The sequence below is a fragment of the Neodiprion virginianus genome, chromosome 2 (assembly GCF_021901495.1).
Source record: "Neodiprion virginianus isolate iyNeoVirg1 chromosome 2, iyNeoVirg1.1, whole genome shotgun sequence".
Classification (NCBI taxonomy): Eukaryota; Metazoa; Arthropoda; class Insecta; order Hymenoptera; family Diprionidae; genus Neodiprion; species Neodiprion virginianus.
Window position 1 is genome coordinate 21,978,363 of NC_060878.1, and position 288,358 is coordinate 22,266,720.

Consider the following 288,358-nt stretch of genomic DNA (forward strand, 5'->3'; position numbering starts at 1 on the left):
ACAAAGAGCAAAATTCATCCCACAAGAGGTAATACCACGGCAATTTCAGGCATTTTTCCCAACAATCATGGTCATTTGGAGGATTTTTTACCGACGATCATGGTCATTTGGAGGATTTTTCACCAACGATCATGGTCATTTTGGAGATTTTCTCACCGACGAGCGGCCGGCAGAGCCCGTTTTATCTTTCGAGAGGGGGGGGGGGGGGGGGGGGGGGGGGTAACCTTCAAAGGTTTGCGTCTGGGATGCACCCATAGACGGATTGGTCGGCGGATGGGCGGCTTGGTCGGTAAAGAAGGTGTTTTTATCTAGAACCGGTCTTGTTATACTACTTCCAATGTCTCGAAATCGTCAAGTTTGAGTTTGAAATGAACAAATTGTACCGCGATTGATGATAATCACGTTTTTGTATTGTTCTTTTTCATAAAGTATATTTATAAACAAAAATTTTCAAGAAGAAAATAACACTTTATTATGTCAATTTTTCAAGAAGTTGTAGATACAAAAATTAAAGTTGAAAATTCGTATTCCAAGAACATATGAACAAAAAAAAATTGAAAAATGTTGCGAAAGCTTATCACATTGGGTGTGATCACCCATAAAAATTCATATGGAATCAAATATTCAAATTATCATTCCCGGACGTTTTGACAGGAATGCTCCATAAATAAATTGAAAATATAATCGTCGCCGTCGTCGATGCAATCATTTCAGGGATGGCCAGCCTACGAGAAACAAACGAACTTGAGTGGTGACGAGTCGGCGGTGACCAACTGTGAAATTTCAAGATGATTTCTGATATATTCATAAACAAAATATAGTTAAAGAGTGTCTACTTTATACTAAAAACTTTGTTCTTGATAAATCCCCCAAGGAAGAAATCTTTTTATGATGGTGATTGTGCATCGGCCGACACACACGCGCGCTCAAACATGAACGTACAAAAGATTTCTGAAAATAATGGAAAATCTTCGGAACCATTCATCTTAGCATGTTTCAGTGTTTTTTTACGTAAATTTGAACGCATAATCGGATAAATAAAATAAAAAACATATGATTCCATTGATAAAACCAAAGTTGACCTTCATATTACCTTGGCGCTTCCACTCACAGGAAAACGAATATTACCAGCATCTGTCCCCCTCGGTACCCGACAACTTTCAGACGAAACGTTATTTCCTATGACCATTGCTTCTCAAGATATTCAGCTGTATTATTTAAAATGGGGCACCCGGTATGCGATATATATATACATATAAACAGAGTATAGCTTAGGAGAGTCCACAGTACAGTTTTGTTAGTTTCTACTCATATAATACGGATACATTGTAGGTAAATTACATTTTCAACTCATTTATTTATAATTCAACGCTATTAACTAAAAAATCACGTGATTTTAAATTTTCTCCGACAGTGAAGCAGAAATTCATCAGATCAACTAAAGTGTTTCAGATTTATTTAACATGTTTCGTTCCAGTCAAGAAACAGATTTTCCTATTGATCTTCGTTATCATCAAAAAATTACTTATAGATATATATGCTATATTCTACCATACAGCTATATTACATCTTACGAATAATTAATCTAGAATTATATAGTTTATTACTGTTTTATTTCGTTTAATTAGACAATAAGATAAATGCAAGAGTCTATCTTTTTCAAATTGTAAATCTACATCGAATATCTTACATATTATGTTAGCAAAAACAGAGCAAAGTGAAAATGGGATTCAATACAGTACAAAATAACACTTAGTTTTTGGACGTCTGAAGTAAAAAAAAAATTATTATCCTAACAGATTCATAGGTTCATCAGATTTGGCTGAAACTGTGGTTAAATAAAAAATAGGTGCAAGCCACAGGTTGAATGAAACAAAACTACCTGTATTCAAAGTTTTGGTTGAACTGGTCAACAGTGGTTTTGTTGCCATTGATATTTGAATAGTCTTACTAAGACTTGATGTCGAAAACCCTGAGAGTACGCGTAGTTTTTCGAAATTGGCTCTAGTTATTTATAGAGAGAGTGCAATTTCGAATATTTTCAGGTGAGTTGAGAAATTAACGGCGGAGCCAGGAATCGAACCTAGTATCTAAAGATGCTTTGCCGGAGACTTACTCAACTAGTATAGACCACCTAACCGTCCTGACTACAGGGTCATTAATTTCTTTCATCACCTGTATTCGAAATTGTTTTTGATTTCGTGTGCCGTGAAGTCTAGTTATTTATGTTATTGACATTTTTACATATGTGTTACATCCCAGTCGAGAATTACGGTGTTCCCCTCTCTGTACCATGACTTACCTTACAGTTACCATCACTGCGTAAAACATACTATCCGTTATTTCACAACCAAACTTACATCCGTTGAATGGTATGCGATATATGTATGATAATTATCATTACTGAATCTTACATAGTCAATTTCAACCCACACATATAGACCGCATGGTCTATAATCGAAATTCATAAAACTCAGGTTTATAAACCTCACTGACCGAACGTAAAGAACGTGCGAAAAAAAATATAAGCATTTCACAATGTATTACTCTTAGAACTCAAAATTGCATTCTTGCAAGTAACTATCTTGTCAGCACTGCACCGATTAGCCTCTCTAAGAGCAATCGTCCTACACTGACGTAGCTAAAACCCAATCAGAAATCTTTCTAAGACTCCCATTTTTCAAACGAAACTAATGCAACAGAGAACAATAATTCAGAACCAAATTAGATTTTGAACAACACAGAACTAAATTTCACATCGAAGAACACAGAACTAAATTTAACATCAATGAAAGCAGAACTAATTTAAGTTTTAAATCATACAGATCATTCTAAATCATTTCCAAACTTCAGTATAACTAAATAAGTGAGTGACATCATTGTGAAACCAAATCTCCAACTAGATTACAAAAACATCTTATTGTTAATAAATGTGTATTTAAATTAAAGTGTTATGTACGAATAATTATTTCAACTATTCATAGTGATAGTTGGCACGATCCACAATATAATTCCAGATTGAGGTAACCTGAACGAGTAATCTATACGAGATGATCATCGAAGTTCGTGAACTTGGACATCACAAGGTTTGTGAATCCAGTTTAACCCGAAAATCACGCAGTAAATCAAAGATTTCTAGTGACGTTCTTCCCAGAACGGAACATATTTTGACTTAAAAAAGTAAGATTCAGATGAAAAATGCGTATAATATTTTTGTAATTAGGACCTTTAACGTTGCCTAAAAATTTAGAAACTTTCGTTTTTAAGGAATTCCAGGCATATTTTTCTGAGCTTGCCATGACATTCTCAAAATCTGTATCTTCATACCAACGAAATAAACATGAATTTACTAGATTACTCCTTCGAAACTGATAAAAATATTCATTTTAAAAGAGTTATTCTGTGAAAAGTGTCCCTCCATGTATATATGAATAGCAAAAAATCATGACGTGATATGTAAAAACAAAGCTGATGTTCGGAATCAGCAGACCAGAATCTATACGCATTATGTACAAGTATTCAGAAACCTTTTTCATTGCACACCTGTGTAATTTGATGTGTATTTTTCAAGGAGATTCCAATGTGCAAACATTAAACTCTCTGTGAAGATAACCGGTGAGCAAAGTTGAAAAATTATTCGAAATCAATTAACTGGAGGTCTAGAAGGATTTTTGGTCCCTGAGACAGTTTGTTCCAGGAATATATACCAAAAAAGTCCTGAATATGAAATAATGGGTTTTGTTCAAGATTTTCCTAGGAGTACAAATCCTTCAAGCAATTGTTGGAAACTTCTAACGATCAATTTTCGATGTTTCCGCTGCAACATCCTGTTATGCGCAGGTTGGAAATCATTTCAGATCTTTAAAAATACATTTTAGGCCTGCAGAATCGAATAAAGCCGAGAATCGAATAGAAATTGTGTTATTATTTCATGTGCGGAAACGGAAAGAGCGTGTTGTGAAAATTCACCCTATTCCGCGATAGCCATACTTTCCTTCCCACTTTGACATTTTAGTTAACTTTTATGTATGCTACACTTCTAATAGTGGATATCGGTAGGTATCTGTTTGTAAGTTTTGGAATTACACGCATATATTAATATAATATACCTATATCCGTGCAACCTTTAGGGAGTTAGAGTCACCAGATGATTTTATTACATTTTTTTATACCTTCAACATATGAACTGCTATGTTTCACATACAATAAGTATCATCAAGATTCTTCTTCTGGAATTTCTTCTCCTGAATTATACAAATAATGAGAGCTGCTTCTATGCCGGTATTAATTGATTGGAACTTGTTTAATTCGTTCAAATTTGAAACCCAAATGATATTTTCCACGACAGAGATTTATTTATTTATTTATTGTTTTTTTTTTACTCTCCAATTTAGTTGAATAAGGCAATATACGGTGGAGTAAAGTGAGGTAAGCAAGATTTGAAAAGTGATGACACGACTCCAATACGTCACCTATGCGTGTCGAGAGCTATAAAATAGCAGCAGTAAAGAACTTACGAGCTTACGAGTGTAATTTGCAACTTGTAAAAACACGTATGGTATAACATGCCTGCGGAAAGACCGTATAAACCTGTCGTTGATTAAACTCATATGCTACGAGTATTCACATAATCGAAATAACTCAAAACTTTCTATGCTGCTATAATGATTAGCGTGATATTTGAATACAGCCAGGCTGACGGATGCGTCGATGTATGAAGATGAATCAATAATTATTCTTGAACACGAAATGCTTTGTATTACAATATCCGTAATCGTTCGATTATAACGTTATGTAATACCGTACTGTAATAAAATAATGAAATGAAGGTTTTTTTTATCATCTCAAAAGATCTTACTCATTAAACTCAGTACATTTAATCACATATTTTCCTCATGTCAACTCAAGCGTCACAGTTTATTTTTCTTGAATATCAAGAAGTCTACCTATAAGCAGAAACCTTGGGTGTTGTTTTCATTTTATTATTTTTTTTTTTTGTTGACTGAGACTATTTTATACTTTGTAGTTTTCTCGGTAAAAGAACTACGTGAGTTGGCAACGAAACTACTTTTATGCAAAGAAATACTGTTTGGACAATTCTTGCCTTGCAAACAAATCTGTGGCAATGATTAATTCCTCATTCATAGCGTAAGCCGTAGTACGATCCATCAGTCCATGAAATAAATCGTATCAATACATACCTTTGTACGTACAAGTATTCAAAGGAAATCTCTGGTCCGTTCAAATAAAAATTAGAAAATAAATTTCCGTTTCATTGTCAATATGACGTACCCATATGAGATGTCTAAAAAGTTCCGGGATAGCGGAATAACTTCAAAACGTTAAGTAGTAGCAAAAATGATGGGTACTGAGGTTGTATAATTTTTCGTTGACTATCCGACCGTGACCATCGATTTGACCTTGACAATTACCTTCAAGGTCATCTCGAGGTCAAGCCGATTTTTTTGCATGGGACCCTATGTTTTTAACCTCAGAAATGAAGAGGCCCAAAAATTCTAGGCGTGGTATGATATTGATCACTGTAAATTTCTTACTAATTAAATACTTAATTATTAACGTCGAAATTCACTTACTGCTATTTAAACTATGTAAGCCAAAGTATTTTTCAAATAATTATTCATCACCGCGGTACTGTAACAATTACCACTTTGTGAATTAGCATCACTTCATTTGAATTATTCAATTTCAAGCAGGTTTTATGTGCCAAAGTATGAACGCTCGTTTGCAGTTTACACCTACAATGATTTTTGTCATATGTATGATAACGTATGTGAAAATGTCGATAAAATAAATAACTAGATCCAATTTCGGAAAAACTACGCATACTCCTAGGGTCGGTGTCATCAAATCTTACTAATGCTACTCAAATATCAAGGGCAACAAAACCACTACTGACCAGTGTTATTTATAACGTGTTTCAAGCTTATAGAATCGTACAATCGTACAGAATATCAAATTGACGCAATGTTACTCACATTCGTCTGGATTAAAAAACTACGACGAGGAAAATAATAATATCTCACAGACTTTTCAAGTCAGACTTGGTGATCCCCAAGTTTGGTATCGAAATGCACCCCGTTACCGTTTTCGGTTCCGCTATACCGCAAGACAACGCGAGCCTGTCGGTCATTGATTGATGTTTCGTTGTTGTTCCGCGATTCGTCCTGCAGAAGATGAACGAGCAGCGTCTTGTCAGAGCGTTGGGAATTACTACGGTCTAGGTTCAAGGCAAGGTTTGAATTTTTGGTTGGTTGACGCACTAAACGTACACTGCTACCTCTCTGCGCCAGCATCATGCTCGCGTTCGTTGACGTCGTTCGGTGTTGACCCGTTGACCCATCCCTGTGAATAAAAATCGAACAAAATATAGATCTTTCGACTACACATTTTTTTTTATGCTCACTTAGCGTAGGTTTGCGATTTGAGTTCCATTGCAAGAAAAATATACATTTTTTAAAGATAATCTTGGGTCAAAAATAATCGTAGGGAACTTTCAACCGATCGATTGATACTTATAATACTAATTGGTTGAGAAATTGTCTTCGATAGAAATATCAACTGAATTTCACGTTGCAATTTTTCAGAAGGATGATGAGTATGGAGTGCATTTCAAAGTTGCGCCCCATGCAATCATTCTTTCTATTGGGAACACAAAGCTAGATGAATGAAAATTTCATTTACAACCAATATGTAACATTTGTGTCAAAATTAGGGAGAAGGGAAAAGTATCATTCGATGAAAAAAATAAAATTTTCGACTTATACAAGTACACTCAGACTCTTCCTTATTCAGAGTGTTGACGATTTTTTTTCCGAGCCGCCCCCTAAATCAACTTAGTAAATTCAAAAACAATTCCCTAATTTTTTCATATTTCTATCTTAACTCTAACCCGTGCCTGTAAGAGGGTGGATTTCCCCATTTGAAATACACGTGTATCGGACACATTCACAGCATATATTTTATTGTAAAAGTGATAATGTTCAAAACAATTTTTAACTGCGAGGTTTTAGTGGGCATTACTGCTACTATCTGGAAAAAAACTCATATCATCACACCATGCAATCTCGACGAGTTGCGTGCACTCAAAATCTGACTTTTTTCCATTTAGAAGTACAATTTGTCTAGATTCCCTGTGTCATGTGCAGACGATGATCTCACGGATCTCGTCCAGCGTGACCTAAAAGAATATATAAATAATCTATTCCCGAGCGGTTAGAAATAGATTACTTTGGGTTTCGGTGGTATAAAGTTTAAACACACCTGCTGTGATGAAAGCATGCTATTCTAGGTGACAGGATCTCAGTGGTATGGACAAGACGAATGGATGAGACTCGAATTGTCCACAATGGTTTATATTTTGTCCAATGAAATAAATCAAGTATATGTACTATTACAAATAACAAAGAGATTTAGAACAACTAGAGTAATCAATTAAACTATTACAAACGACAGAGAGACTTAGAACAACTAGGGTAACCAATTGAACTATCACAAATAACAGAGATTTAGGACAACTAAGTGCTACGTTACGGTTTAGGGAAGGTGAGTCGAGGAGTGGGCCACATTGGGTAGCGCGAGGGTGACTCTTAGGACACACCACCGATTCGCCGAGCCGTTCCATTAAGTAATCTTGAGTCTCCACGTTGCCTTTATGCGTGATGGAAGGTCCTTTCCAGTGGCCGGTTCGATCGATGGGGTGTACTACTCACTCATCTCCAGGCTGAGATCTCGTTGATCTTAAGCTCCTCAATTTCGACTGACTCGAAGGTGTCGATGGATTACAAATTACGGCTCGGTTTCATCGGTGGTGGGGCGTTATTCTGCAGAGTAGCCATTGCGCCACTTTTTCGGTGTTAATGCACTCCCTGACTCATCCAGTTTAGCGCGTGTCGCGTATTTCAAAGGGGCCGTTCGTAACACCTATAATGATGTGAATTTTTTCTTAGATAGCACTAGTGCCCACGAAAACCTCGCAGTCATAGATTGTTGTGAACTTTATTACTCTTGGAGAAAAAATAATTTTAATGAAGAAATCCTCATTCACAGGCACGGGTTAGACTCCAGATAAAAATCTGATCAGATTTGGGAATTCTTTTTAAATTATTAAAAGTAGATTTGGGGGGATGGTCCGGAAAGGATTCGTTAACTGATTTTATTCAAGTAAGGCACTTGATCCAATTGAGTGCGTTGGCTGTAAAGTCTTGTCGTAAACAGCTGTACGTGTAACCATATGTAACCATACATTATACTTATGGACACCTTTTGGGATTGTCACTTTAAAATGCGTCCTCGGGGGGGAAATAAACAAACTAATGCAACCAGGCTGACAGCTGTCTGTCGACCGTGTTTTTTCGCGTGCGGATATCAGAACAGGTATATTATTGATTGCGTTTCATTAATTTATGTGGCATGACTATTTCGAAACCCCAAAAATTACTATTCACCTCCATTAAAATTAAAAACTTAGGTTATCCGGTGATAAAATGGCACTGACAACCAGGCTCTGACGTCATGAGGACATTTTTCAATTCGTATGTTATTATGTAGCAGATACCATCATCACAACTCATTTATCAATTTCCTCCAGTTTTATCAAATACGGTTGCAGCTATCGACATGATAATATTCGTGACTTATAACACAGTGCCAATATACGGCGGAGTTTGCAAAACGTTAGTTCCGTTTGCTCTACCTCAATCTGTTCTTGAAAATGTCTGGTTCTTTTAGTCAACACGATTCACCTCATCCTCTGAATTCATCAGTATTTCACGTTCCCCTACATTTTTTCAAATGTTCACCCTCGGCCAATTTTGTTCTTTACACCCCAATAATCCTAAATCTCAGTAACGAATGCCAGACAAACAGTCATTACACAGGCTATGGCCTACGTGTTTTTTTTTTACCGATTTAAAATTACCAGACTTTTCCTGACATGGCAACACATATTTAATATAATAATTGAATTTTTTTCCATTAAAAATTATGCTATTATAATAATAGGTTATTTTCTTTTCTTAAATGCATCTTACAAAATTAATGTCTGGAACCTTTTTTTTTTTTTAATATCGCATTGTAAATGTGATGTATAATTGAATTTGTTTCAACCACACATTACAAAAGTAATTAGCAATTAGAGTTTCCTCAATTACGATACTTACAACATTGTATCTGACTCGTCCTTTGCATTTTTCGCACGTTTAACACAATGTACTATTATGCGGTAGTTAGAATAGATTTTTACACCTTCAGGTTCTTGGCAAGAAAGCGAATGATCCTGTTGACGCTGAAGAAATAATATTTGGAGAGGTCCATAAATGTACATATGCATTGGTAGACTAATTTCATTACTTTTATGAAGTATTTTTGAGGTATTCTTATTAGAAATATGTATGCCTCTCTTCTTTTAGTGCTGTGCGGCTGTTTAATTACTGCTGTGCTTCTATCATTCTCAAAATTTACTATCAGAAGTGCGCGAGAAAATTCCAGTCCAGAGAAACAAGTCATAAAAAAGTCTTCGTTGCGATATTTTTCATCACTTTACAAACCGATTAAGGGGGGGGGGGGGGGGGGGGTAAGGGTTTGCACTTTCGAAAAATCGAATTTTCTTTTGTCTTATCTTATTGTTAAACATTTCAAGAATATATTCCCAAAATTTTAAGTCGACCTGAGCAAAACTCTTGAAGTTATTGTCTAATTAGTCTCCTGCCTTTTAACACTATAGCTCTGACAGCAGGTATACAGCTTATTCACTTCTATCATTCTGGTCCATTATCCTGTTTCGAGAATATTTTATTTAGTAAAGACAGGTAAGTAAAACCATAAAGACATATTTTATATTTGTATGGATACTATACACTGTACAATATTTTAAAACGAGAGACGGGCGTCAGTTTGTCGTTGTACGTTCGATCGTGCGCTTGTGATTTGTTCTCAAAACTAGTTTTTCAAAGTCCGTGTTCGCTGCCATTTAAAAACTACCTGACCGATTCATTTCAAACTTGGTACACATTTTCTACATATAAAATACCTCCCCCAACGTTTAGTTCAAAAAAAATTTTTTTCACATTAAGAGGGTTTCCCAGTCACAAAATGGCGGAATTTTGCGTGGAAAATAGCAGTTTACACTTTAGATGGCCACTAAAAATTTTTAAATGAAAAAACAAAATAATCAAAAAACGTTGGGGGGAGGATTTGATGATACTTTGACTAAATTTCAATGTTTTTTGATATCAAATAATTTTCGACCGAGATATAGTGAACACCACAAATTGTTTTTTTTTCTGAGACGTTCTGGGGCAAGCTCTGTCACCAGCTTGTTTTTCAATATTTCCGCATGAAAAAATTACAGAATATTGCTAACAGTATACTTAATAATGTACAAAAGGTTTGACTGAATTTGTTCAATCCATACTTTTAAAAAAAATTCACAAAAAAAGTGGTTTTTTTTACGCTGAAACCCTTACCCTTACCCCCCCCCCCCCCCTCCTTAAATTACTACAAGTACCATATATATATATAATGTTCCTTTTTTTTAACCTTGTCGAAGCTGCGATGGGTTTCTCTGTAAATGGAGTTTATTGTTTCGTATACTATTACATTACATTACTTTTTTTTTACATTACGTACTTATATTCTACGTTAAATGAAAATAATATTACCTGTAAATGGAGAAACGACATTTACAGCTTATTTTCCTCTCGTTCTGCCGTTTCTACGTGTGATTCCGCTGATAATAGCTTATGTACTGATCTATCATATGCCCTCGGCATTCTATCGTCTCTATTCGCTCATATTTACACGCATGTACGATTGACCGCGAAGCTGCCAAGGGCGCTCATTGTTGTGCGGTGAAATTTCAAATTTGGGAGTGAGGAAGAAATATGATGAGGTGAATATAGGCCTCGTCATATTTGTTTACATATATATTATTGTTGTTACACGATTTATTCATTTTTCGTAACATTCTTTCCTATTGCTTGGCTTTATCCGTGTTTCAGTAAGAGCGAAGGGGGATAATAAGGGTAAAACGCCTTTCACGAATATCTTAATTATATTCTGTGGATACGAAGATACTATTTAAATATTGAGATCCTGAAAGTATCAACCTCATTCTCAATTGGTTTTCAAGAAGAATAGAAGAAAACTCAAAAGCATAAAATAATTTTTTCCATAGGATTGACTTGAGCGATTCGACTGACAATTTAATATACTATTAAGTGGGTCAAGAACTTTCACAGAGACTATGGACAGATTTGTAGCTCAACAAAATTGATGGTTAAAAAATTATTGTCTCTCAAACTTTTGTAATTCATTGTGATACTTTTAAACCGTACTGATGAAACTACCATTTCTATATTTTATTATTTATTTTTATTTGTACATTACGATTTCTCGTGCAGCCTGTCTCAGACTGGAACTATGTTATGGGTCGTGCCAACTATCACTACGCGTGATTGAAATAATTCATTTTACACATCACTTTAATTTATAACACACACTTATTAACAATAAGATGTTTTTTAAATCGATATTCGAGATTTTTTTCACAATGTTATTATTCACATATTTAGTTGTACTGAAATTCGAAAGTTCTGAATATGAGTGTTCTCTGATTCAGAATATTCTATAAAATTCTCAATTTCGAACTGTTCTGAATAGTCTGAAGTCTAAATTGGTTCTGCAATTAATTTAGTCCTGTTCTCTTTTGATGTCTGAAGTGATTCTCTGTTGCATCTGTCTGGTTCGAAAAGGGTATTCAATAGTGGGAGATCTGAAATAGACTCCTGATTGGTCTTTAGCTACGTCAGTGCGTAACGATTTGTCTTGAAGAGGCCAATCGGTGCAGTGCTGACAAGATAGTAGGTTGCAAGAGTGTATTATTGAGTTCTCAGAATGATACTTTGCGAACTGCTCATCTTTTATTTTTACATGTTACTTACGTTTGGTCAGTGAGGGTTTATGAACCTGAGTTCCGTGAATTTCGATTGTAGACAAGGTCTATGTGTGAGTTGAAATTCAAGATATGAAGTTAAGAAATGAAAATGATGTATATGAGGTATTCCATGCCAACTGAGAGGACATTTTCCCTGACCCCGCCAATTTGCTTCATTATTTTTTATATGATTTTACAACCTCAAAAAAGCACTCACCATTTTTTTCAGATTTTTCCTCTCAACCAATCTTTTTTTAAAAATTTTATAAAGCCTTTTGTGGTCCTAAAAAAAATCGCCATTTTTTATTTTTTTACAAAAATTCACATAATTTCTGGGTCCCAAAGTAAACATTTTGAACTATAGTTCAGAGTGGAGAATTGATTTTTTGTATTTTTTAAACATTTTTTTAGGGGAGTAATTTTTCTTATTTTGTATGTACTGTCTAATAATAATTCCTAACGGCTTGGCATTTGCCAAACTAATGGATTTTTTCGATTTAACAATTATTTATAATCGAAATGTTTAGAATGCTCAATTATTCTTTTAAATTTTCTGGAATCGGCTTGGACGATAATCGTATTAAGGAGGTTGGCTCGCCTTGTCAAAATGATAAGAATGAGTTAAAATTTTTCAGGAATATACGTCCATAGGGATCACTCATCTGTGAAAAATTTCAAGTCGATCGTCTGCACGGTTGTCCTGCAATTAATTATTGAAATCGTACTCGTATACATGGGCGACCATAGCAAAATCGTACGATATTTCATGAAATACTTCATAACTACGTCAAAAATGATAAGAATGTACTGAAAATGGTTCGACGTTTATCATCCAAGCCGATTCCAGAAAAATTAAAAGAAAAATTGAGCATTCTAACTGTTTCGATTATAAGTAATTGTTAAATCGAAAAAATCCATTAGTTTGGAAAATGCCGAGCCGTTAGGAATTATTATTAGATAGTACATACAAAATAAGAAAAATTATTCCCCTGAAAAAATATTTAAAAAATCAATTCTCCACTCCGAATTATTGCTCAAAATGTTTGTTTTGTGACCCAGAAATTATGTGAATTTTTGTAAAAAAATAAAAAATGGCGTATTTTTTTTAGGACCATAAAAGGGTTTGTAACATTTTTTAAAAAAGAATGGTTGGAACGAAAAATCTGAAAAAAATGGCGAGTGCTTTTTTTAGGTTGTAAAATCATATAAAAAATAATGAAGAAAATCGGCGTGGGTCAGGGAAAATGTCTTCTCAGTTGGCATGGAATATCTCATATACTGCATGACATTATATGAATGTAAGCTCGCTTGCGAAAGAACGGATGGTATGTTGTATGCAAATTGTCGTTGCGAGACAATTCCACACCAAGATGGTAACTGAATCTAGATCGATATGCATCTTAAAGGCTATGGTATGAGCATGTGTGCTCTCTTATGGCAATTACACGTCTATAAGTTACGGTACAGAAAGGGTATAGCCGTAATTATCGGCTGGGACGTAACAGCATATTGATCTTATCCGTTCAAACTACCTTTTAAAGTGGTAAAAAACAAAGAATTTCTTACAACCACATGGTATGGGGTCAGCCTTTAAACAAGTTTGAGCCGTATTATTACACATTCTACTTTTATTTCTTTATAAATAATGTACTGAAATAATTGACTCACATTAAAAGTTCTGAGTAATAAATTTCACAATTTCTTATGTAAGTGAATTGTTGTAAAAAAAAAAAACGATTATAATAAAAATTTTTTACAACTTCTTAAGTAAGTGTATTATTTCATTTTTTTGTTTATGATGTAATAGTACGGCTAAAGCTCGTTTAATAGGGAGAAGGCGTTTCTTTTTTAATTACCATGTACCGTTATGAAAATTCTGAGAAAATACGAGTTATTCAGGAATCTATGAAGAATGTAAAAATAATGGTTTTATAATTTTGCTCGAAAAGTATCACAGTAAAAACGGAACTTTGAGGGATAATAATTTTCTTTCATCATGAATTTATTGAACAGAAAATTTATCCATTGTTTCTGTGAAAACTCTTAACTCTCGCAATAACATATTCGTTTTTTGGACAAATCGGTCAAGTCAGTCCTAGGGTAAAATTTGTTTTATATTTTTTAGTTTACCTTATTTTTAACAAAAACCAATATTCATTGAAGTCTGTTACTCAAAGGATCTTAGTAGTTTGATAGTACCTACTTACGAATAAGATATCATTCCGATATTCGCAAAAGTTATTTCTACTCTGCTTATCCCACTATGGCCTTTGTATAACACTTTTTATCAACGTCACATAAATCGTGTCGGAGTGTTTAGAATTTCTAGACTAACCACTGTTTTCAATAAAAGCATACGTTCGACAAAATGGGATACGGCAATTTTTTATGATTATCATTTGAATGCAAAGTCGTGTAAATTTCAAATTCTTTCAGTTAGCCGTTCCTGAGTTCATCGCGGGAGTTTGTTGGGACAGACAGACAGACTGACAGACAGATGATATTGTAAAAAGCTATTTTCCGGATATTAGAGATCTGGAAAAGTGAAGATTCATTGAAATTAGGAGAAGTTTATTCTCGACCAAAACCAATACTTTTCCTAAATCACCATATGTGACGAAAAGTATAGATTTAAACAATCCTACTTTTCTAACGGGAATATTACTACTTTTAACTGCTATAGGGAAACGGGCAGAGCTATCTTCGAATTTTTAAATTCTGTTTTGTTTGATTTTCCCCATTCTCAGACGCCAGGTGAGCATTGCAAATATGTTTGCCTTGCTCGGTCGACTAGTGTGATCAGCCTTACATCTCTATTCAGTCCACTGATAAACAAAGAGGTACATGATAAAGTGTTAAACAAAGTTTTCTTCTTGCTGTTAAATTCCCAGTTAATCACTTTCTAAGCTGTTTTGCTATTTGTTTACTATTGTATACAGTCTTCTAACAAAAGGAAGGAAGTAAGGATATTTGGCACGCTGCTCATTTAAATTCCCAGCCGTTTAAGTTAGGCGTGTTTGTGCAGTGACAAAAATATATACCGCGTACACATGCAATTACTGCGCAAACACACAATTGAGATAAATAGTACAAGGGGGCATTCGCCATCTGACCTGTAGTTACTGCCTTGACGCCGTCTTCTTTGTGGCCAGAGATGGAAAGCTCCGTAGATCAATGGATTGACAAGGCTGTTGCTCATTCCGAACAAGAATATTCCACTTTGTAGGTCTTCGCTTAGCTATCAAACAAAAACATTGCTTTTTTTTTAATTCTATTTGTAATTAATTTGTTAAAATGTACATGAATACGCTGATATCATGACAAATTAGGGACGATTCATTCATATACTGCAAATAACAAGATTTGGGTATAAAAAGAGCAAATAAACCACCGACATTTCTTTGTTTGTTTTCATGATAGGTATCTCCCGGAGGAATGCACCGGATCCTTTTGGATTGTAATAATGTTACAATAAACACAAACCAAGCTACTTGTTTGAGTAACCTTACAATTACATATTTTCTTTTGTTACGATTAAACTAATAATTTTCTGTATCAATAAATTTACGCTATCGGATTCACTTTCGCCTACAATGATTGAATGAGCACCTAAGAGTATAATCCGGCAAGGGAACAGATAATCTGTCTGTCGTTACAGAATTATGACGTCACCGAACGACTGCTGAGCGCTCTATGATACGACCAACTACCCGACATATAAGCGCCACCGCGGAGAGGCGGCCAGTTGTAGTCTGACCACAGCCGAGCTTGCTCAGCGCTGCGATTTTCAAACACCAATACCTTGGGTGAATCACAGGTTGATACTGAATACGCTCTGTCACTTTACCGCACCGAGTTTGTGCATTGGTTTGTTTGGGTGCACAGCCAGTGCAAGGCACCTAGTTCGTGCAACCTTCCTGAGATCCTTTCAAGCACCTAGTCCGTGCACTCATTCAAGGCACCTAGTTCGTGCAACCTTCTTGAGATCCTTTCAGGCACCTTGTTCGCGCAACCTTCTTGAGAGAATTTAATCCATACACTGTACAAGATTGCACCATTCGTGCAATCTTGTCCGCAGCGCCTATTTCGCGCTCTTTTCTCTAGTCGACTCGTTCGATTATATTCATAAAACACATTATGTGTACTGTTTTCTTACAGCCTGGATATTTTCTAATTACATTGAAAAATAACCAACCTGTGTCTACATTCCTAGACGAACCTCCTCGACCAACAACGAACTAATACTATTTCTTTACTTCACAGATTCCTCCAATACCGACCTACTAACGCTGCGTGATGACACCACTCTTACTCTTCCAATTTCATTAATTGTCTTATCTTATGTCAGTTGTTATACTTCTCTTTACAATATATCCTTTACTCTCACAGACACATTTTGGTCCGTTAACCGAGCCATCCGAAGCATTCTCCTATTTCAAACACTACTCGTTATTGTACATTTCCTATTTCCAATTATTTTCAAACCCAATATCATGTACCATATTTCGGAAAAGCGGACAATTGCTTTGGAATGATAAATTGTAATTCTAATATAGCGCCCTTTTATTCATCAATATACTAAGGAACATTCGTGAAGCATACTCTGATGAAGACATAAAAAAAAGTAAGCACAACTAGTAAAACAGTCTGAACTTGAAATACGAGGCGCAGAAACTCGCAAGACGTAACGCTAGCCACTGGTCGATCGATCCACTTGAACGTAGTGTACGCAGCGGATTCGTAATCCAGCGACGAAACTTCAACCGTTACACTCTCGGAAACGGTCGAGTGTTTACGGATAAACCGAAATAATTATTCGTTTATTTTTATTATTCTTTCATTCTGCGAAGTCTCGTGCATATCCTTGGCTACAGTTGGCGGGTTCACCTCGATAGCGTTGTGAATAGTTATAGGGCCATCTAGTCGAAATTCCGACAACCGGGTAGCAAAATCTAAGGCACCAAGGCTTCCTTATATACCTTCCTTATATACTACTAACACAGAGGAACTCAATGAATTCTTTACGCGAATCGTAGCCAGCAAACTCACTGTCTGATGAATTCTCAGAGCTGATTTTGCCGAGCGGCGTGCAAACAGTTCTATTTTTCGTGCATTATACCCGATAACGTAGTAAAAAGTATCAACGGAATTCAGAAATCGAAATCAATGGTGAACTTAAAAAAAATATCAATAATAAAGAAAGATATCAAGCGTTAAAGACGACTGTGTGTTCAGGTGTGGTACATATTTTTGGCACGCATTTTTTTCAACATTTTTCATCAGTTTTGCCACGATAACTCAAGAACACGGTAAGATATCGCCGTTTTCGTTTTTCCTTAAATGAAGATATCAACTTTCTCTCCAAAGTGAACCAATGTCTATGTCAACAGAAATTTATTATTGTAGTTATTAAAACAAATGTCATTCGTGATTCGATGTTTTTTACAAATTTAGCCGCCATTTTTCTAATTTTCATGCTATTTCAAAAATTTTAGGTTCATTCTGTAAAGGAACATCCCCTAAAGAGAATGATGCTGAGAATTACCGAAAACTCTTGACTGTTCACTCAGAATTGTGGCAATAAGGGAGCAGTGCACGAGACGCGCGATCTTCTTTATCCGCCCATATCGCCTTAGATATTTATATTTTTAAAACTTGAACCACTGAATTTTGTAGTCCAAACTCCAATAAAAATATTGCAAAGAATAAAATGTATGTATGTTGTTTCAGTTCTTCACAAATGCCATTTCAATTTCGTCCCGTTTTCGGCCTATTTTTGCTGCCTACTCTCCTTATGAATCAACCATAGTGAAGTTTTTCATTTGTCTGATACTACCACATGTGAATCACAAACGAATTTTGTGAGATGAATTCTGAATGACGAAAAAATACTTTTCGAATGCTTTGTGATGAAATGATTCCTCATTCAAAAATTTTGTGGATGAAATAGCAGCAGCAGATCACAGTTGAATCAAAAGTAACGAAAGAAATTATTGTATGATATTCCGTTGACAGTTGACACACGTAATCACGCACTCACAAAGTCAACATGGCTACCGCTAAAACGACTGCGATAGAATTTCGGTTGTTTAAAAATTCACGGCACTTAGATACCACTGTAATTTATTTCACCCGCAATAAAACAGCAGCGCGAATACATTAATTGCAACTCCGTTGTTGGTGAAGCTCTATATACTGATATTTTACCCCACGAAAATTCAGTGATATAAGATGGCGCCATCATTAACCTTTCAAGTACGCTGTCAAACCACAGCCGAGCGCAAATTCCTTGGACGTCATCTGTAGCACACGACGCTCATAAACAGCTCGTCTAATACACTACACACACACAAGCTTGAGCAGGTGAGCCACTGCAAGCAGCCCTGAAAGTCCGAGAGTGTCGACCTGTTCATTTTTGATTTGTTAATATGACAAATCGACGCTGATCGGGCAATTTAAGTCAGTATTCGAATGAAACATATGAAATTATCTGTATTCGTTACAATTGTGTAGATTGCCGTAGTGGCCATATGGAATGCATATCAATTTGAAATAGCTCGTGAGGATAACGATACGAAATTTGGGCGTATAACCTATAATTTATCATTGTTTACCTCTGACGAAAATATCTCTACCGATGCATAATTGAAAAGCGATAATAAGATCCCTAGACAAATTACTTTGCAGTACATTGTTCATTGTTGTTGATTGATTTCTTGACCATATCTTGAAATTATGTGTAGTTCCTGGGTATCAAAGGTCAATAAATTCAGTAACAAATTTGACGTCTTGGCCGTGAGTCTGAGCCCTCCTCAGAAAATTAAAATATATTAATTAGTTATTACTTGAAGTTGGCAATCGATCATCGTCGCCGGTGTTTTTGTTTATCTCCAATACTTGAAGAATTTTTCTAATTTTTTTATGGAACCAATCTGGAGAGGGACCTTTTTAACCCTTTCGGCCCGATCGGTGACTGTAGTCACCTAACGCCCGACGCTCGCTCTGTCCGAGCGGTGACTATAGTCACCCAACGCTCGACGCTCGCTCTGTACGAGCGGTGACCATGGTAACCCAACATTTGACGTTCGTTATGTACGACCGGTGACCATGGTAACCCAACATTATGTTATAATTATTTAAGCATTTTTTTTACGATCGACTGCACTCGCTCTGCGTAAGATAGCGTGGTATTGTGCGTCTGACGGGCGCTTGCAGTTGTTCCGCAAGTACGGACGCATGCCGCGACTGCTCGGTCAGCGGGGACGGCGCGACGTAGAATGCGTCCGTAACGAAAGGGTTAAGATAAGCTTCTCAAGGACCACCCTAATGATATGTGATATTATTATTGAATAATTTTCAAAAAAAAATTTCGCAAATTTTTGTAACTATGATATGGCAACGATAGTAAGATTTATTTATAATCGCACGTTATGAAAAAGACTGTTGTCTGTGTAGGAAATGTAATGGAAAAAAAAAAAATGACGAGTTATCCTGTACATTTCGACACAAACATAAATGCTTACTTCTCTTGTATTTCAAAATACTGATGGATCTATTAAGTAATCCTATTCTTTTTACAGACCATTGTAAGGCTACGCTATTATGTAGAATGATAACATATCTCTGTGTCAGTAAATATGAATGATCAACAAGTTTGTTATCGACTTATTCTTTTGTATTAATCGTGTTATTACATGCGTCGATCAGATGTGAACTAGTTTTCTGTTCCGGAATACAACATAAAAATAAAAGCAAAAAACTATACTTTATTACGACTGAATCGGTCCTTTCTACCAAATAATTAATTTTCTGCACATTCTCTCATACAGAAAAAATTCAGAAATTTCGGACCTTATAGGCACCATAAATGATCTTGCACGTATGTATGTTCCTGACCGAGGAAGTTCTGCCATCGACTAACAAAGATCGTGGCCACTGTGGTTTAGTCTTAAATGTATAAACGAACGCATTCATTTATCCATTCAATCATTAGTCACTTACTCTATACATTGCAACGTGCGGGTATACATACATACACGTAACCGAGTACACGCATGATCGAACTACAGAGAAGGACCAATCTAACGTGAACGGGATAATCTCTAAGCACGACGAGGCGACAACACCGAGGGATTGAACCGAGTATACAAGGACCACGCTGATCAGCACCGAGGAGCAGTGTTAGAAGAAGACGTGGTAAAACACCCGCCTGATCAAACGGGAGGAGAACAAAATAGATTCATGTAAACTTGACTTTAAAAAATTATAAATTTCAATACACAATAATTTCGAGTCGAAGCGACCAAATTCATCATAAAAAAGGAAAGCGTGGTTTCAAAAGTGAAACCAAAATTAAATTCAATAGGTTAGGAAAAAGTAAGGTGAAAACTTAGGAATATAGACAGAATCACGTTTAAATTATAACAAAACTCATTTTACTTTTCTGTCATCTTGTTGTCAACGAATCTATAATTTGTGATTCAATATATTTATTCATCGTACATTTGGCACTTATCAAATATACGCGGTTGTTTCCTTATCCGACCAATTAGGCAGTAATCGCGTATAATTTAGGGACTCAGCGACGGTGACACAACCTCACACTTGGCATCGTTATAAACCATGAACCAGTCGTGTAAATGTGAATCCGAGCCTGATTGACAGCCACGGCAATCCACCCTGGACTGTAGAGGCTACCGATGTAATAAAGAACAGGTACGACGAGCACGGGAATTTCAAACCCTGCATCGTTGGAGGGACCACGGCGACGGCATTAGCGCCCGAGACCTTGGAATAGATCAAAATACGAACGACGACTGTATTCAAATCTTCGTTAGTTGTGCAAAAAGGCGGCGTAGGCAACCCCTTACCTCGTCAAGGACAAACTAAAGCAGCTTAGGGTTCTTTTTTGAATAGGCGATACCTATCTTTCTTGTCCCTATTCCCTGGAGATAGCCCTAATGTAACAAACATACTCACTATTAACATCTTTCTGCAAAAAACCCACAACCGATGCACTTTCCATGAGCTAATCAGCTCTCGAGAAAGCCAGAAAACATTGCAACATATAAATTACCCAGGTAACAATTTAATCGGTTTGACGTGAATGCGACGTCTATAGCGTGATGATCCTAATACGCTCAACTGTAAATGTAATGCTTATGTAATAGAAATGGAACAAACATATCTGAGACATATACTCCATGTTGTGACAACTTGTCACAGCCAGGCAAGCGTGCTACGTAAAATCTCTGCTATGGTATATCTGTGATAATACTATCCACAGAAATTATGTAAGTGATGCGAAACCGTCTTAACACATTAATTATATGATGCGGTGCCACATACCCTTCACAGATTTGAGGAGACGTAGCTAACATGACTGCAAAACGTAACCTTAATATGCGCCACCTATGTTGCAGTGGATCTATGATTGTGTCAACCCTAAAAAGAACAACACGCGGAACATAACCTCGCTGCACTTCGCCTAAGTGAAACGTGTACCGGAATTTACGCGGCGTTTAGGTATTTGTGAATTTATTTTATCGTAATATTACAGATGAATAAATTTGTTCCCTTCAGTGAAACATCTTTTGTTAATAGTGACCTCAACATATTTCAGTACGATCAAAGGTAAGAATAAATATCTTTTTAAATCGATATAAGTGAGTCAATCATAAAAATATGTTATATCCGATTATTCAACAGGATATTACATCACCATATGCCTAAGATTGGGAAAGAAATTACATGTCTGACGAAAAGGCATGGGAGACGTTTGATTAGAAAAGAATCAAACGTATGCTGAAAAAAGTTAAACCGAAGATCAATTGTGAAAAATTTGAGCATGATTTGAAAGAAAGTACTCTAGAAAATACAATTTCTAATCATGGAACATCTGAGGCAAAATTTTCACATCATTTTCATGAGACAAAACAAAAGAGTTCGGATAGAACCGAAAATTTCAGTGCTGATCTCCACAGCAGTAGTAGTAGTGGTTCTGCAAAAGTTACCAATGATTATTGTGAACAGCATTCAACTGCAAATAATCCAGGAATATATGCTGAAATTCAGAATTGGGCTATTAAGTCATCGGTTAGTCGAAACCACTTGAGTGATTTGTTGAAAATTTTACAAAACCATGGACATGATTTTCCTGCTGATTTACCTTTCTGAACACACCAAAGAATATCAAAATTATAAGCATGCCACCAGGGTACTATTCGCCTAAAAAGTTTCCATCAAATGTCAAATTTAATATTAATGTGGATGGTCTACCGCTAAACAAAAGCTCTGGAAGCCAATCTTGGCCAATTTTAATGGCATATACCACGGCAATGAAAAACCTAAGGACTACAATGACTTCTTGAAACATTTTGTGGCGGATACTTTATCGGTTCATGAGTCAGGTATACTTATAAACGGCCACAAAATATCATGTGAACTCAATGTAATCATATGCGACGTACCTGCGAAAGCCTTTATCACTGGTACCAAAGGACATAATACATAATTCGGGTGCAGCAAATGTATGCAAAAAGGCGAATTCAAGGCAAATCGTGTAACATTTCCAGAAATTGATGCTACTTTCAGATTGAAAGTTAACGAAGAATATCATAAGAAGCGATCAATTCTCGAAGACTTGAAAATAGGAATGGTTAGCCGGATCCCACTGGAATATTTGCATCTTTTTGCCTTGGTATCATGAAAAGTTGCTTCAATTTTGGGTAAAGTAAGAAAACAATGTTAAGATGACTAGTTCCCAATTAAAGCTGGCCTCTGCTCACTTGATGTCATTAGTTGCAACCATATCTGAAGAATTTGCAAGGAAGCCAAGACCATTGGAACAAGTCGATCGGTTCAAAGCAACGGAGCTAAGACAAATCTTATTATACACCGGACCGATAATTTTCGAATATACTTTGGATAAAGACAAATATAATCATTTTCTCAGTCTTAGTGTAGCAGTGCGGATTTTAGCCAGTGAGGAATATTCTGTGACACTAATAGATTATGCTCGAAGTTTGTTGATATATTTTGTATCAACTTATTCAAAGCTATACGGTGCAGAATAAGTGTCTTATAATGTACACAACTTAGTTCATGTTTTTGACGATGTGCAATCCTTGGGCCCTATCAACAAATACAGTGCTTTCAAATATGAAAATTTCATGCAAAAAATCAAGAAAAAAGTAAGAACATTAAACAAAGCGTTACAACAATTCATTAACAGGGTCCATGTAGAAAATTATTTGAAAATAAGTCCTCAGAAAAAAGACTATCCAATAATAAAATTTCATAGCTCCGGAGAAGATAGTGAGGGTAGACAATCAATGAAGTCTCTAGAGTATGAAAGCTTCTTTTTGAATACAAAAAAAAGTGATAGCTGTTTTCTCTGACTTGAGGAAAATATTATAGCTGTCAAGCGTATTTTCTTGAAAAACGGTACAATATTTCTGTATGGAATGAAGTATGTTGATTGTAAAATATTATTCAATGAGCCCTGTGATTCTTCAGAAGTTGGCGTACATTTAGTAAGCGAAGAACGCTACGAATTCGTTGTGCTTCAGACGAGAGACATCAAACGAAAGTGCTTGAAGTTACCCATAAGCGACCGGAAAAGTGCAGTATTTCCATTGGCCCATGATATTTGAATCTCCAACTCGTACTCCACGCGCGCGTGCCTACTACACAAGCCAGACCACGCTGAACGCCTCACTGGTTTTGCAAGTCCAACACATGCGGATCCCACTATGCGGTTTAAAAGGTACGCACCTAACCGAGGTGATTTTATTCATCTCTTTTATTTCTTACTTTCAGTTGTAATAGGTTTCTATTTCTAATTGACAATTTGTTTCTACGTTATGCTGTTACGTACGTAGATACGCTTTCGTAACCTATAAAACCTTGCGACGCTTGTACAATTCATTACACCCTCTCAAATATTATTTGTTTTCTGCAAATCTAAAGAGAATCTCGACCCATAATTTAAGAAATATACCGGGCAAATGTTATTATTAAGAACAAAGTTGCATCGTTTTTGTAATTTACAGATAGAACGATAGGATTCTGCATTTGAAGAGATGAAGAACTTTGGTCGCAATTTTTTAGTTTCTCAAAAAAAGACTGCTTCAAAGGTTACTTTGATTTTCACCGAAATTTACTAACCATAACTCCTTGCCAAGTTCTAAAGAGAAAAGAAAAGTGATTTAACACGCTGCTCAAAGAAAGAGGCAATTTAGAACAGGTGTTCTGTTTTTTGAAATTTTTACCCTCTTATTGAACCTAAACATCGAGTCGAATTTAACAATTACTAAGCAAGTAGTTTTTTAAATATTGCGCTGGCTTGGTAATTGATAAATCTGTGACTCTTTTTGGGATCCATTTGACGATAAGTTTTGGACAAAATAGGACACTTCAGAGTCGCCCTAAGACTCATCCAGATTCATTTAAAATTACACAAACTTTCTTTGGGCATCAGTAACATGATTAAAAAAATAGAGTGACGAACGAGAAATTAAAAATTCTATATTTGTAATTTTATATTTTAAGACAGGCTACGAACCACGTTGTAATGACGTAGATTGAAAAATTTGGTTCATTGAACTCATTCGTCTTGGTTAGTAATAATATCGTCAATTTTTATTACCCATTGACACTCTTCACCATGAGCTTGCCGTACGCTGTTGTTAGTGAAGGCGATTTCAGTGACGAGGATGAGGATGTAACATCAGAAGTGCCTATAATACGGCTCACGTCAAACAAACATGAATGTTGGTGGCCCAAAACAACAGACGTAAAAACTTATATCGCAAAGCAAAAACCTCCGATAGAAAGCAGCGGAAAGTGAATCCGCTGTAAGTTTAAAGTAGAAGGCTATTACGGTTAATATATTTCCATACACATTCTTATACAATTAACGGGTTCCCTTGCTTCCATAAACTCAATTAAAAGTGTAATGTTAATCAACAGCTCGATATTTTACTATAGAATGCCTCATATTTATGCCGAAATACTAGAATCCTAGAATCATCAAGAGTACTTTACTCGAAATCACTAAACATGAACAATTTTCAAAGTTACGATAATGCAACAGAGCAATCGCTTCATTTCATCAATATACTGAGGAATGCAATAGGTTGTATCAACGTGATTAAGTATGTGACGTTACTTTCTGACCTTTACCCACCACGTCACAAATCTTATTCTACTACAAAAAAATAACATATATTTAGAGGTTTTTTAATATTTGATAAATAAAGCACATACATTTGCGAACCATATGTTCACGCAAAAATATTATATTTATCTATATATGTATATAAAAGAAAGACGTGTTAGTTACACTATTTATAACTCAAGAACGGCTGGACCAATTTGGCTGAAAATTGGTGGGGAGGTAGCTTAGAACCAGGAGACGGATATAGGATACTTTTTATCCCGTTTCCATGGGACGTGCATTCGATTATCTCAAGTGAAAATAGGTGAAACCTGAAAAGTACCCCTTGGAGGTCTGAACTTCAAAGGATAATTTCACCCCCTAGAAACGTTTTTCCGCCGATAAAAAAAATACGTGTCTCTTAGATTTTGATGTAGAATAACATATATAAATTTCATCAAAATCGAAGGATGTCAGCGGAAAGACTTTCCTTGTTAGGAGCGCGGAGCATGCTGCCCGAGCCTAGGGTGGGGAGATGAGATATTAAGATCGCCGTATCAATATTGTTCTTTCCTACCTAAGGACACAAAACTTCTTTTTTCTTCCTCTCTTGAGAGAGCAAAATAGTTTTCCCCGTTCATGTGTGAAAAAAATGATCAACTATATGGTACAAATATTACTTTATATAACGCAACCACGTTTTCCTCGCTTTTTCGAGCGTGTCTGCGGTACCTAAAGTAGGCGTTTCGGCGACTCTCGAAGCGAATTAGTGGTGGGGGGTATGAGGAGCACCATTTTTAGCTCCTAGGAGTAACTTTTTTGTACTCTGCGCATGCGCTTTTCTTACACGGTCCGATTATTTCGTTCCCGATCACGGCGCTGTGAAGCAGAGCTGCTGCCATCGGTTGCCTATTCGGAGAACTATTCGCGTATGGGAAATGTTTTCAGGGAAGACGGGGACATAACCTCACTTTTTTACGCAAACAATTCAAAGATCGTGTCGACAAATCGAGAAAAGTGATTTCACGAAAATGAGTGATCAAGAAAAACACAGCAGTGACGAGTGGCTGCAATGCACGCCACCAGAACTGAGAGAAGCTGCGGAGAATACGAGGGACGAATTATTGCCGACAAAATCTCAAAAAATGTACGAATCCACGTACGACGCATTCGTGAAATGGAAGCGGGCACACAAAACAAAAGTAACGTCGGAATCGATTGTGATGGCATACTTCAAAGAACTCAGTGAAAAATATAAATCATCGACTCTATGGTCAATGTTTTCGATGCTGAAAGCCACCATAAAAATTAAAGAAAATACAGACATCGATCAATATCATTCCCTCAAGGCTTTCATGAAGAAAACGTCATCGGGATTCGTGAGCAAAAAATCGAAAGTGCTTTCGTCGGAAAATGTTGAGAAATTTTTAACAGAAGCTCCCGACCGTGAATATTTGGCAACAAAAGTAAGTTAACAATCAGACAAAATATTTTTACTACAAGGTTGCAATTATTTTCATATAACTAAATATGATACGTCCCAAACAGGTTGCTCTAATTTTCGGAATATCCGGGGCTTGTCGCAGCAACGAGTTGGTGAATATCAGACTCAGAGACGTGAAGAAAGAAGGGAACCTGCTCGTCGTAAATCTCCCGGACACAAAAACGAAAAGACCTCGAACTTTCGTAATTTCAGAAGAATTCGTCAAAATCGTACAACAGTACACGGATTTGCGTCCTCAAAATGCAATGACCGATCGTTTTTTTGTCAATTATCAAAAGGGAAAATGTACTTGTCAAGTTATCGGGAAACATAAATTTTCGAAAATGCCGAAAGAAATTGCCGGGTATTTGAAGTTAGAGGACTCGGCGAGTTTCACCGGACACGCGTTCCGCCGAACCTCTGCAACATTGCTTGCAGACAGCGGGGCCAACATCACCACGTTGAAGCGCCACGGTGGATGGAAATCGAGCAACGTTGCAGAAGGCTATATCGAGGAGTCCATTAAAAATAAATCGAAAATCGGGCACATTATATCAACGGCGGTCAATTTTGCCCCAGCTGGACCTTCGAAACGGAATAACGATGATCCACCGTCAAAGCGTGAAAAAATTGAGACGATTACGTCCGAGAAAGAAAATTTAGAAACGCAAACGACCGTGGTCGATGACGAAAATTCGCCATCGAAAAAAAAATTTGTATTCAACAATTGCACAAATTGCACTTTCGTAATCCATGACAAGTAAATATTAAAATAAAAAAAACTTGACTCGTGTAAATGTATCGTGTTCTTATTATTTCAACAACTTTTAAAAACTACTATCGCTTTCCGGGGGGGCTTCACCCCGCCAACCCCCCAGGCGGGGCTTCGCCCCCTCCACCCCCAGAAGGGGCTCCGCCCCTTCACCCCGCCGGGGGGCTACGCCCCCCTGGAACCCCCCTCGGTCCGCCAAATAACAATATCATTTGTCCGAACACTATAAGCTCGGAAACGTGGTTTTATTATATAAATAGTCGTGTGTACTATTCAGGTGCAGTATGTGGGACAAATAGGTGGCAATAACTCCAAATACTCTAAGAATACTACGAAAGTATTCACTAACAGTGTTGCAACAACTGTTTCATGGTGTGGTCTGCGAACAAATTTTCAACTCTCGAATTTGAAAGTTATGGCTATCAAAGGTGTGTGAGATCAAAGAATTATCCAAAGAACATTGATTGCATGACTATAACACTATCAGATTTGTTTGAATTCAACAGAAGTAGTGAGATTGTCATACACTTGCACGGATAAAGATTTCGAAGACACTATATCGGAATGGTTCCGTTAAGGTAAACAGCGTTTTAAACGAGAGAATAAACCAAAAAATCCTCAACCACGTCCGGTAACTAACAACCAGAATAGGTAGATCAGAATTCCGGAAGTTGCCGCAATCTTCAATCACACTAGGTAAAAGTTACCTATTTTGTATCTTCGGCGTCGTATCGTATTTTTCTTGTTTTTTGGTTTGGTCGTCCTACAGTAAATAAACACCTATCTTACTTTCATCTTTGAGAATGGACAAAATCATAATCAGAAAATGGAAACATTTCAAGGTGTTATTTCAAATTACAGATTAGTGATTAGGTTTTTTATTTCAAAAAAGAAAATTACTTTTTATGTAGTTGTTACTCATACTATACTTCATTTTATATAATTTGAGGGTTCAAAAAAACCAAGTCCCCCTATTCACGTACTCATTCTTTCAGACATAAACTGTAACTATTACGTTGCTAAGATTGTTTGCTATAAACATAAACTTAGATGCTTATGTATTACACGGAAAGATTATACTGTTTATGAACGATACAAAGGTCCTATATGGTATCAAAATGTTCATATTTGTTCTAGATTTAAGAAAGTCAAGTATGTAATAAGAATTTGTACCGGAATAATATTCATGTTCAATTTCTATTACTTTTTCTGAAGCTGAAACAATTGGCTTTTGAATTTATATTCGTGCATTAAGGGGGTACCCTGGAGGATTACGCCGTTGATGTATATATCGGCAAATATCGAGGTCCACGTATTCCAAATGCGAAAAAGGGCTTAACAGCCTTATCCTATATGCAATTTTAAACAAAAACACTCCAACATATTTTCATTTGACGCAGAAATGAAGAAATGGCACAAATTCTACGAATTTACTATTGCAATTTCGTAGAATCCATGGAATTTTTTTATTTTTGCTTCTGACAAAAATGTATTAGACTGTTTTTATTAGGAATGGTATATAGAATAGGATTCTTGAGCCCTTTTTTGCGTTTCAGATACGTGGACTTCGATTTAATGGACATATGTACGTCAACGTAGAAATCAACCAGGGCACCCCCTGAAAGATACATAAGTGATACTGAAAAAGGTACAAATCTATCAAAGTTTGAATAAAATATGTAAAAACCGAAACAGTATTAATATACTATATTTTTATAGCTACAATAATAAAACATCCAGTATCTCACAAAATAGCAGTTATATATTTGATACAGTTATGGATCATTGATTGTGATGTATCTGATACCTACCTGTTATTTCCCGAAACTTCTCAGTGATACGTACGCCATGTAACCCCAATTCCCAATGACATGTGTTAGCGACATAAACCTGATGTAACATTGTGACCTCCCTGTTCTTTAAGATTCATGCCTCTGCAACGTAACTAGCATGCAGCTGTGCTTTGCGATTGTTACGAAACTGCCGCATGACATGTGGCGGACATTTTAGAGTGCCTGGACCATCACTTTTGCGTTACATATAACATGCCAGTGATATTCACGGAACCGTGTGTAAGATAATTGATATGTGTTTGTAACGAATTTGTGTTTCCAGAGTAGTTGACAACAAAGTGTATAATTTCAAAACTGTAAATTTAAATTGGCAATCTCTGATTAAAATTGCCTCTCTTTTTCGCTTATTGGCTGAAGTTTGTTCAGATTTTGACACAGCTTTTATATGTACGTTACGAATATCGTCGGCAGACGGTGTTGAAATGATGACGAAATGTGCGTTGTGACGTTATGAAATACTTTCGGTGGCTTTGAAGATAAATGGATCGATCTTCGTCTTAGATGGATGTTTTTGGTTTCAAATACGTCTTCCTGATAAGACCTTCGTTAATATCGACGGTTTTAAAATTCATATTTGGTTGCTATGCCCATTACAAAAAATTTCAACACCACATTTTATTCAATTATAAAATTTGCACCTAGTGCTCCTTCGACGGTTTTTCTGAGAGAGAGAGCGCCTGTCTCGGAGAAGACAGGTGGAATTAACCGAGGTTTGTCACGTGATTAATCATGAGTCAACTCTTATTTGGCTCTTGTTTTGATTTTAGGCGGGTGAACTTTGAATCGATACAATTCGTCTAATCGCCCAACTTGAAAATCCACTAAGTTCATCCAACTTTCGCTTGGTTTATATCCTGTGCGCCATCTACAAGGTCTTGAAAAGGCTCGTCTTTGACCAACTAAATTGGTACCTCATCGTGCATAATATTTTAAATCCAACGCAAACGGGCTCCCACGCTGCCTACGTTCATTGCCGAGTAGAAACTCTGATAAGCTAAACTTGATGTGGCCCTAGTCAAAATTTCCTCAAGCAATACGTATTTGAAGCGAACCCGACGTGGCCCTGGTCAAGCTGGCATCAGCCAGTCCTTTTCAAAGTCTGCCTGTTGTGCTCTTGATTAGGTTTTAAATAAGCAGTACTTTCTAAGGTCGCCCTATACGCTCTGGTCAGGATGGTCTTAGACTTTGTTGGCGTTTCTAACAATAAGTAATGCTGCTCACCTGATAACCTAATGACGTTTTGTCTTATACCACCTACTGCGAGTCGAAATTCTCTTAGACTTATCACCGCAAAAACGAGGGTTTTTAAAGCCAGCAGCAATCGTTTCATCTATTGTTTCGACGACGCAAATCTGCCCAATGTATTAGTTAATAGTGAAATTATCAAATATACCTGATTTCTATGCTACCTCGGTGTGGTCCTGAATTACACCTTGAATTGCGGGAAGTATACAACTGCGATTTACAATAATGTCATCGTACCAGCTGAAAATTAATCACTACCTATTCTCGGCTTGGACTAGGAATAAGGCTTGTAAATAGTTTTTTGCAACGCCTGCGTGGAAAATCCGCTTTTATGCACCACTTACAAGTACCGAAAGTAGTCTTTTATACACAAGTGCAAGTGTGGGCAAAACTTTCGCGTATTGCTAGCGGTATGAGAAAAAAACCTTCGAATATGGTTAGCGGTGTGCGAAAAAGTTAGTCACGCTTTTATCCACGGTTGCGCATTTAGCTGCACTAGCACCACCGATGGAATCGTTTGTCACTCTTTGCCGTGCTCGACATCGTGCCGTGGTTTCGTATAAAAGTTTCGTCTCGTTTTATATTCCTATGTTTATCCCTCGTATACTATTATGATATTGTAATATTGCTTTTTTTAATGGGATTTCAGTTCCTGTTTCAGATCGAGGGGCTTCGCCCCTCGACCCCGCCAGGGGCTTTGCCCTTGGACCCCAACGTGATGTGCAGTGGCCTGTTGGAAATCCGCTTTTCCAAGATTTTCGAACTTTTTCATTCTTTGACTGGTTTTATTTCATTATGTCGGACTTTCCAATACAGGTGTGACAAAAAATAGAGTTCGATACACGTGCGAAAGTTGGCAATGCCCAACTCGTGTGAATGCGCCACACTCTCCCTTCGACTCGTATTCGGGCTCGTGCTGCGCCTTCACGCTCGTGCGGGTATTGCCACCTTCGCGCACTAGTATCGAAAAACACTATTATTTTCCTTCATATGGACTATTCCTATGGACACAATGTATTATTTGGTTGCATCGTGTGATGCCATTATCTTTGTGAATGGTGGTCTATGGCTCTGAGTTGCTGTAAGCCGTCGCGTGACTGCATGATTTCACTAATTAATGAATTTCGTATCGCTGAGCGACCTCGTAGCTCCCGAATTAATATTTGTATCGTATCCTTTGAATTTCTCTACTTTACCGTAATTTTCTATTAAATTACTTTTGTAATTCCTACCGTATTTTGAGCAACCTTTATCTCTGTTTTCTCTTAATTCCGGTACTTATTGTATTCTATCGCTTATTATATTTTATTTGCTGTTGTGCATGCCTTGTATCGTAAATCGAGTTCCTTAGAGTACACTTGAGTGTAGATACTAAACAACCGCTAAATATACTATAGAATACTACAGTACTTCTCGCTATTTTCTGGTTACCGATTTTGTATTACTTATTACTTGATGTATTTTCGTATTTCTTGGAATATTTGATTTTTTTGGTAATTTAAGCCACACTAGTTATCTCTGATTCTCTCGTGATGAAGTATATTTAGCAGGTATTCCCTAATTCCGTAAAACTTCTTCAATCCTTTCGAAATATCTCATAATTTTGTATTCTCTTGTAAATTATACGTAAGAATTGACGTGCAATTTAGGTAGACTTTTGCATTATGTCGCTTACACCGACCTACGTCTCATATTTTATGCTGATTATCATTTTTTGTCAACAGCTATCGTTAGACGTAATTCTGATCTTTGGCTTGTTGAATGAAACCCAGTAGACTATCGTTATCTTTTGTGAACTTATTTAACTGATCCAAAATTGTAGATTTAATCGATAATATGCGATTGATTGATCTGTTAATTCCTGACTTGAGTTCACGTCTTTGTTTCTTTAGTTAGATCTGCAATAAAAAAGTGTTCTGAAAACTTTTACATGATACATATAGATTTTGGACTGCTGATTTTGAATATCAACTCTGTTTTTACGGATCATATCATGGTTTTTTATGATTCAGATATACATGGAGAGAAACTTTTCTCAGAATAACTCTATTAAAATAAATATTTTTATCAGTTTCAAAGGAATAATCTAGTAAATTCATGATTACTTCGTTAGTATGAAGATACAGACTTTGAGAATGTCATGGCAAGCTCAGAAAAACATTCCTGGAATTCTTTAAAAACTGGAGCTTCTAAATTTTCAGGCAACGTAACCGATCCCAATTATAAAAATATTGTCCAAGAAATGTTAAGCAACTATAAAAACTCGGGGTGTCATATGAGTCTAAAAGGTCACTTTATATTGCTGCTAGTTTTTGTGTTATTGTAGTATTGTAAGGGGGGAAATGATTTATAATACAATTCCGATTTTATTCCTAAATTGTACGTTGTCAAACACCAAAATTCACGGAAAAAATCAGGGCAGCAAAAAAAATTATTTTTCATGAGCTGTGTAGTATTTGTTTGATAAACTTCAGATATTAAAAAAAATCAAAGTTTTCATCTAAATGTTGCTTTTTCAACCCTTAGCGGCTGCACCTCAGCCAGGCCACATAGCGGCCACATGGAGTAACTCAGTACCCCACGCTGAAAAACCTAGTTGTACAAGACATATACATATATGAGTGTTTGAAGACTTCTAACCGATTGTTTCATGCTTGTTGAAGAGTTCTTCAACATTTCTAATGATTTTTATCGGTCAATTTATAGATGGCGTTCTAAAAACTGGTCATATGTGTGAAAATTCAGCAAAAATGGCTTTTCCAGAAAAAAATTCATTACTCCGCTATTTTTTCAATTTTAAGGGCTAAAATTTTAGGATTGCACGCACAACTCATACCACTACCATAAAAAAATAACAGTATCCGCTAATCATTCAAAAAGTATATTTATTTTGCAAAAGTACTGGATGGACTAATAATTTCACTTTTCCTGAGCCTGGGGCAACTAGTTACCCCGTGTGGCCGCTAAGGGTTAAGTCCATGGAGCCTAGAGTAAAGGAGCCCGAACGCCTATAGGAGAAGTATTATAAACGTGGACCCTGAAAGTGACGAAAAGTTGGGTTCGAAATGCAGCCACGGGAAGCGCTAGTGCTCCAAAGATAGGAGATGGGTTTGCATTTACACGTCATTTTTGGCTTTTCGTCTTTGCACGTATAAACGAGTTTTCCAAAGATTTTTTTACTGTGATCAAAATCGGCGTCGTAAGGTGTAGTGAGTGATTGCCCCACATTATATCTAATCAGGTGAGAAAGTGGTATTTTTTAAATACATATACTATTTTCAATACTTTATTAAATTGTAATTTACGGATTGAATGAAACGAGCATGAAAGTGAGGTTAAAATTCATATATTGTCATGTGTAATCACAAATTATATTTTGAGTTTATTTCTGGTAGCAGAGTGCACAATGGGGAAATATTGTTCTTACCCAGGCTGCCGAACTGGGCGAGATGCCCGCAGAGCAAACTGCAAGCGCTTAGGACGACGGCAGCTGTCTGTCTTCAAGGTACCAAAGGTAAATCTCCGGTCACAATTTTTTCTCTTTGTTAAATGAGTCAACACGTATAATTTGTTGACGAAATATTAAGTTATTGCATACCAATTTTTGCCGATAGAAAAAAATATGTTTGTTCAATGACTTGGCGTATATAAATTTTGACCCGCTTTGTTTTCACCCGTATCTTCATATTAAATACAATAAAATTTTTTTTTGTCTGTGGAATATGCAACAACGACGGAGCGAAGTCCTTGGACAGTGTCTAATTTCGAGTCGAATCGAAAACGGTGAGGGTCGGAGCCTGGTCGAATTCGGGTGGAATGCTCCATATAAATTATTCACCGAGGAAACATTAGTTTCATCGCGTCGGCTAGAAGAACAATTAAGTTCGTCGGGCCATCCAGAGCTGGACAATTTATGATCATGCGGTAATTGTCGAGGGTCTGCAATGAAAATTTCGATCTTGGATGAACTTCGATTTAGGTAAAAATTGTTTTATTTCCACAGTTCCACAGTTTACCGCATTATTAATATTAATTATTGTTAAAAATTGTTTGTTTTATTGTTTGAATTGGTTTATGTTTCCTATCTGTACGAAAAAACACATTCCTATTGTGCAGTAAATAATAATGTTTTAATAAAATTGTAATGTTTTGTTGTTTGAAAATTTTTGTTTCCTATCTGTATGAAAAAGCACGTTCCTATTGTGCACTGAATAATAAATATTCGCACTTTTTGTTGTTTGTTTTAATTAGTCTGGATTTGACGCGTATTGTATAAAAATAATTGTTATTAATAAATATTTCTAGGATCTAGGTCAACTCGACTTTCAATTATGCCAAAAATATTATCTAGTTAGCAAATGCATGATGACAGAATTAATCGACAAACGAAAAATTTACTGTTTTCTCATCTGTTTACGTATAACTGCGCTACGAATATGAATATTCGCTTCTCTCTCTCTTCTCATTCCGTCTCTGTCATCCTCTCTTTGGGTACAGTAGCGCCAGCGGGTATTTCAGTAAAAATTTTCATTGCTTTCATAGCCCACGTCCACAGTACAGCGTTTGGGCTCCTTTACTCTAGGCTCCATGATTAAGTCGTATGTGAAAATATCAATAAAATAAGTAACTAGACCCTTTCGTAAAACTACGCTTACACCTAGCATCGTTGACACAAAATCTTACTAAGCTATTCAAATATCAAGGGCAAGAGAACCAATGTTGCCCAGCTTAATTTTAAGTTTTAACTTTATATATAGGTAGTCTTATTTCATACAACCTATAGTTGGTACTGATTTTCCATTCAAACGTAGTGTCAGCTAAATCTGCTGAATGTGACGTGGTGTATATCACATGAATGTCGTTTTATATTACATTCAGGACTACTTTCACAATTATTAACACTCCAGTAAAAAAGCTTTTAGAAAAAAAGAACCGCAAACCTGTGTTATCGTTAGCTGCCTTGAATACCGCCCCACTCTACCAGTTCGGGAGAGTACCTGAGCCTAGCCAGCCATACAACGGATTCTCTGATTATTGATATCGTATCGTGCCGTATCTTTATTTAGAAATTAACGCTGACGTGCCTGGCGCCCAACGAGTATCGTTTTGTTATTGTTTATTGAGTTCAGGGTGATTAGAGAATCGCGCCAACGTGTCAAAGATGAGTCCTTAACCGAGGTTAGCGTTACGGTATACATAAACTTGACTTAAGGATGCGTATTTTCACAAAATGAATTTTATGAATGATGCTAGTTTGTTTATATTTTTTAAATTCAGAGTCGGGAGTATGGCAAAGAGATCAAGGCTGCCTTGTTTATTCAGAGGGAATCTAAGTGAAACTCTTTTGATTTCAAAAACGGGACAGTGAATTAACATGTGAAAAATATCGTTAGTTCTATCACAACAGTCAGAGGATAGGTAGCAAGTAAGTTTGTAAGTTTTTAAATGTGATATAATTCTGCAGTTAACGTTGCCAAGGAATCTGATCTGCGCCAGTAATTGGTATGTTTAGAGTGGACGTTTCAAGTTTAAATACTGCTGAGCTCCACGTTGCAGGCAAATGTCAGAATGAATTACTAAAGTGCTACTGTTCTGATGGATTTCAATATCCACCCTATATAGATATTTGCTAAAGCGTCACATCGAGATTTTTGGTTGCTATCAGTGGGGTGGGAGTGGGTTCATCAAAAATTGATGCTTGTCCGATTGGCTCAACAAATATGCGTTTGATCTGAAGGATCCAATCGTGTTTGGAGATTTTGGAATCATATGAAACCAATGATAGTTGTTTTTGCAAGCATATTATGGGATATCTGTCGTCAGGCATGCTGAGAATTTGGATGAGTGAGTTGAAAACTAGCTTAGAAACCAAAGAGTCGAGTTGGGGTCTTTCACGCTCTAGGGAAGGCTTTCAAAGCTGGTAACTTTAGCTTTATCTATCGGCTTGACTGCAAATATTCTCCGCCAATAATCCGTGGAATTATTATCAAGTATGTCTCCTTTGCGGTGCCTCGGTGTGACACTGGATAGCACCCTGAATTGGGCAGAGCATACGGCATTAGTCTGTAGAATTGTTAATCGTACATTGTACCAACTGAACATGAATCACCACTTGTTTTTTATGACCATGAGAATAAAGATAGTGAGTGCCGTAATTCTTTCTTATCTGAACTATTGCTCTGTTGCTTTCAGCGGCTTATCGGGTATTCAGGAGTTAAGGCTTGAGAGCGGGCTTTGAATACATGTGTTCACGTTGTTTTCATGTTTGGACGTGACGTCAGCATTTCCAAGCATTGACGTCCATTAAGTCGGTTATCCTTGTCGGATAGATGTCCCCTGCACATGGGCTGTCTGGTGTTCGTATTACTGGAAACTGCTCAATCTAACTATCTAGCGCAAGGTTGTAGAATGAGGACCCACACTGTTCCGGGGTACGGCAATAAGAAAACCAACTCTCTAAACGTCCCTGCTCTTCGGAAATTAGCGTACTGAAATTCGTCCATTGTCATGGGTCGCCAGTGTGCCCTACACCCCAAAATTACGAACGCTGCATCTGTAGTTATATCTAGTCCGCGCTGTAAGGCACACCAGTATAATGTTTTGCATATTGTCTTAACTTGGAAATAACTGTAATTTTCTACTGTGACTTTTATACTCTTGCGCTAAGAGTTACCTATTTAGTTTTCATTTATTAATAATTGAAGCTGAGCGTAGTTGAAACTAAAGTTACCATGTACCTCATCTATTATTAGTCGACATTCGTTACTTGAATATACTTTTAGGAATTGCCGATTTTTCTATAATTTTATTGTTCCACTATCTACTTGCATCAGATGCTGTCAGTTTCTTAATACTGTTTTCATTCCTTGTATCAGTTTCACTGTACAAAAGCTTGTATTTGTATCTGATTTTGAGCATCTTATAGGGAACTTGTGCCAGAGCGATAAACTACGTTGCGGCTATCTTATCTCAACTCATAATTCTTCTCAGACAGTTGATTTGCATTTCAATTTTGAAAACACATTAAAGTAGGATTTAATCACTCTCATAGCGTATCCTATACCGAAATTTGATAGTTGGTAGATTCCGTGAATTCTGATACAGAAGTTTCGAGAACACGAAACTCTATAAATGATTGTGAAAAACCATGAAATATCGTTAAATCTTGTGAGTTCATTATAACGTAATGGAATCTGTGAATGGTTGCGGCAACTTCGAAAAATACGAAATTCCGAAAAAATTTGTATGTAAGATCCATTAAAGTCTGAGAAAACGTCCCATAAAATGTTGTCCACATTTTCAAATTTATGTAAAACCTATCACAAGCCCGTACAAAGCTTGCATTTATAAACATTTCATGAAATCTGATACGTTTCCAAGTTCAAAATACATAAGCAGTTGTTTAAAGTATCGATTCACCCATTGAGAAGGGGTCTATCTTCCCTGAAGTAAGTTTGCATGAGAATGTTCGTATTATTACAGCAACAGGGGGTGGCTGCAATCTATTCACAAGAGTTGGCAGGCGAGACCAACAATGAACCAGGGTGGAATCGTATTCATCCATTCTTTCGAATCCTGAAGAAAGCTGGGCTGCAGAGCCGTCTTTGTAGTTTCAGAATGTGAAACGGCCTGCACTTGTTAAAGACGCATCGATTTAACGTTAAACCGCAAAACTGGCTATAAAGAGATTTGCAAGGCTGCAAAATACACGGCATATATGTACGTGTTGGAAGGACGCATGCAAACTGCTTGCTGTAGAGATGCATTACTACCTATGCATGATTCATACCTAGAGCGATAGAGGAAGAGAGGTGGGCGTTTAAGTCCGTCGAATAAACGCGAATTGAGTGAACTGTATCACCTTTTTGAGTTATGACTCGATCGTTGTATCCTTTTACAATCGTTCACGCTATGATTATCTGCTAGTTGAAGAAAACAATTTCGAACTTTTCAGGTGAGTTGAAAAATTAACGACGGAGCCAGGAATCGAACCTGGTATCTGGAGATGCTTTACCGGAGACTTACTCCACTAGACCACCTAGCCGCCTTGACTACATGTCATTAATTTCTCTCATCACCTGTTTTTCGAAAATTGTCTGTTTTCCTGTGCCTCTGAATATATTTACATTTTAAAGTTCGTCGTGATAGCACATATTTTGACTTTGTGTGTGAAGCTTGTTGACATGTGCACACATGTGATGTTTGTATGTGGCTATTAATGTGAATTACATTAATTTAGCCATCTTGAACGGCGGGTCGTTCATTTTTGCTGATATGAAATACCATATCATATTTATAGTGAGAAAAATTTGCTAGTTGAAGAAAACAATTTCGAAATTTTCAGGTGAGTTGAAAAATTAACGACGGAGCCAGGAATCGAACCTGGTATCTGGAGATGCTTTACCGGAGACTTACTCCACTAGACCACCTAGCCGCCCTGACTACATGTCATTAATTTCTCTCATCACCTGTTTTTCGAAAATTGTTTGTTTTCGTGTGCCTCTGAATATATTTACATTTTAAAGTTCGCCGCGATAGCACATATTTTGAATTTGTGTGTGAAGCTTGTTGACATGTGCACACATGTGACGTTTGTATGTGGCTATTAATGTGAATTACATTAATTTGGCCATTTTGAACGGCGGGCCGTTCATTTTTGCTGATATGAAATACCATATCATATTTATAGCGAGAAAAATTTTCCCTCCTTTAATTAAATTACCCCTATATGTTTATCACATGAAATAAAACATGACAGTACCAGATGAATCAATTTTTTGATGGCGAATGGCTGATCAAAATTCGGTTTAAGGGTTCGTATGTGCAGGACTCACACTGATGAGGGGAGTGTGACTTCTATAGGCTGGTAAAATTTCAAATCTCTTACATCAAATTCCTGATAACGAAACAGAATCCCGGAAAAATTACCGTTTTTATTTCGTGTGTATTTGTTAACCTAATCGGATGAATGGTGCAGTTTATCTCAAGTAGGAATAAAATAAATCTCACACCGCCTCTCCGATAGTAGAAAGGAACTCGTTTGACTTTACAGGAGAAGCTCAAGGTTTGGTGAGGAAATGTGATTGGGTAATTCAGTGTGTGTTTTCGAAGCCCTAAAAGTTTAACTTTCGCGAAATGTTGTGACGAAAATTGCTCTCTTTTTTCTTTCGGTCCTGCAGAATTCAAGTCTGTGAACGTAAACGCAATCCTGTGTCCCAGTACAATTAACTTTTCCTTAGTACAGTGCAAGCGGCCTTACACGTGTTCCATCTCTCAGGGGATAAAGTAAAAAAGCGATAAAACTACTAAACGGATAATAAAAGCTACATTAATAGAGCATTGAACTCATAATTGTGCACACTACTTTATTCTCACTGATCTATTACTGTCCAATACGTGGAGTCCTAAACTATACCTAACTCCGAAGCATCGTTATTGCTGGCTTATAATGCGCATTATACCTACAATTAGAGGAATGTCGATCGAATCCAGACCCATAACACTGTGCTCGGCATGTTGGTTGAGCTACTCCGGAACAAATGAGATCCCGGTCCGTTGTATTCTCTTATTTCTTCTCCCTCCGGCGACTTAGAAATATGTTTTTATTTTCGGCTGTACGGCCTACGTTGCCGAATCACGAACCACCCTTCTCCCTCTGAGTCGTTGATTTTATCGTAATTTACTCGACAAGGAGAAGGTTCTTACATTTATTCATCGCCGGTATAGATGACACAAGGTTCACGGACTTCAATAGTAATAAAGACACGAGGATGTGACAGTTCTTACACTTACAATGCTTTTTTTCGCGGTTCGGTCGTATTATTATTACGTTTCGGAATATTTCGATCGGCGAGAAAAACTGAAAAGAAACATTCGACGTTGACTGTATTTACTGAAATATTTGTTTAAAATTTCGTATAACCTGAAAAGAAATCTCCATTGCATGAAAACAAATGTCTAAAATTTTAGATCTACAATTAAGGGATATTGTCAGTAAGGGGTGAAAACAATTCGTTCACGGGCATAAAGGTTTTGTGCGGCATATTTTCCGAGACTGTAGTAATTGATTGATCAGGTGCCTGATGGCTCTAGTGACTGAATGTCGCCAAAAATACATGCTCGACGTACTGCGATCGATGAATGAAATTGAATGAAGATAATTCTCAGAGAGAAGGATTGGTTTCGCATGCTTCGGTGATGTGATACATCGATTGCCTTTCAAAATCGAGTAGACAGTTCCTAATAGTTCAATACGGTCTACCTGGATTACGAGAGGGCTATAGGCTGTAGTGTCATATGGTCGCTTGTCAACTTACACCCAGATTAAACCCAACCTCCAAATGAGACACAGCAACTCCATCAACTTTTAGAGGGCCGACCTGGCTCGTTTTTGAGCCAGCAGGTAACTTCGATTATCATAACGTCGATATTTATGTACATAAATCATACCTACAAAAAATATCGAATTTCAAGGGAAAAATGCCACGTAAAAACGTTGGTTGGTTCGTGGTTACGTGCGACGATTCAACGACGTCGATTTTCGCCGTCTGATCTCACTTTGCCGAGGTAAAATCGAACTTTCATTTCCTGATCTCTACGCGTAGGCATACCCTTTGATTGAAGATAGTAACGCGTGAACAGGTGAAGGACGAGATGAAGCTTTCATCGAAAAAGAGTTCGATTCATTATGTAGATAGCGTATTGTTGAATAATTATCGTCGATTCAGAGCACAGTGCAGTAATGAATCCTTTATACATTGCCGACATTTATTACAGAAATAATTTTTACCGGAGGAGGAAAAATCTGATTTTGGGATAAATTGACGGGGTGTATAGGTGGCGAACTCGTTTGTAACGAGACGAGCAGCGTCTCACAGAAATGTACTCCCGGAGGCGAACGAACGATAATTCAAATAGATACTACCAACATTGCTGATTATTAATACATAAACTAGTGCTTAGGACAGTGTACGCATTCATTAAGAGCAGAGCTAATACTTTTTCGGATTCGGCGAGCCAATATTTCAAGTATGAGAAAGTAAAAGCACTTTACATTTTGCTGCTGTACGAAATTCACCTCTTTTCCGCGTGCCCTACTCGAGGCCCGCTTCAAGCCCCTAATTTCCGATCTACAAACCAAAACGGGACTCTTTGATACAATTACACACACACTTGCGTCTAAAGAGATAGAGATTCGAGAGAGCGGAGGGACTGGAACGTTTGAAAGGAATCCCGTCAGTGAGGATTGCGAAGGCGCGGAATCCACCTCAGCTATATTTAATCCTTTGCGGCACAGCGTATCATATATGAGGCCGCTTTTTTGGTTCGGTAATTCGAGCTTTACATTCAATTTTCGAGATATTACTGTTATTATTTGTTTTTTTTTTTTGCATAATTGGTCTTCTAATCATCACTAAGTGTTTAAAATATCTGTTTTTACAGAATAAATGTAATTATGGAAACGTTATAGAGACTAGTAGAACAGTAGAACTCGGTATTCTTGGGTTTCTGGGGTCACTAAAAATGAATCTGCCGTGAAAATTGAAAACAACGGATCCAATATAGTAGACTGAAAATATAAAGATCAATCCGATTCGCTTGAAGTTTGCTATCCAGGGGTTATCGGGCTCGCTGAAAACAAACTCGAAGTCAGAATTTCGAAATTCAAGACGGTGGATCCAATATGGCGGACTGCAAATATGAAAACAGTTCATATTTTATTGAAATTTGTGACTCGGTGGTTTTCGAGGTCGATGAAAACGTGTTCACCGTCAAAATTACTAAATTCAATGTGCCGAATGCATTTTATGCATTATGCACAAAATGCTTGAATGAATCTCGCATGATGAAGAATACATTAGGATAAAAGTCCGCATGGATGAAGGATGAAGGTAGTCGCTATCACGATTTCGAGTTCGTTACAGTTGACCCCGAAAATCCTCAAGTAGCAAATTTTGAGCTAGTCCGATCAATTTGTTTATTTTTTGACCACTAAAATAGATCTGCTTTTTTGAATTCCATTATACTGGATTCAGATTTGTTATCAGTGTTCCCAAAAAGCACCGAATAGCAAGATTCAAGCAAATCAAATCAATTTTCATATTCTCAGTCTGTCATATTGGATCCACCATCTTTGATGTCGTAATTTTGACAGCGGAATCGTATTTGGTGATCCGAGAAAACCCCTGAGTGTGCATTTTTAAGCTATTTCGATCACTTTTACATTTTCAGTTTGCTATATTAGATGACCCATTTTGAATTTTGAAAATTTCCCAAATCTGACCCCATATTTTATATCAACGACCTCGAGAACCATTACATACCCAGTATCAAGGAATGTAACTGAACCGAAAAGAGGTATATTTCCAATGGTTAAATCAAATGAATTCGATTTCAGTCACCCAAGATTCAATTAAGATGGATGAAATATATAAAGCATGATACAACATTTATGTCACTCAATGGAAAAAAAGTCGTACACGTATATGGTGCTACTAATCACAGTTTGACTAAATATTCATCCGTTGATTTAAGTGAGTTGTAATCTGGCAATTCTACTCACATGTTTGTTTGGATTCAGGAACATGAAGATGATCATCATGGTATAATAGGGCGTCCACCATAGAACGAAGGCAGCCACGATGACGACGCTGATTCGCAAGGACTTAGTCTTGGCGCGATGCATCAGACGGCGTCGATTTAGGTCCCCGGATACGTGATTCGTATTACTGTTGGCAAGTTCAGTTTTGAATACGCGCTCACTGCCTGTAATTACATAATATGGACAAACCACATTTAATCAAAGGCTCGATCGTACTACCTTAGCATTTCTATTATATTATTATTGTTGTGTGTCATGTCACGTGGTTTTGGATCAATCTAATCCTTTTCGTAACATTCTTACTATTCGAGATGCAGTACCTATAGATTTGAAGACACGATTTGGTGATTTCAATAACTAGACACCTGGTTAGTAATGACAGCGGGAACAATGCACGCCGTAGAGAGTGACCGACACTTCGACCGGGAACCCATAGGGCATAACAGGAATAAAATAAGTACTTTTTTTCTCTACCTTTTACTAACACGCCTAGCAGTAGTACAGCAAGGCGGGTTCTGAGTACAAACACCTTCTTTACCAACCAAGCCGCCTGTCGCATCCCAGACGCAAACCCTTGAAGGTTACCCCCACTCTCGTAAGATAAAACGTGCTCTGCCGTACCGACCTGAGGTTAAAAACGTGCAACCTTACCGACAGTTGTATCGGGCGCCTGTAAAAATCGCACTGCTTTACCAACAATTCTTATCGGTCAAAGGTCAAAGTCTTTATGCTGTGCTCGTCTGCCAGCGGTAGAGAGTGCAACGGGGGCGAGAACTTTTTTACCGTCCCGCATTCTTTTGTCACGATAGGACTGCTGATGTGTAACATTAACCACTTCAAATTCCTTTCCCTCAGTAGGACTGTTGATGTGTAACATCAACCACCCCACATTCCTTTTACACGTTATCAACCACGCGACATTCCAAAATTGATGGTTCTAAGAATTGTTTTTCACTTACTCGAATGCCGGTTTGATATCAACCACGTGACATTCTTTTTGGCTTGTGACTGTACTGTGAACTCTACGATGAATTCTGAACGGGTTCGGTCAAGACCAGAGTGCAGGGTCGACCGATAGCTGCGGTAGTATACATTCAGAGCCATGGATCTACGGTGTTGGGTTACTATGGCTCTGAGAATGCTGAAAGGTGCGCGCGCATTACCAAACATACGTACAGCTGCCTTATAAAAAGGGCGATCATCACTGCAAACGATCATTGAGTTACAACTTGTTAAGTATACGCGAGGAAAATGCTCATGATGGAATCCAAGAAGTGTTTGAGATTGATCAAGATTAAGACATCGGCGTACAAGATCTTGGACAAATCATCATCAACAGCAGAGATTCAGAAATGGATAAAATTCGGAAGTCAAAATATTCGGCTTCTGGACAAAATTTTGTGAAAGGCTTCATCAATTGGAGAAAAAATGAGAATTATCACAACGATCAGAATCTTGAAAGCGCTCGCGGAAAAATTCAAACGTCTTCAATTGCCATTTCACAGGAAAGTACCGTGGTGCTGCTCATCGAGGTTGCAATCTCAAATACAAAAATTCGCACACTATCCCAGTGATATTGCAAAATCTGTCGGGTTACGATTCACATTTTCTGATCAAAGTACTGGCTACATCGTTCGAAGGCACATTTGAGCTTCTACCCGTAAACAAAGAAAAGTACATTTCTTTTACAGAATATGTAAGGGGACAGATATAAAGTTTAGATCCATGGATTCGTACCGTTTCATACCCAGTAGTCTCGAGAAATTGGCAACGTATCGCGGTGATGATCAAAAAACAATCAAACGAAAATTTTATTGTCGCTCAGATAAATTTCAGTTATTGACCAGAAAAGGAGTGTTCCCGTACGAATACATAGACAGTTGGGAGAAGCTCGAGGACAGACGGCTACCATCCAAACAACAATTTGACTCAAAATTGAATGGTCGGGATATATCAGACGACGACTATGCACATGCATGTAAAGTTTGGCAAACTTTTAACGTTCGAACTTTGGGAGAGTATTTGGACTTGTATTTACAGACGGACGTGTTTTTACTAGCCGGCGTTTTTGAAAATTTTCGACAGAGCTGTTGGACAACGTACAACCTGGACCCGTTTCATTATTACACCGCGCCCGGTCTGTCGTTTGATGCAATGTTAAAGTGTACCGACATCGAGCTCGAGCTTCTCACCGACATAGATATGGTTATGTTGATCGAAAAAGGTATTCGAGGTGGTGTGTCACAGTGCTCAAACAGATACGCTAAGCTTAACAACAGGTACATGAGAAAGGCATTCGATCCTGAGTTCGAATAATCTTATCTCACGTACTTTGACGTTAATAATTTGTACGGTGCTGCTATGAGCTTTGCTCTGCCATACAGTTCCTTCGAATGGTTATCAGACTTCGGACAATGCGACGTTTTTACCATCTCGGACGATGCGAGGTTTGGTTACATACTGGAGGTGGATTTGGAATACCCTGAGGAACCGCATGATACTCATAAAGATTTACCACTGTGTCCGGAGCATTACATACCTCCGATCTCGAATAGTAAGCAACCAAAATTGAAGCCCACGCTACTTTCCAAAAAAAACTACGTTGTTCACTATAGCGTTTTGAAACAATGCTTACAATTAGGCTTAAAATTACTCAAAATTCACAGAGTTCTCAAATTCAGGTGAACCCCGTGTCTCGAAAAATACATCAATTTAAACACCGATTTGCGAAAAAAATCTCACAACGAATTCGAGAAAAATTTTTACAAACTGACGAACAACGCAGTTTTTGGCAAAAGAATGGAAAATGTTAGAAAGTACAGAACTGTTAGGCTGATCACGAAATGGGATGGAAGATACGGTGGTAGAGCTACTATAGCCAAACCTAATTTTCACAGCTGCACCGTTTTCGACAAAGATATAATTATCGTCGAAATGAGTAAGACGAAAGTCAAGTTGAATAAACAATTGTATGCAGGTTTCTTTATCATGGTTCTGGGTACAACATATATCTACGATTTTCATTGTAATTATTTTAAACGGAAGTTTGGCAACCGAGCAATATTGATGTATACGGATACCGACAGTTTGATCTACAATTTTGCCGTCCCTGACATATGCGAACATATGAAGGAGGACTTGCATAAATTCGATACGTTTGATTATCCGCTTGACAGCGTGTATGGAATGCCTCTAGCAAACAAACAAGTTCTCGGCTGGATGAAAGATGAAAATAACGGAAAAATAATGCTGGAATTTGTAGGATTAAGAGCTGAATTCTACGCATTCCGAGTCTTGGGAGATGAGAAAGACAATAAATGTGCCAAAGGTGTCAAAGGATCTGCGTTGAGAAAAATAACTTTCAACAATTATTTGGAATGTGTTTTGAACAGTGAAAATTTGTCTACAAATCAGCATTTGATATCAAGTCGAAAGCACGAGGTATACACCGTAGAACAGCACAAAGTGGCACTGTGCTGGAATGACGACAAACGGATCGTGTTCCAAAACACAACCAACAAGCTACCGTGTGGCTACAAGCCTGCACCTTAGCTTTGTAATTACCGTATCGTAATCTATGTAGGATTTAATTCATAGCTGTACCATGATGTATAAAATGTTATTATGTAGGATAGTGAATAAGAACGTTCCGAAATATAAAAATTGTACAACGATGCATATGTCTGTCGATTGTCTTAAAAATTGAGATGTATACTTGTTATGTATCCGGTAGAAAATGAAGAGGCACATACGTTTTTACAAAAAATTCATTTATTCAATGTTACATGTCCGATTCGTTTATCCAACTGTTGTGGGTATTGTCAAAACCTAACCATTGAACATATATTTTTTTTCCACGCTTCTTGAGCACCTTCTCCACGAAATAGATGTCCGAATGTTCAACCTCGAGGAGCTCCTGTTCGTAGAAACCACCATCGATGGGTTGATCTCGGTAGTCTTGGAGCTTGTACGTTACAGGATGATTATTTTTCACTCGACTTATCGTGATAATTTCAGTCATCCAATTGGGAGTGTAACCTTTCTCGAAGACATTTTTGAATATGCTGATTCGAACTTTGTCGCCGGATTTGAATTTTGCCGATATGCTAGGTATCGCTCGAAGCCCTCCGTACGCCTGACGTGATAACAGCCTCTCGTTTGCAACAGTGACATCGGACGGTTTCATTCTTATGGTTCGGTGTTTGGCCTTGTTGTAAGCCGAAACCAACTCAGACAAGATATCGAGCCACTTGTAGCTTCCTTGCATGCTGAACCGTTTCCACATTCTACCTTTCCGCGTGCGATTGAAACGTTCACAGATCGGAGCCTTCAAATTACCGTACGTGGAGTCAAGTTTGATTCCGTAACGTGTCATAAGCGAATAAAATTTCGAGTCGTCATATTCCGTTTCTCTGTCGACGTGTGAATTTTTCAGCACCCGTCCTTGAACAAGCACAGATTTCATTGCCTACCGAACATCATCTCCAGACTTGCTCTTTATCGGTGCAAGCCCACGCATACTTTGGAAAAATATCAATGACTGTGAGCATGTACTTGTAGCCTTTATTTTGTCCAGCGTATGACGTCATGTCAACAAGATTCGCCTGCCAGGTCTCGTCGATGCCGCGCACGTCTACACGTCGACGCGGGTAATTCCGGCGTGCAGGCTTATGCAGTTCCGTCACCAGTGCTTGCGTTTTCTCGTTCATACCTCAACGCTCTTAGACTGGTGTCCAATTTAGAAATGAATTCAGCGTTTCGAATCGACAGATCTCTGCCTGTTTTGAAGTCTGTGTGAAAGGTATCCAAAGGTTTGGCTTTTTTTGCTACATTAGCTTTATTCAAGGGAGGACGGGTAACTAAATGATAGGTACATCTGGATGTATCACAGATAATAAGTTGTCGTTTATTAAAGAGTTCAGAGAAAAGTATTACGTGGTTCTTTAGCCACAGCTCTGGCTGAGAGTAACCGATTTGGCTTGTTTTGGGGCGCGCCCTTAGGGCGAGTTCTCGCACGATTATTCGTCTGCTTACGCTGCCGCTTACGATCTGGGGCGCTGCTCTCGGTTCTGACGACGGGCGAACCTGGTCGTTGTCGAGAGGTCGCCACATCCACTCCCCCCCCAGTAGAGTTTGTATTCTGGTAGGGATTTTCAATCTCCGGATTTTCATTTGGAATGTACGCTGGCTTCAGTCTTTCAATGGAAATGTTTTTCTCGTGTTTCTCAACGTTGACCTTGAAGACCCGGTCGTTGATCCTTTCGATGATTTTATACGGACCTTTATACGGCGGTTCCAGTGGTGCTCTCACGTGGTCGCATCGAACGAACTCATGAGTGCAATCGCTCATGTCCTTGTGTATGAAGGGGCGTTTTTTGGTGTGATGAGCAGTCGGAGTTGGTTTGATTTGCCTCATTGCCTCGCGATGCTTCTCCAGGAACTTTTCTGGATCAGCAGTTTCTTCGTTGTGCGTGAAGAACTCTCCTGGGACTCTTAAGGTCGTTCCGTACAGCATTTCTGCCGGCGACGCTTTGATGTCGTCTTTATACGAAGTCCTGAGGCCGAGCATTACCGATGGTAGAAGGAGAGTCCATGGGATTTCTAGTTTGCACATCAGCGAGGTTTTAAGCGTTCGATGCCACCGTTCCACCATACCATTCGACGCTGGGTGGTAGGGAGTGGTTCTTATTCGATTTACTCCGATGAATTTGGTCAATCCCCGGAATAGCGCAGATTCAAACTGCGACTCTTGGTCTGTCGTGATCTTCAGTGGTGTCCCGTATTGGCTGATCCAGTTGTCGAAGAGCGCTGTGATTATCGTTTCTGTGTTTATGTCTGTGAGTGGTATTGCCATCGGCCAACGTGAGAAGCGATCGATGATGGTTAGGCAGTATTTGAAGCCGTCGAGGTTGGGCATCATTATTATGTCGATGTTTATGTGGTTAAATCTGGCGTCCGCTACGTCGATTTTGTTCGGAACGCTTCGATTGTGTTTCTGGATTTTCGCTCGTTGGCACTCCAGACACTCTTTTGCCCATTGCGTTGCGTCTTTTTTGATTCCCGGCTAAATGTACTTTTCTCTGATCTTCTTGCCTGTGTTCCGGATACTCGGGTGCGAGAGGCCATGGATCGAGTTGAATGCTGTTTTTCTCAAAGCCTTTGGGATGTACGGTCTGACGGTTCCTTTAGCAATGTCGCAGTAAATCTCTTTTTCATCGATTTGGAGTCGCTGGAGTTTTAGCGATGAGGTTCCCTCGATGAGTTGTCTCAGTTCTTCATCTCTCTCTTGTGCGTCGGCGATTTTTTGGCTGGATAGTACTGTTGGCATGTTTATTTTGTTTATTCTAGATAGGGCGTCGGCTACATTGTTTTCCTCTCCTTTCACATGGATTATATCCGTGGTGAATTGAGAGATGAAACCAAGTTGTCGCAATTGGCGAGGAGATGCCTTTTCGGAGCGTTGTGAGAAAGCGTAAATCAATGGCTTGTGATCGGTTTTTACCGAGAATTGTCGACACTCCAAAAGATGTTGAAAATGTTTGATTCCCGCGAAGACAGCTAGCAATTCTCCATTGTACGTGCTGTACTTTTTTTCTGTTTCAGATAACTTACGTGAGAAGAATGCGATCTGTTTCCACGTCCCATTTATTTTTTGTTCCAGCGCTGCTCCGATCGCATTGTCAGATGCGTCTGTTGCCAAAGCTAATGGTGCTGTCAGTGACGGGAATTCGGTGGTCGTTATGTTCACGATGCTGTTTTGGCAGTCTGTGAACGCCTGTTCCGCTTGCGGAGTCCAGTTGATCTTTGTTTTGTCGTTCTTCTTTGATTGTTTCAGGTACGAGTTCAAGGGTGCTTGAAATTTCGCCGCGTTGGGAATCAATTTCCGGTAGTAGTTGGTCATACCTAGAAATCGTCGCAATTCTTTTACATTTTCAGGTTTTGGATAATTTTTTATTTTTATAATGCGTTCTTGTGGTGGTTTGTACCCGTTTTCGTTTATCGTATAGCCGAGATACTTGACCTCCGATTTTCCCAAGAAGCATTTGCTCGGATTGATGGTGAGTCTTTTTTGTTTCAGTCTTTCGAAAACTTGTCTCAAGTGTACTTCGTGTTCGGATTCGTTCTCTGACATGACGAGGATGTCGTCGATGTAGACAAACACAAAGTCGAGATCCCGAAATAGTTTGTCCATGAATCTTTGGAATGTTTGGGTGGCTGCTTTTAACCCGTAAGGCATTTTTATGAATTCGAATAATCCAAAAGGGGTAATAATGGCCGTTTTTGGAATATCCTCTTTTGCCATAGGTATCTGGTGATACGCTCTCGTTAAATCCAGAGTGGAAAAAATTTTCTTACCGTGAAGTTTCTGGAACAGATCTTGGATCATCGGTGGAGGATATCGGTCTGGTGTTGTTCGGTCGTTCAATTTTCGATAGTTCCCACATGGTCTCCACGCTCCGGAACTCTTTTTCTGCATGTGCAGCGGGCTTGACCACTGACTTTTCGATGGTCTGATTATTCCTAGTTCCAGCATGATGTTAATCTCTCCTTTTGCTGCTTTCAGTTTTTCCCCTGCCAATTTTCTTGGCCTTTCGGCTACCGGAGGTCGTTGCGTTGGAATGTAGTGAGCGATGTCTTCATTGTTCTCGTCAGTGGCTTGGATCGTTGGTTTTGTTATTTCGATGTATTGGTTCAACAGGGCCGTGTACTTTTGGCCTTCGTTGCTTGGAGAGTTTTTTTTCATGTCGACTGTCGAGATGCTATGAACTGCAGCTTTGATGATTTCTCCTTTTGTTGACAGCGATGTTGTTGAATCTATTAATCGTTGTCCTTTCAGATCTATTAACAGATCGAAGCGAGCGATGAAGTCTGCACCGATGATTGCTGATTTGACGTCACCTATGATGAATGGCCACTTGAATGCTCTGCGCAGTCCCAGATCTATTTCTGTCCATTGGATTCCGTAGGTTTTGATGACCGTGTGGTTGGCTGCGTAGAGTTGGAGCTCTGAAATTTTCAATTTTTGTTTTATTGCCTCCTGTGGAATTACTGAAACCACTGATCCGGAGTCAATTAAAAATTTGAAGTGTGTCAATTTGTCATAGATGTGTAGGCGGTGTTCTTTCGTATCCATGTTGCTGTCGCCCACCGCCTGTACAGATGACAGCTCCTTTAGTTTTCCGGTTTCGTAGCTTGTTCAATGGGTTTCGCAGTGCACGGTGGAGTACAGCGGTAGCTCTTGTCACCAAACTTTCGGTGATAGTAGCATTGACCGGTGCGTCCCGTTGAAGGAGATCAAGTTCGCGAGTGGGCTCTGGATCTTTGATTTTCCTTGTTTTTATTCTTATTTTTTTCAGTTTTTATCCACTCGGCAATTTCATTCAGTCTTTTTCAATGTTATCGATTTTAGTTTCCAGAGCTTTTCCTTCATGCGTTTTTATTGCGTTTACTGATAGTGTTTGTTCCTCACCTTGAGTGTTCACGCACATGACGTTCGTTGTGTTTTCGAGGATGCTGTCGGCTATTTCTGCTAGCTCGTCCAGTGTTGCGTCGCGTACGACTTTTAACGTGTTGTGTACCGTTTTTGGTAATAATTGGAGCCATTTGGTTTTGAGGAGCTCTTCTGATGCTCTGTTGTTGGCCAGCTCCTTCATTTTCCTCAGCAGTTGCGACGGTTTTTGGTCACCCAGTTGGATCTCCGAGAGCAGGATCTGCAACTGACGCTCTGATGAGGCTGTGAATCGTTTAAATATCATGTCTTTCATGTGTTGATATCGATTATCTGCTGGCGGATTGAAAAGAATGTCTGTAATTTCACAAATGGTTGCTTCGTCGAGAGCTTCTACCACCGCGTCGTACTTGGCTGAATCTGAGACGATTTTCTTTTTTCGCAGCGTCGACTCTATTTGTATAAACCATGCCGCTGGATTTGTTTTCCAAAACATGGGTAATTTGTAATTTGCTATCGCACTGAGCTCGTTATCTTTACGAGTGATTGTTACCTGCTGGTTTGAGGAGCTGGGTTGGGTAGTTCGTGTTCTTTGGCTTTCTATTACCTGTTGATTTTTCATGTCTTGGATTTCTCCTTGAAGTTCCTTGATTTGTTGCAGGAGGATTCCGGTTGGGTCCTCTCCACCCGCGGCTCCCTCGGAGTTCGACATTTCGCCAGGTAGTTGTTTTGAGGGGGTTTGCGGTGTGGGCATGCCAAGTTTCCTCTTCTTTTTTCTTTTGGGTTAGTTCTTTTAGTCGGGGTCACCAGTTTTGGCTATCTGAGCTACATTAGCTTTATTCAAGGGAGGACGGGTAACTAAATGATAGGTACACCTTGATGTATCACAGATAATAAGTTGTCGTTTATTAAAGAGTTCAGAGGAAAGTATCACGCGGTTGTTTAGCCACAGCTCTGGCTGAGAGTAACCGATTTGGCTTATTTTGGGGCGCGCCCTTAGGGCAAGTTCTCGCACGATTATTCGTCGCAGAGACGGAACGTCAGCGTCTGCTTACGCTGCCGCTTTCGTTCTGGGGCGCTGCTCTCGGTTCTGACGACGGGCGAACCTGGTCGTTGTCAAGAGGTCGCCGCAAAGCTTTCTCCGTGGTGGGCTCTAAAGCTTTGATCATTTGATCGAGGTTGTCGATTTGTTTTTGCAGCACGTTGAATTTTCGTCTCAAGATTTTTAAAGTTACAACATTGTTCGGCTCTACGGGATCTGCGACATTGCACAGTCTCTTGTTCCGTATATCGTGATGCCCGTCCGCTGTTATTCGAAATCCGACACCCGGAGGATCGCGATTGCTCGTGGCCGTGTTTTCATCCAGATGCCGTCCAAACACGTCGACGCTCATCTCGGTAATGAATGCAAGAACGATGAAAGCTCCTTACTAAATGATTCCTGCTTGGCGTAGCTCTTCGATAATGGAGATTATTTCGTTATTGGGACTCGGATTTCCCGCTGCCTGAGATGCCAGGAGTAAATAGAGACGCTCCACTAACTCGTTTGGATCATCCCAGAAAACGTATTCCGTTTCAACACCTTGTCGAATGATCATAGCTTGCGGAAGTAGACCTTTACCCTTTCGGCGAGGTGATGGGGAATAATCCATCAATTCGGCAATGACATTTTTGAATTTGTAACTGTTATCGTTTCGAACAGCCCCATCGGATGAGTCATACTTTTTATGCGCGTTCGTTGCGAGGATTACTTTTTTAAATTTTCCCTATCTCCGGCGCTCACAGAAGAACCGTCAGGCTTCTTTTTGAACGAAAGTTCCAGCAAACCCTTCGTTTTCGGGTGAAGCGTATCGCCAATACGAATGTAGTCACTCTCAGGAGATATCAACGAATCACCAATCATTAGTCCGTTTGAGGGGTTGCGTACACCGTACACGTTGTCCAATTCACCTTTGTATTTGCATCTCTCATCAGTGTAAAATACTCATCCTCGATTTTTTTGACCGCTGTTTCCACGATTGTTTTATCTCCTGCCGAAGCAAAGGAATCGTCCGTTTCTCAGACAGTCTCATTGTTTGTTTCATTTTTCATCTGCTTCATTACTTCTTCAATTTCTTCCACCTCTTGTTTTACAGGTTTAGTATGTTTTGTAACGTTCACCAGTTCTTGCAACGGAGTCACTACTGGTTCGAAAACGTCACTTAATTTCTGAGTCGTAGATTCCTTGTCTGACTTGAGCAATTTGTGTATTCGACCGATCGTAGCACTTGCTTAAGCGATCTGATGTAGGACATCTTTTTGCTTGGAAATTTCAGAGCTCTGCATGTTGACGCAACTGACTCTCCAATGCTACTGCGACTTTCGCTCAGATACGTTAGATTTTATTTCTTTTCCAGGCTACTAAAAGAATCGAATCCCCTCCTGTATCGTCCTCCGTTGAGCTCACTGTCTGTGTCGGTCACCAGGAACCCGTACTTCTCACCGTCCCAGCATGCAGAACACACACTTTTAAACTCTGTGTAAGACATATCGGTGCTCACCTGGTCGTTGTATACGTGTCTCAGGTTGAAATCGTCTTGTTGGAATAACACGAGTAAGTTCACATTGTCGCGCACGAGATGCTTGGGAATACGCGCGTACGTCTGACAGAGATAGAAACAGTCAGCGTCATGATGTCTACCCATGCAAAAGTGGGCTCTAATATTGTAGTGCTTCGCGCACGCTACATCGTCAAATATGATTATTGAGTTGGGCCGTGCTTCTTCCGGTGTAATCACTTGCTCACGCTCGGTGAACGCAAAATACTCCGTATTCTCAACATTGTCCAACAATTGCTTCAGCAATTGGTATTTCGGTTGGTTAATAGATTTTGCGAAGATGTAGATATTTTCATATCTGAGTCCGTTGGGATGGGTTATAAGTGTGAGCAACGCATTAGTTTTACCACAATTCGACGGTCCACAGAATATTGCACGTACACTATTCGGGAGTAATTCACCGTGCCGTTTGTGCCTTTTGACATATTGCTCCGAAAGTTTGTCAAAATTCATCACGGGAAGCTTAGTGGGTTGTTTCTCAAACCGCATCTCGTTCATGACTGATCGGATTTGCTATAAATATCCCGTTTTGAAGAACTTTTCTTCAGTCAACGCACGAACATGATCGCGTACAGTGGTAAAAGAAGCAGCAGGCGGCAACATCGTGGCAATGGTCTGGTGAATAAAATCGTCAACAGACTTCCAGTCGAATCGCATTTACCTGGTTATCAGTACTGTGGGCCTGGTACAAAATTAACAAAGAGACTGGCGTGGGGTGAGCCGGCAATCAATTTCCTGGACGCAGCTTGCAAGGGCCACGACATTGCTTACTCGCAAAATCGTGAAAATCTTGAAGTTAGAAACGAGGCTGATAGGGTGTTGGCTGAGACAGCTTGGAAACGGGTTCTCGCAAAGGACGCAAATTTTGGTGAGAAAGCAGCCGCTTGTGCGATAACTAGTGAAATCAAAACTCGGAATGGGAATTCCAAACTCAAAAAATGTGACCTTGAGAAAAATTATAAATGCTGCAAAACGTACTATGGTTCCAAGCAACGATGCGAAAGTAGCTATCGAATCTGCACTGAAGGGAGCTGAAAGCGCCGTTGAAAAAGCGGGTGGTAAATGTAAAGTACGAACACCTTGCGTCCTGACAGTACCTTCAAAAGTCGGTAGTTTTTTACCGTTTCTGATTCCTATCTTCGCTGGACTTAGTGCTACAGGCGCGTTAGCCGGTGGTGCGGCAGGTATAGCAACAGCTGTAAACGATGCAAGTGCTGGTAAATGAGAACTGAAAAGCAGCAAACGACACAACTAAACTATGGAAGCTCTCGCGTTGAGCTTCATGTCAAACCGTACAAAACAGGTCTTTGTCTCCATCTTTCAAACAACTAGATGCGATGCTATAACGTTGAGCGTTGGCTAATTGGGAATTGTTGAAATATGCAAAAATCTTTACGGTTCCGCATTTCCGCGGTGTTTTCATGCGAAACGAAATGCCCAAACCGGTCCACGAAAAAACGAGTTAGCGATAATCAACCTCGACGACAAAGACGGTCCGGGAACACGCTGGGTTGCATGCAAGAAACGTGACAATAATATCGATTACTTTGGCAGTTTCGGCAACCTTCAACCACCCTCAGACCTCATAAGATACCTCGGCGTTGGTAGTGTTAAATACAATCGTGAAAGGTACCAGGATTGTGATATATTTGAATGCGGACACTTGTGTCTGAAATTTCTGAGTGGTGAGCTACATAAACATGGTGCGTGATTCATCAAAGTCAGTCTACCACTCGCAGTCATGGATGATTTGTTAACGTGAACGATTTCGGGAACCTCTTCGATTCTCGAGGCACAATATTTTCCACCGATCGAACTTGCTCGTGATAACAGTTATGCTTTTGGCTTGGTAGAATTGTTAACCTTTAATTCGATTCCCAACGTTGATGTTGGTCACATTTAAATTGACGTAGCTGATAAAGTGATCACCATACCTACTGGCAGCTACGAGATCGAAGACATAGAGAAGTATCTTCAAAACGTGCTAGAAAATACAGATGTCAGGCTCACCATCAAACCCAACAATAATACATTACGCAGCGAAATCACATGCAACCACACGATTAACTTTGAGCCGAATGATTCCATTGCTCAACTTTTGGGATACACACCACGTGTATTGGGGGTTGATGAAACTCATGAATCAGACGTGCCTGTAACTATGCTCAAGGTCAACGCGTTGCGAGTCGAGTGTAGCATTACAACGGGCGCCTACGTCAACGGACACAAAGTACACACTATTCACGAGTTTTTCCCGACCGTCCCACCAGGATATAAGATCGTGGAAGTACCGTCGCACGTCATTTACCTTCCGATCACCGTCAAGACCATAGATCACGTTCAGCTCCGGTTAGTGGATCAAGACGGAGACCTGGTTAATTTTCGTGGAGAAGTTATTACTGCGAGACTACATATCGAATCGCAATAAACGATGGGAATTGTATATAACAGACTCTCAAAGAGTAAGTATATCAGTAAGTCGGCATGCCCCAATCAAGTCAGTCATCGATCGATTCTCGAACAGTTAACACCTCGAAACGTGGAGTTCCTGATAGCTCTGGGTCTGAAACTGACCTCTTTTGGAAGAGGAATTTCCGACAACTAAAAATCCGATTTTGCTGTTTTATCATCTGCTACATACTATGGAGGAAGAAATCTTAAATATTCAAACGCCAGTCGTTTCTGACGAATTCGTTGCGCGTTACGAGATTCACGCTCACAAACCTTACGCCCTGTCAAATTTGAACAACAGCAATGAAATTCGAATCACCGTCCAGCATCAGGATTTATGCATATTACCCAGCAAAAGTTCGGTACATATTCATGGACGACTCCTCAAACCTGAAGGTACAGCTTCTGTGAACACTCAGCTCGTAAACAACGCGATCTGTCATTTGTTTGAAGAAATTCGCTACAAAATTAATGCAGTTGAGATTGATAGAAGCAAGAACGTTGGCTTGACAAGTCTCATTAAGGGTTACGCTTCCCTGCACCCTGGTCAGACTTGGCTGATGGAGAACGCTGGATGGCTTGATGTAAAAGAGAAGAAAAAATTAACCAATGCCGAGGGTAATTTGGACGTACTGATACCGCTCAGCATGATATTGGATTTCGCTGAAGACTACCGCAAGATCGTTGTCAACGCTAGACATGAGTTAATTTTGACGTGATCAAAAACTGACGTCAACGCAATCATGCAGACTCAAGAGGAGAAATTCAAAATCACGATCAATGCAGCGGAATGGCTGATACCGTATTTGAAACTCGCGGATCAGAAAAAAGTTGACCTACTAAATTTCATTCAGAAAGATCCGCCTATTTCGATGACCTTCCGCAGCTGGAAATTGTACGAATATCCCTTACTTCCCACACATCGAAAGACGTTTGGACTGTGAAAACTTCCACTCAGCTTAAAAAACCTCGGTACGTCATTTTGGGTCTCCAAACAAGTCGAAAGAACAAAACCGGCAAGAACGAAAGTCATTTCGATCATTGCAATATCACGGACCTCAAGCTATTGTTAAACTCTGAATCTTATCCGTACGGTAACCTGAACCTCAACATGAGTCGTGACGTGTACGCGCTCCTGTACGAGATGTACGCAAACTTCCAAGCTACCTAGTACGAAAAGAACCCCGAGCCGTTGTTGACAAAGAATAAATTTCTTCGAGACGTCCCCTTATTCGTTATCGACTGTTCAAAACAAAACGAATCTTTGAAGTACGTACCTGTCGACATCCGTCTTGAATTTGAAGCTGGAGCCAACTTTCCCGCTGAAACATCGGCGTACTGCTTGATTGTTCACGATCGTATTGTCGAATACAACCCGCTCAGTGGTGGGGTGAAAAAGTTGGTATGAAAGCTGACCGTTCCCACCATCTCGCACAGTTCAAATATGGAGCTTATCGTTGACATACAAGGCTTTCGTAGACCTTTCAACAATACCTTTACATAGAAAGAATTGGCTATAATTTCAATCTACTGGGAAGCATCTCCATCAATGTTTTTCTTCAAGCCACCTTACGAATGAAATTGTGTGGACGTCAAATACCAAAGCCAAAATTCCTGGTTAGAACGCGATTTTCACGGTTTACCTTGGAGCTGTGGAACCATACCGTTTAAGGAAGTTGAGTGGACCATTAAAGGCAGGCTGTGCAAAACTGAAACCGTTTACGTAAAAGGAGAAGAAAAACGAGATTGGTTGCTCAAAATTGTCCGCAAAGTTCAAATAATCGATAAACCGGACTTTGACTGTCTGTCGCTTCAAACCTTGCAAAAAACTTCAGCTGTGTCTCTAACATGTGACGTGCATACAGTATCCAACGCAATCTGTGCAGCACAGAACGTTTTGTTACTTTAAAATTGGCTACAAAATCATCATACTGTTCGGATGGCGAGGGTGTATGATTTATGTTACTGCGCAGAAGCATCTACAAGAACGGTCCCGCATTCCTGGCGAATATATCATCCTGGTTACGATACTATTGAATAAAATTATTGTACTATCGTTGTGAAGTAATTGTCAACTGTAACCCAAAAATTGTCCTCAATAAACCTGTTTCATAAAGAATATTCATGAATTAATTTCACACCTTCACCTCAGCTCTTAAGAGAGAATGTTTTTCAATACTGTTAATAATATCGTGGACTGATAAATGAAAAGCCAGACAATTAGTTATAATTGTGTATTTATTAATAAAGATATACTTAAACTTGATGCAAAAGGATTCGTGAGGATATACAACAGGCTTGCTCTCTTTCTTATCGCTATACCGTTTTTTGTGCTCCAAAAGGGACACACTCGCTGGCTGTGTCGGAATATACGCGCATGCGCATTTATTACATAATACATTTTAATACAGTAAGATGTCGCTACCAGACTTAAATTTACATGTATTCCAACACGCCTCCTTAAATTTAAGTTTTGTTACAATTAGAAAAAAAAAATTAATAGATATTTTATTTATCGTTTCATATGATCACCTCTGCTCTGTGCAGATTAACTTACGTTTGTTTTCATTTTAGATTTAGCATGCCGACAAACTTATTGAACTTAGTTTTTCCTAACGCTTTAGTTAGTATATCGGCAACGTTATTTTCACTATCTATCTTTACAACGACAATCAAGCCTTTCAAATAGTTTTCATGAACGAAGTGGTAGTGAGTTTCAATGTATTTGGAATTCTTTGTGAAATTTCCAAATTTTACAATGCATACGGCACCAGAGTTGTCCTCATAAACCTTTACTGGCTCTTTTATCTCAATTTTAAGATCTTTCAGCAAATCTTTAATCAGTTTCAACTCACTAACTACATCAGATAAAGCAACGTACTCTGCTGCAGTTGAGGATTTAACAACACTGCTTTGTTTCTTAGATTTCCAGTAGATTACGTTGCCAAACAATCTAATTACGTAGCCTGTTGTAGATTTACGGTCTACAGTATCGCCGGCCCAGTCTGCGTCTACGAAGCAATCAAGTGTATCGCAATTCACATTTTTCGTATAAGTTAATTTTTTTTCTCTAGTCAAGTACAAATATTTTAAGACGTGTAAGGCGTACTTGTAATGAGTTTGATCATAGCAGTTCTGGAAACGACTTAAGTAATTGGTACAATAGGCAATATCTAATCGTGATCCTGAACTTACGTAAAGTAGTTCCCCGATTATGCTTCTATAATTTAAATAATCAGACACTGACTGCGCAGGCTCACATTTTAAATTTTGTTCCATCGGTGTTTCGTAGAGTTTACAATTCTCTATGTTATATTTCTTTGCTAAGGATTCTATGTATGACTTTTGATCGAGGGTGACAGTATCTCTAGCCTTGTTAAATTCTATATTTATTCCTAGATAAGTTTTGACTTCGCCTAAATCTTTCACATTGAACCTTTTTAATAATAATTCCTTAACATTGTTTATTTTCTCTATATTTTTACAACAAGTCAGTACATCATCTACGTAGGATATGAAATAAACAGGATCTTGTTCACGCTCATCGAGAATGTATAAACATTGATCGTTGTTGCTTCGTTTGAAGCCAATACTTTTTAGAAAATTGTCAAGACAATTGTACCATGCTAACGAACTTTCACCTAATCCGTAGAGAGCTTTATTTAGTTTCCAGACCCTACCTGATTTATCGTCGTAACCTTCAGGTTGTTTGACGTAAACCTCTGAGATTATTTCTCCGTTTAAAAATGCGGATTCTACGTTTAATTGATGAACTATCAAATTAAGGTTTACACTAAATGACATTAATAATTTTAAAGTTTGAGATCTTATTACAGGTGAATATATGTTTTCTAATTTATCTCTTTGCTGAAAACCTTTTACAACGATTCTCGCTCTAAATTCTCCATTTGACTTTTGTGTATATACCCATTTTAAATCTAATACATCTTTATCTTTTGGACATTTGGCTAGATCGCAAGTGCCATATTTTTTAATGCGTTCCATTTCTTTATTCATCGAATCCTGCCAAGCTTTAGAATTACAACTATTTATCGCTTCACAATAGTTTTCTGGAACATTCGCATTAATGTAGTTAACGTAGATACAATTTGCAAATTTATGTGACTGGTAGATATCGGTTTGTTTTCTCTCTCTACCTGACCTCCTTAAAGGAGTATTTACATTTTTATCATTAGATTTTAAACTTAGGTTCTTTAGTGATTCATCGTTATCATTGTAAATACTATCGTTATCAATTTTTTGACTAAATTCTTCATTTACGACATTTTTGGCACAATCATTGTTTGTTTCAATAAATTTATCTTCACTATCAGTTTCACAATTCTCTTTATCATTTTCTTCTCCAGTAAAACCCACTAGTTTCACATCTTCCTCTATCACGTCAACATGTTTAACTACTGTTACTTTATCACCCATAAGTACTCGATAACCTACATTTTCGTATCCCACCAAAATCCCTACATCTGCCTTCCTGTCCCATTTATGCTTTCTTTTGACCTCAGGTACTCTGCAAAAAACTTTACTACCATATAGTCTTAGATTTTTTATATTTGGCTTTTCACCTGTAAATATTTCAAATGGTGTTTTTCTTTGAATAGTATTAGCAAGAGTCCTGTTCTTTAAATAAACCGCTGTTTTTACTACTTCAGGCCAGAATTTTACGTTTATTTTTGCGTCAGCTAGTAAGCATCTTGCAATATCCATCACAGATCTATTGTACCGCTCCGCAGTTCCATTGGGTTCATGGACGTACGGAGGGCATGGCTCAATCAAAATACCTTTTTCCTGTGTGAATTTATAAACCTTTTTACATACTATTTCTTTAGCGTTATCACATCTAATTTTTTTAACCCTTTTTTTTGTTAAATTTTCTACTAGATTTACATATTCAACTAGGCATTCAAAGAATTCGTCTTTTGTTTTGATAGTGTAAGCTTTAGCTACTTTACTATAATCGTCAATGAAAGATACAAAATGTTTTTCACCTAAATTTCCAGTTATTTGTGGCCCATTCAAATCACAATGAATAATTTCCAATAATTCTTTGGCTCTGTGCCTATCGTTGTCAAATTTTGTATTGTGCATTTTATTTTGTAAACATGTACCGCATTTTAAATAATCACTTTCAAATTTATCTGGTAAGCCATCGATCAGTTTTTCCTTACAAAGTACATTCAAGTAATTGAAATTAACATGTCCAAGCATTTTATGGAACTTTTCCTTTACAGTTATATTGCAAGCTATTTCGTTGTTACAAACATTTTTCTTATCTTTAAGGCTATACATTTTAAAAATATCATTTTCTTTGAACGCTACAGCAATCAACTCATTGTTTCTAGTATAGATTTTTGATACATTGTACTCTGAAAATATTTTGTGCGTTTCAGTTACTTTTCCATAGCTAATTAAATTTTGATACATTTTTTCTACATAGAAAACATTAGATAATTTTACTCTTTTTGTCTCATTAAATACAATAAAATCAACGAAGATATTGCCAACTTTTGTGGCTTGTAAAGTTTTGCCGTCTCCTACTTTTACTGGAATTGGAGTTTTCAAATTTATGTAATCATTAAAGTAATCTATGTTATTTGTTATATGATCAGAGCACCCGCTGTCAAGTATCCATTCGATCTTATCCGCGTTTACATCATTGTTACAATCGTTTTCTAACTTACAATCTGCTTCAGTGCAGAATGTGCTACTGAACCTTTCGCTATTACTTACTGACCGTGTAGAATCTTCTCCATGCCGTTGCCAGCTCCCGCGACCGCGTGAAGTTGGATACCTGCCTCTGTTTGGGTTCACGTTGTTGCCATGTTGTTGCTGATGGTGGAAAAGACCCCGTGCGCCTCCTCGCGTCACGTGCATATCTCGGCCTCTGTTTCCCCTGCTGTTGTATCGCCATGTAGAGGTGGATGTAGATGTACGGTGATTCGGGCACGTATATTGTGTGTGACCAGGTTTATTGCACTTGAAGCACACGCCATCGAACTTCTTTTCACAAACGAAAGCGTTTGAATTTCCGCTCCGGTTTCTACTCAGTTTATTTTCTTCTTTTTCCTTGTCTTCTGCTGCTTTTATTTTGCTTTTTACAAATTCAACTGTCTGGTCTTCTTCTTTCAAAACGTCGATGAGATCTCCAATGTGACTAAATGAACTTGGCAGTGTTCTTAGTAAATAATTCAATTTTTCATTGTCACTAACTGTAGCACCTGCATTTTTTAGTTCTGTTATCATTTTTTCAAAATCGCAAAAGAAATCTTCTGAAGTGTCATAGTCTTTTAACCTCACATTTTCTATTTTGTTCCTTAAGCTGATTTGCAATGCTGTAGATTTTCGTATGTACATTGAGTCCAATTTTCTCATTATTTTAAATGCAGAGTCTTCAGCGTTTAAAAATTCCATTTGTCTGTTAGAGAGAGCACTATATATATATAATTGACTGCCTTGATATCTTTTTCGTCCCAGGTTGCGTTATCACTTTCGATTTTTTCTCTTTCAACGACGTCTTCACATTTTTTCCATTTTAGGAAAATTAATAAACGTTTTTTCCACGTGGTATAATCTTTTCCGTCAAATATCGGAATAAATATTTTGCTGTCTTCGCTCATCTCGTTAGCGTCAGACTTTTCAAACTTTTCAAATATAGAATTTTTCAGCAGCAAAACTCTTCTTGTGACTTTTAAGAAGAATTTCCTAACACCTTTGATTAATTTTTCTTGTTCTAAAACTGAAGTTTTATCGGTGAGATTTTCTTCCTTAACCTCAAAAGCGTTTTCGTCACCACGTGTTTTTACCGGTTCTTCTTTGTTCATTACAACACTATACAACAGTCATTTTTATTCAAACCACGGAATGCTACCATGTTAATAATATCGTGGACTGATAAATGAAAAGCCAGACAATTAGTTATAATTGTGTATTTATTAATAAAGATATACTTAAACTTGATGCAAAAGGATTCGTGAGGATATACAACAGGCTTGCTCTCTTTCTTATCGCTATACCGTTTTTGGGCTCCAAAAGGGACACACTCGCTGGCTGTGTCGGAATATACGCGCATGCGCATTTATTACATAATACATTTTAATACAGTAAGATGTCGCTACCAGACTTAAATTTACATGTATTCCAACAAATACAAAGCTCATGTAAGATTCAATCTTGCTCTCCATCCTTAACCGAGCTGTACTCAAACCGAGTTATGTTTTCCATTGCTAGAGCGATAGTAACCCAACAGCGCAGATCCTTGGCTCTTAATGTATACTACCGCAGCTACCGGTCGACCTTGCACTCTAGTCTTGACTAAACCCGTACAAAATTTATCGTTCACATTACAGTCACAGGACGCAAACGCAGCTTGAAACCCTCGATCGTTCCTTAGTGGTGTTCGGAGTAACATTTTCTTAGATTTTAAGACTCAATTCTAGTTACAATTACAAGGTACAAAACGTACGTAGGATCAAAGGTATACAGGACGGTTTAACGATCAACGAAAAAATATTCATAATTTCAATCTTTTTTTTTTGTTCATTGAACGTAAGACTTCCACAAGACACTGGATATTTGGATGTGATACTTAGATTATACGTATACGAATTCAAGTTGACCGTACGGTCCGCTAAGATAGCGTACATGCAACCGTATCTCCTTACTAGCTGTCGTCACCTTCTGGAACAAATCTTCATCTTCTTGGAGGGTGTTACGTGGGGGTGAGATTGTACTGAGCGGTGGTAGTTAATGATTAATTGAATAATCAAGTTTGGTCCCATGTAACGACAATGGATGAAAATTAAAACTAAGAAAAGTCCTACCTTTGGATAAGCCCGTAATTTGTAGGATCGTGTTGCTATAGTCCTGTACAGGTTTGTGAGGTTTGTTTAAATTGTTGAGGCAATTTTATAATAATGAAAATGGGAAAAAGGTTGTTCAAAATAAATGGTTTAATATGATTTAACTGGTATAAGATGAAGTATATTCTGTATGATTTGGTGATTGAAATGTCCGATAACAATGAATGGTGATAATGACATAAAAGCCGAAATTAACAATTTATGAAGCATTTGAGTTTGTATAACGATCCACGCCGATAGACGAATTTATATTCAAATGCAGAGAAGCTGCAGAATCACTAAATTTGACCGTTTGCGGGATTTGGCAAATTATGTGTTATTCTATTTTAAAGAATATTATTATTTGGTACCAGGAACATCTACTCTGAACGATGGTTATAACTAGCTGGTCGTGATTATTCGATATTGTATCTCTCTTTTCAGATTATCTTAAATCAATTATATATCCTGTTGTTAATTCTTGTTGGTTAAATCTTGGAAACAATAAGTATGATTTAATTGGGGATAGTGAAGCTAGCCACCAATTCTAGACTTGCTTTTAAATGAATATTACAGAAGTAAATTTTGATTATGAAGGTGAAACAAGAATTCGTTCAATGTCGAAGATTAGCACTTGGATTGACTTATCTTTAGGTGAATCGGTCGACGAGATTGAGAGCCGTCGGATCGTGTCGGTCTGCGTCGGCAGTAAAGCACATAAAAGATGGAAACGTAGAAGATAGTAAGTCTTTTGCAGCTAATAGAATAACTGAATGCTCGAATTTGACGAATTAGTGCGAGACTTTAGGCCGGTCACAACTAAGATTTTCCGAACGCTACTATTGCTCAAGAAGGGCTAATACGGAGTTGACGTCCACGCACCTCGCGACTTGACGGACGAAAGACATGGCTTCTTGGGCCTGAGGGTCCAAGTTGTAATAAGTTACAACGGTAATTAGCCAATGAGGTGCAAGGGCGACCTCCTGGTGCCCAAATCCACATGGTCAGCGTTACTTCATGCTCTTTGACGGTGTTCCGACGATTCTCAATCTCGTCGGTGACACATTAAAAATATGAACAAGAGATATTTACAGACAATGTTCACACATTCATTCATACATCCTAATAAGTAATCTATTTTAATTTGGTGGTTCCAAAGGTAGTGGTTTATGCTAAATATCAATGATAATTTTGCTCCCAAAAAGAGAGGTATTATTAGGCTGAGCTCCGCTGTTACCAGCTTAGCAGTCTCCTATCTCAGTTCTTGGTACCAGTTGTAAGAAACAATTTTGAACCTTATACTAGGGATCATTGTTGGTCTCTACGTGACTTTTGCCAGGAGGGGTGGAACTCGCCGGTTCAGGCAATACGATATTTTAATGTTGTTTATGGCCGTAACCGTTACAGTGTTGAAAGCTAATTGTGAGAATCACCACCACGTGTTGAAGGTCACATAGATTTTGAAAAAGGTACGCCGAAGCAATGTGCCGGACGTAATAAGGGCCTTGGTTATTTGGTTCGGTAGAAAAATCGTGAAAGAGTTCTCCAAGTCTAGAACGATTTTGTCACCAAATTTCGTTTTAACCCGACGAACGCCGCTGACTCGGTATTCTAAGTATACTTCGAGGTCCGAAAGCTTGTTCAAGGGCAGAAGTGTCTCCAGGCGAGCGACTTCGTTCAATTTTGAAAAGTCCATGATCGTTACTGTCAAATTGTATGTGCTCAAAATCTCTTGTGAGTTGATTGAGGTCAGATCTGATTTTCAGCAGATGTTTTACTTCTCCAATATTCTTGATGAGCAGTTTTAGTCGTTTCTTTGATTCACGTTGTTGTTCCAGAGCACTTCTCATTTGCAAAAAGAACAGCTTCAGACTGGCGATGAAGTTACCACTTTTGACTTATATAACGTTCCCCCACCACATAATTTGAAATTTAGTGGGGGTAATGAATGGCACGTAGTTGATATCAAACCAGCATCCCAGTAAGTGAAAAACAATTCTTAGAACCATTAATTTTGGAATGTCGCGTGGTTGATAACATGTGAAGGGAATGTGAGGTGGTTGATGTTAAACCTGAGCAGTCCCATAGTGGAAAAAGAATGCGGGAGGGTAAAACAGTTCTCGCCCCCGCTGCACCCTCTACCGTTGGCAGACGAGCACAACATAAAAACTTTGACCTTCGGTCGGTAAGGTTGTCGGTAAAACAGCACGATTTTGACCTTCGACCGATAAGAATTGTTGGTAAGGCAGTGCGATTTTTACCGTCGACCGATACAACTGTCGGTAAGGTTGCACGTTTTCAACCTCAGGTCCGTACGGCAGCGCACGTTTTATCTTACGAGAGTGAGGGTTATCTTCAAGGGTTTGCGTCTGGGATGCGATAGCTGGCTTGGTCGGTAAAGAAGGTGTTTGTACTCAGAACCCGCCTTGCTGTACTACTTCTGGCAACTAAATATGCGATAATCAAACGCAATTTCCCCGGGCTATATTCTTACAACCCTGCCTTTGGAACTTTCCAACATTCCTTCTTCTATTCTTCCTATCCACATACTCTCTCTAAGAAGCACTATGTATCAATGCTCCTCCTCTTGTGAGGCTTTTCCGGTATACATTTTTCGACCAATCCCAAACATCCACCAATTCTAGTAATCAAATATTCTTAAAAGTCCACTAATCAATACGAAAGATCAAACTCTTACACCCCTCCACCTTCTTTCCAAATCTTCATTCAAAACACCCACCAACAACCAGTCTACCGCAATTCTTCAAACCGTCAACTCCATTTGTGTCGCATTTCAAACTACACAACCAATATGCAAGCTACTGTAAATTATCATTAGAAATCAAGAACTTAGTAAAAATAAGCGTGACTCTGGAAATTCATTGTAAAAATATTATCAAGTTTCAATTAATACAACTACCTAATTATACTTCAAGTTCCGTTTTTTATTAAAAAGTGTTTTCTCATTTACATCAATCACCTCAACCTCAGCTCGGACTAGCCACATAAAGACGGTGTCTGCCTGTAGCGTAATCAATTACTACTAACGTTATCGCCACTACAAAACTGTGTACTGAATCTCATCCGCTTTTGTTCTGTAGACGGCATGATTGCCGAACCTCTTTCCTAGTCCACAATGGTTACATGGCTAAATTCACAAACATTGAAGTTACCAGTCAAACGAACAGAATAGGTAGATTTTCAAAGGATACAGATTTTATTGAGGTTTATTATATAGAGGTAATATAATAATTATTCATCAAACTTGTTTAAAAATAGGTATAACACGCCTTCAGCGTGAGAAAACCCATCCTGTAACGTGATATCTGAAAATTTTAATAATTGGGCTTTATCTGTGTGTGTGATTTTTTGAATTCAAAGAAAGTATTTGCATCAAAAACGATGACGCCTATGTCGTGAAAGTCAAGCATAACGCCGGAACATTTATTGCGTGAGTTAAATTACATCACTGTAAAACGGCGTTGGACTGGTTTAGAATTGATATTTGTTTGTTTATTTGTATTTGTAATTGTATTCGTATAAAATTGAACCGCCGCGCCGGGTGGTAACGAGAATCGAAGCTGCATTAGATGAAATAATATTTGCACCTGCGTATTATTCCAATAAGATATGTATGAGTCGATATTTCAGGTTACTTCGAAGAAAAGCGAATCTCCCACAATGATCACTTTGGATCAATCTGTGTGCCGTTTTTGATTTTCTTTATATATAATAATAGCATGTTTTGAAGGTATCATAATATTTTATCAGTATAATATTTCGACAGGTTGGATCTGTAATGGCGTGGGCTAAATAGTCTGATTGTGAGAGAATAATCCTAAATAATAGAATTTTTCGAAAAATCGTATACAGAGAAAAATCCCTCTGTCCAGATTACCGTACTGCACAGGGAAAATTTTTATGGTACTGAGTACTAAAGATTTGTTCATAGTTATAAATGTGTACGTTTTAAAGTACATACGTGAACGTAAAAACTGCTACAAAGTTACGGTGATTTTTACTGATGTCGTAATGGTAGAGTGTACCATTATTCTAGTACTATATACATTTTGCATAGTCGAGTTAACTAGATACAGACAAGCGCATGGTTTACCGATTAGTTGGTAAGTTCTATCACACAGCGTAGCGAATTGTGTGCCAGCCCCGTCGGTGAAAGCACCATAGAAGCGGTATGCATTACACGTCACTCTGGTGAAGTTTACTAGTCTATGCTCGTAACACGTTTGGAGGGAAAATAACTGAAGCGCGTGGTGAATTTTACCGGCTCTGTCGTAGAAAGACTAGAAGACCGGTTGGATTTGCATGCCGCTGCGGTGGTATTTACTCTTTGCTTATAAGACGTGTTTTGGAGGGAAAATTACCGAAGTGCGTGGATCGGTAAAGAGTAAATTTAGTTTCTGGCACAGTTATGTTTGTAACCGTCTATCAGTCCTAAAAAAGCGGGTTAAACTTGAGGCATCATGGCTCATTATGTTAGTGGCGTGCAGTGTTCGACAAACAGAAATAATCTGTCTTTCCAAAGCTTGGATCAAGACCAAAACTCAGTACCATACTACGTTTCTTTTCTTTCTTCATTGCTAGAGCTGGGGAATGGTGAGTACTTTTGTTCATTCACTTTTACTCGTATATAATCAGTGTTTTTGTTTATTGGCCTCAGTTTCTATACAATATATATATATATATATAGTTTTCCGATATATAGATCAGTATATCGTCCCACATCAACTCAACACTACTTCACATGGCGACGCCCCTATGAATGCAGAAATCCTGACTTTTGATGAAATAAAACAGCCGGAGATATTTGGTAGGTTCGATATTGATTCTGGAGAAAACCACAGTTTATCCGGTTTTTGGTAAAGTAACAGATATTTTTATGGTCGGAGACAACCCCTACTTTTTAGTTAATATTTTTCCATCTTGTAGATTCGATCATCATTTTTGGGGCTACGAAATAATTGAAAATCCAGGTATGGATATACATTCAAGTCTCATTTCTTTTAAAATGTCACCCGACTCACGTCCGTGTAGTTTGTTACTTATAAAACAGTCTAAGACTTACGTAACTACACGTTACGCCTTGGAATTTCTTGCAATTGTTACATGTACCTGCTCAATGTTCATGTTTCATGTAAATTGAAGGAATGTTGAATAAACTGACAAATATTATAATTACAGACTCATTATTTCTATAACTATACCTTGCATGTTAAATTTACTGAACTTCTGGTAAATTTCACGAGAGTGGCAAGTCCGTATATGGATAGAATGGCTGTACTGTTAATTTTACCAAAAAGTTTACTAAAACAAACAAAACAATATTTTAGCTACGATTGCACCGATCGGTACTCTCAACTATACACACTGGTAACCAGTGCATGGATTATTCCCTCAGCTTGATAAGGATACCGTACAGTTTGGTTATTCCAACAATACCAGCTGGCTCAATGAACCACATTGGGGCAGTAATTTCAACTTTATGGTCTTGTAAATTTATCGTTGTTTTGTCGTAGCAATTGAAGCATTGACTAATAGATTTGTCGTTGTTTTGTCGTAACACTTACAGCATCGACTAGTAAATAAGCTGTCTGGACGGAGTAAATATAACATGCGTTTTTGTAATGCTGATGCTCGGAATTGGTTTTGAGAACCACAATTTGAGTTTCGAGCCTTACCAGACAAATAAAATAGGAATTACCGTACAGGCATTCTGTCCATATACGCACCAGCGATTTCAGTAAAATTTACATTCATTACGGTATTCTGAACCCGGGATTTTTCTCCGTGTATCGAGTATCCACCATAATATAGTTACGGATACACAAAATGGTATAATTTTTCTGATAATCAGATGGTTTTTCAAAGATAATGCATCGGAAGTTTGTACGAATTGTTAGAACAAAATTCCTTATATTTTGAACTTATTCCAATTATTGATGAGCATGTTTTAAATATTTGTTGCCAAAAAGGTCTTATAGTAAACCCACAGTATTCGGATGATATATTAGTTTCCTCTATTATTTCCACATGTTGTCTATGAATCTCAAGTTGAAAAAGATTTGCCATACCGACAAAAAATCCAATTTTGAACTAAGCGTGAAAGCCTGTGAGATATTCTTTCTTCGCTATATTCTTAAGTTTAAGGCCTTCGAGAACTACTGATTTCGGAGGTCCTCGAAAATGAGATGGAAATTGGTGACAGTACTGCTGAGCGAGGATCGACCGAGAATTTGCATACTCAATATGCGAAGGTGCAACCAACCTAAAGCGAGAAAGCACGTGACGAACAATGGCAGAAATTTCTCGTTATAGGTACAGTAAAACTTAGCACGATATTCGCGAAGTGGCTACAGTAAAAACTTGACATGAAAGCTTTTGAAACTGTCTCAAAGTCAAAATTAATAAACATAGTTCTCCACATGTAATGAACCTAAGTCTGTGAAATTTGACTTGTGGACTTATGCACAAGCCGGGCTTACACATACAATCCTACCAATAAAAAAAAAATTGACAATCGACCAAAGTTGAATTTCGTTGTCGGTTCAAAAGTTGTTCAGCTGAGCAGTCTGTACATTCACTTTTACTGTGAGATAGTTTCACTATAAGTCTTTTTTATGCTTACTTACGAGCTATCGTCACTACGGTCGATACGTATGTGGATATCAAGATAGCTAGAGGCAGCAGAAACATGAAAATCAAACTGAGCGTCGTGTAGAGCTGCTCCTGCCATGGCTCCGTATAGAATCCGTGTGTGACGCATTGCCAAAATTCTTCAACGAAGGGCCCGCTCGCTTCGTGAAATATCACCAACTGAAATTAAGCACAAAACATCCAACGTTAGTAAACGTACGTACTTGTAAACCGTGTTCCAATAAGTATTACTAGTAATGATAGTAAGAATGATAAGTACCACGTTTCACAAGAAACTAAATTTCGCATACATGTATCACTGAGGGTAGCACCGTTAGTTGTCGAAAAGTGCAGAGCTAAATTCCAGAATCTTAGATTTTTTTAAATGTTATAGGTATAAATTTGACAAATGCGTCGCAGTGCAAGTTCACCACAAGATAGTTGAAAATAAATATTATAGTACTTTGTACAGACCCTTTGCATTCTGTTCTGCGTCTAACCGTAGTAGTCGAAAATAGTTCATAAGATTGTGTGAAAAAGTTAATTGACACGGATAATTCGTTGATTATCTATTATTTAATACCAAGCCGTTGATCCGTTAATTCTATATTATTCACCGTAGTGTGTTAAGTTTGAAAACAATTGTCATGAACAACCAAAACTGTTTAAACGGCGTTCTCGAAGGAATTAATGTGTTCTAAATGAACTGATTCCAATGAATTTTATTGAATGAGGTTACGTATTGATGAATCCTAAAATTTTCGTAATGTCACCGAATGGTATTCAATATTAGTACTTAACCAAATAGTACGTGAAGCATTTGATCCCTTACAATTTATGATATTGTAACGTTTTAAGACGTTGCCAAATAAGTATGGATTCGCGAGCTTATTTAGTGAATCAAATTAAAGGCGCAAATCAAATGTTATAGACAAGTTTTAATAGCAGAGAACGTCTTTCTAGTTTAAAGTCTGAAACAAAACTGTTTTTACAATAATGTTGGTTGACGCAGAAACCTTATTCTTTTTAAAGACATAAGAGGTTTATAAGCCTCTTTTATCTGTAATGACTACTAGATCATTAAAAGGGGATAAGACGGGTGATTTCACCCTTTGTAACAATATCGTAATGATTGTAAAGATTGTGAGGCTTGTGAGATATTTTACATTTGTTTGATAACAGTTCAGCAATAACAATTCACAGAATGATATTTGATTTATTAAAGAAAAGACCTACCAGAAGCAGAGTAACCAAAAGAAAAATTAGTGTATCGATTAACATTTCTATTTGTGTGGTTTTAATGTTCTATCGGTACCATTTATCAATACATGGAATATATTGGCGTAAGACAGACCGATCAGTTCATTAGGTTTCACAAAGATTACAAATTTAAAATTCTATAAACATGAGTAACCAAAAAAACAAAAATTCTGTAAAGTATTTACTAGAGGCTTCGCCCCTGCGCGCTTCGCACGCCAACCCCACCTCGACGCTACGCGCCATACTATTTCCTTATACAGTGTCTGTTAAACAGGTGAATTTATTTGTGCTGATTTGATGACAGGTCCACAACTGTTAATCGGTTGTTTCCGGTCAACCCGACATTGCTATTGGCTCCCTATGCAGGTCTGCTCAGATTGTTTTCGTAAACGAATCCACTCACATGTACAAAACACCCGATGCCATGCACCCCCAATTGCATTTGGCGACTTATTTTGCTATAGTTATTATTTTCCCCAGAGTAGAAGAAATTCATAGCTTTGCTATAAGTAGAATTTCTATGGCTTCAGACAAATTAAAAACTCATTATGATATTCGAGCCAAGGATATAAAATTTAATCCCAGAGATTCTGTCTGGCTCTTTCAACCTCGAAGACAGAAAGGACGGTGTCCGAAACTACAAAGAAACTGGGAAGGCCCTTACTTAGTGGTTAACCGGATCAAGGATTTACAGGATCCAAAATAGTGTTTTTCGATACTAGTGCTCGAAGGTGGCAATGCCCGTACAAGCGTGAAGGCGCAGCACGAGCCCGGAGATGAGTTGAAGGGCGAGTGTGGGGCATTCACGCGAGATAGGCATTGCTAACTTTCGCACGTGTATCGAACTGTATTTTTTATTACACCTATAATGGAATGTCCATTTTTATGCACCAACCTATTCCATCGGTAGCGCTAGTGCAGCTGTTTGCGAAATGCGCAACTGTGGATAAAAGCGCGACCAACTTTTTCGCACACCGCTAGCAATGTGGAAAGGTTTTTTCTCACACCCCTAGCAATGCGCGAAAATTTTACCCGCACATGTGTATAAAAGACTACTTTCGGTGTTTGTAAATGGTGCATAAAAATGAACTTTCCATGCAGGTCTAACAAAAAACCTATTTCTTCTCTGATATAACTCTCCTCGAGTTCTGTTTCATTACTTCTGCTGACATGTTTGCCAGTATGATATATTTGAAACGATACTCAGTCTCACCTCTGCGTGTCGATCTTGAGTGCCGTATACACAATACGCCAGCGCTCAAAAAAGACAATTCCCGTCGGGAATCATCTTGATAATTCTCGTTTGCATGTTTATTTTTTGCGTGTCAGAAACAGTTACCTATAAAGATATTTGTCAAAGACTATCATAAACAGCCGATGACAGCTGTCAAAGGAAGTTTTGTTTTCTAGATGCTTTTTGTTTTGTTTTCGGCATCTCACCCCACCGCCAACTTCATGCGTGTACTATTGTTATTACAATCTTTTTTACCAGTTCATTTGTTCAAAACTTTTTATTAGATAGAGAGATTAGGTAACATTGATATCAATCATAGACGGGTGAAGTGAGATTGGAGCAAATTTTTTATATACGGATTTCTCGAGTAATAGCTTCCGATGAAAGCACAAAATCACTCAAAATTGATAAAAATTCACGTCATGTAAATCTTAAAATGTGGGCGTGTCACTTATGTCGTTAAAAATCAGAACCGAAGCATCTTTATAAAGCTGAAACTAACAGCCAGAGTTAGCAACCAAACGTGTTAAATTTTTGGAAATAGAAAAATGCAGTTCAGTCTTATCCTTATAATTCTATAAAAGTAATTGCGGTGCAAGGTATTTCCCAAAATTATTATTTTGGGACTTCACTACCTTATTTAAATGAACATTAGAACATTTAGCTGCTAATTCTGGCTCCCAGTTTCCGCCACGTAGCACCTTTTATAAAAACAATGGGCATATAACAGCCCCATTATTCACAGCCTTTCGAACAGGCAGACACTATGAATATGTGGGCTTCACCCTGGAATGAGAAAATAACACGAAATCTAGACAATTGCGACAATCGGTGATTCTCCGAGAATTGAGAATTTAGCTCGGAACCATGGCAATCGATTTTTACAGGCGTTGTCGAGAACGTCCGAGAGATCGCGTGGGGCGAAAATTCTTAGTGGTGATTCGTCGGTAAGACGGCCGCACGAGTTCATGAGTGAACCGATTTCTCCTATACATTGTCGAAATAATTAACCGCCAGTGACAGCGACGCGTGGAATACCCAAATACTCAAAAATGACAATGGGCTGTTCTTTTTGTGGTCACGGAGAAAAAACCTATAGCGTCGTATAATTTCATTGGTAAGTACATAAACGAAACACAGTTGTGGAATAGATTACGCCAATCATGTCCACCTTGATGAGGTTCGGTTCGATAAGTTTGTTTACGATAAATTATTACTCTAGAAATTTATCAATATTAGGATAAAGTATACGTCACTTATGGTAGCGTTGGTTATTGTTTCTTTTTTTTTTTATAGTTTTATAAATCAACCAGAGCCTGTTGAAACACAGATGAAAAACGTGAACCTAGACTAGGGTTTCGAACCTTTGGAAACGGTGTGAATCGGCTCTGACCATGTCCAAGTAGGATGCTCACCGAGACCAGCGAACGATTCATCAAAGAAAGCCGTGTCAACCTATTCCGGAGATAGAAATCGACGTATGCTCAATAATCTGGCGTGAGGGCACACAGTGACCATCGTTCCTTCGGCAAGTAATTCAAATGCCAAACGAATTATTGTAATCTATAGATACCAAAAGAGCAAACACCTGCACCTTCGAAAATTCTGTTGTGCCGCATCACGGCAGACAGATGCCAAAACTTTATGAAACATCCAATATGTAATACGCATCTGACAAGTTTCAGTACAGACGAAATGAATATGTATTTAGAAACTGCACTTGCTTTCAAATTGCCTCCACGGAACGCCACCAGGTTGTTTACCGTCTGGAAGAAGTTAAAATTCTCAGGTACTATGGCTTTCCAAATCTAGTGGTAGCTCGGTTCTCGTACTCAAAGGAATGACTCGCAGGTATTAAAAAGGACCATAGTAACCCTAGCGTAAGCAGCTTGATCCATCCCGATTCTTCTGTGAAGACTTATATTCATTCTTCTGGTTATGGAATTTCTTTGGCCCATGAGGAATAACGAATTTCAGAAGATATTCATGTCATTTCAAAATGTCACTCACTAAATAGCGTACAAATTTTATTACGTTAACCGTCTTCTAGAGCTCCCAGCATTATAAATATCTGGGACAGCTAACGCAATACAGTGTAAATAAAAGAAACTTTTCACTTCAGAGTATGTCTCTAACCCCCCCCCCGCCGAAGACTCGTACATTCGTGATTACTTTACTTAGGTTTGTAACACTACAAGCATTAAAATATTTTAACGCACGCAAACATTTCAACCTGAACTGTAATTTAAGGGCGTTGCCTAGCTAGAAAGCGCGGGCTACTCCGCTTCCCGCGTTAACCGTGGCGAGAGAGAGGGTAAAGAAACAAGTGAGACGGAGCAGCCGAGCTGTCGCCGGAGTGGGGCGGGTGACGCGGCTATCCTCTTCCACCCCTCACGGGCATTCGGTTTCAAATACTTTTAAACAGCCCAGTGTATCGCGCTCGGCACGACGCAGCGCCTGATGAATAACAGAAAAAAAAAGTAGACTCCTTTCAGATTCCACTTGAAAAATTTACTAGTAATACAGAATTTAATAAGGAACCCGAAACTATTTTTTTTATAATTCGAAAACTTGTCATTAATGAGGTAAAAATCGTCAAACATTTGAATTGTTTATAAAAATTGGGATTTTCAATAATGTTCAACATTGCATTTTTTTTATGAAAGCTTATTCGTTCACCTTCCGAATGCACTGTAAATGATGTCTTTACGTCGAATAGAACCGGATATATCCGAGCTCCTTTTGGATCAAAATTGAATGATTGTCTTGTAACTTTCGAAAACAAACATAATTCGGACGAACACCAAAATGCGTGTCGATTCTTTTTACCTTTATTTCATGTGAAAAAAAGTATAAATAGATTGAAAAAATACGAGGTCATTTTTTGATTGACGTGACGTAGAATTCCTTATACGTATGTTGATATAGATATACATTCTTCATATTTCAACGAAAATTATATTCACCGGCGTCCGTATTTCTACGCAATGCGATCACGTGACTGGTAATAGTCTAATAGCCGGTATTCATAGTCAGGTTCGATTTGCAGGACTGTCTTGAGGCAGCTCAAAGCATAGCTTGATCGGCTGAGAGCTGTTCCTAATACAGTCTCGAAAATAATACGTAACTATTTACGAATACCGGCCAGACGTCGTCACAGGTCATTTTAAATTGAAAATGCAACGAATAGCTGTGAGCAAATTCATGATATAACAACGAAAATATCATCAATCTCCCAGGTCTCACCACGTGGAGGTCGCTATCAGAGACCCGCCTAACCCGTCCCTACCTCCCAACCATGATCGGGTTTGCACCAAACAAATACAAAATGATAAAAAATAATATGAAATGGTAAAAGTAAAATTGAACTCGTTTAAAATTAATAAACATAATCACGAAATCTGTATGAGAAGGATCTCATAGAAATTAAATTGAAACAGTATAAGTGAAACATGACAGTAATCTTGATAAAGAAAATTGATATAACAAAGCATCGAGCATTGTATACATTATATGGCTAAATAAATTCTATAGAAAGCGCAAACTATGGAAAGTAGTACGTTTCTTCTTCTTCAAAGACACATTCCCTCTCTTCTTAGCCATCGCGGGATTAAATACTGATTCGAAATAATAAAAAACACTGTAGAAAAACACAAGCAAAAATAAAAGCGCGGAACACTATCCACGTGCCGAGTGACGAGGATTCGAAGGAGGGGAATTGTAGTGGGGGGTGTTGAGTCTACTCTCCTCGCCTGTAATTCGCATGGTCACCCGCCAACGCAGTCGTGGCGCTAGCAGCCGCCCGCCTTTTGCGCGAAAAATTTGCTGTTTTATGCTTCGTGATTTTCCTTCTCATTTCCTCATTTTTGAAGATACTTAGGTTCTCAGGGAGTCATTTTGAAGATAAAGAATAGATCTGTGTCGCCTTTTTCGCCGAATTGCGAAAAAAAATTCACTGTCCGCTGTGTTTCACTTCAAACATAACGTACCTTCAAGTACGTTTTACGCAAATCTGAAAGCGAAATCGAAAATTCGGCAAAAAAGGCGACACAGATCTATCCTTTACCTTCAAAATGACCCCCTAAGAACCTAATTGTCTTCAAAAATGAGGAAATGAGAAGGAAAATCGTGAGTCTCTGTTTGCTCTTCGAGGCATAGGCAACGCCCTTAACTGACGAGCATGGTTACGGACGGATGGTGACCAAGCCGGAAATTGGAGGAGACAAATACATACTCTATTGGAAGACACCGGGACGGAAGATCCATCGTACCCACGGCCTTCTACATAGGTCTGGGCACTCCGTCTCTAAAATCAAAACGGAATTGAAACCGACGTTGTAAGCTGTGGTGTATGCGTGTACGACGTGAGCGAGACATCGAGCGTGAGTGGGGGGAGAGCAAGACAGAGCCTAAGGGGAAGATAGAATTTAAGGGGTGAGAAATCAGTTCGATGGTCACCGTCCCCAAATAAAGATATAACGATAATTCATCTGTCCATATTATTATCCCGTTATCCCTAATACACCGCGTTTTGCCGCATTTTTGCCGCTTGCTCTAATGAGGGGGAGGCCAATACACTGGTAAGTGTACCTACTTATTATTAGACATGCACTTGCAGTAGCCAGCCTCCGAGATTACAACGCTCCGGTCGAACTAAGAAACACAGGCTTCAAACCGGTTACACGGCGTTCAATGGTAAAGAGATAGGAATCCCCAGACCTGTGTAGAAAGCCGTGATCATATCTCATAGCAGTGATATTTATTTCTATCTCTAACTCAAGTAACTACAAACGAATTTCTATTCTCCCGTAATTCAACCAAAGACGATACGATTAAGAAGTAAAGAGAAAATCATCAGTGTTCCGCAGTAGACCGCAGAAGTTCCACGCTAATCAATCACCAAATCAAGTGGATTATACATTGTCTCTGGATCATCGAATTTCGAATATTACACGTGGTAAACGTTATCATCTTGATCTACACCATCTTGGATTGTGCTCTCATCGAAGGCTGTTGCTACCTACGTTGGATCTCTACGAGTTCTTTATACCATATTAACAGTGTGCTAATACGGTAACAAATAAAATTACGTCACACAAATGAAATCGATACTTCTAATTGTCGTTCATTAATATACCCGACTAATTAACTGGTGGACTCTTCTATTACTCGTGAAATATAACGGCGTATTTTAATATGTATGTTTGAATGATGTATGGATAAATAAATCTCTTTCATAGGCATAGGTACCTTCAATTGTTACATTAAATTTCTCAAAAAAAAAAAAAAAAAATTTATTTGGATCGAATCTCAGCGATTTGGTACCAGTTTTTAGGTCAACGCTATTGATACTGACTCCTCGGAAATGTTGGCTGTCAAAACAGTACTCAACAATAGTTTTTAGCAGAACCAACCTTGATTTGATGTTTATAAACAAAATGTATGGACTTTTTTGGATACAATCATGAGTACTATTCAATTTTGATAAAGATTTTGCGTTGAACCAAATTATTTTATTTTACCATGTAAATTATTTCAAATAATTGCACGCCATATTCCCCCCAGTCGTAGCACTTAGCTTCAAAGTCAAAATGTCTAATTTCACGTGTAAGAATCGCACAGACATATTATAGATAATGTCAGGAAGCCAGCGAAATATACACATTGCGAATAAAAAGACAAAAACAACCGTGGAGTGCTTTCTATCTCTGTCTAATAGTTAGGGAGCTGGTTGCCATTTTGGTAAATGATTTGTTTGTCTTTCATATCGATAGGGATGAAAGTTCGGATCAATACAAATCGATTCGGTCCAGTTAATTAACCCATTAGTCACGTTTGACCGATTGTCAACAATGCTAGGACAATGGGATTTTAAGAAAAATTAGTACCCGGCTATTTTTAAGGGTGCTCTTTCAGAATATCGAGTTTAGAAGCCATGAAAATTAAATTTTCTATGGAAAATTTGCAATTAAAAAAAAAAAACAGCGAAATTTCGGTGTAGTTATTTTAAAAAACTATTTATATCGAACCTTCATAACACTCAAATCAGATTCTTTTCTGCAAAAATCGTGGAATTTTTATCTGTACTTTAAGAACCTATTGGTTAAGAATTTTTTTTTATTAATTGTTTGCAAAATAGCGGCTCGAAAAGGGTGAAATTTTACGTAAAAATCAAACAATGGTTCCTTGCTTGATTTCTCGAGCTAATTGTCTTGGGTTCAACTTTGGATAAAACCTTGATTCAGTGTCTGAATTTTGAAAAGTATGGAAATTTTGAAAATTAAAAATGGCGGATTCAAGACGGCGGATGAAATCATTGAAAAAACATTATTTGGCGCAAAAATTTTGATCCTAGGGTTTTCGGGGTGTTTGATTACGAATCTGAGGTCAGTTTTAAAAAACTACAAAATGGCGGATTCAATATGGCGGACAAAAAATCAAAATTACATGATTGATACTTTTTTAAGAACTGGAATTTCGTTCAGGTACTTCAGAAAAGCAATAACAGTTGGAATAAAAAAAAAAAACATATCATTTATTGCGTAAATAAATCACATATTAATATATTTCGGAAGACAAAAAAGTGGATGTCTTGTAGTAGAACTAAGATAAAATCTTTGAACTTGATAGCTTATTTTACAAACGGCAAACATTTAAAAACTCATATGGTATTTATGTTTGCTAAATACTTCTGTTAATATCAATTTTAATTTAGTATATGGAACTAGTTATTGTTAATTTAATATTCTGAGATATTCCACGCACCGTCGATACCGCCTTTAATGCTCCAGTGGCAAAGGTTCGAATGAGGATAACAAATGAAAAATGGTAAGAATATCTGTTGAAAAATGATCTGTTATATTGCGAATGAATAAAATCAGAGTATTCGATCGGAGTCGATTTCTTTAATTCTTCATTTGTGAAATATAATTTTTTATATACATATATTAGAAAAATTATATCTTCAACGGATAGAAGTGATTTTTCAAATATATTTGGATAAATGACATGAGTCCTAAAAAAACATTTCTCTTCAATGTGATTTATATGACGACATAATCAAAATACACAAAAATTTTGGAGAAATATGTTATGGGGTCATATGTAAAGAAAACATTCATCCTAAGAGAACCTTTTCTCAACTCTATTTGATCATGAAGGATGGACGATGAACAGTTTTATGAAAGAACCTCCAGGAACATGTGAATAAGTAGTTTCTAGTTTTTACTCAATATTTTATTTTCAGGTAAATTATCTTGGGCATATGTGTTCGCAATTCGCTTTCTTCCTTTTTGCCGCTCCACGAAGTTGCCGCCTGGGATAAGTGCCCCGGTCCCTCCCCCCTTCCTCCTCGTAGATCCAGCGCCGAAAATAACCCTCCCCCAGTCAACAAAGAAGCTTCATTGCGCATGCGCCAGAGGACCGAGATAGCAGCACTCCTCAATCTTCTCTCTTTTTCTTTTCCGGGCGTATTTCCGCTTACAGAAGCGCCCATGTCTCATCTACTTTCTCTGCAATACGAGTATCTATATGGTGAGATGTTAGCGTTGGTTGGATAAATAAAAGGAAAAGAGTCTTGAAAATTTAAATGATTATACGTAACCCTAATGTATAAACTTATTGACTTCTAATAAGCGCTTAAAGAATAATTTTAGAACGTAAATTTCACGATAAAAGTGTTTAAAATATTGGGAGAGCCTGCATTCTTATTAGCAGTAGAATAATCTTCCCATGAGTTTTTATACATTATATGTAGACTTTGCTGTAATTTACGATCCGTAATGTAGCTTGAAAAGTTTTTGAACAGATGATATTTTTCGAGACTGTAATAAAGAACAGATTCTAAATATGCATAAATCTAGGGTATAAAATAATGTATTTTACACATACTACGTAAACCGAACGATTTGAAAAAACACGTATCGGAAACTTTTCGCGATATAGGAACTCTCGCTTACAATTAATTACAACTCTCTATCTGATATGACAAAGACGACGTTTAAGTCTTTAGACTTACGTTTGCGGGGAGCAATGTTTTCTTTTATTGAGAACAGCAGATGCAGTACTTTCAATCGACTTATCAGATCATCAATTAGAGTGGGAACTTATAATGAAATTCTTTGGAAACTTCTGCAGCTGCATAAGAAAAATTTCCAGGTGTTTTAAAAAAATGCTTGCCAACTACTGATATCTGAAAAATTTTCATCTCATCACAAATCTCTATTCTTCACTTTTACATCATTTTATTCAAAAAGAGGTGACAAATGCCAATTTATTTATGAATTATGTACCTACTTGACGACAAAGATTAATTCTAACATTTTTTCGTATATAAAGGAAGTATTTTTGCCGGTCAGGTGGTAGTTGAAACATTGAACAATTTTCGTGAGTCTATATTCTCATGGTTTTCAAGTTAAATACAAAATTTTTGCAATGCAGGTCATAACTTTATTATATATTGCACAGCGATATCTAATACGGTACTAATAATGAAAGGTTCCGATGTGCTCCCCATCACCAATTTTGTTCATCTTAGGATATATGATTCTTCAGCGAAATATAAGCGACACGTATTTTTATTTATCAGCGAATGAACGGCTTAAAGGGCTAAAATCAACTCCCAAAGTTGGGCATCCACAGTGGTAGATTCGTAGTTTCGCTTGCATTTAGTTGAGATATTTGAATGAAACCAACTTGAGGATAATTGCCGTGGCGAATAACGAAAAATGCATTTTATGCGATTAGGGCAGGATTAAATGGTAATAGATTCAAGGGTTCGAAAGTTACAAATTTAAACTTGTTGCTCATATTTGGATGCAATTAATTGCATTGACAGAATATAAAAAATTAGGTCAAACGTGTTTTTGCGTTTTTCGAAATAATGTCACATAGGAGGTGAACTACTCCTGTACACATACAACCAAGTTTATATTAAATTGGTACTATTTTGCTTCAGTTTGTGTTATTTAATATTACAAAGCTTTTCTGCGTAACAATTGAGAAACTTATTCATTTGCATAACATTTAGTTTCATTAATGACAAAAACCACCCTCTCAAATTTTCGCCCGCCTTCTTGCAGAGTTGATTTCACGATCGCGAAATCTTGCGAATCCCGGTATTTCAGGGGTTTTGACATCACTGGAATCGATTCTGGCCTTGCAATTTTGGAATCATCGCATAATAAAATACAGCAATGCGATGTTGTTAGATTCATATAACAAATGTAATTAATGAGGGAGACCAGGACGTATATTATTTTATCAATCTGAACTCAACTTACAACTTACGAATCTTACAATATATTGAATTTCAACAATAATGAATTATCTACTTTTGATTGTCTCCATATTAGAGGTAATATGCGTTGCAATACTCATTATAAGTATTACAATAATGATAATCGTCAAAAAATGGTGAAACCATAAGAACTTCTTGCACCAAGAAAAACGAATAGCCGCCATATTATTACATTTTGCAACTTGACAATGTGATGAACAAGTTCCTTCGAAAGCGAAATCCGCAAAATTTTCAAAATCTTTCTGGCTTGACTTCTGTGTAACTACTCTTGAACCAAGAAAGCTCAAAAAGATTGACATATCGTGGAGATGATAACTGATTGTAAGTCAAAGATTGTAATTTAATAACAGTATTTCTCCAATGTAAATTTACATTATATTTCTTTAATAAAACACTGTCCGACAATTGTCTAACGAAATTTTTCCACACCCTAAAACCGTAAGCGTAAGGGGGTCGAATCATTCCGGTTGTTCTTTTAGATATAATTTTCAACGTAAATCTTTATTCGGAGGTGATGCCTAGCATACAGCTGCAGGGCAGTGGCTACTCCATACATCAATCAATACCACACTTTTTGAACCAACGTTGGACCTACGAGGGAGAAAACATGTTGCAACTAAGTCTTAAAATGTTCTGAAAATATTGTAATACAATATTTCTCTACATAGGTACGACTTTTTCATTCCAATAAGTGAATAATGATATGTTTATAATTCTCAACCATATTTTTTAACATCATAATCGGTCGAATAGATTTTTCATTATTTGCCATGAGAATTATCCTCCAATTGGTTTCATTCAAATATCGCAACTCGAAGCACGCGAAATTGCGAAACTGCTACTCAGGATGCCTAACTTTGGGGATTGAATTCACCCCGCTAAACCATTCATCTGTTGATAAGAAAAAACACGTGTCGTTTAGATTTCGATCAAGAATAACATATCCTAAGATGAATGAAATCGGGGACAGCTTGTCAATATTTGTTTTGCACACTAGATATTTTGTGCCTCACTCTTTCATGTGTACTATGGTTTTGAATATGCTATATGATAAACAACTGGATTAACTGGACTGTAAAAACTTTTGTCTGGTCGTCCTTTCAAGAGTTTGCAATGTCATGTCCATGGTGGGCTTCTAACACGATGTGGAGTATCAGAATTAAAAAAAAAAAAAAACGTTTAATAAGTTATTGCCTGTATACGTAGGAGACTCCAAAAAATTTGAAGCAATGTACATTTGAACGATGAAAAAATTCATACACGTCAGTTTTAGGTATATGTGCACCATATGGGAATGTAAACCACATGTGTCTAGGCAATAAATGTTACTTTTGTCAATTTTAAATTAGTCCTAGTACACGTTCAGCATTAAAAGCGCCGAACCGACCCGGCACTAACGTCATAAGGGAGAAATACTATTTTTATTATCGTCATCGTGCTACTATCGTTACTACCATCTTTAATGGTAAGTTGCTATGCTTACTAATTTGAATGATTTCGTCGGAAACCGTTAATTCACAATTTTGGCAAGCATCTACTCCGTGCTTCACGAAATAATTAGTTGTTATGCGGTTTATGGAGCAGTTTATAGAAGATTGTAAAAGTTTGAATACGCCCGTCTAATTCAAAGTACAATTTGACCAAAGAAGTAGATAAGCTCATAGGCAAAGCCTTGACCTTGGCGGTTACTTTGACGATCTCTGACTTGACAATCTCTCACCCCCATTCCTTTGACGCCGACTGAATGATAGAGACGTACCTAACTAGAACAATATGGAGTGCGTTTTTCAAAAAACTAAAAACGTTTACTAAATCTACGTTTGTTCTTGAATTTAATCTTCGTCGTCATACAACAAAAATAACTAGTTTGCAATCAAACACGATCGAGATAAAGCTAACGTATAACTGACAGTTAGATCTAAAGTGTGACGGAGATCTATAGAAATCAAAAGAGGAAATGGAGGCCTGAGCGACGGAGAAATCCTATATGGGCTGTTCATGATAAGTTTTTATAGTAATACGTTTTATTTATACCATTTTATAGTTATACATTTTATGTATACCGTTTTTATAGTGATACATTTTAGTTATACCGTTTTTAAAGACATACATTTTATTTATACACCTAATGTATAAATTTACAACCCGGTAATTTTAAGGATTTTAAAGTATTGTTCAAACTTATGTTTTGTCACAAGAAAAATTAGATGACGGAAAATTTTGTGACTGACCAAAGTATTTCATATTTTATTTTAATCTTTGTTATAATAATATTGAATTTTGTCAAAAGTGACAAAGATTGGACATGAACAGAGAGAGGTGAAACCGAAACAAAGAAAATCAACACACTTAAACCTCTTCTAATCGTAAGTTCTGGTACCTATTACAGAAACTTGAGAAAGATTTCTCTGAATTTCTTCGGTTAGAAACATATCAATTAATTATTATACCGTAAATAAAGTATAAATACGTTACAATTACATAGTCGCTTATAACATTGTGAACAAAATTTTTATGGTACTCATACAAGTGATACGAATAGTATCAAACAGCTTATCCCGGTTCCAAATGACCGGTTTCTAGTGACCTTGTATTCCCACACGCATAAATAATTTCTGCAGTCGTATATATCGAGATCAAAAATCACATGCGGTATAAAAAAAAAATAAAAATTCACCTCAAAGCGGGGACAAGACGTGAATCTGTCTTCTTCGTGGACCCAGGCCTTTAGGAATTCAGTATTCGGTTCTTTTGTGTGTGCGTTGACCCGTTAAGACCTTTCCAGATCCGCGATAAGCTTATCGTGGCATATTCACACATCAGAAATGTCTGTATTTCCTCGTCATGGCAGTCTCGCACTTGATTCAAACATTAGCAAGTTTAGTGATAATTTTCGACGTCAACTACAGATAATGAATTGCTCTCATTACAAAGCTTTGTGTATGTCTGTTATACTCGAACAATAAAGATGTCGTGCTTGTTCTCACTGACATAATGATCACGCAATGGTTATAAATCTTGCTTTTTCATTTATACGAACTGTTATGAATACTTCCAGAATCGTTAACGACTATTTTTCAAATTAAAAATTCATACAATATAGCAGATTCGGATCCATCCTTCCTGGTTAATCGAGGTTCTACACTTTTGAATCTAAAGGTTCTTTGCTCCGATGAATACACCAGGAAAAAAAAACCAATGGCGAGGTACAGGTTAGTTTTGTAGCTTATGAATATTCCGGTTTACGAAATATCTTATCATCATGCTGTAGACCATTTAAGAAATAAGCGATTTTTTTCCGTAATCAACATTCTTATGTCTAAGATGATTGGCCAATCCTGTAACTTGATAAGTTAGTAGTATGCTTCACTGTTTCGATTTTCACCATTTCTCAAAAATTTTTGAGGAGTGTATGTAAGAAATTCATCAATTTAATCTGCATATAATATTATTTATACAGATTTTATCGCTATTTGTCGAGATATTTCAACACTTCGATGTGTTTCCTAATTTATAATATTTCTCATTTATGGAAACTAATGATGCAATCCAACACTTTTTTCTACAGGATTTGTAATGATTGATCTTCAATATAACCTCACGCTGGTTATGATGTTATGTCAATTAGTCCTTCTGTCAGCAGCTGTATAAGTGAATCAGATCTCGTTACTTAAATTATCAGACTAAAGAAAAATCGTGGCAGTATTTTTTCCTTTAATTCAAAAAGTCTAATGAATTTTTTTTTATAAGTTTTAAAGCTTTGCGCCTCACTCTTTCACGGGTATTGTGGCATTAGATATGCTACATGGGGAATAAATGGATGATCTAGACATCGATCACTTTTATATGATCGTTGGATTAAGAGTTACTAATGTCATATCCGTGGTAGGCTTGTAACGGAATATAGTGTGTCCGAATTTACAGAAAACTTTTAGTTGGTTGCTGCCTATTTCGTCTATGTACCATACGACAATGTGAACCACTTGTGTGTACGTAATAAATGTTATTTTTGTAAATTTTAAATCATCATTCGAGCCTGGATCCCTCGTGCACGTGCCATCATCCTGGAAACGACCCAATACTAACTTCACAAGGGCGAGATACTACTAATATTACTACAATTGTCAGTATCGGCTTCATGATACTTACTGTTATTATCGTCCCCCAGTTGCCATGGTTATTAAACTGAAGTTTTCTTCTCAGATAAAGCAGAATAATTAGAAGCCTCTTCGCACGAATCAGAAATAGATTATATCGACGAATCAACAAATGATGAAGATGATCTCAACTTTCGCTGAATTCGTTAACCTCGATTAATGTCATGCTCATGGCTATTTTCAGACATTGCGACATACAGCGTACTTTATACCAACGTAGCAGTTAATGGATCAACTCATCAAGATAAGCAATTTTTAGCGAAAATAAAATGATGAAGACTTTCTTTTTTACATTTATAAATAAGCAGGTTTAGGCTGACCATGAGCCAGCCTTTGAACATCCCGTTTTCAAACTCGTTTCAAGCTGAAATAATAAAAATAATGTCATAGGTTTATTTAAATATAGGAAGTACAATGCCAACTTCGTGATCGGCGACCGAAAAACCTTCAGATACCATAATGCACGAAAATCAAACGAGTTCTGGGTTTTGCTTCACCATATTTGACTGCAGCTGTAGGTACAATTTTTGCTTAAATGACCTGGAATCCATGGTAAGCGCCGCAAAAACCTTGTAAAATAAATTTTTATGAAACTTTGTGAATCCCTTCTTAAGATATCATTTTCATTTTATTTCTGATAATTTTATCATCTAAATTACTTGAAAAATACTGAACCGATCACAGTCAAAAGGAGTTCTACTGTAGAAGTACAAAAACATCTTGGCTATATACGTTGAACAGAGCCACGTTGCATAAAGTCGGTGAACATTGTAAAATATCGATTTTCGAAGAAACCATCGTAGACAATCTACGGAAGCTGTTGGTGGATTTGACTGCAAAACAGCAATCTTCGTCAGACGCAAAATCAAAGCGCTCACGTGGTGAAAAGGGTATCCACACACGATTCAACAGGGATCGTAAGCAGCCAGAGTGTGAGTAAACAAGCCGAGACTATATTTGCTGCGCGAAGTCTGTTCTTCTTTGATATCCTTCAATTTGAAAGGTCTCCCTATTTCTGCATATAAATTTCAGAGAAAATGTCTGCTCTTTATGTTATTGGGTTAGGTCTACGAATTTACATACTCGCAATTCGACCTGTCAACAGCACCTTACGTTTCCACGGGCCTAGTTCTTATGGTTTCGAAGAGAAATTTAACATCACTTTCCTTTGAAGATATTAATATCATCAATTTACCTGAACGACATTTGACGTTAAGGTGAATCTTTCGAGGCCCATAGCGATAATGTGAAACAAATAATATCTTGTCTTAGACGCTTAGGTTTCGTTATTAAATTAGAGAAAAGTGGAAAAAGCGTTGTTTATATCGAGTCTTGTTATTGACATTGAAGTCTTGCTTCAGGAATTGCTATGCGATTTTCTCATCTCAAAAAAGCACTCCTGAGTTTTTTCAGATTTTTGGAACGTCGTAATATGATGTTTTGTTTGTTCAAGATTTTTGAAGTGCTGAAAAAAACTATAAAAGAAATGTCCCCATCATGAACCGATATCAGAATGATCAGAATGAAAAGATTTTAGACAATTTTTTGAGATTTAAAAAAAGTTCCAACCTTGAGATAGGTTTGATTAATCATAAAAAGTCAACAGTTGTAGGAAAAAATTCAGGTGTGCTTTTCTGAGATCGTAAAATCGTATAAAAAATTCTGAAGCATACCAAAAGTGGTGAGGGAAAATCATTCGTTGAGTTGACATAGAATGCCCCTCATGTTAGAAGCAACAGAGGAGAAGACAGAGCTGCCTTATCAAGAAGTCACGAATTTTATTCACAAGCGTGTAAAGTAAAAGCTTTTGTACAATTAATAGGACGTCTAATCGCCGCTCCCCTTCTATACTTGCGATTACGATACGCATACACCAATCTGGGTATAAAGGTATCGTGATTAAGTGAAAAATTCTGTGTCAACAAATTCTAATCATATTTGAACACAGCGATACAGGATTGTGATTTTTTCTAGATGCCTATTCCTCAGGTTCTATATTGAATCGTTAGCAGTGTCTTTTGGCTTTGAAAACGACTGTAGATAATTCGAGAAGTTGTGAGATACATTAACGATTTACACTGCGACGACCATCTCTCGTGTCAATAAAATGAGAGGAGCTTGATCTCCAAAGTTTTGCAAATTAGTTTCGCGTTTAATTAGTGCATTGTATATCCCTCTATCTAATAAAAAAGTCCTGAACAAATGAAAAGGAAGCCTGAAGCCAAAGAAGCCTGAAGCCTATAATAACAATAGTATACGCACGAAGTTGGCCGTGGGGTGAGATGCCGAAAACAAAACAAACGCATGTAGAAAACAAAACTTCCTTTGACAACTGTAATCGGCTGTTTATGACAGTCTTTGACAAATATCTTTATAGGTATCTGTTTCTGGTACGCAAAAAATAAACGTGCAAAATGAATTCACCTGTCTAATAGAGAATGTATAAGGAAATAGCGAGGCGCGTAGCGCCGAGGCGGCGGGGTTGGCGCGCGAAGCGCGCAGGGGCGAAGCCCCTAGTTACATACCGGGACAATCTCTCGAAACTATACATACAATGCGCATGCGCCAAATAATTCAATCTCATTGGTCGGTGAAATCGCCCCGCGGCGATGTTTTCGTCTGCTGAGCAGAGGGCCAACATACACAAAAATGAGACAAGACTCAAGAGCTGTAAATCTCTCGTGCATAAAACCGCGGATCGAGGTTATGTTGCTGTTTATTTTCACGTAGCGCGATTTGCCTAAGAATACTATCGTTCAGCAATACCGTGGTCGATATCGGAAAATATTCAACCGACGCAAATATCAAATGATACAGAAATTGGATGTTATTTATTGAAAGAAAAAATCTAAAATTCAATGTGAAATGTCATTAACAAGTGGGAGTCTGGACAAACAGAGGTAGGTGAGTAAAAACAATGTTTATTGTGAACAGATTCTTTATTTACATAAAATTAAAAATGGGTCTCATTAACGATTTATGTTTTGTGCATTTTATTGGAAATTAGTTGTATTCAAAAATACCAAAAGTTCCAGTCTGATAATAATAGCTTGTAATATTTTCAGGTACGAAATAATGCATTGTCAAAGCGGGACTAAATTTGTCAGGCATGGAAGCATGTAGGTAAATTTCTAATTACGTGATCTTTGACAATTACAATATTTTAACATGGATTCAATGATTAAATTCGTTTTTTTTTCAGCAGGCTCGAAGTTTAAACTTTGATTAATACGAGGAAAATTATGCCGTACCTGATGGTCAAAACGTTTAGGTGGCAAGGATCCTGGTTTCTCGAGCGGTGCAATCATTATAACCATCGAACCTGATTGTTCCGTCAGACATCAGGTGCCAGAGTGAATTTCATCAGGCCATCGCCACCTTCTTAACATCAGTTGAGGCAAAATTGAAGAGCGGGATATACTACAGATGATAATGGCTGAATATGCCATCATTTTACTTTGATCGAGCCAATAGCGATAAGTTTGTTACTTAACCGTTGCCGCTAATTCGTTGTACCGAGGAATCATTCTGTGCACCATTGTGATTCAAGCATTATTATTGACCAACATTGTTTTTCAAACTTTATGCCATTTAATTTGGTATCTCATTTTGAAGCTTGCTCTTACTCTCTTAGGCATTAAATTCAGATGAATAGTTTTTCAAGTCCTCAATTAGATTGTGGGGGTGAATTTTGCTAGGCAAACTGAATCAATCTAAATCTAGAATTGTTAAATAACTCCAGTTAAAAATGTCTTTAAATTTAATTTTAGTTGACGGTGTCATCTGGCTAGCTAGTTGCACGATAACTTAAAACCAAATTCAATTTTACACTCTTTATAGGGTTCTACGCTAAGACTGAAAGCTTGTGAATCTCCATTTAGCGCAATTATTTCTGCATTTCATATGAGCATTGTCTGGAGCAAAAAAAATTTCATTTTGAGATCGGAAATGGAACCTGAAACGCAGAAGTTATTCAGTAGCACGAATTGAAAACCAAAAATTTTATAATGGTTCCTGCAACAAAGGGACTCTTTCCAAATATCCTTATTACAAGGTGATGTTCGGAGGACTATGAAGAGGATATTGTATCGGATTACATTATTTGGAAAAAAATCTTCATGAACTTCGTTAAAAATTAGATATTCATTTATTTTCATGGAACAAGGGGCGCAATCATGAATCCGATAAGTCAATATCCTCGTAATAATGTTCTGACATCACTCTAAAACATGATTGTCCTTGAAGGTAATTGTGACGTTAAGGCGCATTTTGAGAAAGTTGATTTTCAACTTGTGTCACAGGATGTGATCTACATTCCTGAGTTCTACGCTTCCGATTAGATTTTCTTTGTTTCGAACTGCACTAAAAGAAATTGTTTTAGTAAATCTAATATTACTTAAATTTTCAATTTGAGTATTAAGTTCCCTTCATTTATTCAATTGAACATCATTAAAACATCATTAAAAATACATTGACTATCGACTATTTGTAAATTTTGTTGAACTATTTTCGAGAAAAAAAAGATTCACAGTTCTGTTACAGATAGTGTGATATTTAAATTTCTTGAACACTCGGTTTAATGTCCCATTTTCAAAAGTAATAAAATTCAATATTACCGCCTGAAATCACAAGAGAGTGAGAAGGTCGCTTAGTTGCTTGAAAATGGCGATGATCTTTGTACGTGTGATAAATTGAATAGGCAGATAACAGTAAATATTAGAGATGCAATTATTTTGGCCGTATCACCTGTTGACGGAAAAAAATTTCATTGTTTTTTCTAATGTACAAAATAATAAAAGTGATCAAATAAAGTGTTCCCACCTACCTGCTGCGTTTCTTCCAAGCACCCAACATTTAAACAGATTTCTCATTTCAGTCGAATAAAGCCAATTTTCGAAGAGCATTAGCATCAACTTTCCGAGTCACTATCTCGACTGTTTGAGATTCTAACCTTAAAAATCCGTATGAACTACATCGACGCCAGAAACAGAGTTTGACAGCTGAAACTCGGAGTGGCCAGCCTGCCCGTGCAGCCGATAAAACTCGCGCATGCGCATTGTATGTATAGTTTCAAGAGATTGTCCCGGTATAAAGAAAATAAGGTAGCAGATCAGGAATTACATATAAATGACATTGATATAGGGTGGGAGCTTGCACAGACTGCTTATCGAGAGATAACCTCGAGGTTGGGTACTCCTCAGATAGACTTATTTGCATCTAGGATTTAATCGAAATTGCAATACTTATTGCTCATGGTATAGAGACTCTGAATCTTATACGGTAAATGCGTTTATCAGACTGATGACAATGGTACTTCTACATTGTGAATAGAAAGTGTTCTTCCTCTTAAGCAACAACTATAAGAATGTATGTAAGGAATGTTTACATTTTGGAATCTTACGCTTCTGATGCGAAGCCCGTAAGACAGTCAAAGACCGTCTAATAATTGAAATGCGGATATGCATTATCATTAATTACGAGGACTTTTCATTGTTGAAGATATAAATTTGAAAAAAAAGGCTCCGCCGTTAATTTTTCGAATTTGCCAGTTTATCAAATTTATCAAATTTAGTTCTTCTACATTTCCGCCCTTTGCATTAATTGTGCCCACTCTTAATAAAGATCTGATCAAGCTAATGGCATAACGGTGGCTCTCACAACGGAGGTACCGTTTTTTAGAATTGATTTTTACAGAAGAACTGCTTCAATTTACTTCTTCAATGAATCAGTTGGTTTCTCCTTATAAGAAAATTCACCACTTGCTACCATCAAACCTTTCACTGGTTGTAGAGCATTTATTACGGAGTCTTACTTAAGAAGGGAAATGCTAAATCTATCGACGTGCTTCTTTAGTTTATTACATTTCAAAGCATAAAACAGTGAAATAAAAACCTTAACCCCCATAAGGCCGGAGAATCTATACATAGACGCTACCTTCGTCCAGATATTCTACAGATTTTTGTCGATTTGTATGGGAGTCTTAAACCTCCAAACGTCGGTCCTGTAATTGTAAGAGTTAAGCGAAGCCTATTATACGGTGAAATTGAAAAATCACATATCTTTGGGCCGATTTCTTTGAAGATTGAACCATTTGTTAAGAACTCTAAACTGTAATCTGATCCAAATTTGAACTCAATAGGTCAACTAAGTTTAACGTCAAAACCGAAAGACTTGTATTTTACATACTTCTTGATTATTTACAGTGTGAACTTGAAATTCTATCATAAAATATCTCCAACAAGTATTGTCTGTTGTTCCTATATCTATGCGGCTTAAGTATGGAGACGATGCCATAGGACATGTACAAGTATTGCAAGAAAAGGGTACGTATGCAGAGGGAGTCAAAATATGCCCAGAACACAGAATAAAGAGTTAAATTTATACTGCCAGGGTAGTAATAAATGAAGGGGGCAATGTTGTAATAAGTGCTGTTTGTGATGAGTGCACTGCTTCAATGGGCATGTCTGTAATATTTTGCAAGCTGAAGCTGCAATAATTCTTTCATGTTCTAAAATTATTTTTAAAATTTTGTAGGTAATTGCAAACATGCTGTGGCTTTATTTGTGTGGATTCATCGTCCTACAGAAGAGCCTGCTCCTACATCCATAGCATGCTATCGAAGAAGCCAAAACTATTTCAAGTTGGCACTGATATCTGATCGTAGGAATAATATCGTACAATGTGTACCGCGAGTAACGACGCCTGGGTTAAACCTCACCACTATAAGGTTAACCGGACAAGAGACTGACTAGGCAGTCCGGCGAGAGCCTTGATACTGTATTGACCACGTTTCTCGATTTTGATAATCGAACGCTCAACTTTCATATTAACTCTATGTTTCACTCTCATCTAAATTACATCATGACAAAGTATTAAATAGCAGATAGACATCACACAGTCAAAATCTGTTGCTGTAGGTGTTTAGAGTGAAAACCGGCAGGAAACTTTCCTTCAAAGAATATTAAATATCGAGAAATCAGACACAGATAGTCATTTGATAAAATTTTTTTAGCGAAAGTTTGCGCCAACTTTTGGTTTTGGGTTGTCAATGCATCATAATACTGTATCGCATGATGGTGACAAATGGAACGTACCAGCATTTCTGGATTATGTTGCTGCAAAATTAACCAATGAAGCTTGCATAGCAGCATGCTCTACTAAAATGGTATGAACTGCGTCGTGGACGTATTACTTCATCAGTGATTCCTAAGACGGCACGTTGTAACACAACTCATGAAACTTTGGTGGAAGAATTTTGAGTGCACAAAACTTTTATACCATGGCAATGAAGAGAGGAAGAATATGAGAACCTCAAGTGCTTCAAAAAATATCTAATCGATTGAAAAAAGTAGATAAGAGTTCACTCCTACTCGGTGTCAAATTTCCTGAGTTCGGTGCTTCCCCCGATGGTATTTGTGATAAGCTGTTATCGAAGTGAAGTGACCGATAAGCTCAAAGACTGGAGAAAATTATCATTGTCATGGTAAAATTCAATATAAGTTCAAGACCCAGATTCAGCTACAAATGCTTTTTTATAAGAAAAGTCAAGGACACTTTTTGCATTGCAGATTTGGAATTAGAAGTTGATGGGAATGTTTCCATTGTGATAGAAAATTTTTATAAAAACTTTATTACAGTAGTGATGAAGGGAACCTGCTTTTGGAGTAAGGCAATGTTTCCAAAACTAATGTGTTGATTTTGTTTAAAATATTTTGCTAAGCTAGATTGTGACGAAACACCCTGCCCGCAGTTGATTAGGCAAATGCTCCACAGTATCCAGGGGCACAAAACGGAATGATTCATTTTCGAGAAAGGTACCCCTTAAGTCTACAACTTTGCTCCCGCCGTTTTCCAAAAGATGGCGCTAGTAGCCAGTAATAGTTCCAATAAATAAATCACAGTTGTTTTCCATCAGTTTTGACATCTATAAATATAACCTTACATCGATATTAGTTAATTTTTGTTTGCGTCATATAGTTACACTTAATTAAATATGTCAACTTATAAACCGAATTCACGTCATTTGCGGGAGATTTTACTTTTTCATTTCAACATGAAAAAATCGGCGGCTGAGGCTCATCGGGTTATTTCAAGTACTTATGGTGATGATACTATTAGTGAAAGAACGTGTCGCGAGTGGTTCCAGCGCTTTAAAAGCGGTGATTTTGTTGTTGAAGATGGGCATAGCGGTTGCAGAGAAAAAACTTTTGAAGATGATGAACTGGAGGCTTTACTTAATGAAGACTCGTGCCAAACTCAAGAACAGCTAGCAAAATCATTGGGAGTAACTCAGCAAGCAGTATCAAAACGCCTGGAACAGCTGGGGATGATCCAAAAACAAGGAAAGTAATTTTGCAACACGACAATGCTCGACCTCACGTGGCGAAAGTAGTCAAGACGTACCTCGAAACACTGAAATGGGAAATTCTACCTCACCCGCCATACTCTCCAGATGTTGCTCCATCTGATTACCATTTATTTAGGTCGATGGCACACGGCCTGGCGGGCCAGTGCTTCGATTCTTTTGAAAAAGTAAAAGAATGGATCGATTCTTGGATCTTATCAAAGGATGAAGAATTTTTCCGACGCGGGATTCGTTTGTTGCCTGAAAGATGGGCCAAAGTAGTGGAAAGTGACGGACAATACTTTGAAACATAAATAAGATACCATTTTTTTTATATAATTTTTAAAATTAAAAAAAAAAAAACGGCGGGAGCAAAGTTGTAGACCTATACATGTTCTACATAAATTATTAGTTTACGGGGTCACTGATTACGAATCTGAAATCGAATTTTGAAAATTCAAGATAGCGAATCCACTATGGCGAATAAAGCTTTACAACTCGATCGAATTCGGAGAAAACATTCTATTCGAGGGTTTTTGAGATCGCTGATTACGAATCTGAAATCAGATGTTGAAAATTCTATATGATGAATCCAATCAGGGACTGCAAACACCTCTGCACGGAGTTTCTTGACGATATGCGAACAAATTAAAAATTTTCGTCCAACATATCCCTATATATAAAACTTTCTGAAATCTTTCATGAAAGGAAAGAAACATTCCAAAAATATTTCAAAAAAAGGTTGCTGCAAGTTGAAAATGTCCACGCCAGAAGCTTGCAACAGATTTCTTGATTGTTGTTGTTCTTAAAAAAGTTCTCATAATCTTTCTATAAAATATTTTATTGACAGTTTCTTAGAAAGTTTTCATATTATGTGGGATTCGATCCATCATCTTGAATTGTCAAAATCATAAGATCAGTTTTCATGTTTGTCTGGCATATTGGATCCACTTTCTTGAATTTTGAAATGATGACGTCGGATTCGTTTTTAGCGATTCCAGAAAACCAAGTTTACCGCCTTCCACTTTACTAGTCTCTATAACCTTTCCACAATTACATTTATTCTGTAAAACAGGCATTTTCAACACTTTGCTTATTTATGGCGCTCATTGTATTTGCGGAATCATAATAATCCCTCTTTAAACATCAACATTGACTAAGAAGGCCAATTGTGCAAAGAAGAATGACAGTGATATCTCAAAACTTGAATGTAAATCTTAAATAATCGATTTATAAAAGGTGTCTCATATAGCAGCCTGAAAAACGGACATTTAGAGAGTGCAGCATTTCAACTCGCTTGAATCACCTCTATCAAGTTTTTAAAGAAAAGCATTATTCCCAGCGCTGAGAAAGTACCTCATCGAGAAGCTTTTCTTCTCCCTAGTGGGTTCATGCTCTCTGGTTTTTTACGACGCATCAAAGGAGCAAAACGTGCTGCTTCAGTGAGTGATCAACACGAGCCTAAGATATGGTTTTGGTTTTAGGAGGGACGAGCACATTACCTGCTACACACGTGAACTGGGCTAGCTCACATTATTTCTCGTCCTGGCTATGCTTGCCTGCCATAAGAGTATCAAGTTTCACGTTCAGGTAAGCCTATAAACTCACGCAGCTTTTTTGAAACCAATACCGGTTTCTGCCTTTGGAGGGTTGGTCATCCCCAACTGCGCCACCGAGTCCTTACATACCTCGTTTCATATTAGCTCAGTCTCTTTATGAAACAAGCAAACGCCCCATCTATAATTTTTATATTGATTGAGAGAGAGAGAGAGAGAGAGAGCAGCAGTGAGGCAGCTATATCATTTTATTTCGCACTGTTAAATAGAGAATTACAATTCCATTATATACTGCTGATATTAATATATACAATACAAATACCGAGGGAACTTTAATATTCAATGAACTTTGGACAGCACAATATCCACACAATAAACTTCATTTAATCTAATCTCATTGTATTCTATCGGAGTTTGAACCTGGCAAACGAGCACCAGCCCTACATAAATCAAACGTTGCCAATCTAGATGATAAAGATCGTAGCTCAAGATCAGTGCAGGCTATTTACTAAACGCACATCCAGAATTAATGTTGTTGAGAAGGAAGCATAATGCATATTTTAACCAATTGCGTTGCGTTCCAAGAGACTCAAACCGATATCTCTGTATAACAAATACTGGGCATATCTCAAATTAATGCACGAACATGTTTATTGAATGTCAACTGTATTGATAGAATTAAGATAGTATCGAACCTACTAAAAAAAATCGTAGTAGCTCAAAATATTATCAAACTTTGAAAGTGCAACGTCGCACAATACATGACTTTGTCCGTTAGATCTAATGTGTAACTTTGTCCTCTATTTCGTTTCTATTGTGACACAAATCTAATGAATTCTCAAGCGAGATTTTATCTACTATAAATCCTACCTACTACCTACTGTAACAAGCGATTATGTACCTAATGTAAATACAATGCCAACTTCTCACTTATTTGTACAGGTTTTTGTAGGATTGGCAAATGAATGAATACTATATTATACTACCTTAAACTACAGTAGGAGAAATTTTGATTAAAATCTCCTGAGTCATTCGAAAAATTGGCTAAACGGGCCTATTTTTTCCCTGTAACAATTTTTGGCATTATACTCGTATATGCATAGTAATGTGTTGTATTTATCAGAGTTGGTAATTCTTGCCACAAATTTCAAGATTATAGAAATTAGAATATGTCTGCTTAAGGGCAGAATGATTGGATAGAAATAAATGCACAAGGAATTTCTAGAATACACAAACATAGTTATGAGATTAAGGCGGTTGAATGAATTTCTTTGAAATAATTTCTGAAAAGCAGAAAATGAATACCTAGGCGAAAAATGAGGTACATATATGCGTTTCGGTATGCGCTATAAAGATATCTGGGCAAATCCATGTCAAATCGGCCCAGAAATGACCTTGTATTTATAGATAAATTGAAACTTTTTAAGTTTACCTGAAAAATGAACTGCATTTACTCGTTGGTCGAAAATTTTTTTTTATCTACTAGTCATGAATTATTGCATTTCACTATAAAATTAGCTTGCGGGCGGCTTTGAAAATTCATATCTCGGGTCTCCCTACCGTGGGAAGATATTAAAAAACCCGTTTCAAAGTTAATGAAAAACACTTTCGAATGGAAATCTACAATTTCTGAAAAAATAGAGTTTTTTTGTTTTTAATGAGCAATTCAAATGCTTATAAATTTTTTTCTCAAACATTAACCATTTAAAAATTTTTCTAATAATGGGATTGCATTCCTTATTCTCTGCTAGAAATGCAAAAAAGTTTAAATAATTATGCGTTTCTTCTAAATATTTTTGGTTCAATTACTTGTAGCGCGCGGTATCGTATTGATGCGTGGTCCGCCTCGTCGCTATCGCGTTGTGCGGGTACGAGTACGCGTGTTTTGGACCATCGAGAAAAAATAGGACCACTTTCGTGCGTACAATTTATCTAAAAAATACAAGGTCAAAAAAGACCTAAATTCCGCCAATTTGAGGTAGAATTACCCCGTACCTATGTTTAATTTTGCATCGCTTGAAAAATGCTAATTCTTTTAAAACATCTATATTGTGATCTGCAATAACGAGGTATCGAGTATAATTGAACTGTCAAATCAACTTAGGGGCTGTCCATGAACCACAGCACGAGTGATGCAAAAAAATGTAGTTCTACCAGCGGCTGTTGGTATGGCTACGCTAGCCGAGATGAGAACAGACGTCAACTATTTCGTAATTTCAAAGAACGGAGTTCTAAAACAATAACGATATTTATTTTAACGTACAGATATTTCAGTGTATTTAAATTAGCGTAAGTCTCTTTCTCAACGTTTCATACATCATTCTTCAGTCTCAAAGTAGTCAACAAGAGATCGATCGCGAAAGTAGGTTTAGTTGACTAGGAATGATCCATATATTCTAACCTTGACCACACCATGTTGTTTTTATCAACAAGCGCCTCAACGCGATTGCAGGGTACTGAATAATTACTGTTTGTACTATAACCTCTCATCTCACATAATCGTCAGAAATAATAAATATTATGATTATGAGCCTCTGGATATTTTAAAGATCTCGCAATATCTTATGTTCAATCCTGGTTACATAAGAAATCAAACTGAAATCGATCCCAATGAAAAAGTAAAATGTGAACAAAAAGTTTCGTGAGCGCAAAGTTTTAATTTTTTTTCAATAACAACACGTTTTCAACGGCATGGCGGCAATATCACATTTGGAATACGAAACTTGTTTATTTTCTTTTTAAGGCAATTTTACGATGTTTTATGTAATCATATTTTAATTCTTCATTAACGAAGGAAATTATAAAGTTTTTTCATATTTGGTGGAACAATTCGTAGATGAGTGTTAAATATCTACATTGTTCAAATATGATCAGATTATGGTATTTGCCTTTAATGTAAAAAATTTCGATCACTTCCGGGATGGGAAGCTTTCAGATTACTTGATTCGTGACTCGTTAACTGAAATCTCAGTACTTCACGCTTACTTTATATCGAAACCGAAATCTCAAAAAAATAATAAAAAATGCAACCGACTTCATTTAATGTCGCATTAACGGTGAAAAATTGAGGAAACCCTGATTCGTTTAGGTGGAAACACTCCCGCAGTTTAGTGAAAGATTCGAATGCTCAGGCACTCATTGTAAAGTATAAACATGGTATTTACACGTGGCCGGGCGCATGAATATCTATGAGTGCTTTCAATTTACCGGAAGCTGTAACAATGGGTTATAGAAAAAGTAACACGATGAAAAATTCGGCATGATAATCGTATAGCCGTAGCACAAATGGCTGACTGAATTAACACTCCGTCAAATGACCTACCCGATGACGTTCGTTTGAATTTACATATCTTGTGAATATTGCCCCAATCAATTGATCTTTTAGAGGCCAAGTTCGGCATTTATGTAACAAGTTGGTATAAGAAAAAGTCGAAATAACCGTCGTTGATTGAAGGAGAAGAATACGTATACACGGACAGTGGCCGTTCCGTCGCACGCAGCAAGACCGTCTCACAGATCAGTGTTTATGTCTTTCGGAGCTTTAGAATTACTGCCGGGACACGCAAGAGTGAGCGAGGACCTCGACTATAATATGTAGCGTCGCGTCGTAACTTCTCATTTTTTACCGATCGTGCAGGTTATACGCTCGAGAAAGGGGGGCCTTCGTATTATACCAGCATTTTTACGTAATACGCTGTGTTATTAAATTGAAATACTGCTCGGATCGAAGAAGCGCGTACGATGCGGTCTTTATAACTGTGGAATATTTGTGTATACCCATGCCGGTTGGTGTTGTATTCACGGCTGTGAATGGACATCGTGCGAAAACTTCAAGGTCGTGCAAAATTACTACCCTTACCGACCGAGTAAACTCACCTTTTTTTTCTTTCTATATTGAATAAACAAACGATCGCAAAAGAATCAAATGTATAGTCGCTCTTTTGTAGCGGAATTCAGGAAAGTTACTCAAATCCCAAAAATCGTGAAACAAATGTGTGATTTTTTGACACGCCTTGCCATTTCCACATTTCCCGCATTTTAGGGGCAAAAAGTGCATAATTGTGATACTTTCCGCCATTCTGGGAAGAATGAAGAGTAAAATCAGCCGTCATGAGACTGTTTTCATGCAATGTTGATACGTTAGTGGATAATGTAGAAAGTATTACTCGTGATTCTTCTATTAGTTCCGTGTGAACAAAGTAAATATAAGTGATGATACGAAGAAGTCCCAGAAGTTTCTGCAATAGTCATGATTCATTTACATTAAAAAGCTTGTTTAGCAGTCGATGTAATAATTTAAAAACTTGTAAACAGAAAGTGTATGAGATAAATTCTGCGTGATGGTAAGGAATTATGACCATAACTTCAAGTATGGAACATCATGTAAAATTCTTGAACATTCCATGATGTATTCAATATTCAAATTCTTTCTGAATATCAAATTAGAGTTCAGTACACCCCAAGGAGTAAATCTAATTATAAGCATAAACTTACAATCTTCGAAATATTCCAAGTTTTGTCCAACTGTATGTATTTATTTTTTCCATACATAAAAAATCCGTTGTCACAATTGTATCTCGCATTTAGCGATGACGATTTGTGCTTCGAATTCCATACAGTCTGAAGTGTGTTTGCTGGAAGTAAGCACCCGCTTCATTATTCAAAAAATCGGAGTGATATCTGAGTGACATCTATCAATAATAGAAATCGATAAGTCGAAGGATACATTTTTTACTACTCATATATTCTACTTGCTTGAAAAATGTACTATTTATATTTCAAACGACGATCGCTTTTAACCACGTCCCACTCAAACGAAGCTGTTCGTAGAGACAACGATGTTTTGCCACGTTCTGTTAAGAAAATTTTGTAGGAGAAAAAATAATATTACAACAGGTATAATGAGAAATATTCACGTAACGTTGCGCAATAAAGAACAAATGGCCTGAACACAAGGCTTCAGGAGTTTGGGTATTGGCCTTTGAAAGTAGATGAAGTCGAAAAGCCAAAGAATTCTGATATGTATTATTTTAAAGGTAAAATGAGAGACAAGTTTTTATCGCAATTCTTAGATTTGTTTTCTGGTAAACCGGGATGCTTTACAGGTCGAAAAATACTATTCAGATTTAAAGATAACGACAAACCAATGCAATTAAATCCCTATCGCGCTCCATTTTCCCTGTCAGATGCAAGATTTCAGATGAAATTAAAAAGTAGTGAAAGCGAGAAATTGAAATCCAATGGTTTGTAGCAAATGGCCAACTCTCGTCATACTCGTATTGAAAGAAAACGCACAAGTCAGAGCGTGTGGGAATTTCAGAATTACGGTGAATCCACACTCGGTGATGAAATAAAAGACATTCGAAGCTGAACTAAGAATAAATGTTCATGAATATAATTTCTTTAAGAAAAAAATTGAAATCTTAGGATTTTTGATTGGTGATACAGGTCTAAGTCTTACACTTCCAAAGGTGAAAGCATTATACAGGGCTCCAGTACCAAAAAATTTTAAACGATCGTAAGTTTTGTTGGGATTAGTGAATTTTTACGAGAAACTTTCTCTAGATAAAGCTGATCGTGTCAAACCGTTGTCTAACTTAAGTAACAAATTAAAATACGAATGGACTAATCAGTGTTTGAAAGAGTTTGAGTGGTCGAAAGATCGAATTTCGACGGAGTATTAAAATTGTTCGATCCTAATTTATCTCTTGGACTGTGATGCATGTCATTATGGGCTGTCAGCAGTGCTATCGCATCGTTTCTCAGATAGTTCAGAACGATCGGTTGCATTTGTCGCGAAAAAAATATCCCAAATTGAACCCCACAGTGAAATTCTGAATAAAAAAGCGAGAGCAAATATTTTCAGTATGAATATGCTGCTAAGGTTACTTCGAAAACTGGTCATGTGTCCTTAAAATTCATTTCAGTACCAAATGAAAATTTATTGAGTATGTTACAAAGTAGATTGATAAGGTGGTTCTATTTATTTCCGGATTTACGTACGATATTAAAATTATCAAACCACACGTAAGTGGTAACTTTAATGAGTTTTCTTCACTACTAGTACAGGCAACAGGGAATTTTTTCCTGCACTAAATTACAGGAGTTATTTTTTTTCACAAATAGGTTCAGTATGACGTACTGAATGTAAATTCATAAAATCCTTACAAATTTCAAGGGCGGAAGTGCCGCCATTTTGAGAAAAACCGTTTCGGCCTATATCTCCGTAACCGTGCACTCTAGGCCCAAAATGATAATGACCTTTATTGTAGATAATGATATTTTCTATCTTTTTTGTTCAATAATTTTTTTGTATCCCAACTATTAACAAATTATCAACTTATACGACTGCCAAAATTCATTTATTGACTTTTTCATCAATATCTCCCCGAATAATTGTTTAAACAACGAAATGTTAATGATTCAACTTTCAGATCCACAAATTTCCTACAACTTTTACTCGAAACTTTTTGTCCTCGAATAAATATTTCTGAAGTTATAACTCTTTCTATGTTGCACTGTCGGGTGGAAGGTTAATAAAAACGCGGGATGCATAAAATAATGATGAAAATTCTTCAAATATGTGCAAAAAATATTGATGAGGTGACAAATAGCAATAAATAATTTGCTTTCTTAACTGAAAAAAAAACAGCAACTACCTGATGGAAATTTTTTTCAAATTTATATTATATTTTATGCAATTCACCCTTCGATTCGAATTGCGAATTACTTTTGTAAAGAACGAATGCATCGTGGCCTTGAGAATCAACGATGCAAACTTCTTCGCCGTGTTTCTCTCATAAATATTTTTTCATGGTAAGAATATCAAGCACATCTTCAGAATTAATTTTTTTCAAAATTCCCGAAAGCAATTCGCAATCGTCACTCGCAGACATAACATCGATACGGCCCTGGATAATGTCATCAATTTTCACATTTTCGTCCGCATTTTCCTTGGCAAGATACAGGATTTTTGAAGTGAACGCATTATAACTTTGAAAATATTAATATGTGAAAAAAAAGTCGTGAGTAAGAGTTGTAAGAAATTTGTGGATCTAAAAGTTAAATTATTAGCATTTCGTTGTTTAAACAATTATTCGGGGAGATATTGATCAAAAAGTCAATAGATGAATTTTGGCAGTCGTATAAGTTGATAATTTGTTAATAGTTGAGATACAAAAAAGTTATTCAACAAAAAAGATAGAAAATATCATTATCTACAATAAAGGTCATTATCATTGTGGGCCTAGAGTGCACGGTTACGGAGATATAGGTCGAAACGGTTTTTCTCAAAATTCAGCACGTCATACTGAACCTATTTATGAAAAAAAATAACTCCTGTAAGTTAGTGCATTATGGACAAGAGTAACGGGTCCCCTATTTCCTGTACTATACCCTACCAGTATTCGAAACTAAGTTTACATGTAGAAATTTCATTAAAGTTGGTGAAAGAAATTTCAATTTCGAACACAGTGTTGTTGAAACAGACAAAGATAAAAATTTACGTAACGTAATGAAGCATAGTTTTGATGGCCGAAAGACATTAAAAGTTCAATAATATCGATAGACCTTTTTACAATAAAAAATCAGATTTAACCATCGACAAAAATTGTTTGTTCTTGGGTTACAGAGTCATGATTCCAAAATCATTGCAACCGCCAATTTTCTACATGTTGTACAAATTAAAATACCACATCCATCCTACATAATTATCCGAGGAATTATATAATATTCATGAAGAAGCAGTTCTTATAATTATGATACTGCCACCGAATTGCGAAGTTTAGCACGGCAGGAAGGCAGTGCAACGAATATTGAATTTACCGTCTGAGATACCTTCTAACAGTTTTTTATCGCGGAACACGATCGTGTTGATGTCAAGTCGCAATTTCATAGCAATTATGAACCACGAAGATAATTAAATGATTATCAAACTTACCTGGCTGGTTCATTTTTTTCCAATTTCTCGCCAAGCATCATTCTAGAACCAATTAATACTATTCTTCATGCGGATCATAACATACAGTATCACGTAAGATCGTACACATTCGACGAGTTTTCGGAAATCAATATTCGCAAAATCGACTGTACTCTTACCGTTCGTAAGCCACATTGTCCAAAATGACGCAACGAATCATTTTTTTCTCGAATGATATGCCGTGTAGTGTCATGTCGGTGACGGTCGACGCGTGCCGATGCCGAATAGTGCGAACTATATCTGTAGAAATTTTTCTTGGTGTCGTCAGATTAATAATAAAAAAAAAACCGAATGCCAATAACGTTTCAGCCCTAAGGGGGGGGGGGGGGGGCTCCTCGGACTAGAAACATTTTATTGTAAGAAAAATATATTTTCCTAACGAAAATGATGTTTTACAACACACTAGTAACTGTAAGTAATTAATACAGAGAAAAAAAGAGAAAAAAAGTATAACATAAGAGTATTTTAACTTACATTCAGATTCGTGCAAACAGGCATTATATAGTTCCGAATAATTTGAAAATTAACATCGCAAGGACAAGCAAGCATATAATAGGCGCCAGGTCATCATCTACAAGGAACGATTGAAACAAAAACTTGCGTCAATGTCCATGAATAGCGGGAAAAAAACCAGAAATTTACGAAAATGTTAAGAGAGAAAACGATTTTATTTCTCTGGTTCTTTAGGAACCATTTTATTGCAAGTAATGAATCAAAAATTGGATTACTCAGGCGGAAAATCATCCGTTGACACCTGTTGCGAATCGGATTATTGTAAGAGAAAGACCATGATAGATAGAAAGACGAATCGGTGTCATAAAGAAAAAGCTAAGAGAAAATGACACGGGAAAGCACTAGTCCTGGCGCTGCAGCGCTGAGAGGTCTAACCAGTGAAAAAGTAGCAGGACCCTGCATCGCATAAAAGGAGAAACCGAATTGTTGTTTGATTGAAATCAGATGAAATAAACATTGCTAAGATTCTCAGCATCAGATTCAAGGTTAACTGTGTTATGTTCTCCAACAATGTTATACATTTCTAAAGGGTGGAAATGGTTTTCCTTCTTATTTTTTATATCTTCAGATTATTAACAATGAAAGCAAGTGAACCACTTAACGCTGTAAAAATAATATTTGCAGAATCAAATAAATGTATGCATTAGTTGAGTAGTCTTGTGACTATTTGAGTTGACTTTATTAAATATTGTTAAGGTAATTTTATTGAAAATAATGTGTTCATGTTACAGTATAGCGCTGTCCACTGTTTCGATACTACTCTTTACCGCTTGTATCTTTCTGAAAATGTGGTATTAGACACGCGTCGAGCGCGTGATATAGAATAATAAATAATAAAATTTAAATTGCAAATCTAATTATTTTCAGTACTGCTACAGATATTCGAATAGTAATTCATTTTAGCATAAGTTATAATAGTAATACCCATCATTACAATTATCTAGCACAGATAATGATAATGTATACGCTATGAAGATAACAACACAGTGGTTAGGTAGTCAGGCATATATTATTACGCTATTGACATAATTACCAGCCAAACAATCACCCGAAGGATCCTATTGATTTTAAAAATTCCTAATAGAAATCATATTCAACAAATTCATTTATGAAGCATATAAATTCAACCCGTTTTCAAATCAACCAAAATGCTGGCCCAGTTGAATTAAATTGATTTTATACTTAAAATGCGATCCATTCAAATTTTCGTAATCGACCTTACTAGATATCATCACCATTACTGTGCTTTCCACGCTTGACAAAATTTTATTTGACCAACATGCATAAACTGCACTTAATTTCAAATCGATCGTGACCACTTGAATCTAGTTTTGAACAGCGTCGTTCGCGTAGCAGCAGATCATATTTTGTTTCACGTGTAAATACAAAGAGAATTCTTCAGTTTACTAGGACTTTTTTCCAGAAACAAACCTCATTCCTGTCTTCAAAATCGGTTTAAAATCCCGTTGTGGAAATTCAATCCGTGTTGCAGAAAAAAGACGAAAAAGACGCGTCCAGGGATAATCAGAGTGGCAGCAGATATTGGTATACATATTAATATATTCTGTCAGCCGATGCTAACCACGATGTATCATCCACGTACACGCGCAACCGATCATTGATACCCGGTAATTGCAACTGACTCGCACTTGAGTATGGGCTATTCCGCGTCAACCGGATCAGTCATCTCTCAGATATTTTTTTAATTTGGCATGTGGATTGTGTAGAGGGAGTTAGATTTTTGTGCCAAAGCGCGGATCTCATAATGCAAAATTCAATTTTTTATTAACAATAACAAATTAGACTCCCATTTTTTTCAAAAATTCATAACTTTGGCAAAAAATTAGATACAATATATTTTTTTTTTTCAAATTACGCGGAAAGCTCCATAGAATTCAAAAAAAAATACGAAATGGTAAAAAAATGTTGTTATCAATTGTTTATTTAACAATTAATTTTTCAAAGATTTTTAAAACAGTGACTGACACGATCAAAAATTTTTTTTAAAATTCTGACATGTTTCTTGAACTGTACTACAACCTGTGAATTAATTCCAGAGGGGTGTTTTTCTTCGTTTTCGAGTAAAAAATCATCAAAGGTGTCGATGCGCGTGAAATTGCGGCGCGCCGAGTCTCTACGTAATGGCGGGCTGCCGGTTGCCGTCCACCGCTACCCCGCGGTGGCGTCGCAGCGTTATTTTAGAGTCATTTTCACGATGTAGGACATGATTGAAGAATCTGAAAAAAATACTGTACCTTCACAAGGCTTGCTCAAAGCGATAAGTGAAGTTTCAGGAATGTGTTTTTCACCGTTTTTTTATTACAGAGATTCAAAATAACGGTTACACACCATGAGAGTGCACATAAATGATAATAATTACATAACTTGCTACTTATTTTAAAATAAAAACACATTCTTGAAACTTCACTTATCGCTTTGAGCAAGCCTTGTGAAGGTACAGTATTTTTTTCAGATTCTCCAATCATGTCCTACATCGTGAAAATGACTCTAAAATAACGCTGCGACGCCACCGCGGGGTAGCGGTGGACGGCAACCGGCCGCCCGCCATTACGTAGAGACTCGGCGCGCCGCAATTTCATGCGCATCGACACCTTTAATGATTTTTTACTCGAAAACGAAGAAAAACACCCCTCTGGAATTAATTCACAGGTTGTAGTACAGTTCAAGGAACATGTCAGAATTTTAAAAAAATTTTTTGATCGTGTCAGTCACTGTTTTAAAAATCTTTGAAAAATTAATTGTTAAATAAACAATTGATAACAACTTTTTTTTACCATTTCGTATTTTTTTTTGAATTCTATGGAGCTTTCCGCGTAATTTGAAAAAAAAAATATATTGTATCTAATTTTTTGCCAAAGTTATGAATTTTTGAAAAAAATGGGAGTCTAATTTGTTATTGTTAATAAAAAATTGAATTTTGCATTATGAGATCCGCGCTTTGGCACAAAAATCTAACTCCCCCTACACAATCCACATGCCAAATTAAAAAAATATCTGAGAGATGACTGATCCGGTTGACGCGGAATAGCCCGTATACTATACTCATTTTTACATCGAAGGAACCATGATTTTTCGGGCAGTTACTTGGCCTCGATTAAACTTGACCTAATCTTTTTAAAAATCAATAATTTCATTTTTTTTCACTTTTTACTCAATTGTATGTTTTTTAAAGAATATTTATCAAAAAAAAAAATCAAAAAAAAAATTTTCAAAAATTTAAAAAAAAATTTCGAAAAAAAACTTTTTTTTCGTTTTTAAGAAAATTCCCTAAAATTTTGTTCTGAAAATATCGAAAAATTAAAAAAAAATTTTTTTCTTTAATTTCAAAAAATTCAAAACAATTTTTTTTTTTAATCTAAAAAAGTTGAAAAAAAAATCAAGAGGCCATTTCTGACTCACCTCCACTGAAGCTATGGAAACATTTAAACCTTTATTTTGCTAAAAAAAAAATTTATTGAATAAATTTAAAGTTGATACCCCTAAGTTGCCCACGGTACTCGTTGTGCGAAATTCTGAGCGATAGAATTTTTCCGTTTTCTGCAGAACCATCACGTGTTAAAAAACAGTTTTTTTCAAAACGTTTCGATTTATTCGATAAAAAAGCCAACAAACAGTTTTTTTCAAAACTAACCTTTTTTCGTAAATTTCAAAAAAAAAATTACTCACAGCAGCTTTTAAAATTCAATTTGTGTCATAACGCCCCCCAGGCGACATTTAACCACCCCAGAAGTCGCTCGTTTAGTGACTCTTGTTCAGGAGGGGTACAGATATTGGCAGGTTGGTGAACGACTCGGTGTAAGTGCTTCGGTTGTGTCTCGTGCGTACAACCGATTCCTGGAAACAGATGGGTATGAACGACGTGCTGGACAAGGCCGCCGACGAGCAACGACTCGTCGAGACGACCGGGCAATCATTCGGCAGGCTATCCAAGACCCTTATGCTCCAGCAAACGTCATCGCCCGAAACTTCCCTAACCGTCAACAACAACGACAACGACGACAGCCGCGAAACATTTCTCGATCGACGGTGAGAAATCGTCTTCGTGAATCTGGACTCCGTGCAAGAACTGCTGCCCGTGGACCGATGTTGACCTTCGACATCGCACAGCTCGTCTGCAGTACGCTCGCGACCATGTAAACTGGCCAATGAGAAATTGGAACAACGTTTTTTTCTCTGACGAGTCTCGGTTTTGCCTGTATGGTAACGACCGAAGACCTCGAGTTTGGCGTCGTACAGGTCAACGTTATCAACAACGGTTTATTCGTCCCATAGCTGCTTACGGTGGAGGATCGGTAATGGTTTGGGCTGCAGTTTCGAGGGATTCTCGAACTCCTTTAGTGATTGTTCGAGACACTCTCAATGCTCGGCGTTATATCGACCGAATCTTGCGACCTCAGGTGTTACCTTTAGCGAGAAACAGGAGAGGATTCATTTCTATGCAGGATAATGCTAGGCCTCATACGGCGCATATCACCCGTCAATTCTTTCAGAGAAACAACATCAGATTATTTAATCATCCTGCAATGAGTCCTGATCTGAATCCTATAGAGCACGTCTGGAACATATTGGGCCGCCCATTGCGTCAAAATTATCCAAACTTGAACAATTTACCAGCATTAGAGAACGCTTTGATTAGAGTTTGGCGTCAGATCCCTCAACGGATGATCCGAAATTGCATTTCGAATATGCGACAAAGATTGCAAGTTGTGATTCAGAGTAGAGGCGGGAACACTTGATACTGAACACGATGCACTCGTACACACACGCACGCACGCACGCACACACACACACACACACACACACATGCTTACACAGCTTAGAAAATGAGTTTGGAGTCATAAAATACTGTGGAGCTGAAACCACAGGGTCTCTTTTTCCAAAGAATCATAAACACTCGTGCGTAAGCACAAAAGAAGCGTAAATCCGACCGCGCAATCTCCACGTGGTATGCTTTGGGTAACGCTAATGCCGGCGGTGAATGAATCATCAATCAAAATTTTTGTCAGAAACCTTGATTTTCTTAAAAACGAAAAAAAAGTTTTTTTTCGAAATTTTTTTTAAATTTTCGAAAAAATTTTTTTTGGAAATTTTCAAAATTTATGAAAATTTTTTTTTTGATTTTTTTTTTTTGATAATTAATCTTTAAAAAACACAAAGTTGAGTAAAAAGTGAAAAAAAATGAAATTATTGATTTTTAAAAAGATTAGGTCAAGTTTAACCCTTTCGGTACGGACGCAATCTCCGTCGCGCCGTCCCTGCTGACGGAGCAGTCGCGGCAAGCGTCCGTACTTGCGTAACACCGTTCATACAGAGCCGAAAGGGTTAAGGAACAAAAACCTTGTTCCCTTAATTTTTCCAAAATTTCAATCAACCGGTCCGGGAAAACCGCTGAACCGATCGATCTACCGATTTAGGGGGACCTTTGGGGTACATTAGGCTGTAAAATTTTCTTCTAACCTAAGCTTTCCCCCCAATATTGACGAAGATACAGTCGACCCACACAGCACAATATGTTTCAGAAATGTTTCAGAAATGTCTTATCAGAAACATGTTATATTCCATTGCAACATTTCAGAAATATGTCAGAAATATGTCCATGTCCGCATATATAACTAACGTTTTATGGCTGACATATGTCAGAAATATGTCAGGAACATTTCGGTAATATGTCAGAAATATTTCCGCGATATATTTCAGAAATGTTTCAGAAATGTCTTATTAGAAACATTTTATATTCCATTGCAACATTTCAGAAATATGTCAGAAATATGTCCATGTCCGCATATATAACTAACGTTTTATAGCTGACATATGTCAAAAATATGTCAGAAACATTTCGGTCATATGTCAGAAATATTTCCGCGATATGTTTCAGAAATTTTTCAGCGATATATCTGAAAATGGTGACTGATATATTGCTGAAACATTTCCGAAAGATATAGTGAAAATATTTCTGATATATTCCACAATACATTTCAAAAATCTTTCAGGTAATAAAGAAAGTCCTGAATCTGAATAAAATGATTAATTATATAGGTATCTTACAAAGTTTTTATTTTCAAATACATTATAAAATCGTACAGACTCATGTCCATATTAAGTCGTGAATCGAAGGCTTCTTTTGAAATATACATGAAAGTAAGTATGGTCTTTTTCTCAATATAAACTTATCGTTATATTATTGTGATTATATTATTTTGGGAACAATAATGCATATGAAAATATAGGTTTCAATAATTAAGCTGATATAGGGCAGTTTATTGCTTTACACAATATTTACAAAGAAATGTTACGTAACACACGTAGTAAATGTTACTACGTATAGTTACTACTATACTAGTAAATATGGTGTATAGCAAAAGACTGCCCTGTATCAGCTTAATTATCATAACCTATATTTTCATATGCATTATTGATTTAAAAATAATTTAATTATTGTAATATTATAATAATAAGTTTAAATCGAGAAAGAACTATACTTATTTTCATGTATATTTTAAAAAAAGCGTTTGGATCACGACTTTACATTTCGTACTATATGTGCTTAACGTGCTTCATTCTAATAATACTTAATTTAGTTTGTTGTTCAACGAGTCGACGTTTATGTCTATCTGAATAGCAGTCGTTACTTTTCCTTTTACGTGTCATTTTCTGAAATCAAATATCATAAATAATACAAGTATAATAAAGTATAATATTCAATGTTGCAAACATAAAACTTTGAATAACAAAAGGTCAGTCAATAATTTCTCATTTGATGTGCAGGAAAATAAAAGTTTATTCTGAAAACAGTCTGAGAACTAAAGTTTGTCAGGGTCTACTATACAGTTGACTGCAAAGTTAAGTTGTTTAACATAAAATATACACTGAAAATATGGACGTAATGCCACTATTGATATTAAATTAGTGTGATTGCCAATTGAATGGTAGCTGGTTACCCAATCATTTGATCAAACATAAACTAAATGATTGGTTAATAATAGTCTTACCTAAAACGTATGTTGTATATTTCGAATACACAGTTGACTGTCAGCTGCTCAACCTTTTCCTGCAATTATTACAGATGTTTCAAGATTTAGTTGTAAATACATGAGTGTGATTCAAAGTAAATAACATGTAATTACTGATCGGCGGTCTCCACCTAGTCTGATACCTTTCTAACTAAAGCTAGATTAGACGAGGCTCAAGGTGGTATACGCCAGATTGAAATAACGTATAAGCAGAATGTTTTGTGAGAGTATATTCTGCTATTTTATAATCAACAATGATAGGAATGTGCATAAAACTGAAGCTGACATAGGACGTATATACAGAGCTCTGTACATGCCTTATAAAGCTTTTTATGAATTAGCCTTGTTCTATTTGGGCCAGCGAGATACACTAAGTGTTTCATTAGGGCCCGTCTATATGTATAGCGTGAAAAATAATTATAATGCATAATAATATCCTATAATAATTATAGTTAAAATGTTAAAAACGTACAGTTTTGAATATACAGGCCTCAATCAGTAATTAACCAGTGAAAAGTAAACCGAAGTTTGATAACGTTCGGCGTATCTTCAAGTTTCACTTGATCAACAATTTAGTATAAATTAAAATTAGCCTTTGTTAATAAATCGCGACACTATACGAATATCGGAATATGCATAATTTAATACTGCATAAGGCAATTATGCCGTATCGTGTGATTTTCCATCAAGGGGGAAAATCATTATGCAATTTGAAGGATAATTATCAGGACGAATTTTTCTTTGGTGAATCATTCTGATTTGGATAAACGAAGATCTGTTAACCAAAAAATATGAGAAAAAAACCAGAAATTTCTACACACAATTTCCACTATTTCTGACTTTTTCTAAATATTTGGTCAAACACTCTTAGTTCATCAAGATCACAATGATTCTCCAAAGGAAAAGTTATTCTGACAAAAAGTTATCCTTCAAATACGTAGCATGATTTTTTCAATTCTGTGGAAAAGCAAACGAGTACTCACTCGTGAGAGGTCAACTGCGGTTAGGAAATAACCTTGTTGAGTAAACTATAAAAAGATTTAATATTATAGATGTTTCATAGTTGGGAAGTCAACGATCGTAATTATTTTATTTAATTCACAGATTGCCAAAAAATTATAAGCAGTATAGTACTTTCTGTTCACACATAAGCCGGTATTTCAATTGCATACCATTCAACACGTGGTGGCCAAGAACCGCGTACATAGCAAATATGCACGTAAATATGTAATTATGCCAAGTAGCTAAGGATATTTTTTGGTCTAATTCTCTACACATTTATTGGAAATTAAACATTTACTTACCAAATATCCACTTTTCTTGCCACGTGGGTTTCTGTAATTTTCTCAAGAGGTCCGTGGTATCTAACGACCTGTAAAACGCGGTGCGAAAAAACAAGAAAGCTCGAGAATAAAGGATGGAAGAGTGCACGACGCTGCGCGACGGTGATGCGCGAAAAATTGGCGCGCGACGCTCGAGCACTCGCGCTCGAGTATGCGACGTGATGCCATATTTTTAGGGTTTTTCAGCGCTTCCTCGCGGCTAAATCGCGAATAAATAAGGCGCGTTAATTTGAATTAATATAAGTACGACGGTAATTTTCATAAACATATACGTAGAATAAGAATGCGAATAAATATTATAATATTACAATTAGTGTAAACCGGTCACCCAGGAATCAAAAAGGAATGTTAATTGTTGATGAATTGTTTAGTTAAAATATAAACACTGCTTGTTTATTCTTATATAGTTCAGACGTAAATAACGAATATTTATATGTATCCGTTTAAGGCGTTCAAAACCACCACCTCCAATACTTGAATATTCTAAACATTGGAATTTGGAAGTATCTGGTCAATGTTATACTAGTTTTAAAGTAAACACGCATTCGGTGTGGACCACAATTTCGGACCCGTTGTCACGAGTCCCTTTGGCATCTCCCATATCTCCTATATCTCCCAAAATAATTATTTTTTCGACCTGGGACCAACGGCATTCTATTCTTAAATGTATTCTAGATTTTTCTAGATGGTTTTCAAAAAATCGATTTTTTGAAGCCGTCACAGTGGTGTTGTCCCTTAAGAGATATTGTTCGAGAAAATTGGTAGATTCAACAAGACAAATGAGAATTATGACGCCCAATTCGTATTCCGTCAAAAAATCTTCACTTCGGTCTTCTTGACTGGACGTAGCTCAGTATGCATAATCATTAAAGATCCATAACTTTATGAAAGGTATAAATATTGAAAAACTTTATGCACGTGTCCATTATGGAAAATTTGAAAAATGACAAATTTTATAAAAAATACTTATGTATACACACATAAACGGAAATATTACTGAAACGTTTCGAAAGTTCGGGTGATGTTACATTGCGCTTGAAATATTTCTGAAATATATTTATAATATCAAAAATGTTATATTGCATTTGAAATATTTCTGAAATATATTTGTAATATCGAAAATGTTATATTGCATTTAAAATATTTCTGAAACGTTTCAAAGGTACCAGTGATGTTATATTGCATTCGAAATATTTCTGAAATATATTTATAATATCGAAAATGTTATATTACATTTGAAATATTTCTGAAATATATTTATAATATCGAAAATGTTATATTGCGTTTGAAATATTTCTGAAACGTTTCGAATGTACCAGTAATGTTATATTGCATTTGAAATATTTCTGAAAGGTTTCCGAAATATTGGGAATGTTATATTGCAATTGACATATTTCAGAAACATTTCAGAAATATTCCTGAAATGATGTAATGAATCTGAAATGTTGTAACATTTCGGAAATATTTCTGAGATATTTCGTGCCGTGTGGGGATTATCCAAAAAAAGGCAAAATGGCATTTTTTTGCTCTTTTTTCACGTTAACGCTACAGGTGGAAAAAAATTTTTTTTCACATCAACCATGACAGACTCTTGTAGATAATTTTCTGCAGCAAAAGAAACTGCCCTTTGGCTCGCTAGGCGACCAGTAGTTCTAGAGATATCGGCAGTTGTGTAAAAAAGGATCCTTTGACATTCAAAATTCGATATCTCGAAGACAAATGGTCGTATCGAGGTTTAAAAAAAAGCATCTTGAAGCTGAATAAACAGGCTATGCGACCTATGCATTGGTTTAGCTCGGAAAAATTTTTCCATGCCCGTAGAGCGAAAAAAAACATGTGAAAAATTTTGAAAATTTTTTCTTCGTGCTTTATCCAAGAATTGCATGGCTGACAGTGCTTCGAAAAATTTTTCACCGAAAAATTCAAAAACTAGAGTCTTCAAGCTTCAAAAGCTTTGTTTTTTTATTTCTTGTACGACCATTTTTTACTGAAATACAGCCTGTTGAAGATCACCAAAAAATTTCGAAAATTTTTTTGTTCCCTTAATTTTTGCGAGAAGTGTATATACACAAAGGCTTTGAGCATCGAGTCTACATTGGGATCTCATAAAATGACCGGATAAATTATACAAAGCAAATATACTGAGCTAAAATTTTCCTATTTCAAGATGACGCAATGTTTATAGACGAATATCTCTTAATCGGTTACAGTTAGGAAAATTCTGTCTTAGTACTTTTTTACGGAGCGTGAAATGTCCTACAAGAATGAGTATTTAGATAGTTTATAAGTCAAGCCGTTTAAAAGGGAAAAAAAATCATAATTTTCTGATTTTTCTTTTTTGTTGTGTTATTTAAATGGAAAATGAAAAAAATAAAATAGGCACCTCTAAATATCAATAATAAGAGCTCATATTTGGCTGAGATATTCTATTTGAGATGCTATAACGAAATATTGATGCGCATTTAAAGATATTTTTTTTTTTTGTAACACCCTAATATGTAGTTTATACATATCACTGTATATTTATATCCACAGTATTGGGCAGCATTCAATTACTTTTTGTAATTAATAACATTTAAATTACAAATTAGAATTGTAATTTGTAATTGAAAAAATTGAATTACAATTTCAATTCTATTTTGTAATTACAAAAAGGAATCAATTACCAATTATAACTGTAACGGATATCTTTTTTCGAATCAGTTACAAATTTTAACTGTAATTGACATCCGTTTATCGCGTCAATTACAAATTAAACAAGTATATGACCCTTTTTTAAACTCAATTACAAATGAACAAAGTAATTGACATTTTATTTCGAATCAGTGCGGGGCCCATTTCGCCTGAATCTCCCCTTTATGTAATGTACTTGATGGGACGCCTTTGAAGTAGTCGAATTCCGGAGCAAAATAGAACATCTATTTTTCGAGGCCCAAGAGTTTTGTAAATATTCCTAAAACATTGAATTGGATAACTTCAAATGATTTGAGCCAGTACATACATACTCATAATGAACATAAAAGCATAACAGCTGTACAAATTCCCTGCGAATAATCGTCCGATGAAAATGTATATGGTGTGCAAAATCACGTTCATTAGATATTTACTTGTTTAACATTCGTACGTTGTGAACGCAAATTATCCTAGAAATGATATTGAAAGATAGGTCGAGGGTGGATAATCCGGAACCCTGCGGCGCAAGTACTGATCTGAATAATATCGGTAAAGATAGTTTGATTGGGGGCCAGACGCAGGAACGTCGAACTTTTTATCATTGCTCTGTTTCCTCGTTCATGACACGTCGTTTTATGTCCTAATAAATGGTTGACCATTGCACGTTGGGTTCAATAATTGTTTAGAGAGATGGCAAAAGGATATGGATCATCGACGTGGGATCCGCGAATTAGTGATGAGGAAGAGTGTAAATGAAACGAAAATGATGTTGAGATGGAGAGAGATAATGATTACCGATAAACGAGACTTTTATTGGTTTCGATGTGGCGATACAGACCGTATCGCAAGAGAACGTTACAGAGAGTGATGATTTACGGAGCGAGAGAAGACATAGATTACACACATACATGATTTCGAGACAGTAGACAATATATGAGATACAGCTGATAGGTTTTGAGTCGCGATACGGGCAAGCGGCGAGATTTGACGCAGAGACGGCATAGTCGAGGAAATAAAGCAATGGACTGTCGATTTTTTGAGCAGTTAGACGGATTTTAATGCGGTTTTTTGCATTCGCTTCGTAAGAGCGCCTACAAACTTTGTGAAATAAATTGATTAATTAATTTTTTGAAAATGCATTATGGCATTAATAATATGCATTTTGCAAGTGCACTTCCAAGAGACACTAAATAAAAAATTTGCTACTCGGGGGTTTTTGGGGTCGCTGAACACGAATATCGCCACGGCAACCGTCTCCGAGGTACCTGGTGCCCAGGGTGGACAGTATCAACGTCTTCTCCTAGAGTTTTGGCGAAAATTGTGATCGAATTTGTGATTGAATTAAGAACAATATACTTTAATTGAGGTAAAAATGATAATACTCAAGATAATTCCAGAAAAAGACGTTGAAACGTTCACCCTGGCCACCACGTACCTCGGAGACGGTTGCCGTATCGATATTCGTATTCAGTGACCCCAAAAACCCCCAAGCAACGAGTTTCGACAAATTCGATCACAATTTTCGCCAAAACTCTAGGAGAAGACGTTGATACTGTCCACCCTGGGCACCAGGTACCTCGGAGACGGTTGCCGTGGCGATATTCGTGTTCAGCGACCCCAAAAACCCCCGAGTAGCAAATTTTTTATTAAGTGTCTCTTGGAAGTGCACTTGCAAAATGCATATTATTAATGCCATAATATATTTTCAAAAAATTAATTAATCAATTTAGTTCACAAAGTTTGTAGGCGCTCTTACGAAGCGAATGCAAAAAACCGCATTAAAATCCGTCTTACTGCTCAAAAAATCGACAGTTGGGCCGTTTTTAGTGCTTTATTTCCTCGACTAGCAAGTAAACATTGCACGCGAGTGCGCGTACATGTGCGAGGACGATTTTGAGTGTCGCGAGACACACATTTAACTATTCGCAACTTTGCCGAAACAATAATAAATTACTTTCCACCGAGTTTCGACTATCTTCTTACCCTAATTGGCTCGACGACCACTGTTTGCTTCATGCGGGAACAGAGTGTACGATTTGATTTAAAAAAAGTACCAATTACTTTTGTGATTTGTAATTGATTCGTAAAAAGTATCATTACTTTTGTAATTTGTAATTGATTTGAAAAAAGTGTCAATTAATTTTTTCATTTGTAACTGATGCGATAAAGGGATGTCAATTAGAATTGCAATTTGTAATTGATACGATAACAGGATGTCAATTGAAATTGTAATTTCTACTTGATTCGAAAAAGGATGACAATGACAATTGTAATTTCCAATCGTTTTTTTTTTTTTACTCAATTACAAAATACATTTGCAATGTGCAATTAATGTTCTTTTCAGTTATAAAGTACAATTGTACTTTGTAATTAATTAATTACACCCAATACTGTATATCCATTTATACCCCAGTAATTCAGTTGATAGTACTCACTTATTCCGTCAAACTGAGTCTTATTTCACTTTTTTCCACCCCTATGTCATGTGATTTAACATCCATATGCAAATTGATATGATCATCTGCACGGTAAAAATGTACGAACTTTGGCTTAGCCGCGGATTCTTGATTTCCTGATAAGCAATTTGACAAGCGTGTGCTTTTGTCAAAACAAACCACAGTTTTCTTTTGGTCGTCAAATTCCTTTGATATCACTTCGTTTTCTTTCTATTTTTCTTTTTCGTAGTGTTTGTCCAACCCAATGTAAACAGCAAGTGCTCAACTACGCTGAATCACGTTGTTAGAGGCAGTGATGTGCCTCAGAAATAGTGTACCTTGGCACATTTCTCAATTGCTGTAATTTACTGCTATCAAGTGGCGAGCATCGATGGCAAATAAATTACGTGGGATGTTATTTGGAACGGGAAGGCTGCGGTGGATGAAATAACGAAGGTGGGAGATCGCCACGGAATTGAAAATTTATAAGCCCCATGGGCAAAAGAATAAGCAGACGAAGGTCAATTTTTAGAGCAAAGAGCAAAAATATTGGACTCGCAGAAAAATAATACCGAGTGAAATTGAGATAGAAATAGATTTATGAGGGTCGCATTCGAGTGCTGAAATATCTTGGGAAAACTAAGTATAACAACATAAGGTTGTAAACAGAGGATCTTAGGGTTTTGGGAGGAACACATACGATAGTGCAATTAGCAATCCTGACAGTGATTCCAGTGAAAATAAATTGACGGTACGCAACAGTTCTGTCGAGATCTCAGATTATTTGGTATGAAGATAAGTAGCCCATACTCCCCTCTCCCCGCCGCCGTAAAGATATGAGAGATGTGAGATATCCCCGAATTTAAGGGCACCATACTTTGAGGGTGCTCATCCACTAAATGTACCTATAAAAAGTATTAACTGTCCAGCTTTACAAATTTTCTTCTGAATACTGTTGAATCGAATGAACATCATACGCTACAGCCCTAAAATCCAAAAGAAAATTTGAGTGTGGTCGATTTTTTAACGTTCAGAGAAAATGATATGTATCAAAATTGTTCGATTACAAACAGTGGCAATACGGTTGAAAATAATCACATTTTCACCAATGCAATATCCTTGTTGGTGTAGAAAAACGTGTATAAACTTCAACATGGGGCTGAATTTAGCTTAGAAACTTCATAGCTATCGACTCATATAGTCTTCGTGATACATCAAATGAACAGGTTTGATCTTGTTCTCTGTTTCTTTTGAGTTTGCGCAGTGCTTTTGGAAGCGTGAAACATTCTTATTAATATTTTTATGTTTTTTTTTTTCGTTAAATACGAAAAAAATGTATAGCTTTGTAACTGAATTCGGTCCGATACTGAATTTATACACATTTTTCTGTACTTAGAAAGAAGTATCATCTAAAATCTTAGTGGAAACGGGTGGTTATTGAGAAATTTAAATAACTAATGAATTTTAGTTTTTTTATATCAAATTTTAAGAGCCGCCATATTGCTTTGAAGACTATGACTTAAAAATCAACTTAAATATATAGTGTAACTCTTTCATCAACTTTTCTTCTTATCGTTCATAGTATTTGAGTTACAACTCCATTGAAATCGGAGGTGGTAGACTTGAAAATATGCTTTGTCGGTTACTCACTTCCAAACATGTTCGAATCAAAATCTACAAAAATTCACATACAGTCTTATTAATTGATGAAAAGATCTCACCAAGATCTGAGAAGGTAAAGGTTTTGGTCAGGTCGATTATATATGAAATGCCGTATATGTATATAGAAGCTCATTGTCAAACTCCAAATGGCAATGTTGCGCAAAATTCTTATTCGTTTTTTTAGGCATATGAAATTTGATTTCATAACGTGTATGTGTTGCAAGATATACACTGTGCAATCAAGAGATCATGCTAGTGTAACGGGTCGAAAAATAACTGATTTTCGTGATTTATTCTCCGACGGTTAAAATACGCTAATTATCCATTTTTTTTCTGCCAAACCAAAGCACTCTTGAAGAATAGAAAATAAATTTTTAAACGTTTTTTCTTATTTCTTTGAATCTGAAATATACGGCGTTTCACATCAAGTTTATGCATGAGAAAATCATTCAATACTCGAGAAGGTTTTGCTAGTTTTATATAAATGCCGAGTAATATTCAAAATTTTTTCAACATTCTCATCAAAACTGTAAACATATAATTGAATTGTTTACGAATTCTCGTCCACGCCGTTGATCGTAAGAAAACGAGAAAATTGAATTTTTATGCATGGGTTTCACAGAAGAGCCAACGTAATTATTCTCTTTGTTCCCCGCAGCAGCCGAACTAGTGAACCCCCTTTAAAAAAAGTAGTCACAACAACATATTTTGAGTGAACTTGATTTTACTTCCGGTAATTGCATTGGCTCGTAAGGTGACGCGAGGAGCTGCGACAAATACTGTCTTTAGGGCTTGTAAATGCTCAAAGTAAATTGTACTCCATGTTGTTGGTTCAGACGCTCTTATTTTGTGATAAAAACCTTCAGATATGTCTACATTATTCTAGTGATAGGTGATACCTATTCACTCGTATACGTTCCGTTATAGACTGACTTCAATAGTGTAATGGGTTAGAAGTGTACATATTTAATTATAGTTATAGCTTAGTCTAAATACTATAGTAATACACTACACTGTCGAAGTGTCTTATTTGAAGAAATTATGTATGATGATTATATATAATATTCAGAAATTGTAAAATGCGCTCACCCTTCACTTCAAGATTAGGTATATTTTTCGTATTCCACGGTACCGTATGAAACGAATACTTAACAGATCTAGATATATATAAATATCTAAGGATTGCAGCTGTAATGTCATCTTTATTTTCTGTATTTATCAACAAAACCATCGCAACTACATACCCTTAAATAACCAGGAATTGGAACATACACTCCACGCATTTACACGGAGAGAAAGGATTATTTGAGTCAAATGATATTCGTTTCATTCGGCTAAATTCTGTAGTTAGATACGGTGAACACAATACTTACTCGATTCGACGAAATACTTTTGTCGGACTAAATACTTGTGACAACTTAATACAGAATTGAATCAAATCTTTAAATAATTATGCTGACTATCAATTTATTCAACGTGGCAAGAGTTGCTTGCGAAAATGTCAATTTTGCGTCAACAAAACGTGTAACTGGAATAACTAAAATCTAATTGGACGCACCTCAATCGCTTTGTTTCAAAAATATGAAATTGCTGTTTCAAACAAATTAAGTTCATTCTATTTTATGTTCTGTGGAGAGAAGACTTCAATGGTTGAAGCAAGTAACGTTTGTTGTTTCACAAAATCTTTTGCACTGACTAAACATTAGAGTTATTCAAGCGCACAAAACGTATCCTTCGTATGATATACAGGGTGGGGCATTTAAAGTGTGTCAGAGCAATAGTACTCAAACTATTGATGATACTCAAACAAGTTTCAGATGAAAGTTACATTGTTCAAAAAGGCCGTCATACTGGATCATTTTATTTTTTTTTGGTGGAGGCGCTGAAGCTACGTCAAGGTCAACGCCACTTTTTTAAATGGAACAATGCATTTTTTTTCCTACGACATTATTACTGACTATGAAGCAAATTCAGTGATCTACAACACAAGGTCATTCTAGGCACGCGAAATATGAAAATAGTTGAAATCATCAAATCAAAATCATTATTTTCAAAGGAATTACTGACCATGGTTTGTGTCTACCTTTTTTCACCTGCCATCACACGACTAATGAGATCAGATGTATAAAAATCCAATACTATATATACTTTTTTTACTTTTATATATACTTTTATACTTTTTTACTTTACTTCGTTACCGGATACTTTTTTTTGCGAGTGTCCGTTTACGTCCGTGTGAGCGTTAATGAGTTAACCAGTCTTCACGTTGGGGGTGGATAAGATTTCGTGTTCTTCTAATTTTTTTAGGCAGCGGTAATCATCTGGTCCGCAACATCAAAATTTTTATGAATGTTGCGAAATTACCAATTTTGAAATATTTTTACAATTCGAATTTTCTTCTTCTGGTCTTTTGTACAATGAAACTGTTCCTTTAATTATTGAATTAATTGACTGTTTGTTGTTTTTTTCCGATTCCGTTTCAATGTCATCTTTAATATGAAATACCCTTGAAGTTAGTGTTTTGCGCAATTTTTTCAGTTTGTCGTAAGGATGTTGTTTTTAATTGAACTCTCATTTAGTTTTAAAATATCCACAGATCTTTTCCTTGGCGTAGAATTCTTTTCATATTTTGAAGTTAATTAGCGCTGGAGGATTAATGATACGTAATGTTCGTCCAGTAACGGTCAATTTAAAAGAATTCTTTTCGGCACTTAACGATTGAATTACCGCACTGGTATTACGTTGAGGATCCTCACTTGTTAGTGAAGAACTATCACTGATTTTATCGATTTCAGGTATTTTTGTAAGTATCAACTGACAATAAATTCTCACATTTGCGGACTTTGCCAAATTTTTTATGTTCAACTTCTGTAGCATCGTGGGAAGTACACGTCTCAAATCTTTTACGGATTGTCTGCAATGCTTTTCTAGATTGAACGGGTTGAAGCAACGGTCATAACTAATCTGTTTTGGTGCCATAATGAATATTGAAAATTTAATTTCGAAGCACTTCAAAAAATATAAAACACTTGTGAATTGTTTGAAGCTACGTGATCAGAAAATCGAGCGACTCCAGTAAGCATCAAAACGATACTGAAATAGTCAAACAATAGAATGCATTCCGCTATTGCAGGGAGGTCATGAATACCTGAAAGGGTAAATAAAAGGAGATTTCTAAGAGCCTGGTAAGAACCCAGTTCATGTCCAAAATTTATGCCTGAGGCTTCACACAAACGGCTGTTCAGACAATGGGTCTTGATATTGTATTACTCGGAATATCCTGAAAACTTGGCAATTACTAGATATCTATAACCTTCTGAGAAATTCAGTGTAAGCTGTGTGACGTTGCACCTAGAGTGCAAGTCATAACAAACCCCAAACCCGCGGGGAAGAGCCGAACGGGTGAGTCCTGTCCCGTCGGGAAAGACCCGAACATAACCGAAGCCCCCCGACGCTCGGCAGAGCCGAGCGCCAGATTCAGTACGAGCACGGAAGTAACAGCAGCAACACCTGAGCAGCCCAGCCTAAGAGCGGACGAGAGAGAGAGAGAGAGAGAGAAAGAAAGAGAGAGAGTCACCGCCACACACCGATACACCCAGCTACACTCAACCACACCGAGAGAAAGAAAGAGAGAGAGTCACACCCACACCCACCGATACACCCAGCTACACTCCACCACACCTCGAGACACCCACCCACACGCCGACGACACCAGGTTAGCCTGCATTCTACCGCCGATCTGCTCCTCCCCTCGCAATACCAACCCTTTCTACCCCACACTCCCCGTCACACTACACCACCCTCCCCTCGCAATATCAACCCTTCCGACCTCATATTCCCCGTCACCTCCCACACTCTCCTCCCCCCCCCCCCCGCGCGCGTATCTGTAAGTTAGTATTAAGTAACGCTAAGGGCTGAGGCGTGATCAGCCACCGCTCAAGTCTACAACCCTTTTGTACCTCTTAGTTTAAGTCGACCCCTTGTGCAAAAATACACACACCAAGTTTTACCTTTCACATCCGCCCCGTCTCTAATTGTCTCTTTCCCCCCCCCCACATTATTCGTGCGGACTCAAAACCCGTCACAGCTGTAATAAAAATTTCTTGGAATGTATTCAGTGTTTCGGAGTTGCAAGCCAATCGTATAGAAGGCAAAATTAGCACACAGTTTGTTACCAGACTTGAATTTCAATTACGTATAACTATGCGCGAACAGAGTCTGCCGCGCCCCTGCCTGTGGCCATGCGTGACGTGCCTCAGGAATCAATCACTTTTTAATATAGTTTACGTCGGAGTTCCACTTTCAAACATACAGCTTTCTTAGAGAATGAATCAAGGAACACGCTTGTATTTTTTTGAAAATTTTCAAGAAGTTAATTATCTTGAAAATCACATTTAAATAATATAATTTCTTAATATAAATGAAAAATCATTTATCCAATAAATTTGAAATACATAAGATGAAATTACGATTTAAGAGCTTTGAAATTAGTTTTTGTTGCAATCTGTACGAAAAAGGGAACCAGAGATCTCGACGTTAAAGTAGAGCATGATGTCCATTTTTTGAAAATTCAACCCCTCGTAACTTTTGAATTATTCGAGTAGAAAAAAAGAAAAAAATTGTTTGATTCATTCATTTTGCTCAGAGAATTTGGAAGAAAAATGATGAGAGAATCAGAAACATCAAGGCATATTTTTGACTAAATCCGTCCCGCTTGACGTGCAATGACGCATATGTAGAAGTATAAATTGAACGTGTGTCAACAGTTTTCGTTAATTTTTAGTTAAATCAATTTCGATGGCTCGAAAATTGATATCATGCTTTCTTCGTTGGCAACAGGTCGGATGGAAAATTTTTATCTAATTTATCCTGATGGTATCTGACTTCCTAACAGACTACACAGTTTTGTAACTATCTCTGAAGCTACTTCTATAGCGAGAAAGTTCACTGCCTAGTGGCCATTTATAGTACTAGTATACCCATGTTTATGATGAATATATTCTCTACTTGTTTCAAAGCATGTGGTGTTTCTTTTAGCTCGTAAAAAAATTAGTGCAACTGATTTAACTAGTTACATCAAGCAAGCTGCGGTTAAATCAACAAAGTATGTCACTCGATCCATGTAACTTTTTTTTTCGCTAGATTCCTGTGCTAATTTTATTTGAAGTGTTGAATAGTTTTTGTTAACGAACATACGATTGGAAGAACAATACATAAACTTCAAACGAAATGATATTCAGTTGATTCTATTTCCGAAACATATCAATAGGTTTACTAGAATCAATTCTTCACTCGATCACGACACCACATGCTTTTGTCGAATCAAAGAATTTGCTTGAATAAATCGTCTTGACAAATTAACTAAATTGAATTTGTTGCACTGAAGTTATCGTATGTGTTCAGGAAAGAAGTTCGTGACCAGGAGGTAGATTGAAGAATGAAGTTTGTCGAAAATCCGGTCAGGAAGAAGAAAGTTTAATACTTTGAAGGACTTGAGAATAAAAATCGACGTTTCGGCCGGGCCCTGCCGACCATCCTCAGGAATAATTTCTATAATAATTAACAAAACAGGATGCTTCAAAACAACAATTCTGAATTGAGAGCATGGAAATATGTTCAAACAAATATTTGTTGTTGTAAACAATCGGTGAAAAATTAAACAGTTGCAAGAAAACTTGTCAAAGTGACAGTTTTAGGTTAAGTGTCAAAATTCTTGAGAAAGGTTAATAAGAGGAAAAATTGGTTGATGAGAATTGAAATATGTCAGAAAAAATGCTTAATAATAATGTGGGAATTGGAATTGGGGAAAAGATCAGTTAAATTTGAAAAGATTACTCACAAAAAATGACGACCAGTACATGCTTAGGTGTCGTTAGAGGTACAGCATTCCGGACGGAAGTGAAGGTTAGCGGGAAACGATCCGTAAATCTATGTTGATCACGTGTGATCTTGATCTATGTTCGAAAGTCATGGAATACAAAAGGCAGGCGACCAATCGGAGTAAGGGGCGCCAAGATTTGAAAACAAGATTGTGTGAACTAGAGAATGTTAGAGTATAAGTGGCTAAGATGTTCAATATCTGTACGTTTGTTAACGGAGTTCCTTTTGTTCTTAAAGATATGAATCATTTCTTTGATGATACGTTTATACCAATTCGGTTCTGTAGCTAGGGTTATAGAATTGTTGAAATCGAAATTGTGCCCCAGGCTTAAGGAGTGATCTGCTAAAGCACATCTGTCAGTGACATGGCATTTGATATTAGAACGATGGCTAGGAATTCTATTTTTTAGGTGTTGTGAAGTTTGTCCAATATAACTCATGCTACAGTCTCGACATGGTATTTTATATACACAGTTAATTTTCTCTAAATTAGGAGTAACAGATTTTAGATGAGAAAACAGAGACAGTTTTGTAGTATTAGATATTCTAAAAGTAATTTCAATTCCCTCGTCATTCAGAATTTTTTTGATTTGGCTAGATAGATTTTCTATATACGGTATAGAGATAGAGTTTTTAAATTTATCATTAACATCGGTTGGATTGTTGGAGTCTAAATTCCAATCAATCGAGTTGTACATTTTTTCTACTCTATACTTTTTGATATCATTAATGAATTTTATAGGATAGCCATTGGAGATAAGAGTTGTTTCAACAAGTTTTAAATTCTTTTTAAGGAATTGAGGGTTTGAGATTCTAAGGCAACGATCAAATAAGGATATGGCGACAGATTTTTTATGTTTAATGGGATGATGTGAGTTAAAATGAATGTATCTCGCAGACCAGGTTGGTTTGTGGTGCCAATCTAAAATTATGGTGTCATTGTGGTTAATCACCATAGTGTCTAGAAAACTGATTTTTCCAACTTCTTCCAACTCAAAGGTGAATTGAATACGTGGGTGAAAATTGTTAAACTTATTAAGAAGGAATTGTAGGTTTTCGTTCTTCACACACATTATAATATCGTCTACATATCGATAGTAAAAAGGTAGGCTGAAAGGGAGATTTGAAATGATTTTTTTTTCAAAATGTTCGAGTACTAGATTCGCTACTACTGGGCTAATTGGTGAGCCCATTGCTACGCCAAAGATTTGTTGGTAGAATTTATCTTTGTAAGCGAAATAGCATGAATCTAAACAAAGTTTGGTGGCCGCTAGGAATTCTTTTTTATTGATGTTGGTGTGAGATTTCAAATTGGGCCAGTTTTTACTGATAATCGATATTGCTAGATTGGTTGGAATGTTTGTAAACAGTGATTTGACATCTAGGGATACTAACAGGTGATCAGGAGGGATTGTTTTTCCCCTGATTTTGTTTACAAAAGACCAAGTGTCCTTGATGTGATAGTCGGATGTACCTGTTATGTTTGATAAGACACAAGAACAAAATCTCGAAATTTTGTAGGTGGGAGAATTGATGTTACAAACAATCGTATACGTAATACGTAATACGTTATCGTATGTGGACAAAAATAGGATACTAGATTGAAACGAATGGACTCCAATAAAATGTATTTTGTTAGTTAAAGAATTCTTTTCCCTGCGCGTAACCACGTATTACGTATTTGAAGTGTAACAAAAAGTATCCCATGATCATCAAAACATTTTATTTTTCCGCAGACGTACGTTAAAGATAAAGATACTGCCGTAAGCTCTACAGTTTGTGATTGGGGATTATTGCGTGGTGACCTGGACTCACAACATTAAAATGAATAATGCACCGAAAACAAAGGCTTTGGCTTTGGCCGTATCTGCGATTCAGAAGTTGCAGGAAGTTAGAGGATCGACGTCCCGAGATATTGTTCACTACATAACAAGGAACTTCGGATTTCATGAGGATGTGGTCGGAAAACAGGTTAGAAAGTAGCAATTAGAGATATTTACGTACGAGGCGCGGGACGAAGGCGCTCAACATCTATCGAAATCCGAATTTTTGATAAATCCTTAAGATTTGCTGACAAAATTTTTACGGGTCAAAATGAAAAAAAATTGGTGAGTGGGCAAATGATACACGTGAGATGCAGGGGTTGATCTACCATGCAACACGCAGAACTTCCGATACGAAAGTGTCCATCTATTCTAATACTTGATCAATTTGGTTCACTAGATTCGGGCAGTGTCTTTTTCCGTGCTCTTCAGTGCGAAAACTTGTTGATGAACTTATTAACTACACTGATAACAAATTCGAACATGAAAAGCTTTTACCGAGCATTCTCCACTAATTCAGTCACGTCTGTTTGGAATATCACGATTGAATGTCGTTGAATTTCAGATCGTTTGACAAACGATTTTTAAATTTTTTTTAGTTTTTTTTAATCACATTTGAGTCCTATTTGATATTAAAATCGGTGATTTTTTTTAGATTTTCCAATCCATCACAGAACTGTCTAGTGTAAAAAATTAGCCATCTCAGATTCATTGTCCCTAAGTGTACATCTTTATCAAATCGTTTTAGTAACAACGATCTGTATATTGCCGCAATGGTAGGTATGACGTAGTTTCATGCTGCGACTTTCAAAACACAACAACTGTGTTACCAGGCTCACTCGATCCAAGGTGTATGATTTACAAAACATATTCATCATCTTGAATAGATTGATTAATTTCAAAAACTGTACAAATGCACCAAAACTACTTTTAAGTAGTACTAAAATGTGACCGTTTATGAATGGTATTTAAGAGGGTCCGAAAAAGGTGGCTGAACTGATGAGAATGCCACATATACACTCGATGCTCGTAGAATGATGTGTATTCCTTAGGTGATTTGTTTCTTATTAACTCGTTTTACTAGCCTTTGGCATATGAGTGAATGATGTGAATTATGAGTGTATTGATGATCGAATGTATAATGAATTCAGTGGGAAACATAGCAACAAGACTTACAAAATCCCCGGCGTAACTTAGCAGGCGTACAGGCTACGTCGTCACGTTTGTGGGTGAATGATGTCAGTGATAAATTATATCAAGAGTTCACGATCAAAAAGCGGCGACCGTCAGGAATCTGAATTGCTTAATTTACCTTCTATGGATCTTCCGTGTTAAAGGAAGGGCAAGTAGTGTAAGAGCTGGTGATATTTTTCAGTAATTATTTATTCAAGGTCTATTTTTTGTGAGAATGTCGAGGGAGACATGTATAAGTGACACCTATGAGGATTATCCCTGATAGCGGTATGCGAGGGAGGCAGAACACCTCTAATATGTAATATAATAGTGAAAATATTATTATTATTCCATGGCTGCAACTGATCGTATTGTTTGTTTTTTAGCCTATAAATCTCGTCATAATATTGGCAGATCGATTGGCTGGTAATAAAAGGGTTGCAGATCGTACTTTTGAATTTCGGATTTCTGTTTCACTTTTTCATCGTAGATGTCAAACAAGTCCCTCATAAATTCAGTGTATCCTATAAGTGAAGAGTAGAGTTCTATAACTGTCTATAAATCGATATCAACACTTTGCAGCTTTTGGCTTATAATGTGAAAGCGATCCAACAGTGGGGTCTAAAATACGGACATAAAAGCTGTCTCAATTCGATGAAAACTTTTTTCCAGTCCTGCAGCTCCACTACGTGTTACTGGTTTCTCAATAGTATGTTCTTTTATTTTACACAATGCTTCAACCCTTTCAGTCATAGTGGGACCGCTACGGTCCCACCTTTTAAAAAATCACCTCAGAGCTCTAGTATTGAACCAAGGCCTCTGAAAATACGTATCTAGGGGTTTTTTGAGTCGCTGATCACGAATATGAAGTCGGATTTTGAAAATTCAGAATGGTGGATCCGCTATAGTCGATGAAATTGGGCAATGTGACAATAAAAATTTCAATCACGTAAAATCTTATTTTATCAGGAATATTCCTTGAAATATACATTAGAAATAAATATTTCAGTTAATTTGAGATGAAATTTGAGATAATTGAAATCCGTGGTTCCTTATCATTATCATTGATATATATATATATATGTGTGTGTGTGCGTGCGTCATAATAGAGATATTGAAAAAAAACAAGTAGAAGAAAAAAACAATAAAAAAACAGAAAAAAAATAAAATAAAAAACAGAAAAAAGCAACAAAAAACAGAAAAATAAACAAAAAAAAAGTGGAACTAGGTGCTCTCCACGTCCTCGTCGTTAGTTCCGGTTAGGGCTAAGAGAGAGACACGAATATAGACAAAGAAAATAAGCTGGCATTTGCCATCTTGGATTTAGAAATTATGAAGTCATGACTTCAGATTCGTGATCAGCCATTCCAAAATCCCCCAAATGACTAAATTCAGGCCAAAATATTGAGCAGAAAGATATAAAATATAAAACTTGACGTCCACCATATCGGATCCGCCATTTTGAATTTTGAAAATCTAATGCCAGATTCGTAATAAGCGACCATGAAAACCCCTGAGTACAAAGTTTTAGAAGAATCAATAAGTATTTGGAATTTCACGTCCGCTATATTGGATCCGCCATTTTGAATTTAAAAAATCTAATGCCGGATTCGTAATCTGCGACCCCGAAAACCCACGAGTACCAATTTTCATCGAAATCGGTGCAGATAAAAAATGCATGACTGAAAGGGTTAAGAATTCCAGTCCTTTTTTCACTCAAATTATGCCAAGCTTCTGCTAAAGATGACCATCGAGTTTCCGAAAGTCTCGTTATTACCTTACTTTTTGGCTGGAAATTAGATACTAATATCTCCCATCGGTGGGTAGAGGCAGCAAAAAAGTATAAATTAAGATGTTGAACTATTGAGAAAAACCCGCAAGCTCCGGGACAACTCTCTGCTGCAGTTGTTTCAACCAAATTCAAAGAATGTGCGGAGCAAGGTACATATACAGCATGGAAATTGATTTTTTTAATTCTTGCTTGCAGCCCACTATATGTGCCCGACATGCTGCTGGCATTGTCGTACGACTAGCCCCGACAATTAGTGATATCCAGTCCATAAGTCTTCAAAGTTGAAAGTACAGCATCAGCTAACTGTTCTTATTTGTGACTGGTATTCAGCAGAAAACTAGAAAATCTCTCTGCTGGCACGCCATCGTCGTTTACATATCTGCGCATGAAAGACAACCGATCGACATGAGATATGTCAGGAGTCGAGTCAACGATGTCCGCAAAGTATTTAGATTTTTTTATATTATAGAGTCTTGGTGATCGGTCAATTAAGAAAACGTATTTTTAGTTAACGTTTCGACCCGGATATGGGCCCTCCTCAGAACGATTTGTTTTAAAAACTGTCAAAAATAACAAAAATAGGATTTTATAATAAATAATGGTACTAGAAGTAATCGGACATAAATATTGTAGATGTAATACTCTTAGAGCTATTAAATATTGTTGATAGTAAGAACCTTATGATTAATTGAGATAAGGATGTTTTATGGTGTTATTTACCTTTTGAATTAAGTGAGTGTAATAAGATGTAGTCGAATTCACAATTACAATTGGTGGAAACAGTGTTCTTTTGAGTGACGGTAGACAATGTCAATCTTCAAGTTATTTTATATGTGGGAGTTAAAAGTTGGTAGTCATTAATTAAAAAGATTAAAGAACTATGTTTCTTCACAGTCAGTATGTCATAGTGTTAAAAGGTTATTAAAGAAGGTCGTTTAAGCAATGAAATTAATTCACAGGTGTCAATTAAGTGGAGGTAGGCTCTTTATAATTAAGTTCTACATGTCTAACGAAATATTGTTGGTTGAACCAATTGGGTCAACAGGTGAATAACGACTGATGGGAGAAAACAATATAATCCAGAGTGAAGGTGAACCTATTATAAACAATTATACAGAATAACAATAAATATTTTGTAAGAAAGGTTATGTAGAAAGGACTGTAAATGGAGACAAAATAATTTTTTTTAAAATAAAAAATAGTTAAGGTTAAACAATATTTGTTGTGTGGGCAGAGATTAGAGGTTTGTAAATATTGCTTAAATGTTCAACGTCTTGTCTGAGATTAACCGAATTTGTATGACCTACAATGTTGCACATTTCTAATAACAGTCTTCTATAATAATTGTGTTCTTCACAAAGGATGTTTGTGTTGTCGTAATTAAATGTGTGTTGTTTATCGATACTATGTTTCGTTAGAGCTGTGTGCCGTTCTTCTGTCTCATGTATGTTGCGTTGGTGTTCCCTAATTCTAGTATTGAGATGTCGACCCGTTTGACCTATGTAGACTTGATTGCAGTCATTGCATGGTATTTTATACACGACATTAGATCGTTTGCCTATGGGGATCTTGTCTTTGCCTGTATCAAAAACTAGTTGTAGGTCTTTTGAATTTTTTCCAACAAACTTTACATTATATTTAGCGAATAAACCATTAAGTGACTCAAATAGGCCGGCTACATATGGAATGGGGATATATGTAGTAGCAGGTCTATTGTTATCTTCAACGGGAGCAGAGTCAATATTATGGTCAAGTATGTTGTTGATGTAGGAGCGTCTCTTATTAATTTGTTGTTGTAATAGGCCATGAGGGTAATCATTCGATCTTAGTACATTGTATATGAGCGCCAGGTTTTTTTCTGGAACTCTGTACTAGCTAGTTTGATAGCTCTGTCAACAAGGTTAAAGATGGTGCCTATTTTGAAGGACAAAGGATGGTGAGAGTTAAAATTCAAGTATCTTTGTGACCATGTTTTTTTGTGAAACCAATCTGTCTTAATATTATTATTGCTGTGTATCAACAATACGTCTAAGAAACTGATGGCATTATTTTCTTCTGTTTCGATAGTAAATTGTATTCTAGGATGGTACCCGTTAAAAATTTTAAGAATGTGATGTATTTTTTCATTTGGAACGGCAGTAAGAATATCATCCACGTATCGAAAGTAGAACGGTAAATTAAAACCTAGATCGTTTATGCAAGAAGTTTCAAGGTCTTCCATGACGAGGTCTGACAGGATTGGGGAAAGAGGAGATCCCATAGGCAAACCAAATTGTTGTGCATAAGTCTGGTTATTAAATTTAAAAATTGCGGAGTCAAAACATATTTTTAAGGCTTTTTCAAGTTCACTAAGGGGAATTGGGATCTTATTTTCTAAAGAAGCCCAACGGTTGTTTATTGCACGCAATGCGAGATCTGTAGGAACGTTAGTAAACAGTGAAATTACATCTAAAGATATTAACGTGTAATTGTCCGGGATAATCAATGTCTTAATTTTATCAACTAATAAAAAACTATCCTTAACTCTCGAGATGGGAGGTTTGATATTGGTGGTGAGCCATGAATTGATAGTTTTGGCTGAGGTATAGGTCGGGCTATTAACAAATGAGACTATTATTCTTAAAGGGACATCCTCTTTATGAATTTTTGGAAGCCCATATGCGCGTGGAGGGACACTATTGTACGTAGAAATGTTTCGATGTAGATTTTTGGTTATAAGTTAAGAGGTAAACCAATTAAAAGTGAGCTTATTCACCCTATTTTGTAGGGAGTTACACAAATCATATCTAGTAATTCTATATGTAGTGGTGTCAGAAAGCTGCTGTCTCATTTTTTCATTATACGTGTCTCTGTACATAGCAACCGACGTATTACCTTTGTCAGCTTTTAGAATCATTATTTCAGGGTTATTTTTTTTAAAAAACATGGTCTCACGGATTTTTTGATCAGTGACATAATTATTGAAGTTGTTTTTGGGGTACTTTGGGAAAACAAGTACACGGTTGGTGAAATCGGATCTAGCTTGATTTCTTGACTCATTTGAAAAACTCGTAATTTTTTCTTCAAAATTGGAAATAAGGTTGAAGACTGGAAGATCACGTTTGTTGTATGTGCGACCGTATTTGTGACCTAGTTGTACTATTTCAGTAACATTTTCTGGAATAGGCGTATCAGTTAGATTAATTAACCAATTTTTTTTAGTAGTTTTTCCAATTGAATTAGAGTTTTTATGTTTGTTCAAAGATTTTTTATGAGCAAGTAAATTAGTGAATTTATTGATATTCCTGTTCTTTATAGCAATAAATTTATTGTTAAGCATCCGATGTTGAGATTCAAAAAATTTGTTTCCCAAAGTACTTCCAAGTTTTAGGTTAATTTTTTCAGCGAGGTTACTCATAGTCCTTTCAGAATTGATGATATGTGTGTGAAGATCATTGATTTCTAACTTCAATAGAGAAATTTGGAACTCGGTTGTGAGTTGTTTGGCTTTAGATGTTGATTTTGACAGATTAAAATTAATATTTTCAAAGGTGGTCTTAGAGAAATTTAGGTGCTTGGGCATTATTCCTTCTTTCTTACAGCGTAGGAGGAAGATCCTATGGTTCTTCATAGTTGGGATACAAAAAAGTTATTCAACAAAAAAGATAGAAAATATTATTATCTACAATAAAGGTCATTATCATTGTAGGCCTAGAGTGCACGGTTACGGAGACATAGGCCGAAACGGTTTTTCTCAAAATGGCGGCACTTCCGCCCTTGAAACTATGTAAGGATTCTATGAATTTACATTCAGTACGTCATACTGAACCTATTTACGAAAAAAAATAACTCCTGTCATTTAGTGCAGGAAAAAATTCACTATTGCCAGTACAACGTCTACTACGATTTTCTTATACAGTATTAATCGCTACCAATTAAACAAATGCCAATTAACCCAACGCAATGGTATCAAGCTACATCAGTACGCATGGAGATTGCAACGTCTGCACATCACCGCTCAGAAGTATAAAATTTGTGACCACACTTTATTCGCGAGAAGCGTCGAACGTCGAGATATAACCGCCGTGCCGGTGTCCGCCGGTACCGCCGCGCCACGTTGTGGCAAAATTATATACTTCGGTTCCGTCATCAGCAGCAGCCACGGGTGGCCGTGGCTTAGGTACCATGATGAAAAAAATACAATATATCCACTAATTATCATTTCAGCCGAATATGATTGGGATACGATCCGACGACAATAACTGTAATAATGTAATCTTAGCAAGAGAAAAAAAATAAAAATCGGCAGTGCTGCTTCTAAAAATTTCCCGCCCTAAGCCTGGGCCTTGTCGGCCTAGGCGTTAATCCGGCGCTGGTTGGTCCTTCAAAGAAGGGTACTCGGTTTTCTGGCCTTTTTAAAGATTTTTGTGTTTTCCACGTAGTTCTTTTTATTGTTGATCCCTTCTCCGATGATTCTGAGTCAATAATGTACCAAAGAAAACTACAGTGCGTAAAATATATGGCATTTAAATTGTGTGCAAGCGCCGACGTTGTTTATGACACGCTTGGAAATAGATCACTTTGCGCACGCTCCACAGGCTTCGAAAATCAAACATTTTAAGCAGGTGTTGGAAAAATTCTTTTTTTTCCTGGTCCTTTGTATGACACGAGATGAAAAACCTTTCACGGTAGGGTCTTCTCCGAACAAATATCAACCGAAGCCGGTATGTTAATAAAATGTTCTCTTTAAAGATCTCTGATACATTCTTTCGACTAGCGCATTTTAAACAAATATTATTAACCACTCTGATAGTCAAATTACCATTTGATTAACAAATATTGTACATAATCTTTACAATAATTACATCGGCAACTGCACCGATATTAGGCCTTCTTCATTTATATTTGTTAATACCACATTTACGATTATTTCTTTCTTCGATTGCTTTCATATTTTTTTTCCATATTATTATTATACAGTCAAAATATCACAAATAAAATCTGTACGAAAAGACAGAAGAAGACGTACATTCCATCTCCTGCGGTCGACGCTAATTCGGGACGTTACAAAACATTTCTAATTACTGTCGTACCTTGATATAAATCCCCATTAATTATCACGTGTAACTCGTTATCGATTGTAATATTATCAGCCATATTTTCGTCGATTGCGGATTCTTATGCGTAATGCGCACATGAAAACCTACAATTTCATTAACTCCTATGGTGATGGACTCTCATTTTTTACATCAGCTCGTACTTATAGTTACTCTTAAATGGAATTCAAGTAATTTGAAAAATGTAGGACTCTCAAAATGAAGACTGAACCTGAGGTTCAATTTTCATTATGGGGTTATCATATAAAAAATAATAGGCTATTCAAGAATAGGCTGTCTCAATGCGTGTGATTCAACGATTCTTGTTTCAAAAAACGTGAATGCAGCTTAATCCACAGAGTTTCAAATAAAACAAACTTCAATCAAATTAACCAATCAGTTTTCAATATATGAATTCCAACAATTCACCGACTTCCTTAGCCTTATACGAGTAAATATAAACTCACAACTTCCAAACTTTTTGAATACCTCTACTACCTCTACTGAAATACTCATGTTGTTACGTATTGTAGTATTCCGGTTTTACATTCAGCTAGAAATCTTACCTGATTGGATTGATGCAGCTGTTCTAGTTTTTTTTTATACTTTGCTATACTTCCTACTTTTTTTCAAATTGTAACGAATGCTGAGTAACTGGACTCATGTTTATGTAGAACATGCTAAGCGACATGCAATAAAACCTTCTCATTACTTACATAGTAGTTCAAGGATGCTGAAGAGTCCAATGCCGAAGATAGACAATTTGCGTGGTACGCTGCTTTGCTCATTGTCAGATATATACCTGATCCTTTCTTATAGTTAATAGTTATGTGACAACAGGGCTTACTAGGCTAACAAGCACAGCTCGATAGGAACCTGCCGATGAAGTTTAACGGACACCTTTGGTTTTGGAAAACCATAAAGTCGAATCAGACCTGTAAAAAATTGTAAATTTCCCCTGTGTATCAAGTGAACTACATGATCGAGATCTAGATAAAACTGCAAAACTCATTAAATTCTTCTTTCATGCATGCATTTCTCTTTACATGCGATCCACTTGAAATTTTGCACACATGGGTTTTTGGGGTCACTGAGTATGAATCTAAACTCGAAATTAAAAAATTCAAATGATGGCTTCAATATGTCAGACAATCGAAATCAAGAAGAAAATTTTTGGCGTGTACTAAGCTTGTGTAAAAACTGGCATTCGAATTTTCATGGTAGATTTAGCAGAAAATGCTTTTTCTCGTGGAAAAGTACGAATTTCGACCACGTAGTTTACATTTACTATTTTTACAATAAATGAATGAATAAACGTTACATTTTCTTTAGATGTAGAAATATTTCAGGGAACATGTAGAACCAAAAGTCTCAGTAGTTGTTACCAAAAAGTAACTTAATAAATAAAAAGCTACAACAAAACATGTGGAACGTTGAGCATCCCAGCGTGAATTAAATCGTTAAAACCACGAGACCTAACACTATAATATGATCTTGCGACAGGTTCACACATCTCTGAAGCGAGGCTTCGCCTACGGAATCCTGAGGCGGGAGGGAGGCTTCTATAGTTTCCCGACTGAGACGGATGCTGCGAGCGAAGAGATCGCCGCACAAGAGATAGATCTGATCGAGATGTGTTCTCGCAGACGATGCCGTCGCTGCAGGGTGAAAAAATGCGGAAGACGTGGAGCCGGCCAGCGATGCTACGGTAAATCTTGCCCATGTCGCCACGCAGAGTCAGCAAATAAAAAAAGTAAAAGGAAATCCGACAAATACATGGTCACGCGTGTGTCGTTGACCAAATCCTCAGGAAATCCCGGGCTGAGCGTTACAAAAATCGCCATAATCGAGAAAACAATAATTTGTACCGTTACTGCAAACGCAGCATTGGCAACGTCGAGGTATCAAGTCGCGAATGTTTTCAGCCTCAACATTTCGGGAGTCAACGGAAGTGATGCTCGTTCCGGTGCTTTAACTTACGTGTAATAAATTTTTTCGTATAGTATATTATTGCAATGACAATCGGTATGATCGGTAGAAATGAATTAAACGCTCGCTACTCTATTAAATTCATATGATCAACGTCGGTAAGACTTCTGTCATTTCTGAATAATTTCGACCGTGTAATTGAACATTTATTGAAATTTTCCACAGAGGGTAACTATCAGTTCAGAATACTAAATCTGTAAGGTCAAATTTCTCTCGTACATAATGAAATTTTGACACATGTTTATTGATCTTTCAAGAATATATGCAAATTTCGTTATCATGTACTTTTGTACATTTATTTACAACGATGTGTGAAAAAAAATATCCAATTGGTAATCAGTTTATTGAACGATTCGTTGTATGAATCTGGAAAAAAACAAACCCATTCTCAATCTGCATGAGTGTTGCGATGTTTGGTACCGGATTCAGTGGAAATAAAGTTTAAAAAACGGCGTCTTGCTAAACTTTGATTGTGAATTTTTTATACTCTTCTAACGATTCTCCAAGTTATAATATACGATATTAAAAAAAAAACATATCATATCGACTCAATTCTACTTCCAATGTTGAAAAACAGTCCACTGAAGGCGAATGCCAAAACTGAGGTCAATCCGCTAATTAGTTATCGCGATATCATGGCTGCCGATTTGAAAAACGCAGTTAAAAAAAAAAAAAAAAAAACCACCTGTGAAGTTTTTATAGGTTTGAATAAAATTGTTGACATTTAATGATTATCCAGCCAACCGAGGTCCATAAGTAACTTTTTTTGTCACTAGCGTAACGATAGAATGTTGTTATACGGTGTCGGAACAATTGAGATGCGCCCGTCTCATCTTGAAGGCCGGATGAAAACGAGACAAGAAGCAGACTATAAGGTGTGACGGATTATATTTAAATTCGGAGAAGAGACAGAGAGGGAGAGAGAGAGACGAGTTTGGGGCGAAAGAGTTAGTAGATCTACTTAGTTCGATAGGATAAGATGTGTAACAGTAGTGATTTGAAGCGAAACCCTGGCCAGGTATAAATTTTTACTAAATATACAACCGAGCATAGAAAGAGTTAATTTTAATATCGTCACCGTCTTCTATACAATTTTATACGTTCGCCGGAAAAACCCCTTTCTCGTCTCAATTTTATTTTACGGATAATTGTCTCTTCACGCCTCGTTTTTTATCTTTTTATTTATACATTTTTATATTATTTGTTATTTATCATGTGTTTTATTATTTTTAAACTATTAGGCTATGTTGCTAAACCTACGACGAGTCGTGTGCTTTTTTTTTAATATAACCTTAGAAGAACCTAGTTACGAAAGAGTGCAAGGAAAATAATATCGTTACAAAGGTCGTCGTAAAGAATGTGGAAAAGTTAGTAAGCACAATAAATGGGTAATGAGTGAATAGACAAGATGAGGAATACGTGTGGCTGGCAGGCCAGACGTAACACCTACGATTTTTCACACATCGAACACAATACCTGTTCGATGCAACGCACTTTCGTGGATGGGGGGTCAAAACTTGGAAGGATCAATATTTCGAATAGCCGATATATTGAAATTTCAAAAATCCGTAAATAAAAGAACGAAAAATTAATTGTGTGAAATCTTGATTTTCGAAAGTCTCACTGATTAGAATGACTACTAATCAGACCCTTCCAAGTTTTGACCCCACCCACATTCAGCACTCATACAAATTCAACACAATTTATTTTCATTAAATTGGATCGAATTGAATTAAATAAAATCAAAATATAATATGACGTTCAAAGTTTAATCGAATTCGTAAATGAACATATGAACGCTTACATCCAAAAATTTTATGCATCAGAGCTTTTTTGTTAAGCGTTCAATTCTTTACAAAAATATGTATTTTCCACCATTTTTGGTATTTTATATTTATATATTTTTATATTTTATATTCAAATTTTGAGGGCTTTTTTTCATTAATTTGGAAGCGCTTAAGCTCATTGGGGCATGGAAATTCGAAAACAACCATATTAAGGACCACCCTAATGCAGTATAGAATCATATCTATCCCAAATCATGTGCCGTGATGAGCGAATTGCTTAAATTTATCGTGATTATTCTCACTACCTTATAAGTAAATACGTCGTTTGTATTGACATTGAATATTAGCCTCAGGCTCGATCTACCTCTGAGGAACATGGTTATGACTATTGGGTTACAGATACAGTTTTCAATTGCATCTCTGCATAGTTTGCGTAATTAGATTTTAGGGAACTGAAGTACGAATGAATTGGTTTCTGATTTTCAGTTAATATACATGTTGATAATATAATATCGATGCTGTGGCAACAATTTATTATGAATCATGCAGATGAATTATTATTGTAGGTGGAATCAAATTTTTATTCCAACATTCTGATGAACTTTTCTCTGATTATTTTTGGACTGATTTTGTAACCAATTCGTGGTCAAAGTCAATGCATCGAAATAGCATATTTCATCCAATTTATTTTAATTGAGCGTGCAGAAAATGGTTGGAAATATTGATAATTTGTACAGATACACATGTATAAAAATTATCTTAAGAGTTAACAATTTTTATGTACACTCAAATCACGTTACCATGACCACGAATGACATGTTTGTATGGTACACCGATATTTCTAGACTACCTATGCATTTTCATGTATCATTAATACGATGCTCAAGGATCTTTCATAGTCGACAGACTTTTCGCCGACCTCCCTCCTTCTAGCAAACCGACCTTTTAAATTTGAAACGTTCACTTCTGGCTGCTCGTCTGAAATCGCGGTTCATACCGGTTTTACAAAAATAGTCAGTAACTAACTGTTCGGTCTGTCTTCCAATTTTGTTTAAAGTCAATGGAGGTCACGATTTTAACGACACAGCCTACCTTCTAAATATCAAGAACTTGCGTCCAGCCGTCCGTCTCGAATAACGAATCTCTAAACCTTTATCAACTTAGTAACTCGACATCTATTGCGTGGATTTTTTCAATATTCTTGGTGTATTGCCACGTGAAATGCGAAATATGTTGGTCTGAATTTCACCGCCATATAATAATTGATTCCGGAGATTCGTTATGCGTTATATGATCTTCCTGAAATCCAATAGATATCAAAATTCAGTTTAATTTTGCGTAACTTTGAAGTTTCAAGTCCACATCTACAACTGCAATTCGGCTGATATAATGATTTCTACATAGAGGGGAATAATTATTCGAGTCAAGTGATATTCGTTTGATTCAACTAACAATAAACGCTATAGTTAAATGCGGTGGACGCAATACTTACTTAATTCAACAAAATACTTTTGTCGTGCGAAATATTTCTTACAACTTAATACAAAATTGAATCGAGCCTTTGAATGATTGCTGACTAAAAATTTATTCAAGATAACACGGCGTGACTTCTAGTAATAATGTGAATTTTGTATCAAGAAAATGTGTGATTGAAATGATTGAAAATTTCATCGAACGCATCTGATTGAGATTAGTTTTGTTCTAAAAATATAAAGTTGTCGTCTTCTCTGACTGTTTTCATGTAGTATTGAGATCGCTGGATGAGAACTAGGTATCACAATAATATCGCAAATGAAGGATGCTCTCGCGATTAGCTGGGCACACGGCCGATCTCTCCTATGTTGGCCGTGCGCCCAGCTGATCGTGAGAGCATCTTTTATTTACGAAATTACTATAATTCTTAGTACTCGTCCAGTGATCTTAATATTGCATGAAAACCGTGTCACGATCGCTCATTTCATTCCTCGTTCTTTCAGGAATGGCGGAAAGTGTTACAACTATGCAGTTTTTGACCCCTGCACGGTTGTATTTATTCACATGCGTATCAAATTCACAAACGAACGTAGTTCATATCACATTTCGTGTATCAATTCATTACCGCACTATGGGTAACAAATTCTTATCCTATACAGTGAATGGACAGATTTCATATGAAAACAGTCTTTCCTTCACACTTGCTTGGAATTTCTACAGTCCGCCACCAATCGCGCAGGAGAGTTTGACTACTCTGTTGGAAACTATTATCGAGCTGCAAGTATCCCAACTCGTGAAATCATTCGGTATATGGTTCCGTATCTGAGCACTTGACATCTGCAGTTGGGTACTCATAAAATATTTCATACGCTTCTACCGTCTATCAATACTATGAAGTCTAAAGCTAGTAATCTTATAATACAACTAGCAGCCCATCCCGGCTTCGCACGGGCATATAATAATATTAAGTAATAATATAAATGTTATTTTTCTAGAAACTCACTGTAAACATTGTGTATTTTCTTTTATTATATTATTATATGCCCGTGCGAAGCCGGGATGGGTTGCTAGTTATGCTGTTAAAATGTAGCTTATATGACACGTTCGTAGATTTACCATAGCAGCGCCATCTATTGATTACTTACTCAACCCAGTCGAAAGGTATCGACATCTGTTAGAATCATTCGAAGTTAACAGATAATTGTGACTGTCAAATAATAACAGACAAATAATTAGCAATATATTATAATTGCGACTATAATTTGAGATTTAAACTATCCTATCTCTCAAGTTGGATCGAACTGCACATGGTGTGCGTATTTTATTATAATCGGTTAAGTGGTTTAGGAGTCCATTGAGGACAAACATCGTGACACGAGATTTATATATATTAAGATTAACATGTGGTGAGGATATTGGGATCGGTTAAACCTTTAATTCACGCTAAGACGCGCAGGGTCCCACATTTTTTAGCAACTTCTTATTTATTGAACTACTTTTTTGGTAACTGCCGAGTTTTTTGGTTTCACGTCGTCTCTGAAATATTTCTAAGTCTAATAAATATATAAAATTCATTCATTTATTTATTTCAAAAATAGCACATGTAAACAAATGGTCGAAATTCGTGCTGTTACACGAAAAAAACATTTTCGGCTGATCTGCCATGAAAATCCGAATGCCAATTTTTACACAAACTTGACGCACCTTAAAAAATTTTACACAATCTTTTCAAAATTTTTCTTGTTCTTGTTTTATTTTGTCCGTTTCATTGGATCCGCTATTTTTAATTTTCGAATTTCGAGTTCAAATTCGTAATCAGTGACCCCAAAAGCCATGTTACATAAATTTTTATCTAAATCAAATAAGTTTTTGAATTTACGTCCACCATTTTGAATTTTCAAATTTTGAGCTCAGATTTGTAATCGGTAACCCTTTCTGGCTTTTGCCCATGCACGCGAATTTTCAAGTGAATCACACGTAAGGTGCGTGAAAGTGTTAAGGTAAATTTTTGATTCGCAAAAAGAATTCAGACATATTCAAATACAAAAACCGCTTCTATTTGTTTTCGATCTTATTCCGTCCACGAGGCATCAAACCATTCATGCATTTTGAATACATACGCATGTTCATTCCAAAACTGATTTTGAATGCTTTGTTGCAATATTACCCAGTAATATTGTTGTAATTTGCCAAAATCTCCTCCCTGGAAAGGACATAACAAATTGGCACAACATTGCTGTGAGGTGAACGTAACATTACCAATCTTGCACACCGAAACCGATCACTGCAATTTCGTGGCAACATAACACGCTGTATAGGATGTAAAATGAATAACTGTCTTCGATGTAGTCATAGCAACAGACTGCACGAAATGATATTTCACGAAACCGTTGTCGAATATATTGTACGTCCGTACAATTCGATCAAATACAAATTATAACAAGCTTAAGGCGCGATGAATCTTTCTCGGATTTCAATGATTTGTCACGTTGAAGAAATTATTTAACTAAATTACCGTGATTATTCGGTAATAATGTTATGTAAGAAAAAATATAAAAATAAACCATTGAAGATGTTAGATGCCGCATAAGTTAACGTTACAGAAAGAGAACAATAAATAAACTCATACTGCTCGGATTGATATACGTAATTTAAAACTTGTTTATTAATGCACCTTTTCTTGTATTTTTGTGTATTGATTAATTCAGTTTTTGACGGTCTGAATACATGTAACGTGAAAGCATACGAAAATAAAGATCGAAGAGGAATTGTTTCACTTGAAGGATTTGCAGTGTATAGTTTTCGACAAAACATGAAAACGTTCGATGCCAAACAAGGTTGAAATATCAATCAAATACCAAACCAATGAATCGACTGAACCAGTTCTCTACAGAAAAACTTGTTATTGAGTCTTACTGATTTCAAGGTTACAATTAATTTTAAGCTGGATAAATGTATTCCCAACGCCAATTCGAATCGCATTAAAAGGGCAAAAGAATCATTCAACCTGTAGAGTCATATCTTCGGATTAGTGCCGGCCAAGGCAGTTAATTTTTCTAGTTATCTGAAACTTAGCTAGCTAACGTAATTAGCCGGCCAAAATAATTAGCTGGTAACTGGTTAAGCCTGTAAGAATCTGGACGTCACATGTATATGTTCACACATGTACGTGTGGTGTCGATCACGCGTGAGGTGCGAGGATAGTCAGTCGGTTAGTATCCGTATCGCAAATCACATCAATTATCGATGTGACGGCTCAATTCATAACCATCGATACGGAATTTTAATTATTTATTTGTTCTTTTTAATCTCTTCGAACACTCTTGGGAAAACTTGCGGAAAATTCTGACACCAATTACAAGATTAATCGAAATATGTATTATATAAGGACTGACGACTCAAACATATATGATTAACATTTATTTTTAACGTATGACGCCTCAGAAAAGATAAGAGTTACTTTTAAGTATTTTTTATTTATTTTTTTTTCTTGTTGTATTTAATATCCGGTCAATATTTCCCGTCAGCTTGATTGGTATGACCATTTATATAATTATAAAATTTAAATCACAATTAATCGTTTGTATAACTGACCTACTAATATAACAAATTCGTTACAAGCCAGCCAAAAATAGCTCATCAGTTAATTTTACCCGACCAAACCTAAAAATGCAGAAAATCAACATACAAATGAATTGTTCACCTTTTGGGTTCGAACTTCTAGCCAAAATACCACATAAATAGACATTTATTATTTATAATTAGAGAGTTTTTGAATGAATTTAATTTTAATATAACTGAATAACGTACTAACTCCAGTTAGGAAATAATACGTATCAAATTATTCGAAAATATGCGGAGCCTAGTAAATTACTTTGAAAAGTTAATCCAAACACGTATCACGATTTGACGAAGTTGATTGTTATTCTTATTGTTAGTTTAGCTGATTATTATTGATTGAACAACTACTGAGACACCTTGGATAATTAGATGACAATAATTCTGTCAAGTAAATATAATAAAACTTATTCCAGCTGCAAGTTCGAATCCAAAAGGTGGAAAATTCATTTGATTGTTGATCTTTTACACTTTTAGGTTTAGCAGGTGAACCGGCTAACTATTTTGGCCGGCTAATTGTTCTAGCCAGCTAACTCTTAGCTAATTAGCCTTGTTATAGATTTTTGCTGTAATAATTTTCTGACGGTCAAAACTAACGCCCAATGAAAGTGACAACATAGGTATGCCATTATTCACGAGTGTGTAAACTTTGAGATGAATTAACGATCCAAATCTGTATAATGGAAAAATGAATGAATGTTAATTTCATACATCTCACTTTCGATAATAGCTGAACCAAAGTTTTGAGTATGCGATACTCTGCAAACTCCCGTTAATAACATGGACAATATTTATGTACACATTATGAAGATTCGATTCATGTACCGAAGTTTTCATTATGCCTAGCTCATTTGTCTGTTACTGTTTCAGGTTAGGCTAGGCTAAGTTAGTTTTTCTGATTTTTATTTTCATATTCCTGTTTGTTTCGATATCCACGTGACCTGCTGCCTTAGCGTAAGATATAATGATAAAATTGAAAAATGGATCAGTTCCAACATACCGAGATTATTGTGATATTTTCCGGTTAAGGAGTCTGCGTAGATTGCTGTACACCTTTTTCAAGTCGGGTTCACCAATTAAGGAAAGTTTACTCGCATGCACCAGGCTCTGGATGTTTTTAGAAACTCACGAAATCTCTTGGCTCAACATTTTTTCCTCATCATCATACTGATTTTTAATCATTACAATTCATCACACACCCGTTTTAAATTACACAGCTGGAGTAATTCTAACACAGCTTCCAGGATTCTAATCAAATTTTTTCTCCACGTGCACACTTTTTCGATTCTAATTGTCGTAGCGAAGAATGGAGAATTGAAAAATAGACAACAATACTAAAAGCAATACTCTTAAGCTTTCTTTAATTTGTACGTACTAATCGCAACTACAGCTATTGGTAGCCAACAGACTTCAAATAGACGGCAGTTTTTTTAATTCATTTCTTGAAGTTTTATTTTCGGGCGCCAATTTTTCCATAAGTATAAGGGAACATTTAATTTTCGATATTGGACGAAAACTGCACGGATTGTACGCGACTTTCTGCAACTTCAACCTGGTACCAATTAGTTGTGCTAATCAGGGGTAACGGCTGGCCATTGACCATTTTATCTCCTCTGGTTCTCACCGATTGACGTGATTTAAGGAGATAGTATGGTGTGTATCTTATCCATCATGTGTAGGAAAAAATGATTGAACCTCAGAAAGATAAAATGAAAGCGTCCGTCCGTTATTGATTTCGGAGTAATCACATTATTTTATTGTGTTTGTAATACTAAACTGCTCCCTACATCCAACGGCTAATAAATAACAGGTTATTTTATTGATAGATGAATTATTTACAAATCGTTCATGACAAACTTTCTCTTAACTTCTTCACTAATCACGAACATATTACGAACAAGATTATTGAACACATATCAACGTTATAAGAAATTAATTCTGCAGGGCATTTAGAGAAAATTTAATGCGAGCGGAATGACTTTTGGTGCATTAAACTCAAGCGGAAAATACGATATCGGTGTTAGATAAACTAAGCAAAATAACAATGAAGGTGTGTTTACTTTAGCTGGCCTCATCGTTGGTGAGGAGCTACCACTTTTTCGGGCATCCGCATTATCCGAACTATTTGAATAGTTAGAGCACTTTATTTGTTTGGATACTTAAACTATTCGAATAATATGAATAGTTAGGTTTTTCACGCGGGGGTTCGTGTTACACCCTATAACTCATGTATGGGGTCGTTAACGACCCCGCTCTCTAGCTGCCGTTGGTGTTTCGTGGAAGTAAGTGAATTTTCCTTTTTTACTCGTATAAAAATATTTGACTTGTTATTCAAGTATTTATTTATTATACGTAATTTAAGCATCAATGGTTCCATATATGTATTATCTAAAGCCATATACTTCACATACCGAAGCAATTTTCTTCGTGAACGCGGACCCTTTGTAAAAAATCTGCCCCACTTTATTTTTTTCACGTGAACTCAGCGGCTTTGTATAAAATAAAATAAATAAAAGTCGATCTTGAGTGCCGTATACACAGTACGCCAGCGCGCGAAAAAGACAATTCCCGTCGGGAATCATCTCGATAATTTTCGTTTGCATGTTTATTTTTTGCGCGTCAGAAACAGATACCTATAAAGATATTTGTCAAAGACTGTCATAAACAGCCGATGACAGCTGTCAAAGTAAGTTTTGTTTGCTAGATGCTTTTTGTTTTGTTTTCGGCATCTCACCCCACCGCCAACCTCATGCGTATACTATTGTTATTATAATATTTTTTATACTATTGTTATTATAATCTTTTTTACCTGTTCATTTGTTCAGAACTTTTTTATTAGATAGAGAGATATGATAATTTTTAAACAGGATAACTTGTAAATATATGAAAACTCCTGACAAATACTGTTTTGTTACGTTTTCATTGACGTTTTTCTTATTTCGGTATCCCGTATTTTTTTCATTTGCATATCCCGAAATAAACACATTTTTCCAATGGGATATAAGGAAAGCAATTGTTTTCTGCTAGTCTAATGTATCCTCTTTAAAATGGCCTTTAAAATTTTAACATCATTTCATTAGCAAGAAAGATATGAGATTTTGTTGAAAAAATGACGATTTTGCTGTTCAGCACTTTTTGATAGTTAATTGAATTTATCCCCAACTAAACTTCAACGTAATTGGATTTGCTCTTCACCATTTTTTTCCTAATTAAAAAACGAAAAGTACTTGCGAATCCCACCATTGTTTTTAGAGTGATTTTACGAAAGAAAATCCTGCGAGGTCGTTAACGACCCGACTCATGAGTTAGAAGAAAAAAAAAAGATACACGTGTTCTAGGGTTAGGATAGTTGGATCAATGTACCTCAGCGACGAACTTTATTACGGATAGTTGTACCATAAGTATTAGAGCTACGTGTTTGTTATAACTATCATTATATGTGTACTCGTGAAAATGTTTGCGAATTCACTATATATTTTCTACGCAGAAGTGGAGCAAGAGTACTATTTCTGTACAGCGAAGTGGAATTGCTACATATTCCGCATGGAATCGAGGGCTAACGCAATCTAATAAAACTTTATTGCAAAAATACACCTCTGTTTTTTAAATTTATAAAATTGCTCGTGTGAATGTATGTAATTTATTTGCAAATCTTGTACAAATTGTTCTGGTTATATTAGTTATCCGGGTACTCGAACCATATGGATACTCATTCTATCCGGAAATCATACCTACCCGGATACTCGAACCATTCGGGTACTCGAATTATCCGGATTTGAAGTTTCATAACTGACGGATCCGAGTGAATTGGGTATCCGAAGATCCGAATAGCTTGGATTTACGTATAAGCACTATCAAGAATTTCCCACTACGATGCAATTCGAACCCGTAAAACATTGATGAATGAAAGTTTTGAAGTTTCTTAAATTGGTTAATTATACCAATCAAAAACTGCCTGATTGATAAAATACAAAACTTAATTCATGCCAAAACCACCCAAATACCTTTATTCGTTTTCCAATTACCATAAACACATGCACCATTCGGAAACGGTCGAAGGTAATTCCATAGAATGGTCGGAGGTGATTTACTAGATCTTGAAACTAGTAAAGATGTACTGAAAACTATACGTAATGAATAGATATAATTTTCTGAAGGATCCCGAAAGCATGCGTATGAGAATCAGTGACTCAGTTCTGATCCACTTTTTCTATACTGGAAAAACGTTATACCTCTAAGTCCTAACGTTTAATTCAGCACCCACGTTATTGCTCAACGTGAAAGCTATCAATTGCCAGTGTGCAATCTTGACAAAAAATTTCCTCAGGGACAGAAACGGGAACTATAAAAGCTGACTGTCTCATTCCAAGCGAACTATCGGAAAATCTCGGAAACTGAGAGTACTAAAAAAAGGAGCCTGAGCTCTCTGTTAACTTCGAAAGGGAAACCGAACACCACCCTATCGGCATAAAATCGATTTGATTCGAAATGAGAGCTGTAGCGAGCGTCGGCAGTAATCTGTAGATACAGGTACAATGTGCACTGAACAATGTCTCGGGCATTGCTTTACCTTACACGGTTTGCATTCGGCGAATTCAACGCAACTAAGCACTAACTTAATTACTAGTTCGAAAAATTTTTTCATTTGTAAATATAAAATGCAAAATTATTATAACAGTAAATAGGCAAATGGATGATAAGTAAATAGATGATGAGGAGTCACCGCGATTGCAAAAAATTCTTTGAATGGCTCAGTTTGTGACAAAATTGACGGGATACTATTAGTCCAAGAGCTCGTGATAAAAAACGGCAAGAGATTTTTAATGGCTCATATTTAAATATAAAGTAGTATTAAGGGTGTATATGAGTCAGCGCCCACTCGAAAAGTCAGATAAAGGGACACCTGGTTAAATTATGTCATGTACTATGAGTGTTTCGGAATAGTTGAAGATTTGAGCTGAACTTGTTTATAGTACAAAAAAACGTGAAAAAGTAGTCAGAACGCATAGTTGCGGAACGCGCCGAGTCAGCATGTCGCATAAGTGGTCGCAATAATAATGTCGGTACAAGAGTTTTGTAATAGCTGAAAATTTGTTTATTACATAATTATTATGTATAATTAAAAAAAAAAAAAAAAACGATATGCCTGTAATTGATTAATAATTAAAACTTTTATGTTTCAATATAAACTGATAGTAAAATAAATTAACAGTGAATATGTTGCCGTTAATAACATTCAAATAATCTTTCATAATGGCAGAAATAAAATAATAACGTCTCGTTGAGAGTGCCCAATTACTTTTGCTAAAATCTGCGCAAAAAATAACCTTGAAGATCCGTTCGAAAGGTCGTTTATGACTACGAGGGGACAGTTTTGTTGCGAAATCTCTCGGTAATTTCAATTGATTCGAAGGAAATCAATTGCCAAGGCTTGTGAGAGACGTGATAGTTCAACCGAATAAAAATGGAAGTAAAATGAAATTGTGAATATTTATTTACTCAAATGATGATGTTAATTTGAATGAATTTTATTTTTAGAGTTATTTGCAGATAATTTGTTTATAATAATGACTTGTTTCTTTTCAAATTCTAAGTCTGAGTCTGAGCAACGAGACGACATCGATGAAACGAATTCGAACACAGATGATCAATCTGATGAAAATAGCGATGCCGATTTAATTTGAAGATTTCAAATTAACGTTATATTATTTATAAATTTTTATTAAAAGAATATTTTTCCATAAAAATAATTTTATTCCAATTTCTGGAAAAGCAAGATCGTTGACGTAGATCAAAATTTCGCGATCCAGTGATAACTTTGCAGCAAACCATGCATACCGAATCATTTTCTCAAATGCTTGTACCTGCAATTAATTATGATCAAGGCGTATATTTCAATCACCTCACGTCTACTTGTAATATAAGACAGCATTCACACCGAGAAATGAGGCTGCTCCAAAAGTACCTTCGTGCGTTGCTCGTGTGAATAATGTTTATGTTTTAAATGTTTTTGTATTAGGTATCACCCCGAGGAATGTACCGGATCCTCTTGAATTGTAATAACGTAACAATAAACAACGTTGTAATAACGTAGCAATAAAAGTTGCAGCAAGTAACTCGGGGCTGACTCGAGAAATCCGTCTGTCTAGTCAGGCAAATAAAAAGCAGTTTTGGTTCGATGCGGAATGCCGGGCCGCAAAAACGGAACTCAAACTTCTCTTTAAACAAGCCAGAGTCGAAAACATTCTAGGTAGCGCCAAAACTCACTACTTAGAGGCAAAAAAGAGGTATAAATCCACAATAAAAGCTAAAAAATCACAATTTAACAAAGACAATCTCGACAGCCTAGCCAACATAAAAAATTCGGCCGAATTTTGGAAAGCTGCCAGACTACACAGAAAATACCTACGCTAAACACTAATCCAATTGATATAACCACGTGGGAAAATTTCTTTGTTGAGAATACCCCACCTAAAGACATGAGTGAACACACATTCTACGGAGTCTTTGACCAGTCACTGGACAGTCAATTTTCGCTGGAGGAATTAAATGAAGCCACAAAACTCTGCAAAAGGATAAAAGCATCAGGACCAGACAACATAAAAAATGAGGCCTATAAATCCCTATCGCTGAACTCGAGATATTACATGCTCTGTCTGTTTAATAAACTGCTCGAGCACGAGACAATTCCAGAAGGTTGGTTTACCTCGACAATTACACTGCTGCACAAGAAGGGAAGCGAACTCGATCCTGCAAACTATCGTGGAATAGCGCTAATTAATCACCTCACAAAATTCTTCACCTACAAGGTCAACAAGAGACTTGAAAATTGGACCAAAGACGCAAAGGCTATACCGGAATCGCAAGCTGGGTTTCAAAAGGAAAAAGGCTGCGTAGACAATCTATTTAATCTGCTGACGGCTACACAACTTCGTCTGCGCCAAAGCAAAGCCAAACTATGTGTTCTGTTCGTCGATTTCAAAAGGGCTTTTGACTCTTCAAATCACGAACTGCTATGGCTTAAATTATACAAAGCAGGCATCAGTGCTAAAATTGTTAGGTTACTTAAAAACATCTACGATTCGGCTGCCTTCACTGCAAAAAATAACAATGAATCCACGCGCGAATTCTTCTCGACTGAAGGAGTGCTGCAAGGGGAAATTTTAAACCCTCTACTCTTCATTATTTTTACCGCCGATCTGGAGCACTTCCTGCGGGAGAATGGCTGTGAAGGAGTGAACATTGGTGGCTCTTCTGATATCCTCATATTATTGTATCCTGACGACTCAGTACTATTGAGCAACTCCAAGAGCGATTTGAAAAGAAAACTAGACCTTCTTCATAACTGTCAAACAAACAAACTACAGGTGAACACATCTAAGAGAAAAGTAGTATGCTGTCGTAAAGCTGGCCGGATCCCGGGCAACCTAAGATTCCACTTTGCAGACCAAGAACTGGATATCGTGGATAGCTACGAATACTTAGGCTTAACTTTCTCAGCCAGTGCATTTAGCAGACCAGCTATTCTTAACGCCATCAAAAAAGCTCAGGCTGCATTGAGCATGGTGGTTTCGCTTATCTACGCAGCAATTTTGTCAATAAAAAAAATTGCAAATGGTAAAATGGTTCTGAAAAGTCTGAAAAAATTTTCAAACTCTCATGATTTTTTTTTTTGGAAAAAGCTTGAAAACAGTAAGAAGGGAAAATCGGCCTACTCCGGATCAAAGCTTAAAAATTTTTATATTTGACGTAGGATTTTCCAGAATTTTTTCGAATTTTTAATTTTTTTCTGAATTTTTTGAATTTCTCATTCAGATTCAAAAATTTCAACTGAATCGCATGTCAGGAAAAATGTGTGCTTGAAAGGGTTAACTGGGTATTGAGGTACGAAACGAATAGAGTGAACTAACAATGGGGTTTGAAAAATTCAAGTATACTGATAACAATTGAATAAGTCAAGACAAAGCTGTTGCAGGCGCTACGTTACTACGAGAGAGGCAGTTATAGCAATTATCACGATGCTGCCGTACAAGAGAGGATATTCGAAGAGACATTCCAAATTACAACATAACAGAAGAACCAGATTTGTATACATCAGCGGTGGATTACGGTGCTTCTCTTGCAATAAGAATTGTCGAATAGCTCAGAATTTTGGGAACCAAATGCAGAATGAACCGAAATTAAACAGTCAACATAACCAATATAATCAACAGTTATCTGAAGATATAACGAAAATGACTACAAGTTCTAAATGATAGTGACTACAGGTTATAAACTTAATAATATGCATGGAATTCTCGGTATCTAAGGTCAAAATGAATGGAAGTCACAGTTTAACGTTTCGGCCCTAAGGGGGGCCTTCCTCAGAAAAATTTAAATACTGGTAAACCTTGCACGAAATGTGAAACTTTGAACATGAACGACAAAAAACCCGCAACAGCGGTGAAATTACATTGAAGATCCAAGGCGTCGGTAATATCTATTAAATATCCATTAGTTCGAGTGGAAGCCTAGTCATCATCCAAGTTACCAGAAATATGGCGAGATTAGTTTTAAGAAACTAGAAGAAAAGTTGCGCACAGGAACCTGCTTTTCTCGAAGCGATCCATGACACACCAATGGAGCCTGGCTTATTTACTCCGATCAAGAAACAAAATAACTGCCGAATCTTTTTCTTTTGCACAAAAGGATATACCTACTGCAATATTGTGAATAATGACGGAATACTGAATTCAAGGAAATTAAATTTTTTATGTGACTCTATTCATATCCAATCTTTCTCTATACATACTACGTTTCGTTTAACCGTACAAAAAGAACAAAATTTCCTCACTTCTTACATACATCACATTAGTCATCTATGATAAAAAATTCAGGTTTTAGTGGAAGTTGATCAAGAAATACGCTGGTATTTTTCCAGATTTTGAGATCAAGTAATTCATGGTACAAAAATCCATTTGAATATTCATACGCATAAAAAAAGACTTTTCGTTATTAGGGAAGTAAAATTTATGTGCATATATTTTGAAGAGAGGTTGCATCAGCTTCAAAATATCTCCGATCGGACCCTTTATGATGAATATATCCAAGAATATAAGTGTTTGAAGATCACCGTGCGCCAAAGTTTTGCAATTTTTTTTTCAGACTAAGCTTTTCAACATCGTGTAACTCCAAAAATACTGACGCTGAGATTTGAAAAATTAGAGTGATTTTCTCAAGACAGAGACAGCATATTCAGAAATTTTTGTGACATTGGAAGTACCGGTGTAAGTTTTGCCCCAAAAGCGTGTGGTTTGAAGTGTAGTAACTCATACTTACAACTAGATTGATATCGGTTTATACATTTTCATGTACCTTTATTAATATTGTTTGATTCGTTACATTGGATTACCTTCAATCCACAAATCTATTCCATTAGAGATAGTCTACATGTCCCCGTACGTTTGTCACTTCCCACCCGATAATTACGGTGGTACTCAGGTTTCTGGTCGAAAATTCTGAAAGTGAGAATTCCCGGGAAGTAAAGTAAACCGTAAGAGTGTGGGAAAAGAATCTTAAGGTCTGGAGAACGTAATACCTAGTCGAGAATTCTCGAGTCCTGAGAAAAAGAATCAGTCGTTAATCAATACAAATCAATATATCCTCACTTTCGCGCCAACCGGTTAAGAGTCAACACCATGTATAAGGAATGTCACTAAATTGTAAGTTGAAACCTCTCAACATCTAATTTGATAATACCCGATCCTTTTCTTATAAATAATTTTTCTGTAAGTCTCACCTTGTATTTTTTATTTTTATTTTTTTATTTTTATATCATATTAGCTGTTGTGCATATCATTTTCCACGTTTCCAGTTCAAAAACGCATGTATTCTCATATCATCTCAAATTTAAACTAGTTTTATAAATATAAACGAACGCCAAATAATTTAAACAGTTGTCCAGAAAAATTCTTGTTTTCATTTTGTTTGTAGTAGCCTGAAGATGATCGGCTGCAGCCCGATCGAAACGTTGCAATAAAATATTGATTAAAAAAAAAATGTCTCTTGAATTGACCATCACTCGACGAAAATCACCTATTGCTAATCCTCCAAAGGTCACTAACTTCAAAATCTGAAGTACACAGACAAAATATAGAAAAGTCAAAAGGTGGAACGGTAGAATCTAGAATCTGTATACGATTCTACATTTTGGAAATCTGTATTCTGACCTATTCTACTCTTTTACTTCTTCATACCACGAATTCCTATACTTTTGAATTCTATTAAATGACATTATCGCTTCTTCAAAAATTCGATATTGCATAAAATGGATATTGGTACGTCCTCCAAACCTCACATTCTTTTCCCACAGTCTTATAGTAACTATACACCCTGCATCCTCTCCTTATCTTCACCGAGTCCGCAGTATACTCCTGCCCCTGTATCTTTCCTCCTCCACATCTTCTCACTGTATTCTCCATATTTTTTACAATAAATCAATTACATACTAAAACATTCAACTCCTCAATACAAGTTCCTCTCATTTCCTCTTATGATTCGTGGGTGCGTGAAGTCGACGGGTGACTATCCTGAAATAGGCCGTAATAACATGACGGCTGAGTGTGAATGCGGTCATCGATAGCCGCCGTCGTGATCACAATCATCCACCCCGTATAGTCCAGTCAAGATAGGTTTTCACTTTGCATTAATTCCGTTTTCGTTTTTTCTTGGTTCAATCGTTGGGGTGGTCACTGGGAGTCCTCTAACCAAAAGTCGACCAAATCGGCCCCTTGCTATCGCCGCCATCTTGAACTTTATGAAAAATGGTTTTTCTTGAATAACTCGGCCATTTTCAATTTAATGAAAAATGGTAAAGACAAAAGTCTGGTTCTCGATTTTTTTTTCAAAAAATGGATATTTTTCGAATTAAACCTGAAAATAGCTGCGAAGTGAAACTATTGTATTATCTTGTTTATTTTTGACTTTAAGGCATAAATGAACAAAAATAAAATTGTAGAGAATTAAATTTTCAACAATTTTGGTCGTTACCTTTTTTTGCTACAGTCAATATTTAAGGTAGTACGCCAACGGCAAAGAAAAAGAGGACCGTCAAAACTTTTGTTTCAATGTGTGAACGTGTCTATATGCGTGGGCGCGTTGTGTGTGGTGCTGCCGGTACAGAATACAAGATAGAAAATAAAAATAGGTTTAAAAGGTAAGGACCAAAATTCTTGAAAATTTAACTCTCTACAAGTTTGTTTATGTTCATTTATCCCCTAAAGTTAAAAATAAAGTTAAAAACAAGATAATACAATAGTTTGACTTCGCCGCTTTTTTCAGGTTTATTTTATTTCATTTTAAACCTATTTTTATTTTCTATCTTGTATTCTGTACCGGCAGCACCACACACACACACACACGCACGCGCGTGCGTACGCATATAGACACGTTCACACATTGAAACAAAAGTTTTGACGGTCCTCTTTTTCTTTGCCGTTGGCGTACTACCTTAAATATTGACTGTGGCAAAAAAAAGGTGGGAACAAAAATTGTTGAAAATTTAATTTTCTGCAAGTTTGTTCAAGTTCATTTATGCCCTAAAGTCAAAAATAAACAAGATAATACAATAGATTTACTTCGCCGCTATTTTCAGGTTTAATTCGAAAAATATCCATTTTTTGAAAAAAAACTCGAGAACCAGACTTTTGTCTTTACCATTTTTCGTTAAAATTGAAAATAGCCGAGTTATTCAAGAAAAACCATTTTTCATAAAACTCAAGATGGCGGCGATAGCAAGGGGCCGATTTGGTCGACTTTTGGTTTGAGGACTCCCAGTGACCCCCCCAACAATTGAACCAAGAAAAAACGGAATTAATGCAAAGTGAGCTCGATTTTTTGCCTATCTTGACTGGACTAGTAACATTGCGAACTTTCTATTTTCTCATCCTCCTTTATTCTTACCCCCACCCCTCAGGGACGGGTGGGTAGCTCCCTTATTCTGGGAGGTCCATAGGCCTCGTGCAGTCTGTTTGTTGTGATAAGATAGGCGCCTCCCAACACTGTAAAAAAATGCGGTGTGGACTTTAATAGAATATTTTTGGGTGTCAATTTAACACTATTCGATGACAATCTAATACTATCTGTCGCCAATCTAAGACTATATATCACGTTTAAGTCCACACCAGCCACTTTCGGTCAATTTTAACACCGCCAATTTTATACAACAACCAAAAAGGATACATCTTGAGGGGTATTGCTTGGCGCCGCTCCCACGTACTTGCCCCGGGTTATAGTCGGGACATCGAAGAACTACAAAATCTATAACCCTAAGTCTCCGACGCCTGATCGCTTCCCACGTGACTCGAGTAGCATTTCTCAGGCCCTTAGGCCCGTTATCTGCTAGAATCTTATTCGGACTTATTTCATCAATTTCACCAATATTTTACCGATCAGAGTGCCGTTTTGGGATCTTTCTTCATTGCCGAAGAGGCGCGTATTTCATTCTCACGCACATTTGATTAGCAGATTAGCCTACCTAAGCACATATTTTTTCCATTCACTTTCCTGGAAAATTCTGCGTATGTGACAACGATCCGTAGATGATTTTGTCAATGGACGCATCTCTACGAAATCAACCGAATATGTGAAATTCAACAGATTTGGAACACAAATTAAATCTAGGATCAGCAAAAAGATGCACCCATTATTCAAGCCGAGTCACGAGCACAAAAATTGACATTGCTACCGTACTTTTTTGTATACATCGTATTTTGATCAGAGTATAGATGATCGGATAGATGATTTTCTAGATTCAATGAGAAATTACATAAAGTACCTACTCGCACATTTATAGTAGGAAAACTAGAAACAAATTCTAAAAATAGTTTTTTCATGGGTACTTTTAACACTTTGTAAATTAATTAAATGATTGGAAATACCATTTAATACGATCGAAATCCTTAGTTGGTTGTATTCTCTTTCTTTTTTTTATTTTTTATTAGGCTTACGGTTCCTCAATCTTTTATGTAATCGTTACCTGTTGCATGATTTTACTCGTTTCATAGCAGTTTGTACACAATTTTAGATGAATATCGTATGAACTGCGTCAGAGTCTTCAGAATTTTATAATTTTTTTCGATGGAAGCATACATGCAAAGAATGGGACATGGTAATTTCTATCACCGTGGGTAATTTAATAAATGTATCCATCTCAGTCGAAAATGATCTTTCCCAACATTTGCTTGGAAAGTGAGATATTCGAAATCTGTAAAGCGTACTTAAGTTTCCCCATGCATAGTAAAATAAATAGGCGTCGGTTAGTTTAAAATAAAATAAAATAAGGTGGATTGATCATTTCACCGCCTATCCTGCCAGTCTTACTTTTTTAGGGAAAAAGACAACTCAAATCAAGCTTCTCTTCATAGGTGTTGAAAAAAATAACGTATTTTTAGACATGCGGATGCGTGATATCTGACTCGTGCGTTTACAGCGCTCGCAATGGCTCATGTTGCAAATTTCACACTAGTCGAAAATCACCAACTATCCGCACTAGTAACACAACGTACTGTTTTCTGATTTTAATGAATCTTCACGCTTCCGAACCTCCGGTATGTGAAAAACAGGTGTTTAGAAAAATATCCGTCTATCTGTTTATCCGAACAAACCTCCGCGATAATCTCGGAAATTTTGTTCAGCAGTTTTTATGCTAGCATAATACAAAAAAAAAAAAAAAACTAGAAACTTCAAGCCACGTAAGATTCGCTGACTAACCAAATCTTTTGTATAAATAGGTTAAAGGATTTCCTAAAGGAATGTGAAACATTGATCGTGACACAGAGCGAGTTTCATCCGAGAAATAGGAGGACAAAAGCGCACAGATAGGGTAGATAAATTCGTCTGAAAGTTTGTTTGAACAAGATTAGAATGAGACTGCTCCTGGTGGGCGTATATTGCCAGGCTAAAGACAAGTAATCGCAGCTCCACGTTCACCAGAATTTACAGTACCAGTTAGGCTGAGTAAGACTTCTTCAATTTACTCACCTGATTATGTTGGTTTTGAATGTGAGTCATGTTTGATGTCTGCATGATGGGACGAAAAAGAAATCCTACCCCATTCACATAATAGCATATTTCACGTATTGCTTTAAAATAAACTGCAAGACTCCAATGCGAAATAAGCGATCTAAACTATTTTTAACGTTAAATCGCAAGTGTCTTCAAACACCGTAGTTCATCATAATTCCATATTCTTGCCCAGCTGTGTTTGTTCACAAGACATTTTGGGTGTATCGATTCATTAGTAGTTTTATACATTCTAGGGGTGATTCAGCAGAAGCTCCAATTGTGTCACGCTTGCGAAATATGAGAAAACTGATATTTAAAGAAAAATTGAGGTGTCGACTGATGTTCGCTTTACATGGGATTAATAGATTTCAAAATTAATACGACTTCATTGACTCGCTATAGAGAAATTTTGTATTTTATACTTGAATGTAGATGAACTGACGATGAAAATGCCACTATCCGCACTTTGACTTTTGCTGAGACGATTCTCAATTTTTTACAGCAATGAATATTGCAGAACCTTCACTTTTTATTAAATACTCATTGATCGAATGATTTGAAGAGGATCGACTGGACGGAAGTAAGGATAATAAAGACAGCACGAAAAAAAGCAATTTAATCAATGTGTGACAGGTACAGGGTGACACCTGCCATCAGAGCAAAGTAGCACAAACAAATTTATCGTCGAAGAGAGTCAAATAGGCGCTTACATCAACCAACACATACCTAAATTCCTCGTAGCAGTGTGTCAATGTTTTTCACATACAGCCATTATACACGTAAATATTCCACTGCTGGGTCGGTATAGTACAAAATATGTTTCAAATGTCTTTGCATTGAGCGTAAGCAAACAACACTACGGATCTTGTGGGACATCACTCAACATCTCCTGGACGATTAGACAGCCTCTTCGAAGCACGTTCAGCACATAAAGGATCCACGCCCGCCGTTACGAGCTATGGTCGTGCATGTCACAGCTCGTAATGATCGTCAATTTCTCCAGTTAAGTAAGAGAATAGTACTAAGGCGTCAACTGTGATCAAATTAGCATCATCTTGAGAATCCTATACATGTAGCTTCAGAAAATTTGTATAACTTACACTCACTATCATAGGATTCCCCCTTTTTCAATTCAATTCAAATTCCAACTTTGTTAAATTAAACTTTCTAGGCCGATCGGCATGTTTTGAAAGAATGAATGAGTTAATGATTGTAAGGTTATTTTCTGGTTATAAGAACTATTTCAAATTGAGGAAATATGTCATTATGGGTTTCGAATGATCAAACTATAATACATTCCACACAGTAGGATGCTGCAGTAAGGTATAAACCTATTTCTGAACTTAAATTATAGTAGTTAGTTTTTTTTTTTTTTTTTGAAATTGTGCCTCAAGCAAATAATAAAACCATTACACATTCCTAAGGTTACATCGCAAATTTGTTCAATCGCTGCAGTTTATCATATTTTCGTATTCCCACCCAGTTGTGTCTGTTAAAAATGAATTGACGGGGATATTTATTTTGACAAAGAATTAAATTTGAAAAAGCAATGTTTACTGCAAAAATTAACTCAACCAGGTTTATTAATGTGTCTGAGTCTTCAAGTGGTCGATGTGTTGCAGAAGATCATTACAAGCAAGTGTTCAAATCTTTATCCATAGGGTGGTTGATAAGGTCGTAAGTGTCCCAGAAGTTCTTAATGATGCATAAAAATAGTCGGTACGAATAAAGCCACCAGGCTTGCTTGATTGCTTATTAAATTCTGAAACATTTCACAGAAGTGCAAGTTCTAGACTCATGAACGTGGTACCATATTAACTTTGCAAACTTCTACAATTCTGAACCTGAACTTAGGACACAACGCTCGGTTCGTCCGAGAAAATCGCTGTTTCTGGAGTGTTTGAGGTCAATGAAAACAGAAAGTAAGATGAAATAAGAACAACGGCATTACGTGAGAGCTCCGTACCACCTTTAAATTTTTTTCAACGTTATTTTTATTATTATTACTGGATTGAATCATCAATTTTCCGAAACGCCAGGAAAATAGACTCATCTCCAGGTTTTATATCATAAAAATTATGAGTACGTATTTTTATGAAAATCATTTCAGTTTCAAACACCTAAGTGTTTCCTTCGTTGAATCTCAATCCCGTAGAAGTGTGTGATTGTTCTGCAAAAGGTCAGGTTATTCTAATTTATAGGTACGAATTTGAACTTTGGGATCCTAATAGGATGTCCAAATTTTATTACTTTAGTGCAACTCTGTTCGCAATCGTTGCAAACTGATACGGTTTTTTTTTTCGTTTTCTGAGGAACTGTAAATTTTCGATTTCGATTTAGAGCGTGTCCATTAGGGTGGTCCTTATTTGGGGTGTGGACGAATTCCGATAAGTGCGCCCCCTAGACAGGTTTGAAATAAATTAAAAAAAATGTGTGCGAAAACGGAGCGCTGTAGTCCAATTAGAAGACGTGCCTGCAAGCTCGTTTTGTTTTTCATTTGAATAACATGGGATTTTCAGACTACTTCAGTCATTATGTTTTTGAGTTGTCCCCATGAACGCAAAAAATTCTTTTTTCACATAAATCTGTTGTTCATGGATCTCGGAATATCGTAAAATCTTTCCCGATCCAGAAAAACAGACGGCGATCAAAACATTTTAATTTTAATTATTACTTTTTAAAAAAGTATAAAGTATAAACGATGTGTTTTTAAATACACTAATTGAAATACATATTTTTTCCCACATGGACAATTACTTTTTTTTTACAAACTTATGACGTAAATAAGACTGCCTTTTAATTGGTGAAATACTGTCAAGCACCAAGCGGCTAAAAAGAGGTATTCTCACGTTGATCAATTTGCCGTCGTGTATAATATCAGGGGGATGGGGGGCGTAAAGGTTGTGATAACGACTTGTGGAAAAATATACGCGTAGTTGTACCCATGAACAACAGATTTATGTGAAAAAAGAATTTTTTGCGTTCATGGGGACAACTCAAAAACATAATGACTGAAGTGGTCTGAAAATCCCATGTTATTCAAATGAAAAACAAAACGAGCTTACAGGCACGTCTTCTAATTGGACTACAGCGCTCCGTTTTCGCACACATTTTTTTTAATTTATTTCAAACGTGTCTAGGGGGCGCACTTATCGGAATTCGTCAACACCCCAAATAAGGACCACCCTAGTGTCCATACATATTTGTTTTTACATTGAAGGTAAATATTCACATCAAAATAGCCCGAACTCGGCTGAAGAAGAAGGTAATGCATGCATAATGTAATTTTATTACATATGACAAGGCAGTCGTATTAACACACCTTATCAATAATTCACAATTTTCCAAATTTGCTGCAAAACATTTCAGGGCAAGAAATACAGTTAGTAACTCAAGGTAGTTTATATGAAACCTTCTTTCTTCAATTCTCAAGATTATGGGTACTTCTTTCCTCCGAATAAGCATCCCAGCCGGATAACGATGCGTCTAAGTTCATCTCTTTTTTAAAACTTGATTCTGATCGACTTATTACTTTTTTCTGTAGTTCCTATCCACCACTTGAATTACAAATTTTTCTTTTTCAAAATTTTCACAGTACATGGATCGTACGCAATACCTAGGCAACACGACACTCTAATACTAGGTATCCCGAGAACTTAGCAAAACTTCTAATTTGATATTCAGTTGTGAGCAGGTATTCTTATATTTAGTCTTTTAGACCATTTTTCTTTTTATTCGTTAGTTCCACTACAAACCCCTTTGAGCCTAGCAAGAACCCCAGATATTTACACCTCAACGGTGTGATTAAAGAACTTTCTTTAGAGGTAACGATGAAACACAATTCTGTCAGTAGTGTCACAGTGTCTGATTCATTCTTTGAACGTATTCCTCATTTAGCACCTATACAACGAATATTGTTCAAATAAATACTTGATATGTGACCCTTTTTTCTCAGTACGTCCATAACTGGTATTAGAATTTTTGTAAACATCGTAGAACTCGTGGAAAGCCCGAAGGGTAGGCACATAAGCTGGTTAATTAAACCCTTGAATCTGAAGTGAAGATATTTTCTGTCTTTCACTTCTACAAACATGGCAAAACATGCAGCTTCAATATCTAAAGAAACCATTGTCACGTGAGGAGCGGTCTCGTACGCGACGACTTAACCCTTTAGATTTCCGCAGAGGTTTATTCTTATTTTTTTTCGCAAATTTTGAGTAAGCAATCTTTAGCTTGGTAAACTTGAAGAATTACTTCGATATCCGCAAAAACTTCGCGTGTAGAGAGAGCTCCGCGAAGCCAGGAACGGATAAGTAATAAAAACGTGTTTCCTCGCGGTTAAACAAAACCAAACCTGCGCCAACAAGCCTGGAAAATCGGCGAACACGTAGTACGCTGCGTTTACCTTGTCGAGATGACCCAAAGAGAATTCGTGCGTAGAGAGAGCTCTGCGGAACGTGTAACGAGTAACGGGGGAGTACAAAACAACGTTCTGTCCCGTGACTGAACAATTTACCATGAATCCTCGCCAACTACTGGATACAACAGACGACGAGTACTCATCAAGCCAAATCGACCTCACCGTGACGAAATAAAAATAGTTTACAGAAATTCCGCAGAAAATTCACGTGTAGAGAGAGCTCTGTGGAACTATCAACGAAAGAGTAATGATGAAAATTTCGTTCCGCGATTAAACCGGTTTGCAGCGTTCTCGTAAGAACCCAAAATATAATCCGGACGTAAATAAACGAATGGCGTGATAAATGTTATCCGCGTAGTTAAATTAAATTCCACGAAACGGAAAAAATTTCGTTACCCAACACCGAGAATTAAGTCACGGGTGAATTATTCTTATAATATTAAAGCGAGGATTTGGCAGGAACGAGTAATTGGGTCATTTAAATAAAAACACGGCAATTGTGCGGACAAACTAATAACGAACAACAATTTATCGAGGCGTAAAAGCCCTCACGGAGTAGAGGGAAAAGCCCGAGCTAGCCAATGAATGATAGTGAATTTATTGATGAAACTCAGGTAACATCCAAGTGCATGAAAAGGTGAATAAACTCCCACAAGCCAGTGACTTCTATCGAAATTGGAATGATCATTTGCTTGACTAAATCAACTAATTGTAAGAGAGCTCTCTTATCTATTGGAGGGTACAACATCCGCGATATTGTCGCAATACACGGTGTGTTCCGTGATGCCGAGACCGATCTCTCTTCTAAGTCAGGTCGCTGGGCGAAATAGGATTTCCCAGTGGCAAAATCCCAGCTCGTTACAGGACCCCAACTTTTTGGGTACGAGGGCAGTCCTTGCCCCAAAGACGACTACGGATGACTCGCAGCTGTTGCGGTGTTGCAACCGGTACTTCGACGGGACAGCACTATCATATCTCGTCCTCACAACAAACTGCAGGCATATAGTGATAAAATAGTGCAAAATAATAACTGTATACTTGGCGGCACAGCCGAATATCAGAATTGGCAAATTATAACAGAAACACAAATTATCCAGAACCTTGAAATAGAGGCTGCATACACAACCGTTCTCAGTGGAATCTCTTTTCTGTCTGTCTTGAGCCGAGTGTTTTCACACCCGGACACAGTGCAGTTGATAGCCACATATCCTCTTAAGTGCAAGCAAGGCGGTTTTCCCCCGAAGGACCCAACTCAGGGCGCTTCATCCAAATTCTGGCTTATGGACATACGTTGGGCGAGTTTGGCCTTCAGGACTGGTTTACGTTATTTCGAAACTATTTTACAACTGTCTTTACAGGCTAAGACAGAGGAAGAGTTTTACCCGACCCGTCGTGATCAGTTGCAGGCCCTTGCGACCTTCTCTGAATCTGCCGGTCTTCCGGTCTACCATTCCGAGTTCATGAAATAGTACATTGCTTACCGAGCGAGAAAACGGTCGTTTGCGCCGAGGTGAACATGCTATTTTCTTCAATAGCGATGTGAAAGCAAGTTTCCAGTAGCTACGCGCTACAGATGTTCAGAGCTTATAGTTTTTGTCAAGTAAGTGGCAGCAAACACTACGGGATGATAGCTCTGCTACCGGTGTGCCTGTTTTGGGGAGTGGAAGGGGGGCAAAAGTGATAGCGGGGTTGAGGGATGGAGCTCCGGTCGGGTTGTTCGGCCCCCTGACTCGAAAAAATAAAAATTTAAAAGTAAGAATAAAAATTCACTCCATAAGACCAATTTTTCAAAGGTTGCAGCTCATTTTCTAAGTTTTCCACGTATTCGCGAATTTCCACAGGCATTCTTTACTTGTCGGCAGGGTTATTTTTGGTTTAAAAAAAACTAGAATGTGAAAGTATGGAAAAACTACAAAAATTTATTACACAATTATTTTTGATACAACAATTATCAATTTCTGTGGTAATTATTTTCAGAACAAAAGATCAATGTTCTAAACCTCATAAATTACTTTGTTCTTGTAAGACAATCGGAATAGCTACTACTGACATTTTTTTTTTTACATTTATTTTCTCCCAAAATAAAAGTTACATCCTGTTATATTAATAACTGTTCGGATTTTTGGCTTTCATTGCATTGGTTAGAGCACTTGAGTTGCTGACAAGTTCCACCATAACGTCCTCCGAATCTGATGCATCCAAGACATATTCAGTATTCGGATCTTCAAGTTCAATATCGATTGTTGTTGTTTAGTCTGGTGCTTTTGGAAGTTTCAAGGTCATAATCGGTAGGTTGATCATGTTGGAGATCATCGAGTCACTAAATTTGGCTTTTTTCAGAGGTTGTGAATTTGTCGAATCCGGTGCTTTTGAAACTGTTCAAGGTGGAATTACGAATGCAGTTTTAGACATTGATGATTTATTGATGTTGTCAATCATTGAGCCAGTATTTCTTTTGTGTCTAATAGAGTCAGCTATGTAACTTGTAACAGAATATTATATTTATGGAACCAAAAATTTAAATTACAACTAAAAGATTACCTTTGGCAACTGTTGAAGATTTCCACTCTCTGTGGCGTTTGAGTGTTTCCATGTTGGCTTGTGAGTCAACAAGCACTGTGGTAGAACGGAAGATGTGTCCGGTGCATCTTTCTGGACCTTCCAAGCCCAGAAATTCCGCAATCTGCTCAGGTATTTTTTCAAACGTGTGTTTTCCAATGACCTGAACGGTGCACTTTCCATTTTTGTGGCCGAAAAAAAATGTCTTGCTGAGTGCATTTGGTGGAGGCAGTGTGATGTATTTCCTCACAATTAGAGCCATTTCATTTTCTATTGCAAAGCATCTCGTTGTGCGGTTTTTGGTGTCATTTAATTTCACCAGAATCAAATTTCCTTATTGATTCACGTCATTGCAATTCATGTTGATGAATTCGCATCCTCGGTATGCAGCGAATGGTCTAAAAACAGCTACAATCTAAATTTGATACAATTTTATGAAAACATGGATTTTATACAGAATTATTGAAGAATCCCAAAGAAAATACGAATACGTTCATCGAAACAGCAATAAAATTTATTTAGCAATTAATAGGAATTTTCAAATGAATGTTTAAAATCTCATATTTACCTTCATTGCCAAAAATCTAATGTGGGGAGGTTCAATTAAAAACTTGTTAATCTCCCGTCCGGTGAAAACTTTTGACTTTTTTGTGACAAATCTTTTTTCAGCGTTTTCAGAAAGACAATTAATTTTGAAAAGTTGTTAATTTTAACCTTTTAATATCATCAAAATATTATGTGTTGAATATAGTAAAAATAGTGTAACCATTCTAGGAAACATATTCGACCTTGAAATAGTGATTTCAAGGTCAAATTTTTTATTCGGTATTTCGACCTAAAAATTGGTATACCCACGTATTTTGGTGCACTGAATTCGAAAAAAATAGTATTGCGTATGGTAAGTTAGTTAGTTAGTTTCCACCGGCAGATCAGCACATTGTTTTCTCTTGCGGAGGATTTCTTATCATTTTCGGGTTAAAATAAAAGAAGCAATAAATTTGACCTTGAAATGTAATTTTCAAGGTCAAGGATGTGTCTTGCACACCTTTTACTATTTTTGTCGTATTCAGAGTATCCAATTACGTAGGAAAGCACTCCTAACTCGCCAAGTCAAATTTTTAACATTGGACTTTACGTTGCGGACGGGAGTGGTCGAAATTTCGACCACTGGGTTGGTCGGACACTCCGCGTGAGAAATTCATTGATATGATACACAATTTCATGTAAAATAAAAGGTCGATTTCAACGTAAAAATCCCCGTCCTTAAAAGGTTAATGTTTTCATGGAAATCAATAGTTGCTTCGAGCATGGAGTACGTCGCCCATAGCGGGCTTGATGCTTTTGATAAATTCCAAAAATAGGCCAGATGAACGTTTTCCGAGGTGTGTTTTACTCCACTTTCGAGATTCCATTGTTCATACTTCTTGTACTCCTTTTGATATTTCTGTCGAGAGGTTCCCGGGAGTAAATTTGGTCTTGATTCGTTGGCGGCTTCTCGAATTTCGGGACGAGTACAGTACTCCGTATCGGAATTCTCTGACACAAGCAACTGGCAGCTTAGGAGATGACGACACGGCTACGAGCTTCTACCACGATTCACGAGACGGCGACACATGTTCTCGCGTTTTTAATCCGCGCGAATCAGCGACCGGTAATCGATTGGTTTTCATCCTCGTTTGCGGATGGAAACTCGCTGGTTTCGCTCCGCTATTGTAGAAAATGTTTTTTTACAATCTTTGACAGATAATAAATACGTAACCACTTGACCAATTTAGATCAGGCTCGAAAATTGAGATCGTATGAGCGGGAGTACCGGCCACGTAAGTCATGTTTGAAAATATTAACGTGTTCTTCAGATACCGGGTGTCCCATTTTAATCTTACATCTAAATTATCTCGAAAAATATTGCTCTGATCAAATTTTGTTTGAAACAAAAGTTTTAGAGTTCAAAGGGGGACGTTCAAAAAAAATTTTGTTGAAGGTCCCAAATTTACAATAGCGACGCTACGATGGCTGACATGGTTTTTTTTTAAGAGAAACCTAACTTTTTTTTATGACAAAACAATGCATTGCATTGAAACTAACAACTTTTGTGAGAAACATTTTTCGATTCAGATTGTGGTTTTCATGTTGGAACTCCATTTTTGACTATTTAGCGCTGTCCGGAAGGTACCATACAAAACCCAAACAAACCTGCCCACAATCGTGCAACCTCAGACACGCACACACAGATGCATGCACACTTTTGTTTAGGTTTGTTTGGGTTTGTTTGGGTTTGTTTGGGTTTTATATGGTACCTTCCGGACAGCGCTAAATAGTCAAAAATGGAGTTCCAACATGAAAACCACAATCTGAATCGAAAAATGTTTCTCACAAAAGTTGTTAGTTTCAATGCAATGCATTGTTTTGGAGTAAAAAAAAGTTAGGTTTCCCTTAAAAAAAACCATGTTAGCCATCGTAGCGTCGCTATTGTAAATTTGGGACCTTCAACAAAATTTTTTTTGAACGTCCCCCTTTGAACTCTAAAACTTTTGTTTTAAACAAAATTTGATCAGAGCAATATTTTTCGAGATAATTTAGATGTAAGATTAAAATGGGACACCCGGTATAACGCCATGCTTGTACACGGTAAGATAGAGAAGTAGTTTGGCCAGGTAGATGATTCACAGGTAGTTCTCACCTTTAAATAGTATGGTTTTCATCCGTCGGCAACATGGCCATAATACTTTGTGCACTTTGTAATACTTACACTAGATGGACCTTGTTTCTGCAAACAAAGCGGCGGTTTGGTAATATGCGAAAATTAACTGGAACTCTAGGATTTACAAGAGCTTAATACCAATACATCAGCATTATGTATGTACATGAATTGCCTACTTTTAATAAAAAATTATAATATTCATAGAGTTTCAAAAGTGGTTTTCTTATGGTCGCAAGACGGTCAAGATCCACGATTCTTTCTGGGCTTTAATATAACGGCTTGGTGCTATAATTTCAGATATTTACTATGTAGCGACAACCGAGGCATATGGCCAAAGGATATTGAAACTCTATGGCAGTCTAAGCATCTAAGATCCGTGAGTGTTGATTGTCGTTGCTGAGTACACGCCAGGATAAAACCGTCAACAAGCCACATAGCCGCTGTGTTGGTAGTTGAGTTTCGCTATGTGACGGCTATATAGCTGCAACTTGAAACTGTTTCCCGGGTGGTATTGCTAGAATAAGCTAGACTTAAGAGCCGGCAGTGTACACACCGCGGTGAGACAATAAATGCTTCAATACGAGCCCGTCTATTGTGAATTCTTTGTTCCCACTTCCCCTATTTCACTATAGAAATACCTTAGCTTACTGTAATCCATTGGCAACGGGTATCGATTTCTAAAGCTCTTGGTACCCAAAATCTAGAACGAATGCTTCAATTTTCGGGAGTTGATGAATTATTTCCGAAATCAAGTTGTATACTACGCAATCACGTTATGAAAACGAGACGGGTATATCTTTTCATTTTCATCTCCATGTAAATTTCTCATGGATTTAGCAGCTTTCTATCTCACTTTTCTATTTATACAAATAATTTTATATCGTCGACAAGATATAATCAAGCTTCAACAAGGTCAAAAATACAGTAAATTATACATTTCAGGTCTCTATTCGCTGATGGCGATGCAATTCAGATAAATAAAGGCTATTCAGACCCGGATTTGAAATAAAATCCTCGAAAGTCGCAGTCAATGGTGAAAGGAGAAAAATATATCATCACATCCTCGTTAAATATGCTGTATAGGCTTTCCTTCTAGGAACAGAGACTGCGTTTGCAACTACTGTTTTACTTTTCATTACTTGCGGTGGTATAGAAAAAGTATTGGTTTCGTTAAAAATAAATTTTTCCAATTTCAATGAATCTATGTATTTTCGAATATCTGGTATTCGAAAAAAAGATTATGGAAAAATGTTGGTCTGTCGGTCTATGTCGGCGGTTACAGTCGCCTTCCGCCTTAATTACTAAGTAGTAGTAGATGAGTTTTTGCAGAGCATTCTTTTGATAAGACCTTGTCTTCGAAACTGAAGTTGTGAAATTACTTCTGGGCTGTAACGGACAGCTGATTCCAAGATCAGTAATCGACCTTTTTCGGATGAACGAGAGATCCATACCTCAACAACTACAACGGCGAGCGCGGAAAGGGCGAGGCGACGATGTAGGGGAGGATAATCCTTTTCACAGCTGGACGACGGACAGGACAGTGCGCAAATGAGATCGAACCGAATTTTAGTATAAATAGATGCCCGAAGAGGAGCTCGGCAGCAAACCCGAGGCAAAGCATCCGACTGACTCTCCATAGTTTTAGAGAAGACCCGAACCATAGTGCTTGGCTTGCGCATCGCCTACACTTCCGAGGAAAGTATCCTAGTGATTTTTTTTTTTTTTTAAATTAAGTAAATTACAATTTTTGTTTCTCGTTGTGAAAAAAAAATTTCAGTTGGATTAGTTAAAAAATATTGTGTTCTTGTGGATGAAACTGCCAAATCGCCCCTTATTATGCCTTATTTTGGAGGGTGGTTTCACTCCTTTAAAATGTTTAATGGCACATGAAAAAAATATGTTCCGCTTAGTTTTTAGTCTACTATAACAAATTACAACAAAAAGATATCAAATCGGAGAGATTGAACTGGGATATTTTCCTTGTTTGATTGGTGCGTAGCCAAAGGGGCAAGTAACCTTAGGTAGTTTTTGTATTAGAATAGAGTGGTCACGTCGTAATGCACTTGGATCAGTCAGCGGTTGTAGAGAGCAGTTCACAGCACAGCGCTTAGCTGATTTAGTTTGCTACTTGGATGGGATCATCTAGAATCATTTCATGAATGCAGCTTCGACTTGAGATCATAGAAATATTTGCTCAATTGCATTTCAGGCTCCGTCTTTGTAATATCGTAGACATCGCGACAAAAGCATCCTTTATACTTAACGAAATAAGACTTTGTATAGCACAGATCTCAAACCGTCGAATTGAAACTTCAATTTTGGATTTCATTTTATATTGTTTGACATTTTGACTGAAATTTTGTAATTTTACGAGAATCGCCATTTATGTTTGATTTCTATTACTAGAAGTTTGTCCGATTAAATATTACTCGAAAACATATTTGTTTCCTCATTGACGGTTAATTTTAGTTATCTCAAGTTCAGATAGTCGTAGAATAAAATACAGCTTCAATGTCAGTGAAGCAAATAACTTTGAACGGCACTGTTCATTCTGTGTCCGGAATCGTTATTTGAGGGATCCCGAGTTTGGTGAACAGCCTGGGATCTCGCTCTGATCTGTAGGCCGGTTGAAACTTACGAAACTAATTCAGGCACGACATACATGGAATTCCGATTTCCCTGTTTACTGAAGTTGGGCGGCTTTGGTAAAAATTAAGTAGCTTCGCCAAAAATACTCGTGGATTAGGCCTACAGGGAAAACCACAAAAAAAAAAAAAAAATACTACTATGACTCTACCTCGACGGTGGTGTGGAAAAGAGTTCAATGTTAATATTATATTGGCTAAAACAGACAATAATAATTTAAAACGTAATAATATCATAATAAAATAAAATACTACTCGAAATAAAATGAACAACAATTTTTCAATACCTACGTATCTCACTTGTTCTTTACTCTCTTCCCTCCGCAACCCTAAAAAATCAATAGAAACATACCAATTGAAAAGAATGAACAAGTCAAATTGTTTTGTTAGAAAATGCCCTATGAAAAAGCTGAGAAGCATTTTTATTGTGGGATTTGAAATTTCTGAGTTATCTCACCTTGAAGTACTCTATTTCCTTATTTCTCGTCTTTTTCTGCTCATAATTTGTTTACTATTGATTTTAGGTGAAAGTGTTATAAAAAAAGTTATAGATAATTGTGTAAACTACAAAAATGCTCTCTACAAAATTTTTGTCAGCCTCACGGTTACGGAGATATAACAAAAAAAAGGATTACACCCTTAATTTCAAGATGGCGGTCGAATAACAACACCCCCCGTCCCGAAAACTCGGTTTTACACTCTCGGCTGACCCCGCTATGATATAAAAAAAAAATATCGCTGCCTACCCAAAATGGACGGTTATCCCCTTTTTGAGCACCGAATGACTGGACTATATGTCCGAGTCTACAGAAAAGGCAGTTTTGGTAACTTGTTACCCAAGTCTGTGAAAAGACGGCTCTGGCGAAAGTTCGAGTCTGTGAAATGCTTCAGCATAATTAAATAGGGTATTTCGTGTTGGCAGACTACAGGAGTTCGCTTTTCTATTTTGATTCATCAAATTTTTTTAAGACAAAGACATCTCTCCGTAACACAGGTTCATGAGTAATCACTCTCAGGAAATCCGCACGCGTTACAGGGTATTATTGAGTTAGTGACTTGGTTGAAAGCTCTTCATATTTGCAAAAATATATTTTTCATTTTCACTACCGCGTGGTCCAATGCTGTGAAGTCAAATGTGCCAAAAACGCGAGCTTTATGGCAAAATCCCGTCAAAATTTTTTCTGCAAAACTTTCTTTAACAGTACTTAAAGCGTACCATCTATTACCTATAGGCAGATTGAAATCGGCCGAAATAATATAAAGATCAAAGATCACATACTAGACCGATATGATCTATTACCTTCAAGATTATCAATTAACTTTGCAGTACACAATTCGATCAACTTATAACTTAGCGATCAAACGAACCCAGCCGTTGCGAATTTCGATCGTCCTTAAATGTACAATTCCGTCTAAGAGATACTCGTATAACTATGTAGTGCCACCAGCCCAGGCACAATGTCACCACCATGAAGAATCAGGGCACTCCGGCATTTTGTTTTTAGTTGAAAATCGTACCATTATCATGTAGGAAGTAGTGGTACTACATAGGTATCATTCGAACGAGACTCTTCATATAATTTCGATCGAACTTCACAACAGGTGACTTCGTTTGAACGTTCAATTCTATGTGGAATTCTAATTGCATCAGCTTCTGCTTCTTGTTATACCGTGATAAATTATTTTATAATCGGCCTTTATTGATAGCGTCTTGGTTACAACGAGATATACGTATATAGCTCTAACAAAGAAGACCATAGAAATACAGCCAACTGTTTAGAGGGACAACTCATTGTCAATCTTAAGTCTATATTTGTAGTTGGCTTATTATATTTCCAACGTCAAAGAACTGACACGATCTGATCGGCCTGACTGCCTGTGATATGGAGTTTTTATGACTTGATTAGGGGCATCTTTGTATCGTGGTTGCCATGGTTTCAACAACTTCAAATACTTTTGGCATCCGAAAGACTGAGTACAGCTATTTTTAATTTATAGCTGGGCATACTGCTGTTATATAACCCAAAAATTGAGTGAATTTTTCGATTCGGCACACTCTCTTTACTCGAAGACTCATTTTCATTCTTGATAAATTTTCTTACTTCTCGCAGGGACGTTCGAGAGCCTTCCAAGAAGTACCGAGTATGAATCGTAAAAACTGGTACCGCATCTTTAAGATAAGATTATTTCGTGACATTAATGATGAAACCTAATTACTCCAAAATTTCTCTCATCTTCTGTAAGTTACATGCTTCTGTACATTGAATATACAGTGTTATCCGTACCCAGGCACAACCGGTTTTCGAGGTATACTACCGACAACGGACGTAATGTATTTAAATGAAATGTAACCGGTTTGAGAATTTTTGTGAAAACACAGGGGGCCCGAATGATAGACCGATAAACTTCTGCAATTAATTTTTGGAACTATATCTAAGATACTTTAAGATGTATTGTATATGTGATAAAGAATCCCTATCACCTTATGATAATGCCACATTAAAATGTTAGGTATCAGAATTCCACTCACAAATGCGTGAACAGATTCTTCTTCGGAATTTCTATTCAAGTTCTAATATCGGTAAATGAAGAAACTCCGCATGTAAGTATGCTTTACGATTTTATTTTAGTTTTGTATTTTTTATGGATTCACAGTAGACTTTATTTGGCTAATTCTGATCCCATAAGAATATGAAAATGTGCTACACTCATTTGAACCACGAAATTGAAAGAAGCATCGCCATTTTTGATGCGGTATGTACCAGTAAGCGACTGAGAAAAGACACGAATGTCGGAAATTTATATTTCGACAACCAATTATTGAATTCGATTCGGATCTGTTTTATTCAAAAATATGAAAATCAGGCTTCACGAAATTTTTTTTGCAACGAAAAGCATTGTTTTAGTGATGATAAGGTCTGCCATTTTGTTTGATGACATAGTGTTTTAGTATGTCCACGGTATTCCAGAAACGCCTGATTAAAAATATAGAATCATTGAAAATTCGGAGATAGTACGTTTGAACAGTTTGTGATATTTACTTGAAATTAAGTATTTTTGACTACGCAGAGGATTTTTGTGCCAAGTGGCTGAAAATTGGTTTCCTAATGTCAAAAATATGGCTGCACATTTGTTTTATGATAAATACCTTCATAAATATTGACCAAAAACATTTGAAATTAGCCGAAAAAGTTCAAACTCTTGGGGTAATGGTTAAAATATCTTTTCTTAGACTATTTGAGGCAGCTATCTTGTAGAGAAAGAACCAACGAATCCAATGTGCACATGCTCAAATTTTGAGGACAAACCGGTCAGAAAATACGTAGCGTCAAAGTTAGAGTTTGTATTGTTGCCAAAGTTGACATTTTTGACCTTGTGGGCCAATATTCGACCTACAGGCCTATTTTGTGACATTCACTGCTTTCCAGGGAGACTTCTTTTTACCATTTCCCCAGGATTTGGGCATGTTTTTGGTCAATATTGAGTGTTTTTGACCAACATTTCTGTAGGTATTTGTCTTAAGTCAAATCTGTGCCTATATTCTTGTTCCTTGGTCAATTTTACACTAGGAAACCGATTTTTAACCACTTGGTACAAAAAGCCAACAATGGCTCTGGCTCAGCCAATAAATTTTTTCGAGACCCAACATTTGGGCTTTTGACTACTCTCCAAGTGGGTAACATGCCCGCAAAAAAGTCAGCACAATCAGAGGGGGTGGACGACAGCTCCGGCTTATCTTAAATAATTTTACTCTTAGCATCAGAACTAATAACGAATAATAAAGTGAAAAACTTCTGATCAAATACTATTCAGGTATACGATTTTAATACATTAATGCTTGCTGGAAAGAAACACACCTCCAGAGTGAAGCAATGGAAAACACGTAGCTTCTATGTTTCTGTACAGAAGGTAAAAACACGTATCTTTAATGATTATACACAGAAAACACGTGTTTTCATAATATGGTCAATATGGAGATCAGTTTTCGTTACTAGTAGATATGAATATTTTGAAATCATATACTCAAGTAATATTTTAGTTGAACAAATTTATTGATACTATTTTTCGGTTCATTATTTACTTTCATTTGTGATGCAATATCACTTGAAGTTCGGATTTCGTAAAAATGTTTTTCTTTAAATGTTACGAAACAGTTTTATCTTAAACCCGAATTCAACACTGCATTGCATATCACGATACCTATCGTGATGTTTCAGTAGTGGTAGCACCAAAATTCAGTTTGTTTAAAAGTTTTATAGGACGCTACTCAAAGTTTGATTTAGTTGGCTCTGTTGGAAAGATGTGTAGGTTATGAAACATTTATTTTAACAAGACTGAATAAATAATAAATAATAATGGTTATTAATAATCTTAATTCCAGTTTGCATTTAATTAACAATCTTATGATTTTTAAAAATTTTCGGGAATTCCCGAAAATTTCTAGTCGAGAATTCTCGAGTCCCGGGGAAAAAAATAATTCGAGAAATCATTAACTCTAGAAAAATCAAGAGTAGTTGGGAGAAAAATTGCAGTATTTCGTTCGATTTGATGTTGTGGTGCTGTCGGGAGGTTAGTTACTGTATGACGCCAGAGAATATGGTTTACAAGTTGTTTATTGCCAGAAAAATCGGGTTACACAGTTCGGATGGCGTAGTAGAAAATGCGTAAGGCAGGGAAAAAAAGCGAAACGAGTTGATAGGTACGTATGTGCCAAGAGCGTGACGAAGACTGGTTACAAATGAGGAAAAAGTGCAGGCTCGCCCCCGAGTCGAGGCCAAGGGTCGCGTCGCGCCATAAATGCCACATGTAGGGAAATTTCCGGCGCGGTCAAATCCTTAGCCCTCGGCTAGCGAGGCGAGGCCTGGACACTCGCACGTTAGTTGTAAAGAACTATAGAAAAAGATACACATGGAGAAACGGAAATATTTTAAGGGTTTTTCGCCGGCTTGCTGGTGGCGGGTGTCCGCCACAGATGTGAAAAGCCCCATACACATTTTTCAAACATTCTTGTGTGATAAATATTTTTGTCTCAAATCACAAAAATCGTATTTTTTGTTGTGGTTCAATTCCATATTCTATGTTGTACATAAAAGAAGAGAAACTGGTAAAAATAAGGTGAGAGTATGACGCCAAAAAGTGAGTGTGCAGCTGACACAGGATGCCAGCTGTGCATTGTAATAATAAGTTCTGGGAGGAAATGTGCAAAAAAACACTACCAACATCCAATCTAAACCGAGAGACCGAGACAAAAAAGTGGAAATATAATATCAAGGAATCTAGGGCAGTAAAAGGAGGAAAATTCGGTCATATTATAAATGGACGATGACCGGGCGTAAGGCAAGTTAGCGAACGAGAAAAGTGAGACGTTGAGTGGAGAAAGAAGCGGGTGAAGAACGTCGTCGAAGCACTACGCGACTAACTTGACTTGGGAACTTTGTAACTACGGCAATAACTAGGATATATTGTGCGGAAGCTGATACAAAGTGATATTAATTGTAAGTGATGGGCCTTTGTTAGATCTGAAATTATCGTATCAGCGGGTAAACAAGTCAGTATGAATAAAGATTCCGAATAGAAAAAACCTATTACCTCTGTTTTCTTTTGTCATTCCTTATCCTAGAAGTATATAATACGAATATACGATCGTCGCAGCAATCTGTCTGTGAACGATTGCATTGCACGTTGTAATGATTCAAATATAACCGCGCAATGAGCATGACACGAGCGGATGAAGTTCGACCCAGGGAGTGGGACACCTGGTCACCAATTTGAAATTTAAGAAGGAGTTGCTTGGTCTACGTCTCTCTAGGAGGAAGGAGGAAGGAGGTTCCCCTCTCCGAAATTAAGTCTTAACAGACCGAAAACTGACGAACTTATAATAAAAAAATAAATTTAAACTACGAGGACGAACATTTAAAATTAATTATTATACACTCTAAAAGTCAGGCCAAATTTACAGAGAGACGATGTAAAACGAAGAAACAACAAAAGTGAAATCTAAGAATATAGTGCCTCGACGAAAGACAGTTATTTACGCTTATTTATAATTTTAACAATGTACGCCATTTTTAACAATATACACTATTTTAAACAATATACACATGGGCTGAATGAATTGTGGAATGGATGAATGAATGAATTTTAAACCAAATGACGGCTCGTGTTTTAATATATGCATAAATAAATTAAATTGCATTCTGCTATTCGTCCCTTATAGAATATACTCTAGATACCAAGCTTAGCCTGGGACTGCCATATCAAGTTAGCCATTTCGGATTTTGGGAATCTCATCTCAAATTCATGATCAACGACTCCAAAAATCCACGCAGGTCAAATTCTGCGACCGAATTCACCATTTTTAGATTTTTTGAAAACCAAATTCCACCCGCCATTTCGAATTTTCAAAATTTGACGTCAAATTCAGAATTAGGGATTTCGAAAATCTTCGGGAACTAAGTTTTAAGAAAATTCATTGCTCGGTTCGAGTTTAATAGATATATGACCGCAAAACTCGATTTTTTCCCAATGTGCATCAGCGTGATTTACATCGGTGTCAAGAAGGTGCAACAACACACAACGAAAACAAGTGTAACGAAGAAGCAAAACAGGTATAAAATAACAATGATGGAAACTTCGCGGACCGAATAATGTAGCACTCATTATGCTAAAATGCTTTCAAGCAGGCGTCTCGATTGATTACTGAACAACACCTACCACATGGTAAATCGAAAAGAAGCTGTTAGCAATTAATGCTCAGATGATAATATGTAACTAACAGTGTGAGTGTGAAAACTGCGTAAATTCTTCCGTCGGATCGTTGCACACTTTGTTTGTGATTGATGTGTTCTTATTATTGATGTATTTGGGACTCTCAGGGTCGTTATATAGAATGCTGATCTGTATAATTCGATCGTCATCCATTCGTACGTATACCCGTGTATAATATTTATGTAGTGATGTAGGTAACATGTACATTCTGTAGATCTTGCGATGGAAAATTTCTGATTTTTTCGTTTTGTTCTTCAAGGTTTTGAAATGCAAGCCTTTTCAAACTACGTTGCCCATAATTTCAAATTCCTATCTAATTTTCTATTCAAGTTAACCTGCGTTACAAATTCACGAATCACGCGCTCAACCGACAAGAATAAAAATTGATTTTCGTAGATAACTATTGAAATTTATTTCGGAATATCACCGATCTCTATATTGACTGGACAATTGATCAGTGCTATTTGCAATTTTTATGATCCGTTTCAAAGCGGGCAGTTCAAATTGAAAGCCAACTAGTTTTACGCTTGTATTGTTCGTTGGCGGTGGAAACTAAATAGAAGCGAGCAAGTTCGCAAATTGTTGTAAACGATAAAGTCTAGTACATAGCACTAAGAAAAAGATTATGAAATGAATGAAAATGGTGAAGTGCTAAAAACGAACTAAGCACAGGTGAATGCTACAGCCGCAATTGCTAACAATATCGGGGTTCAGTGTGGAGTTGAGAATAAACAAAATATTGTAGTGTTTTAGTTTTCTCCCTGAGCAATCCTACTTTATCAAAAGGATGGCTAAAAAATATGAAATTAAAGGACGGCGGTACTCCAACAGTTCATAGTCGACTGTGTTAACACATATTTACTTGAAACATTTGGTCCGAATAAATTTCCCGCTTCAAAAGAACCCACGTTTGTCCCCACATCCCCCTTCTAATGGTTCTACGCTGTAATACGTAGAAAGCGTACCCGTCCACTTTTCCAGTGATACAGCGATCAGTGTGGAATATGAAATCCAGTGCAATTGACAATCCACATTCTGGATCTGTTGTACGGAATCTGTCAAGCATATTAAACATGGCAGCTAATATGCGACAATGTCTTGCGAAATATGATGTGACCTCACAACAGCGTAAAATATATTAGTAAGAAAATAAACAACGAGTCTGAACGATCCTGACACGGTCATAATTGTATGTTCATTGTGTCATAAAATACCCATAATTGTATATTCATTGGCGTTTGTGCTATACGAGTTTTCAATAATCTAACCATGAGAGCCAATGAGTAGGTTCAGATGGACGTATTAATAAAGCCTTGAGAATAAAACTGCGGTACGAAATACGCTAGTAATTTGAACGTGCAGCTTCTGAACAACCGACTTGCATAAGATATCACTTCGATCAATGAAAAATTATCACCTGGATTGAGAAGCTGCGGCAACAGGTTAATTGGCTGCAGCCCAAACTCGTTTCTCGTAATACGGAAAATAAACCCATTAAGCGAAAGGATTACCGTGGACAGACGAATTATTATTCTGACGGTGAAAATCAGAGATAGCTTTGGCATTCCACAGCCGGTACAGGTTTGGTTTTCAATTTATTATATCTAATTTACGTAATTAGATATCATCCACAATTCTCGCTCTTACGATTCAAGCGAGAATATATTTTACATCATTTTTTGCTCTACGATTCATATAAGTTATCTTTAGCCAGCTCAATTATGGAAGCACGTAAAGTTATATCCAAAATTCGATCGTGATGAGAGAACTTTTAGTATACGAAGGGAAAGGAATCCTGTAGCCAACAAAATAGATTGTGTTCCACAGATTGGACTCCATTCACTTCAATCTAGTATCCTTTATTTGTGCCAAATACGATGACTTCAATTCAACAATTCCGATTTAGTTAGTTTGTCAAAATGATTTAGTCAAGCGAATTTTTTGATTAAACAAAAGCCCTTCTTGTCGCGATCGAGTGAAGTACTGATTCGAGTGAACCTTTTCATGTATTTCCAAAATTAAGTCAATTGAATTTTATTTGAATTTTAATTGAAGTTGATGTATTGTTTCTCCAAGTCGCATGTTCGTTGACAGAAACAATTCGGTAATTAAAATCAAATAAGTACATGGTTCTAGCCAACAAAAAACTTAGATCAATTGAATGCCACATTTTGTTTATCTAACCGGAGCTCGTTTGGCGTAACCGCTTGAATCAGTTGCACCAATTTGTTGATAAAGTAAAAGAAACACCACATGCTTTAAGAAAAAGAGGATTCTTCCATCTTAAAAATCAGAATACTAGTACTATAAAGCGCCACTAAGCGGTGAACTTTCTCGCTACTCAAGTAGCTTTAGAGATCGTTGTAAAACCGGTTAGTCGGCTAGGACTTCAGATACGGATAACGTACGATAATTTTGCCATCAGACCTGTTACAAAAGAAGAAAGCATAACCATACCAAGTTTCAAGTTATCGAAATTTATATTAACGACATATAAACAAAAACTGTAGACACATGTTCAATTTATCCTTCTAAATGTGTACAAGAATAGGTATCGGGTTTTACCCATGAAATATTCAGTAAATCCCGGAAAATGTTGAGTCACCAGAGTTATGAATGATATAATTGGAAGAATACATTTTGTGCGCTTGAATACCTCGTAATATTGAATATATGCAAAAGATTTTTATAACAAAAAATTTAATTACCCATTTCAACCATTGAACTCTTAAATGAACAAAACATGATTTATAACAAGCTTAATGTGCTCTGAGACACCAATTTCATATTTCTAAAACAAAACAATCGAGGTGCGTTCAATTAAATTTTTTGTCATTTCTTTGTCTTTTGTTTTTGTCATTTTTTTTGTCTTTTGTTGATACAAAATTCACATTATCGGAAGAAACTCACGCCGTGTTACCTTGAATAAGTTGAAAGTGAGCATGATGGATCAAAGGCTTGATTCAATTTCATGTCAACTTGTCACAAGTAGTTCGTCCGGCAAAAGTATTTTGTTGAATCAAGAAAGTATTGTGATCACTGTATTTGACCATGGCATCTGTTGAATTAAACGAATATTATTGGACGTAAATAATTCTTTTCTTCAGTGTACTACAAAAAACTGTTTTACAAAAAAAGTTACAAAAAACTTTTCTTCAGTGTACTACAAAAACTAGAGCTACAGGAATGGAAAATATAGTGTGGTAGTTTACATTGTTTATTCGTACCGAGGACCAGAGGATTCGCTTAAACATTGATGTTCAGCTTTGACTAGTAACATAGGTATGTGGTGAAAATTTCGGCACGAATTTCAGTCACGAAAAGATCGATCCAACCAAATGTTGGGTCCATCTTTTCCAGACTGCAAATCGGATCTTTATACTCAGAACAAAAAAATGAATTTACATGATTAAGGCTGGGTTTAAAAAAGTATAATGCGGTGCTTTTTCTTCTTTAAGTCCAAATTAAAAATCCTTTGTAATTTGCAAAAAAAAAATAAGGCTTACGTATCTTCAGAACTTAATTGATCTCTGTAGTTCGTCAGCATCAACTCTATATTTAGTATCGGCGATTTGACCAATGAACCACCAATCGAATAACGAGAAAAAGAATTTGTTAAATCAACTGAATATGTCCGGCCAATACAAATTTATTTGAATTAACCAACGTATATTTAAATGAAATGAAAAAAAAGTATTTCTGACAATTTCTGTTTACTTGAGCGTAGTAAGTGATTTGGTTGAGGAGACAGTTGACTCAAGCTGACCAGTGCTTGAATAAAACGAACGAATGTACAGTTGACAAATCCAATATAGTTGAGTAAACATAATAATGCAGTTGAGTTTAGTAAATGATTCAGTTGAGGAAGCCAATTAAATCAAGCAACGTTCTTTAGAATAAAATGAATAATATTTAATGTTAATGTAGCGAAGGTACCTTCTCACTCTGTATATTTAAACAAGGAAATCTCAGTTCTTCGCGATAAAAGCATGTTACAAATGAATTAAGTACTTTGCTGCTGCACCAACCATTATTATTGTGGAAATAGTCTTTCCAGACGTTAACTCCAGGACACATATTTTCTTAAATATATGATTTTGTCCTGTACTTTCTGTTTTTCGTTGCATTTGATTTTTTAATCGACGAACCTCTTTTCTTTCAGTAACAAAAAATTGTTACAGCATCTTTGACTCGTATTTAGTTCAGTGTAGCAAATGATTAAGTGAAGAGACCCAATTACATCAATCAACGTGTGCTCGAATTAACAAAATAACAGTTTATTCCGTCACTTGCATTTGGTTGAATTCAGCGAATGACTTAGTTGATTATTGTAAGCGATTGATTTTATTGTAATAAACGATTTATTTTTCGGAACCAATTAAATTAACTAACATGTTTTTGAATCAAATGAATAATATTATATTTGACAATTCGGATTCAGTTGAGTACAGTAACGATTTAATGTTAGTTGATTCAGCAAACAATAAGATAATTGCAGTATTGTTGGATTCAATCAGCATGTTGCTTCAGAAATATGTTAATTTTTTATATCAATGCTATATTCGTTCGATTTAAAAATTCACTTTTTTCTTTATCACCCGCATATTCCTGTAAACCTGTGTAATGCATATAATGGTGTGTATGCGTATGGCTCACAATAAATCAGGAAAAGCCATCCAACTTATGAAAGATAGTTTACCACAGTGGTCATAAGAGTGCGACTTTGAAACAGGTTGATATGTTGCAAATACCTTAATTATAATGCAAACGTTAGTTTTCTTCCAAACCACTAATATTAAATTTTATATATATATATATATTATGTTATTGGTGATCGGTCAATTAAGAAAACGTAATTTTAGTTAACGTTTCGACCCGGGTATGGGCCCTCCTCAGAACGATTTATTTAAAAACTGTCAAAAAAACAAACAAAAGGAAAATAGGACTTAAAAAAATTAACAATGGTACTAATAGTAATCGGACATAAATATTGCAGAAGTAACATTCTCAGAGACAATAAACATAGTTGATAGTAAGAACCTTATGAATAATTATGATAAGGATGTTTTTTGATGTTATTTACCTTTTGAGTTAAGTAGGTGTAATAAGATGTAGTCTATTTCACAATAACAATTGGCGGAAACTGTGTTCTTTTTAGTGGCGGTAGACAATGTCAATCTTCCAGTTGTTTTTTTTGTAGGAGTTAAAGGTTGGTAGTCATTTATTTAAAAGATTAAAGAACTATGTTTTTTTCACAGTCAATATGTCATAGTGTTAAAAGGTTATTGAAAAAAGTCAATTAGCAATGAAATTAATTCACAGGTGTCAATTAGGTGGAGGTAAGATCTTTATAATTACATCCTACATGTCTAACGAAATATTGTTGGTTGAACCAATTGGTCCAACAGGTGAATAACGACTGATGGGGGAAAACACAATAATCCAGAGTGAAGGTGAACATATTATAAACATTATACAGAAAAAACAATAAATATTTGGAACGAAAGGTTATGTAGAATGAACTGTAAATGGGACCTAAATAATAATTTTTTTTATATAAAAAAATAAAAAAAATTAGTTAAGGTTAAACAATATTTGTTGTGTGGGCAGAGATTAGAGGTTTGTAAATATTGCTTAAATGTTCAACGTCTTGTCTGAGATTTACAGTATTGGTATGACCTACAATGTTGCACATTTCTAAAAGCAATCTTCTGTAATAATTTTGTTCTTCACAAAGGATGTTTGTGTTGTCAAAATTGAAAGTGTGTTGTTTATCAATCCTATGTTTCGTTAGAGCTGTGTGCCGTTCATCTGTCTCATGTATATTACGTTGGTGTTCCCTAATTCTGGTGTTGAGATGTCGACCCGTTTGACCTATGTAGACTTGATTACAGTCATTGCAAGGTATTTTATACACTATATTTGAACGTTTGCCTATGGGGATCTTATCCTTACCGGTATCAAAAACAAATTTCAGGTCTTTTGAATTTCTACCAACAAACTTCACATTATATTTATCGAATAAACGATTGAGTGACTCGAATAGGCCGGTTACATATGGAATGGGGATATATGTAGTAGCCGGTCTATTGTTATCTTCGACAGGAGCAGAGTCAATATTATGGTCAAGTATGTTGTTGATGTAGGAGCGTCTCTTATTGATTTGTTTTTGTAATAGTCCATGAGGGTAATCATTAGATCTTAGTACATTATATATGAGCACCAAGTTTTTTTCTTGGAACTCTGTACTAGCAAGTTTTATAGCTCTATCCACAAGGCTGATGATGGTGCCTATTTTGTAGGACAAAGGATGGTGAGAGTTGAAATTCAAGTATCTTTGTGACCAAGTTTTTTTGTGATACCAATCTGTCTTTATATTATTATTGCTGTGAATCAACAAAACATCTAAGAAACTGATGGTATTGTTCTCTTCTGTTTCGATAGTGAACTGTATTCTAGGATGATACCCATTAAAGATATTAAGAATGTGATGTATTTTTTCATTTGGAACGGCCGTAAGAATATCATCCACATATCGAAAGTAGAACGGCAAATTAAAACCTAGATCGTTTATGCAAGAGGTTTCAAGGTCTTCCATGACCAGGTCTGACAAGATTGGGGAAAGGGGAGATCCCATAGGTAAACCAAATTGTTGTGCATAGGTCTCGTTATTAAATTTAAAAATTGCGGAGTCAAAACATATTTTTAAGGCTTTTTCTAGTTCAATCCTAGGGATTGGGATTTTATTTTCTAGAGTAGCCCAACGATTGTTAATTGCACGTAGTGCGAGAACAGTAGGAACATTCGTAAACAAAGAAATAACATCTAAGGATATTAACGTGTAATTAGAAATGTGCAACATTGTAGGTCATACCAATACTGTAAATCTCAGACAAGACGTTGAACATTTAAGCAATATTTACAAACCTCTAATCTCTGCCCACACAACAAATATTGTTTAACCTTAACTAATTTTTTTTATTTTTTTATATAAAAAAAATTATTATTTAGGTCCCATTTACAGTTCATTCTACATAACCTTTCGTTCCAAATATTTATTGTTTTTTCTGTATAATGTTTATAATATGTTCACCTTCACTCTGGATTATTGTGTTTTCCCCCATCAGTCGTTATTCACCTGTTGGACCAATTGGTTCAACCAACAATATTTCGTTAGACATGTAGGATGTAATTATAAAGATCTTACCTCCACCTAATTGACACCTGTGAATTAATTTCATTGCTAATTGACTTTTTTCAATAACCTTTTAACACTATGACATATTGACTGTGAAAAAAACATAGTTCTTTAATCTTTTAAATAAATGACTACCAACCTTTAACTCCTACAAAAAAAACAACTGGAAGATTGACATTGTCTACCGCCACTAAAAAGAACACAGTTTCCGCCAATTGTTATTGTGAAATAGACTACATCTTATTACACCTACTTAACTCAAAAGGTAAATAACATCAAAAAACATCCTTATCATAATTATTCATAAGGTTCTTACTATCAACTATGTTTATTGTCTCTGAGAATGTTACTTCTGCAATATTTATGTCCGATTACTATTAGTACCATTGTTAATTTTTTTAAGTCCTATTTTCCTTTTGTTTGTTTTTTTGACAGTTTTTAAATAAATCGTTCTGAGGAGGGCCCATACCCGGGTCGAAACGTTAACTAAAATTACGTTTTCTTAATTGACCGATCACCAATAACATAATATATTACATACGAGGTCGAGAATTCTTACTCATCATATCTACAAATTGGATTACTTCAGAGAACAAAAATGGGTTTTATTCTAAACATCGAACGTATACACGGAAAAACTACAGCTGGTCACTTACGGCGCTGGATCAGGACAGCTGATAAATTGAATAGGATGAAGAACCATCGTATCTTCCTACTGCGATGTAAGAATGAAAGAATAACACCCAAACACCTAAAATTCTCGAATAATACCTTAGACAACATTTTTTTCAATTTGCCGAAATCAAGAACAAAAGCTATAAAACTCGCAAATGAGTTCCAAATTTCTCTCTTAAAACTCGAAATCAATGATCTACATACAGACATCATCTATTCCGAAAGAACTTTGATTTACCTCTCTGATATAATTAATTTAAAACTTGGCATTACTTTGGGAAACAAATTTTTTGAATCACAAAATCGGATGCTAAACAACAAATTTATTACCATAAAGAACAAGAATATCAAAAAATTCACAAACTTACTGGCTCAAAAAAAATCTTTGAACAAACAAAAAAAATCTTATTCATTTGGACAAACTACCAAAAAAAATTGGCTAATTAATCGAACTGATACCCCTATTCCAGAAAATGTCACGGAAATAGTACAATTAGGCCAAAATTTCGGTCGCACATATAACAAACGTGATCTTCCTGTCTTCAACCTTATTTCTAATTTTGAAGAAAAAATTTTGAGTTTTCCAAATGAGTCAAGAAATCAAGCTAGATCCGATTTTACCAACCGAGTACTTTGTTTCCCTAAGTACCCCAAAAACAACTTGAATAATTATGTCACCGATCAAAAAATCCGTGAGACCATGAATTTTAAAAAAAATAACCCGGAAATAATGTTTTTAAAAGCTGACAAAGGTAATACGTCCGTTGCTATGTACAAAGACGAGTATAATAAAAAAATGAGACAACAGCTTTCTGACACCACTACGTATAGAGTTTCTAGATATGATTTGTGTAATTCCCTACAAAACAGGGTGAATAAGCTCAGCTTTAATTGGTTTACTTCTAAACTCATAACAAAAAATCTACATCGAAACATTTCTACGTACAATAGTGTCCCTCCACGTGCATATGGGCTTCCAAAAATCCATAAAGAGGATGTCCCCTTAAGGTTAATTGTCTCTTTTGTTAATAGCCCGACATATAACCTAGCCAAAACTATCAATTCATGGCTCACTACTAATATTAAACCTCCCATCTCGAGAGTTAAAGATAGTTTTTTATTAGTCGATAAAATTAAGACATTGATTATCCCGGACAATTACACGTTAATATCCTTAGATGTTATTTCTTTGTTTACGAATGTTCCTACTGTTCTCGCACTACGTGCAATTAACAATCGTTGGGCTACTCTAGAAAATAAAATCCCAATCCCTAGGATTGAACTAGAAAAAGCCTTAAAAATATGTTTTGACTCCGCAATTTTTAAATTTAATAACGAGACCTATGCACAACAATTTGGTTTACCTATGGGATCTCCCCTTTCCCCAATCTTGTCAGACCTGGTCATGGAAGACCTTGAAACCTCTTGCATAAACGATCTAGGTTTTAATTTGCCGTTCTACTTTCGATATGTGGATGATATTCTTACGGCCGTTCCAAATGAAAAAATACATCACATTCTTAATATCTTTAATGGGTATCATCCTAGAATACAGTTCACTATCGAAACAGAAGAGAACAATACCATCAGTTTCTTAGATGTTTTGTTGATTCACAGCAATAATAATATAAAGACAGATTGGTATCACAAAAAAACTTGGTCACAAAGATACTTGAATTTCAACTCTCACCATCCTTTGTCCTACAAAATAGGCACCATCATCAGCCTTGTGGATAGAGCTATAAAACTTGCTAGTACAGAGTTCCAAGAAAAAAACTTGGTGCTCATATATAATGTACTAAGATCTAATGATTACCCTCATGGACTATTACAAAAACAAATCAATAAGAGACGCTCCTACATCAACAACATACTTGACCATAATATTGACTCTGCTCCTGTCGAAGATAACAATAGACCGGCTACTACATATATCCCCATTCCATATGTAACCGGCCTATTCGAGTCACTCAATCGTTTATTCGATAAATATAATGTGAAGTTTGTTGGTAGAAATTCAAAAGACCTGAAATTTGTTTTTGATACCGGTAAGGATAAGATCCCCATAGGCAAACGTTCAAATATAGTGTATAAAATACCTTGCAATGACTGTAATCAAGTCTACATAGGTCAAACGGGTCGACATCTCAACACCAGAATTAGGGAACACCAACGTAATATACATGAGACAGATGAACGGCACACAGCTCTAACGAAACATAGGATTGATAAACAACACACTTTCAATTTTGACAACACAAACATCCTTTGTGAAGAACAAAATTATTACAGAAGATTGCTTTTAGAAATGTGCAACATTGTAGGTCATACCAATACTGTAAATCTCAGACAAGACGTTGAACATTTAAGCAATATTTACAAACCTCTAATCTCTGCCCACACAACAAATATTGTTTAACCTTAACTAATTTTTTTTATTTTTTTATATAAAAAAAATTATTATTTAGGTCCCATTTACAGTTCATTCTACATAACCTTTCGTTCCAAATATTTATTGTTTTTTCTGTATAATGTTTATAATATGTTCACCTTCACTCTGGATTATTGTGTTTTCCCCCATCAGTCGTTATTCACCTGTTGGACCAATTGGTTCAACCAACAATATTTCGTTAGACATGTAGGATGTAATTATAAAGATCTTACCTCCACCTAATTGACACCTGTGAATTAATTTCATTGCTAATTGACTTTTTTCAATAACCTTTTAACACTATGACATATTGACTGTGAAAAAAACATAGTTCTTTAATCTTTTAAATAAATGACTACCAACCTTTAACTCCTACAAAAAAAACAACTGGAAGATTGACATTGTCTACCGTCACTAAAAAGAACACAGTTTCCGCCAATTGTTATTGTGAAATAGACTACATCTTATTACACCTACTTAACTCAAAAGGTAAATAACATCAAAAAACATCCTTATCATAATTATTCATAAGGTTCTTACTATCAACTATGTTTATTGTCTCTGAGAATGTTACTTCTGCAATATTTATGTCCGATTACTATTAGTACCATTGTTAATTTTTTTAAGTCCTATTTTCCTTTTGTTTGTTTTTTTGACAGTTTTTAAATAAATCGTTCTGAGGAGGGCCCATACCCGGGTCGAAACGTTAACTAAAATTACGTTTTCTTAATTGACCGATCACCAATAACATAATATATTACATACGAGGTCGAGAATTCTTACTCATCATATCTACAAATTGGATTACTTCAGAGAACAAAAATGGGTTTTATTCTAAACATCGAACGTATACACGGAAAAACTACAGCTGGTCACTTACGGCGCTGGATCAGGACAGCTGATAAATTGAATAGGATGAAGAACCATCGTATCTTCCTACTGCGATGTAAGAATGAAAGAATAACACCCAAACACCTAAAATTCTCGAATAATACCTTAGACAACATTTTTTTCAATTTGCCGAAATCAAGAACAAAAGCTATAAAACTCGCAAATGAGTTCCAAATTTCTCTCTTAAAACTCGAAATCAATGATCTACATACAGACATCATCTATTCCGAAAGAACTTTGATTTACCTCTCTGATATAATTAATTTAAAACTTGGCATTACTTTGGGAAACAAATTTTTTGAATCACAAAATCGGATGCTAAACAACAAATTTATTACCATAAAGAACAAGAATATCAAAAAATTCACAAACTTACTGGCTCAAAAAAAATCTTTGAACAAACAAAAAAAATCTTATTCATTTGGACAAACTACCAAAAAAAATTGGCTAATTAATCGAACTGATACCCCTATTCCAGAAAATGTCACGGAAATAGTACAATTAGGCCAAAATTTCGGTCGCACATATAACAAACGTGATCTTCCTGTCTTCAACCTTATTTCTAATTTTGAAGAAAAAATTTTGAGTTTTCCAAATGAGTCAAGAAATCAAGCTAGATCCGATTTTACCAACCGAGTACTTTGTTTCCCTAAGTACCCCAAAAACAACTTGAATAATTATGTCACCGATCAAAAAATCCGTGAGACCATGAATTTTAAAAAAAATAACCCGGAAATAATGTTTTTAAAAGCTGACAAAGGTAATACGTCCGTTGCTATGTACAAAGACGAGTATAATAAAAAAATGAGACAACAGCTTTCTGACACCACTACGTATAGAGTTTCTAGATATGATTTGTGTAATTCCCTACAAAACAGGGTGAATAAGCTCAGCTTTAATTGGTTTACTTCTAAACTCATAACAAAAAATCTACATCGAAACATTTCTACGTACAATAGTGTCCCTCCACGTGCATATGGGCTTCCAAAAATCCATAAAGAGGATGTCCCCTTAAGGTTAATTGTCTCTTTTGTTAATAGCCCGACATATAACCTAGCCAAAACTATCAATTCATGGCTCACTACTAATATTAAACCTCCCATCTCGAGAGTTAAAGATAGTTTTTTATTAGTCGATAAAATTAAGACATTGATTATCCCGGACAATTACACGTTAATATCCTTAGATGTTATTTCTTTGTTTACGAATGTTCCTACTGTTCTCGCACTACGTGCAATTAACAATCGTTGGGCTACTCTAGAAAATAAAATCCCAATCCCTAGGATTGAACTAGAAAAAGCCTTAAAAATATGTTTTGACTCCGCAATTTTTAAATTTAATAACGAGACCTATGCACAACAATTTGGTTTACCTATGGGATCTCCCCTTTCCCCAATCTTGTCAGACCTGGTCATGGAAGACCTTGAAACCTCTTGCATAAACGATCTAGGTTTTAATTTGCCGTTCTACTTTCGATATGTGGATGATATTCTTACGGCCGTTCCAAATGAAAAAATACATCACATTCTTAATATCTTTAATGGGTATCATCCTAGAATACAGTTCACTATCGAAACAGAAGAGAACAATACCATCAGTTTCTTAGATGTTTTGTTGATTCACAGCAATAATAATATAAAGACAGATTGGTATCACAAAAAAACTTGGTCACAAAGATACTTGAATTTCAACTCTCACCATCCTTTGTCCTACAAAATAGGCACCATCATCAGCCTTGTGGATAGAGCTATAAAACTTGCTAGTACAGAGTTCCAAGAAAAAAACTTGGTGCTCATATATAATGTACTAAGATCTAATGATTACCCTCATGGACTATTACAAAAACAAATCAATAAGAGACGCTCCTACATCAACAACATACTTGACCATAATATTGACTCTGCTCCTGTCGAAGATAACAATAGACCGGCTACTACATATATCCCCATTCCATATGTAACCGGCCTATTCGAGTCACTCAATCGTTTATTCGATAAATATAATGTGAAGTTTGTTGGTAGAAATTCAAAAGACCTGAAATTTGTTTTTGATACCGGTAAGGATAAGATCCCCATAGGCAAACGTTCAAATATAGTGTATAAAATACCTTGCAATGACTGTAATCAAGTCTACATAGGTCAAACGGGTCGACATCTCAACACTAGAATTAGGGAACACCAACGTAATATACATGAGACAGATGAACGGCACACAGCTCTAACGAAACATAGGATTGATAAACAACACACTTTCAATTTTGACAACACAAACATCCTTTGTGAAGAACAAAATTATTACAGAAGATTGCTTTTAGAAATGTGCAACATTGTAGGTCATACCAATACTGTAAATCTCAGACAAGACGTTGAACATTTAAGCAATATTTACAAACCTCTAATCTCTGCCCACACAACAAATATTGTTTAACCTTAACTAATTTTTTTTTATTTTTTTATATAAAAAAAATTATTATTTAGGTCCCATTTACAGTTCATTCTACATAACCTTTCGTTCCAAATATTTATTGTTTTTTCTGTATAATGTTTATAATATGTTCACCTTCACTCTGGATTATTGTGTTTTCCCCCATCAGTCGTTATTCACCTGTTGGACCAATTGGTTCAACCAACAATATTTCGTTAGACATGTAGGATGTAATTATAAAGATCTTACCTCCACCTAATTGACACCTGTGAATTAATTTCATTGCTAATTGACTTTTTTCAATAACCTTTTAACACTATGACATATTGACTGTGAAAAAAACATAGTTCTTTAATCTTTTAAATAAATGACTACCAACCTTTAACTCCTACAAAAAAAACAACTGGAAGATTGACATTGTCTACCGTCACTAAAAAGAACACAGTTTCCGCCAATTGTTATTGTGAAATAGACTACATCTTATTACACCTACTTAACTCAAAAGGTAAATAACATCAAAAAACATCCTTATCATAATTATTCATAAGGTTCTTACTATCAACTATGTTTATTGTCTCTGAGAATGTTACTTCTGCAATATTTATGTCCGATTACTATTAGTACCATTGTTAATTTTTTTAAGTCCTATTTTCCTTTTGTTTGTTTTTTTGACAGTTTTTAAATAAATCGTTCTGAGGAGGGCCCATACCCGGGTCGAAACGTTAACTAAAATTACGTTTTCTTAATTGACCGATCACCAATAACATAATATATTACATACGAGGTCGAGAATTCTTACTCATCAATATTAAATTTTACAATTTTGTGTTTCCCTGGACTAATTATTGGTAACTTGAAACGTTTCTTTATAAATTCACAGAACCGACAGATTTTCCACACTAGCTGTTCTTTTGTTTAAACTGAAACGCCATATGGTACAATCAACGAAACTTACCGATCCAGTCAAATAAATATACAGTAAATGCAGTAGCAGCGACCAATCGATCTGAAGAAATAGTCGTTTGAAATAACTGAGTCTTCTATTGATGTCATCAAATATTTACCCATTTCAAATGGCTAATTCAACCAAATAATTTTGCTGTCTCAAATAAGTCTCTATTTCGCTGCCCATCACTGCCGTATTTACTTAAGTGAAATAATATTCGCTTCTTCCAAAAAATCCTTTTTCTCTGTGTACACAATGGTAAACTGGCACCTGGTAAAAGCCCAACTGATCTTATGGCCTGTCAGCGAACTTCTTTTATCACGGATACATTCAACACTCCTATAACACTTCATAGTGGCCATGGGGGAGACCCATAATGACTAATACAAGCAGCATCAGTAAAATAAATGTGTAAAGCACTGGATCCAAAAAACATGTCAAACTTTGTGATACTCTTTAACGTTTGGAATATTTTAAAGAATTGCCGTCGATACAAGATGAGTAATCAACTGAGAAACATCTTCATTTCCAAAAATCTTAACACATGATGAATCACAAAGCTATGCTCAACTCACTGCCGACTATAGTGTTAAGCATAGTCAGGAATACTGGGGAAGCGGCGTAAGCGCAAGACTAGAGAAGAAAGACAGCAGGCAAGCAACGATAAATAAGAAAATTGGACTCAACGCGGATCAAAGTACCAGGCATAATATAGAGATGGCGAATGAAGCTGATAGACCTCTCAACTCACTCAATCAATAAAAAACCCAGGATTCCTACTACAAGACAGTAGAAACAACCTCAATCTCGTCTACTTCGAATTATTTTCTGGATTTCAACGGGAATTCGTAAATTTAGAAATATAACTCGTGAAACCAGAAAAAAAAATATTGTATGCATTTCCGAAACATGAGCATTAAAAACGCCAAATGTTGATGTTTCGAATTATTTTTCATAGATCGATAGCCCGGCAATAAGACGCGCAAGTCGAGGCAGAGCGAGTAGAGGGCTTCTAATAATGATTAATAAGAAATTATTTAGGTCAATTGAAATGCTGTCCAAGACCAATAACTTCAGTTTCATTGAACCCGTATATGAAAAAAAAAATAGATTGATCGGGGTTACGTATATGTATAAAGCAGGTAGATGAAATAAAAGGGTTGCTGGAAACTATGGACGAAATATTAGATTGTGTCTATTTAAAATTCCCGGACCCTGTCATCACTATTGGAGGAGACTTTAACTGACGTATTGCGGAGAAGGATTTATTCACCCAAAATCATGTGCCGGCAGATGGTAATTTCCATCTGAGGAGAACGAGCTTAGATCAAAGGTTCAACAATAGTGGAGGTGAGCTGACAGATTTTGTTGCAAAAGATAAGCTTTTCTTCGCCAATGGAAGGTTAAAAAGTGATTGTATGGGGAATTATATCTTCGTCAACATTTGAGGTTGTTTAGTCACAGATCTTGTTATGTGCAGTTTATAGACCCTCTATCTGGAAAAAGATTTTAAGGTAATTGATTGTCCCAATCTATCCAATCATTTTCCTCTGGTTTCAGCGTTTAGGCTTAAAGAAAACAATATTAAGGGTGAATGTAGACTTAAATGGACCGAGGCCAAAGCTAAACTACTTGAAAAAAAATATTATGGTCGAAGAATGTGGTACTGATCGATCTTAATTTAGAGGAGACGGCAACTAATTTAGTTAACACCATTAAAGAGACTGCTAAATCGGCAAAACTGATTTCCAACCAATCTAACTTTTTTGCGAACTCAAAACCTTGGTATGACAAGGAGTGCTCTGAATTCAGACAAGTAATAAATGGGGCATTAGCCCCAGGAAGGGATGGAATTTCGAATCAGTTTTTGAAAAAATTATCCTAACAATTCGATATTGTACATAAATGTTTTATTTAATAAAATCACAAAGAAAGAACAAGTTCCCAGTTCCTGGGTCTTAATCATAACCAAAATGTTGCATCAAAAAGGCGATCAGTATGATCCGAAAGTCTATAGACCGATTTCCTTGGTAAATACAATAAAAAAGATTTCCACATTGGTAATTTATCATAGGCTTTATAGTATTATACAGAGTGGCAGGCGGACTTTCGGTGAAGTAGAAGTACGGTGGATCATATATTCACGTTGTATTCAATAATACAAATGAAACTAACAAAGATGGGTGAAAATTTTTTTCCCTATTCATAGATTTAAGGCGTGCCTTTCCCTCTGTTTCCCATAACCTATTACATCGAAAACTAAGTAACCTAGGAGTAAGTCATAAAATAATTAGGATAATTATGGATCTGTACAGCAAAGCTAAAATGGTGGTGGAAACCGAAGAAGGAATGTCTGCTCCCTTTGATATAACAGTCGGTGTACTGCAAAGGGAAATTCTGAGCCCTTTATTGTTTGCTCTGTATATTCCAAAAATTGCAGAGTTCTTAGTAAGAAAGGGTTTGAAACGGGTTTTGTTGACCACGCAATTGAGGTCCTTCTTCTAGCCATTACCAATGATAAGGTTTGCATATCGGACTCCTCCTCTATCTTGAACAAAATTATTAAAGTATTTATGTGAATATTTTTTAACGAATCAGTTGGATCTCCATGTCAGAAGAACAAAAGAGACGGTATTTTTCAAAGGAGGGCTCAAAAGAGAAAGCAACCCCCCTCTCCACTTGTTTAACAGAAACGAGATAGAATATTAGATAAGAATTATGAAAATTTAGGAATTGTATTCTCACAAGCAGGCTTATTCAACAAACCTATATATATTAAAAAAAAAAAAAAAAATACGTAACAGAACTAGAAATACATTCTATTCAACGGTGAACTTAATTAATAGAATAAATATTATTAATCCTAGATACGTGTAAAAAACTAGTCAGTGCATTAGTTTCATCAACGCATCTCTATGCCATCCGAATTTAGAGCATAGCACGTATTGATGAATTAAACAAATTACAGAACTCGTTTCTCAGAAACTACTTGCCCTCCCATCAAATGCACGTGACTATGCAGTGAGAGCAGAGGTAGGGTTGGATAGAATCGAGGTTACATTATTTGAATTGGCATTCGACCGTATTCAAGAAAGTATTCGAAATGGAGAATAGTAAATTTCCCAAAATCTGCTTTGAAAAATTGAATCATTCATAAATAAGACGATTAAAATAAAAGAATTTGTCTTTGAAAGATTAATTAATAGAGTAGAGACTTGGGAGCAGCTTAGCTTAGAATAGCATATTACGGCGCGAGCCGCGTATTCTATTTTTCGTTCCATTTGCCCGCAAATTCGGCATTACGCGTCTGTTTTCAGACCGGATAAGGTTTCTGAGCTAGCACTTAAAAACAAACTTTATCCGATCTGAAAACAGACGCGTAATGCCAAATTTGCGGGCAAATGGAACGAAAATTGCATAATTTCACCTTAGCTGCAGTTTCACTTTCATCCTAATGCAGTAGGAATCGAAGGATGGAATGTTAGAATGTGACTAACAGTAAGAATAATTTTTTCAACACTTTTTCAGGGATCGCTGGGAAATTAAGTTTTCTCCGATGTTAATTGTTGTACAATCAATATACGAACAATTTTACTACAAAGCGTCATTTTGAGAAGCAATCTGCTGCTGAATGTATTAATCAATCTTCAAAATAGGCTATGCAAGTGACTTTTTCATGCGTGTGTCAAAAAAAAGAGGAATATACGATGCATCCGTAAACTGTTTTTGGTCCGAATGACGTTTTGAGTAGGAGCCGTCAGCTGCGCTTCGGCTCGCCTTCGTCCCTGCCTGTGGCTTGCACTCAACACTGAACGCAACAACATATCCTCACCTAAAAACACCGAGTTTACGGGCATGCCACATAAAGTAATATTATGCCTTTGCCGGCTCCCCCTCTCACTCGTAGTTGAATTTATTGGAAGGTCGATGATCACGGCTGTTAAAATGCATTGGCCATAGAAGGTCGAAAATCAGGAAATCCGTCTTAATAGACGCAACACACCGAGTCTTGAAGGATATAGTAGATGCCAATCAGCCAATGCATCAATATGGAATTAAATTCTATACAACAAAACCATAAATAACAGGTGGGGAAATATATGTGTATATTTTGAACGGTTTTGCGCAATGGCACGAGTTATTTTGTTCAAATATTTCTGTTTATAGCGACTTCACGAAATAAGGTGTAACATATTTTTTACCAGTGACTTTTCATCCTGATTGATATTAATAATGCTGATTCCGTCATGTAATGATAATCACAGATGTCAGATGCGTCAGCGTGTACACAAAACGCGAAGTGAAAGTTCGCGTTTTCGTCTTTCGGCTGTAAGCACAATAATATTCGATCGAAGAATCGTCGTTGAATGACGATTCGTTAATTTTTATGCATTCCGCATATAATTTGATTGCGGTCGATTTGCGGCTGGTGTTGATGAATCTTCTTCAGATGTTATTTCGCTGCGGGCGTTTTTCAACCGCACTCCGGATACTGATAGTTTGCCTGGAGCCATGCGATTAGTATATGTTTATCTCTTATACTAGATATAATTAATAGTTATATTTAGCAGCGAGGAAATGTAAAATACCGAAGCGTTCGAGTAAAATGACAGAAGCATAATAACATAAATGATGATGATAAGGTGAATATAAATTGATCGATGAATTCATAAATATGCAAGCACCGCTCTCTATAACAAATATGCACTTTTCTGTTCGCATTGCTTGTTTTCGGGCACATTTTTTTGGAAAATTCTGTGTAATATACAATGATGGGGGTAATAATGAGATTCAATCACGTAGCAAATGCACCTTACAGGTTATTCGCATTACTGGGTTTTCTTTTATTTATGCGTATGCTATTCCAAAAAAAAAAAAAAAAAAAAAAAAACGCAGAAGTTGGTTGCTAACGTCATTGATTCTAAAGATGAACGAACGAGTATACACAAACGTATTAGAATTACTTAGCTTGTTCCATACCAGACCAATTTAATATCAGTGATTTTGAGGCTCGAATTACACGCGCAGATAATATAGTATACGCATATACGGAGGAATTGTATGTTCAAGTGAAAACGGGAAAGTGGCCCGAGGTAAGTGTCCCAGTTATCGACCTTTTTGGTTGTATCTGTTTGAACCTTAGTTTTCAAATTACCAAGAAACAAATTTGTAGTGTCTAACCCTCTAGCAATTGGTTTTAGTCATCTAGAAATTCACAATTTGTGCCGACAATTTATAATTTTGGAAAATATAAGGTTCAATAATTGGGTCCAAGTGTATCAATAATTGGTCCACTTACCTTAATTACTTCAAAAGTGCTGTTCATCACGTGTCAGAAGAGGGTGACGGGCGAAAAGGTTTGGTACATTTTGCTTTTCACTACTTACATTCCATTCTCACGAAGACCAGTCATATTGTCATATTTCGATATGGTGCTCCACGTCAGTGATTGTATTTCACGTTTTGTGCTAATAATCAGTTCAAGCTCTGAAAACCAGCAGTTTTATCCACGTTGTTTTGAGTCATGGCAGAGTTTGGTTAACTAACAAAAAGTCAGATATCGGCAGAGCCAGTACGACACGTAGTCTTTGAACTCGAAATATTACGTTATCACTAATAATAGTAAAATAGCGCTCATCTCGATAAATAGTTTTTTGAATTTTGTTGGTTTGTTGGCAACGATCCTGCGCACGCATTTATTCGGTTATGGAATGACTTTTTTTGAAGTATATGTAACTTATCATAGTCCATTCAAAGCATTTGTCGAAAACGCGAGTGAATTACTGGCCCTGAATTGCTTCCTTCGTAGGCCAAGAACAAAATCAGTAAGCAAGAAAACAGAAGAAGATCCGATCCGGCGCAGATGTTTTTACGTAATATAGCAGAATAATAGAGATCACCTGATTGTTTCGTGTTGATTACAAATATTATAAACTCATAGAAAATGTTGAGCAAGCTATGGTGCTGTTAGTTAATTTTTTCATTTTGTTAACTAAGATTTAAAAGAATGTGATAGAAATTGGCTTTTCTAATAACTATGATATCGTATAGTTGTTATTATGTACATTGTACATCCTTTCAACCAAATGACAGCCTCGCGATCTGTTGAATTGAGTACCTATGTTATGAGGGAGAATGGCCGCAGAGTCAATAGTTGCTACTTTTATAATTCAGTGATAATATCTCAGATACAAGTCCGACACTTTGCATACATTTTAGCGCATACTTGAGTAAGAATCGTAATTCGTCAATTCATACAGTGAAAGTTAGCTGGAAATGGTGACACCGATTATATCAGCAAAAGTTTAGATCTAAGATCTAGTGCTGAATCCCCATCCGAAGTCTCGAATATTAAATTGTAGGTAGCTCAGTCGAATGATTCGCAGCGTCAATAATAAAATCCTACAGTTTTATATTTCAATAAATACGTAGCTGGTACTACAAATGGGTGTACTGATAACTTTGTTTTGTAATAGAACGTTGGAACCGCCCATGTAGGAGATAATTTGCAATTACTAGAAACTCAGTAATCTCACAAACGACCTTGTGGTATAAACTATTCTATATTCTTTGTTAATAGGCCTACATATCTGGAGTGTTTGCATTATTTAATTCGCGCCTGCTCGTAGCTTTATAAAAATACACGTCCAACGTACTTGCATACCGTCATAATTAATTAGGCATGTCTGCAGAGCTAAACGTAGCGACATTTATACCGCGGTAAATTGTTTGGGTGTACTTCCGTTTAGAACATACCTCCGATCGATCTGAAATTTGGTATACTTATGTATTTTGATGCGCTGATCAAGAATATCATACTCAAAACACCCGCAAATTCGATTTTCAAGGTCAAATCGATAAAAAATCGATTTTTTAAATGTTTTTCACATTTATTGCAACAAATATAAGGAAAAACCCAAACCCAAATCTAAACAAACCCACACATACATACACACACACACACACACACACACACACATACAAAAAAAAAAAAAAAAATTGATTTGACCTTGAAAATCGAATTTGCGGGTATTTTGAGTTTGATATTCTTGATCAGCGCATCAAAATACATAAGTATACCAAACACACACACACACACACACACACACAAAACAAAAAAAAAATTGATTTGACCTTGAAAATCGAATTTGCGGGTATTTTGAGTATGATATTCTTGATCAGCGCATCAAAATACATAAGTATACCAAATACACACACACACACACACACACATACAAAAAAAAAAAAAAATTGATTTGACCTTGAAAATCGAATTTGCGGGTGTTTTGAGTATGATATTCTTGATCAGCGCATCAAAATACATAAGTATACCAAATTTCAGATCGATCGGAGGTATGTTCTAAACGGAAGTTTATCCTTAATGTTTTATCGTACTACACTTGCGAACAATTTTTTTTTCAGACTTCCAATTTTTTATTTTCCTAATCTTATTTTAGCACGTCGATGTGTGGCCTCGGTATATACCCGTCCTCCTTAAATGGGCAATTTTTTCAGCATTTATACTCTATATCATTTTATTTTATTAACATCATTTGACAGTCTTACCTTGTCTCACTCTGATGGTTACTAGCGATTATACAGCAGACGACAAGTGTGATTAATTTCATTTCTTACGTGCTGCTAAATAGCCCTACGGCTATCCAATAACTATGGCATGTTATCGTTATATATGTGTGTTGCATTTATGCTTATATAATTATAGATACAGCTGTCTACCTATTAACCTGACTACACATTGCGGTGTACTGCAAGAACGAGTTATACTATTGCTAAATTTCTTTCTTTTCGAAGTTGTTTTCTATTTGTTTGTTCTTCGTGTTTCGGTTACAGATGCTACGTACGGACATATAGTCCTAGAAAATCAACGCTGAAACTATAGAATATTTTTTCACACTAAATGCAGACCGTTTGGTTGACGGGAGAAAATTAATGGTGACTATATTTTCTTACATTTCTCGATTCAACAACTAAAATTCGCAGGTCGTGAAGCGAATAGTCGACTCAATATTAAACTTTCGGGGAAAAATCTATGTTTATCGATCTCGTTAAAGGTGCAGGTAACAAGAAGATGTTTGTTGTATCACACAGTGATCCACGTGAAATAATTTCGCGGATTGGAATCGAGCACAATAAACATTTTTGTTAGTGAACAATTTTTTATCCGATTCGATCTGGAGACCGAATGACCGAATTGACAGGGCTTTTCTTAATTGCATAACAAATGTAAAACATAAAAAATTTCTGTTTGTTAATGTTTCCGGGACTCGAAACGCATTCCAGTCGAAAGTTTTTACGCTGGCCCCATCGAGGTAAGCCACATGAAACTCCTGTTTCCTACACATTCTAGGCTGTGCCTGTGATATGTTTTTCTTACATCACTGGTAAAGGGGCACTTTATATAGAGGCTTCATAGTATGATTTTTTTTTAATGCCTATATTTATAGTTTGAAGCCTGTAGAATAATACGACGCAGTTAGTGAATTTGGACAATTGGCACCATGTAAAAAGGTGAGTCATCTCATAACAGCTATTCAATAATAGAAAGAAACCCATAGAAATATATGCATTCATCCATGTGATTTTGGAAGAAGGCTGGTGCTGGTATAGCTGACTAGTCGGTAAGCCGCGGAATCATACGTTTTTTTCTTCTCGGAACTTTAAACGCGATTATCTTGAGACTTATTTCTTCAACGACTTGAAGATCGGTGTACACGATTACGCAAAAACTATTTGACGGATCAAGCTCATATTTACGACATGTTTTTATGATACTTATGCCCGATTAACGAACTTAGGGCGGACCAAAAATTATCAACATAAATATGTGTTTGGCTGATTCAAAGTTTGGAATTTTTTTGTTCTATGGCCTCCCGTTTAGCTAATTATCATTATTTCAGCAATAATGAACTGATAGAAAAATGTTCTAGCTATTCAAGAACAGCGGTTTTTCAAAAATCTTTATGTAGCGACATCTCAGTGAAATGAAAGCGATCAAGCAAAAATAGGGCAGATATCATCAGAATATACCTTAACGACAAATATAAGCCGTCAAGCATCCTTTGATTTCCAACAATTCTCCAGCGGCCGGATTTTGGCGCATCGAGCACATATTTTCATGATCACCTTTTTTTCGGACCTGGTTTCGAGAAAAAAAAAACTGCAGCCAAATCGGTGACCCACCCCCGCAACTTTTCGGCGAAAAGTAATGAATCTGCCCATATACTAATGAATTTTCTGCGCAGACCATTTCAGATAATCGAAAATTAGAATTATATGATAAAAAGTATCTATGACCCTGAAAAGATATATAAATGTCTTACCCTCCAATAAATGATCAAAATCGACGCAGTTTTGCGTTCTACGTTGACCCTCCCATAAATATCCGATTCGTAGTTTATCAATGTCAAATATGTTAATCTTTATTCTGTAACTCGTACACGTGTCTGTGATAGATCAAGCATAACAGTCTGCTGCGGATATTGTGTAGTTATTGTAGAGCTTATTGCACATCCGTGTGATGTATAAATTGTCATTCATTCGGAACAAGGTGAAATCAATTTTACGGAAGGAATAGAGAATTTTGTATGCCGGGAAGGTATTTAAATTTTTAATATCCTTCATCTTCAATTAGTTTGACACAGGTTACTCTACGGGTTGAAATTCGGTCGCGTTCAACGCGACGTTACCCATAATCAACACCTTTTCATTATAGAGTGGGGAACAATTAACGAGGTTCATAAATAAGAAGCGTGAAAATTTTACAAATTCCGTGATAAGTTGAAAGCATAAGCTTTAAATTCGAGCGAGGCAGAAGTCATCGGTCGCTATCCATTTCATAGAAAAGCGGCTGCACAGTGCATATATATGTACAGACGCACTAGGATATTCCAATCAATAATTTTTTTCTTTCAAATGTTCATCAAAATTTCGTTCGAGGATCTCAAATAGAATATCTCAGCCGAATATGAGCTCTTAGTATCGATATTGAGAGGTGCCTATTTTTTTCCATTTTCCACTTAACTCTAAAAGGTCACAGGGGATCAATTTCACCCCAAATATTTTGCAAAGACAATCAATTCAGATTAGGAAAATTAAAAAGCTTGTTCTGCGAACGTTAAACAAATACTTAAATATTTTTTTCAGGTGTCTAGAACTCATTTTTCAAGCAAAATATTACGTTTGGAGTGAATTTGACCCCGTGTGACCGTTATGCGATTCTACTGAGGTTTGACCTATTAGGATTAAATAAGACGTAAACGAAATCGGAAAATTTTTGAATTATTTTCTCGTAATCGGCTTGACTTATAAACTATCTAAATACAGATTCTTCTGGGAAATTTCACTCTCTATAAAAAAGTACAAAGGTAGAATTCTACTACCTCTAACCAAATAAGAGATATTCACCTATAAACACTCAGTAATCTTTAATATCTCTGAATCAGTTAGAGTTAAGAAAATTTTATCTCAGTACTTTTTTTACATAGCGTGAAATTTCCTGCAAGAATTTTTTTTCAGACGGTTTATATATCAAACCGTTCAAAAGCATATTTTTTTCTTTTTTAAATTTCCGATTTTTTTACATGCTATTGAAATGGAAAATGGAAGAAACAAAATAGGTACCTCTAAATATCAAAATTAAGAGCTAATACTTGGCTGAGATATTATATTTGAGATGCTCTACCGAAATTTGAATTTTGAAGCACGTTAAAGAAAAAATTTTTTTTGTTGTAACACCCTTAAATGCACACATTGGAGAGGGCTTTAAATATCTATGAAGCCTAAATTTATTTTAATTTTTATTAGATTTTAATCTTACGATTGAAAACAATGCACTTTGTAAGGCATATAAGAAATCCGGAAAGGTGAAAGGAAACCCGCAAATGCTTTTAGTTCCTCCAAGAATTGCATGAGCGACGAAACGTGTGAGATCAAATTGATTGTTGGTAGCAATAATTTCGTCGTGAATCTTTAATGTTTCGGCAATAAGAAACGAGAGACTATAAGGCATTACCATTCAATATCGGTGCCTTCGTAGCTCTTATTAAAGCGTCGATTACCACCGCGAGTAATGTGTATCGAATTATTTAATCGTCATCCACTGCACGACACTCACAAGCCGCAATGGACGAGGCGAATCAATAAGTGGAATAAAACCTTTTTCCTCTTTTTCCCATGCTATTATTATTCTTTGTCCATTTATCGTCGGAGTCAAACGCGGTACTAGGAATCGAATGTTCAGCTCCTGGCTACGAAGTTGTCGATTTGTGAATCTATTCGTTTTTGCTTATTTGATTACAAGTTATCCGCACGTGGAGAATTCATCAAGTTCACATATTTGCAAGCTACGAAGATTTTACCGTGAATGAAAAGGGCAAGAAAAATTAAAAACTGTAAAATAGAGTCTAGATACTATATTTTTATTCAATTGTGCTATAAGGTGCTTAAAAATCCGATAGATTCGTACGATTTCATTTCACGATAGTTTATTTTGTTGGGGAGATCATCTTCTTATGATGTCGGTATCAGTGAATGTTGAATTTTTCAAAAATATACTAATTGCAACTAAAGTATTCATGTTTCTTACATTTCTGAGAAAATCATTGTAGCTTACAAATGTTCAAACCTGATAAATTTTCTGTTAGATTATCTCGTAATCAAATTAACAAACAAAATTGAGATTTGATTCACCAATCTCCGTAATTCTATTCACTTTTCATTATTTACGGTGAAAGGAAAAATATTGGTTTTGTTGAAAAAAGATTTTTCCTAATCTTAATGAATCCTTATACTCTTATAGTCTGTTTGTCATGACAAACTCCCGCAATGTTCCTGGAAGTGGCTTCATAAAAATATCAAAAATTGACACGCCCTTGCATTTAAATTATGAGCATGGAAATTAGCAGTTGCCAGTTTGTTATGTTTGAACGTATGCTTCTATAGAAAAATTCAAAAATTCAATATCTGACTGGATTAAAAAACTTTTAAATTTGAATGATGCGAATAGAAAATTGGCATGCCCTATTATTCTTTAACGTAAGCTTAGGACGGCAATGTCGAAATTTTAAAAATTCGAAGCACTCTGACACAGTTTATACGACTTTGATAATAAGCATTACATAAATTACTATAAAACGAATAAAATAATGCAATAGCATACAATTTTGTTGAAAATGATGAAACTATTGAATTAAAAAAAATCGTGTTAACGACAAAAGATTTTCAGCATACTCGATGGTACTCTCAGTAATAGAATGAGTTAGCAAGGTGATAAAAAGTGCCGTGAAAAACATCAAATGATGACCACTGATCCGTGGTTTTTCTGTATTATCCAATGAATTGTTAATTTGCTTAATGAGTGAGCTAATAAAAAAAAAAATGTAGGATAAAATAACCGTCAGTTATTTATAATAAATCAGAATAATCGATCACGTCCTCGATAGTGACCGAATTTCGACGATCATTAGATAATAGCTGTATTATTATACGAACAATACCGTCAACATCATTCTCATGAAAAACCTAATAAATACTTGAAAGTTATTTCGTTTTCTATATCGATATACCAGTCTGAAATTGCCGTTTAGAATCAATTTATCATATTGTTCGACGCATATATTACGCACATCTAATCACAGCATTCGATTAACATAATCAAACTCTTGGCTCCAGATCTAACTTAAAATTTACTGGTACCTATTTCGGAATTCGAGCAAGTTCTGAACGGTGTAAAAAATAACTTCATTCGCCTTTAACGCTCGTCTTTGCCTTGTATGATTTTCTTTGAATAAAATAATTGCAGATTCCGAACCTCTGATTCTTAATTTGAATTCCAAATGAAATCGCTTCGTACAAAAGCATACTCACTATTATATAATGAACAAACGAATCAAACGAGACAATTTACAGACATTGAAAACGTTCATCGGTTTTCCATTCAGGAGCTGATAAGCAGCCTTGAAAAAATACGGAGAAGTTTTGGAGCTAACAACTGGTCTGATGCAGCGGAAACAATTTGATATTCGTTGTACTCAGCATTCACCTTCTGGGATAAATTTGCCAATTCTTATGCTGTATCAAAAGGTTTACAGTCAGGCCAATAAATATGCCAATGAGGGCGTACCTTACGTACACAGTATCTTGTAATTAGAAACTGTCCGTAAACTATGCACCCCCCACAATTTTTTCATTAGATTTTTTCTCCAAATAATTTTATCAATCATAAAATATCGTGAATGATACATAATATATAAAATATATATAAACATCACTGTCTGCATTTTCGGAATAAGGGTGAAATATTGTTTAACGAATGACGACAATATTTCACACTAGAAAAATGCTCTAACATCGACAAAAGACTGACGTAGCGAATTTTTAACTGCACTTTTAACTCAATTATGAACTTAACAACTTTTAATTTTTGTCCCGTGTGATTAACAAGAATCAATTAAAATGATTTTGTTGATGATAATGGTTGGTTGAAAAAAATTCAATTACAAATACTGTTGTGATTTAAGCCTATATTTATAGGGTTATGAAAAGAATTTTATCAAATGTCAGTGTTGTTGTTGTTACGAATGAAGACTACAAGAGTAAACAATAGAAGAAATTGAATCACATTTCTTTCTCATGTGCGTAAATTTCAATTACAATGGTAAAAAGTAATTTAATGTTTTCGATTGGTCATTTTAAAATTAGCTTGTGATCAATTTCATTTCAATCACCCTATAAAAATTTTATTTATGAACGTATTTTTTCTGAAGTTAGACGTAACAAAAGTAATCGGTAATCAGCGTATTTTTTTAATGAAAATTTCCACAACACTGCAGATCACACGTGTTATCAGAACACTAGCATAGATGTTACGTATTTATAGACAGTTTGAAAACACTTACGAGAGAAATTTTCTGACTTTATCCCCCAGATAAGACTCCATAATAATGTTTGCGCCCTCCCACTCCCCTTTATGGATGACACCTTGCTTGTAGAAATATCGCATTTTTTCAGCATGAGGTTTCTCATCAATTTCACCACCACCTGTGTTTGAAAAGATAGTGAAAGATTTGGATTGTTGACGTAGGATCCGCGAACTAGTGATGACAGACTATAGATAGTGGAGAAGCGGGACGATAATTACGATCGATAATATTTATTTGACAATAAATGAGATACTTTATTGATCCGATATATAGCGATACCATCTGTATCGTGAGAGATCAAACAGACAACTGAGGTTGAAATAGGCGAGAGAATACATACATAGATGATACCCAGATATGATTTTGAAACAGTAAACAATACATGAAATACACAGATGATCTGTTCCGAGGCGCACACCGGCAAGCGACTAGATTTGAGGTAGAGACGAAAGGGTAAATATTGCACGGAAGCCTGAGTACATAATATATGTGAGGACGATTTTAAATAGCGAGTGAAATGAGACAGTAATGAGCGCGATTCGATACTTTGATTTGAACTATCGAGCTCGCTACTTTGCCAAAACAACCTATGCTTGGAAAGTTCTATTATCGAAGCTTGTGGAGTGTGTAAGAATAATAATAATAGTATACTAGTGTAATAGCGATAGGATTGGTATAATAGTATGTTTTGTCGTGGATTTTGTGGCCGTTTGTAATTTAAATAAAATAAGGTTGTCGTCGATGTAAGGCCAATAGAATATTTGTGATATTTCCGACAATTCGGCTGGGCTGCCCGCCAACCATCTTCAGAGCTAATCGAGGAAACCATTTTACAAAATTAATGTTTTTCCCTAAATTGTTTGTTATCACTCTGTATAGTATTTAAATGTTTAAATTGAATGTAACACTACTATTTTATAGACGAATAATCAGTTATTTCACTGATTGTCATCTCACGTCTCTCAATTTAGATTATATATTAATATTTGGTTTATGTTGCAAAAATATTACATTAAATACTAAAATTGTTATAAAACTAAGCTAAATTCAAACAAGGTAACTCAATGAATGGCAGATTGATTACAATAGTTATTAACAGATTACTAACTTTAAAACGATATTCTACAGTCCTAGGTGTTGTTGGTTCCGACATTTGGGAGGAAGTGATTGTTCACCAGGTGACAACTGATACTCGCTCGCTTCGGCTCATGCTGCAAAACTTCACACTCATTAGAAATCGCCCACTTTCGGCAATAGTGAAACAATACGCTATTCTTCAGGTGTTAACTCGTGGTACTTGAGGGCGTTTTTTCAGTGTTTACCGAGGTCGTGTGCGTGAAATAACGAAAAGATAAGCATTGCGGCATTGTGACGTCGCCCGAGGTTCATATAACTCGTTTACTCACCCTCGCTTTTCTCAATGCTGGTAATTTATTTACGGCTCGGTGATGTCGCGCACCCGTCGGACGTCGATTTTGAACCGGTTTTGTCATATTTTTTTCCATTTGAGGAAGCAAACTTTCTGAAGTACATCACATCTGTCGTTAACGTTTCGAGCCGAGTGTAAGCCTTCTTCATACGAACATGTATATTTTAATTGTCAAAAAAACTAAGAGAATTAATATCGCATGTCCTAAACATGCATCGTGGATTGGCAATGATACTCATTGTACGACATCGTCGTTAAATGGTAATGTACACATAGATCCAAAAATATTTTCAAATTCAAATTTTCGACACAATGAAAAACAGAGTAACCTGCAAAACTAAATAAAAGATGCGACGCTAATCGGCTTCGGAATCACGTGTAGAATTTAATACATAACGTCACTAGAAGGAATGATTACCTTAATCTTTCGATCTTTTTAATATCTACAAAGTCATCCACATCATGGAAGTGTTACGGATGCGTTATCATACTTCCTTCGAAATCCTGATCTCCCACTTTTACGTGTTTTGTTAAATTATTAAGATGCCAAAAATTTGACGATACAGAAAACCATGGGTGGACGAACAGCGACTAGGAGACAAGTGGGGTCAAAAGCAATCCGAGATGTCATTACGAGCATAACATAGTGTCGACTTGACTTAAAGTTAAATCAAGCAGTTAGACTTAATCCTTTCATGCATACATTTTTCCTTACATGCGATTCACTCGAAAATTGCATACATGGGTGTTTGGAGTCACTGATTAAGAATCTGATCTCGAAATTTGAAAATTCAAAATGGCTGATCAAATATGGCCGATAAACAAAACTACGAAGCGAAAAATTTTTTAAAAAATTCTGCTAAATTTTACGGTGTGTATTAGGTTTGTGTAAAAATTGGTATTTGACATGGTGGATCAGCTGAAAATGCCTTTCTTTCGTGAAAAAATACGAATATTGACAATTTGTTTATGTGCTATTTTTGTGTGCTATTTTTGCAATAAATGAATTTTGTATTTTGTTTTGATTCGGAATTTTTCAGGGACCATATAGAACCAACAAACGCGGCAGTTTTTACTACAAAAGTAGTTTAATACAGAATAAGCCGCAAAAAAAAGGTGGGAGACGCTGGACGTCCCAGTGCGAATTAAAGAGATGAGGTAAAGTTTGGTCGGCGATTAAGATGTAGGTTTATACCACTTGTGCTTGTCTTAATTTCGATGAGGGTTCAAATCTTCGTATCCCTTCTGAGGAGGGCCCACACTCGAGTCTAAACGGTAACGACAGATGTGGTGTATTCGTTTGACCATTATTTCCAATAACCAGTTCCTACTAGTAGTAAGCTCACGTTGAGAGTTGCAGAAGAAAGTAGGATTCGGCGATATCGTAGTTATTGTTTTCTATAAAACTATACCAAAGACCTGCTTGGGATCGCACGACGAATAGCAGTGTTTTGAAGTATTACAATTTTTTAATTCTCTTTTGATAACCATATTTACTGTAATTGCTGATAATCAATAGAATGAAACGAGTTTCAGACCGGCTCGTGTAGGTAACCAATTTATTAGGGTTTTTTAAAGACAACAATTAACACGTTCGAACTCAAGTTGAAGCTCTTTTCACTACTTAAGTAGCCAACAAACACTCCATTACTGAATGACATTCTTCCATCCAAACACTTTACATACCACAAATATCATGGCGGTAAGAGATTCGTAACTTTGGCAACAATATAAAATCGCGCTGCCCGGGGTGAATTTCGCAGGCCTGGATTGCCTCAACCTCATTTATTAGTGCCCGTTAACCGCGCCCCCGTTATAGAAATTTCGTTACTCCAGCAGCACATTGCAGGCTCTACAAGCTGGGAGATTGACAACGAGCAGTTTCGGGGTTTGGATGAGGTATAGCCAAGGATTCCAAAGATACACGCCGCATTCAAGCAGCCGTATATAATTAGATTGAAATAGTACGTTGTAGAAGCCTTCTGTAGGACGACAAGATAAACGATCATGTACGATGCTAGGGCGTACAGGATGTACGCTAAGTAACTATGTTGGCAAAATTTTTCATCAATTTATGAATTGCTTCAGAATTTATTTCTGCGATTGATCTGATTTCCTTCATGAGTACACATGGCAGGGATAAAGGAAAGAAAAAGATAGTTCAAAACTTGCCTAGAAACGTTCCCAACTGTCGATATCAAAATTTGATAAAAAACTGTAGTTGTAAAAGTCTCAAATATGATGGACGTACATTTTTGTACCAGCAGAATTTTCGTTTCATTGTCTCTCACGTCTTTAAGATAATACAACACCATCAGTTGAGGCCGATCTGATCAATGGTACGAGGAATCAAACAATCTTAAATGTAGGTAAAAGTTGTTCAATGCCATCATTTTCATCAAAACACGTCTTCACATTTTTCTCAATAAATATCTATTAATTCAATGCAACCATGTATCCTTGATTTCTGATGCGTGTGTTAGTGAAGTAGGCGTCTAATGGACTCTTGAAACCAATTAATGGTGGGGAGTGGACAGAGGAGCACCTTCGGTTCATAGTACGCGAGAATATTCAAATCAGTGCTCCATGCATGCGCATTTCTCACGGGCACAGGTCATTGTTGTACGTCGCACGGTATTTTTCAAGGAGATGCTGCTATCAATTGTTACGTTGAAAAATCACGCGAAAATTCGTATCACGATGGATGTGTTCGTTGACATAACCTCACTCTCAAGGTTTCAAAGTAAGTAATGCAAGATATTGTATATTATATTTAAGTCAAAATGAGTTCATTTAAGGGAAGAATTCAGCGAAATTTTCGTCAAAAATGACCGAAAAATTGATTTTCGGTTTTTTACGGAAAAACGTTTTTCATCCGTCCCCCAACTTTTATACTTTACTTATTTATACAATACTTTTTTTACCCTTTTTTTGGCCCGATAAAGAAATTTTTGAACTTTTGACTATCATAATGGAGCCGCTTTTGAAATTTGTGAAAATCCGACTTTGTATTCGCGATCAGTGATCCAAAAACCGTCTAAGTACCAATTTTCGCCAAAGTCCGCTGATCCTTTCCATTATTTTTGGAAAATAAAAAAGCGCGAAGTTAACGGCTGCCTGTGCGCCGTCATCGGTCAATAAGATTGCGGATAACTCTCGTACAAGTTATTTTGATACATACTCTAACCATTTGGGTTTAAAAATTTATATGGTTTAGTTGTTATTCCCCGCGAATGTGTTTGCTATGCTACTTTTTGAAACGATAGATTTGACGAGCTGTCACAAAGTTTTCTCGTGGTTTGAATTACTCCGAAGTAAATTTTGAAGAGATCTGTCTCTCAAAATGAATCCAATCAGCACTCGCTCGTCGTCAAATGCTACAAGTGCAGTTATAAAATAGGTGAAAATTACACGAGCCCACGAACCAATGACACTTCGACAAGGCCACCCTTCGAAATAGACAGGCGAGTAGTTGATGGAATCATCGGAGTTGGACTAGGGCACTCAGGACGGAAAAATTCTGTATCGTAATGGGTATGAAAGGCACTATTGTAAGTAGCTTCAAATTTCATGTGCACCAATTTACTGCGGGGACTGAGAAGTTAGAAGCGAGAGTTTTCGAGAAAGTTAGAAAAACTGTTAGAAGAGTGCATGAAGTAATAGATCCTTCGATGAAGAGTGGGGTAGTACGTAACGTTGCAGTATCTTACGATGGTACGTGGCACAAACGAGGCCTTACATCGTTATATGGCGTAAGAATAGTCATCGACATCCTTACTGGACTGGCCATAGATAACCAGGTACTCTCAAAATACTGCCAGGTGTGTGTCGTTGTCGCAGCCCAACTAGATGCTACTTAGAACGCTCTATGCTCAAAAGGCAAAGATATCAGTGAAGTCTGAAAAGGTGGCAGATAATGCAAAAAATATGAGCCAGCAACGAGATGCCAGACGGAAGCATAAGGCTGAATGGAAAGGAACGACTGAGTCTAAGAAAGCCAGACGAACAGTGATAATTAAAAATAACCGCTGCGGAGAAGGCTAAAACAGAAGCAGTTCAAGGGACATGGTATGGTGCCGGGGAATTCTAACGGTTTCTGCACGGGACTAATTTGCAAGCAGTCAGCTCCCAAGTTAAATTCAGGTGCGCTATTGTATAGTAGACTCCAGTGGGGGAAGATAAATATTAGTCGATCGTTTTCATTTACTCAATATATTATTGAAATATTTGTCTAGCCCTAATAATTATTCCACAATACAATAATTGGGTTTTTCTTTGCCTTTATGTCCCGGAGCGAGTTCATTGATAATTAAATGATTCTGGAGGAAGACGCGGCGTAAGAATACGGTTGACCTCAGAACAGATACGGAGAAGCCGATTGGATACAAACTGAAACCGAGGAATGGAATTGAAGATCAATCAACAGTGATAGGCACTGACGTGCGATACATTATTTATCAATATTATTACTCACATTCTGAGATGAATTTTGAATTCAATTTAATTAATGGCATGAAAAAAGAAAAATCCGACTATCGAATTTTTTTACTTTTGACCCAATTTTTTATGACCCAAATCAATGTTAAATTCAACTAAGTCAAAGTGTTTTATCTCTACAGTAAATAACTCATTGTCTGCATACTTTATATTTGCTTCCTAGAAGGTCATGAATCTGAATTTATGTAAATCGCGTTTATCTCAGAATTGTGTTTTCAGGTATTCAAAATATTACGTGCGCATAGGTTTCGTCCAATCATTTTGCCCTTTGGCAGATATATTCTTAGGCATATTATCTTGAAATTGCTGCTGTGAATTTTAGCTCCGGTGAATATAACTCACTTCACAGCCTATAATATACCAAAAATTGTAGCGAAAAAACTTCAAACTGTTGAAGTAATAGTTTTAATGACTTAGAAATCTCTAATCAAAAATACCCTGCAACAATTTTTAGTCTATATTATTAAATGTATCCACAAAACATTTCTACCTTCTAGGATGAAACCTAATGGGCAAGGGATGTTTCGCAGAAATCTTAGAAAAAAATGCATAACTTTGGAATTACTTGACCTATTGAACTGAATTTTGGATGAGATTCTAGTTTGAGGGTTGTAAATAAATGATTCAAGTTTCAATGAAATTGATCTAAAGATACGGTACTTTTTTTTTCACCGAAGTTTCCTCATAAGAAACGCAATAGCAAAAAGTGGTTGAAAAATACGGCACGCGATCTTGACTTGGTGGAAAGATTTAAAAACTATTCATTGCCATCTAAGTCGAAACAGATTTATTAATCCGCATACAATATAGTTGTCGATTGGAAGCGTCAACTCGATACTAAACTGACTTCAAAATCAATATTGATGGCATTTTACAACGAGTTGGGCAAAGCATGGATGCTACCCACCATTTATTCTATGATGAAGATACCGCTGAAAATCAAAGAACAAATTGCCATTGCCAATTATCTGACAATAAAGATTTCGTGAAAAAACAGTCATCTCGATTCTTAAGTAAAGGTGCTTTGATCCGAAGAAATCGTAAGAATTTTGGCTGAGGCTTCAGGTAACGATACACAGGGTGAAGCAATTGAAACGCCGAGAATGGGATGAGCTTGGTTGATAAATTAGGTCGTATCCCTCAGCCGATCTAGAGCGAGTCGATTAAAACTCCGAGAATGGAAGGAGCTCAGTTATATTGATTAAAGTAAGGTTTGAAGTCTACATACAGGTATTCAGTGGTGATGAGAAATAAAGTCACAATATGGCAACAAGAATTGTATTAGTAATAAATGGTACTTTGTATTATAGTATACAGTATTTAAATTGCTCTCCTTTTTTATTGGCACATACTGACTAACCTATTCAACTATGCTAGGTCTGTGAGTGAACATGACTTTCATATGCCATGACGAACCTAATTGTTGAAATTTTGTGCTGTCATCTTTCCTTTCTTGCCATATCTTCATTATTGTTTCTCATTCATAGTGGGTACACACTTCGAACCGTACTTTGATATTAACACAACTAAGCTCTTCCTGTTCTCGGAGTTTCAATTGACTCACTCCATATTGGCTGAGGGGTACGGCCCAATTCATAAAATAAGCTCCTCCCATTCTCGACTTCGCAATTGCCTCACCCTGTATTTACACATGAAAGTGATTTTTAGAATACATTCTAGTAACAGTATTGATGTACATTTGTTATCGCAGAAGAATTTGCCAGAATAGTGAAACTACATGTAAACTTGCATCCAAAAGATATACCGAGGAATCAAATAGTGTGAAATTGCTAAAAAGGCAATTGCACGTCGTAAGTCATTGGGATACATAAGTTTTTGAATATACCAAAACAAATTGCGGTTTATTTGAATCTAAATAACTTGCAAACCTACGCAGAGCAATCTTTTGCAGAATTTCTTCTACATTGTTTATCGACAGCGGGCCAAATATCAGAACCTTGAACGTCAAGGTGCGTGGAAGTCAAGCACTGATGCAGAAGATTTTTTTCAAATATTCATCAAAAACTGGCAACATGATATCGTTATAAAAACATTTTGCCTCAGTCAAGTCTGCCTAATATAATACCAATGATCCAGCGCAAGAACATAAAAAAATTTAGACTGTTACCCCCGGAAAAATAATGTTAGGTAAGCAACAAAGTATTCACTCATAAATATAGTTTGAAGAAACATCACCAAAACATCAAAGTAATTGTTTATTTATTATGAATGAAAATTTCAAATAATAGAATCGACAAGTCGTTATTTCATTACATTTTTTTTGCAGCAATTTTTTTCTTCTTGCATAATATTGTAGTCGCGCTTTTTTTTTTTCAATAGTGGTGTTGTTATAGGTCGGTGCTTCAACCCAGAAGAGACCCTTCTTTTACTTTTTCCCCCCCCTTGAATTCCAGCATCTCGTGGAAATCATTTTAGAATGAAAGCTTGAAAAGCATGGTATTATGATCGAAAGTATAGTGTGCACCGTAGAGGCGGGAAGATTCAATGATGCGCTCGATGTTTTCAGTACTTGTCAATAAGCTCGCTACAAAAGTCTTGCTTTTCCTCTATAGTACACAATGCACTATTTTTTCAGTTTGAAAATTGATGAATAAGATTTCTCGGAAGGTGGTAGAGAAAGTGCGGGTAGCTCTGGACAGCGGATATCCTTGGACACTTAAAGTACGAAATGCTTGAAATATAAACGTAAACAAATCGACACTTGTCAACGTGTCCGTAGTGCGCAGACACAAATTAGAGTTTATAATGGCATGACCGGTGACCGGGTAAAATGTATTTGTGAAGTTCGTCACCGCCGAGAATTGTCATGCGCGCTCATTTAACTTCAACGGTTTTTATATAAAAATCGTAAGTATTACTAATCAACTTATTAATTGCATTATGGGATATTACATGTACTTTACGTTTATAACATTGTATATTAGATCACGTTTAAAAATTGATCGTTATTAATAAAAATATGGGATAGAGGTTATCGGGTAGCCCCGGACGCAAGTCTGTCGGGTTCCTTCCGACAGTCTGTATGTTTTAGAATGACAGATATCGCTCAGGAATCGATGTCTTTTGTTACAGAAAATGATATCACCCAGCTTTCCACCAGCCGTATCACACCACCTACTTCTGAAACACCCAGTTAATCCAGTATAGCCGATTTTTTAAGCAATTATCTTTCTGATGTGCCAGCAAAGCCTCTTAAAATACGGTCCCGAAAACCGCAAAGAAGTTAGATAAACATCTTCTTCGTACAAGAATGATTTTGAAACAAAAATCACAGTCACCGAAGGTAAACTACCGAAAACGAAAGAAAATAAACAAAAAAGAAAAAAAAACGAATCGAAACAAACTAAAAAACGTCAAAACAATCTCAAACCTGCTCTCTTGAAGATCGTCATGAAGCTACAGAAGGCATCATGTGTGGAGAGGATTGGATTCAAAGTCGAAAATGCAGCGATTGGGTTCACAAAGCCTGTGTCAAAATTAAATCGTCCAATATCTATTGGTATTTTAACGTTGGCGAAACCAAAGAACGGTCTAATCGCCATTCAAATGTGTGTCCGGGGCTTTTATGCCCCGTTTATTCCATTGCCCCAAATTAAAGAGTAACGATTTTCTATTATTCTTATTTACACAATTGAGAAAAGTATCTATTATTTTGTTCAAGTCATTAAAACGATACTGAAGTTAATAAATGATGTAATATTGAACATGGAAACCTGTTATTTATATGTTTTGGTATACTTCATTCACGTGTCCGGGTCTACCCGCATTTCCCCTGAAGTAAAAATTTAACCGGAAACATTAATTAACTCCTGAGTCCGATAACACTGTTATTTACACTTTCTTGACATTGATTAGGGAATTTTGAACTGACACATAAACTAAAGCTTCAGATTGCTCATTGTTTTTAAACATTTGACATTCTCGACTGCAGAAAGATTGTTCCGTACTGAGAACACATAGAATGATGATACCTGATACAGCCTGGTTTTTTATCGCGTAAATGAGGGATCGAGAATGTAAGCGTTGTAATTCATTAATGACTAAGTGTAGTAGCAACAGTGGTCTTTAACTATTGTTACGACATAGAACGAAGCAGAGTAATACAGTTTTCCCGGTATCACAATTGCTAGTAATCTCAAAAGCAAATTTTTTTGTCCTGAAAAATTAGGTCATACTAACTTACACTACTTGCGTTCTCTACCCTTCAACTGATTATGCTAGCACCAGTATCACGAATTCCGGATTGTGCAGAAATACTTTTTTTTATCAGAAATTTCAAGTTATCTCTGTCAAACTCCTTTAGCAATTGATTCAGTTACACAATTGGACGAGGGTTATGGAACCGAATGACGCATGCCAGCAGTATTGATGTTACTTTCTTCACAATGAAATTAATAGCGGAAAATTCCATGAGGTAGAGAGAAAGTTCTCATCAAAGTTTTGCATAGGGTTTTGCTATTCATTTCTATGAGGTATTTAGTCCTGAAAAGATACTGTCAAGGAGTGAACTAAAGTCACGTATTTCGTAGATCTTTATTTTTTACTGCTTTTTTCATTCGATTTTCTATTTTGACGAGAAAAATTCCTGCTATCGAATATAGCAGGCATTCAATTTTCGTTGGTACCAATCCTAAAGTGCCTCTGTAGAAATTCAAAATTACAAAAATTTGTACGGAAAAAACATTGGGGCTTGTCTAACGTATACGTTTTCACATAATTCAACTTCTGGTAATCTTGAGAGGACCGGTATACCACCTAGTAACTTCGACAACTACATCAGATATCGATGAATGTTATAATATCATTTGTAAAACTTTATTCTAAAAACTACGGTCAAGTCAGTCAATCAAATAAAATTGAAGACTTTTAGCCACTGATTTAACCAACTCACCTGAGGTATGCTGAGAATGAAGGAAACCACCCAGGTCAATAGCACGAGCCGGCTGCAACGCTGAGCAGTATTGAGGCTCTTCATGGGGTACCTAACAGCGACGAACCTATCGACGCCGATCAACACGAGTACAAAGGTGCTAAGATACAGGCTCCACATCTGTAGGAACTTGAATATCTTGCACGCAGCATTACCCCAGATCCAGGCGACGGTGTAGCTCCAAAGCGCCTCGCCGGCGATGCAGAAAACAGTAACCAATAGGTCAGCCACTGACAGGTGCAGAATTAGGGTGTAAATGGCGGTGCAGCTCTGCCTTTTCCGCCGATTCTTTGTTATCGAGTAAATTGTTGCGGCATTCGCGAGCAGACTGAGCGCCGCCATTACAGAGAGCACCACCGCCTTCACGTAGGCGCTATATGTCAACTGAGGAGCATGTTCGAGGCAGTTGACGTTGTTCATCGAACCAACGACGCCAAATGCGTTAAAATCCGTCACATTCACCCAGCCATGCTGGTAGTTCTCGACAGTTCCATTTCCGAAATTATCGCAAGGCGGCAGCATGGTGCTGGATTTATTTGCGCTGATGAAATGGGAGGGTATTAGCTTCAATACCTCTTTCGATAGATTTTCACCGTAGTTTCTGCCATTCATGTCTTGCTCTTTCTCTCACAGCCTTTAGGTCTTCACCTTTTGCGATTTTTTTTCTTACCCCTATGCTCTTGGCTGCTGTAACAGTGGGCTTATGTTACTGTTAATCTTTGGAAGTGATTATATGCAAAGATGTTCATTTCTCATTTCACTGACAATTTTTTGCTTTTAAATAGAGGAGAGGATGACGCATCTCCAACCGTCTTTGCATATTCTCTGTAAAGGTCGTTACCAAAATATTTTTTATGATAAATGGGTGTCGAAATGACTCGTAGCAAGATATTGAGAGTAGCATAGAATTAAATTGCTTAAGCTCAGAAAGAAATTCTCGACGCCTTTTTTTAATTTGATAGCGTCACTCGCAGCACGTGATCCTAGCAAATTGGCACCGATAAATATTGGCTATCTAATCAGTCGTCGATTGGATATTGTTGAGTACATACTTGGGACGCTAGAAATATTTTATTACTCACAGTTCATCTGCGACATTAACGTTTACACAAAACACGCATTCACTTCACTTTCTACTGTAACTACAAGTTGATCAGCTACCTCTTCCAATTAATTGGATTGAGCTGCAAGGCGTCGTTCTTGTCGTTTAGTCTACTACTACCGCTAAACTGGTTTTTTACTAGTTTCGAGGCTGTCAAACGGGTCCGACACACCGGTTCATTTTATTATCGAACGAAATAGACGGCGAGGCATATTTGTTTCGAGGTAATCCGCATAGTTGGATGCAAAATTGAAGTAAATCGATTTGAAAAAAATCTAAATTTCACTAAAAAATAGCAACGAATGCCACCTGGTCACTTCTTGTTGGAAACTTGATCGCTTTACATAGAAACTGTAGAATGTGTCCGATTAAATAGAGTAAGATTTAATTTTCGTTCAACAGTCGGAAAGGTTCAGAGAACTGGACGTCTCTCCAAAGACTAAACGCGCCTGGAACTCAACCGGAGGTAGAGGCAGAAAGAACCCTTTGAGCTCATCTAGTATCCAGTTGACCACACAGTTTTTCTGGCTGTATTTACTTGAAATTACTTTTAATCCAACGTCCCTCGAACTTTTTCTTTTCTTTTTTAGCTCCGTCGGCTGCTACCCGTAGCGACCGCAACAAGTGGATAATATAGGTTTGAATGACGCTTGCAGAAAAGAGATCAGGGCACCTTCGCTGCAGTAGCGATAATCGTTTCTCTTTCTATATGGAATTATGCAATAAGCTGATAATAAAATAATACTGGGTAGTAAGAATGGCATTCAAAGATGCTTAATACGCTGATCTAGCGTCTTGACATAAGTCGGAAGGGACCAGACATCAGAAATAGGTATAATTACGCGTAACGCGATTTCAAGGTGGACGTGGGTAGTTTACTCGCGATATAATTGGTTCACTTTTATTTTACATTCTGCTGCGGTTGCCGAGGAGTGTAAAAAGCGTTAATGTCTTTATCGAGCGCAAATGGATAGCAGTGCATAAAAGTCTTCGAATGCTTAATAAATTATTGCAGACAATGTTTTGTTAAGTCAAACTTGATTAGATTCACACCAAACTTCCAGCACTGCTTGCACCACGCAGTCTGAAGTAATGCAAAACTTTTCTACTGCGTGTCAATTGACGTCTATATGGCACCGACTCCGATGAAATTTGTACCACGGTCTTCTCATGAAATAAAGGCTTCGGACTTCCTTAGTAATTCGAAGAGTTTTGAAATGAGAATTCGTGTAGCCGAGTATGCCAGACGCACTTGGAACGTGTATCACTAACGCAGATTTTTTATAAAATTGTTTATAAAGTTTTTTGGGAATTTGGTAAAATAACATGAAACAAGAACAGTTTCAGTCTCTGGTTTCTATACCTCTTTTTCTTTCTTTGACAATTTTTTTTAAATCGGAGAATTCGTAGACTTCAACTTTATAATATTTGTTCTGGTTGTCTAATTTGCGTAAAAAGAAATTTTTATTGTTATTTTGGAACCAATCTTCAAACTGGTACGAACTAACTTTTAGAATATTGTTTTACACTTCGATTGCAAAAATTGCAAAAAAAAAAACTCTCTCAAGAAAAAGAGATTACTGGTTACTCTTAAACCGATGAATGCGGAACTCAAGAGGACGGGACAAACTCCGTGGGCTCACGGCTCAGTTCCACGCGCAGACTGACGCGGCGGCTGAAAGTTGAATCGCGGAGTAACGTCGAGCCCGACGTCCCGCCGAACTTACGGATCCAACCTAACCCGACCTAACCTAACCTGATTCAACCTTGCTCAACCTGAGCCTAACCCCAGCCTGACCTGCGTAAACTTTGATTTTCGCAGGTTCAAGCGCCACGCCGTGACGTACCGTGCTTTGACCAGGCGTGCGCACATCGGCCAAGTAGCCAATGTCACGAGGGGGAGGAAGGGAAGAATCAACTAGGGCGAGGAAAGTTTTCTTTAGACCATAATCAGAGATAGGATGCGTTTAAGGTGAAGTCAGATAAAGTGTAGCCCCAACATCTGATCCTAGATGTGCCGCAGAATGTGCAGCATTACATTTTTATTGAATTTTCTCACATTTTTCATTCTATTGTCGGAGTGTATGTAACAGTTGTGCTTACCCTACACGTGCACCGCGTGTCATATTTTATAGAAATTCTCCGATGTTCGAAGAGTTCTCTATACCTTGCTCACTATAATGTTAGACGTACTGTTTTTTTTTCACCCTCGATTTGAAACTGATCTGACAATACACAACTTTGAATTCATTTTATTCAATTTTAGTTGAGCAGACGATTTAAAATCTTCAGATGAAGCTTACAAGTACCAAAATGATTATGTTAACATTTTCCAATATACATGTTTAGTAAATGTGCGTGTTTCTCTACAATATCTATAGCGGTGATAACATGTTTTTTATAATTTTTATTATTAATTGTTGCGTTCGTGACCTTGTCGTTTTTTTTTTTTTTATTGAAGTGACGTCATTCGTCGAAGTAGATCAGATAGAACCGTTAATTTACTATAATAACGTTTCGGTCGGGCTGCGTGCCGGCCATCTTCAGGTTAATTTTTGACAATAATTTGTTCATAGTAGCGCCATTACAAAGGAAGTGATAGTGTAGATAGTATTGATGATGTTATAAATTGTACCGCCTGATTCAGCCTTCGCGTCGTATAATAACGTACACTGAATGTTATAATAATGATTAGAATTTCTAATAAACTTAGTCAATCACTCGAAACTAATACGTTAAGATTAGGATTGGGTGATCCTATTGCGGTCGTCAAATAATTAAATTACGAAGAAAAAAATATCTCTAAAATAGATACAAAATTAATAAACAAGAACAATGGGAGGATCTAGCAAGGTACTGGATACGTCATTGGTTGTCCACGTATAGTGAAGTTCTTATTGTTGTCAGCTTCTGGTTTCATTTGCGTATAGTACATTCCACCCTAACTCAGCCAGGATAAAATGCCACCATTCTTAATTTGGTTCAAATTGTTTTCGATGATATTATCACCTTCTAGATTTCTGTTCCTTCAATGTTATTCCTTCATCAGAGTCTGAGTTATCAATATTTAGGTATTTTATAGTGCCGCCTTCTTTGAAATCATCGAGGGTGGTAAAACTAGGAATAGAGTTTGAATGTAAGTATCCGATTTTTTTTTCTTGCGCAAAGATCTACGAAATCCCAAAAGTCTTGAAAATGGTCAAGTTCGTCTTGCATCGAGTTGGCATTATATTCCCCATATAAATGCCTATATATGGGGCGTTCCGCGACAACTCAACCAACATCGCGCCCTCACCAGTTTTGATTTTATCCGAAAATTTTTATGTTATTGTCCCAACTCGAAAACAGTACTCTGAATTTTTTTGGATTTTTTTATATTAAAGCTGTTTTACATATGATTTTTGGTAATCAAAATGTCTGGCTGTAATTTCAAAATCTAAAAGAATTCTAAAAAATTTGTAAGTGAACTAGCTCTTACTTTCCATTTTTGAAAATTTATCCTCCGAAAATAATAAAAACGGAACGCTGACCCACTTTGGGTCTAAGATTTTTTCAAATATTTCAATTACGGCCAAAGCCAATTTGGTTTTCAAAAATCATTAGTAAAACAAATTTACTCCGGAGTTGGGACAATTGCATAAGGATTTTTGGACAAAATCAGAAATAGTGAGAGTCAAGCGTTGGTTGAGTTAGCGTGGAATGCCCCATGCAAAGTTTCAGAAACTTTAACCGCAATAATTCCTTTCATGATTCATTGATCCGTAGAATGCATACGCATGCTTTGCGCACATGTAGCACACTTAGTAATTTCGCTGTTCGTGCTGCGAGGTACAATCAACTGCGACCCCTTCTCTTTCACGTATATCATCCGCACCATCTGGCGCGTTTGGATTTTCCAAACTTCACTTAACTTGTACGTGGGCTGGTGTCTGAATGATTTTTTCGAAGGCCCCTAATATAATTCAATTAACTTTAGAGCGGCTCCGTAGAAATACTTAGATTATAATTGTCACGCCAAGGTTGGGTCTTTTATAATCAACCTCCTTAAACATAAGTGAATTTTATTGGGGGCTATCGTTTTTTCAACGCTTTTTGCAGTATTACCAACACTGCATGCGCCTGATTTCACGAGAAGTCTTCTGGAGATCGGAATACGTAGAACAGGCAGACAAGTGGATAGCACGACGATTAACAAGCATAGAATGCAGTGGAGAGTAACAAGCGTAGAATGCAGTGGAATTAGCCTAATGCGGGCTGACCCCGGACGGGGTTGAGAGGTCAGTGAAACGAAGTTTAAGTGCCATGCGAATTTAAATAATGGATATGTATTACATAGGCACGTAGGAGTTCGCACCGCTAAGTCAATGCGACGAAAAATGTGCCAACGAGCGATTCACTTGTACTTCCTCAGATTTCTTCAAGCTGCGATCAAAGACCGACCAAAGTCAATGGATATTTTAATGACCTCTTATACTGCAATTGTAGAAAATCTTTATTTCAGGTTTTACACCGATGTTTTTCACTCACACGAGCATATAGAACTAGTGTTTTAAATATTGTTTGAATCTTATTTCCGCGAAAAGATGTATCGATAGCGTAATTTATTTGCGCCTTGGGCATACCGTTCGCGATGTTATAGGTATACACTGTGGCAATTTCAACGTCTGTCAGAAAAGAGCCGAATACTTTTGTACCGGTAATTATTAAGGAAGAAAATTCAGGTCAAGGTAAGAGGGACATAGAATTACTGAGAACCAGTCAAAAATAAAGTTACTTATGAATTTTACTTATTTTTTTTAAGAATTCTGTCATATTAATTCTATGTGAATGAATAAAATAAATAATACAATAAAAGTAAATGAAAATAAGATTTAAAAAAACATACCCGACTATTCATCAGTAGTCCAGATTAACAAGCAGCCTTTTAGACTCACGATAAACCTGCACGCCGTCTGTTATCGAAAATCCAATGCATGTTTTTTTTTTGGAATGAAATAAATAAACATAATGAATGTGCCACAAGGTGTGCCATTTCAAGTACTTTTTAGAGATCTCAAATTTAGCGCATAATTCATCAAACGCGATTCCGTCAATTTAAGATATGTCACAGATAACCTAAGTGATGTTAATTACAGTTTAATTTTGAACAAATAGGGAGTTTCTCTTTCCTTCCCGCGGTGGAAGTAGCTAACTTCCTATGATAGATACCAGTGCCACGACATCTTTCTCTCCAGGGTTCTTGCCTAGTTACCGATTGTACTTCGATACTCATTGAGTCGTCATCTCATCGTTCACAATTTACGGTCTTTTTCGTTCTCCATTTTGTCTTGCCGGCTTAACACCTGTTCGGCTAACGGTCTCCATTCCAAATTACAGATTCCGTCTTATAATGGTTCCGAAGGAGCTAGACAAATGAATAATTAATATCCGGTTACCCTTTTTGTAAGTTTTTTTGCTCTTTTGATGGTACCAATGAAAATTAACAAGTTTTTCTTTGAACACTAGGGGCTTCGCCCCTGCGCGCTTCGCGCGCCAACCCCATCTCGGCGCTACGCGCCTCACTATTTCCTGACGCATTGCCTAGTAAACAGGCGAATTCCTTCATGTTGATTTGATGACAGGTCTGCAGTTGCTGTCCACTTCAATTCCTTCTGTGCTTACTTTTCTTTTTTTCATCAATCTAAGCTTCCATTCGTTGGTTGAAAATTGGTGTTCCTTCTCTATAGATATCGATCTATCTCCTTGACTTGCTGAATTATTTTTGCTACCGCTCTGCCCGTTATTCTTCAAAATCACCTTCTTTATATTATTTATTTCTCTATATTTGCGTTGCTGTTCATTCCGCAAAACACCTCTTTCTCTTGTGGTCATCATAGATCCTGGTCGTCCTCTTACCTGGTTATACGAATATTTAATGGATTTTTATTCTATGGCTTATTTGGTTCTTCGCACTTACAATTTTATTTTCCTCTTTCTTTTGTGATACTTCCGACCATTCACCATCTTCATCGCCTTGTCTGCTGCTTGAAACTCCTCCTTTCTCCATTGTCATCGTAAATCCTGGCTGTCCTTTTGACTGTTTGGTGATATATTCAGATTTACTATTATTTGATTGTTACTTTTCATACTTATTACTCACTATCTGAATTTCATTTTGGTTCTGTAACACATCAAAGTGTCCACTGTCTCCGTCACCGGTGAAGAGTAGCGAGAATTGTGTTTCATTTTGTGATCCGATCCGGTGTGGATGAATTTGTTCTTCGCGATACACGATTAAACATATCTTAAAAATGTCCGCAGCTGCAACTAATTCTGCTTCTCCCCCGTATATTCCATTTTTATTCATATGTGATTTGTAATGACCAGGTGACCTAATCACAGCACCGTTTGACTCATTACCTGTAATAAAACCCGCAAATGTAGACCAATTATCCACTATATTTGAAACGATACTCAGTCTCACCTCTGCGTGTCGATCTTCAGTGCCGTATACATAATACGCCGACGCGCGAAAAAGACAATTCCCGTCGGGAATCATCTTGATAATTTTCGTTTGCATGTTCATTTTTTGCGCGTCAGAAACAGATACCTATAAAGATATTCGTCAGATTGTCATAAACAGCCGATGACAGCTGTCAAAGGGTTTGCTAGATGCATTTTGTTTTGTTTTCGGGATCTCACCCCACCGCCAACTTCATGCATATACTATTGTTATTATAATCTTTTTTTTACTATTGTTATTATAATCTTTTTTTTACTATTGTTATTATCATCTTTTTCTACGTTCATTTGTTTGAAACTTTTTTATTAGATAGAGAGACAAATGACGACTCGGCGAGCTATTGGTTTTTTTCTAATTCTTGAGGGATTGAATCTACATTTGGCCTTGATGCCATTTAGTGAGTAATTTCATGTAAGTTTCTGCCCCCGCCCCCCCCCCCCCCTGCCCCTTTTTTTTGATTTGTCTTTCTTTGACAATACATTTTGTCTTTCCGTTTAATATGTCAAATTACTGACCACAAATTTATGCTCCAGACGTAAATAGATGCATTATGGTTTATATGTATTTTTCTTTTCTTTTCTTATGTATATTTTTTTATATCTGTTAATAAATTGTAGTTCTGAGGAGGGCCCCTCTCACTAGGGCCGAAACGAAAGATGTTTGTTTTATTTCAAACGTTTGACCGCCGACACCGAGAATTTTTATCATAATTCCCAACGGTTGAGAACTTTCTTCATTGCATTGAATATTTCTTAAAATGCATTGTCGGTGAACTTAATAGTTTACGGTAAAAGTCCTTTAAATATTTTTTCTAGGTTTCAATACCAGGTTATTTAGGATAATTGCGATAAATTTTTTAACAACTTTAATGGAAGAAAGGCCTGAGACTGGTTCCATTTCAGACCGCCCAGCAAAGTCGGGACGAAAAATTTAAACGACTTGTAAATAATTTATATGATTCTTTGGGTAATTTAAGGGGACCCATATTTGATCATTTTGCTCTAAAAAAATTTCATCTCTCTACACGGCTATTACCATTTTTTGTCAAAAACTCGTTTTCAGAGATTCCGTAAATTTACTGTTTTTTTTTAAGGTGCTATAACTTTTGAACTAATCAACGGATTTGAGTGTTTTTTTTCAAAATATGCGTATTTTTATCTTCTTTCAGAAAATTGCAAGTTCAGGAAGATCGACACAAAATCGCCGGAGTTATTCAACGTAATGTAAAATAATCCGAAAAAATTCAACCCCGAGTTTCGGGAATTGCATATTTTTTTTTTCCTCGCCAATTTTTACTCGAATAGTTCTTTAAAGGCACTAACTCTTTGCACAAGTTTTGTTAGCGGATTAGTTCTGTAAAAAGAGTTATGACTTTTTCAATATCACGAATTTTTGATATTTTCAAGTAGCTTATATTTTGTACTGTAAATCGATTTCTTTACATCGCTATATTGCTTCTTTCTGTTTAATACATGTATACGACGAAATAAGTGGGTAGGAATTGTATAAAAAAGTCCATTCAAAAATAAGACTATATTAATCCTAAAACAGTTCAATATTACAATAAACATAAATTCACTATAACTACATAGTTATATTGAATTAACTACATAGTGGTGAGAGAAAAAAAAATATGCAATTCCCGAAAATCGGGGTTGAATTTTTTCGGATTATTTTACATTACGCTCAATAACTCCGGCGATTTTGTGTCGATCTTCCTGAATTTGGAATTTTCTGAAAGAAGATAAAAATACGCATATTTTGAAAAAAATCACTCAAATCCGTTAATTCATTTAAAAGTTATAGCACTTTAAAAAAAACCGTAAATTTACGGAATCTGTAAAAACGAGTTTTTGACAAAAAATGGTGATAGCCGTGTAAAGAGATGAAATTTTTTTAGAGCAAAATGACCAAATATGGGTCCCCTTGAATTACCCAAAGAGTCATATAAATTATTTACAAGTCGTTTGAATTTTTCGTCCCGACCTTGCTGGGCGGTTTGAAATGAAACCAGCCCTAAGCGACAAGTTTACGCCCTTTTGCAATTCTTAATGGCAGAGAGGCGTATATATTTGTTTACGGTATTCCACGACAAAGTGTTCTAAACGTAAGAAAATGTCAACATCAAAAAACACGAATAGTAAATGGGTGTAAGTATAGGAGATACGCCCCTAATTATTCAAAATATATAATATCATATCATATACATAATTTCACTGTTATTGTTATTGATATCAACTACTAGTACTAATATTAGCATTATTATTACTATCATTATTATAAATATTAAATATTTTTTGCTCAGACGCTCTTTTGGCATTATTAGTCTTCAGTATTTTTTCCACAAAGTCAATGGTACAACGGCGAATCCACCAAAAATATATATATATATATATATATATGTCGGAGAAGAATAAAGAGGATGCATCATCAAGTGAATTGGAAACTTGAACTTTGAATGAGTCCGCCGTATCAAGCGTCAAGCGTTATTCAACATGCTTTGAATATAGAACAAACAAATGAATTGTTTATAACAACGCTTGGATGAAATCGACAGTCACGGAAAAGCAAGCGAATTGACCGGACGTGTTGAGATCATCGCGCTTTCTATAATGAACAATCCACAAATTGGAAATCCTACATCCTCTCCGCCTTTCCGAGGCTTCACCCCGACATCAGAAGTGGGATCAGAATCTGCTTCTCACCGATCAGAATCTGCTTCTCACCGACCAGAATCTGCTTCTCACCGATCAGAATCTGCTTCTCACCGACCAGAATCTGCTTCTCGCCGATCAGAATCTGCTTCTCACCGACCAGAATCTGCTGATTGCCGATCAGAATCTGCTTCTCACCGAGAAGAGAGACGTGACGACGCAAAATGGCAAATGCTTTTGCAACAGCAGCAAAATAATTTCATGCAGATTATTGAGGCAATGAAGAAACCTTCTCAGACGAAAATCGAGTTACCTGACTTTGACCCAGAAAAAGTGAGCGATACTCGAGCTTGGATTCGTACGGCAGACATGTGTATGTCGGAGCATCCGTTAGAAGGAGCGTCGCTCATGAACGCTTTGAGCCGTTCGATGAAAGGAGAGGCATTATCCTGGCTGACCCAAAACGTATTTGTCGGAATAAATTGGAATGAATTTAAAGAAATATTTTCTCTACGATTTGAATGTCCGGAAACCCTCGCTGCTTTCTTAATGAATATCAATCAAGGAAGGCCAAAGGAAGGAGAATGTATCGCCGCTTATTCAGCCACTGTGATAACCTCGTTGATGAACCGATGGAAGAATCTCTCTATGGAACAGATTGCTGTGTCCTTCGTCCTCAGTCACATTTCTCAATTTGAACCACGACTTCAACGCCTTGCTTTCACGGAAGAAATTGAGACACGGAATAAATTACAAAAAGAATTGAAGGCGGTATATTACTTGAAGAGGAAAAACTCGGAACTACACACTGAACAACGTCACAGCGAAGCAAAAAGATTTAAAGAAAAATCGTCTACCAGCCTTCTGAAATGTTTCACCTGTGGAAAGATCGGGCATAAATCGTCTGTGTGCTATCAAAGAAAAGAGAAAAATGCAGCATCAAATGTGTGGCAGAGAGATGCATCTACAAGCAGTGACACGAGGAAGCCTATAACCTGTTTCAAGTGCAAGGAACCTGGGCATTATTCTTCGCGATGTCCTGGAATGAATAAGAAGCCATCGTCAGGACGCTTCAACGGATCCAATATCGAACGACGAGTGGATATTTGTGAAGTGAATTCGCCTTCTGGCATTTTGAGGCATGCAGGTGAGCAGTTTTCATTTAATTTTGATTCTGGAGCCGAATGTTCTTTAATAAAAGAATCAGTGTCGTCAAGGTTCTCCGGGAAAAGACTTGATAATATCGTCACTATGACTGGAATTGGACAAACAAGTGTCCATAGTACTTTGCAAATTCTTACCAAAGTAAACATTGACGACATTGCCCTAGAAATTCTTTTTCATGTTCTGCCAAGTCATTATTTGAGGAGTGATATTTCGATTGGTCGTGAAATTTTGAGTCAGGGTTTGACTGTGCTTGTATCTTCTAACGAATTGAAATTAATGCGTGAAATCCGTGTCGATGCTTGCAAAATTGGAGAATCAATCGAAGTAAATTTTGACAAAATTGAGACTGACATTTCTTTTGAGTCAAGAGAACGGTTGCTCTCAATTTTACAAGAATTTAGAGAGCATTTTATAACCGGTACACCAAAGCAACCTGCTAAAACGGACCCAATGCAAATTCGCCTGAAAGATCCAAATAAGACGGTATATAGACGTCCATATAGATTGAGCCACGATGAACAAAAAATAGTTCAAAATAAAATCAAAGAGTTACTTGCTGCAAACGTAATTCGCCCAAGCTCATCTCCATTCGCTAGTCCTATCCTTCTCGTGAAGAAAAAGGACGGGTCAGACAGAATGTGTGTAGATTATCGAGAACTAAACGATAATACTGTACCTGACAGATTCCCATTGCCACTAATTTCTGACCAAGTAAATAGGTTACATGGGGCGAAATACTTTTCTAGCTTAGATATGGCATCTGGATTCCATCAGATCCCTATCCATGAAAATTCAATCGAATATACAGCTTTCATTACTCACAATGGACAGTATGAATATCTGTCCATGCCATTCGGGCTTCGAAATGCACCATCTGTTTTCCAGAGGGCCGTTTACAAGGCTTTGGAAGAATTGGCGAATAGTTTTGTCATTATTTACATGGATGATATTCTTATTGTTGCATCCAATGAGGACGAAGCCCTGGAGAGGTTGAAGCTTGTATTAAAAGTTTTGATAGATATCGGCTTTACTTTCAACATCAAAAAATGCTCTTTCTTAAAACAAAAAGTAGAGTATCTCGGTTATGAAGTTTGCAACGGAGAAATCCGACCAAATAAGAAGAAAATTTTAGCTTTAATATCTTTACCCTCTCCTAAAACGGTAACACAATTACGGCAATTCATTGGTTTGGCATCTTACTTCCGTCAATTCATTCCAAGGTTCTCTCAAATTGCGGCTCCTTTATACGCGCTAACTTCCGCAACAAAAGGAAACATTGAATGGAAAGAATTACATGAGAATATTAGAACACAAATAATTTCAGTACTTACCAATGAGCCAGTACTGACAATATTGGACCCGAATTGTCTTACTGAATTACATACTGATGCAAGTTCGATGGGTTATGGGGCAATTCTAATGCAAAAAAAAGAAAATATATTGCGCGTGATTGCTTATTTTAGTAAACGTACTTCACCAGCTGAATCGAAATATCATTCGTACGAGTTGGAAACACTTGCTGTTGTTAACGCGGTTAAACATTTTCGACACTTTTTATACGGACGCAAATTTCTTGTCGTCACAGATTGCAACTCTCTGCAATCTTCGAGAAAAAAAAAAAGATCTTACTCCGAGAGTGCATAGATGGTGGGCTTTTCTTCAAGCTTTCGATTTCGATATAGTATACCGAAATGGAAAGAAAATGAGTCATGCGGACTTCTTTTCGAGAAATCCGTTACCAGATTCAATAAAAGAAAATTATAATAAACCCGAGCACAAAGAGGTCAATTTAACTAATCTCTCAAATACATGGCTTTTTGCTGAACAGCAACGTGATGAAGAAATTTCAAAATTAATTAAAAATTTAACTGAAGAAAAGTTGAATGACGAATTAGCAAAAACTTACGAATTACGCTCTGGAATTCTTTTTCGTAAAATACAAAGACACGGGAAAACGCGATCTCTACCTATTTTGCCACGAGCGTACAGATGGTCAGTTATTAACGCTACCCATGAAGCATTGGTACATTTAGGATGGGAAAAGACCCTTGAGAAAATTTATGATTCATTCTGGTTTGACGGAATGTCAAGATATGTTCGAAAATTCGTTGAAAATTGTTTGACATGTAAAATTTCAAAAACAAATTCGGGAAAAATTCAGGCTGAATTGCATCCCATTCCTAAAGTCGCAATTCCTTGGAATACCATTCACATCGACGCTACTGGCAAATTAAGTGGTAAAAATGATAAGAAAGAGTACGTTTTTGTTTTAATTGATTCTTTCACCAAATTTGTTCTTCTTCGTCATACATTGCATATTGATACTAGCAATAGCATTAAAGCATTGAAATCTGGTATTTCTCTATTTGGCTCTCCCACTCGCGTAATTGCGGACCAGGGTCGTTGTTTCGCGAATAGTGATTTTCGAGAATTTTGTTTGGCTCACAATATTAAGTTGCACTTGATTGCAACTGGAAGCTCGCGCGCAAATGGTCAGGTGGAGCGAGTAATGAGCACTCTAAAGAAGATGCTAACTACCGTAGAAATAACCGACGACCGGTCTTGGCAGGATGCATTGCCTGATGTACAATTAGCACTAAATTGCACGATCAACCGAGTCACAAAATCTAGTCCTCTCGAATTAATGATAGGAAAAGTCGCCAGACCTCTTGAGCTCATGTTTGTTTCTGAGGAGGAGTATGTGGAGGACTTATCTGAAATTAGAACACTTGCAATCGAGAATATTAACAAAAATGCAGAATATGAGAAGGAAAGGTTTGACCGAACAAAGGCAAAAGTAATCAAATTTTCTTTAAACGAATTTGTTCTTTTAAAGAATGAAGAGAGAAATCAAACAAAATTAGATGCAAAATACAAAGGCCCGTATAAAATTATTGAAGTGTTAGAGGGCAACAGATATCTTTTGAAAGCTTTGAATTCCAATCGTACATTTAAATACGCACATGACCGGATGCGAAAAATGCCGGAGGGTAACATTCCGGAAGAATTGGAAATGAGTAAAGAAAATTTTGAATAATGAAATATTTAAGTGTGTAAATATTTGAAGTGTAAACTAAATACATGATTACTTTTGGAAAAAAATTGTTTACATGAAAGTTTGTAGCCGTAGCTCGGTCGAAATCGGAATTTCTTCAATGAAACCGTGAGTGTGTGGTGGGCAGCTTCATGTAACAGTTGTGTCAGAAAAATCACTCGAGGGAAGTGATTAGACATTGACCACTCAAGGGGAGTGGTCAAGAACATTTGTCACTCAAGGGAAGTGATAGAAATGTTGGTCACTCAAGGGAAGTGAACGAAATGTAAAAAATGTATTTGGTCTTTAAAATTATCCATATGTATCGAAATTAATTGCTTTGTCAATAAATGTGGGATTGGAACTGAAATTTAAGTAATCTGTTCAATATAAATGATTAAAGTAAGATTGAATTCATTTAAAACGAACTTTTACTGCTGGAGAATTGAATTTCTTGCAGATCACTTCACATGGGGACATGTGATTTGTCAGGATGGCCGTGTCGGAGAAGAATAAAGAGGATGCATCATCAAGTGAATTGGAAACTTGAACTTTGAATGAGTCCGCCGTATCAAGCGTCAAGCGTTATTCAACATGCTTTGAATATAGAACAAACAAATGAATTGTTTATAACAACGCTTGGATGAAATCGACAGTCACGGAAAAGCAAGCGAATTGACCGGACGTGTTGAGATCATCGCGCTTTCTATAATGAACAATCCACAAATTGGAAATCCTACATCCTCTCCGCCTTTCCGAGGCTTCACCCCGACATATATATATATATATTGTAACGTGGCAGTTTTACTGCGCGTTCCACACGGCTCCCTGAACTCTAGACGGACCACAGACTTAGGGAGCACGCGGAGTAGACCGCGGCTCAGTTCGAAAAAGAGCGCCAGGACAATAGTCACGCATCCGAGACTCTAAGAGGGGACCATCGCCGGTTAGCGAATAAGACTTTTCAGGATTTTTGTTTATTTTTTTTTGGGTGGCGAGTAAATGCGGCTTCGGACAGGGGATCGGCAGCAAATTCGAACGATGTTACTGGATGGCAATCGCGGCGGATCGCGACGGAAGGAGGGCCTCGCACGAGGCTACGGAGAGAGCGTCAACGGAGAGCTCTGCCGCGAGGGAATCCAAGGCGGACGAGATTCCCGTTGGTGGCCGGCGAGCCGTAGCCCCCCCCCTCCGTCGCCCAACTGACGACAGGTGCCCTCGCGAAGTCATCACCACGCCACTGCCAAGCTACGGGGTACACGAGACTGGTCAGCCAATCAACACCCCGCGACAGCGGAATCCAACGATAGCGATACGCTAGATTGTAAGAATTGCGTAACGAGAACCCCAATGCGAGCGGGAAAATTTTGACTAGGGATGACGCCTATGTTCGGGGCATGTTCGAATTGCGGCTCCGATTAGCAGGACTCGTCACTTGAGTCCTGGCGACCCATAGCGTTAGTGGCGTGGCGAGAAACTTTAGAAAAAGCAAAGTTACAGTGGTTGTTATGGCTGAGACGGACGTAGGAGGATTTTTGGTGTGGCTGAGGAGCGGTAAGCGCTTATAATTCTTTGCGGGCATATTTCGAGCGCAAGTTAAATTGGCACACCGATAAACAGTAGTACAGCAAGGGGGGTTCTGCGTCCAAACACCTTCTTTACCGACCGAGCCGACCAGTCCGCCTATACATTCTCCCCAGACTCAAACCCTTTTCGGCTCCGCGCAGCCCAGACTCAAACCCTTTTTCGCGATGACGTCACGTCCCGCATTCTTCTCCCACGATATGACTGCTGATGTGTAACCCACTCCGAATTCCTTTCCCACGATATGACTGCTGATGTGTAATATCAACCACCCCACATTCCTTTCCCACGATAGGACTGCTGATGTGTAATATGAACCACCCCACATTCCTTTCCCACCTTATCAGCCCCGTGACATTCCAAAATTAATAGTTCCGAGAATTGTTTGTCTCAACGTCGCACCGAAATCCTTTGACCGCATACCGCTCGCCGTCGAAACTTGTCGAACGCATTGTTTTGTCTAACCACCTTATCAACCACGTGACATTCCAAAATTAATGGTTCCGAGAATTTGCTGATGTGTAACATGAACCACCCCACATTCCTTTCCCACGGTAGGACTGCTGATGTGTAACATCAACCACCTCACATTCCTTTCCCACCTTATCAGCCCCGTGACATTCCAAAATTAATAGTTCCGAGAATTGTTTGTCCCAACGTCGCACCGGAATCCTTTGACCGCGTGCCGCTCACCGTCGAAACTTGTCAGGTGCGCGCGCATACGTATTTGATATCAGTCCCGTGACATTCCTTACCCTACATCAAATTATGTGGTGGGGGAACGTTATAAAAGCGAAAAGTGAAAAGTTCGTCGTCAGTCTGAAGCTGTTCTTCTTGCAAATGAGAAGTGCTCTGGAACAACGTGAGTTGAAGAAACGATTAGAACTGCTCCTCAAGAATATCAGAGAAGTAAAACATCTCCTGAAAATCAGATCCGACCTCAATCGACTTACAAGAGATTTCGAGCACCTACAACTGGGCCGTAACGACAATGGACTTCTCAAAACTGAACGAAATCGCGCGGCTGGAGACGTTTCTGCCGTTGAAAAAAGTTTCGGATCTTGAAACCTACTTCGAATACAGAGTCAGCGGTGTTCGTCGAGTCAAAACGAAATTTGGAGACAAAATCGTTCTGGACTTAGATGACGCTTTTACGATTTTTCTGCCCAACCGACTGAACAAAGCCCTCCACGAAAACGAAGATTTGTACCAGAAGGTGACAGCAGCCAGTAAGGAGATACGGTTGCATATACGCTATCTTGGCGGACCCTACAGTCAACTCGAATTTGTATACGTATAATATTCAAACAATGTTCTGTGTAAGTCTTACGTTTAATAAACAAAAAAGATTGAAATTATGAATATTTTTTCATTTATCCATCCTGTATACCTTTAATCCTACGTACGTTTTGTATCTAGAATTAAGTCTCAAAATCTAAGAAAATGTCCGAACACCACTAAGCAACGACGGAGGGTTTCGAGCTGCAACTCTACGATGAGTATTTGGACGGGTTCAGATCGGAGTGCAAGGTCGGCCGATAGCCGCGGTCAGAGCCTGCGGTGTTGGGTTACTATCGCTCTAGGAATGCAAAACTCGGTTTGAGTACAGCTCGGTCAAGGATGGAGAGCAAGGTCGAATCTTACATAAGCTTCTGAAAAAAATTCTCTCTTAAGAGCTAAGGTGAAGGTATAAAATTATTTCATGAATATTCTTTAAAAGTTTTATTGTGTACAATTTTTAGAGTACGGTTGACAATTACTTCACAAAAAATAGTACAAGAATTCTATTCAACAGTGTCATGACCAGGGTGATATATTCGCCAGGAATGCGGGACCGTTCTTGTAGACGCTTCTGCGCAGTAACACAAATCGTACAGCCTCGCCATCCGGACAGTACGATGATTTTGTAGCCAATTCTGGAGTATGCAAACGTTTCGTGCTGCACAGATTGCGTTGGGTATGGTGTGAAGGTCGCATCTCAGAGCTGAAGTTTTTTGCAGGGTTTCAAGCGACGGACAGTCAAAGTCCAACATATCGATGATTTGAACTTTCGGAACGATTTTGAGCAACCAATCTCGTTTTTCTTCTCCTTTTACGTACACGGTTTGAGCTTTGCACAGCCTGTCTTGAATGGTCCGCTCAACTTCCTCAAAAGGTACGGTTCCACAGCTCCAACGTAAGCCGTGAAAATCGCGTTCTAACCAAGAATTTTGGCTTTTATATTTGACGTCCAGTAAATTCCATTTGTAAGGTGGTTTGAAGAAAAACACTGAAGGAGATGCTTCCGAGTAGATTGAAATTACAGCCAATTCTTTTAACGTGGAGGTGTTGTTGAGAGGTCTACGAAAGCCTTGTATGTCAACGATGAGCTCCATCTTTAAACTGTGCGAGATGGTGGAAACGGGTCAGCTTTTATACCAACTTTTTCACCCCACCACTGAGCGGGTTGTATTCGACAATGCGATCGTGAACGATCAAGCAGTACGCCGATGTTTCAGCGGGAAAGTTGGCTTTAGCTTCAAATTCAAGACGGATGTCGACGGGTCCGTACTTCAAAGATTCGTTTTGTTTCGAACAGTCGATAACGAACAAGGGGACGTCTCAAAGGAATTCACTCTTTGTCAGCAACGGCTCGGGGTTCTTGTCGTAGTAGGTAGCTTGGAAGTTTGCGTACATCTCGTACAGGAGCGCGTAGAGATTACGACTCATGTTGAGGTTCAGGTTACCGTACGGATAAGATTGAGAGTTTAAGAATAGCTGGACGTCCGTGATATTGCAATGATCGAAATGACTTGCGTTCTTGCCGGTCTTGTTCTTTCTACTTGTTTGGAAACTCAAAATGACGTACCGAGGTTTTTCAAGCTGAGTGGAAGTTTTCACAGTCCAAACGTGTTTCGATGTTGTGGGAAGTAAGGGATATTCGTACAATTCCCAACTGCGGAAGCTCATCGAAACAGGCGGATCTCTCTGAATGAAATTTAGTAGGTCAACTTTTTTCTGATCCGCGAGTTTCAAATACGGTATTAGCCATTCCACTGCATTGATCGTGATTTTGAATTCCTCCTCCTGAGTCTGCATGATTGCGTTGACGTCAGTTTTTGATCTCGTCAAAATTAACTCATGTTTAGCGTTGACAACGATCTTGCGGTAGTCTTCGGCGAAACCCAATATCATGCTGAGCGGTATCAGTACGTCAAAGTTACCATCGGCATCGGTTAATTTTTTCTTCTCTTCTACATCGAGCCATCCAGCGTTCTCCATCAGCCAAGTCTGACCAGGGTGCAGGGAAGCGTAACCCTTCATGAGACTTGTCAAGCCAACGTTCTTGCTTCTATCAACCTCAACTGCGTTAATTTCGTAGCGAATTTCTTCAAACAGATGACAGATGGCGTTGTTTACGAGCTGTGTGTTCACAGTAGCTGTACCATCAGGTTTGAGGAGTCGTCCGTGGATATGTACCGAACTTTTGCTGGGTAATATGCATAAATCCTGATGCTGAACGGTGATTCGAATTTCATCGCTGTTGTTGAAAGTTGACGAGGCGTAAGGTTTGTGAGCGTGAATCTCGTAATGCGCAACGGATTCGTCAAAGACGACTGGTGTTTGAATGCTCAAGATTTCCTCCTCCATGGCACGTAGCAGATGATAAAAAAGCAAAATCGGATTTTTATTTGTCGGAAATTCCTCTTCCAAAAGGTGTCAGTTTCAGACCCAGAGCTATCAGGAACTCCACGTTTCGAGGTGTTAGCGGTTCGGGAATCGAACGACGACTGACTTGATCGGGGCATGTCGACTTACTGATATACCTACTCTTTGACAGTCTGTTATATACGATTCCCATCGTTTTCTGCGATTTGATGTGTAGTCTCACAGTGATAACTTCTCCACGAAAATTAACCAGGTCTCCGTCTTGATCCACTAACCGGAGCTGAACGTGATCTATGGTCTTGACGGTGATCGGAAGGTAAATGACGTGCGACGGTACTTCCACGATCTTATATCCTGGTGGGACGGTCGGGAAAAACTCGTGAATAGTGTGTACTTTGTGTCCATTGACGTAGGCGCCCGTTGTAATGCTACACTCGACTCGCAACGCGTTGACCTTGAGTATAGTTATAGGCACGTCCGATTCGTGAGTTTTGTCAACCTCCAATACACGTGGTGTAAATCCCAAAAGTTGAGCAATGGAATCATTCGGCTCAAAGTTAACCGTGTGGTTGCATGTGATTTCGCTGCGTAATGTATTATTGTTGGGTTTGATGGCGAGCCTGATGTTTGTATTTCTTAGCACGTTTTGAAGATACTTCTCTATGTCCTCGATCTCGTAGCTGCCGGTAGGTATGGTGATCACTTTGTCAGCTACGTAAATTTTATTGTGACCGACATCAACGTTGGGAATCGAATTAAAGGTTAACAGCTCTACCAAGCCAAGAGCATAACTTTTATCACGAGCAAGTTCGATCGGTGGGAAATATTGTGCCTCGAGTATCGAAGAGGTTCCCGAAATCGTTAACGTTAACGAATCATTCATGACTGCGAGTGGTAGACTGACTTTGACGAATCACGCACCATGTTTATATAGCTCTCCGCTTAGAAATTTCAGACACAAGTGTCCGCATTCAAATGTATCGTAATCCTGGTACCTCTCATGATTGTATTTGACGCTACCAACGCCGAGGTATTTTATGAGGTCCGAGGGTGGTTGAAGGTTGCCGAAACTGTCAAGGTAATCGATATTATTATCGCGTTTCTTGTACGCAACCCAGTGTGTTCCCGGACCGTCTTTGTCGTCAAGGTTGATTATAGCTGACTCGTTTTTTCGTGGACCGTTTTCGGGCATTTCGTTTCGCATGAAAACACCGCGGAAATGCGGAACCCTCAAGATTTTTGCATATTTCAACAAGTCCCAATCAGTCAACGCTCGACGTGGTAGCATCGCATCTAGTTTTTTGAAAGATGGAGACCAAGACCTGTTTTGTACGGTTTCATGTGAAGCCCTTTGCCCAACGCGATAGCTTCCATAGTTTTGTTGTGTCGTTTGCTTTCCTCCAATTCTCGTTTAGCCGCGCTCGCATCGTTCACAGCTTTTGCTATACCTGCCGCACCACCGGCTAACGCACCCGTAGCGCTGAGACCGGCAAAAATAGGAATCAGAAACGGTAGAAAACCACCGACTTTCGAAGGTACCGGAAGGACGCGAGGTGTTCGCACTTTACCACCCGCTTTTTTAACGGCGTTCTCAGCTCCCTTCAGCGCAGATTCGATAGCTACTTTTGCATCGTTGCTTGGAAGCATAGAACGTTTTGCAGCATTTACAATTTTTCTCAAGGTCACATTTTTTGACTTTCGCATTCCCATTCCGAGTTTTGATTTTACTTTCATTGTATTAGCTACTGCCCAAGCGGCTGCCTTCTCACCCAAATTTGCGTCCTTTGCGAGAACCCTTTTCCAAGCTTTCTCAGCCAACACCCTATCAGCCTCGTTTCTAACCTCAAGGTTCTCACGATTTTTCGAATACGCTATATCGTGTTCCTTACACGCTGCATCGAGAGGGTTGATACCGGAATCACCTCTCGCGAGTCTTTTCGTCAACTTCGTACCGGGACCGCAGTATTGGTAACCGGGAACATGCAACTCGATCGGAAGTTTGTTGATGATTCTATTCACCAGACCCTTGCCACGATGTTGCCGCCTGCTGCTGCTTCGTTTACCTTTGTACGCGATCATGTTCGTGCGTTGACTGAAGAAAAGTGCTTTAAAACGGGGTATTTATAGCAAATCCGATCAGTCATGTCCGAGATGCGATTTGAGAAACAACCTACCAAGCTTCCCGTGATGAATTTTGACAAACTTTCGGAGCAAAATGTCGAAAAGCACAAACGCCACGGTGAATTACTCCCGAACAGTGTACGTGCGATATTCTGTGGACCGTCGAATTGTGGTAAAACTAATGCGTTGCTCACACTTATAACCCATCCCAACGGACTCAGATTTAAAAATATCTACATCTACTCGAAATCTCTCTACCAACCTAAATACCGATTGTTGAAGCAATTGCTGGACCATGTTGAGAGTACGGAGTATTTTGCGTTTACCGAGCGTGAGCAAGTGATTCCACCGGAAGAAGCACGGCCCAACTCAATAATCATATTTGACGATGTAGCGTGCGAGAAGCAGGACAATATTAGAGCCTACTTTCGCATGGGTAGACATCACGACGTTGACTGTTTCTATCTCTGTCAGACGTACGCGCGTATTCCCAAACATCTCGTGCGCGACAACGTAAACTTACTCGTGTTATTCAAACAAGACGATATGAACCTGAGACACGTATACAACGATCATGTGAACACCGATATGTTTTACACAGAGTTTAAAAGTGTGTGCTCTGCATGCTGGAACGGTGAGAAGTACGGGTTTCTGGTGATCGACAAAGACAGTGAGCTCAACGAAGGACGATACAGGAGGGGATTCGATTCTTTTGTTAGCCTGGAAAAGGAATAAAATTTACCGTTTTCGAGCGAGAGACGCAGTAGCGCTGCAGACTCAGTTGCGTCAACATGCAGAGCTCTGAAATTTCCAAGCAAAAAGATGTCCTACATCAGATCGCTCAAGCAAGTGCTGCGATCCGTCGAAAACACAGATTGCTCAAGTCGGGCAGGGAATCTACGACTCAGAAATTGAGTGACGTTTTCAAACCAGTAGTGACTCCGTTGCAAGAACTGGTGAATGTTACAAAAGACACCAAACCTGTCAAACAAGAGGTGGAAGAAATTAAAGAAGAAATAAAGGAGATGAAAAATGAAACGAAAAATGAAACTGTCTCGGAAATGGACGATTCCTTTGCTTCGGCGGGGGATGAAACAGTCGTAGAAACACCGGTCGAGGACGAGTATTTTGCACTGATGAGAGATGCGAAGACAAAAGGCGAATCGGACAACGTGTACGGTGTACGCAACCTCTCAAACGGACTGATGATCGGTGATTCGTTGATATCTTTTGAGAGTGACTACGTTCGTATTGGCGACACGCGTTACCCGAAAACGAAGGGTTTGCTGGAACTTTTGTTCAAAAAGAAGCCCGACGGTTCTTCTGTGAACGCCGGAGATCGGGAAAATTTTAAAAACATAATCCTCGCAACGAACGCGCATAAGAAGTATTACTCATCTGACGGGGCTGTTCGAAACGATAACAGTTACAAATTTAGAAATGTCATTGCGGAATTGATGGATTATTCTCCGTCACCTCGCCGAAAGGGTAAAGGTCTACTTCCGCAAGCTATGATCACTCGACAAGGTGTTGAAACGGAATACGTCTTCTGGGATGATCCAAACGAGTTGGTGGAGCGTCTTCGTTTACTCCTGGCATCTCAGGCAGCGGGAAATCCGAGTCACAATAACGAAATAATCTCCATTATCGAAGAGCTACGCGAAGCAGGAATCATTTATTAAGCAGCTCCCGTCATTTTTGCATTCATTACCGAGATAAGCGTCGACGTGTTTGGACGTCAGCTGAATAAAAACACGACCGCGAGCACTCGCGGTCCTCCGGGTGTCGGGTTTCAAATAACAGCGGACGGGCATTACGATATACGGAACAAGAGACTGTGCAACGTCGCGGATCCCGCAGAGCCGAACAATGCTGTAACTTTAAAAACCTTGAGACGAAAATTCAGCGTGCTGCAAAAACGAATCGACAACCTCGATCAAATGATCAAAGCTTTGGAGATCACCACGGAGAAAGCCTTGGATACCTTCTACACAGACTTTAAAACAGGCAGAGACTTGTCGATTCGAAACGCGGAAATCATTTCCAAATTGGACACCAGACTAATAGCGTTGGAATATGAACGAGGAAAAGCAAGCACTGGTGACGGAACTGCATAAGCCTGCACGCCGGAATTACCCGCGTCGACGTGTAGACGTGCGCGGCATCGACGAGACCTGGCAGGCGGATCTTGTTGATATGACGTCGTACGCTGGACAAAACAAAGGCTACAAGTACATGCTCACAGTCATTGATATCTTTTTAAAGTATGCGTGGGCTGTACCGATAAAGAGCAAGTCTGGAGATGATGTTACGAAGGCAATGGAATCTGTGCTTGTCCAAGGACGGGTACCGAAAAATTTACACGTCGACAGAGGAACGGAATTTTACAACTCGAAATTCGAATCGCTTATGACACGCTACGGAATCAAACTTTACTCCACGTACAGTAATTTGAAGGCTTCGATCTGTGAACGTTTCAATCGCACGCTGAAAGGTAAAATGTGGACACGGTTCAGCATGCAAGGAAGCTACAAGTGGCTCGATATCTTATCCGATTTGATTTCGGCTTACAACAACGTCAAACACCGAACCATAAGAATGAAACCGTCGGATGTCACCGTTGCAAACGAGAGGCTGTTCTGACGTCAGGCGTACGGAGGGCTTCGAGCGATACCTACCGTATCGGCAAAGTTCAAATCCGGCGACAAAGTTCGAATCAGCAAATTCAAAAATGTCTTCGAGAAAGGTTACACTCCCAATTGGACGACTGAAATATTCACGATAAGTCGAGTGGAAAATACTCATCCTGTGACGTACAAGCTCAAAGACTACCGAGATCAACCCATCGCTGGTGGTTTCTACGAACAAGAGCTCCTCAAGGTTATGCATCCGGATATCTATCTGGTGGAGAAGGTGCTCAAGAAGCGTGGAAGAAAAATATACGTTAAATGGTTAGGTTTTGACAATACACACAACAGTTGGATAAACGAATCGGACATGTAACATTTTAATAAATGAATTTTTTTTTTGTAAAAACGTATGTCCCTCTTTATTTTATATCCGACACACAACAAGTATGAGTCTTTTTTAGACAATCGACAGACATGGTACAGTTATAAAGCTAAGGTGTAGGCTTGTAGCCCCACGGAAGCGTGTCGGTTGTATTTTGAAACACGATCCGCTTGTCGTCATTCCAGCTCAGTGCTACTTTCTGCTGTTCTACGGTGTATACCTCGTGCTTTCGACTCATGATCAAATGCTGATTTGAGGATAGATTTTCACGTTTCAACGCACAGTCCAAATAATCGTTAAAGGTTATTTTTCTTAACGCTGATCCTCTGTCACCTTTGGCACGTTTAGTGTCTGTCTCATCTCCCATGACTCGGAATGCGTACAGTTTAGCTCGTAACCCTACAAATTCGAGCATGATTTTGCCGTTGTTTTCGTCTTTCATCAAACCGAGAACTTTTTTGTTCGCTAGAGGCATTCCATAAGCGTTGTCAAGCGGATAATCCGACGTGTCAAATTTATGCAAGTCCTCCTTCATATGTTCGTATATATCGGGGACGGTAAAATTGTAAATCAAGCTATCGGTATCCGTGTACATTAATTTTGCTTGGTTGCCAAATTTCTGTTTAATATAATTGTAATGAAAATCGTAGATGTACGTTTTAGCCAGATCCATGATGGAGAAACCTGCGTACAATGGTTTATTCAATATAACTTTCGTCTTATTCATTTCGACGATAACCATCTCTTTGTCGAACACGGTGCAGCTGTGAAAATTGGGTTTGGCTATGATAGCTCTCGCACCGTACCGTCCATCCCATTCGGTGATCAGTCTGACATCTCTGTACTTTCGCACGTTTTCCATAGTTTTGCCAAAAACTGCGTTGTTCATTAGCTTGTAAAAATTTTTCTAAAATTCGTTGTCAGATTTTTTTCGCAAATCGGTATTTAAATCTATATATTTTTTCAGCCACGGAGTTTGCTTGAATTTGAGAACTCTATGAATTTTGAGTAATTTTAAACCTAATTGTAAACATTGTTTCAGAACGCGGTAGTGAACAACGTAGTTTTTCTTGGAAAATAGCGTGGGCGTCAATTTTGGCTGTTTATTGGTCGAAATCGGAGGTACATAGTGCTCCGGACACAATGGTAAATCCTTATGAGTTTCATGCAGTTCCGCAGGATATTCCAAATCTACCTCCAGCACGTAACCAAACTCTGCATCGTCCGAGATGGTAAGAACGTCGCATTGTCTGAAGTCTGATACCCATTCGAAGGAACTGTATGGCAGAGCAAAGCTCATAGCTGCACCGTACAAATTATTGACGTCAAAGTACATGAGATAAGATTCTTCGATCTCAGGATCGAATTCCTCTCCCATATATCTATTGTTGGCCTTTGCGTATCTGTTCGAACACTGTGACACACCACCACGAATACCCTTTTCGATAAACATAACCATGTCTATGTCGGTGAGAAGCTCGAGTTCGATGTCTGTACATTTTAACATTGCATCAAACGACAGACCGGGCGCTGTGTAGTAATGTAACGGGTCCAGTTTGTACGTCGTCCAACAGCTCTGTCGAAAATTTTGAAAAACGTCGGCCAGTAAAAACACGTCCGTCTGTAAATACAAGTCCGAATACTCTCCCAAAGTTTGGACGTTAAAAGTTTGCCATACGTCGCACGCATGCGCGTAATCGTCGTCCGATATATTCCGGTCGTTCAATTTTGAATAAAACTGTTCTTTGGCTGGTAAATGTTTCTCCTCGAGCTTCTCCCAACTGTCTATGTATTCGTACGGGAAGACACCTTTCCTAGTCAATAACCGAAATTTGTTCAAGCTACTGCAGAATTTACGTGTTATTGTTTTTCGGCAATCGTCCAGATACGATGATAATTTATCGAGACTACTGGGCATGAAACGGTACGAATCTACGAATCTAAACTTTATATCTGTCCCCTTAACGAATTTAGTGAAGGAAATGTACTTTTCTTTGTTGACAGGTAATAGTTGAACAGTACCTTCGAATGACTTACCCAGAGCTTTGATCAGAAAATGCGCATCGTAACCCGAAAGATTGTGGAATATCACTGGGATGGTGTGCGAATTTTGGTAATTTAGATTACAGCTGCGGTGAGCAGCACCACGGTACTTTCCTGTGAAATGACAGTGATCCCGATGTTTCACGTCTGTGAGCGTAAACGGTTTTTCACAAATATGACAGACCGCCGACAAATCAAATTCGTTGATCTGATTGAAATTTAGTGGTTCCATCGGTACAACAGTCTTGTAGTATCCCTCTAACGAAAGTGCCAATTCCTTTAACTCGTTCACAAACCATTGGATGCAAGTTTCTCCACGATTAATTTTGAATTTTGAAAGCGAATCGTCAAACGCGCAATGCAGATAGTGAGCTATACTATACGGAAGATGCTTCTGATAAATTGTTCTATTTTCCCCAAAACTTTCATGTGTGGGTTGCAGTAAACATTCGAGATCCGCGTAAATGCAGAATGGAACGGTTTCTTTGTGCTTGAAATTTTTGAATTTCAGTATTTTTTCCTCATCTGTAGGTAGAATAACTTTGGTTTTGTTTAAATTCATGCAATCAGCTCGGTGCTTCAACAAACATCTTTCGAAATTGAAATGAGACAGACACCTATCGCACAACCAAGTATGACATTTATGCTTGGAAATTTGAGATCTTGTCAATCGAGACAGATTTCGAATACAAGTGAAATGAAAGATTCTATTTTTTTCATAATTTACCATATCATCGTCATCGTCATCGTCAGTGGTTTCAGTTTCTATCGCCAAAAGATGAATTACAGGTTTATCAGACTTATTCTGACTCGGGTGAATCGGTACTACTTCACTTTTTTTCCGATCACCTTGGTCTATACCATAAACGTTAATTGATAGGTCGTTAAGCTTCTCAAATTTTGAAATGGTGTTTTTGTCTAGAGACATAGGAAACGTTATACCATCATACCGTAGCACTGAGCTGAAATGTGGGTACGAGCTGGTCGCGTTAGGATGATTGTTGTCGGCTGGGAACAGAGCTGCGGTGACCGACCAGAGAAAGCAATACGAGTCGTTGTTTCTGATGTTTACTACAGCCTTATTATCAGTGATATGCTTAGGTAACGGGGTGTATGTGAAGACACCGCCTCGTAGTGGCACGTACTTGTTGATATTCACAGTCAAATTGATTATTTCGGTCAGCGACCAGCCTGAATCCTTTTCCTGGAAATCTTCCACCTTTTTCAACAAACGCTCCGTCGCGTTTTCGATGAACCATTCGCTGATATCCGTTGTCTGCAGGATGATTTCATTTCTCGTATTAAAAAATTTGATCTCTTCCACCGTGCGATCAACTTTTCTGAGTTCAAATTTACAAGCCAGGATAACGTTGGCTTTCAAGCTCTCGTCTTTCTTCAGAGCGTTTTTCAGTCTCGTCACAGCTAGTACCTTTGCGTCTTCTAGAAATCTCTCCACATCTTTATGCTTCAAATTGACGATGGATCCAGTTCGAATTCTCCTCTCGAAAGCTGATTCCAAATCTTCCCACCGTACTCGATCGCTTCTTCGCCGGCTTCGTAATCCGTCACCCACTTTCTGCAATTGTTGAAATTTGACTGTCAACGATTTCAGAATTCCAATTGTAGTCAAAATTCTTGTCTTCTCCCCGATCGTTGAGGCGTTGTTGCGTAAGATTTTATTCAAAAGCCTGATATTTTGGGTTCCGAGTCGAATCCATTTTGCAATTTCTGCCGGCGACGATTTTTCCGATAAAATCTTGAACGCCGATTCCATAATATCGATCAATCTCAAACACTTCGCGGATTCCATCTTGAGCTCTTTCCTCACGTATGCTTGACAGGTTGGTAATGATCGTTTGCAGTGATGAGCGTCCTTTTTATAGGGCAGCTGTACGGATGCGCGCGCACCTTTTGGCATTCCAAGAGCGATAGTAACCCGACACCGCAGGCTCTGTACCGCGACTATCGGTCGACCTCGGATATCAAACCGAGTAAGTGAAACACGATTCTCGGAACCATTAATTTTGGAATGTCACGTGGTTGATAACGTGGGAAAGGAATGTGAGGTGGTTGATAAGGTGGGAAAGGAATGTGAGGTGGTTGACGTTACACGTCAGCAGTCCTACCGTGGGAAAGGAATTCGGAGTGGTTCATGTTACACATCAGCAGTCCTATCGTGGGACAGGCGAACACTACAGACCTTCGGTCGGTAAGATTGTTGGTAAAACAGCACGATTTTGACCCTCGATCGATACAACTGTCGGTAAGATTGTAGGTAAAACAGCACGATTTTGACCCTCGAACTGTCGGTAATTGACCTTCGGTACGTCAGACTGTGACGTCATCGCGGAAAAGGGTTTGAGTCTGGGCTGCGCGGAGCGGAAAAGGGTTTGAGTCTGGGGAGAATGTATAGGCGGACTGGTCGGCTCGGTCGGTAAGTGTCGGTAACCGGAATCTGCGTGTAGAACACCCCTTGCATACCTACTATAAACGGTCGGCCCACGCAATCTTAGAGTTAGAGTAGCGCTCGAAATCTGTTTGCCGATCTCCTTGAGGATGACCGTAGCCTGAGTTTTCGCGATAACGCGTAGAGTCACGGTTTCGCGTAGGGAACAATTTCGGAGTGACATTGGGTGTGGCCAAATTTTGCTGCACAGGGTCTCGTCGAGTCTGCGTACGTGAAAAGGGTGGTGAACTTTGAGGGAATAGAGACTACGACTTGAGCTCGGATGCGTCATAATACGCTATACACTCGCGCGATTAGAAAAGCTTTCTAGAGTGATTAATTTGGTCGCGATTAGCGCGTCAAGGCACGTCCTTTTTGATTTAGTTTATGAATTATTGTGCATCAGCAAGGTGGCGACGAGCGCCCGTAGAAATAAGATACCAGCTAGATTTAATCAGAATTGCGATTAGCGCGTCGAGTATGATCTAGATTACATTTTTGCTTAGCGGTTTATAATTAAGTGACGAGTAGCGTCGTAGTTGAGGCCGATCGCGGGCAGCGCGTCGAGTCCGATTTTGTTTTTGGTTTTTGCGAGTTAAGGTATTGTTAAGACGGCGACTAGCGCCAGAAGGCCGTAGAGGTCTCCTAGATTTATTCATTTTTTTTTTTTGTTTGTTTCTCCCTTTCTTATTTCTTTTGGATTAAATTTAACCCGTTGTATTTGGAATCGCGAAGGACGACTTGCGCAGTCGTATGATTATTTTTATTTTTAATTTTTTTTTGTAACATCGCTAACGAGAAATATATTATTGGAATTTTATAGTGATTTGGCCAAACCACGCATTGGCTGACTTGTGTTACCTCTCTCTCTACCCAAAATTCACCCCTCCCCTCTCCGCGGTACTGAGCTATCGAGTATATGGTCGCGATATTTCGCATTACCGATTTCGAGGCGTGTTAATCACGCCAGGCGCCCAACAAATCTCGCGGTATTGTTTTAGGTCCAGGGTACCTCGCGGACGCCAAATTATTGTGCACGCGGTAAGTTCCCGGTTATTTGCTCCGAGTGACCGAGGTGCAGAAAAATCCACGTCACAAATTGGCGCCCAACGTGGGGCCTTCGCGAAATTTCCGCTGTAAATTTCCGAGAAAGATAGTAGCGTTGCGCGTTTCGGAAATTTCGACTTAGCAACGGCTAGCGCGCGCGGAACCAAACAACAGCGTTCGGAGAATTCGGGGGAGAGAGTTCGCGAGACACTTCGGTCAAGCGTGTTGACGTTTGGAGCACAGCGGGACAGGTGTGAATACGTAGCGAGGAAATAAGATTGTAGACAAAGGGTGGCGAATAACATCGAAAATTTGCGATTTACGACTCAGGCTACGAGTTGACGAATGTACCGGGTGACTAGAAAGTACACCACGTATATTCGTACCTCCCCTCCCTAATAATAGGAATAAAATCGCCTGCCGTTATCACCTATCTCTTGATTGTGTCATATATTATTTTCTTTTGTTATTGTTTTTGATTTCGAATTTCCTTTTGTTTTTCTCTGTCTTCTGCGGTTTCGGAATTATTTTTTTTTGTTGTTTTTTTTTTGTTGTGCGTTCAACGACGGCTTTTAGCATTGCGGTCAAAGATTATTTTTTTTTGTTTGTTACTGGCGCGACAATATATATATTTTTTTTCTTTTTTTTCTTTCTCTCTTTTCTTTTCTTTTCTTTTTTTTTTGCTTTTTCTTTCAGCTCGTCTTTTGTTTTTGGTTTGTTGTTTTCTTTTGTGGTTTTGTTTCATTTTGTGTACAATATTTCCTTTGCTGGCGCTTTTGTTTCGCAAATAATGCTATCATTAAAATATTAGCGGTGATTTCACTAATACGAGGGGTCCATATTGGATACCCGTGCTTGCGCTCAGACTCTACCTACGGCTTTTGTCTTTCGATCCGAACAGTTTGATTTTGCGTGCTTGTACTTTCATCACTGTTCCTCCTTTTTTTGTGCGTGCTTTTACCTTCATTTCTGCTCTTCATTTTCGCGGGTAAAGTCAACATGGCGGAAGTACCCATTGGCGCGTGGCTGTATGACATGACGAGCGATGAGCTCGAGTTGGCATTAGTGACCGCGAGGGTAAATTCCACCGGTAGCCTACTGGTGCGTCGTGACCGGTACGTACGACATCTCTTGCGTGAGCGTGGGGATTTGTCGGTCACCTGGGAACCAGAGGACGAGGATGTCTTCGCGGGATTGACCGAATTAGCGACCATTACGGAACCGGTGAGGGAACAGCCCCGAAGGGCTAGCGATTCGCGGCTGTTAGAACCCGTGAATATTACCATCGCGACCCGGCTAACCACGGTAGCGACGACGAGTACGGTGGTGAGCGTAGCCGTCGCCTCGGCGGCTATCACCACCTCGGCGGTGTATGGTAGCGCCTCGCGACCGACCGCGTACCGGGTTCCGACGCAAATACCCTTCCACTCGATTCCGTTTTCACTGGCGAGCGGAGCCCAGGGGCACTGGGGAGAGGCCTCCCCAATCCAGGGGCACCGACATGGGCTCGAGGAACCCATCGTGGATTCCACCCGGTTAGTGGCGGGGGCACCAGCTCCGCGGGTCGAGTTTCGGTCGCTACCGGTCGATCCCGCCACAATCCCTCGCGATATGGCGACCGCTGCCCGGCCGACCTGGGCCCGGAATTCAAACATCGAATCGCGTACCCGGGAAACAATCCGTAACATCCCGGGGACCCTTAGAGGGTGGAACCTCAAGTTCTCTGGGATTGGCGAGCCGAGTGTCGAGGATTTCTTGACGCGATTGGAGGAGTGGCGTAGTTTGTCGGAGTTGAGCGAGAACGAAGTGTTGAGTTCGCTCACGATGATCTTCTCGGGCGTGGCCCTGGAATGGTTGCGTTGCGAACGAGATAGCTGGGTCACGTACGATGAGTTTCGCGCGGCATTACGTTTGTGGTTCGGGGACGGGACAGTCGGAAGTCGCGTGGAGGACCAGGCTAGGTCGCGAACTCAGGGACCAGTAGAGTCAGTTACGGAATATCTTTCCTGCGTTCGAGGGTTGTTGAGACGGATGCCGCGTCCGTACACTATGGAACAGCAACTAGACCTGGCCTTTAAGAACCTGCGTCCCGAAATTCGCGAAGTCCTCCGTCGAAGGGAAATTCGTACGTGGAGCGAATTGATCTATCTCGCCACGGAGCGGGAAAGAAACCTCGCGTTATCTCGCGAATACCGCCCCCCGCATACGCCGAAAGAGTCCTTTATTAGCGAGTTAGCGTGCCGGACCAAAACCGCGGCGGCTCGAGGCAAACCTGGATTAGCCGCGATTACCGAAGCAGAGGTCGAGTCAACCGTAGCGCAGACGATCGAGAAGCTACTCGCGGCCCAGGTGAAAGGGCTCGAGGAGAAATTGTTGAAGGCGATGGCGGTGGCGACCCAGAGGGGTAAATCTAGCGGCGCACAGCCAAGTGGCGGAAGCCTGGCTCCAACGAGGCCGACCTCGCCGAAGCGACCCGCGCGAGGACCAAGGAGGGGAGCGGCCCCCTCGGTTAACCAGCCGACCCCTGGCGTGTCCCGGGCCGACCAATTTCGTGGCGACAAGGTGTGGGACGAAAAGTTATGTATGAATTGTCATCGTCCCGGTCACCGATTCAGCCGCTGCCCGGACCCCTTGCGAAACTTTTGCTACCATTGCGGGTACGACGGCGTCTATTCGACGAATTGTCCGCGGTGTTCGGGAAACCAGGGAGGGCAGCCTCGCTAAGTGTCGGCGCGGCGCCCCGAGTGGAAGACACCACGGCATTGCGTGGCGTCGAGGGGGAAATCGCGACGTGTTTTCCGATGCAGACCATAGAGTTCGGTCAACGCTGGTTTTTGCGGGTGTGTATCGGGGGCACATGGGTCAGTGCGTTGGTAGACACCGGCTCATCGCGAACATTTCTCGGTACGATCGGACACCAAATTGCGTTAGAGTACGGGCAACCAGTAAAATCACCCAGCTGTTCGAGTGTCGTATTGGCGAATGGATCGGTAGAGTCAATCGCCGGAGAAGTAGAGCTGCCGATAACGTTGCTGGGTGTCGCGCATAAGTTTTCGTTGCGGATTATCCCCACCTTAGTTGGAGATTGCGTTCTGGGCATGGATTTCGTGCGACAATTTGGCCTTTCGATTGACGGCGCGCGAGAATCATGGAGAATCGCGAATATCCCGGAATGCGAGGGAAAATTTGAGGAGGGTCGCCCGATCCCCGTTACCGAGGTGTCAAGTTGTAGCGGTATCGTAGAGCTAGGGGATACCGAGAATCGCGAATTACAGGAATTCTTAGCGAAGGAATTACCGAAAGTCTCGGGAGACTTGGGTCTCACTTATCTCGCGGAGCACAAAATAGACGTGCAGGGAAGCGTCCCGATCAAGCAGCGGTACTATCTCGTATCCCCGAAAGTGCAGGAAGCTATTAACGAGGAGGTAGACCGTATGCTCGCGGATGGAGTGATCGAACCCTCCCAAAGTTCGTGGTCGACGCCAATCGTGATGGTCAAGAAGCCAAACGGGAAATATCGGTTTTGTTTGGATTTCAGAAAAGTAAATAGCGTCTCGAAAAAGGATGCGTATCCGATCCCGTTTATGAACGGTATATTGGATAAATTGCGGTCGGCCAAGTACATCTCGACTATAGACTTGAGTCAAGCTTACCACCAGATTCCCTTGACACGCGAGAGTCGCGAAATAACGGCGTTTACGGTCCCAGGTCGCGGATTATTTCAGTTTGTGCGGATGCCATACGGGCTTACCGGAGCCCCGGCCACCTTTCAGCGGTTAATAGACAAATTAATTACTCCCGAGATGGAGCCGCATGCCTTCGCGTATCTCGACGACATTATTGTAGTGACCACCGATTTTCGTTCGCACTTAAAATGGCTATCCCGCGTTATCGAACGGATAGTGTTGGCCGGGCTCACCATCAACCCGGAAAAGTGCGAGTTTTGTCGTAGCGAAGTTCGGTATCTAGGGTTCAAGGTGAACCAGGACGGCCTACAAGTCGATGCCGACAAGGTGGAACCTATCCTAGCGTATCCCGCGCCGAAAAACCTGCGGCAATTGAGGCGATTTTTGGGTATGGCGTCGTGGTATCGAAAGTTCATCCCCGAGTTCGCAAGTGTGGAGGAACCCCTTACCCGGCTATTGCGTAAGGATAAGAGATGAGACTGGGGTAGCGAACAGGAAGCGGCGTTAAAACGCATAAAAGCCGCGTTAACGTCGGCTCCGGTTCTAACGTGTCCCGATTTTGAGCACGAGTTCGTAGTACAGACCGATGCGAGTAGCTTTGGCATTGGCGCAGTCTTGACCCAGACTATTGGCGGTATTGAGCATGTGATCGCGTACGCGAGCCGGACAATGTCGGATGCGGAACGGAAGTATTCCACAACCGAACAGGAATGTCTCGCGGTGATTTGGGCCGTTGAAAAGTTTAGAGCATACCTGGAAGGCTATCACTTCACGGTGATAACCGACCACGCGAGCCTAAAATGGTTGCGGGAATTGCGGAATCCGACGGGTCCGTTAGCTAGGTGGGCGCTCGACTTACTCGAGTATGATTGCGAGATTAAACATCGAAAGGGGGCGATGCACCATGTGCCCGATGCACTATCGCGGATGTACGAGGGCGAAAACGAGGGGACGGAGCAGCTAGCCGCCCTCGACGTGGCTGGGGACGGTAGACCAGGGGCGGAGCGTAGGGTCGTCTGGGAAGTCGTCGTCGATCCCTGGTACCAGCATCGCGTAAAGGACGTCCTGGACTACCCACACAAGTTCCGAACTTGGTCGGTAGTCGATGGGCGTCTATACCATTTCCGGGCGGACCCCTTAGTCGAACCAATACTAGCGGACTTGGCGCCGTGGAAATTGGTGCTCCCGAGGGAGCAGCGATCGCGGATTTTTGCGGAAGTCCACGAGGACCCCCAGGCAGGGCATCTTGGCGTCGAAAAGACCTACGCGCGAGCGAGGGCCGACTGCTACTGGCCCGGGATGTATCGCGATATAGTTTTGATGGTCCGAGCGTGCGAGCGTTGCCAGGAGTGCAAGGTACAACAGGTGCCACCAGCGGGCCTCATGGGTCGACGGGTCGTCGACACGCCCTGGACGGTGGTTGCGGCGGACGTTATGGGTCCATTTCCCCGAAGTCGCGCCGGGTTCGAGTACTTGTTGGTTTTCGAAGATCTATTTACCCGGTGGGTGGAGTTAGCGCCGTTGCGGAAATCCAACGCGAAAAACATTCTTGCCGCGCTGGAAGACCTCGTGCTGTCCCGATGGGGTACCCCCGAGGTGCTCCTGACGGATAACGGCACGGAATTCGCGAATAAGGCCGTTGACGAACTGTGCGCTGCGTATCATATTACCCACGCAAAAGTACCGCCGTACAACGCGCAAGCTAACCCCGTGGAGAGGGTGAATCGCGTATTAAAAACCATGATCGTGGCCTACATCGAGGCAGATCACCGGGACTGGGATGTGCACCTTCACGAATTTCGATTTGCGTATAATACCGCTGTGCATAGCTCACTAAGAGTCAGTCCCGCGTTTTTAAACTTAGGTCGCGATCCCAAACCACGGCTGCAATTGCGTCGGCTAGTAGAAGGTCCCGCGGAAATACCCGTTCCCCGTCCCGAGGTCTGGGAAGACCGAATGGCGAAGTTATGTGAATTACGTGACTTAGTGACGAAGCATCTCGAGGAGGCCCACGAGCGACAGGCGCACTACTATAATCGAGGGCACCGGGATGTCCGCTTCGAGGTAGGGGATTGGGTTTGGAAGCGAAACCGAGTCCTTTCGTCAGCGGCCCAACAGGTCGCCGCAAAATTGGCGCCAAAATTCACCGGTCCGTTTCGTGTCGTAAATGTAATCTCGCCCGTCGTGTATGAGTTGGAAGATAGCGAGGGAAAGTGTTTTGGAAAACAGCACATTAAGGATCTAAAGCCGTACGCAGAGGCTGAAGAGATTAGGGAATGAGACGGGCGGCGTGTTACCCAGAGGTGGGAGGTGCGGTATACTTTACCTCCGCTATTGCTTTCCCAACAGTGGACCACACCGCCGCGGAGGACCCGGAGGTACTCCGCGCATTTCGCGATGTAGCGCGGCTCGCGTTACTGCCCGGGCCGGGGGCCGTCACTCCCCCCCTTCCACCCGCACGGGGACCGTGGCCCCAGGGGGCCCCACAGGCGACATGGAGGAGGTGGCTGCCGCCCGGCGGCTGCTTTAATTGTTGGGAGAGGGGGCATGGGTACCCCCGATGTTATGCCCCGCTGGGGTTTTTCTGCCGCCAGTGTGGCTGGCCAGGAATGACTAAATTCACGTGCCCAGAGTGCTGGAGGCGGCCCAGCGGGCCGTGGATAAATAATACCCCCGCTGCCATAGCCGCGAATGAGAGGGGCGAGCCGCCACCGCGGCTGGTCCAAGAACCCGTCCCCCGCAACCGGGACCTACCCCAGCGAGCCCGCGCCGCGTTAGAGCCGACGCTGGATGATGAGAGGCTGCGGGCCCAATGGCCGGCGATCCAGCCCCTAGTGATCTCGCTGGAAGACCGTGGGAGAGGACGCGGAGTACCGCGCAACGGGGCGACCCAGCGAGCCCGCCGCCGGGAATAATTACCGGTCCGCCGATGGACCTAGTTTTTTTTTTTTTTTTTTCTCTCTTCTCTTTCTTTTCCCTCCATTCTCGTTTGTTTTTTTTTGTGTTTTTCTTGTTTTGATTTCCTGTTCTTTTTTTTTTCTCTCTTTTTTTTTTGGTTTTCGGTGTGTATAATTGTGGAAGGGGTGTACGTAATAACTAATAATGAATGAATAAGGACAGATTATATTGCATTGTTTTCTTTTGGGGGTTGGGGTTGCGAGTGCCGTCGATAGAGAGGGAGCACCCTGACCCATTGACGTCAAGGGCCCTAGGTTCCGGTCACTCGAGGAGTTCGGTTCGCGGGAATTGGCGCTGGCGCTCTGTCACCCCGCGATCTGTCTAGAGGGGGGGGGAGTTGTAACGTGGCAGTTTTACTGCGCGTTCCACACGGCTCCCCGAACTCTAGACGGACCACAGACTTGGGGAGCACGCGGAGTAGACCGCGGCTCAGTTCGAAAAAGAGCGCCAGGACAATAGTCACGCATCCGAGACTCTAAGAGGGGACCATCGCCGGTTAGCGAATAAGACTTTTCAGGATTTTTGTTTATTTTTTTTTGGGTGGCGAGTAAATGCGGCTTCGGACAGGGGATCGGCAGCAAATTCGAACGATGTTACTGGATGGCAATCGCGGCGGATCGCGACGAAAGGAGGGCCTCGCACAAGGCTACGGAGAGAGCGTCAACGGAGAGCTCTGCCGCGAGGGAATCCAAGGCGGACGAGATTCCCGTTGGTGGCCGGCGAGCCGTAGCCTCCCCCTCCGTCGCCCAACTGACGACAGGTACCCTCGCGAAGTCATCACCACGCCACTGCCAAGCTACGGGGTACACGAGACTGGTCAGCCAATCAACACCCCGCGACAGCGGAATCCAACGATAGCGATACGCTAGATTGTAAGAATTGCGTAACGAGAACCCTAATGCGAGCGGGAAAATTTTGACTAGGGATGACGCCTATGTTCGGGGCATGTTCGAATTGCGGCTCCGATTAGCAGGACTCGTCACTTGAGTCCTGGCGACCCATAGCGTTAGTGGCGTGGCGAGAAAGTTTAGAAAAAGCAAAGTTACAGTGGTTGTTATGGCTGAGACGGACGTAGGAGGATTTTTGGTGTGGCTGAGGAGCGGTAAGCGCTTATAATTCTTTGCGGGCATATTTCGAGCGCAAGTTAAATTGGCAGACCGATAAACGGTCGGCCCACGCAATCTTAGAGTTAGAGTAACGCTCGAAATCTGGTTGCCGATCTCCTTGAGGATGACCGTAGCCTGAGTTTCGCGATAACGTGTAGAGTCAAGGGGATCCTTGTAAAGTCTCGCGTCGAGTCACGGTTTCGCGTGGGGAACAATTTCGGAGTGAAATTGAGTGCGGCCAAATTCCGCTGCACAGGGTCTCGTCGAGTCTGCGTACGAAAAAGGGTGGTGAACTTTGGAGGAATAGAGACTACGACTTGAGCTCGGATGCGTCATAATACGCTATACACTCGCGCGATTAGAAAAGCTTTCTCGAGTGATTAAGTTGGTCGCGATTAGCGCGTCGAGGCACGTCCTTTTGATTTAGTTTATGAATTATTGTGCATCAGCAAAGTGGCGACTAGCGCCCGTAGAAATAAGATACCAGCTAGATTTAATCAGAATTGCGATTAGCACGTCGATTATGATCTAGATTACGTTTTTGTTTAGCAGTTTATAATTAAGTGACGAGTAGCGTGTTAGTCGAGGCCGATCGCGAGCAGCGCGTCGAGTCCGATTGTGTTTTTGGTTTTTGCGAGTTAAGGTTATTATTACGACGGCGACTAGCGCACGTAGGCCGTAGAGGTCTCATAGATTTATTCATTTTTTTTATTTTGTTTGTTTCTCCTTTGCTTATTTCTTTTGGATAAAATTTAAACCTTTGTATTTGGAATCGCGAAGGACGACCTGCGCAGTCGTATGATTATTTTTATTTTTTATTTTTATTTTTTTTTGTAATATCGCTGTCAAGAAATATATTGTTGGAATTTTATAGTGAATCGGCCAAACCACGCGTTGGCTTACTTGTGTTACATTTCTCTCTACCCAAAAATTACCCCTCCCCTCTCCGCGGTACTGAGCTATCGAGTATATGGTCGCGGTATCTCGCATTACCGATTTCGAGGCGTGTTAATCACGCCAGGCGCCCAACAAATTTCGCGATATTGTTTTAGATCCAGGGTACATCGTGGACGCCAAATTATTGTGCACGCGGTAAGTTCCCGGTTATTTGCTCCGCGTAACCGAGGTGCAGAAAAATCCACGTCACAATATGTACATATGTATATTGTTACAAAGAGTGAAATCACCCGTTTTGCCTCCTCTTTAATGATCTAGTAGTCAGCATAGATAAAAGACGTTTATAAACCTCTTATATCTTTAAAAAGAATAAGGTTGCTGCGCCAACCGATATTATTGCAAAAACAGTCTTGTTTCAGACTTTAAACAAGAAACACGTATATTGCATTAAAAGCATTTATCACGATATTTTTGTTCACGCCTTTGATTTGATAATGAGTAAACTCGCGGATCCATATTTTATTAACGTAACGCCTAAATCGTTACAATTGGTGTCAGAAGCGGGATCTTGAGTTCTTATTAATTGAGTCAATTCAGTGCACGAACTTTAATTATGAGTAGCAGTCGTTTGACGCGCTCACGACGAAGAGAAAGAAGCGGAGAAGAACCTTTCGTTATGGAGAATCCGCGGGTCCCTGAAACAATTCCATCACCTTCAGTGGACCCTCTTCCAATTCCTTCGACAATCTCTCAAATTGATCTGCTGAAGATCATGTCTCAACAGCAAGAGGCTGCTGAGCGCCAACAACAGCAACTTCTTCAGCTGCTTCTTGATCAACAAGAACAGCGAAGAAAAGAACATGAACAACAGCTGGAACAGCGCAGGCTTGATAGAGAGGCACAAGAACGATCCGAAACTAGTCTACACGAACTGTTCCGGACGACTGTGGCAGCTCTTCAGGCTGTTCATCAGGTGAATGGCTCAGGAGAACCAGCTGTCACCCCACGAGGTTCCAGAGTTGTTACGCCGCTTCCCTCTCCTGTTCCTTCTCCTGTTCCCGTTCCCACTGTTCGACAGATTCAACATCCAGGTCGATTCCAGGATGTTCCTGAATCAAGGTCTGTGCCTTTTATTAGGAGAGTAGATGAATCTCCAATTAGTAGAATGAGAGTAAATAATGAGGCTGGTTTTTCCGAGTCTTTGACTCAAGTTCGGCCTCAATGTTCTCATTTTAATCAATTAAATAATTCGAGATTTCCTGAGGTTGCTTCTAGGATTAATGAGAAACCTCTTTATCCTTTAAAACCGCCAATTTTTGACGGAAAAATTCCATGGGCAGATTATGAACGCCAGTTTAATACAATTGCTAAACATAATCAGTGGGACTCCGCCATGAGGGCCCACAGTCTTGCCTCCTGTCTTCGAACGCCGGCTTTGAATGTTTTAACGGCGTTGTCTGAGGAAGAAATCTCTGATTATGAAAAACTTAGTTCTGCATTAAAGTTGAGGTATGGAAATGACCACTTAACGAAACTGTACACGGCACAGTTACAGAGAAGAAGACAAGGACGAGACGAAGACCTCGCGTCTCTTAGTCAAGATATCAAACGACTTTCTCGTATAGCTTTGCCGGATCACGAGCCGTCTCGTAACTTATTAGCAACGCAAGCTTTCTTGAATGCGATTATTGATCCAGAAATTAAAATAGCCGTTGGAATATCGGGCCTCACTTCTTTGCGGGAGGCAACGGCCAAAGCCCTCGAGGTGAAGGCAATGAGAAAGCAATATTTTGGGCTGAACAAGCTTCGTCGGATTGAGGTGTCCGAAAACACCTCAGGAAGACAGAGTTTTGAATACTCGGAGGAGCCAAAACCTCAAAATTATAAAAATAGAAATAACGGTAACAATTTTAAATCAAGAAATCGAGGTTCTTTTCAAAACCATCGAAACGAGCGTATAAATAAAAACGTGGTCGTGACAAATCAAACTAGCTTGACTTGTATATTTTGTAAAAAAACAGGCCACGACGCCAATCATTGTTTCCTAATTAAAAAAATTAGTGGAAAACCGATGCAAGGCTCGAATCCAAATTCTTATAATTGGCGTCAGAAAAATATAGAAATAGGGGAAGCAAATCCTCAATCAAGTTCTTCAACAGGAACTCACTCAAAAAACTAATTCTAGATGATTTGTCAGGGCGAAAATCATCGCAGATTGTTAGTAGTGAAAGCCCTCTTAGAGAGCAATTTTTAATTAGAAGTCTACGGCAGTCTGGTCTTTACGCGCGCGGTACTGTAAATGGCGTCGATTGTCTATGGGTATTAGACACGGGCGCGGAAGTAACCGTAGTTCGATCGGATCTCTTTAAATCCGATGACCAGATTGTTTCCTCTTTTTCTCTGCGAACAGCCACTGGAGAGACGACCCCGGTTTTGAGACAGGCTACTGTCCAAATTAGCCTTTTTGGGTGTATCGACTCTCCACATAAGGTTTTTATAGCAGATATAGAGGATGAAGGTATTTTGGGAATAGACTTTCCTACAGCTCATAACTGTGTTATCTCGACTGAGAGAAATTCACTAGCTTCAAACAATCGCGAAATAACTCTTTGTACAAATAGGAATGGAATTTATTGGACTCCTCCTAGAATTCGAGAAATAGAACTTTTGGAGGATGATTTGCAACAACGTTTTCCTTCGCATTTACAGAGCCTTGTTGAGAAATCTTTGATTTCGTTAAATTCAGCTCAGGCAGAATCGTTTAAATCTCTTTTGCTAGAGTTTATAGATTCTTTCGCCAAAGATAGTGGTGATAAGGGCCGATGTACTTGTGTCAAGCACATGATCGACGTCGGAGAAAGTTCACCAATTAAACAAGCTCCTCGAAGACTCGCTCTCAACGCCCGAGAAGAGGTTAAGAAGCTTGTGGAAGACATGCTGAAGAACGATGTTATTGAACCATCGTCTAGTCCCTGGGCCTCACCAATCGTCCTTGTTAACAAAAAGGACGGATCCAAACGATTTTGTATCGATTACAGGAAGCTGAACGATATAACGAAGAAAGATTCCTACCCTCTACCCAGAATCGACGAGACACTCGACCTGATAGCTGGTGCAACTTGGTTCAGCACCATAGATCTTCAGAGCGGATACTGGCAGGTCGAAATGGATCCTCTAGATAAAGAAAAAACAGCTTTTGTTACGGGTTTAGGAGGATTATGGCAGTTCAAGGTTATGCCGTTTGGTTTGAGCAATGCCCCGGCTACCTTTGAACGAATGATGGAGGCTGTTCTCCATGGGCTCACTGGCAAAATATGCCTCGTTTATTTAGACGATATAATCGTTTTTGGCAAGAACTTTGAAGAAGAAGTTCAAAATCTCAGACAAGTTTTCGCTAGGCTGAAGCAAGCAGGTCTGAAAATGAGCCCGAAAAAATGCCATCTGTTCCAGAAAGAAGTAGGCTTCCTCGGACATATCGTTTCAGCACAAGGTGTGAAGACCGACCCATCCAAAATAGAGAAGGTTTCTTCTTGGCCGACACCTAAGAATAAAGAACAAATTCAGAGCTTTTTAGGCCTTTGCACGTATTACAGAAGATTTGTAAAAGGTTTCGCTGGTATAGCTAAACCTCCCCATCACTTGACCGGAATCAAGATTCCTTTTGACTGGACCCCGGAATGCGAAGAGGCTTTCAAGAAATTAAAAGAAAATCTTATTTCTTCGCCGATTTTAGCTTATCCTGAGATCGAAATTCCTTTTATTTTAGATACGGATGCATCTCTTTCAGGAATAGGCGGGGTTCTGTCACAAATTCAGGGAGGTCAAGAGAGAGTGATAAGCTATTTCAGCAGAGTTTTGAGTAAAACCGAGAGGAATTATTGTGTCACTCGTAGAGAGCTTTTAGCTGTCGTTAAGACCGTAGTACATTTTCATCATTATTTGTACGGCAGGAGATTTTTGATACGTACAGATCATGCTTCTCTCAGGTGGCTACTTTCGTTTAAATCTCCCGAAGGTCAGGTAGCTAGATGGTTAGAAAGGCTCGGTCAGTACGATTTTGATATTCGTCATCGAGCAGGAATTCATCATGGAAACGCCGATGCTCTCTCTCGAAGACCCTGCGAGGAAATGCCTGAGTGTAAACAGTGTGCACGATTAGAGAAAAATCGTGACCCCTCTCTTAAAATACGGAAGATTTCTTTCGAAAATAACCAAGAAGAATGGAGAAAATCACAACAAGAGGACGACACTTTGAATCAAGTGAAATCTTGGAAAGAAACAGAAACTCGCCCAGACTGGCAGGATATATCCTTAGCCGAGTCAGATTTGAAAATTTATTGGGCTCAATGGGACTCTATCCTTTTAATTGATGAAATTTTATACCGAAAATGGGAATCTGCAGACTTGAAAGAAATCAGGTGGCAACTTTTGGTTCCCAGGTCACGAGTTCCAGAGATTCTTGCTCTTTATCATGATTCTCCTGCAGGCGGACATTTCGCTTCAAATAAAACTCTAGGCAGAATTCGCAACTTCTACTTTTGGCCTCGTTGCCGGATGGACGTTGAAGATTGGTGTCGAAAATGTCGAATCTGCACGGCAAAGAAAGGACCTCGAGCGAAGGGACAAAGCTCTCTTCAAATTTACAACGTGGGAGCTCCATTTGAAAGGATAGCAATGGATATTCTTGGACCTCTCCCGATAACCCATTCTGGAAATAAATATGCTTTGGTTATTGCTGATTATTTTACTAAATGGCCTGAAGTGGTTCCTCTCGCTGATCAAGAAGCCTCTACTGTAGCACAGGCATTCGTTAAAGAATTTATTTGTAGACACGGAGTTCCTCTAGAACTTCATACTGATCAAGGCCGAAATTTTGAGTCAACCTTAATGAAAGAGGTTACTCAGATTTTAGGGGTTAGAAAAACTCGTACAACTCCTTTGCATCCGCAATCTGATGGCATGATAGAGCGTCTGAATCGGACTTTACTACAGTATTTGTCGTCCTTCGTAGAACAGAATCAGAGAGACTGGGACTCCTGGATCCCTTTCTTCCTCTTATCTTACAGATCTGCGATTCATGAGACGACGAAGCAGACGCCAGCCCTCATGCTTACTGGAAGAAATCTTCGACTTCCGTCAGATTTAGAGAAAGGCCCTGTTCCTGTGCAAAGACAGCATCAAACAGATTATGCCTTTTCATTACAACAACGTTTAGAAGAAATTCATCACTTTGCTAGGAGTAGAATTTCCATGGCTTCAGACAAATTAAAAACTCGTTATGATATTCGAGCCAGAGATTTGAAATTTAATCTTGGAGATTCTGTCTGGCTCTTTCAACCCCGAAGACAGAAAGGACGATGTCCAAAGCTACAAAGAAATTGGGAAGGCCCTTACTTAGTGGTTAACCGGATAAATGATGTTGTTTATAGAATCCGAAGATCTCCTCATTCGCGTCAGAAAGTGGTTCACTTGGATCGTCTTGCTCCTTTTGAAGAGGATCAACCTGGAACAGTCTCTCCAAGACCAGGGACATCCTTCGAGGTTAGATCTTCAAACGAACACCCTTGACGACTGTGATCGATTTGGCCTTCTTTACAGTCGGTCATCGATTGGGAGAAGAATTTACCTTTCGGAATTCATTTGAGTAAAACTCGACCGCTTACGATTATTATTGAAGGAAATATCGGATGCGGAAAAACAACTTTCACCAAGAGGTTTTTAGCAGATCGCCAGGTCTGTACACTTTTAGAACCTCTTGAAGAATATCGAAATGTAGCTGGAATTAATCTTCTAGATTTGATGTATCAAGACCCAGATCGTTATTGCTATTATTTTCAACATTTCGCTCAAATGGTTATGTTAGATAGACATTTGCAGACGACTTCATTGCCTGTAAAGGTGATGGAAAGATCGATATTCAGTAGCAATTGTTTTGTAGAAGCTCGTCGAAGGTTAGGTAATTTTCGCGACTTCGAATCTCATTTATTGACAAAAAATTTTGATCTCCTCATTCGCTCGTCTGAGCTCAGAGTAGATTTGATTGTTTATTTGCGAGTTTCCCCAGAAACTTCTTTTGCTCGAGTTAGTTCCCGTTCTCGTGAGGAAGAATCGAGTATTTCTTTGGAGCTACTCAGAACTATTCATGAGGTTCATGAAGATTGGCTAGTAAAACAAACCTTTTCTTCTTTATCGGCTCCTGTTTTGGTTATCAATGCAGAATCCACAGCCGACCAAGTTTATTCTAATTTCTGTCTTGCAATGACACACGGACAAAGTTAAACCTTTGAATTTAATATTGAAAGAATTTTATTCTTAACAAAAAAAAAAAAAAAAAAAAACTATAACAACTAAAACTTAATTTTTGAAATTAAACTACATTAACGGGAAATGGCGAGTAATATTTAAAATTTTCTTCATTTCTTCCTTTACATTATCACATCCCTCGCATCCTTCCGTTTTTTTTACTATGTCAAAAAGACTTTGTTTGCATGAGCGACATAGCGCTTTTTCTTTGAGAAAGGTCAGATGAAGGGAGACTTCTTGTAGAAGAAATTCGGGTTTAGAGCTAAAAAGAAATGATTGAAACAAAAATTATTTTCTCATAATTTATTTGTGTTACTCGATATGATGAACTCACTGTGACTCAAAGCAGCTTTGGCATAGGAAGCCGCTTCTTCCTTCTTCAGAAACTGCGTTTAGTTGGCCGCAGGACATCTCTCTCCATAGAGAGTTAAAATAATTTGAACTTTCTATCTCGCTAAGTTCTTCTAGATTTTCGAAAAGGAATACTTTTACCAACATAGCCGCATTCATGGAAGTATGCTCTTTTGTATCCATTTTTTTTTTTTTTTTTTGAAAAAGAACTGTTTTTAACGACTACTTTTCTTATAATGATTTGTTATTTCTGCGTTGCTAAACAATTTGAAATTTGTTTTCTTCGATTGTTTCTTTCTAGAAACTTCTTCTCTGGAATCGAGTTTTGTGTCGGAAAGACTTTGGTTTATTAATGTGAAAAGAGCCACGATTATTTTTCGAGGTCGATGAGCGATTGCTTGATTTTCACATTTTACTAACCTTAAGTGTCAGTTTTTGTGAGCACTTTTTCAGGTTATTTGACACAGCCTTCTCCTTCCAATCTTCCCCGATTCCTGAGGATGACTGGTGGACTTATTTTGAAGAAATACACGGAAATGATTCAGATAAGATCGTTTCTTTTCTTTTGATTACATATTCAATTTATTTTATTCGTGCATTTTCCCAAATTCACTTAGTGAATTTGATTAGTTATACCATCACTCACGTTTGTCCTTCCAAAACTCTAGGGTGTGCTGTTTCTAAAGAAGACTAGGACCAGTCACCCATCTTTTTCCCTGTTTCCTGTATGAATTTTCAAAAAAGGAATCTGTCTTTATCCTGTTTGATCCCGGAATTTTCGGTTCCTGCCTCGATGATTCCACCTGAACCTGTTTCGTTCTGACAATCTTTCATGAAGATACATAACACTTAATAACACTTACCTTTATAAAACAAGGCACATAAATTTTTGAGATTATTTAACGCTCAACTATCTGCTCAAGGTTTTCTGTGGTTTACCTTGAGACTGTGGGCAAATGCCAGATAGTAAAAAAGGGAGTTCTTAAATTTTTAGAGCCACAGCTCCAACTCACCTTTGAGCACTGACTACTAGACTATTTTTGAAATTGTTTTATCTTTCCCGAGTCGGGACGACTCTTTTCCTCGGGCGGGAGTAGTGTTACAAAGAGTGAAATCACCCGTTTTGCCTCCTCTTTAATGATCTAGTAGTCAGCATAGATAAAAGACGTTTATAAACCTCTTATGTCTTTAAAGAGAATAAGGTTGCTGCGCCAACCGATATTATTGCAAAAACAGTCTTGTTTCAGACTTTAAACGAGAAACACGTATATCGCATTAAAAGCATTTATCACGATATTTTTGTTCGCGCCTTTGATTTGATAATAAGTAAACTCGCGGATCCACATTTTATTAACGTAACGCCTAAATCGTTACAATTGGTGTTAGAAGCGGGATCTTGAGTTCTTATTAATTGGGTCAATTCAGTGCGCGAACTTTAATTATGAGTAGCAGTCGTTTGACGCGCTCACGACGAAGAGAAAGAAGCGGAGAAGAACCTTTCGTTATGGAGAATCCGCGGGTCCCTGAAACAATTCCATCACCTTCAGTGGACCCTCTTCCAATTTCTTCGGCAATCTCTCAAATTGATCTGCTGAAGATCATGTCTCAACAGCAAGAGGCTGCTGAGCGCCATCAACAGCAACTTCTTCAGCTGCTTCTTGATCAACAAGAACAGCGAAGAAAAGAATATGAACAACAGCTGGAACAGCGAAGAAAAGAACATGAACAACAGCTGGAACAGCGCAGGCTTGATAGAGAGGCACAAGAACGATCCGAAACTAGTCTACACGAACTGTTCCGGACGACTGTGGCAGCTCTTCAGGCTGTTCATCAGGTGAATGGCTCAGGAGAACCGGCTGTCACCCCACGAGGTTCCAGAGTTGTTACGCCGTTTCCCTCTCCTGTTCCTTCTCCTGTTCCCGTTCCCACTGTTCGACAGGTCCAACATCCAGGTCGAACCCAGGATGTTCCTGAATCAAGGTCTGTGCCTTTTATTGGGAGAGTAGATGAATCTCCAATTAGTAGAATGAGAGTAAATAATGAGGCTGGTTTTTCCGAGTTTTTGACTCAAGTTCGGCCTCAATGTTCTCATTTTAATCAATTAAATAATTCGAGATTTCCTGAGGTTGCTTCTCAGATTAATGAGAAACCTCTTTATCCTTTAAAACCGCCAATTTTTGACGGAAAAATTCCATGGGCAGATTATGAACGCCAGTTTAATACAATTGCTAAACATAATCAGTGGGACTCCGCCATGAGGGCCCACAGTCTTGCCTCCTGTCTTCGAACGCCGGCTTTGAATGTTTTAACGGCGTTGTCTGAGGAAGAAATCTCTGATTATGAAAAACTTAGTTCTGCATTAAAGTTGAGGTATGGAAATGACCACTTAACGAAACTGTACACGGCACAGTTACAGACAAGAAGACAAGGACGAGACGAAGACCTCGCGTCTCTTAGTCAAGATATCGAACGACTTTCTCGTATAGCTTTGCCGGATCACGAGCCGTCTCGTAACTTATTAGCAACGCAAGCTTTTTTGAATGCGATCAATGGTCCAGAGATTAAAATGACCGTTGGAACGTCAGGCCTCACTTCTCTGCGGGAGGCAACGGCCAAAGCCCTCGAGGTGGAGGCAATGAGAAAGCAATATTTTGGGCTGAACAAGCTTCGTCGGATTGAGGTGTCCGAAAACACCTCAGGAAGACAGAGTTTTGAATACTCGGAGGAGCCAAAACCTCAAAATTATAAAAATAGAAATAACGGTAACAATTTTAAATCAAGAAATCGAGGTTCTTTTCAAAACCATCGAAACGAGCGTATAAATAAAAACGTGGTCGTGACAAATCAAACTAGCTTGACTTGTATATTTTGTAAAAAAACAGGCCACGACGCCAATCATTGTTTCCTAATTAAAAAAATTAGTGGAAAACCGATGCAAGGCTCGAATCCAAATTCTTATAATTGGCGTCAGAAAAATATAGAAATAGGGGAAGCAAATCCTCAATCAAGTTCTTCAACAGGAACTCACTCAAAAAACTAATTCTAGATGATTTGTCAGGGCGAAAATCATCGCAGATTGTGAGTAGTGAAAGCCCTCTTAGAGAGCAATTTTTAATTAGAAGTCTACGACAGTCTGGTCTTTACGCGCGCGGTACTGTAAATGGCGTCGATTGTCTATGGGTAATAGACACGGGCGCGGAAGTAACCGTAGTTCGATCGGATCTCTAAATCCGATGACCAGATTGTTCCCTCTTTTTCTCTGCGAACAGCCACTGGAGAGACGACCCCGGTTTTGAGACAGGCTACTGTCCAAATTAACCTTTTTGGGTGTATCGACTCTCCACATAAGGTTTTTATAGCAGATATAGAGGATAAAGGTATTTTGGGAATAGACTTTCCTACAGCTCATAACTGTGTTATCTCGACTAAGAGAAATTCACTAGCTTCAAACAATCGCGAAATAACTCTTTGTACGAATAGGAATGGAATTTATTGGACCCCTCCTAGAATTCGGGAAATAGAACTTTCGGAGGATGATTTGCAACAACGTTTCCCTTCACATTTACAGAGCCTTGTTGAGAAATCTTCGATTTCGTTAAAATCAGCTCAGGTAGAATCGTTTAAATCTCTTTTGCTAGAGTTTATAGATTCTTTCGCCAAAGATCGACGTCAGAGAGAGTTCACCAATTAAACAAGCTCCTCGAAGACTCGCTCTCAACGCCCGAGAAGAGGTGAAGAAGCTTGTGGAAGACATGCTGAAGAACGATGTGATTGAACCATCGTCTAGTCCCTGGGCCTCACCAATCGTCCTTGTTAACAAAAAGGACGGATCCAAACGATTTTGTATCGATTACAGGAAGCTGAACGATATAACGAAGAAAGATTCCTACCCTCTACCCAGAATCGACGAGACACTCGACCTGATAGCTGGTGCAACTTGGTTCAGCACCATAGATCTTCAGAGCGGATACTGGCAGGTCGAAATGGATCCTCTAGATAAAGAAAAAACAGCTTTTGTTACGGGTTTAGGAGGATTATGGCAGTTCAAGGTTATGCCGTTTGGTTTAAGTAATGCCCCGGCTACCTTTGAACGAATGATGGAGGCTGTTCTCCATGGGCTCACTGGCAAAATATGCCTCGTTTATTCAGACGATATAATCGTTTTTGGCAAGAACTTTGAAGAAGAAGTTCAAAATCTCAGACAAGTTTTCGCTAGGCTGAAGCAAGCAGGTCTGAAAATGAGCCCGAAAAAATGCCATCTGTTCCAGAAAGAAGTAGGCTTCCTCGGACATATCGTTTCAGCACAAGGTGTGAAGACCGACCCATCCAAAATAGAGAAGGTTTCTTCTTGGCCGACACCTAAGAATAAAGAACAAATTCAGAGCTTTTTAGGCCTTTGCACGTATTACAGAAGATTTGTAAAAGGTTTCGCTGGTATAGCTAAACCTCCCCATCACTTGACCGGAATCAAGATTCCTTTTGACTGGACCCCGGAATGCGAAGAGGCTTTCAAGAAATTAAAAGAAAATCTTATTTCTTCGCCGATTTTAGCTTATCCTGAGATCGAAATTCCTTTTATTTTAGATACGGATGCATCTCTTTCAGGAATAGGCGGGGTTCTGTCACAAATTCAGGGAGGTCAAGAGAGAGTGATAAGCTATTTCAGCAGAGTTTTGAGTAAAACCGAGAGGAATTATTGTGTCACTCGTAGAGAGCTTTTAGCTGTCGTTAAGACCGTAGTACATTTTCACCATTATCTGTATGGTAGGAAATTTTTGATACGTACAGATCATGCTTCTCTCAGGTGGCTACTTTCGTTTAAATCTCCCGAAGGTCAGGTAGCTAGATGGTTAGAAAGGCTCGGTCAGTACGATTTTGATATTCGTCATCGAGCAGGAATTCATCATGGAAACGCCGATGCTCTCTCTCGAAGACCCTGCGAGGAAATGCCAGAGTGTAAACAGTGTGCACGATTAGAGAAAAATCGTGACCCCTCTCTTATAATACGGAAGATTTCTTTCGAAAATAACTAGGGGGAATGGAGAAAATCGCAACAAGAGGACGATACTTTGAATCAAGTGAAGTCTTGGAAATAAGCAGAAACTCGCCCGGACTGGCAGGATATATCTTTAGCCGAGTCAGATTTGAAAATTTATTGGGCACAATGGGACTCTATTCTTTTAATTGATGGAATTTTATACCGAAAATAGGAATCTGCAGACTTGAAAGAAATCAGGTGGCAACTTTTGGTTTCCAGGTCACGAGTTCCAGAGATTCTTGCTCTTTATCATGATTCTCCTGCAGGCGGACATTTCGCTTCAAATAAAACTCTAGGCAGAATTCGCAACTTCTACTTTTGGCCTCGTTGCCGGATGGACGTTGAAGATTGGTGTCGAAGATGTCGAATCTGCACGGCAAAGAAAGGACCTCGAGCGAAGGGACAAAGCTCTCTTCAAATTTACAACGTGGGAGCTCCATTTGAAAGAATAGCGATGGACATTCTTGGACCTCTTTCGATAACCCATTCTGGAAATAAATATGCTTTGGTTATTGCTGATTATTTTACTAAATGGCCTGAAGTGGTTCCTCTCGCTGATCAAGAAGCCTCTACTGTAGCACAGGCATTCGTTAAAGAATTTATTTGTAGACACGGAGTTCCTCTAGAACTTCATACTGATCAAGGCCGAAATTTTGAGTCAACCTTAATGAAAGAGGTTACTCAGATTTTAGGGGTTAGAAAAACTCGTACAACTCCTTTGCATCCGCAATCTGATGGCATGATAGAGCGTCTGAATCGGACTTTACTACAGTATTTGTCGTCCTTCGTAGAACAGAATCAGAGAGACTGGGACTCCTGGATCCCTTTCTTCCTCTTATCTTACAGATCTGCGATTCATGAGACGACGAAACAGACGCCAGCCCTCATGCTTACTGGAAGAAATCTTCGACTTCCGTCAGATTTAGAGAAAGGCCCTGTTCCTGTGCAAAGACAGCATCAAACAGATTATGCCTTTTTATTACAACAACATTCAGAAGAAATTCATCACTTTGCTAGGAATAGAATTTCTATGGCTTCAGATAAATTGAAAACTCGTTATGATATTCGAGCCAGAGATTTAAAATTTAATCCTGGAGATTCTGTTTGGCTTTTCCAACCTCGAAGACAGAAAGGACGATGTCCAAAGCTACAAAGAAATTGGGAAGGCCCTTACTTAGTGGTTAACCGGATAAATGATGTTGTTTATAGAATCCGAAGATCTCCTCATTTGCGTCAGAAAGTGGTTCACTTGGATCGTCTTGCTCCATTTGAAGAAGATCAACCTGGAACAGTCTCTCCTCGACCAGGAACGTCCTTCGAGGTTAGATCTTCAAACGAACACCCTTGACGACTGTGATCGATTTGGCTTTCTTTACAGTCGGTTATCGATTGGGAGAAGAATTTACCTTTCGGAATTCATTTGAGTAAAACTCGACCGCTTACGATTATTATAGAAGGAAATATCGGATGCGGAAAAACAACTTTCACTAAGAGGTTTTTAGCAGATCGCCAGGTCTGTACACTTTTAGAACCTCTTGAAGAATATCGAAATGTAGCTGGAATTAATCTTTTAGATTTGATGTACCAGAACCCAGATCGTTATTGCTATTATTTTCAGCATTTCGCTCAAATGGTTATGTTAGAGCGACATCTGCAGACGACTTCATTGCCTGTAAAGGTGATGGAAAGATCGATATTCAGTAGCAATTGTTTTGTAGAAGCTCGTCGAAGGTTAGGTAATTTTCGCGACTTCGAATCACATTTATTAACAAAAAATTTTGATCTTCTCATTCGCTCGTCTGAGCTCAGAGTAGATTTGATTGTTTATTTGCGAGTTTCCCCAGAAACTTCTTTTGTTCGAGTTAATTCCCGTTCTCGTGAGGAAGAATCGAGTATTTCTTTAGAGTTACTCAGAACTATCCATGAGGTTCATGAAGATTGGTTAGTGAAACAAACTTTTTCTTATTCATCGGCTCCTGTTTTGGTTATAAATGCAGAAGCTACAGCCGATCAAGTTTTTAAAGATTTTTGTACGTCTATGATGTGCGGGGGTTAATTCAGATTTGAATAATGAAGAAATTCTTAATTAAGAGAAAAACGAAAAAATAAAGTTTAATTTTCTTTATTAAAACAAGATAAAAAAAAAAAAAAAAAGAACGAATGGTGAAAACGAGAGGTTACATGTATAAAAAATTAAGTTTCAAAAATTTGTTCCGCCATAATCTTTAAAGCGGACTTGACCTCTGCACAATCGTTGCAGTCTTCGGTGGAGTTTGTTGCGAGTAAATTCTTCCGACATTCGCGACAAGCTTTGCTCTCTCCCGCGAAGGTAAGATGAGTTTCCTTGAGCTCGTAGAAGTTCTTCATGTCCGCGCTGAAATAAATCAGACACGGGGAACTTATATATTTTTTTTTGATTAAAATTTGCATGAGAACTTACCGAGTAATCCAGCAGTTTAGGCATATTAGCCCCATTTTATGTTTTTCTCTTACGGTCTCACCCCGACCACATTTCAGGGTCTTCCACTGATTTTCAAAATAGATCTTGAATTCCTCTTGTGACATATTTTTTATGTCCTCCCACGGAAAACTGGAGGTAATTACGCCCGCATTGATGAAGGCGGAAACGGGTGGAGTCTTTATGATTGACATTTTTCTTTTTTTGAACTAATTGGGCCTGTCTTCGGCGAGGACTTTTCTTATAATGATTTGTTATTTCTGCGTTGCTAATCAATTTGAAATTTGTTTTCTTCGATTGTTTCTTTCTAGAAACTTCTTCTCTGGAATCGAGTTTTGTAACGGACAGGCTTTGGTTTCTTTTATTAATGTGAAAAGAGCCACGATTATTTTTCGAGGTCGATGAGCGATTGCTTGATTTTCACATTTTATTAACCTTAAGTGTCAGTTTTTGTGAGCACTTTTTCAGGGTATTTGACACAGCCTTCTCCTTCCAATCTTCCCCGATTCCTGAGGATGACTGGTGGACTTATTTTGAAGAAATACACGGAAATGATTCAGATAAGATCGTTTCTTTTCTTTTGATTACATATTCAATTTATTTTATTTGTGCATTTTCCCAAATTCACTTAGTGAATTTGATTAGATATACCATCACTCACATTTGTCCTTCCAAAACTCTAGGGTGTGCTGTTTCTAAAGAAGACTAGGATCAGTCACCCATCTATTTCCCTGTTTCCTGTGTGAATTTTCAAAAAGGAATCTGCCTTTATCCTGTTTGGTCCCGTAATTTTCGGTTCCTGCCTCGATGATTCCACCCGAACCTGTTTCGTTTGGACAATCCTTCATGAAGATACATAACACTTAATAACACTTACCTTTATAAAACACGGCACATAAATTTTTGAGATTATTTAACGCTCAACTATCTACTCAAGGTTTTCTGTGGTTTACCTTGAGACTGTGGGCAAATGCCAGATAGTAAAAAAGGGAGTTCTTAAATTTTTAGAGCCACAGCTCCAACTCACCTTTGAGCACTGACTACTAGATCACCTTTATAATTGTTTTAATTTTCCCGAGTCGGGACGACTCTTTTCCTCGGGGGGGAGTAGTGTTACAAAGGGTGAAATCACCTCTTTTGCCCCCTCTTTAATGATCTAGTAGTCGGCATAGATAAAAGACGTTTATAAACTTCTTATGTCTTTAAAAAGAATAAGGTTGCTGCGCCAACCAACATTATTGTAAAAACAGTCTTGTTCCAGACTTTAAACGAGAAACACGTATATTGCATTAAAAGCATTTATCACGATATTTTTGTTCGCGCCTTTGATTTGATAATAAGTAAACTCGCGGATCCACATTTTATTAACGTAACGCCTAAATCGTTACAATATATATATATATATATATATTGTAACGTGGCAGTTCGGTTAGGCCGGCCCGTTACAAGAGACTCCCTGAACCCTGGGCGAGATCTCGGAATCAGGGTCTAGAAAATCGAGTCGCGGAATAATTTCAGAGAGCGCCAGAACTGGAGTCACGCACCCGAGCTTCGACAGGGACGAAATAGAGCATTGCGAACAAGATATTTCAGGTTTTTGTTTTTTTTTATTTTTTTTTGAGGGCACCGGCTACCCTCCAGTGACCAACTCCGACACCGAACATCTTCCGAGGCAAGGCGAAATCACGACGATCTCGCGGGAAGGATACCGAGGCTGCGGAGGGGGAGACAACGCAGATCCCTGCAGCGCGGGAATCCAAGGCGGACGCGATTCCCGCTGGCGGCCGGCGCGCCGCAGCCTCCCCGCTCACCCCGCTTACGCTCCAACCAAGGCAACCGCGAGGCACCAGCGAGCGACGAGGGAGCACCACCCCGCCCAACCCCAGGACTACGTAGAGCTGCGCGGGAGACGACATCGCGATCTAGCCTTAAGTTCTGCGCCGCGTAGAGACGACAGGTGCGCGGCAAGTTGCGCAATCCCCAAAATCGATGACCGATCGATTGTTGCGCATTCTTAGGGTGATGACGTCACGAAAAATTCGCGCGATGAGATCGGCGTTGCGACCATCCTAGATCACTCTAGTTCTGGAGCACGACGAGACCGGTGTCATTAGTTGCGTGTGTAGTTGGTTCCCGTTTAGAAAATTTGGAGAATGAGCCGTCACGAGGGAGTCGGCCCCTTCGTCGCGTGGATGTGGAGCGGTAAGCGTTGCTAATATTCTCGCGATCGAATTTCGAGGGTAATTGAGTACAGGCTGATCAGATAAAGGATCGCCGTTTGGTAGTTTGCGTGTCGAAAAGTACTCGAAATTCGTTGGCCGATTCTTTTGCTTGGTGACCGTAGCCTGAGTTGCGCGTAAGAGAGTAACGTTAACTTCGGGGAATCCAGAAAATCGAGTCGAGCCACGGGTTGAGCCGAGACGTTATTGTCTCGAGCTTGAGTGTGACCGAAGTCCGTTACACGGGGTCAATTCACGTCATCCGGCACATCTTCGATTATCGTACAGGTCGCGAGCAATCACGGGGAGCATTCGAATTCGCGACTGCGGCCCGCCGTCGCCGAGGAAGTGAAGCTCGGGTGCGTGCTGATAAGCGTATGCGTTTTTAGAGGAGGATCGCGGGTGTCGCGACGAGCCTCGCATCACTTTAGTTATTTAATATTCTTTTTAGTTATTTAATATTCTTTTTTTTTTTTCTTCTCTTTTTTTTTTCTTTGTTTGCATTTTTAGTTAGTATTAAGTTGGCGACCAGCGCCATTGTGTAGAGGACGTTCGCGGGCAGCGCATCGCGTCCGATTTTGTTTTTGGTTTTTAGGAAGTCGGATATTGTTAAGACGGCGACTAGCGCACGTAGGCCGTAGAGGTCTCCTAGATTTATTCACTTTTTTTTGTTGTTATTATTTTTCTATTTTTATTTTTATTTGGAGTATTTCTACCTTTCTTATTTTAGTTTAGATAATAGTAACATTGTGTTTGGAATCGCGAAAGACGACTTGCGTGGTCGTATTATCATTCTTTTTTTTTTTCTTTATTATTTTTCTTTCTTTTTATTTTGTACTATCGCTGATGAAAAATATACCATCGGAATTTTATAGTAATTTGGCCACAGCACGTGTTGGCTTACTGGTTGCAATTCTCTCTACCCGAAAATCACCCCTCCCCTCTCCGCGGTACTGAGCTACCGAGCATATGGTCGCGGTATATCGTATGACCGATTTCGAGGCGTGTTGACCACGCCAGGCGCCCAACAAATTTCGCGATATTGTTTCAGATCGAGGATACCTCGCCGGACGCCAAATTATTGTGCACGCGGTAAGTTCCCGGTTATTTGCTCCGAGTAACCGAGGTGCGGAAAAATCCACGTCACAATATATATATATATATATATATATATATATATATATATATTGTGACGTGGATTTTTCTGCACCTCGGTTACTCGGAGCAAATAACCGGGAACTTACCGCGTGCACAATAATTTGGCGTCCACGATGTACCCTGGATCTAAAACAATATCGCGAAATTTGTTGGGCGCCTGGCGTGGTCAACACGCCTCGAAATCGGTCATACGATATACCGCGACCATATGCTCGGTAGCTCAGTACCGCGGAGAGGGGAGGGGTGATTTTCGGGTAGAGAGAATTGCAACCAGTAAGCCAACACGTGCTGTGGCCAAATTACTATAAAATTCCGATGGTATATTTTTCATCAGCGATAGTACAAAATAAAAAGAAAGAAAAATAATAAAGAAAAAAAAAAGAATGATAATACGACCACGCAAGTCGTCTTTCGCGATTCCAAACACAATGTTACTATTATCTAAACTAAATAAGAAAGGTAGAAATACTCCAAATAAAAATAAAAATAGAAAAATAATAACAACAAAAAAAAAGGTGAATAAATCTAAGAGACCTCTACGGCCTACGTGCGCTAGTCGCCGTCTTAACAATACCCTACTTCATAAAAAAAAAAAAAAAAATCGGACTCGACACGCTGCCCGCGAACGTCCTTTACAAAATGGCGCTAATCGCCAACTTAATACTAACTGATAATGCAAACAAAAAAAAAAGAAAAAAAAAAAGAATATTAAATAACTAAAAAGAATATTAAATAACTAAAGTGATGCGAGGCTCGTCGCGACACCCGCGATCCTCCTCTAAAAACGCATACGCTTATCAGCACGCACCCGAGCTTCACTGCCTCGGCGACGGCATGCCGCAGTCGCGAATTCGAATGCTCCCCGTGATTGCTCGCGACCTGTACGATAATCGAAGATGTGCCGGATGACGTGAATTGACCCCGTGTAACGGACTTCGGTCACACTCAAGCTCGAGACAATAACGTCTCGGCTCAACCCGTGGCTCGACTCGATTTTCTGGATTCCCCGAAGTTAACGTTACTCTCTTACGCGCAACTCAGGCTACGGTCACCAAGCAAAAGAATCGGCAAACGAATTTCGAGTACTTTTCGACACTCAAACTAACAAAAGAAAACGGCTACCCTTTTTCGGATCAACCTTGACTCAATTACCCTCGAAATTCGATCGCGAGAATGTTAACAACGCTTACCGCTCCACATCCACGCTACGAAGGGTCCAACTCCCTCGTGTCGGCTCATTCTCCTCGCAATCACTCAAACTCGAAATAACCAGAAAAAAAAAATCGCACAATCGCTCAGTTCACCCGCTCTCGTGAATCGCCAGAACTCGAGTGATCTAGGATGGTCGCAACGCCGATCTCATCGCGCGAATTTTTCGTGACGTCATCACCCTAAGAATGCGCAACAATCGATCGGTCATCGATTTTGGGGATTGCGCAACTTGCCGCGCACCTGTCGTCTCTACGCGGCGCAGAACTTAAGGCTAGATCGCGATGTCGTCTCCCGCGCAGCTCTACGTAGTCCTGGGGTTGGGCGGGGTGGTGCTCCCTCGTCGCTAGCTGGTGCCTCGCGGTTGCCTTGGTTGGGCGTACGCGGGGTGAGCGGGGAGGCTGCGGCGCGCCGGCCGCCAGCGGGAATCGCGTCCGCCTTGGATTCCCTCGCTGCAGGGATCTGCGTTGCCTCCCCCTCCGCAGCCTCGGTGTCCTTCCCGCGAGATCGTCGTGGTTTCGCCTGGCCTCGAAAGATGTTCGGTGTTGGAATTGGTCACTGGAGGGTAGCCGGTGCACTCGAAAGAAAATTAAAAACAAAAACCTGAAATATCTGGGTCGCAATGCTCTATTTTGTCCCTGTCGAAGCTCGGGTGCGTGACTCCAGTTCTGGCGCTCTCTGAAATTATTCCGCGACTCGATTTTCTAGACCCTGATTCCGGGATCTCGCCCAGGGTTCAGGGAGTCTCTTGTAACGGGCAGGCCTAGCCGAACTGCCACGTTACAATATATATATATATATATATATATATATATATATATATGTGTATTGTAACGCTAGATTCTGTTACCCTCAGATGAGAACTTACCGTTGACACCTTGGCGCGGTTCTCCACTTACGTTGAACAACTAAACTATAACAAAATAAAATACGTTGGACGTCAGACGCTTTAGCGTCGAATTTCATACAATAATTACCAATCAATAAGAATCAATACGAAACAATACGAAAAATAACTAGAGAACCTGTTGTACGGCTGACTAGGCTCAGGTACTCACTCGAACTGGTAGAGTGGCGGTATTCAAGGCAGCTAACGATACTTAAAGAATTAAAGAAAGTCAAGAAATAAAGAATAAACTCAAGTCAGGGAAAATGAACGGGTCAATCAGTCATACATTGTTGAGCAGGTTACAGGTTTAAGACAGTCAAATGAAATGGCAACGATAGCGGTAGTTAGTAAAACAGACAATAGCCATTCGCAGAAACTTCGATAGAACAGAATTTAACGGTAGCTTTGAAACGAGAGACGATAGTTAATAGCGAAAAATGTGCGTAGGTTGGGCGAAGCGATAAATAATAGATTCTTGCATTAAATGTACTTAAATCTACACGTAACTGGGTGACGTGATCTTACTCAAGTTGCAAAGAATGACGCTAAGTGAATTTTTATTTTGTTAATTAAAAACGAGAGTGCGAACTTTATTGCAAATCGATAAAAACAAAGTGACGATATCTCGGGAGACAATAACGCAAGAATAAGACAAAACCATAGATGTTTACAAGTATGAAAGATTGACATTCATTAATAATTTACAAAAATCGGTAGCTTAGACGAGAGACTAGGTTTCCCTATTGTTACTTGTGACACTACATGTTGAATTTGTATATTCTAGTATCTTTGTAGTAGCTTTGTCATTTCAAGCTGGTTACTTTTATAACACATTCTATTTCAATATTTTGGGTGGTAATAAGCAATCTTTTCCTTATATATTCTGGTATTTGTTTGCTTTCTTTTAGCAGCGTGCATATGTGCACTTGCGTATAAGATGAATCTCGTCGAATGTTACACGAAGTGAGAGATAGTTATTAAGTACGTTTATTCAATTGCTCTGATTTGGATGTATTACGTAACAAATAGGAATCTGATCTGCCACTGCAAAATATAACTGCCATGCGCTTGATGCAAAAAATAAGAACATAAATGATACATAACGGACTTGGAAAGATATGAATCTCATCGATATCTGTGATATTATCGATACGTATCTCTATTCTGTGTCTGTTATATAGCTACCATAATGTTTTGTGGCGGACATAATGGAGTAAATGTAAGGTACATGTAGAGCACATGTTTTCACGGTACTGGGATATTAATGTGCTACCTGGGTTTAAATGTAATTTAGAGAAAAAATTTGTTCAGAACGGATACAGCTCTAAATTTAAGTTTTTGAACTACGAAACACTAGAAGTGCATTTTCCGCAAAGAAGCACTGATTATTTTACTAGAATTTTTTTTTTCCAAAAGCTAGAGGAAAGCACGAAAATTTATACGCCTTTTGACAAATAGCTAGATTTGTCGTAATAGGCGACATAGCAGTTATTGTACATTTTTGAGGAATCTCATACACATATTCATTAGACTATCACAAAAATAACAATATTAATGAGCGTACGTGACCGGGGGAAAACAAAGCACGGTGGATTCAAAAATAAAAAAAGGCCAAGCATATAGGCAAACTTTACATAGACTTCACGTTTAAAAATGTTTACTTGGCTATGACTTTTGTTTATTGCTATACTACCGCGAAAGTTGAAGAAATCAATCAAATTCTATGTACAATCTTCTAAAGATTGTAAAGCTAACTTTTGAAAATAAATTTTCTACCAAAAGAACGAATTGATGATAAAAATCATCACAGTATAATTATCATAAATACTAGTCTAAATTGAAATAGGTGTTTCCGGATCGTGAATATTCATCGCGAGGGATACAAAATCTTACAAACCTGATTAAAATCGCGTAAAAATGTTCAGAATTCATAGAATAACGGCATATTACTTTTCAAGACGTCACAATGTTGGAGATTTGAGCTAATACTTTATTAAAATTCCGGCGTGCAATTTTGTTGCACTGTGATAATGCTGCGAAAAGCCGCAACCGGGTCACAGACGACAAGATAGAGACGGAGAGAAAACAAAACTAATGCTGTTTCGCTCGTACTTTACTGCACCCACTGATCACGCGACTGCACCATAGAGATATAAGAATAGAGTACGTGAGTCAGCCGATGCGACCAGCACGCAATAGAAAGAGAGAAGGCAACTAGTCAGTCTGGTTGTCTTTGTCTAATCACGCATGCGCAGCAGGTGAGTCTCGGCCGCACTCAATACGAAAACATATAAAAAAATAATGTAATCAGTAGTAAGACTATGAATAGTAGTATTAGTATAATTTAAATAAACTAATATACAATATAAGTGAAATCAATTTATGTCTGTGGTCACACAAGGGATCTTGTTACAAAGAATGTTTACCATCATTTAATATCGTGTTTGGTAATATTTGCAGAGTTTCCGACACAACTCTATCCATAATATTTGAAGAAAATGTTAAATGTCGATTTTGACGTGAAATTTTTTCAGCATAATACAAATAAAGTTCACGTCGTCAGATGCAAAGTACAAGCCTCCACGATTTTTTAGTTTAGTTAATTTGGAATTGCCGCTGTTATCAGTACTCCCTTCTATCATAGCAACGCACTGTTTACAATGAATTTTATTCTTTAATGAAAATACTATAGAACCGCTAATATGATTCACTATTTCATCGATATATTCTGTGGAACACCAACCTCCTTTTTTGGTATAATCATGTTCAAATAGAGTACGAAGCAGGTTATGTTTGTGTCAAGAACCTTCGGCACGCCAGCGCATGCGTGGTTAGACAAAGATAACCAGACTCTCCAATTGCTCTCTCTCTTTCTATCGCGTGCTGGTTTTCACTTATGTGCGCTCCTGTGGCTCACGTACTCTACTCTTATATCTCTATGGACTGCACCGCTTGAGGTACAGTGGGTCTAGGAACAGCGTGGCCCAAATGCGTGCCCCGTACTGATTGGCTTCGCCATTTTTACGAAAACTATTTCGCGAATTTCAAAATATCAGGCAAATTACATGCGTTGACTGAAGATACCAGCTTCAGGAGGGTCCAGGCAAGAGGTCAGGTTGTGATACTTCTATGTAATAGTCGTATGTTCTATTCGATCATAAGTCCAATACACTGTTATATGAGCCAATATGACATCCAATATGAATTATAAATGAACGTGATGTAAATGAAGTGAGGATGTGAAATACTTTTTTGTAGGAAAAATAATTTTAACTTGCTACCAAAAGCTAACCTCAAATGATACACAGCGGTTTGGAAAATCACGCCGAAAACTGCAAATTTTTGTTAATGTGCAATAATGTCAAGCAATAATATGCAATTACTGTACATATTTCCTTCGTTTTGTTGCTGGATGATTATACGCACACAGCCCATATGCATCTCTGCTCAGCGAAAGGTTGTCAGAATACGTCTCAAATGGGTGAGAAAACGAATTACTTTCCAAAAGATATTGCTCGAAGGAGAGGATGGGAAAAAAACTGCAGGACTTTGGGTCACATGACTGACTGGACACCAAAAGATTCATCTACTCCATGCGAGGTAAGTTTTATATTAATTTTCACAGAGTATTCGATATCGGAATTTATTTTAAAGATTATTAAACACGTCATGTGATGAAACTAGAAAAATATATTATTGACTTCTTTATATATGTAGTGTTATTTCACACCAGATATGTGGGAGAAAGTAAGGTCAGATAGCAAAAGAAAATTGAAAATGTGAGCTAATCTAATAATATTTAGGAACTTGGTACATCAAGTAAATCTACAAATAAGTCAAGGTTACATACTTATACAATTAATGTAATAATTTTGTTCAATTGTCTGTTATTATTCAAGTTTAAAGTTTTGTCTTTAGAGTCCACTCAAATTGAAAATACTCACAAGGAACAGAATAATAAACACACAAATCCTGACTCACATAAAGTTTATTTATTACAAGCCCATGAAAAAGAATATAACAAAATTTTGATCCCGTTTTCACGAAGAATCAACGATGCGAACATTGAAATTAAAACTCTTACAGAGATATCATTGTGCATTTTTAAAAATGATTTTCAAAATAATGTTATATAAATTTATTAAAAATATTTTTGATTTAATATTTCACAAATTTTAGAGCCTTTAGACAATATTGAGGATGTGCAAATAACAGAGTTGACTAGCAATGGAGAGATACTTGGTGGAAAACTATTCGGAAGGCAAAGTGAATAAAATATGCACAAAGTATCTTGCAGTAATCATGTCAAAGAAGACAAGAAAGCTTCAGAAGCAAAAATATAACCTATTCCTGACAATTCAAGTTTCAACGAAATTGAAGTTAAGTTTAACAACTGATCAAGCGGAGTATAAGAATGAATCATTAATCACAAAGAAGTTTGTTTATGATGATGGCTTAATCAGAGAAGAAGAAACATTACTGGCCTGGCACCAAGATGTCAAAGCTATTGATTCTAACACAGATTTAGTAAAAAAGCATAAGGCACTTGAAAAATTGTACCGCAAAGTGAAAGTCTAAGAATTTATATGACAAAAGATACAAGCAAAAATATAATTTATTTAAACGTGTTGGTTAAGACATTGGAAGACCGAATACGTATTTTTGAGCAAACTCCACAAGGTATCCATACAATACTAAATTACGATCAATTAAAATTTCGTGATAGAAATTTGCAAAAAATGCTAAAATGGTTTAATAGTTCTCTAATTAAAGCATACCAGTTAAAATTTGCATGCGGAGTTTCCAGGTATACAGAATTGTTATGAGAAAAATTTCCTCTTCCATTATCTCTCAGAGCACTTCGCAAGAAATTAGAAAATTGGAAATTCGTTAGCGGTATTAGCCATGAAATTTTTGGATTTTTTAAATTGAAAGTATCAGAATTTAAAAAAGAATCTCATAAAAATGTGTTATAGTTTTAGACGAAATAAGCATAATTGAAAACTTATGTTGTGATAATTGTACTGAGACTTATGCAGGCGATGTAACATTACCCGGGCATGACAGTAGCGAGGTTGCAGCGTACATGCGCTTGTTATCATGGTCGCTGGAATCAGTAAAAAGTGGAAACAAGTCATTAATTTCTTTTCACACAGGGAAAAGTACGGATGGTACAAAATACAAGCCATTATTTCTAAATTATATAAGAAAAGCGCATTCATTAAGATTAAACGTTCATGCTATTTTATCCGATACGGGATATTCTAATCAAGCTATGTGGCGGTCATTTGATGTTAATTTGGGAAAGTATTCAAAGACACAAAATAAATGTCAACATCCAATTAATGACAAAAAGCATTTATTTTTGTTTCACGACGTATGTCATGCGTTTAAAAATTTAAAGAAGGGATGTTGAACAATGTAATTATAAAAATTCCTGACAAGTACGTTAAGTTGTATAATCTTCCAACAAATATAGCAAGTTCAGCGCATTTTGATGAATTATTGAAAGATCAAAGTGATTCTGATTTAAAATTAGCTCCGAAATTATCGAACAAATACATTGATAGAAATGCACATTTTCAAAAGATGACAGTAAAAAGTGCCTCGCACGTTCTTCGTCATGAAATTACTACGAGTTTGGAATTTTTAGGGGAAGAACTAAATAAACCTGGAGTTAAAACTACTGCCTGGCTGATAGAAAATTTTGCACTGTGGTTTAAGATACTGACTTCAAGAAAATTAACTTTTGCTGTGAGTAAAATGGATAAAGAAAAATATAATGCTATCGTTACTTTTTTGTATGAATTCATTGATTCGGTTTCGTCACCAGAGTTTGGTAATAAAAGAGAATTCAAACCATTTTTAATTTTCTTTTTGCTAGTATTTTTTTTTTTAAATTTTACTTCACGTTTCAGATCATGCTGGAATGGTCGAGAACTAATTGACAGTATTATGAAACTGACTCAGAAAGTCGCAGAAAAAAACTTATTTTTTTTTAGTATTTCTATTTAAATTAATTTATTTTTGATCAACATTTATTCAATGTCACTGTGTCGACTATTTTACAATATTCTTTATAATTAAAATTTATACAAAAACATTCTTATAAATAATCTTATATTTATAGTTTACATTTTTTATCATAATTTTACAGAATTTTATTTTTTTTCTATACATTTATCTACAGTTCTTTTACTGTACATAGTCTTAAAATTTTGCAATAAAATTGACAATATGTGTATCTATTATTGAATATTTATTATGTATTTAATACAATTTTACAAGTTATTGCATAAAAGTAAAGCTTCCGATTAATATTAAAAAAGTTTATTAAGAAACATTCACATAAACATGGTTTCATATGGTACGAAATTCATTTTGCCGGAACGTAGAGCCTAGGCCGATAATTGAATGTGTAAGTGGATGCACATTTCAAGATTATTGCTGTACGCTTTTTATTATTACTTTAATTTGATTGTAAAATGTTTATGTTTTATCGAAACAGCGATGTGCTATTAGTAATGTAAGGTATGAATTCTGCATTATGTGTATATACCAAAAGTGATATTTCTCTGTTTTGAATTTCACGTTTTATTTTTCCTGAATATGCCACACTGTTCCTAGACCACTGAACTCTAATATAACTGGAAGGCTTGCTGCGGTGGTGGAGGTTCACCCGACAGAGATAGCTCAAATGTACTTAAATATACCAGCCTGTCTCTTTCTATTAGGTACTGCGCATGCGTTGCACCGTCGAAGCAAAAATGTTATCCCACTGCGATATCCTATTCGTACTAAACCACATTGAACTCTAATATGTGATTGTGAACAACCGGGAATTTTATTTTATTGTTGACTTTGAAAAATTATTATGTTAAAAAATGGTGTGAGGTTGTTGTGTGACTAAATGTAATCAATTTTTTATACCTGGCGGTAATGTCTCATTTTTTGTGTAAGTATTTCGACTTCAGGTAGTCTGTAAGTATTTTGAAAGAAACCAGTCCTTAGTTTTATTTTTCCTAATTTAATTATTACGAAATCTCAATACAATATGTCAATATCATACGAAAAAAAAACGGTAAATTTTTATAAAACATAAGATAATGCAAGAATTCGTAAAGAGATTTAAACAGAATGTGTTGTAGTGTGTGAAAATAAGTGGACAAATTTTTGGAAGACTACACGGAGCGACTGAGAGAGTGGTCTTATTTGATACCTCTCACTCGGCTGAAAGCAAGTCCTATCCCTTATCATTGCAGCAGGCCTTCCAGTTATATTAGAGTTTAGTGTCCTAGACCCACTGTACTCAACGCGCACCGACACGTTACATGCGGGTAATGGAAAATTTGTATTCCGCATTCTTTTTTTGTTTCCCGAAAATGAATAACTACGCACATATTATCAGTAATCATGAAATACGATCATTTTACCGGGTTCAACATTTTTGCTTAATGAAGTTCTTGTAAGAACTATACACATTGTATACAAAAATTTTCTACTCCACGAGTTTCCTATTTTTTCACAAACATATGGCAAAATCGTGGATTGTGTATAAAACGGGGAAATTGTACCTCTGCTCTCGCTGCTACATACGAGCTAGCCTTACTACTGCGCTTGCGAGTACCTATAAAACCCATAAATAACGAACAGATGTATAAAATTTCAGTGCGCAATTTCCTCGGTGGACAGGTTGTTGAATTTAAAAAAAATATGGGCCTGAAAGAAGTGATTTAGTGACCATAAATTGAACTTTATGTGAAAAACACAGTTTGCATAATATACGTTGTGACGTGGAATTTTCCCGCTCCTCGGTCACTCGGAGAAAATGACCGAGAACTTACCGCGTGCACAATAATTTGGCGTCCACGATGTACCCTGGATCTAAAACAATATCGCAAAGTTTTTGTTGGGCGCCTGGCGTGATTAACACGCCTCGAAATCATTCATATGCTATTCCTCGGGCATATGCTCGATAACTCAGTACCGCGGAGAGGGGAGGGGTAATTTTTGGAGAGAGAGAGACACTCGAAATATACATGCTATTTAACAAAAGTAATATAAAATCTTATATTTCACAATAGCGGTGATACAAAACAAAAAAAAATATAATTCAAAAATCGCTCATCGCGAGTCTAAAACTAAACAGAAAATTACACGTAACCTACTCTATTTCTTACTCTAATGAGCTCGCGGCTCCCTAACTAAAACGTCACTCGACGATCACAAAATCCTCATACGCAATTCTTAATTTGCAAATTCGCCATTTGTTCTCCATGGCGATTATTGCTCGAAACGAAACTAAAACCAATTATTCGACGGTGCGCCGTCGGGCTACCGAACAGACGGCGCGGCGTCCTCAATCTCACTCGAAATCTCACCCGACTCGGAGCTTCGACGCTACCGCGAGCTGTCCTAAATCTAAACGAATACGTAAACGCTACTATATTTTAAACGCAACTAAAACTCAATGCTCAAACTTCTCGTCTCAACTGCTGCTCAACGCAACGGCAATTTCGACTATCCGTTACTCGGCAAGCCTGTTCGCAATTATGCTCGAAATTCAATCGCGGGGATAGAAGCAGCGCTTACCTTCTACATCCTTGCAACCCCCTTTCCATTCCCCTCGCGATTTTTGGGCGACTCCATTGCTTCGCGAAACTCCCCCAAAACGTGACTACTAATCACGACCGCCAGAACTAGAGTGGTTTCACAAACCTACTACCTGCCGCAACACGGATCTCGATACGCCATCCCACACGTGACGTCATACCCCCACGAATACGCAATAATCGATCCGTCATCGATTTCGTCGATCGCGCAACTCGACGCGCACCTTCGATAGCATCGCTGCGCAGAACTTAAAGCTAGCTCGCAATCTGGTCCTCGGCGCAGCTCCATGACGTCTTGGCGGTGAGCGTGATGCTCCCTCGTCGCTAGTCGGTCCGTCGCAAGTTCGCTGCTCAATTGTTGGCGGGGCGAAGGGGGGAGAGGCTGCGGCGCGCCGGCCGCCAGCGGGAATCGCGTCCACCTTGGATTCCCGCGATGCGGGGATCTGCGTCGGCTCCCCCTCCGCAGCCTCGACATCCTTCCTTCGCAATTGTCGCTAGTCCGCCCCTTCGCAATTTCCTCGAGTTCGGTGTCGACTTCTTGCCTGATGCCGTTGTAGCTCGAAAAATAAAAAAAAACAAAAAAAAAAACTGAAATATCTTACGGTGGTCGCTAAGGTGTCCCCTCTCGTAGTTTCGGATGCGTGACTCTAGTCCTGGCGCTCTTTTTCAAAAACTTCGCGACTCAATTTCGGAAATTCCTAAATTTTTGGTTCCGCCCAGGGTTCAAAGAGCCCCTTGTAACGGGCGTCAAAAATGCCACGTTACAATGTACGTAAAAAAATTAAGAAAAAAAACCGTACAAGATGATGAAAACCTTGCGCGCTTGTTGGCTTCATTTTAGAACGTTGCAAGAATTGTGCCAGATAGACAAAAATTGCACAGGAACAAACTTGTATAGCACAAAATTTCCGGTACGAAAGTCAGTGAGAGCATATGTCCAAGGTTAATAGCATAGGTGTGGGAGGCACCCGAAATTCTGCAATCAAATCGCCACAGTTTCCCAGATTCGACGCAGTCCGAGGCGACGTCCCAGGTGCGTTCCGGAACAAAGAAAAATGTAATATGCAAGTGCAAGGGTTGTATAACAAATCTAAAAAAAAATCATAACTAATCTTTGCACCTTTCTATAAAGAATTTTCGAATTAGAAATCCAATTTTCAAAAAATTTGAAGTTTTATCCTAGTGGCCAACTTATGTTTTTTGCCACCAGTCGTAGTGACTTTTCAGCGTGTTGAAAAGATTCAGATAAATCAAATGCAAGGCCAATTGTTGGATTATTATATTACGAGTCTCGTTTTCGAGATTACATCATAGTACCGTCTAATTTCACACGCTAGTGTCACAAATATTCAGTGCTTAACAAAAGAGCACCGCCGGGTCCTCATGGCGATGCGCTTGTTTCCTCTCCACGTCAACGTTTTTCGTGTGTGAAAGTGTAGCACGTTTAGAGCTTTGTTCAAAGTTTTTCATCGAGAAGAATCATGGGAAAATCACACAAGAGGAAGAAGAGCAAAGAGTATAAAAACGAGAAATTCTTTAAGAAATTGAAGAAGATGGTCGACGTGATGCCTGACAGTTCTTCAGATACGGACTCGAGACGTCGGGCGCTACCTCGGGCGTAGCTGCAAAAAGAGTAACGATTAACCATCAGGGTGCATCGACAAGTCGTCAAGGTATTTTTTCATGTTCTTTATAGTTATTTCCGTAGACCGGGCGGCTTTGCCGTACGGAGACAATTTCTACGAAATACATCGTCGTACATAACCTAAGAAGGTTCGAGCGTGTGTCGCTCGCGGAAAAAACGGGCCTCAGACTCAGCGGTTTTTACCGTACGTAGGTAGACTCTCAGAGTTCTACCTTGAGTCGCTTGTGAATGTAATTCACAAGAAATTGATATTTATTGCATATTCTGCATTTATCATGGCCACAGACTCGACGGCTTAGTCCGTACAAAGAAAATCTCGCAGAGTATTTCCTTAGGGTCGAACTGCACGACTCCGCATGTTTTGTGAAATCGGTATACCAATATCGCGGGTAAGGTTTACCATCGCGGTGGTAACATACTGTAGTCAGTTAAAACTCTTGTATCCTGATTCCTACCTTACCGACAGTCGGTATGTTACCACCGCGATGGTAAACCTGACCCGCGATATTGGTGTCGACTATTAATATAGATGGCGCCACCTATATTTTCGCCCGATTTTATCGATACACAGTTTGACAGTTAAATTTTTTGCTAGTCAGATGGGAGGCCATTTTGATTATTGCTCAGTTAGATGAGTAATCATTTTCATTTTTCCCTCCGTCAAACGCTGCCCACTACCTCCTTTTTCGTTAACCGATTTTCTTCCCCATCACATGCCCCCGCGGTGATTAGGGTCGGTGTGCAGGTTTTTGATTTTTGCTTAGTCAGATGAGCAGCCATTTTGATTATTGTTTAGTCGGATAAGTGGTCATGTTGATTTTTACCGATAGACAGTTTGATAATGGAATTTTTTGCTTAGTCAGATGAGCAGCCATTTTGATTTTTTCATCGTAGGATGAGCGGACTATTCAAATTTTTTTATTGTTAGATGGCAGACAGTTTACCCACAGAATTGTGAATACCCAAGTTCTGCGTGATAGCGTGATATTTCTATGCAACGAGGAACGACTGTTGGTATTACCGGGTGTTGCCACAGGTTTGTCGCATTATCGATCAATCGATATTCCTCCGATCGATAATGCGTGATGTCTCCAAAGCTCGCTGCAAGATGCTAACTTTTTTATTTATCATGTGGATGGGTGAACGTTTCAAAAAAATAACGGTTGGATGCTTTGAATAGATGTTTTTTATTTATCAACAATCACAGTCTGTTTTCAGCTCATACATAATAATGGAAATAGATCATCGTATTCTAAATTTAACAAGTAAAATTATACATATCATTTTCAATATCCATATTAATTGAAAATATTATTATACCAAAATTGACTTATACTAATTTCTTAACCGTACCGCTAATCGGGTTGTACTCGACAATACGATCGTGCAAGATCATACAATAGGCTGCGGTGTTTTGGGGAAATTCGACGCTCGCTTCAAATACCAATCGAATATCCACCGGTCCGGTTTTCAAGGATTCATTCTGCTTCGAGCAATCGATAACGATGAGGGGAGCTTGGTTTATAAATTCGTGCTTCGATAACACAGGTTCGGCCTCTTTGTGCAGTAGACTGTTTGAAATTGAACATACATGTTGTAGACAATGGCGTACTAATTATTGGATATATCGGGATTCAAATTTCCGTAAGGATAACACTGCGAGTTGAGGAAGAGTTTTACATCTCTGATTCGACAATGATCAAATTCATTGGCATTTTTCTGGGGATCGTTTTTTCTTGCATTTTGGAATCCCAGAACGACATATCTCGGTCTCTCCAAATGCGTCG

The 288,358-nt window shown here is 37.8% G+C and overlaps 1 protein-coding gene and 1 long non-coding RNA gene across 2 annotated transcripts; both read right to left on the reverse strand.

Annotated features, from left to right (window-relative positions):
* Window positions 1–6,040: 6,040 nt before the first annotated feature.
* Window positions 6,041–220,428, reverse strand: LOC124298818 (gonadotropin-releasing hormone receptor). The gene is made up of 5 exons (XM_046751342.1): window positions 217,644–220,428; window positions 71,067–71,250; window positions 43,028–43,230; window positions 15,067–15,191; window positions 6,041–6,363 (listed from the first exon to the last, which is right to left on the reverse strand). The coding sequence occupies exons 1-5, from the start codon at window positions 218,292–218,294 to the stop codon at window positions 6,057–6,059; spliced, it is 1,470 nt and encodes a 489-aa protein (XP_046607298.1). The 5' UTR covers window positions 218,295–220,428; the 3' UTR covers window positions 6,041–6,056.
* LOC124298824 (uncharacterized) lies at window positions 111,893–113,823 on the reverse strand. The gene is made up of 3 exons (XR_006906889.1): window positions 113,746–113,823; window positions 112,421–112,479; window positions 111,893–112,082 (listed from the first exon to the last, which is right to left on the reverse strand). It is a non-coding gene; the product is annotated as an uncharacterized LOC124298824 (long non-coding RNA).
* Window positions 220,429–288,358: the final 67,930 nt, after the last annotated feature.

What these genes read in the sequence shown, in the direction of transcription:
- LOC124298818 (XM_046751342.1), bottom strand. Translation starts at nt 218,294, where the DNA reads ATGAATGGCAGAAACTACGGTGAAAATCTATCGAAAGAGGTATTGAAG. An exon ending in GACCGTAGTGACGATAGCTC is followed by an intron (nt 43,231 to 71,066) that starts GTAAGTAAGCAT and finishes ATGTAATTACAG; the next exon opens with GCAGTGAGCGCGTATTCAAA. An exon ending in TCCTGAATCCAAACAAACAT is followed by an intron (nt 15,192 to 43,027) that starts GTGAGTAGAATT and finishes TTTGTTTGATAG; the next exon opens with CTAAGCGAAGACCTACAAAG.